The sequence below is a fragment of the Equus caballus genome, chromosome 26, assembly GCF_041296265.1.
Source record: "Equus caballus isolate H_3958 breed thoroughbred chromosome 26, TB-T2T, whole genome shotgun sequence".
NCBI lineage: Eukaryota > Metazoa > Chordata > Mammalia > Perissodactyla > Equidae > Equus > Equus caballus.
Window position 1 is genome coordinate 9,071,851 of NC_091709.1, and position 288,358 is coordinate 9,360,208.

At 37.2% G+C, this 288,358-nt stretch overlaps 1 protein-coding gene across 7 annotated transcripts; it reads right to left on the reverse strand.

Moving 5' to 3' along the window:
* Positions 1 to 40,724: 40,724 nt before the first annotated feature.
* CSNK2A2IP (casein kinase 2 subunit alpha' interacting protein) lies at positions 40,725 to 155,588 on the reverse strand. 7 transcript variants are annotated; one of them, XM_070252142.1, is made up of 8 exons: positions 155,247 to 155,587; positions 153,863 to 154,111; positions 142,686 to 142,743; positions 76,480 to 76,634; positions 72,019 to 72,107; positions 61,323 to 61,362; positions 61,019 to 61,073; positions 40,725 to 43,886 (listed from the first exon to the last, which is right to left on the reverse strand). In XM_070252142.1, exon 8 carries the CDS (start codon positions 43,600 to 43,602, stop codon positions 41,413 to 41,415), a length of 2,190 nt encoding a protein of 729 aa, XP_070108243.1. In that variant the 5' UTR covers positions 43,603 to 43,886; positions 61,019 to 61,073; positions 61,323 to 61,362; positions 72,019 to 72,107; positions 76,480 to 76,634; positions 142,686 to 142,743; positions 153,863 to 154,111; positions 155,247 to 155,587; the 3' UTR covers positions 40,725 to 41,412. The 7 variants fall into 7 exon arrangements, with proteins under 7 accessions (XP_070108243.1, XP_070108242.1, XP_070108241.1 ...); XM_070252141.1 differs by lacking the exon at positions 61,323 to 61,362; XM_070252140.1 differs by lacking the exons at positions 61,323 to 61,362; positions 72,019 to 72,107.
* Between the last annotated feature and the right edge of the window lie 132,770 nt (positions 155,589 to 288,358).

Here is a 288,358-nt window from a genome sequence, read left to right on the forward strand (position 1 = left end):
TAGTTTAAGATCTGAGGTTATGGATATTTCTTTGTTTCATTGAAGACCATATTTTTCTCTCTGGTATTTTTATTTTCTGTTGTTTCTAATGAGTTTTAGAAGACAAAACTCAAATTGAAATACTACTCCTTCACATTTAAAATCAAATTTGTTATTCAATTTTATCATTTTTATTTTAGAAGTATCAAACATCTTATTTTATCAGAAAGTATTATATATTAGTAAACCCAGTATTTTGAATTATAATAGCCTACTATTGTCTTGATCACTAATTTTTCTAAATGCCTTTTTACATTTGACTTTTAAAGTTCAATTATATAAACTTTAGAATATTTGAAATTTAATAAAATTTGACTTTTGAAATGTTAGTATATTAAAATTCTGTCTCAAGGTAATGAACTTAATTTCAACTCACCATTTTATTTAAAAAATGTTAACAATATTTAAAGTGTTTAATTGAATATTCACTAAAACAAGGATGATGATTTAACTACATTACTGGAATGAGAAAAATATGAGAAACTCAGAGTTCAAATATGTACATCTGTTCTCAAGTCTATAATCATGCCAAAATCTATTGCTGGTTTTATTTAAATCACTATGGTACAAACTCTTCCTTCTGTCATATGCATTCACTCTAACTTAGTTTCCCAATTAATTTCTATATTTACTTATATTTATAGTGAAGGCAAGGATTTGATTATAAAAGAGGATTTGTTAAAATATTCCCTAAAAAGTATATTCACTTTCATTTAACATTTTTCATTATTCTCTTAGGATACTTCTCTTTTCATTTTTTATTCATTCAGCTCTTTATGTGTAAATGAGAACTTAGCATGTGCCAAAACCTGTGCTTTTGCCATAAATACCATGTTGAGCAAGATGAATACAATCTGTCCCTGTATGGAAATTAAAAGATAGTAAGAAAGTTATAATAAAGTAAACTTAAAATTACAATGTAGTCTGATAAATGCTACAGTAGAGGAAGTGAAACTCCTAAGATATCATGTAGAAAGAGCCTCTTACCCAGAGTTAGGGAGTCAGAGAAAATGAAAAATAAGGAATAGTTTATCAATAAATTGTCATCTTTGTATAGGAGCTATGTTAACTTTCTTCATATAGTTCTAATTTTAGTGGAGTTTCTGGCCTGCCTGGGCAGAGTTTATGCTTCAGTTCTGAAGTCTGATAAATTATGAATTTAGTAGGTAGAAAGCTCTCTGTTTCTATTTTCCCATTATTTTTGTACTTCTAAACAATTATTTCCTCATGAAAAGAAGTTGATGTAATGAGACAAAGTATTGGAATCAGCCAAAGTTGAATCAAGAAACCATATTACTGAAATGGTAGAATCACTGTTTTCCAGTTTTGAGGTCCACAGCTTTACTCCCAGGAGTCCATCAGCTTTTTAAAAGACTAAAACAAAAAAACCTGATATACTTTCCAACAATGACTTTATAGAGTAATTTCAACATCAAATTTCTGACTTTCTATTTCTGAACTTTTTGCAAAGTTGGTTTTGCTGTTTTGATTAAGGAAAAAGAAGAAAATTAATTCAAATTTTCAAGAAAATGTAGGGAAAGATAATTTCAAAATGTAAGGTCCATGTAGTAAAATAATAAATAGAATCAAAAATAATAAAAAATTCTTAATCTATGTTCTAATTTAGTTTAACAATTAGATTAACGTTCTTAGAATTGCCTTGATTAGAAAAACTATTAATCTCTGTAGACATAGATATTAGAAATGATGTAACACCTCATTTTCTTTAAATGATACATTCTTTTGTCAAAACAACTGTTTCCTAGTTCTCCATGAGCCTGAACATTTTAAAGTTGCTTATCTTATACATGTACATTGTGTTGATTTCATTGAGATCTGTGTCTTAGACATTTTCTAGATAATCTGTTTCTAGGTCAACAGTTCCTGCCACTGACACAAAGATGTTACTAAGTAAACAACTCTGATTCTGAATTGCAGAAATAAAAGAGAATAGTCTACTTTCACCAACATGCTCACCACATCTCTAGTGCCTCTCAGAAAGCTAGACAGCAGTCCATGACATAAACATGTTTTCTCGGGAAGATTTTCAAGTTCACATTAGTCTCATCAGCACAAAACTCCATTAAGCAGAGAAACTGTGTTTTACCCCATGTACCACACTACTTCACTAGATTATTGTAAAGATCAAATGAGAATATGTGTGTGACAGTACTTTTTAAAGTCAAAAGTACATGGCTATGTAACTGGTTTACTGAAAAGTTTCAACTCAGAATAATATATTAAAATACTTGTCCAATTATTGATTTTCACCTATTATTGCTGAATCTCTTTTTTCTCATCCTCATCACCTTGGGAATTGTTTGCAATATTTTGAATTCTTATAGTTGTTAAAATTCTAGCCCAGTTAAACTTTCAATTTCAAACTCAGTTTAAGGCTTGCAGTAACCCATGGCTGCCTTGATGTGGATAGAATGATTATGATAACACTCTGATCGAATATACCCCCTTCTTCTTTAAAACCGTACTTCCCAGGATTACGGGACTATTTTTTACTTTCCTTGCTGCTTCTTGAACTCTGACCTGACCATTAGTACCCTCTGTGAATGTCAGGCATCCAAAAGCAGGTGGTTGTCTCATTTGTGAGTTGTCTGGAAAACCCTAAGGACTACCTCACGTGGGATACAATCTCTTTTACTCCACTCTGCTCCCTGGTAGTTTCCCTTCACCCACCAGGCAGTACTTTATTGTGGAGTATAGTAATGGGGACTCAAGTTGGATATTTTTGGTCGTCTTCCTTGATCCAGAGAAAAGTCTTACATGCTGGCCTCAGTAAATGGTGAGAATGTGAGCTGTTCCACAGCATGTCCCTTTCTCAACCTTGCCACCTCTCTCTAATTCTTTTCTCTCCTGCTCATATAGCACAAAGCCTGATCTTCTAGACCTTTGCCTCAGCAGACATCTAATGAGGCAATGAATTCAAGTCTACAATTTTGAAAAGTATCCTCATCCCTTCTAGTAATTATCTTAGAATTTCCTTCTCATTTGGCAAGAGGAAGGTTCAAACAGAAATAAATAAATATGGACCTGATAATTGAAGCTACAGACATAGATCCTAACTCCCGAAGGTAGCTAATTGATTCTTTATTCACCAAATATCTCATTAAGTATCAACTATGGGCCAATAAAAAAAACAGGATCTGGGATAAAATAAGTCAAATTAGACACTGTTACTATTATAAAATCAACAATGTGGGGGTGAGTGGATGGCAGATATTGATCAAATCATACAATAAAGGCAAAATTTTACTTCTTCTCATGGTGAGTTACTAAGCCGCACAATAAAATAACATAATTTTGTTATATTAACAAAATGGATGAATCTAATCAATGCAATCTTGAGGAAAAATAAAGCCAGAGAGAAAACAATATGAACATAGGGAAAACTAATGTACGGTATAAGAAGTAAGGTGACGGCTTCCCTTGGAAGGACGGTGAGTGGATTGTGAAGGGGCCCAAGGGAGCAGCTGAGTGGCTGGTCATGTTCTAATTTTTGTCAGGTGTTGGTTTTATGGATATGTTCCTTTTATCATATTATGTCAAATTCCCCTCTGCCTTGTGCACTATTCGATATGCATGTTTGCATATGGAGAAGTGCTATAGACTAGATTGTGTCCCCTCAAAATTTAGATAGTGCAACCTTATCCCTATAATGACTGTATTTTGAGACAGGGCCTATCAAGAGGTAACTAAGGGTTAATGAGGCCACAAGGATAGGGCTCTAATCCTATAGGAATGGTGGTATTATAAAAGAAGAAAGATAAGTCTCACCCTCTTGTCCTCTCTTCTCTATCTCTCTGTCTCCCCACAGGTGCACACTGAGAAAAGTCCATGTGAGTACATAGCAAGGTGGTAGCTGCCTACAAGCCAAGAGAAAAGCCTTCAGAATGAAATTTACCTTGCTGGCACTTTGATCTTGGACTTCTTGACCTCCAGAACTATGAGAAATAAATTTCCATTGTTTCTAGAAAGTTCAAGGCAAAGCTCTATAACACAGACATGTTGATATCTAGAAATCTATTTAAAGATATGTATTTGTGAGTTATCTTTGACAACGTGGTAATTGAAGAGATGGGTTTAAATAAGATTACTAGGGAAAAAGTATAAATTGAGAAAAGTCCTAAGAAGCAAGCCTCAAGAAATGTTAACATTTAAAATTAGATAGAGGCTAACACTAGAACAAAGGTAAAGAAGAAACCACTAGAAAGTTAAATAGAATGAAAAGTGTTTTTGCATTAAGAAAGAGAAGCACGTATGACCTAATTAAAAGCTGCTTTAGTGGAGAGCAGCAGCAAGGTGCCAGATCAGAATGGGGCAAGGAGAGGTTTGGAAGTGAGGGAATATATGCTATATAGAGACAAATCTTTTTAGAAGCTTAAATATTTAGGAAATTAGCGAGAAAGGGCAGAAGTGAAGGGTCCAATGAGAGTATTTGTTTACTTGTCTGTTTGTATGTTTACTTGCTTGTTTTAATGGGAAACTCCTGAATGAAAAGCAAAGGGAAAGATTCATTAAAATGGGAGTTTAATATATAGGAGAAAGAAGGTGAAATCTTTTGTGTGAGTTTCCTGCAATGAAAATGAGATGTTAACCACCAGTGGAAGCATCACACTTCCATAAAAGAAGTATGTTGCCTTGTCAGCAGCAGGAGAAAGCACAGGATGTGGACAGATGTTAGTTGGTTTTCTATGTTTAGTATCATGAGGCTGAGGGAGGTCCCCTCTGACAGATTCTCTTTTTCAGTGAATCTTTAGGGGAATCATTATTGAAACTGAGGAGAGAAGATGGGAAGATTGGAAATTTTGGTAGAGTAGAAAAGGTTTGAAAAGGGCATTGCTTAAATAGGAGAATTATGAACAGTTTTTCAAAGACATATTTCAAGATTTCTGAGCAATGCTGAGGGGCTCATTTAAGGTCAATGACCATGAGTTTATGGTAAAACAAGAGATACAATTGGGTAACTTCTTGACATATTGCTTGACTACTTGGCTTCAGATGTGGAAAAATTGGGTGGTTGGTTTCTTCTAGTATTGAGATTTGTCCAAATGAATGTGACTGAAAGAGACAGAATCAAGGAAGTTTATGGTGCTAGAAAGATAATTCTTAAAATAGTAACTAATTAATATAAGCTGAATAACAAAGAAATGAAAAAAGGAGAAGCCAAGTTATGAGGATAAGGAAGAAAGGTCAATGGACTAGAGTTTGATTGCAATAAAAATTGATTATACTGGGAGTATTCAAATATATAAAGTATGAGAGAAGTTCGTGGCCAGAGTGGGATTCTGTTCTTAAGAAGGTCTGTTAAAAACATATCAAAATCTTTGCAAGATTAGAGGGAATTGTCTGGAAGCCATCAAATGACAATAACAAGGAGGGATTAAGGAATATATATGAAGGATTTAACCAGATTTTTATTTTTACAAAAGACTGAATGGTAATGATCTGGATGGATGGAGCAACAAGGAGTAAGAATAACACACACCAATCTCACCTCATGTCCATGAGGTTTGACAGAACAGTCACTTCTTGAAAATATGCTGCCAGATAAATTTTCTTAAGAGAGAAGGAGTTTCACTTAAGACAAAGACATTAAGAAAACTGTCATAGGATTTCAGCATCATGGCAGAGTGAGCTCTTCCTTGGACTCTCTGCCCTCAGATACAACCAAAATGACATTTATACACCAATAGAAGACATATACACATCACAAAAGATGTTTGGGAGACCCATGCAGCCACACGCCTGAAGGTGGTGGGGCTGGATCCCCTGGAGGAGGTGGAAGATTATCCACAGGAGCTCCATGGAGAGAGATGGGCCATGGCAGTGCGAAGTGCAGGGAAGAAAAGGTTGCCCCGACCCTGTCCATACTCCAGGCCCAGAATTTTCTAGACAGCACTGTGGTGAGCAGGGAGGGCAAGGGTGCAGGCACTCCAGCCCCAGGTTCATCTGGAGTAAGACACAGAGAGCTTGGTGGTGGTGGCGGGAAAAGTGTATAGCCCCAGAGTTATCTGGAGCACAGTATGGAGAGCACTGCAGCCGTGGAGGGGAGGTTGCACAGCCAGGAGAGGTGTGCTGGTCCCCACTTGGTGCTCCAGCCCCAGAATCATCTAGATCGTGGTGCAGAGAGCTTGGCAGTGGCAGTGAAGAAAGGGAAAGTGCACAGTCCTGCAATAGGCCAGAGCTCCATACACAGAAACAAGCAGCAGCTGGGGAAAGCACTGGGGAAGGAGAGTACCCATCCCCCTGCCTGGTGCTCCAGATCTGCCATTGATCAGTCACTCACAGAGAAAAGCAGTCAGTGGCTGGAGCTGGGGAGCCCCTGATCGTGTGGGGCACAGAATACACAGCACCCGATCCCCATCCTGTGGCAGTATGTGGCAGCTGTGACCTGATAAGAACACCATGAGAAGCAAAAATCTACCCCATCAAGCAGTATGAGTAGGTTTATTAAAGCGCCAGGCCAGAAGGAAAGTGACAAGTACCCCAAAACCAACCCTGAAGGAACAGAAATCCATAACCTAAATGACAAAGAATTAAAAATGGCTATCATAAAAAAACTCAGTGAGTTACAAGAAAACACAGAAAGACAAATTAGCAAATTCAGGAGCTTCTTCACAAAAGAGATTGAAACCATAAAGAAGAGCCAATCAGAATTGTTAGAGATGAAAACCACAATGGATGATATAAAAAAGAAATCTGGATTCCATAAACAGCAGAGCTGACAATATGGAGGAGAAAATCAGCCAGTTAGAGAATGGTACTATAGAAATGCTTCAGAAGGAGAACAAGAGAGAACTAAGACTGAAAAGAAATGAAGAAGCTCTCAGAGAAATACCTGACTCAATCAGGAAATGCAACATAAGGATTATAGGTATTACAGAGGGGGAAGAGAAGGAGAATGGAGCAGAAAACTTGTTCAAAGAAATAATAGCTGAGAACTTCCCAAACCTGGGGGAGGGAACTGGGGATCCACGTGAAAAAAGCCTCCAGATCTCCTAACTTTGTCAGTATAAAAAGACCCACTCCAAGGCACACAGTAGTGAAGCTGGCAAAAGGCAAAGACAAAGAATATATACTAAGGGCAGCAAGGCAGAAGAAAATAACTTACAAAGGAACCCCTGTCAGGCTTTCAGTGGATTTCTCAGCAGAAACCTTACAGTCTAGGAGAGAATGGAATGATATATTCAAAATCCTGAAAGAGCAAAACTTCCAGCCAAGAATACTCTATCCAGTGAAAATCTCCTTCAGATATAATGGAGAAATAAAAACTTTTCAAGATAAACAAAAGCTAAGAGAATTCCTTGCGACAAGAACCACCCCACCTGCAAGAAATCCTCAAGAAGGCTCTCATAGCTGAAAAAAAATTAGGAAAGGGGCCCAAAGCCCTGAGCAAAGAGGTGGACAGGTAGGCAATAATCAGAAAATGGCAGCTCTCTCTCAGATCAGGTTAGTAAATGCTTAACTTTAACATCAAGGGTAAAGAAAAGGAAAACACCAAAATAAAAATGATCTTATCTTTTTAACCACAAACTCACAACACAAGATGGAAAAATATATGACAAAAAATAATTTGGGGAAGAGGAAAGGGATGGAATCAGGATAGTATAAGGAAATAAGAGGCTATCAGAAAATAAACTACCTCAGCTATGAAATTTTTTATATGAACCGAAGGGTAACCACTAAACAAATAATTAGAACAGAGACATTTATGATAAACAAGGAGAGAATGAAGAAAACCAATAGAGAAAACTACCTAACTAAATTGGTAGTGTGAAATACATGGGACGAGAAACAAAGGAAATGCAGAAGAACTGGGAAACATCCAATAAAATGGCAGTATTAAGCCCTCATATATCCATAATGACTCTAAATCTAAATGGGTTGAATTCTCTAATCAAAAGAGACTGAGTGGCAGGATGTATTGAAGAACAAGACTCAAAAATATTCTGCCTCCAGGAAACACACCTCAACTCTAGAGACAAACATAGGCTCAGAGTGAAAGGATGGAAGACAATACTCCAAGATAACAGCAAACAAAAGAAAGTAGGTGTTACCATACTTATATCAGACAAAGCAGACTTCAAGATAAAACTGGTAAAGAGAGACATAAGGGGCAGTATATAATGATAAAAGGGATCTTCCGCCAAGAAACGTAACACTTATAAACACGTATGCACCCAAAACAGGAGCACCAAAGTACATAAAGCAACTATTAACAAATCTAAAGGGAGATGTCAGCAAATAGAGTAATAGTAGATAATGCCATGAAACTAGAAATCAACTACAAGAGAAAAGCTGGAAAAGGAACAAAAATGTGGAGACTAAACAACATGCTACTGAACAACCAATGGGTCGTTGAAAAAATAAAGAGAGAAATCAAAAAATATTTGGAGACAAACAAGAATGAAAACACACCACACCAACTCTTATGGGATGCAGCAAAAGCAGTCCTAAGAGGGAAATTTATAGCAATACAGGCCCATGTTAACAAACAAGAAACGCTCAAATAAACAATCTTAAACTACTCCTAACAGAATTAGAAAAAGTAAAACAAACAAAGCCAAAACACAGCAGAAGGAGGGAAACAATGAAAATTAGAGCAGAAATAAATGAAATTGAAACAAAAAAGACTGTAAAAAGGATTAATGAAACATGGAGTTGGTTCTTTGAGAAGATGAAAAAAATTGACAAACTCTTAGCCAGACTCACTAAATGAAAAAGAGAGAAGGATCAAATAAATAAAATTAGAAATGAAAGAGAAGAAATTATAAGAGGTACCACTGAAAGACAAAAGATTATAAGAGAATATTATGAAAAACTATACTCCAACAAACTGGACAATCTAGAAGAAATGAATAAATTCTTAGACTCTTACACCCTCCAAAGACTGAATCAAGAAGAAATAGACAATGTGAATAGACCAATCACAAGTAAAGAGGTTGAAACAGTAATCAAAAACCTCCCTAAAAATGAAAGTCCAGGATCAGTTGTCTTCTCAGGAGAATTCTGCCAAACATTCAAAGACAATTTATTACCTATTCTTCTCAGACTATTCCTAAAAATTGAGGAAGACAGAAATATTCCTAACTCATTCTACAAGGCCAACATCACCCTGATTCCAAAACCAGACAAAGACAACACAAAGAAGGAAAATTATGGGCCAGTATTGCTGAAGAACATACATGCAAAAATCCTCAAGAAAATATTGGCAAACCGAATACAGCAATACATTAAAAAGATCATATACCATGATCAAGTGGGATTCATACCAGGGACACAGGGATGGTTCAAGACTGCAAATCAATCAGTGTGATACACCACATTAACAGAATGGGGAATAAATATCATATGATCATCTCAATATATGAAGAGAATGCATTTGACAAGATCCAACAGCCATTTATGATAAAAACTCTCAATAAAATAGGTATAGACGGAAAGTAGCTTAACATGATAAAGGCCATATATGACAAACCCACTGCCAACATCATACTCAGTGGGGAAAAACGGAAAGCCATCCCACTGAGAACAGGAACAAGTCAAGGGGGCTCACTCTCACCTCTCTTATTCAAGATAGTGCTAAGGTTTTTGCTGCAGCAATTAGGCAAGAAAAATAAATAAAAAGGACCCAAATAGACATTGAAGAAGTGAAATTCTTGCTCTTTGCAGATGACACGATTTTATATGTAGAAAATCCGAAAGAATCCATTGGAAAACTATTAGAAATAATCAACAACTAAAGCAAAGTTGCAGGGTACAAAGTCAACTTACAAAAATCAGTGGCATTTCTATATTCTAATAATGAACTAACAGAACAAGAACTGAAGAATACAACCCCATTAACAATCACGACAGCAAGAATAAAATATCTAGGAATAAATTTAACCAAGGAGGTGAAAGAACTATACAAGGAAAACTATGACATTACTGAAAGAAATCGAAAATGACATAAAGAAATGGAAAGATATTCCATGTACATGGATTGGAAGAATAAACATACTTAAAATGGCCATACTTCTTAAAGCAATCTACAGATTCAATGCAATCCCAATCAGAATCCCAATGACATTCTTCAAAGAAATAGGGCAAAGAATCTTAAAATTCATATGGGGCAACAAAAGACCCCGAATAACCAAAGCAATCCTGAGAAATAAGAACAAAGGTGGTGACGTCACAATTCCTGACTTCAAAACACATTACCAAGCTCTAGTAATCAAAATGGCATGGTACTGATGCAAAAATAGGCACACAGATCAATGGAACAGAATTGAAAGCCCAGAAATAAAACCACACGTACACATATACAGACAGCTAATCTTCAACAAAGGAGCCAAGCACATACAATGGAGAAAGGAAAGCCTCTTCAAAAAATGGTGCTTGGAAAACTGGACAGCCACATGCAAAAGTATGAAAGTAGATCATTATCTTTATCCATACACAAAAATAGACTCAAAATGGATCAAAGTCTTGAAGGGAAGACCAGAAACCATAAAACTTCTGGAAGAAAATATACGCAGTACACTCTTTGACATCAGTCATAAAAGGATATTTACAAATACAATGTCCACTCAGGCAAAGGAAACAAAAGAAAAAATAAACAAGTGGGATTTCATCAGATTAAAGAGCTTCTGGAAGGCAAAGAAACCAAGATAAAAATGACCCACCAACTGGGAGAAAATATTTGCAAATCATATATCCAATAAGGGGTTAATCTCCATAATATATAAAGAGCTCACACAACTGAACTACAAAAAAACAACCCAATCAAAAAATGGGCAGAGGATATGAACACTTTTCCAAAGAAGACATACAGATGGCCAACAGGCACATGAAAAGATGCTCAATATCACTAATAATCAGGGAGATGCAAATCAAAACTACACTTAGAAATCACCGTACACCTGTTAGAATGGCTATAATTACCAAGACAAAAAATAACGAAGGTTGGACAGGATGTTGAGAAAAGGGAACCATCATCCACTGCTGGTGGGAATGCAAACTGGTGCAGCCACTTTGGAAAACAGTATGGAGGTTTCTCAAAAAACTAAAAATAGAAATACCATATGACCCAGCAATCCCACTCCTGGGTATTTAGCCAATGAACTTGAAATCAACAATACAAAGAGACTTATGCACCTCTATGTTCATTGCAGCGTTATTCACAATAGCCAAGAAGTGGAAGCAACCCACGTGCCCAACAACTAATGATTGGATACGGTATATATACAATGGACTACTACTCTGCATATAAAAAGATATAATCATCCCATTTACAACCACATGGATGGACGTTGAGGGCGTCATGTTAAGTGAAATAAGCCAGATGGAGAAAGACAAACAGCATATGATCTCACTCATATGTGGAATATCAACAAACTTACAGACAAAGAGAACAATTTAGTGGTTACTGGGGACGGGGGCGGGGGGAGTGTGGGCATAAGGGGTACAGCGACACATTTATATGGTGTTTGACAAGTATTAATGCACAACTGAAATTTCGCAATGTTATGAACTATTTAGACCACAATAAAAAAATTTAAAAAAAATGAAATCCTAAAATAATAAAAGAAAACAGTCATAGAAGAGTTTGAAAATTGAGGAGAGTTTTTGCTAGTTATGAAGCTGTGCCCACAGTGAAAGCATTTCTGCAGTGGGGCAATAGGTTGGGTCAAGTACAATAAAAAATTTAGGTTATTTTGTTTTAGATAATCATGATGCAAGGCTTACACATTTTTGCTTTATGATGAGAACAGAGATGAGGAAAAAGTATGTGTTTAGTCTGAAAAGTCGATTGAAAGAGAATGAACACTAAGCTTAGAAGTTGATAGACACATCTCTTGGGCTGAAGTGATGATGAACACAAGTGCTATATTTTCCTCCTAGTAGCTTGCTGTCTACTGTCTTCAGAATCCAGATTCACAGTCTGAGTGGGTTGAATTGCTAATGGTGAATTCAAGCACTATCAGCAGCATCAGTATACTATGTGCCATGGCAATGTTCTAAGAGTATTATAAATATTAACTTATTGAACCCTCCAGTGACTCTAGGAGGTAGGAGCCACCATCATTACTATTTTGTGGGAGGAGGAAACTGGTGAACAAAGCCATTAAGTCTCTTCCCTGGGATCCTAGAGTTAGTAAGTGGTAAAGCTGAGATTTAAAATCTGGCAGTCTGGCTATAGTTATTCTGTTTTAAGGTAGAAAAGGATTTAATATATTGAAATCTTGGTCATAAGAAGTTAGTATAAAAGGTGAGATTTTTAGAGGCAGAAGAGAGAGACATTTATTCGGAGCAAGGATGAAGAGTTGCAGCCAATATCCATCTTCCCTCTATTCTTTAAAAGAACTCAAATTCTATTCCAGATGTTGATGCTTTATTTCCCATCCTTCTTTGTCTTAAGCATGAACACATGGATGTGTTCTCTGGAGGAGTAGATGTGGCTTGATAAGAAGTTGGCTTAAAGGAGTTGACTCATTTGGAAGGAAGAGCACTTGTCCTCCCATCTGTCTCCTGCTTCTGGCCTTCAGTGTAGACATAATAGTTAGAACTCTAGTAGCCACACTGGACCAGGAGGTGACCTTAAGGAATAGCACAGAAAAATAGGGTCCTGGATCCTCAATGAATCCTGGAGCTGCCAGATTGCCCTGGACTTTCTAAATCTAGAACTATTTATATGGTAATAAAAATGTACTTCTTGTTCTAGCATTATTTTAGTATTTTCCTGTTAAATGCAGTCATTGGCTTTCTTAAAAGCCAAGAAAGCATGGTGCTCAGAAGCCAATGAAAGAGACTATTTTTAAAATGAGGGAAATGTTAGTTACTTTCTTAGAGATAAAGTAAGCTGATAACTGAAATGTGTTTATTGATTAAGCAGAGGAGGTCATTGATGACCTTAACAAAAGAAGTTTCAGGAGCAATGGAGTTTAAAGTAAAGATAATAGATTGAGTAGAAAATAGAAAGTAAGAAAATGGAGACAATTTGAATATATAAGGTATTAGAAGCTTGTCTCTGAGAGGAAGTATAGAGATAGAGATGGCAAGTGGAGGGAGCATAGGACCTAAAAAGGTCAGTGTTTTTGGTTTGTTGGTTTTGTTTTATGTTAAAGAGGAAACAAATTAGAACATATATAGAGAGAGACAGAGAGAGAGGCATTTTTTAAATGGTATGAATTTTTATTTGTGTCATGCTGTAAGTGAAATTTCTAAATAAAGTAAAATCAATTTAAAGCTCTCGCAAATGAAATGAATGAACATAACAAAGAGAGACAAGTGCCACACCTTATAGCACAGACTATAAAGTACGCTTGCACCTGTGTAGCCTTAATTTATAAACTCTTGCTAGGGATTGCTAATTACATCAGAATATTTTTAACAATAACATATATTTAGCCTTATAATCAGACTCACTGTAAAGTTTCACTTGATTTCCAACGTCTAAATAAGAGCTATCCTAAGAGAATATTTTAGTAATGAAATATCTGAAATTGAAGCTGAGAACTTCACGAGGAATTTGACAAGGAAGATTTCAGGAAGATTTCTATGGCAAATTGTTTACGTGCCAATAAATTCTCTAATAGATATTTTCACCAGTCTGCTAGAACTTCATCCAAGAAAAGTAGAATAAGGAATGAATTTATCTCATTTTTCTGGTCCCCCTCAAAATAATAATTATTTATTTTTAAGACCTAAAATGTATGTATACCATATGCTTCTTAGAACATCTTTATGCCTAAGACCCTAGAAAAGCATAAAACTTTTATTGAGATAAGCAATCTATACATTAAGCTGTTTGTGGACTTAATATATTTGTATTTTGAAATGTATGGAAAATGAATCAAGCATTAAATATTGAGGCTCTAATGGGTGTATCATGAGGGTGATAATAAACAATAACATGATTTTCTATGCTTAAAGATTATGACCAAAATGCCTTAAAATATAAAATAGTTTTGGAGGAAAGAAGACCACTCTTCTTTAGCACTGGTTCTGATACCAAACCTTTTAATCTCAAGTTTCTGTGCACAGAAAGCCAATCACTGAGACATCGGTGTTTGGAGGTAGAGATAATCTATCAACCTTTCATCGACAGATCTTTCAACAACCTTCCTACAGGGTCCCCTAACCTGGAGCATCACCCATAGATGTGAAGGGATGGAGGTGCTCCCCTAATGCTGGAGCATAACTCAGATGTGAAGGGTTGGAGGTGGTCCCCTTACCTGGAGCATCACCCTTAGATGTGAAGGGCTGGAGGTGAAGCATCAAGTCTCTCCTCTTGTGGCTTTGTTAGTGCTGAATCGTCTATCTTATTGAACTCACTAAATAAATTAAAAATGGACAAACAATATATATCCAGTGATTTCTAAAATTAGATAAAATTTCAACTTTTCAGTTCCACATACATTCCCATTTCCCAGTAAGATTGCTTTCAAGATAATGTTTCAGTATGAAGAAATATTTCATGTGAAATTTTGTTTCAATGGACTTTCCAAAAGGCACTTCACCTATACCCTAAAAATATTACATGAAAGTAGGGTTTTTCTTTTTTTACCTTGTTAAAATGATTAAAATCTCAAAATTATGCCCCATCACCATCGACATGTAAGAACTGAGGTCACATTAGATTTCTAAATATGTATGCATTTATATATTTATTTCAATAGATAATATATACAATATGATTTCCAAAAAGTACAAAGGCTATAAATGAGATAGAAGGAAAACTGTTTCTCACACCCCAGTCCTCCACTTCCCCAGGCAACCACTGCTATCGACTGATTATCTTTTCAGAGATAATTTGTGAAAATATAAAAGAATCAATATAGACAGAAGTATAGAATCTGTTTTTTTAAAAATGCAAGAAGTAGTTTATTTCTATGCAAATTTCTATAACTATATCTAACAGGCAATTTGTTGTATTTGACATAACAATGTTATTTCAAAGCCTTAGGCAAAACCTCTCTGCCCATGCCCAGACCCCACCAAAGCAGCATCCATGCCCACTTCTGGTCACTTCCTACTGTTTTATCTTTTCTACAGAAATCCCCAGTAGTTGAGATTATCTTTTAAAACCAGTTAATTTCTTTACATTTTTGTTGCTTGTCTTCTACTATCAGAGCAAAAGCTACCTGAGGGCAGGAACTGTTCTTTTCACTATTTAAATCCTGGTACCTGGAACAGCACCGACCAGGTAGCAAGGCCGATGCCCTCCTCCCTGCTTCCCTCACTTCCCGCTATGTCCAAATAGCAACCAGCCCCAGAGAAAACACTTGTGCTTGACTCCAGGCCATTCCATCGCATCAATGCCCCATAGTTTATTTTACTAGCTGCCTAGTAATGAACGTTTAGGTTGGTTACATTATTTTGCTAAGACAAACAATGCTGCAATGAATATACTGGTATCTATGTATACTTTTTTAAGTTCACATTTGAGAGAACAACTGTTGGCAAATTCCTAGAATAGACTTGTTGAATCGAAGGGTACATGTATTTTTATTTCCATATATTTTAACAAATTACTCTCTCAAGAGATTGTTCCAATTTAAATTCTCTACAAGGTATGAGCATGAGTGGTTCCAGCGATTCTCATCAATACAGTGTGGGTAAAATGCTATTATCTTAATTTTTATTTTTCTTATCATGATTGAGTTTCAGCATTTTTTTATATATTTAAAAATCAACTCATTTTCTGTTGCTGAATTGTCCTTTACACATAATTTTTTCAAGAGTTCATTGATTTACAGACACTTATCATTATGAAAGTGAATAAAATAGCCAGTGCATTTTCTTTTGACTAGATTTTACTGTTTTTCTAGACACTCACAATTCTAATTTTTGCAGTCTCAGATGTATCACATTTTTCTTCTATGAGTGTTTAGTTTACTTTTGTGTTTAGAGAGGCTATTCCATTTCGAGATCATAAAAAAGCATATGTTTTCTATTATTGATTTTATGGCTTCATATTTTTTTATAATAATTGTGAGTCATCTGAAATTTATCTCCCTATAAGAAATGATGTTGGAATACAAGTTTTTTCCCATATGGCCAGCCAGTAATCCCAGTTCTATTTGTTGAGTAATACTTCTTTTCCAATCAATGTGGAATTCCATTTTCATTATGAACTAAACCATTAGGTTCAGTAACTGAACTCTCTACTTTATTCTATTTATTTGATGTCTACGTACGTAAAGATTACCATAGCTATATAACATTTTGCAATTTCTCACGGAGTTAGTCCTCTCCCATTATAGTTTTTTTTACAGTTTTCCCTGCAATATTTACAATTTTGAACTTAAGAAACAACTTGGCTGTGTCCAAAAATATCTTGTTAATATTTTATTTGGATGTATTTAAAATGTAAGGATTAATTTCATTGTAATTAGCATCATTATAAGTTTAAAACGTATTATGCAAAAGTATGCTTTTCCATAAATTTACTGTTTGCCCTCCATATTATTTTAACCTTCTTTTCATTTTGCCCTTTCCTTAAGTTTCTTTTTACTTTTTATTATTTTCTTTTATTATTGTAAATGAGGCCACTTATTCTATTATGTTTTGAATTGCTTCTTATCTGTATATGATGAGTATATGTTATTGGTTTGTTTATATTTATTTTGTATCCAACAAACATTATATTCTCTTACCTGTTTTTTTCAGTTGATCCACATATTTTCCTTTTACCTTCTTCTTTTATATTTTAGAAATGAAGATATTTAAAATATATTTTAAAATAGTTTAATTTTCTTACATTTGTGATGTACATATAAAGGTCTTCATTTTCTATGGTCAATTATGTAAATCTTCTCTTTTTGACATCCTTTCATGTCTATTTGCACCTTATTTAATACCTACCTATTAATTTTCAAACGTTTCTGAAAATATTAACACAGTATGACACAATTAATAATCATAAATTTATGAAAGTTAGATAATTCCAAACATTTGAACATTGGTTACAATTTATTACACTTCATTTAAGCCTCATGTATGTATACAATTCTCTTGAATGATTTAAATACTTTAAAGTCCAGATAAAATCATCAAGCACTATTAGAATGATTACAAATGATTACAAAATGGCTAATGCCATGGGATTAAATTAGTTTCCTCATTTTCTGTTTTTATTCTTACTCTTATTTTTTCTTGGAATTACAATTTTACTTACCCAACCTAGAGAGTTAGGGTTACCTTCTCAGAGCAGCTGAGCTAGCACACTGGAAGTGATGGACAGTCCATGACCAGGGACACTATCTTTGCTTGTGCTTGCCATGACGACCCTGCTCTAGTCTGATATCATTTGGACAGTCCTTTTTGATAGACTAACTAAGAACTCTCTAAATATTTGAATTTATTAACCAAACATGTGCTCATATTTGTACCTTAATCTTATTATTTCTGACTGGAGTTTGATCAGTAGCAGTTAAATATAGACTTTTATCAATTCCTTTTACGAAAGAGAGATTTTTTTCCCTCTGATCAAACAATGAAGTCTTACAATATTGACACATTTATGGTTTTGTTTAGGTGACTTTTCCAAGAAATACTTCATTATTCTGACCTTATAAAAATATTAGGTGGTAATTTCTCTTGAAATTCAATTTTAACACCTTGCTCTTTATATTTTGGTCTTTAATGATATCTGAATTATTTTTCATATTTATGATGTAAGGCAAGAATCCAATTTTATTTTTTCCCATCTAGAGAGGCAATTGTCCAGCAACATTTATTAAAATGTTTATTATTTAACAACTAATCTGTTTGGCACCTCTGTCATTTACTAAGTTTTCTTATATGTATTAATCTGTTTTGTGCATATTCCTGCAACAATACCAAACTAAACACTATTACTAAATTAATAAACACTGAATTAAAGAACACTAATACTAAACATACTAAACACAACCAAAGGATTTTTCTTTAGTAATTTTAACTTTAAAACAAATACTGAATTTCATAAGCAACATCCCTACAATTTCTTATTTTTCTTCAAAATTGTTTTGGTTGTTGGCCCTAATTCTTCCACATAAATTTCTTAAATTGATCAATTCCTATGAAATACTTGAATTGAATTTATAGGTTCATGTCTTCAAAACTGACATCTATAGGAAATGCTTCAAATGTGTCGTAATTTAGTATGATGTTTTCTTAAAAATTAAAAAATCCCCACTATTCCTAGTTTGCTAAGGGTTTATATCATAAATTTTCTCCATACTTCAATTTTTTCTCTTTTAAACTCACTGGTCCTTGTCGTATTTCTGCCTCTCTCATTTCACGGATTCTTGTTTTGTTTTATGGGTGTTAGTCCTTCAGTTACCAATTTGAGTCGAATAAATGTACTTTTTCTAAAGGCTTTTTCAGAGTACTTATTTTTTTCATCCCTTCTAGAGTAAATCCATGTTTTTATGATTGGTTTTTATTTGTTCTTTTATAAGATGTATTCATATGTTTTAGAATTATGTTGGCACGCTCATCTTGAGTAGCATAATTTTAGCTTTTTTCTGACCTAGTTAAAATTGCATTTTACTACTGTGAGTAAAAAAGAAATCAGTATCTTAAACAAAGGAAGAGGGTTTTAACCTAACAAGCTGGTATAAAGCCCTAGGATGACACACACCAAGGAAGCTGGATCTGTCTGTCTTCACGCTCTGTCATCATAACGTGCAGCTTCATCCTGAGGTTCTCAAGACAATAGCTGCACCTCCAGATATCACGTTACTTTTTTATGCATAAATAACTGGGATGGCCAAGGATTTTCTTCTAACAAGATTATGTTTGGGCCCAGAAGGACTCATCCAAAACTAACACTTTCATCTCAGTGACTAGGAAGGTGTCATAATCTAGCTTTAAAGGAGGCTGAGAATTCAAACATTTTTATTTATATAACTTGTAGGAAAGAAAGCTAAGCAGGAAAGATGTGGAGTGGTCATTTAAGAATCCAGCCTATAATCTCTCTGTCTCTGTCTCTCTTCTCTCTGTTTCATGAAGACTGGATTTACTGCCTCTCCGTACATGAAGCATTATTCTTTCCCGTGGCCCTGCTTCAGCCACCTAGGCTAGTCCCAGACCCAGAGCTCAGGAGGCCTGGGGCTTCAGCCCTTTTAAACACTGCCCTTTTCTAATTTTGACCCATGAGGAAATTTTTGTATTTTGGAAACTTGGCATTATTGTTTATAAATTTTCCTTTTTATTTTTTCTTATAATTTTTATGCACTTAGAGTGATGAGAAGGGTTGTTGAAACATGTGCTTATGGCACTATCTTGACTCGAAAAACACATCACTTTTAATTTTTATTTTGAGATATTATCATCTTACATAATACTTTCAAAACAATGTACAAAAACTTCATCCAGCTTTCCTTTATGTTATTATCATGCAAAACCATAGAATAATTATTATAAATAAGAAATTAACTTTGAAGCAATACTATTAAACTACAGAACTTATTTGGATTTTGTCTTTTCCCCACTAATGTCATTTTTCTCTGTTCCAGGATACAATTCAGGATCCTACATTGCTTTGTCATATTTCTTTAGTCTCTTCCAAACTTTAACAGTTCTTCAGTCTTTTCTTGTCTTTGACAAGGATGCTTGTCAGTTACTTTGCAGAATGGCTCTCAAATTGGACTTGTCTGGTGTTTTCTCATTTTAAATTAAGTCATGCATTATTGGGAAGAAGACCACAGAGGTGACGTGCTCTCCTTGGTGCATCATTTCACGACACACAATGTCCATGAGTATCACTGGTCATGCAAACCTTAATCATTGGTTACAGTGGTGTCTTCCAGGATTCTTCACCATAAAGTTACTATTTTCCCCTTAGTAATTATTGATTATTTGGGGAGAGATATATTTAGACTATGAAAATATCCTGCTTCTGTTTAACTCTTAATTTTAACATCTATCGGTGGATCTTGCCTGCAGCAATTATTGCTATGGTGTTCTACTGATGATTTTCAATTTCTCTTATTCTATCTACATTTATTCATTGGAATTCTTCTGTCAGGAAGAGTTTCCCCTACTCTCCAGTTGTTTATTCATATCCGTATTGATTCTCTTTCTTTTTTTAATTCAAAGTATAATCCAAGACCATAGTTATTTCTTCTGTTGCTCAAGTTGGTTCAGCCATTAGGAGCTCTTCTATATGGGATCCTGTACCCCTATCTTTTTTTTTTTTAGCACTTTCTTACTTTCTGGAACTACAAAATGCTCCACTTTTGTCTTGTAATGTCCCTGCCTCAGTCCTGGAGTCCTTCTAGGTCTCCAAGAAGCCATGTGTACTTTCAGTGGAGAAAGATATTTAGAAACCATATTCTAGGTGCTAGGTATGCTAATTGCTACCTGAGTGTCACTGCTCCCTATTAGTAGATAGAGCTGGAAAATACATGTCTGTGGATGAACCATGTACACACCCACTCACACACACACACATCTGTAGTTATCACTGTATCTTTCTATCCGTATACATAATTTCTTTGAAAAGAGTCCATATTAATAGCTCTGACTCCAATCCAGCAGCATAGAGTTTATTCTAGCCTTCTCCCTTTCCTTATTTGTAACGTCTTTCTCAGACTATGAAAAACCTGACTCTCATTATCTGTTTGTTGGTTTAATTTAGTATATAGTTAAAGTGGTTTCAGAATTGCTAACATATATCCCTGTGAGAAACAAACTTATCACAGTGCAGTGTTTGTGTCCAGTGTCCAGTAGCCCTGGAGTATCTACTCGGAACCATTCCAAAGTTACTTAAGTCAACTCCTTTCTTCCCCATCCCTTTCAGTGTGATTATGTAATTCACTTGCAATACAGTTAGATTCATTTGTCACAGTCAGTATTCCACCACCACCTCCATATCATGGTTGTTTGTTTCTTTTGAAATTTATTCAGCACAATTCACTTTATGAAGTAAAGTTCTATACAGTTTTTACAAATGCATAGAATTCAGTATCCAAAACCATAGTTTCAGGCAGAACAGTTCCAATATCCCCAAAATTATCTTCCCTTTGTAGTAAACCACTGCCCCAACCCACATCCACTGGCAACATTTGGTCTGTTTTCCATCTGTATAGTTTTGACTTTTTTTCAGAGCGTGAGCTAAATGAAATCATAAAATACGTATTCCGTGGGATCTGGCAAAATGCATTTAAGATTTATTCACGTGGTTTTATGAATCAATAGTCTATTCTTTTATTTTCTGGGTAGTATTCCACTATATGGATGGATCATAGTTGTTTACCCACACATTGATGGAATGGCATCTGAGTTGTTCCCAATTTGGGGAAGATATAAAGATATTATCAATATTCATATACAGACATCTATGTGATAAGAACTTTTCATTTCCTTTGTGCAGATACTAAGGAATGGGATTGCTGGATATGTGATAGATGCAGAAACTGCCAAGCTGTTTTTCCAAAATAGCTATGCCATTAGCTTTCTCTCCAGCATTGTATGGAAGCTCCAGGTTTTCCACATCTTAGCCAGCAATCATTATTGCTAATTTTTTGTTATTGTTATTATTGTTATTGTTGTTTAGTTTTAGCGACAATAATAAATGTCTAGTGACATACCACTGAGTTTGGTCTGCTGCTCACTGGCTTTATGACCTTGGGCAATTTTTCAACCTCTCTGTTTCACTTTCCTGAACTTTTGAGAATTAAGTGGGATAGTGAACATAAAAGCCTTAATATTATCTGATCCATGTTCCTCACACAAATCAATTCTTTACCGTCTTTTTCCTCTTAATGTCTTTAAATTTGCTTCCTAAGTCATCGAGTTTGCTAAACATTTATCCTAGGATGAAAATAGCATTTCAGGGAAATTAAATGAGTTGTACCTAGACTCATGGGTCTTGTACTCCTTATCGCATTTGAAATTGTTTCCGTCTTTCTTCAACATATTTGATAGCATTTCTGTGTCTTTCTGAAATAGCTTATTTTTGGCCTCTGATTCAAATTCTAAGTTACATCCAAGTCCAGCTTGAACTCCAGCTCTCCTATTGCTGACATATTGCAAGCCAACTTAAATCGCGCCTTCCTCTAAAATACATTCCTAGTCATTCTCAAAATTAATGGAAATCCTTTCAGAATTATCTTGAGAACTTTTTCAAAATAGACATGCTTACTCCTGACTCCTTATTGTAGTCTCTGATGATCAGTGTAAACAATCATTTTGAAAAAGTAATCAATGTGCTTCAGAGGCACCTTCCCATACTCCCCCTCAGCCAGACCACAAATCCTGACTTAGGACGTGGACATCTCAATAAATACTAGTGCATCCTAATTCTTTGCATATCTAGACACAAAATGCAATGACCTTTCTTATTCTCAAAACTATTTTATGCTGGCCTTAGCAATTATGGGAGATATATTTTCAAGCTGCTTTTGCAAATTCCCAAATGACCTGGAAATTATTTTATGACTTTCCATTTGAGTTTGAAATGTTTTAACAGATGTCTCTTAGTGTTTTCTGGTGGCTGCTAATTGATCTGATACTGAGAAAGTTAAGGGGATGGCAATGCTTAGCATCCTCTTTCATATTTTGAAGCAACCCACAAAATAATAGGATAATTTCAATTCTTGATTTTCTTCAAGAAACACATATTTAAGAATAAACAAGAGATTGGCTCCCATTATTGGATATTTTTCTAAGAAACCTGAGTCATTTAATTTACTCAGCAGAAGTGCTTCTCAATTCTCAGCAAACAAAATTAGTCTTGAGTAAAGTTTTTGTGAATGTCAAGTATTACCTTTTATAACTACCACAAAAAATTAGCAGTGCTAGGAATAATCTTTTAAAAAAATCTATGCTTCAAGATTTAAACATAAAATTTTAAAGCTGCCACTTCTTTACAAATTAGTCTAGAAGAATAGATTTGCTCTTTATTGAGATGGGGAAAACTTCAGAAAGTACAAGTTTGGGGATTGAGGCAGGAATAAGAACAGAGATAAGGAGTTTGATTTGCCATCTGTTAAGTTTGAGATGACTATTACCGTTAGAGATATTGCATAGGCAGTTTGGAGTTATAATATCTAGACGAGAGGTTCAAGTTCAGGAGTTATCAGCAAATAGGTAGTATTGAAAGCCACTCTGTGAAAATGAGTATAGAGAGAAAAGAAGTCCAAGGACTGATTGAGTCACTACTGTATTCAGATCTTAGAGTAATAAAGAAGAAAGTAACAAATGAGGCTGAGAAGAAAAGAAACAAAACCAGGAGCACGTGGTACTATGCATCCAAGTACGAGTGTGTTTCAGGGTGGATCCATTAATACATTTATCCATAAAATTCTGCTGAAAATTCAAGTAAAATGAAGATTGAGGATTGTGTTTTGCAACACTAAGGGCTACAGTGACCTTGACAGTCATGATTTTGGTATATCAGTGTAGACGAAACCCTGATTGGAGTGGGTATATGAAAGAATTCCCCAAAAATATTTAGAGTAAGCATAATAACTTTTCTGGATGGAGAAAGGAGTGACCACAATGGGCATATCCAGAGCTAGAGAAAAATGAGTTTTCTTTTTTAGGATAATAGAAAATATCGGTGAGGATCAAGGAACAAAACTCCCCCTATTCCAAAAGGAGTGGCATAAGCCATGCTGCAGAAAAATATTGAGGGATTTAGCATCCTCAGAAAACACCGGGATTTCAACCAATTAGCTTACTTGGAGGGTAATGATCAGAGAAAAGCTGAGCATGTGGTATAGGAAATTTTGCTGAAGACTGACTATACCGTAGGGTTCAGAGGGAGGGTTTCAGTCTTTGGTTAGGGATAAGAAAGAGGGCTGACAAAGGCAATGCCATAACAGGATAAGGGTGCTGGCCAAGGGTGCTGATGCCTTTCTTTCTCAGTGACTGGCTCAAAGAACCAATGAGATTGATCCTTTTGGTATTAAGGCAGATAGCAGTGAGGAGAAATTCCCCTTTTATGTATAGTGTAATTCCACCTATTTTTAAAAACAAATGCAACGTTTGCATTTGCATAGACAAAATATGGAACAATATATTCAAATCTTATAATAATTATTTTTTAAGAGGGAAACATAATGTTGGATTTCTATAGTATATGTTGGACTATTGTCCAAATTTTTTTTTTAAATGTTGGACCTGAGCTAACATCTGTTGACAATCTTCTCTCTCTCTGTTTTTTTTCCTTCTTCTTCTTCTCCCTAAAGCCCCCTGGTACATAGTTGTAGATCCTATTTGCAGGTCTTTCTGGTTGTGCTATGTGGGATGCCTCCTCAGCATGGCTTGATGAGCAGTGTCATGTCCACTCCTGGGATCCTAACTGGCAAAACCCTGGGCCGCCAAAGCAGTGTGTGTGAACTTAACCACTCACCCACAGGGTCAGCCCCTACTGTCTGAATTTTGACAATGCAGTACTTATATAATCAAAATTTATGAAACTGTAATATGAGCAGATAAAATCAAAGAGTGTATGTAATGATACCTGTTATGTTTTTAAAATGTGGGGGAAGAGAATGATAGCTGTGACCAATTCATAATGATAAATCAAATTATTTATATCAGTTCTCTCTCCAGAGTGGCATCACAAGACAGATAGTACACTTTCTAACTTTTCAATTTTTCATGACAATCATGTATGATGAGAAAAAAAAAGTGGAGAGACGGAGAGACAGACAGAAACAGACAGAGACAAGGAAAAGGAGAAAAACACATTTCTGCTTACACATCCCGTAAAATTTCTATCAGAGATAAAAACACTGTAGACTTTTGCCACTCAAACATATTTGTTAACTACCAACCATATGCCAAGCATATTTCTCTGAAGCCTGGGGAAATGGTAGTCTTCAAGACACTCACCATCCCTGCCTTTTTTATATTCTAGACCAGCACTGTCCAATAGGGGTATAAGCAAGCCACATACGTAATTTTACATTTTCTAGCAGCTATACTAGAAAAAAGAAGTAATTGTTAAAAGTAGCATTAATAATATATTTTATTTAACCTCATATGCCCAAACTTTTATCATTTCAGCATGTAATCAACATAAATATTGATAGTGAGATATTTTACACTTTTTGTGCCATCTTCCTTGAAATCTGTTGTGTATGTTACACTTATAACACATCTTGATTTGGACGCTAAATTTTCATCAGATATATTTGATCTATATTTAGATTTGACAAACGTATAGTTTAAAAAGTACACTTGTATATGCAAATTTTCCTAAACATACTTCCAAGTTTTCAAATAACTGAATCAATCACCAAAAATCATTTTGTTTTAATATTTGTCTGCAAATTCACAAAACTGGTTTATCTTTTATAGAAGAATTTTTTTTCATTTTGAAGCAAAAGAATATGGCTTTCAAAATAATATCTGTCAAAATTAAGTACATTTACTAACTCTTGCTTCAATTCAGTATTAGTGTTATTGAGATTTTTCTTTTCCATTTTGAGGGCAATTTACATAGTGCCAATTGTGGTTAAAATCTGGATATTGATTCATGTTGGAAAGTGTGTAGTCATTATTATCAACTCGGGTTATGAAGAGTTTTCATTTCAAAATAAATTGTTGTACCTGTCTAGCTAGATCATGAATAAGCCTCTCCTTTCTTTGGTGCTACAAATTTTGCTTGTTCATGTGCAATGTCATATAGATAAAATACGTAAATCACACTACCAGTTTTTGTCTTAGACTATTGAATATTTGGCAAGCATCCCTTTTGTTTCAAGAAAATTTTGAATTGACTGTACAGTGAATCTTCATAGCATTCATCCACAGTTCAACCAACAAGAATTGGCAAAGAGCACAAGGCCATTAAATTCATTCTCCTCTCTTTCAACAGGTTTCATAAACTAGCAATGATTCACAGAAATTGCATGTGTATATGGAGTGATTTTAAAAATTGCGCACATTATATTTTTAATATACTTGCCTCAGCAAACTGAGCAGAGATATTTTTAACATATATTATGGAGTGGAATGAAACAATACAGAAAACATCAGTTTTAATTCCAATAAATCTAGAATTTTGACCTAACATAGCTATCTGGAGAACCATACATCAGGATGGAAATTAATTTTTCTATAATCTAACTGAAATTTGTTTTTAGCAGATGGAAAAGATTCAAAAATATCTAAGTTACAAGTTCTATTTTTATGTTGCTAGATGACATTTATTTGTCAACTTGAATGTCCTCCGATGAAAAATGTTTCCACAACATTGATTGGACACTGTCTCTCATGGCCATTGATTGGACACTGTCTCTCATGGAATGCATGACTCATCTAAAGCTAAAGAGAAGGGTTTTGCGATTTTTGAAATTTTAAATTAAGTTGATTTTTTAAATTTTTTTTTTTAGGTAAACCTGTGGCTTTATTTTTTTCATTTTATTTCATTTATTTGTTTATTTTCGGATGTACATCATAATAAATTTCAAATTCTGTATAGATTACATCATGTTCACCACCCGAAAACTAATTATAGCCCATCCCCTCACATATGAGCTTGATCACCCCTTTTGCCCTCCCCCCGCCCCCATTCTCCTGTGGTAACCACCAATCCAATCTCCATTGCTAAGCTGATTTCTGATATTGGCAGAAAGCGTTTTTACTCTAGGAGTCATTGTTTGGTAGCTTAATTGCAGATATTTCACTTTAGTAATATGTCATTTTTTGTTGTTTCTCATAATTTTGTAACAAAGTTTCCATAACTGAAATAATCTTTTTCCATTCCTCCATATAAAAATGGTTTTCTTTATTGTGCAAGAATCCATGCCATTTAAGAGCCTGCCAAAACTACAAATTCGAATCCTGTTAAAAAACTAAATAAATAAAAATAGAGAAATATTGATTCATTCACTTAATTTTTGTTGCCTTCACTTTTTAGGCAGATTACTGAAATAGAGCATTTACCTAGATTGCTAATTTCTAATTTGAATATATTTAGAGTTGGCAAATTTATGTATTTAATGTACTTTGATTTTCAATGAGTATGTTCAGATTTAGATCCACCATCCTATTTTATGTTTTCTCATTAATATGCTTTTTAAAAACCAATTTTTAAAAATCCTACTTATGCTGCTTTTGATTGGACAAATTTTCTTTATTCTTATTTTTCCTTTTCAATTATTTGAAAAAATAATCTTCAATTCTATCCTTATTATATTGTCCATAGAATTTTAGTGTCATGCATAATATTTCAGAGGATATAGTGCGATATCTTTGCTTTCCTTTTAAAAATTACAAGATTGTTAAAATGTATTAATTCCACTTTTCAGTTTAGATGATATTAATGGTCAATAGTTTAAATCCCCTTTATGTTTATGCCTCCCAAAGCAATCATTAGGATATTTTTGTTTGTTTTTTAATAAAATCAATGCAGATTTAAAAAAAAAATCCTGTTAAAAATAACTGTTAAATGTTTTCTTAGACATTTAATTCTGATTTCAGGCAACTAATAGTGTTGAGACATTTTTAACTGTTGATAGAAAGTTTATTTCCTGAAAACATTTCCTAATACTTCCCACTATATTCTATTTCATTTGTAACACAGTGAATGAGCTTTTTTTGTGTTGCTCTGATGCAGCACATTACAATTGTCATTCACCATAGATTTTTGACAAATCCTGTTCCATTCTTTCTTTTTCTATTGTTTTAGCCGTTGTACCAGCTTCTGCATCTCCATTTCATTCTGCACAGTAATATATTTTCGTTTTAAATTTAAAATGTGTCCATACTTTTTTGTAAACTAAAAATTTTTTAATTATCTTATAATTAAAACTCTCATAACCATTTCAATTCAATTACCAATTACGTTACATAAGTGTTACTGTAACTTGTGCTGTTCACATGAAATATTCAAATAAATACATTACAATATTACTTCAGTGTGTAAAAAATCATTTGAACTGAATGAATCTGTTGGTATCAACTAGATATGTTATGTGCTTATGTGTAATACTGCAAACAACACACATGCCCCAACGTGCACACTAAAGTAAAATAATAATATCTTAAAGTGATGTAGTAGTTAAAGGAAGTGCAATCTTACCAACATTATAACACTGTGTATATTGGAGAAACATTTTAGACACCTTTGGGTTTTAAATTTTAAAATATGACATTAACCACATTTCAAGTGCTCAATAGCTAGATGTGGCTAATGGCCACTGTCTTGGAGAGCGCAGTTTTAGACATTTGAAAAAATATTTCCTTGCAAATTGTGTAAACTATAGTATCTGACTAAGACTTCTCTGGATCTCCATTTCTTCTTCCAAACAATTGGAATCATAATATGCTTCACATTTCATAAGAATATTATGCAGCCCTAGGGGAGGTGGCATACTGGAGGTGTCAATCTGCACTAGTGTTATCTTTTAAAATCTCTAAACAATCTCTTAGACATTCTTAGGATAATTTTTCATATCCAATATACTGCTATGAGCCACTCAGAATTACAGACTTACAGAAAATCTATCCAAGTACTTGCAGTAGGATCAATTTTTAAAATACAAAATAAAATCCCCAGAAAAGGAAAGATTTTTTTCCCCAAAACAAGTGGTTTTTGTACTTGTTACTGTTATTATTGAGAATGAAGACTAAATAAATAAAATATTTTTTTTCTAATGGACATTCAAGGAAATTGCAAACTGCTAAGAGAGAGAAATGCTAATTGAAAGTTTAGTGGTTAATAAGAGTATCGAATTCCACTTTCAGATTACAGATTGCAATAACTTTCTTCTGTTATGAATAATATGTATGGTCTCAATCTTTTAAAAACATCATTTCCAATTTACTATACATCTATTGTATCTTATACTTTTTGGTTGACTGAGAAGCATGTGGTTATAGTTTAGCTCATTTTCATATTCCAAAGTACTGCAATTAACACCTTTTAAGTGAAAGATTCTAACACGTCAGTGTTACCTTTTCAAACACTTCTCACTTTGTAGTGTAAGCCTGGCACAAATCCCAGAATGTGATTCTGACACACCATTTTCCTCGCTGAAGGAATTAATACAAGCTTTAGGAAACTCGTTTTCTATAAGCAACAATAATTGCTCTCAGCCCGCCCCCCATACTTTCTATCTAGAACCAAATATTCATTTAAATATTTATTAGCAAGGCATTTACAGAGGGCAAGGTACTATAAAGAATAAGAGTGAAAAAATATGCTGGAAATGTTTAGACTCTAAGGCACTTACAATTACATGGGTGAAACAGAAATCTAAATAAATAAACTGAAAGGCTCTATGTGTAAATATAATCAAAGAAATCCAGATCAGATGTACAAGAATACAAAGGGAGAAAAGTTGCTGGTCTAGGGTACAAGCAGGGGTGTTGATAGATTGTTCAGGGAGCTGAACTCAAGTAATAGATAGGATGTTCACGTAGTTGAATGTGGCTGTTCTGTGTTCTATATGGGGCCAAGCAGCATGAGTTGCTCTGAGAGGCAGAAAAATACTGGATATATCTGAGAAATTGCAAGAAGCAAAGGTTATATGGAGTTGAAGTGCATTATGGACATTGTACATTGTGAAAATAGTAGATGATAGAAGAGAGTTTTGATAAGGACAAAATTATGAAGGACCTGATGTGGCAGGCTGAAGAGTTTGGACTTTGCTCAGTGGGCAATAAGCAACCTTGACCTGGGTGGCAATGGTCAAAATGGAACACAGATTTAACGAACAGAAGAGAGACTGATAAGGAGTGTTGTAACTGATGCTTTGAATACATATCTCAGGTCATGGTTATCCTAAAGCATCGAAAATGTTTAACTTGTGTTACTAAACTGTCATTGTTAAAGCACAAAGTGGATCAATAATGTAAAACAAAAGAAGAATTTCAACAAAATAATAATAAAGGTAGGAATGATACTATTTATTTCAGGACTAATGTGTGCCAGATGCTCACCATACAGCATCCCTTTTTGTTGAGGGAACAGATTTTCACAGTGATTAAGTAACTTGCCAAACCCACGCAGTTAGTGACAAAGTGTGAGTCTGAGAGTCTCTGAGCCCAAGTGTAGGATGCAGGATCACTAAACAAATATTTAGACCTGAGAGATATATAATCCTGTTTCACTTCCTTTTTTTCTGGAGAAAGTTTAAGGCACAAAGAGTTTAGATGATATTCCAGAGAGTGAAGAGCTTCCTTGAGAATTGACTTGTATGAAATGGACATTTTCCAAAATATATAAGGAACTCATACAACTCAACAACAAAAAAATGAACAACTGATCAAAAAATGGGCAGAGGATATGAATAGACATTTTTCCAGAGAAGATATACATATGACCAATAGGCACACGAAAAGATGCTCAACATCACTAATTCTTAGGAAAATGCAAATCAAAACTACAATGAGATGTCACTTCATATCCATCTGAATGTCTATAATTAACAAGACAAAAAAATAACAAGTGTTGGAGAGAAGGGAACCCTCATACGTTGCTAGTGGGAATGCAAACTGGTGCAGCCACTACGGAAAAGAGTATGGAGATTTCTCAAAAAATTAAAAATAGAAATACCATATGATCCAGCAATTCCACTTCTGGGTATTTATCCAAAGAAGAGGAAAACACAAATGCACACAGATATATGCACCTCTATGTTCACTAGTCATGATACAGACTTGAAAGCGACCAAGTGTCTATCAACAGATAAATGGATAAAGAAGATATGGTATATAATATATGATGGAATACTACACAGACATAAAAAAGACAAAATTGTGCCATTTGTGAAAACATGGGTGAACCTCAAGAGTATTATGCTAAGTGAAATAAGCCAGACAGAGAAAGACAAATACCATATAATTTCACTCATGTGTGTAAGATAAACACATGGATAAGGAGAACATATTAATGGTTACCAGAGGGGAAAGGGGTGGGGCGAGGGTGAAACAGGTAAAGGAGCACATATGTACGGTGATGGATAAAAACTCGACTATTGGTGGTGAGCATGATCAGTCTATACGCAAACTAAAATATGAAAATGTACACCTTAAATTTACACAATGTTATAAGCCAATGTGACCTCAATAAAATTTAAAAAAAATTTTTTTAATGGACATGATGTTATGTAAATGAATGAATGGAGGAATGAGCCTGCTTCCATCTTCATTATTTTTTTTTCAACACCTCACATTTTTCATAAATTTAAATAATCCAAAAAGTAAATGGTGGTTTATATGGCTCTTATTAAATGTACACAGGATCAATTAATAAGACATTAGTATCTAGATAGTTATTACAGGTGTTTAGAATCCTGTGACAAAAGCATGAAAAGAGAAAGCCACGTACTATGTGATTAAGTGGAGAATAGTTACATTTAGCTATAATTTTGGATTTAAGGAACTATATGCAAGAATACAAAAGAATTCTAAGAAGGATACACTTCAATTCCTTTTATTTTCAGATGTATAAACATATTAACAGAGGCTAAATTACTTGCCAAGGATTCCATTGTTTCTGAGTGTAAAAACCACATCCAGTGTCTCATGTAGGAAATTCTCCAATTCACTGGTTCTTTTCATGTATGTTGAGGGGACAGAGAGGGGAAGGGGCTTTGGGTGGTGGAAAAGGACTGGAAATGTGCATGCAATTTGACATTGAAATATAATAGAAGACAAATAGATGGTTTTTCTTAGAAAAAGGGAGAAACTAATGAAAGAGGTTTAAAGTTGAGTTGTTGTTTTCTTCTGAAGCATCTATTGACAAATAATTTATATAGATTGTTCCAGATGAGAAAAAGAAAGAAGAGGAAGAAGAGAAGGAGAAGAAGGAGGGGAAACAGGGAAAGAAGGAAAACAAGAAAGAGAATGAGAAAAATAGCACTTTATTGCAATAAAATTCAATAACATGAAAATTGGTTTTGAAGAAAGAGAGCCAATCCAGCTGGCACAGAAGCAAAACTTAATGAGTGCACTAATGAGGGAAGGAGAGCCAGACCAGAACCTCGTCCGCCAGCTGTCTCAAACTCCATTCCACTTCCACAAAACGCTCCCCTTGTTTCTTTTCTGAACCTCCAGGCACCCAACTCTCCATCTTTTTCCTTAGAGATTCATTTTCTTCATCTACATTAAGATAAAGTAGGCAAGGTATCATTTTAAAAGTTAATTCACTTTAAAACCATTTATAAGTTAAAAAAGCACACACTGAAGAAAAAAATTACCTGTTTAACCTCCACTGGTTCATGCTGTCAAATTTTCATGAAAGCTATTGAAGGTAAAACTCAGCGCTCAACACTAACGCAGAACAACTGTTACTACTGTGCATGTCCTCAATGGAGGGAAAAAATCTATCAAGGATTTTCTGTGTGGCTTACTTCAGAGACAAATGTCACTCTTCAGAGAAGCTGTCTCAAACCACACTATCAAGAACAGGAGTCAGCAAACTGCAGACCAGGGGCCAAAACCAGTTAGCTGTGTGTTTTCGCAAATAAAGTTTTATTGGAACACAGACAGACTCATCTGTTTACATTTTGCTTATGGCTGCTTTCATGCTACTCTACATAGGAGGACAATAGGGAAAATGGTTATGAATATCATTAAGGTTTTGATATTATTGTCAAATTATCACCAAAATATGTCATACCACTTTACATCACCTGGTTTGCTGCATCAGCCCTCTTTTCAGCACCAAATCAGAGCCTGACAGATAATGGGCACTTGACGTCACCCAAAGGAACAGATTGCCAGGTCATTCAAAAATACAGGTAGTCAAGGGCATAGACAAAGTAGAGAGAGAAGCTGGACGTTCCAGGAAGTTCCTGTGCTTTTCCTTCCTGCATCTAACACATGCTTTCTGTTCTAGAAGGATCACATGAGGTTTGCAAGGGATGGTTTGTGAGGTACCTGCTATCTATGTGTCAGCTACACTTCCCACTTGTAAGAAGTCAGATCACTACCTCTGTTATAAATCCTTACACAGTAAGGCACTTTTAAGTTATGAAATATCGTTACAGCACTTCTTTGACATTCTCTATTGAGTCAGGCATTGTAAATTCATAGATTACTTACTATAAGTAAGGATTAAACAGGGATATTTTGCTGAAGACATTCTACAAATAGGGACTATTCTTCATAGCAAATCCCATGCATCTACTTAAAGGAAACTGCATTTGATAAGGAGCTCAGACTGTCATCTGACTTCTTTTTCTCCTTGGAGGTGGAGGGTAGGGTTGGAGGCTGTTTTCTTTCCCTGAGAGGAATAAATGAATCACCAATCTCAGGCAAGCTACTTTAAATCTTTTCCTCCAGCACTCAAAAGGACTATTTGGTGAATGAATGCCTGAAAGAAAGATAAGCAGACTCCTTATAAATCCCCTCCAAATTTGTCCCAATTCTGCAACCCAAAAGATCTATCTACTAGAAAAATACACAAATGTTCCACCAATGTGTTTGGCTATAATTTTATATTGCTAGAGTATTTCTGCTGCCAAATATGCATGTACAGAAAGCTAATGTTAGAAGAAGAGAAAAGATAAAAAGACGCAGGGTAAAAGGGAGCTTGTCTCCTTAAAGACAAACAGGGAGAAAGGTAAAAAGAATGGAGCTGGACATGTGTCATATAGTAGATGCCAGGGTATCTGGTTTCTCTGAGGCAGGGTACGGAGAAAAGAAGAGCTGCGCCAGCCATGGCTATGGGGATTGCACTTATTGTGTATGCCACTGTTATGTCGTATCAAATAACTGTAAATCTTGATAAATATTCTATGCGCAAAAGTGTAGAAGGAGATTTTTAAATGGTTCTGTAACATTCTATAAAACATATGAAAGAAAAAATCAATCTGAAAACTCAGAGCCATAGCAAAACATATTTTGGTGATGCTGGTTTTTTAAAGTAATGCAAGGAGACTAAAAAATACAAGAACAGAATTAAAGCTCCAGAGCGGGCAGTCAGGAACACAAATGACAACATAGAATGACCGATGTGAGAAACAACTTAAGATGATTTTCCAGAATTCAGAGAAAAGGGATAATGATGCAATAAGATGAAAAGTATTAAAGCAGAGAATAGAAATCCAACACATGATTAACTAGTGATCATAAAAAAGATGCCACAACAGGTTAAGTAAAGCAATTTTCAAAGTTATAGAAGAAAAATGATCAGATTAAAAGAGTACTATCTATACATATTGAAAAAGCTTACTGCATTTCAAAGGTACTTGCTGTCAACATTTTTAAGTTAAAAAGCCAAAGAAAAAAATTCTTTAAAAATCCAGTCAGAGAAAAATTGATCTACAAAATATTAAAGTAATATAAATTACTAATCACTAGGAAAAAAAATCTATTTACAGATTTCTAAGAAGTGAAAAAATATAGTCTATTAAAATCCGGGATACAAAGTGTTTGAGAGTGAAAATATGGAAAACTATTTGATTCATTTACAATTCTATAATAAAACTGTCAAAGAGAGAATAAGAAAAGTAGAGATACATCATGCTGTAAGAATGACTATAAAAACAATGGCTAGACTGTACATAAAAGCAGAGCTCTGACTTACAACCGGCAACAAACAGCCCAGGGAGCTGACCCCTTATCTGCTGCAACCAGCCCCGGTAGCGAGTCAGCTGTCTATAAGTCAGACTTGTAGGAAGTCAGACCACTCTCTCTAGTAACAATCCAGAAAGCCAAACAATAACCCCTGTAACAATTGGCCTCAAATTGCCCAGACAGACAGCTTCCCTAATTTTTATCCCCACTTTCAAATTAGGACCAATGAGAGAAAGCCAAATATGCTCCCCTAACCAATCACATAAGATGCCCCTCTTCTAGTTAGCTTGTCTACAGCTTCCAATCAGGGCACACCTGAAGCCTTCCCTTTTTTCCCACTATAGAGCTTTCCCATTCCTCTACCTGCCTTTGAATTTCTGCCAAATGCAAGTAACAGTGGCTAACTCCCTTGGTATAGCAAACTCTAAATAAATAGACTTTGCTTGTTCTCATTTAATTGGTCTTCATTTATTTCTACAATACTTTTGAACATAGATGAGTAATTATGTCAGTTTTAGGAAACGGAAATCAGTAGGGAATAATAATAACACATGATGACCAAGCAGCATTTATTGAGATAGTGCAAGGATGGTTTGATATCAAGCTAAGCCTAAGAACATACGCATATACACATTGGAATACACATATAAAACATTTTTACAAGTTAATAAGAAATAGAGGACTCAATATAACGGTGAACAAAGCTTATGAAAGGTAAGTCACAGAAGAGGAAACCCAGAAGGTATAAACATGAAAAGATGTTTTTGTTAATTAGCAATAAGAGAGGTAAAAATTTGAAATGCAGTGCAAGAGATCATTTTATTAGTATGAACCATATTATTGGTATAAGCCAAGAATTAAAAAGTTTGAAAATTATCCAGTGCTGGTGAGACTAAACAGCAGTGAGAACTCTCACACACTGTGGATGTGTATATTACCATAAATACTTTGAGGACCAATTTGGCAATATCCAGTAAATTTTAAAATATTTTAGTGCTATAACACTATACTGTTCAATGTGGCTATTGAGTGCTTAAAATGTGGCTACTCTGAATTGTGATGTGCTCTAAGTGTCAAACTCAACATATTTCAAAGGCTTAGAACAAAAAAAATAAAACAGCACACTAATATTTGTTATATTAATTCAAGTTTTCTCAACCTTGGTGCTATTAACACTTTAGACTGGATAATTCTTTGTCAGTATATATCCTTTTCATTGCATTATATTTATTCTACCTAATCATGACCTAGAACACCTAAAACATCTTCCCGGTCATGACATTCAAAAATGTCTTTAGAAATTGCCAAATATCCTCTGGGGGCACAATCAACTCTGGTTGAGAAGAAGTCTTAATTTCTTATTGAAATGGAAAACTTTTAACTATATGGTATTAAATAAAATATATTATTAAATTAATTTTACCTATTTATTTTTAATTTCTAATGTGGATCTAAGAAGCTTTAAAATTATATAGGACATGTTATATTTTTATTGGACAGCAGTGTTGCGATCATCAATTCCACCCTAAGTTACACACTCTAATACAGTGTTTCTCAAATGCTTAATGTGTGTAAAACTTAGCTGAGAATCTTATGAAATTCAGATTGTGATTCTGTATATTTGAGATAGGGTGAAATTCTGCATTTCTAACAAGATCTTTGGTGATACTGATGCTGCTAATCCATGGACCAAATATTGCACAGTGTGACTCTTGGGAACTTCCTACACATGTGCAAAATAGGATATGAAAAATATGTGCTTGGTGACTACAGTTAATAATACTGTGCTGCACGTTTGGAAGTTGCCAAGAAAGTAGATCTTGAAAGTTCTCATCACAAGAAAAAAATTTGGTAACTATATATGGGGATGGATGTTAACTAGACTTATTGTGGTGATCATTTCAAAATATATACAAATATCAAATCATCATGTTGTACATGTGAAACTAATACAATGTTATACATCAATTATATCTCAATAAAAAATTTTTAAAAAAGAATGTCAATGCAACACTGTCTGTGATAACAAAAAATGTAAACTAACTATTCAACTAAAAAATGAATACATAAATTGTAATAAATTCACACTGTTCAGTTATATACTATACATTAATTTATATGTATGTGTGTATATGCATATATATATATCAGAAATGAAAATGAATGACCTATGAATGACTTAGCTATATCTTACAAAAAGGATAAATCTCAAAAACATATTCCAGATCAATAAATTTCAAATGTTAAATACATTAGGATAAAATATATGCAAAACTTTAGAACATTCAAAAGAATAGATCGTTATGGATCCATAAATATTAGTAAATTTCTAAAAGCTAGACTGATATGACTTACACCAAATTCATGACAGTGGTTACTTCTGGGAGTGCAAGATAGACTCGTGGTCCTGGATGGTTATACACACAGAGGTGAGCACTTGTATCAATAATGTTTTATTTATTTAACACACAAAGTAAATGCAATAGAGGAATAAAAATTGACAAAGCCAAGTGGTGGTGTAAAGACTTTTGTCAACATATTGTCTATCTTTCTCTATAGATTTGAAATGTTTCATAACTGAAAATAAACAAATAAATTTAAAAATGGTGTAATAAGTCTGGCAATGAATATTGAGGTAGAGAATATGGAATTTTAAAAATATTTTAATAGACTTTAAAACAACAGAAACACACTTCTCCTGAACAAAGCATATATCTCATAAAAATATGTATTTCCTGTGAATGTATAAAGCCACAAATGATATCAATAAATGGAAAGGAGTAGAACAGCAAAATTGTGGGCTACATACTTCATCTAAAATAGAGGAGACAAAACAAGTTTTATTTTTTATTTCTTTTATTTTTATTATTTTTGCTGAGGAAGGTTAGTCCTGAGCAAACATCTGTGCCAATCTTCCTCTATTTTGTATGTGGATTGCTGTCACGGCATGGCTGACAAGTGGTGTAGGTCCCTGTCTGGGATCCAAACCTGCAAACATTGGCCGCCGAAGCAGAACACACCAAACTTAACCACCATTCCACGGGGTCAGCTCTTATTTTTTAATTTTTATATCATTTGTTTTAAATCTTGACCATAAAAGAAATTAATATTCATCGAAGATTTAGAAAATATTAAAAAAGGAAAAGAAAAAATATATCCATTTCCTAAACACTTCCTTATAACTATTCCTCAATAAAATTCACTTTTATTCAAGATTTTGGTGTTTTCCTCTGGTCACTCCATCTTTCTCATATATATGAAATAGATTTTCACAAATACATACATATACATTTATGCATAATTTCAATGTTTTACAAGATAGAATCATATAAATTGCATGTGATGTCTTATAATCTGCGTATGTGTTCACTTAAATCATAAATGATATATTTTCTCTCCTCTTTTTGCCGTCTCTCATCAAAAAGTGTCTGTTTATAGGGCTGACCCTGTTGCCTAGTGGTTAAGTTGGGCATGCTCCACTTTGGCAGCCTGGGTTCAGTTCCCAGCAGCCTATACCACTCATCAGCAGCCGTGCTGTGGTGGTAAACTACATACAAAATAGGGGGAGACTGGCACAGATGGTAGTTCAGGGGGAGTCTTCCTCAAGCAAAAAGAGGAAGATTGGCAACAGATGTTAGTTCAGGGTGAATCTTCCTCAGCACAAAAAAAAGTTCCTGTTTGAAACTTAAACAGGATCATTATTCATGCCCAAGGGTTTTCAACAAGATATTTTCCTAAAGAAGGCAGTTTTTTCCTAACATAAATATAGCAGCAATATTATAAATAACAAATTTTCCACTAGGAAAAAATATCACATATATGGATTGCAGTATATTTAAACACTTTTCTATACATGAACGTCTAGATTTCTTCCAATCTCTTAATATCATGAAGAAACACAGTGCTTACTCATTTATATAACTCTCCATAGTCATGACGATTTCCTTAAAGTAAGTTCCAAGGAAGATGACCATAAGGAAAATGGTAATGTATATTATTAAGGTTTTGATATCATTATCAAATTATCATCCAGGTAGGCCATACCACTTTGCGTCAATTGGTTTGAGCAAAATGACAACTCATAGGATCCACTTTCTAACTCTCAAATGTTATATAGTCTGTTCCCAGGTCCAGCCTTTTCCATTAAGGAAAAGGCATTAATGAGATGCAATTAATATCTTCTTCTACTTCTTTTCAGATGAACTCTTTCTTTAAATATAGCAAATTTTGTGCCCTTACGCCCTTCTTAAATATGATCTCATCTGGACAAGATCTGGCAGAAACTTCTTGGTTTTTCTGGCATGACACATGTTGCTCTCTACTTTGAAATTCTATTGTATCTCAACAGAGGCTGGCAGAGAGAGTTAGATATTTGTTGCTAAGGCATTTTTTCCCCTAAGTTTCAGGCAGTTTTATTTCCAAATTAGAAAATACTGGTTAAAGAATCTTTTTGAAAAAATCTTGAAAGTGGACACAGTTATAATTGAGAACAGGATAAATAACTGTCAATACAATAGAGAAGTTTAAAACAATTATATCAAAGTACAAAAAGTAAAGGAAAAAGGTGAAACTAGAATGAGACATAAAGTTTAGGAAACAACCTAAAGGTGGAAAATTAAACATAAATTACATCAATAAATAAAAATCATTGAACTCCTCAGTTTAATTTCATTCCATAAATATTTATTGATTACTTAGTGTGTGCCAGGTTCCGCTAGGTCCTGAGGAGTTAGTAAACAAGACAGAAACAGGACCTTCACTCAGGACGTTTAGTCTAGCAGAGAACATATTAAACAAGCAAATACAAAAGTGATGTGTGTCACCAAAAGAGAAGTTCAAGATGAATGAAGCACACGTGAAGGGTTTCCTAAAGAGGTTCGAGAAAGCTGTGAACACATTATCGCATACCTGTTCTTCCTCATCTTCACTGATCAGCTGTACACCAGCCAACACCATATTTAATACTGAAATACTACAACGAAACACATTTAACATAAGAAATAAGACAAGGATAACTGCTGTCATCAGTAACATTTTGATATATGTTCTCACCCAAAACGGTACGAAGAGCAATTCAATATTAATCTTATGGGAAAGAAGCAGACTGATGAAACGTTACTTATTTCAGAGAATTAAAAAAGATGAAGAGCTTCAATAGCATTAACTCAATATCAACACATATTTTAGGACGTATACTCTACTCTAAGGACTAGGTATCAAATAAAAATAAAATGTTGAACAAGGAGTTTTCAGTCTAGTTAGTGAAGACAGACAAAAAATGATTGCTTTATAATGTGGTTAAGAGCAGTACAAAGAGTGAACACAGGGTTTCATGGTAATAAAAAGGCCAACTAAAACCTCTGTAAATGGATCAGGAAAATGCTTCCCAGAAGATGTCAAGATAAAACAGAGCCTTGTAGGATAAAAATGTACAGATGGGAAGATCCTTCTGGATAGCAGAATTGTTGATTTAAAGTGTAGAAAGTAAGAGAGGCCTTGGTACATTCTATGCATGGTAAAGAAATTGGTGTGGCTGAGGCACCCATAAGATACTGGAGAAGAATAAGAAATCAGTCTTGAGAGGTTATTATAGTGCAATCATAAAAGGAATTTAGACTTTCCCAAAAAAACAATGAGCTATGATGAAAGGATTATAAGCAGTAGAGTGGCATTATCAAATTTGTGTCTCAGAAATGCATTCCAAAGTCAGAGTGCATGTTTAGGAGTTATTGCAGTAATCCAGGTGACAAATGGCTGTGACCACAACTAGAATAGTGACAATCTGGTTGGAGAAAAAGGCTGGATTCTAGAGATAATAAGGCCATAGAACTCATGGGCTTGGAGAGGGGCAGGAAATGGAAAAAGTAATCAAACATGATTCTATGATGGATGGTAGTACATCTACTGAAATAAGGAACACAGGGTGCAAAGGATTATAAACTTAAAGATGCAAATTGTAAATGTAAAGATGATAAATTCTGGTGTGGCCATGTGAGTGTGAGATGCCTATGCAATGTTCCATTTGGAACTGTCCAGCATGCAGTCTGGTGATCAGAAAGATGTGGGGTGGAGAGGCAGAACTCTGAGTCAACGGTGTGTGCAAGAGACACTAATTCTAGCCCCAGGGGATAGAGATGATCCCTTAAGGTGAGCAGGTAAGACAACTCCCTTCCTTGCCCATTACCAGTAGACCCAGTGAAACAAAAACATTCTTTAAACATTTTTATTAACCCATTTTGGCTGTACAGATAGAAGTAATGAACAGGTGACTTTAGAGACCATAATTTAACTATTGTCACAGTCAGCATGTGGTAGGGTTATCTGTACCAGTTAGTTATTCTGTCCTGAGATTTGTTAACTAAGGTTGAATAAATCATTGTACTTCAGAGTGTGAGATCTTAGCACAGAAGAATTTTCCCTAGGAACACATAACTGAAGAGAATCCTCTCTCTATCTATTCCTACCTGTTGAACATGATCTGAATTTTCTTTGGAGATAGGGAAATAGATTAGCATAAATTGGCTTAAGGATACTGTCATTATCATGTCTTATGAGGAAAGAGAATAACAATGAGCTAGATACTGTTCAGGGCAAGACAGATGAAGTATTTCTGGTCTATGGTCGGTTACGATTAATTTATCTAATAATGATTATATAGGGCTACTATAAGCCAGGCTTTTGGTTAAAAACATAGGAGTCAGTTTTGGCTCCTAGGAGATCGTGGTCTATTATTTATCTAGAAAATAGACTTAGGAGTAATAGTTCCCCTTAACTAGGTGCTTCATCAGCTAAAATAGAGTCACACAATTATTACTAAGAATTATAATAAGTATAACAGGAAATCAAACTCTAGTTTCAAAGAACTAAGAGGTCAATCTCTTTTTAAAAAAAGTTAATTTAATCAAGACTTTTCTCATTTTGAGACTTTGTCTGGAAAAGTTTGAACAGTATCTTTGACCCCTTTGGCCCTTTTCCTGGGGTGCTACTCCTCACAGGCCTTATTTGGGGAGGTGGTGATTGACTTGGATGTGGTTTTCCAGGAAGTGGCTGGTGATTTTTACTACATATAAACTCAAGCCAGGAAACCCCTGGAGGCAACTTGTGATCACCAAGTACCTTAGTGAACACACAACCTGAGAGGGTAGATGTGGTAGACTCTTTGGAAGGATGAGGTGAAGTGGAAGAGGAGGAAAAAGAAGATGAACAAGAGGAGGATGAGGAGGAGGATGTGGAGGAGGAAGAGGCTGAGAGCAGGGGCTTTGGCAGAGAATTGCTACTTTTCTTAACATAAAGCAGCCAGTCAACAGCTTGGGGCTGTTGGCTTACAACTTTGTTTTCACGGGCTACTGTCAGCCGTGTTGTCTTCATATTTAACCCCTGGGTAATATCAGGTTCAGATGGAGGGGAAAATTGTGATATCTTCTCCACTTCTTCAAAGTTGTCTTCAGAGCTTTCTTCTGGCTGATTTTCTTTCACAGGGCATGGGAGACAAGATGAGAAAGAAGTCTGTGGTAGGCAAAGGATAAGAACTAACTTCACCTTTATTTTCCCCTCAGAACTAGGCTCAGGTGTTGGTATGACAAACAGTGTTGCACTACGAGGATCTTTCCTTCCTGTAAGATGGTTACACTGAGATTTTATGCAGGAAGCACAAGCTAAACAAACCACATAGCTTGATGACAGGCGGGGACCAGGATGAGGATTGGGCCTTCCCCTCATCCTTCGAAAGAGAATCTGCCTAGAGAGATCCCTCTGGATCCTGTTCTTGGAGAGAGAATTGACAATTTTATTGAGAACATCATCAGGGATAGTTCCACCTTTAACAATGCAGGGATAAATATAATCTAAAGTCCATGGAATTTCTTTATTTGGTTCTGTCTTTGCACGAAAATCAAAACTGCTCTTACTCAGGAGTCTGGAGCCCAGTGTTGAAGCAGCTTTGTTCCTGATGCGGTGTGTGGAGCTTGATAAGGATCGACCTGAGACGTTCAGTTTGGGATAAGGAGAAGATAAACCTGTGGCTCTGTATTTGTCATTTGGTGAAATGGTGTTCTGAAACTTGGAGTGACAAATTGGTGAGCTCAGAGTCCTGACGTCACGATCAAGTGTAAGCATCGTCTGAGGTTTGGGCCGGAACAGTGGCAAACTCTGAGTCTGGTGGACAGAATGTGGTAAAGGTGACAGCTTCGATTTTGAATTAGACAATGATAAGCTCAGAATACTGGAATTAGAGCTCAATATAGGTATTGTCCGAGGTCTGGAGTCAGGTAACTGTGAGCTCAGAGCCATTTGACTGGGCTCCATTGAAGGTGATGAGTGAAGCACATCGTTTGTTTGAGGTATCGAGTTCAGTGATGGTGAGCTCAAAGATCTTTGGTTGTGCTCTAATAAAGATGTCCAAAGACTGTTCAATGGAAATGTTTTCTCAGTCTTAGTGTGAGGTAATGTTGAGTTAAGGGCTCTTTGATTGGGTCCCAAAGAAGGTGATGTCCACAGGTTGTCTAGGGAAGGTGTTTCTTGATATTTGAAGGGGGATAATGATGAACTGGAGACTCTTTGATTAGACTTCAGTGAAGGTGACGTCCAGCAAAGGTCTGGGGAAGATGTTTTCCAAGTTTTGGGGAAGGGTAATTGTGATCTCAAGGCTGTTTGACTGGGCTCCAGTGATGTCGATGTCTTCTTAAGGTCAAGCGAAGATGTCGTCTGAGGTTTGGGATGAAAAAAAGGTGAGTTCAGGGTTCTCTGATTAGGCCGCAATGAAGTTCTCCAGGGGAGGTTTAATGAAGGTGTGGCCTGACGTTCGGAGTGGGGCAATGGTGATTTTAAAACCCTGTTGTAGAAGCCCGGTGAAATTGTGTCCTGAGACTTGGCAGAGGGCAATATTGAGGATCTCTGCACCTTCTGGTTGGAGTTTAGTGGAGGAGCTGCAGGGTTATCATTATGAGATTGAACTCTGACCACAGATTGGTCATTGGGTTGATTTAGTTTTTCACCCGTACATTGAGGTGTTAATGAGTTGGTTGTGGCCAGTTGGTAAGAGTGTGCTAATGGCACAAAGGGTTGATCATAATATGCTAGTGGCACCATCTTAGGCTAGTGGTAGAGGTCTTTTTGAAAGCAGTTGGCTTCCAGGGATGTTTTAGTAACTGATAGAGCCTTTCAGCTGGATTTCATGGACAATAGATACTTTTAAATGAACAGTCTTTGGTAGTTTCTAATTTCTATCTTGTAACCTCTCTGCTAATTCTTAAATATTATAAAATGTCTTAAAATTGAGGTGTAGATGAGGTTGAAAAAAACCGTCACCATTTGAGATTCTCTTCTCTCTTCTCTTTAGTTTCCTAGAGTTTTCTCTCTTGAAGAAATAACGCCTGTTAACAAAATAGTGAAGAGAGTTCAGAAGAGATCACGATAGGGATATTAGTTTTCTCAGACAATTTGTTGTATGACTAGAGCACAGGCTTTATGTTAAATCTCAGCCACTTACTCTGTATGTGACCTTTTTTTTAAATAGTTTTATTCTTGTTGTGAGACTTTTTTTTTTTCTTCTTATTCTTCTCCCCAAAGCCCCCCAGTACATAGTTGTGTACTCTAGTTGTAGGTCCTTCTGGTTGTGCTATGTGGGACACTGCCTCAGCAAGGTTTGATGAGCAGTGCCATGTCCACACCCAGGATCCAAACCGGTGAAACCCCAGGTCGCCAAAGCGGAGCACGTGAACTTAACCATTCAGCCATGGGGCAGGCCCCCTGTATGTAACTTTTGAATTAAACTTTCTAAGCCCCAGCTGCCCATCTGTAAAGTAGATATATATAATCTCTAACTCATTGAGTGAAAGACTAAAAAAGATAATATATATAAAATGTGTAATGGTGCCCAGGATATAAAAGATGCTCAATAAAAGGTAATAGCTATTTCTCATACTCTTCTAATGATTACTTCAGTAAAAAAAAAAATAATAATTCTGTGATAGGTTTGTTGCATGAAATAAGAGAATCTCAGAGATAAATGAAATGGAAATTCTTCTGATGTATTGGTTTTCAATTCAGATTGAATTACGCATCAGTATCACCTTTAGCTTACTTCCAAAAGTCTATAATTCTAGTTGAAAGTCTACTGCATGCTTTCAGTCTTGTTCTTGTCACCATTGCAGCTTTTGAAACTGCCGACTACTACTACCTTTTAAAACTACCGTCTTCATGCATGCCCATTATTTCTCTCTACTCTGATTCTCTCCATTCATTCTCCTATTTCTCTCCAAGTCTTCACTGAAGTCTTTTGTTTTGCTCTCACCTCAATGTAGTTCTAAGAATTATATAACCAGTTCTCTCCTATTTTCATTCTATTCCTAAGTAATCGTATCAGTTATGTTTAGGATTTATAAATGAACTACAGAAACTTCACAAAAACCAGAACCTTGTAGTGGGCCAAGAGTGATGCAAGCATTCACCACTCAGGAAAGATGGATAGTCCGCTTCTTAAATGCAACTAATAGTTTAACATGACACTATTTTAGTGCATTTTTCATGGTCAAGAGTTTATTTTTCAGATTTTAAGGCTAAGACACATGATATGACAAAACAAACAAAGTGATTGCAACAGACCCTGGGATTAGTCAAGTAAATCGTTGGCCTTAAGGACCTTGAAGAATGAGAACTGTCAGAATTTGGTTTCATGATTCTTTCTACACTTCCATGACTTACCAACCCAATTCCTGATAGGCATAATTATTCATCATACAAGCCAAATACTCAATTAATTTACTATCGCTTCTGTTACTGTTAGAATGTTTTCTCTTATGTCAAGGTCTCTTTTCACATATTGAATCTTCTTTACACTTATTTTAAAATATATGTTATTGGTATCTTAATTCACTGGTTTTCAAGTCCTGAGTCATTTTTTCTGAAATTCTCCAAGTATCAACAACATTATTTACAAGCCAATAGCTTCCCAATCTTTTGTCTTTAGTCCTGGTTTTCTCTTTAGATTCAAAATTAGATTTCCAGATAGTCATCAGACTTCTCTATCCAAAAGTCCCAAAGACAATTCAAACACAAAACATGCAAAACTCGATAAAGTTATTTCTGTTTCCAGAGAAATCTTCCTTTTCTTCTTCTTCTATCTTGGTTCCTAAAACCTACTCATCTACCTCAGAATCTCTGAAATCATCTGGGACAGCTTCACCTTCCAAAACTATTTCAACACCAAGACTTGTTGATTTTACCTCTTCCATATCTTAATTCACCTTTTTCTCCTCAATTCCATGATTTCAGATTATGATATAGGGGCATCTCATCTAGATTAATGTATTATTATATTATCGTCTATGTATCTTGCCCACACAAATTCACTCACTCTCTTCCTTCTCCTCTGCCAGACATCCAAGAGCAAACTCTTGCTGGGGAGATACAGATGCTGCTCATCCAGGCATTTCCTTCATTTTGCTTATGTCTGCATGCGTAGTAGACACTGAAGTTACTTTTTGTAGTTAGATTTTGTGTGGTGTGATTTGACAAAGTCCAATGTTTTAAAGAGTGGAGGGAACAGTACGCCCCTCTGTATATTGTGTGGCACCCTAACAAGCTTCTCAATGGTAATATAAAATAACTCCGTGACCTGGAGGTAAGCAAAGATTTCTTAAATGGACCATAAAATTTACCCATTAAAAATTGGTAAATTGCAATCAAGAACTCCCAATCAGGAAAAAGAAATATTTAGAAAGTGTAAAGGCAAATCAAAGAATGTGAAAAAATACTTATAATACACATATCTTAAAAAAGACTCATATCCATGATAACGTCTGCATGTTGCTAAGAAAAAGACAAATAATGTAATTAGAATGGTGGGCAAAATACGTGAACAAGCGCTTCACAAATGAGGATATCCAAATGCTAGTGCGCATATGAAAAAAGGCAGCCTCATTAGAAACTGGTGAAGTGTATATTTAAACTACAGAGAGATGCTACTACACGTTGTCAGAATGTGGCTAAAATAAAGTGAAAACTGACAAAGCCAAGGACTGGTGATTATGCAGATTAATTAGCATATCACATATATAATACATATATGTAATACATATATACATATAACATATATAATACATATACGTAATGCATATATACATATATCATATATAATAAATATATGTGATATATGATAATACACATATATAATACAAGTGTATATGATATACTAGTCAATATAATACATATATACACATATATATATTATATTCCACTCCTAGGTACATTCCAACAGGCATTCAATGCATAAATATTTGCATTGAAATACATGTACTAGGATGTACATTGGAGCATTATTCATAATAGCTCCAAAGTAGAATTAACTGATAATCAAAAGCAGATATATAAATAAATTGTGATATATTCATTCAATAAAATACCAAAAAACAATGAAAGTAAACAGAAAACCTAGGAACATGCAAATACATAGATGAATCTCACATATAAAATGATGAATGAAAAGAATCATATTACAAAAATGCTTCAAACTTTTATGTATGCAAGTACAAAATAAGTTCATACTTACTATGGTGTTAATAGTCAAGCTAGTAATACGTTTGCAGAGTAGAGATTAGGAGGGAGCACAAAGCTTTGAGGATGGTGATAATGTTCTGTTTCTCAACCTGGATGATGACTATGGGTGAATTCACTTTGTGATAATTGAGCTCTAACACTTATGCTATGTGTATTTTTCTGTTTCCTAAGTTCAACAGAAAGTTTAAAAATGCATAACTTGATGCTAATTTGAAAAGACACGTCTGACACAAAATCACACTGAGAAGTGAAACATTAAAGGATGAACCAAGTTCTGGCACACAGATGCAATGAAAACCAAAAAGAAGAACAAAAAGAGAAGAATGCACTGTGAAATCCTGCCATCATATGGAGAGGAATAAAGGAATTCAAAACAAATGGAACCAACAAGAATCTATTTAAGACAAAAACCAGAGAAAAATAACATTTCTGAACTTTTTTACTTTCAGACTTTCAGCAAATGACATTGTCATTTCAAAGAATATGTTTTGCTATTTATATGCACATAAATATTAAAGATAAGCAAAGAAGTGGTGGAAATTTGAATGAAGCTCTAACCATGGAAAAAAATGAATACCACTTATGAAAGAATTGACTCACAAAATAGTCTTTGCCAAAGTTCTTTTTACAGTTAAACTGTGAGCTTTTTATAGTCAAACTTTCAATGAAGAGAAATTTATAATATTATATGAACATTTTGATAATATGATAAATATAGAAATATTCTGAATTTGTTCTGTGAAACTGTTTTACATAATTCGACATTAAAACATGACAAAATAGTTCAAAATCAAAAGGAAAATAATAAAGTGATATCATTTATACCATATGCAAAATTCTAAATAAAATAAAACAATTAACATCACAATAATGTAATAATCAAGTCACAAACTTGATCTTATTCAAACAATGTGATGGTTATTTATTATTAGGAAACATTACAATTTGTCATGCTCATAATTTACAAAAAAATTTTAATGGATGCTCAAAAAAGTCATTTTATAAAATCCAACCTCCATTCCTCATAAAAATCACTAAATTACTAAGACAAAGCTATTTATTTAATGAAAATAAACATGTATCCGAAAGCAAAATAAAATAATTCAGTTGGTATTAAAATATGGGCTACTCCCAGTATAGACTGACAGTGGACAAGCATATCAACTACCGTTACTACAATTTAATGTTGTTTGGGAAGATCTGGCCAATGTACCAAAAAAGGAAACAGAAAAAAAGTGCATAACTGTTGAAAAGGCAGAAATTAAGTGATCTCTGTATGTTTACTATATGATTCAAAACCCAATTTAGAATATAGAAAACCTAATAGAATCTATAATGTATTAAAATTCAGAAAGTTCAGTTAAGTCAATCTTTACTTAGTCAATACATATGGATCAAGAATTTTCTTAAATACCAACATTTAACAGGATATATATGACCATAGATACTTTAGGTATAATTGAATTGTTAGGCTCTAACAATTCAATAAAAACACAAACATCCAATTACAAAAATTAGCAATTATTGAAAAATTTTGTACAAAAGAAATACAAATGCCTAGTAATTAAAGAAAGGCGGCAGTTTGTATGTCTAGTTCTTTTGGATCTTTCATTTCCCTTTTCAGTTCACAGATATTCTTTGCCCCTTCCTTCTACTCCCTTTTTAAAACACATTTCTAACAAATAGAAAATTATAATTGGAAATAGCAATAACTTTTTTATTAATGGGTAGAAACATGCAGAAAATCAGTAAAGATATATAAGATTTGAGAAATACTATCAGCTAACTTGACCCAATTGATGTTCACAGGACATTCCACTCCAAAACATTTGGTGAATGCTCCATGTGCACTTGAAAATATGTCCCTTTCGCCTGAGTTGTCTAATATGTTGGTAGAATATTATTTACAGTATTATCTTATTATCCTTTTTAATATCTGTAGAGTCTGTAGTAATGTCAGTGCTCTCATTCCTGATGTTTGTCATTTATGTCTTTTCTTTTTTTCTGTTATGGCTGGTTAAATGTTTTCAATTTCATTGATCTCAAAGAACCAGCTTTTGGTATCTTTGCTTTTCTGGTACCTATCTTATTGATTCCTCTTCTAACCTCTGTTATTTTCTTCCTTCTACTTAATTTTAGTTTAATGTGTTCCCATGATTCTACTTGCTTAAGAAGCAAGCTAATATTGATTTGAGAACTACTTCTATTCTGACATAGTCATTTAATGCTGCAGATGTCTTCCCCTCCTAAATTCTGCTTTGTCAGCACCCACACAGCTTTATACATTGTATTTCCATATTTCTTGTAGTGAAAATTGCCAAAGCTCACTCGAGAAATAAATAGTAAACTTGAAGATCCCTATTCCTATTAAATAAAGTAAATTTGAGTTTAAAACCTTCCCACAAAGAGAGCACCAGACCCTGATGGCTTGACTGGTTCATTCCACCAAACATTTAAGGAAGAATTCTGCAATTCTGCATACTCTCTTCCAGAAAATTAAAGATGGAAAAATTTCTTCCTAATTTGTCCCATAAATCAACCATTGCTCTGATACCAGATTCAAACAAAAACATTATTATATTTTTTTAAAAATAACTATAGGACAATATTCCTCACATAGATGCAAAAATTCCATACAAAATTTTAGCAAGTCAAATCCAACAATATATAAAAAGGATAGTACACTTCCCCAAAATCCGTGAACCCAATCTTATCATGAGAAAACACCAGAGAAGCCCAAACTGAAGAAAATTCTACAAAATACTTCACCAGTACTCTTCAAAGGTATCAAAGTGACAAAAAAACATGGAAAGACAGAGAAACTGTCACAGACTGGAGAAATCTAAACATAATGACTAAAGACAATGTTGTATCCTGGACTGGATCCTGGATCAATAAAAAGGCATTAATGGAAAACCTGGTGAAATTCTACTAAAATCTATAGTTCAACTAATAGTATTGTACCAATGCTAATTTCTTTGTTTTGATAAATGTGCCAGTGCTATATAAGATGTTAACATTAGGAAAAGCTGCTGAAGAGCTGGAATGTAAAGGAGCTAGAACAGACAAGACAACTCTGAAAAAGAAGAAAGTTGGAAGACCAACATTACTGATTTCAAGACATTAAAAAGCAGCAATAGTCAAAACAGTCTGGTATTGGAATAAAGGTAGACAAATAGATAAAATGAACAGAATAAGAAGTTCTGAAATAGACCCACACATATATAGATAGCTGATTTTTATAAAAAGTGCAAAGGCAATTTAGTGGAGAATAATCCTTTCAAATGGTTCTTTAATAATTGGATATACACGTGCAAAAAAACAAATGAAGTTTGTTCCATACCTCAAATTATATACAAAAATAAATTCATAGTGGGGTCATAGATCTAACATAAAACCTAAAACTATAAAGGTTCTGAAAGAAAATGTAGGAAGAAATCTTTGTGACTTTGGATTGGGCATAGATCTTTAGAAGTGACACCAAAAGCACAATCAATAAAATAAGAAATGAATGAAGTCAACTTTTCCCAAACTAAAAACATCTGCTCGAGCCAGTCCTGATTGCCTAGTGGTTAAAGTTGGGTGCTCACTGCTCTGGCAGCCGGGGTTCACTTCCTGGTTGCAAAAGCACACCACCTATCTGGCAGTTGCCATGCTGTGGTGGCGACTCGTATAGAAGAACTAGAATAATGTACAACTAGGATATACAGCCATATACTGGGGCTTTGGGGAGGAAAAAGAAGATTGGCAACAGATGTTAGCTAAGGGCAAATATTTCCCCGCAAAAAAACACAAAAACAAACAAACAAAGAAACTTCTGCTCTTCATAATACACTGTTAAGAAAATGAAAAGACAAATCAGAAACTCATGGAAAATATTTTTAAAGCACAAATCTTACATCTTGTTATTAAGACAGCTCTCAAAACTCAATAAGAAAGCAAATGATCCAATAAAATATGGGAAAAATATTTAGACAGCATTCCAAAGATAATAAGTGAATAGAAAATAAGCCCATGAAAATATACTCAACATCATTAGTCGTTAGGAAATGCAAATTGAAACCATGAGATACAACTAAATATATATTAGAATGGCTAAATTTTTTTAAGTTGACCATATTAAGTTTTGACAAGGATATGGACAAAATGGAACTCTCAAACACTGCTGGTTGGAAGATGTAATAGCACAAGAAGTTTGGGAAAAAGTTGACCATTTGTTAAAAACCTAAATATATATGTATCATATGATCCAGCCATTCCACTCTTAGTCTTTACCCAAGAAAAAAGAAAGCATACACCCTTTCAAAAGCTCATAGAAATATGTTCATTACAGCTTTCGTTTAATAGTATAAACTGGAAACAACCCTATGTCCATCAGCAAGTGGATGGATCAACAAATAGCAGTAATTCTATATAATGAAATACTACCACTATTAATCTCAGGAATCCCATCTGCAATTGAGTGTTTGGGAGCCAGATGCTCACAAATTGATAGACAAAAGAACTGATATAAAACAGACAGTCCCACAAGCCAATCTCATTTAATAATTCAAATGTAAGGACTTTTAAACAAAGAGAGTACCACGAGGCAAATGCTTTGTGTTCTCAGTAAACCAGTGAAAGAGAAATAGGTACATGCTTGGAGTTCAAAAGAAATCAAAGATGTAGGCTTCCAGGAACACATACAATAAAAACATAAATAATGCATAGATGCCTTAAAAATTGGTGAAGATTAGTTTAGCATTTATAAATATTCAATATTCTCATGGTATATATAGATCAATTTTCTAACAATTTCTACTTGAGTTAATACTCAGAATATGCAATATCTATTTTTCTTTTTATTTTAGCATGGAGTAACTTGCATTGTTTGTTTTAACCTGTTCAATGGTTTGTTTAAATCAAACATACTCCCACCTGCCAAATTCTCACATTTAAAATATCATTGGACCTATGCTAATATTCTTGCAATTCAAGAGATTTGAATTTGGAGAATTTCTCGGAAATCAGTTCTTACTGCACCAAACTCAGAGTGAGGATTGATCACTCTAAGAGGATAATTGTCTCCTAGGAAGCAACTGCATGAGATGCTCTGGCTCAGGTGTACAGAAGACTTCAGAAGAAACCTCTGTATTCCGACGCTTATCTCTAGCCTGATACGAGTACTTGACATGAGTACCTGACGTTTCTGCCTTGTCCAGCTGCAACATTCAGCGCTCGTCTTTTCCCAAATATAAACCCAGGAGATTATCTCTTTGATTTATACCTCAAAGCTACCTTCTCTGAACCCATTCTATGATACGTGCACACACCTGGGCACTAATTTATGCATATTTCTGGTTGTAAAAGTGCCTCTCACCAAGAGAAATTTCATGAAAACTAAAAATCTGGCTACTTCAATGATTCTTAGGAACAGGAACTTGAGATACTTTCATTCTGGCAATCTTGCAGGCTATGTGCTCCTTTCATTCCCTGTGAGGAAAAGTACTCTTGAGAGAACTATGTTCTAATACACAGAAAAATAAATGTAATTCCTGGGCTACCATTCCCAGAAAGAGCTCTACAATTCTTTATTTGAAATGAGAGCTCTGAAAAAATTCTTCCATTTTTCACCCACAATAAGGTTGTCACCCAAATGTAGGGACCTGTTGGTAAAGTGGACTTGAAGCAACACTACCCATTAGTTCTGCTGAAATTCATCCACAAGTCAAGCAGCCTCACCATGCAGCTGTATTCAACATTGCCTATCCTCTGTTCTCATCTCCTAGACAAGTTAGAAAACCATAGGCTGGTGTGTGGAGAGCTGAGTCAGCCTTGTTTAGCTGCTCTTTAGATATGTTCAACAAGGCTACAGAATAATATGCTCTGTAAAATCCTCCAATTTTCATGCTTCTGTATGGAGTTTTTTGTTTTAATTTCAGGAAAATTTCCTCTGAAACAACTTTAAAACATCAACCTTCCATATTAACAGAATAAAATGTCATACCTGCCCCCTCTCCATGACAAGGGTATGGGGTGCAGTAAACCTAAACCTGGTCCACAACATGGGAGAGACTGGAGAGTACAGGCCAAGAGTGGGGTCGTGGGATGGTGTGGATCCACACAAATTGTTAGCATTCAGCTTCTCCCACCCACAGCATCCCACTGCAATCATCCCTTTTCAGAAATATCCCAAAACAGTCCATCCAGTAAAGCACTTTGGGGCCACAAAAAGTAGTTTTCTGGAATGTTGAAGGCACAGGAGGAGGAAGAATAAGGAATTCAATTTGATGAACTATTTTACATCCAATTATGATAGATGTAAAAATATAAAGAGTATTAGGGCATATGGGGTCTAAATGTAAAGAAATGGTAGTAAACCAGGTACAGATACAAAACAAAACAGACCAACAAGCAGCAAACTAAAGAAGAAAGTGTTCTGGAAATGAAGACTAAAGATGGCTTCAGGAACTGAAATGGAAAGCATCAAAAAAGGGAAGATTGCAGAGCCTAATATTTGAGAACCTCTGAGGAACTTACATTTGGAAGGCAGAGTGGGGAGGAGGAGGAGGAGGATCCATGAAGGACACAGTACAGGAGCAATAAGAGAAACAAATGTGAAAGGAAATTTTACAAAATTCCTGGAAGTAATTTTTTAAGTTACATTCCATAAACTCAACTTATAAAGAGATTTCAAGAGTGGTGACAAGTCATTGAGTTCACTGACTTATTTGAGAGGACAGTTCCAAAAGAGTAATGTGTGTGCAGTGGAACAATTATAGTTAGGCTAACTTTAAAGAACTCGACTAAGTACAGTTGGAAAAGGCTATCAGGGAGGGGAGTCTGGTTGCTGTTGTTAGAATAGAGAAACACTCAAGTACACTGTTAAGAGAGAAAAAAAAGAAGAACCACAGGGAACAGTGATAGCATCCGTCGCAGTCCAGAGACAGGAAGATCATCTGGGCAATGGTAAACTTTTGATGTTGTCCATTTTTTGAGGGAGAATTGAAAGGAAAATAATTCAGGAGGTTAAAACAAAAGAAGTCCTACAAAGAAAAACAAAAATAGTTCCTTTTTTTTCCTGATTTATCATATATAGTAGAAATGATGAAGGAAGGAAAGACAAAAGGAAATTGTCTTTTGGGAGCACTATTAGAAAATTCCGTTTGTCAATGTCTGAATACTAGCCACCAGTCAAAGGAGCAGAGATGCCACTATTGTAAAAATGTGCCCAAACAAAATTATTTATACCTCTGTCAAAATCGTAAACAAATCATAACAGCCATTCATCCAGCTCATTTCCCCCCACCTCTAAAGTAGTGAGTGGTACCTTATACATCAGAAAACATTTCATGTTACTTGGTTTGCCAGGCAAAATCGCAAGCCTGCTGCAAAGATTCTAGATTTAGAGACTGCAGTTTCCCTACTTGTAGAACTCCTTCAAGTGGGAACGCTGGAGCTTACGGTGCCTGTGTGATGGGAGTCAGCGGAGGAGAGAAGCTCACTGTTACACAAAATGTTAGGTCCAATAGGGAGTCACTTTTCGGCTCCTTCCCAGAATTCTACACTACAGCATTACACATCATGACCTAAATGTCACAAGCAGAAAGGATGCCCTACTTACTTTGGGAAAAATTATGGGATTTAAGTCTTCCAGGCTTATCTCTTGATAGGCAGTGACTGGCTAACTAGGGTCTAGAGATTACATATGATAAGCATTAATTGGCTTATACATATAGATGTGGACAAAGATATAAAGATATGGCTACAGATACAGGTATAGATATCCTGCGTCAAGAGCATTTTCAAACACAACTTCGTTGTTCCACTTTGGGTAGGAATCAAGGATTTCTTCAGTTATATGACCCAGGATCTCAGGGTCTCGTATGAGAGAACATCCAAATGCTGTGATTGATGCTCAAGAAGACAGGTTCTATCCTACCCAATTAAACTATTTCCTATCCTTTCAACAATTTCTCAGGCAATCTCCTCCACCATGTACTTTACTGGGACACTAGAAAATATTGAAAATACAGAAAATATGTAAATTGACCCCACATAATATTTTGTTTGTAGCAGCTAACTTCAAACATCATTGTTCTTTTTCTGTATGTTTAAAATTAAATTTAATTTTCAGAAAGCAAATTAATTATGCATTATTTTGGGTCATCTACTTAGTCAACTAAATAAATCTTCTAATAGAACTGTATGGTAATAGATCCCCTTAAAATAAAATTTCATTTGTTTTTGTCCTAGCAAAGAAAAGAATAAACATGTGGGTGATTAATCATTTAAATATTTTGGTGCTAAATGTAATATATATTTACTGTAGAAAATTTAGAAAAGAAAGAAAAGAATATGCTTAAGAAAATAAAAATCACCCATAATCCCATCACCAAGTTACTGTGTGTGAATATTATTTCAGTGTTCCTATGCATCTTCATTTTTATATAAATATGAGATACTAATCATTTTCTTTTTTGTTTGGTGAAATAACATGGACCTTCTCATGATATCAAATATTCTTCGTAAATAATAGTTTTAATCAATGTCCATAGTCCATCACTCTTTTCCAAATATCATTATCTGAAAGCAAGGCTTTGAAGAGCATTATCCCAACCAATATTTTTATACATCTCTGCTTCTTTTAGATTACTTTCCAAAATTAGAATTTTAGGATAAAATTTTGTATTTTAAGACCTTTAACAATATTGCTAAACTTTCCTCCAGTAAATTTGTAAAAAGAAAAAAATTATATTCCCATCAGTAATAGACAACATTTAGCTATCTTGCAAACTCTGGCTCTAGAATATTTTAAATATTTATCTTTGGCTGACCTCCACCCCATGACCACCTGTTTTAATGTTTATATCTTGAATGCCAACTAAATTTTGGCTAAACTTGTTTCTCTACTTGTTAAGTCCTTGGTCATTTTATTTAACTATGTTTCACTAAGTTTTCTCATCTTTTTGTTATCGAGTATGTGTTTTTCATGTCTACCCTTTGTCACAAATGCTGCAGATATTTTCCCCAGGTCATTTGCCTTAAAAATTCATCATCCCTAAGAGATTGGCTTAGATCCACACTGTATGATCATTTTATCCAAGATTTATATTTTTTAAAAGTTTTTACTTGTGACATGTGTGAGAACATAAACAGGAGTTCCAACAAAGTTAGTACACCGAATCTATGAGATGCCCGACACCAAAGCAAATGGAAAGTCGTGTCTGATAAGATTGGTTTGGTTAGTTATAAGCACCGTCAACTTGTTCAGCATAAAAGCACAAGGAAAAAGCTTTGAGGCTCTTTCCACGTTCCTCTCCAGTAACAGAAATGTGTGTGTGTGTGTTTGTGGTCAAAACAAGAATGCATCACATCTTCACAGTCACAGTTTTATGAGATGTGTGAACTTCTCCGTCAGGTGGGAAGTCCAGTAAGGCTTCAAAGAGGAAGTGACATACGAGTTGGATTTTTTGAAGGATCATTTCTCATGAAAAGGCACAAAAGCATGGAAGAACCTAAAACATTCATAGACAGTGATAAATTCACTGTGGCAGTAACATGGGACACTGGAAGAGGAGGGGCAGGTGATAACCCTTAGAAAGATGAGGCTAGAAGCAGATGAAGAAGGGTCCTGTATGTAGTTCTAGAATACATATCTTGTCCTAGGGTAACTGATGAGCAGGGGAAATGGTCGACTACAGAAGTGAGACCATGAAGACGAACATGAAAACTCAGACTGCAAACTCCCTAGGTAGGAATCCAGCAGTGCAGTGTCTTTCTAATTGTCTGCTGGTTGCTAATACAAAGTTTATTGGCCTCAGTGTGTTTTATTAAAAGTGTATATGCTTGAAAAGTCACTTATGTAATATTGTATTAAATTCATATCATTATTGGCCTACCCATCAATTTTATTTTGAGCTTTTGATATTGAAATATGAGATATTTCTTCAAGGGCAATAAAATCAATCTACAAATCAATTGCCCCGTAACATAATATTTCTAACAAAATGACTGAATGAAACTACATATTGGAATATACTATACTATATCCATTGGGCTAAAATTTGCACAAATATTTTTTCCTTTTTAATGAAGTCACAGTAACAGTGGGTCAAGTTTTAGTAAGATCAAACATTTGTGCGAGCAACTTTCTTCCTGGAAATGGTCACTAGGTTTAAAACAGCAGTGACAATAATGTAAGGGAATGTAATATACAGGTCTCCAGAAAGCAGCTGTGCAAACACAAGGAAGAGCCTTATGGAAAACCATGACATTAAGAGACTTGTTGATTACATTGCATGTCTAATTCAAGATGTTTTGCTTATACAAAATCAAGAACATAGCCTCCAATGGATAATTTGGTAGGTTACACATTGCCTTCAGATTGCTTGATTCGTGTTTTTCACTTGACAGAACACCCCTTGCAGTCTGAATCTAAAATGATTAGATTTCAGTAATGCAGATTTTGTTCCAAATGCATTAAGCTAGTTAACGCATATATATAACATTTCTATAGCTTTGTGTACTTGATAATGGCATAATATTAATCATTTTAAGATAAGAACGAAATAGGATATTTTAAAATATCATATCTGGCAAATAGCTAGCAATATTAGTCTTCTTTCCAAAAGCAAGAGATTAGCTTTCTCATCATGACAACAAACTAAAATATTGTCACGAAGACAGGTAACATTTTAGTAGCCTATAATTTACTGTGTATAAGCATTTCATGACCTTTTGCTTACTGGAAAATAAGCTTAGAGGACTTTTTTCAATAAACTACTATTAATGTCTTCACCCAAATTTCCACTAGTTTAGATGATTTTTCAAAAGATCTTCCATTTAAGAGGTAAATCTAATTCTTCTATGCCCTTTATTTTATGATTAAAAGATATTTGTCTGAGTTCCAGCGTTTTTTTCCAATATTTCTTCAAATAATCCCAGGAGAAAACAAACTAACTATAAGTGAAGATAAACTAACTTTTAGTTATCTTATTTACCTAGTTAATATCTTTTGTTTTAAAATGTACAAACTAAAAACTCTTCCTATAAGAGACAATCCTGCAATATTTTCTCTTGCAAATGTTATCTGTAATACTTTAAAAGGAATGTTGCTATTTTTCCTGAAACATTACATTGAAAGTATAAACAAAAAGTGAAAATATCTATTTAGACCTTTGCTATCACAAGTGTCTCAGATCAGGATGATTCCATTACTCTTTTACTGTTTTTCTCTCTACTTCCCAAATATTTCTATTCATAGCAAACGGGAATGGCAAATGCAGATATGTTGAAATAATTATGATGGTAATAATAACAGGCAGTATTTACTCAGTCCTTGCTATATGCATTAACTTTTTTAATGCTCTACAACAACCCTTTTCAGTAGATATTAATATTAACTCCACTTTTGTGAAGAACAATGACCTGGCCCTGTGGTCCACACACTAGGTTCAAAGGTGGATAAGAAATATTCTTTTCCATCTTTCCCTCTGGATATAGAAGGCCGTATAATTTTTATTTCTCATTCTTTAAAGGATAAATAACCTTCAGACTCATCTCCTCTCCCTGCCCCTCCCTTGACTGCTCGCCGCATCTGTTTCCAGTCATCCTCTACATACCTTCCAAGGATTTTCTCTTCATCTCTCTGACCTTGTCCCTCTGACCCAGACCTATGCACCACTTTTCTCAATTTTCACTCATTTTTCCTAACTCCTACTCCTAAACCCTTCTTCTATTTCATATCAAACTTATTGTTTTTATGTGCTTTCTCACTTAGAGTACTTCAAAAATTGCTATTGCAACAATTCTAAGTGTTTGAGGTAAAATCCAGATGTTTATGTTGAACAGCAGTGCCAAACACCAGACATTTAATATAAACAATATGTTTACAAACCCCACTTTATTGGAGAGCATACTTTTTAACTCATATACCTAGCCAGAATATTGAATGTAAGAAAGAAGAAACATTAAAATTGTTAAACCATGCTTCTAAATTAATTTCACAACTTCTTTCAGATGGATTTACCTGAAATGTCGAATGCATATTTAGCATAACGTTTGTCAAAGTTTTTATTATTTTATTTTGTCTGCTGTCTTTGTTAAAAAGCACTGTATTTGTTAAAAAGCAAACATATTTATTTCTATTTTTAGTCCATTCAAAGGATAGATTATGAAAGTAATTTGATTAGAATGTGAAGTTTATTTATATTGTGAAAAATTGCAGGGAAAACATCTCGATTTTTTAATTGATTATATGATTTGATTGTACTCAGGTTTCTTTATATTAAGAAACATAATAAGACAGTATAAGAACTCATTATGCTCAGAAAGAAGATTATGCAACAGGGTTGAATGAATTTTCATACTTTTAATAGGGTGTATTAAAAAAGCTAGGTTAGGTAAACCAAAATTACTGACCCAGCTCTGTTGTTTTCTAGCTCTATGACCTTGAACAAATTATTTAAATTCTGTAAACCTTAGTTTCCTCATCTGCACAATAAAGACAATAATGGTGCTCATCTCACAGGTTTGCTGTGAGGAATAAATGTGAAAATGAAGTTGAAGTGCTTGGTATAATGTTTAGTAAAGCATATATGATGAATAAATTGTCATGTTTATTATTATAAAATAATTACCATAGCCCCATTAAATAGTAGAAACTCAAATTCTGTAAACACCTCTCCAATAACTCTTTGCTGTCAACTTGTGTTTGAGTGTTCTTGTCTAAGGGAACTTATGATAGTTTCCATTTATTTTGTAATTAGAAGGAAACGAAATACTGAGATACATGCGTGAATACTCAACATAGATTTCAGAGGCCAAATAGAAATCAACAGGCCTGATTAATGTGTGTGTGTGCACATGTGTGTCCTATAGAGTGAGGCTATGTGTATCCCAATCTGGCACAGCAGGTGTATGTGAGATGTGTGGATCTTGGCCTTCCAATTCTAGTGTTGGCTTTACTGCCTAGCTATTTAATTTTTAACTTTTCTCAAGAACTATATAATTTTTTAAACCTCAAAAATTATTTTAAAAAAAGTTTGCCTAAACTTTGTTTCTGTTTTTAAGTAAGATGGTCTTTTTTTTTTTTACTGAAATCTCTACTACATTTTAAGACGATCATAAGAAGAAGCTAAACATTGTAGAAAGTTCTGTAAAGATGTAGCCGCATGTTGGTATTTCATTCCGACTGTTGTACTTGAAGCATGCATTTGGATAAAAGCAAAGAGGCATGTGTAGACTGTCAGTTCACACTAAATGCAAAAGGAAGACCCATGTCCAAATCAAAACTATGGTATCTAGATGCAGCATGACAAGTTCACAATAAGTATAATTCAATTTAAGGAAAAAAATTGTGTTCTCCACCTAAAAGATTATCTTCCAATTCATATAAGATTTTTAAAATGTACGGGAATGTTCAACAAAATATCAGGCTATTGAAACTGAAGAATCTGATAAGAAAACAGCTCTACTCTCCAAGGATTTATCCCGGCATATAATCAATCATGGAAACGCACTTTTTCACTGCTTTTTTTCCTGATGCAACAGCTGAAGGAAGAAATTACCTAAAAATCAGTGAATGTAGGGGACCAAGACACATAATCTATTTAATCCCCATGTTTCTTTATTTTATTCCCACAGTAATAAAATATCCCTCTCAGCAAAAGCTAAATTATTTGAGTAGAAATATGGAGCAGGCAAGTGTTAGAAACACTTAAGTCGTCCAAACCCAGGCCATGAATAACAACAAATTTCAATCATTTCCTTGGCAAGAGATAAAGAATTAAACAAGGATATCTTAAAACAGGAAACAGCTTTACACCTTTCTGATGTGTGATTAGCTAATAGAAGTGACTTCTGCTAATATCGTGCACTGCTCCTTCCCTGAAGGACTCATAAACTTCTCTGGGCAACACCTAGGTGAATCAGGCACTTATTAAATTTTACTATCTTTTTAATTTACCTTAGAACTCTTGGAACAGGTTATTAAATGAAGCAGCCAAGTTTCCCTTTTGCACCTGCAAATAACAGTTGAATCTACAATTAGGGATCATTTCCTCTTTTTTGAAATTCAAATAATGGCATTAAAACAGTGTGTAATATTTTTATCTGCATCTGGTCAGGCAATTTCCTGGCATTTGGGATGAGGTAACAGGATGACTGCATAAAAATGCTACATAAAGACGCTGAGATAATCTCTAGATAACTTCAGAAATGCAGACAACTTCTAGATATTAAAGTAATCAGTGTGAAAACAGACTACACACCTCTGAAGCCACTTTGGGGGTAGGAGGGGGACTTTGATTTCTACATGAAAATAAAAAAATCAAAATTAAATCAATGCTAATATTTAATTTGGATGAAATGCATTAAAGAGAGTATATTTCTAGTACTCTTAGAGTTGATGATCCAGAAAGATCTAAAACATTTAATGCAATTTACCCATCCCCAAACAGTCATATATCCTTTTCTCATATCTGCTTCCATACTCATATTCCCTGGAACAGTTCCCATTTCTTATCTACCAGAGTTGTTCTAGACATTTCCAAAGCCTCTCCCATAGAACTCCTCTTTCAAACCTGAAGATTATATTCAATACCTGTATTAATCTATAACAGGCTATTGTGTTACTAACTAAATTTTTATTGCTACTGAAACTTTTTCCAGTTAATCCAAAAAGAATCCTATCCTTAACTCCAACTAATAGTTTTCTAAATTTTATCATTTTCTGAGAACTCTTTGCCACTAACATTTCCTGCATTCACACATCCCCGAATTTAAAATCCAAAATGCAAAATATATGGTACAGTATTAACAAGAAAATAGAATAAATTTTCAATACCATCATATATTTTATAGCAGATTAAATATTTTACAGCTTTCACAAATTTTAGAACCAGAAGAAATCTCAAATGTTTAAGATTTTATTTTTTCCTTTTTCTCCCCAAAGCACCCAGGTACATAGTTGTATATTCTTAGTTGTGGGTCCTTCTAGTTGTGGTATGTGGGACGCCACCTCAGCATGGCTCGATGAGCGGTGCCACGTCCGAGCCCAGGATTTGAACCAACGAAACCCTGGGCCACTTGCAGCAGAGCGCTGGAAGTTAACCACTCAGCCACGGGGCCAGCCCCTCAAATGTTTAGTTCAAATTTGTCATCTTTGGATGAAGAAATTGAGTCCCAAAGAAATTAAATGACTTGCCTAAGATCACACAGCTAGTAACTGGGACCAGGATTTTCTAAGACTGTCCTGGTTGAATTACAGTTATCCTGTTATCTCTCAAAACTATCTCAATTTGGAAAATAAATCATAAGGTCACCCTAGTTAATGTAACTACTCAAGTAACTACTGGAGACTGACCTCCAGTTTAGGACTTTTTCTCCCCATCCTCCGCAAAACAAATTTTTTTAAAGTAATGTATCTTAGTCCTTATGCAATTATTGACACTGCCAATTCTTCTCTGATTTTTCAAAGTAACTCAACTAAAATCAAACCAGCCTGTAAAAAACGTAATAAGTATTATGGAGGAATGTATCTTACCAAATCATTTTTTCATTTTATTAGAATTTGTCTTTATAATATAGACCTCAAAGTAAGTTCTATAAGAATGAAATGACGTAGAAACATATGAGGCACAGTTCTGCGGTGTCCACATTCAACTTGTTGACAAGACATCACATTACTTAAATAACGGATGCAATAATATTGGTATCAACAGGGCAGTGGATGGAAAGTCTAAGAAAAGTGGCACGTGTAAGGTGATAGAAATTGGCGGAGGTTGAAGAATGGAAGGTAGACGGAGTTAAAAAAGATTTCATGAGAAAGATGGCCATATTTGGGAAAGGCCTTTAAGGAGGCGTGATTTCAAAAGCCAGAATGACGGAGAGCAAACCAGAGCAGAGGGAAAAGCGTGAACATGCTCAGGGAGGAACAAAGCCGTTGAAGTGGATCAAGGAAGAGTTAACAGCTACGTGAGTGCAAGACAAGAGGGTGGGGGTGGACAGAGAGGAGTCTGAATGTACGCATGATCATTTCATGTAATTCAATAGCCAGTGGGAAGCTAGTCAAAGTTTTAGAGAAGGTGACAATAAATACATTTTTGTGATAATCTGATAGCAGTTTGTAGATTTACAATGGATATTATTTTAGAAACATCTAGTTGTGAAGTAGAAAGGAAAATGCTATGCCAGAATCAATAAAGAACATGAATTTGGGAATTAGTCAGATCTGGGTTTGAAATAGTCACTGCCATTTACTGAGTGTTTTGAACAATCCTCTTAGCCTTTGTAAATTCCTTTTCAAATTCCTCCTTTGTAATCTAGGAAGGATTGACAGGGAACTCAGTGTTGTTATGAGGTTAAGTGAAATGGAACATATTTAGGTCAGGACTTAGAAAATAGTAAGGACTTGGCAAATGTAAAATGTTATTGAGATTGGTGCTGTTAAAGAAGTGAATAATAGTGGTAGCAAATTTTTAACACTGGTTTGAGATAAGTGAATAATAAATCAGTCCTTGATAATAGTAATTGAACTTGATTTTTTCTGCTAAGAATCTTGAAACATTTTAGTATTTCTAATGTTAAGAAATTATTTTGACCTAGAAAAAAATTGCTAGTTTATAATTTTTGCTAAAATAATATATAACATGCATACAACATGAGATCAGATTGAAGGTGTTTAAGAATGGTTTTATAATAATATTATGATTGAAGAGTCCCTCCGTGGCCCATAATCATGGAAGTATCACACAATTTTCTAGTTCCTAGTAAACTCCAGTCAAAGTTGAGATACAGTAGCTTCCATTTAACTGAGGGCAGTATGCCATGAATTCTGAAACACCTGCCACTAATTGAGCACAACCATTAATGGGATTTGATTTGTTCTTTGTTAATGGCCCTCCAATAAGATAAACTCTTAGGTACCCGCAAAGCAGGCTGTGCTCTTAGAACAGACGGTCAGATAGCAGGAGACTGGTACAATGAGCATTAAATTACTTAGACACTGAATGGAAAATTGAATGAGTGTGAAGAAACTAAATTTGTCATTTACTTAAAGTTTTCAAAGAGAGTAGTTATGGCCTGATAATAAAAAGGTACCAATTATTTTTTGCTCTAATGAATTAATGAAGCCATTGAATTAAGCAGTAGATTCCAAATAAATAAACACCAGTTAGAGTTTTACTTTCAAGCGTATTGGACTTCAAACAACCTGGAGTAAATTCTTCCTAATCATGAACAGTAAGAATTTTGACTGGAGGACAGTGTCTCTCACACTTTCTATTTTGTAGAAAATTTTGTAAACACACACGTGTATAGAATTACAAACAGATTTGCCCCCAAATTTTAGTACTGACCATTTTATGAAGTTGATTGAGGCTTTGAGCATAACAATAGTATACCTTGCATTCTAGTTTGTTCGTTGGGTTTTCTTTCTTTTGCAATGCAATAGGTAACCAGCCAGCAAACTAACTGACTCACCAAAAGTCCGTGTGCTCTCAGGACCCCGTAAGGATTTTCGTTCTTCCTGAATCATCAGATAGCGTTTACGGGAGCTACAGTTCATCAGCTTCAGACAGCTCAATGTTGTTTTAGTTACTTTAATTATGAACTTATGTAATATTTCTTTTCTTTTAAAAGTTTATACACTTTTGCATTTTATAATTAAATTTAGATTTTGTTTAAATTTCAGGAAAGGATTATGTTTAATGAAAAAGCCATCCTGTTAGCATGTTATAACTCAACCATCAGTTTGACTAAGAAATGTGGCCAGAAGTGCCTTTTAGGATCAAAGATGTTTTTTAAGAAAGAAAGAAAAAAACCTTATTTATAATCTTTTTCAATTTAGATCAGCTTTTCTGAATCCTAAAATTTTCTTGGTAGTATGTCACTTGACCTATTTTGGAATCCCTCTTAATGGTCTTGACTTTTTAAATTTCACTTAATCTAGTGTTTCAGTCCAGAATAACTGATTAAACTTTCATTCTTTCAAATGTTACCACTTAAAATTCAGAAGATATTTGGCATCTGGTAACGCATATTAGATAAAGTGTTTACAAGGTTTAAATATAATGTGTCCCGCTGTGCTCATTTGGATAAAGTAATTCAGCTTTGAAGGAATACTGTGCAGTAAATGCCTTTTCTCTTGCATTTCCTTCCTTTCTTTTCCCTTCTATTTGCTTCTCTCTTCTCTCTCTTTCTCTTCACACTTTCCCTGATATATACATAATATGCACACTAGAGTTTATCTCAAAAAGTGTTCCATTAATTATAAGTTTCAAGATGCTCTGCTGATTCAGACCTACAATTTATGAGAACCAGATTTTCTCATTTGCCCATTTGGTTAAGAGAGCATCCACATTAAGTCACTACAAATCCTTACCACGCAATGACGAAGTTTGGGCTTTCCATACAGTACCATATGGGCCTAGAGAATGTTCAGTTAGGATATTTCTAAAGGCTGCAAGTAACAGAAAATCCAATTTGCCTGGTGACAAATGAGGAAATATTTCAAATAGTATCGAATTCAGAGGGGCAGTGAATTCTGAGTGAAGTGACCTTTGAATCCACTTCTCTGTTAGCTTATGATTCATCTCTGCCTTCCCCCAGGTATTGGCTTATCCTCAGTTTGGGAGCCAGATGATTTTACATTATATATTCTTAGCATCTCATCTGGGCACGCATGGATACGTTAAGAGACATTCAAGAGACCATTTTTTCATCTTGTGTTTCTTTTTTAAGAATCATTACATTCTTCCCAGAAGCCCGTCAATGAACGTCATCTCACATCAGGTTAGCCGGAATCAGATGGCTTGTCCATTCCTAAACGACTTTTTGTTCAGAAAGTTGGGATTACCAAAACAGGCTTATCTATTCAACTTCTAGCCTCTGAAGTTGAGAACAAAATAGGTTTTGGCATTTGGCTGAACAGAGGAGGGATGGACACTTCAACAATATTGGGAATATTCCACAATAGTCATTTAAGAAGTGGGAAGTGGGGTGGAATGGATACTGTAGGCAAACAACAGAACCTGCTTGGAATTCTGCTTTCTGAGGTGAACTCACCTTCCCATTAGCGTCCCTGGGCCCTGATCTCCTCTTAGACCACATCTGAGATGGGGCTCAATAGCTCTGACAGCCCTTTTCCTTTTAGGTGAAGTTTGGTGATGTAGGATTTGCCTTAAAGAGTGAATTTTTGAGGATTTTATCAGTCAGCCTTGGGGTTTCTTTGGCAATAAAGAAATTCATAAATACCTTAACAGGCTTTGGTCTTCCTCTAATTCCACAAGCTAGTATCTAAGGCCAAAGTGATTGCCATAGTTTTGAATCTTTAAACTTCTGTGCCCCATCAGACAGAAGCTTGTATGAGCTGCTCCTCTCCCTGAATCTCTGCCTTGAAGGAACAGTAAAAGTAGCTTTGGGGAGGAATTCCCCACCTGGAGCCTGTTTTTGCAGGTTTTAACTGTTTTTTCACAGCAACTCGGATTGCTCTTTTCAGGAAGAGAATGATTCAGAGAAGAGGCTTGTTAGAGACTTGGGAATTTAAGATTGTTTTTCCTCCAGTCAGGGCTCTTATTTCTCTGTCTTTAGTGACCCTAACTTTAGCTTGGAGAATTCAGCTTTCCCTTCTGACAGATTACGCTGTAGTACAAAGGAGATTCATAAAAAGTTAACACATAATTACTCTTAGTGGTAAGATTTTAAGATAGTTTATTTTTTACTTTACTGTTTTTTCCCCAAATGAGCTTGTACGTATTTTGAAAAATTTTATTCAATTCTTTATGCAATAAATTTCAGATAGATGATAGATAGGTTTCATATTTTCTATTTCTGCCTATATGTATTATATATGTAATTTAATTAATTTTAAGTTAAATAGAAATCAACTGAAATATGAAATTAAATAAGTTACTGACCCTTAGATAAATATTTTTCTTGGCAATAAATATCCTTTCCTAAAGCCTTCTTTTAAATTTAAAAATTGTGAAAATATTAAATGGTTGGGGTCACTAGTGTGTGTTTCTTTTAAGGTATATATTTTGCAAATGAGCATAGTTTCGTTTTTCTGCAAAAATAAGATAAAATGTCTCATTAAAAATTAGGAGGCATCTCAATTGTCTAAAAAACAAAAAAACTATTTTTAATAAAAGTGTAAAAATTTTAGAGAAGCTGAAAGGACAGATGTTGTAATATAATTAAAATAGCCTATAAAAATAGCATGCTTCTAGAAGAAAAGACACCACATCAGAGGGAAAGGGTTAGAGCCTTATCCATTATAAATCCAAAGATATTTTACTAAATTACAGTCGGTGCTCTTTTCTCTCTTGAATCATCAATACCCAACAGCTTGTTTTTCTAAAAGCACGCCACATATTTTCTACATTTTTGGAACACTTTTTTTGGAGTTTTATCTTTCCCAGAATTTCCTATTGATTTTCATTTTACTTATTAGCAGAAGACACATGTCGCCAGCTCATGAAGAATTTCCAGGACCTAGTCATGTAATTTGTGTAAAGTTTCTAACTTTTCTCAAAAACCTCAAACTTATTCTAAGTTGGACCAATTTCTTACAAATTCACTGCATTTGCTGTTATTTTGGAATTTTATGTGTTATATTCCTGGATAACTTCCACTAATTCCTGAAGTCCAATTGTTATCTTTCTCAAATTGTTTTGGTAGAGTGCATCTTGAAATCCTTTTTCCAAAATTTTGAAGTCCCAGCTTTATAATCTCCTACCATTCAGTATTGCTAATATGAAGTCTAAATAGACTTTTACATGGTCATTGCTGCATTTATTAATAAAACATATTGTTTTTCTGGAAGCGTTTGAACTTTCTCAGTCTTTGGAGGCCTGTAACGTCACTATCACGTGGCTGAGCAGCGCGGAGGGAAGGACGAGTGCTGTGAGGCTTTTCCCCACATTGTTTGGATTCGTCGCTGTTATTTAATTTCTCGAGTTGCTCCTGTCTGTTAGTTTGACTTCTAAAAATTAGGAAATTCCTCTTATATTTACTCTTCTCTATTGATTTTACTTTCTCCTTCTGAAATTCTTACCAGCCTCATATTGCATCCTCTATGCTTGGCCTCCATTTCTCTTGTCTGTTCTGCTTCTCTGTATCTTTGTCTCTCCTCTGTAACAGATTTTTCAGCCCTTCTATTGAATGTGACTCTTCAGCAATTGCTTATTAATTTTTAGGAGCATTATCTTGTTATATAAGAGATACATACAAATTACGTACATACAGACACATGTAGATGTGTATATATATGAGTGTATGTATGTATGCAGATATATGGCAGCTTTTTCTTGTTCGTAGACACAATATCCTCTCAAACCTCTCTTATGGGAGTAGTTAAAACCAGTTGAAAGGTGCAGCGCTGAGCAGTGAGGAGTCTCTCTATCCTTCATTGAAAAATTAGTCATGTATGTAAAGTAGTAGCAAATTAAGATGTCAAACTGCCATGTCTTGTAGAAAAAGTCTTAGAATATGCACCTATAAAGGCAAGAGTTTAGAGGTCTATTTAGAAGAATGTCAAGCTCTAACGAGATTGGTGAATTCCTTGAAACCTTCACAAAGGCATACTAGAAAACGATAAGCTTTAGCCCAAGCTGTTACATTTGAAACCAAAAGTTATGGAGAACATAGTCTTGTTCAGAGAGCCAGCATCTAAATAGCTAGACCGAGTATCAGATCATTTTGAGGTGTGCAAATGATGCGTTCTTTGCCCTACATTAAAGTTAGTGTAAGCCAAGTCACAGTGATAAAAAGCACAGCAGGAGATAAGACTGAGAAAGAGAAGAGCCAGTGAAGTGGGAAAAGGGACCCTCACTCAGGCACTTCCCAGGTTCTTCCTGTTGGATTCCTTAATCAGGTTCTGCTGGGCACCACCTGCCTAAGAAAGTAAACAACATCAATATGAAGACTCAAGTCTTGGTACAGAGCTTAGAGCCAAATCGCCCCATTGCCCCATCGTCTCATTGCCCCAGCTCTCTGTGTAACAAGCAGAAGCTAAGGATCATGCGATAAGCAAAGAGCCAAGGCTCATGCTGGAGACTTTTTAGGTGATGACTGCATTTAAGAACCATATTTGAACAGAACTATGGTATTGGTTATTAGCCATTGGCCTATGGAATCAAAGAATACAAACAAAGCATGAGCCTACTGAGGTTGTTATAAGAAGTGTGGCACAAATGAAACCCCAAAGCTAAAATCCAGGGCCAATATTTGCTAAACCCTCAACAGATGCTCTGACCAAAGGAGAGGTAAGCTATACCATGGTTATGATTTCAAAGGAGCTAATTATTTTATAAATTGCTTAAATGCATACAAATATTATACTTCTCTGCAGATTTTGTTAGTTAATTACTATGTTCCAATTAATTTAGAAATATAAATGCAGATAATAAAAAGGAAACAAGTTAGAAACACCTAGTCTGATCCTATGTCTCACAGATGAGGGTGCTAAGGTTCATTTGATTATGTCCTCTGCCAGACATCCTATAGTTCTAAGTAGTTGCATATTGAGCTCTCAAAATCTGCTTTTTCAATTTCCAATGTAGTTTTAACCATGCTATTTCCAACAAATCCTTGATTCATTCCCTCCTTACCTATATGGACTAATGCATAAAGAGCATAAGAATGACTTTGTGATCTTGTTCCAGCACAGATTCCATTCAGTAAGTCCAGAGTAGGGTCTGAGAATCTGCATTTTTAAGCAGCCCTCAGCTGCTGTTGCTGCTGTGGGTCCCTGGACCACATGTTAAGTAGCAAAGCTGTGAAACATTCAGTCTTCTTGCATTTACACAGACACCTTATGTAGACATTTAGAAAGTCATTTTAACTCTGACCTCTAGGGCAACCTTTACTATATTTATAATGTAAGCATAAGCAAGTTTTTAAATATTCTTGATTTTCATAGTTTTGCATAATTATCAAGAAACAACATTTTAGGAATTCCTTTGTGTTTTTTTCTTTGAAGAAAAGACTGCTTTCACTTACAAGTAGGCATCTGTCATGTGAAAATATTTAGAATGTTTACTATGAAAATTTAATCCATATATTTTTGTTCCTTTGCAGCAACTAGCAAATTACCCTCACAGTGTGTGTGTAGAATAAATGAAAGTTCAGTGAATGCATCGCTCAACTTCTCAAGACTTCAGCTTCTTCATTGGGTAAAATCAAGACTCTTAACCCTGGCCTACAAAGACATGTAGCATAACAAAAGGAGGGAAAGTCTGGAAGCCAGAAACTTAGGTTGGAGTTCTACCAAGCAATCTTGCTGAAAAAGCAAACTCTGTGTCTCCAAACGGGTATCTGGAAAGTACAGATTTCATAGCATTTTGAATATTAAATGAGATAAGAACTATGTCAATGTGTTGTAAAACTGAAAGTATCACACAAATGCTTATTATACTGCTGCTCCTCCTACAAGTAATACTACTATGGCACTATTGTTACTTCCATTTCGTAGCAATTAAACAGCTTTCATTATGTCTGGTTTCTTAGACCATTCAACACAGTAGCATTATCGTTGAGAGAAGATATTTTCTAAAGTCATGTTTCTATATCATTATAGAATGGACCAAAAAACTGAGTTCACTGAATGAAGTCAATCTCAATTTATATTTAGGATATCTTACTGGTGATATCAATATCTAAAATTACAATTTAAAGAATCAAAGTATAACATGTTAATTCCAACTATTTATTTTTATTACTTATTTAGCTTTGCACAAGTCTTAACATTTGGAAAGAAAGAAGAGCGTATCTTACTTTGCTTTTAATCCATATTGATACAAAACAGAGAGAGAAGCCTGGTTTATTCAGAATATTAGATGTCACAGAGACCTAATTACAGTTGATTTAAACAGCATTAATAAGTTATTTTCAAATATAAATCAACTTTATCATGTATGTTATAATACAGTTGTTACTAATCTCCAGGAAATGTGATTTTTCTGATTATGATTGTATGGTGTATAATTTTTCTTAATTAAATACATAATATTTAAAACTAGAAGAATAATTTTGGAAATAACTAAAGTAATACTTCTGAAATGAAACATTAATTATTTGCTTCTATGTTTACAAATTTTCATAGGAAGTTTCTGTTTTAACGTTTAGATTTATTCTAAGAAGAACTCAAAAATATAACATGCATTTGAAACCCCCACATTTGCATCGTCTGCCTCTTTAGAATCATTCCGTAAGCTGGAAACATTTTTCAGTTCTCCATCTCTTGTATAACCTTCTCCTTAACATGTTACATCATTATACTTCTTTAAGTTTATGTGATAGGATTTGCACATGCGGGCAAACTTTTGTTAAAAGTTGTGGCTAAATAAATAATTCATGAGGTCATAACTGGTAAACTGGTAAACACTACTTTCTCATACACCAAATATGGGAAGCCATGTTCCAATAATTGTATGTTCCTGAATTTGCTTTCCTTCACTGAGAAGAGTTAAAATAAAAAAGCAGGCATAGGTCTATGGAAAAGACAATAGCAGAGTGTTGCATACTTTGGGATAATGATATTAAGAAAATGATGGAACTTCTCCCAGTGATGTTCTGACACACAATGACATTTTTATTTTTTATTTTTTTATTTTTGAGGAAGATCAGCCCTGAGCTAACATCCACCACCAATCCTCCTCTTTTTGCTGAGGAAGACTGGCCCTGAGCTAACATCCGCACCAATCTTTCTCTACTTTATATGTGGGATGCCTGCCACAGCATGGCTTGATAAGCGGTGTGTAGGTCCACGCCCATGATCCAAACCAGTGAACCCCAGACTGCCGAAGTGGAACGTGCAAACTTAACCACTGCGCCACCAGGCCAGCCTTAAATTTTAATTTTTAAAGCACTTATGACTAGTTAAAGTTGCAATTGTTAGTACTTTTTTAACTGTTTCTTTCAGTTTTCATCCCTTTTGAGTTGCCCTTCGACTCTAAAGGTTTGTACCTTCAGGAGGAGTAAAACATTGTGCAGGTCACAGTATCCCAGACAGTGAAGTCCGTGCTACAGCAGTTCTTGACTCAAGCTCATCAACACTGTACAAAAAGTGCTCAAGGGTTATTTCTGTGAAATGTGCTACAGGCACATGTAGTCCAACTAATGCTATTGCAATTTAACTCAGAGAAAAATATTTCAGAACAAGGGTTATTGACTCAGTTAGCAAACATACATTCATTCAGTTAAACAGTGTGAAAGTCATTCATAGGAAAGTTAGGCCTGGAACTAAGTTTAGAAGTAGACACAAGTAAGGGCTGAAATTCTGTGCATAATAGATGAGTAAGAATTGAAAGGAAGAGTTAGGCGAATAGAGTAGAGTTGAAATGGGCAGAAAAGAGCCATCAAGATGGTAATAGTAGTCAGGCCTGTATCTATTAATAAAGCCAATGAGAAGTTCCCCCATATTAAGTAGCCAAAATGATATTAACAACAAAGATTCTAGTACGTGATTTTAAGTTTACTTGTTTGTTTTTTCCTGGTGAATTATGTGTACACTCCCTTTCCCTGAGAAGAAATAGAAGTTCTATACAATAAATAAAGTTCTAGTACATGCAAAGATTCATTTTTATAGTTATTTGGTCAAGTAAAGAGTGGATAGGCAGAATATAAGCCATAAAGTAAAAATTCCAAGATAGTAGCAAAGAACAAGAATTTAGTGGAAGTGGAAAATAAAAACCAAAGGTGACTATGATAAAGAGAGCCCTTAAAAAGTCCATGGGATGCTCCACAGGGAGATCAGAATTCACGGTAAATTTATGTGGAACCGAAGTGTGTGATTTGCTTAACTGAATTTTGAGTCCAAATCAAGCTTTAAATTTTGAGAAATATAAAGTTCCTCCAAGAATTAGTTCAACCCTTTATTATGACAGAGAAATAAGAATCTCCAAAAATAAATCCTCTCCAACATTGTTTGGGGGCTGAAGCCAAACAAAGAAACAGACAACATCCAGATTGCAAGGGAAGAAGGAAAACTGTCTTTATTTGCCAAAAACATCATCCTGTATATAGAAATCCCAAGGAATTCACAATAAACTACTAGAACTAATAAACAAGGTTAGCAAGAATACAGGATACAAGATCAACATCAAAATCAATTTTATTTCTATATTCCAGCAATGAACAATCAGAAAATGAAATTAATAAACAATTCCATTAACAATAGCATCAATAAGAATAAAACATGTAGAAATCAATTCAACAGGAAATGGGTAAAAATTGTACACTGGGAACTACAAAATGTTGGTAGGAATATTAAAGATAAAAATCAATGGAGACACATTTCATGTTCATGAATTGAAAGACTTAATATTTATTTTCGAGATGGCAATTCCCTCCAATTGATCTATAAGTTCAATGCAGTCTGTATAACCCCTTCGTTATTTCCTACTGAAAAATTAAACTCAAAATCTACAGAAAGAGTTTTTCTCCCCCAGTTCTTTTCTTCTCAGTTCTAGTGAGAGGATTTCTCATGGCCTGGTGAAGTCTAAGCTCCTCCTTCAGCAGCTACAGCTGACTTAGCTCCCTATCAACTCAAAGATGCTTAATTCAATGAATATTTTCTCATTTGACATGTCCAGGGTATAATGGGTCAAATGGACTTATAAAATTACTTTAGTACCAGCTTCAGGAGAGCAGACTGAGAACTTATAAGTACTCTAGAACAAGACATGTCTGTTACAGCAGCTTGTGCATCCCTTATGCACTGTGAGTCTCAAGACAAGGCAGCATTTTCAGCACCCACTTATCCTTAAAACCCATGACTCGTCAGACAATAGTAACAGCAGTTCAAAGCTATCCAGGAAAGACTGAGGGACAAGAATTGGGAGGAAGCAGGGATAGAAAAAGACAAAAAGGAGACAAAAATTGAAAACAATCTTGATTACAGCTTTACCAAGATGCTGGTAAGGTTAAAACGCACTTGAGAGAAATATCCCAGTAAGAGGTTAATTGTGACACTCTCCTTCTACATTCTGGGAAAAAAAATTGTAAACCGCTCTCTTTTTCGAAGCGTCGCACGTAAAGCATGCTGTCTTTGGGAGAGAGGAGAGTGCCGGCTACAAGAGCTCGTGGAAACATGTCAGGTTGCTGCAGGTCGTAGGCACTCAGATTCTTGTCTATAAAATGGGATTCTTCTGTGCTATAGGGACCTGTTCTGCTGCTGGGGCCCATTTCATCTACACCTTGCCGCCAAATAGAGTCCCCTGATCTGCCACAGAGCCTCCCAAGTCTGTGCAGTGAGGCGAAGGAAGCTTTTAATTTCTTGTAAGCTTGGTCTTCCTTTATTACAATTTAGAAGAGGCCACAGCAACAGGGAGGAGACCAAAGGTGAAACAACAAACATTAGTGTGAAATCTCATTCCTATTTCTAATGCAAAAGAAATCAAGGGAGAAAACAGGATCATAAGAGGGAAATATTATAAGAAAAAGTAAATGTTGTTAAAAGCCATAAAATTCATTTCTGAAGTGAGAAACAGGGACGGGGAGACAGAGAGCCCCTGCTCACCAGGCCGCATGGAATCTACCAGAACACTTTGCTTTCCTATTCGGAGAATGAAACCCAACATTGATTTGAGAATTTCCCACACTAACAATGAGACTATTCTGTCAGAAAAAGTGAGGGTGTAGTTACATGTGCCTCCCCTTATCCAATACCATTTTTTGTAATAAACTATATAAGACCCCAAAATAGAACACTAAGATATCACCCACAATTATTTTGGACCACAAGTATTAGACTTGAGGTTATTATTCAGTTCCTAATATTCTTTTGTGATTGATATCTTGAAAATCAAAGAGAATGTTACTTTTTAAATGTTTGAATTTGTCCAACAAGTAATTATTGAGCACATGCTCAACTGAGTACCAGACAGTGAGTGATGGACGCAAAATAGTAAGCAGAAACTCAGACAGACGGGATGCCCTGCCCTCATGGAGTTTACTGTCTAAACTCTTCAACCAGCTCTAATGTTTAAAACTAAACTCAACAGTTTACGTTTCTGTCCTAGAGGTTCAGATAGATGGAAATTCACTTGCATTGTGTTTTATTGTTTTTGTTATTTGTTTTCAAATTTACTTTCAAATGGATACAAGTCATTATAAATGTTATTTATAGAAAAACGCCTCATGAAAGTCGGTTGTAAAACTTATGCTTTGAAAGGAACATTGGTCAGAAACGCTAACTTCAAATGTGTGACCTGCAGAGCTCTCCAGGGCCTGTTCGCCTGCTAGGATGCCTTCTTGCCTCCATTCACGTGCAGCAGAAGAAGACCAAAATCAGGGAGAAATGGTAGACCAAATATTTGTTGTTTCTTAGATATGTAAAAAAATTTTACTCTAAAATTCGTCTACATCAAATTAGCAACTGCTTTTTCTGGAATGATACCTACTTTGTTCTTTCTGATACAGCAATTAAGCTGATAGCATTTTTAAATGTTTAATTCCAAGGCAGTATGTCTGTTTTTATTTTGTTTTATTTTTGTAGGATTGCTTTTAGGTTGTGGGTGTGGAAAAATCTTTATTTCCACATGAATGAGAAAATCTCATTAAAACCACAAAAGCAAGGGGTTACTAAATTGACATTGTCTTGTAGGAGAGGAGCAGAGAACTGGCTGGGTGTTTGTTGGTTTCTTTCTTTTTTCTTCTTGAGGAAGATTAGCCCTGAGCTAACATCTGCCACCAATCCTCCTCTTTTTGCTGAGCAAGATTGGCCCTGAGCTAATATCCATGCCCATCTTCCTCTATTTTATATGTGGGATGCCTGCCACAGCATGGCTTGATAAGCAGTGTGTAGGTCCGCACCCAGGATCTGAACAGGTGAACCCTGGACCACAGAAGCAGAACATGTGAACTTAACCACTGTGTCACAGAGCTAGCCCATGTTAGTTTGTTTTTACGAGAAAGATAAACAACCAAGACATCCATGGTTATGTTTAAGAACAGAAATTAAAAGATTTTTTAATCAGACTAATAAAGACACAAGAAGTGAAAAGGAGAAAGAAAAATGAGAATGAAATGAGAAAAGGGGAATGAAAAAAGTCAAATAGATGAACATACAGGAAGATAAGGGAGAAGTGAGTGCTCTGACGATCACGGCACCCAGAATGTCAGAGATACAGCTACAAACATATGGGTGTAAAGGAAGACCCTCAAACATGTCAAAACCAACCCACGGAGAGCCATGAAGAAAAAACAAATGTACACACACAGACATGCACTCAAACGTACAAGGAAATATTAAGAAAAAGCCCTAAAGACTGATGCAGACACATATAGTCAGATGTAGAGACATAATACTTTGCTAATTTAGGAATTAAATAGCACATGGATTCTTAGTACTGCTATGCTATTATATTTATACTTTAAATACTGTTAGAACATTATTTACATTTTTTCTAAGAAAAATATACAGACCTTTGAATAAAATTGTTTCTAGGACAGGTTCTGCTAAAAGTTGTCCTTATAAGGAAGCTTACGACACTGCTAAGGGCAAATCCTGATGGCTTTTGGGAGTTGTGATGTGTTGGTGGAGATCAGTTTCTTGATAGAAGGTGAGAACTGCTGTCTGTCTGTAAAAGAAAAACAATTTTAAAGTACTGAATATATGAAATAAAGTGATACCAACTAAGTAGAAACTTTGAATGTAGCAAGACAACTGCTGTTGTCGATGCAGACAGTGTGCCTGGGGAGTTATGGTGGCACTAGGTGAACTCCGTGGAGGGGCTCCCCATATACACTCATATCTCCAACACTGGAAGAAGGAACCAGGACGTGGACACGACGACTTTGGGCATAATCATAAAAAGGGCTATTTCCCACTGATTAAGGATAGAAGTTTTGGAGAAATAAAGAACAGTGTGCAAATCAGGTGCATCTAATGCTAAGGAAGAAAGTGAAACAAGGAGCTAAGACGTCTTCTGAGACAAGAGGAGGAAAAAGGACATGTTCAATGAGATAAGTTCTAAATGTACCCTGCACGAAGAGAATATGCGTTCTCTTTAAATATATTTCCTAGTGTTTAAATTTGAGGGTTTTAATAATAATTTTTATTCAAAATTTTTAACCTTTATGTCAGACGTTTTGCATATGACTTTGTGCTTTCTCCAACTTCTATTACATACGTTGCGCCCTATATAAATCAAGAAGAGATCATTTCAGATCGGACCAAACATTTCTTTCGTTGGCCCCTACCAAATCATGCTGTAGTCTTCTTAATTCATCCTTTCGTATCTGTCATATACTCACATGTCGTAACCCAAGGACGCAGCCCTGGGTCTGGGCACTGAATATGACTTAAATATAGGTCTTACTTCTCCAGGATTTTGCACTTCACTCTCCCTCTAAATTATCTTAGGTTGCCCTCATAAAAGAATCTTCTCCTGATTAATTTTTGCTGTAGAGTTTTTATGAATGTTTATCCCCACTTGTTTCATAATAAATAATGAAAATATAGCTTATTGTTAATCATTGAGCATGTAAGTTTTATAAATCTCATTTCAAACACCTTTTTTGAGGAAATGTCCAGTGCTTTAACTTTTGTGCAGAAGTGGTATACAGATTTCACATCACATGACAGCTGACTCATTAGTCATGGCTGCCTGAAATGCTGTGTTGAGAAAGATTTTGGCTAATCAGCTGCCAAGGACTATTAGGAAGGCCTGCCTTGGGCGCGGGAAGGACAGAGTGGTAGCGTGGGCAGGAGAGGCCAGCCATCCAGTCTTATTGGTAAGTGACGACCCGACAGAAGATGAAAGGGTGTAGCAGTATTAAGCTAACCATTTATTAACCAACAATCATATTTTTTGAAACTTAATAAAACATCCCCACTAGTTAGAGAAGTGAGATGTCTCTCCATGAAAGTGCCTAATTCGAGGTGGAAGCTGCCAAGCGTGAGTTTTATGTTGGTGATGTTCTAAGGTGGATTGATCGCTCCAGTCCCTGGCTGCACGTTAGCCCTGCCTAGGAAGATATTAAAAGACACTAATGCCCAAGCCCCATCTCAGACTAATAAACTCTGAATTCCTCTGGGAGGGGCCCGGGCATGACCAGCATGTCTTAATTCCTTCCCAGGTGATTCTGATGCAGTGGGAGTGGGAGCGCATTGGGTTCCCTCCACCTTGATTCTGCGTGACCCCTGTAGAGCCTTCTGGACCTCAGAACAGCCTTTCAGCTGCTTGAAAAAGAATCTCAAACAGGACTTTAAAGGACAGACTTGACACTTCAACAAAAGAATTTTGTTGATGTTTGTTTTGTTATTGGGATTTATAAACGTTCTCTTTGCCATTAAGTTTTCTCCATATTCAAGAGAAAAAAATTTAAAACACAAATAAACAATAATAATGAGCCAAATGGCTAATATTAAATAACATTAATCTTAGAATTTTACTTCCTTTCCTCTCACCTGCCCTTGTTAACTAAGGCTAATTGTAACTAGTAGAATTGGATTTTATGCTGGGCTAAATGTTGCAGAAGAGTAGAGGATAAAGGTGCAGAAATGGGCATTCGTGTGTGCGCACACATGCACTCACACACGCACAAACACAGGGACCTTCAGTTCCCTGGAGAGATTTGGATGTTGTCAGTGGTAGCATAATGACAGTCCTAAGTATTAAAATTCCTCTTCTGTGCAGAGTGCTTTTACAGTGAGCGCCGACAGGCACGCATATGTTAACTGCACCATGGACTTTTCCTTTTCTTTTAAAATGAAATTCTTGGGCCACCCCAGTGGCACGTACCCTCTCACATGTTCCAAAGGAATTACCAATAAATTCTAGTTTCGTAAGAATTCTAATGCCCTAAAGATAAATTTCATTATTCAGTTTGGTCAAGAGATTTCCTTACACCTACCTACGACTACAAAATCTACTACGGGGTCAATTTCTCATATTTTTAAAATACATAATCATATTTTCACCAATTCTGAAATTCTTAACTGTATCACAAAGACGCTGTGATTAAATATTGTTAATTTGAAAATATTTCCCACATTTTCTTTTAGGTCTCAAGGAGGGCTAATCCTTGATGTTTAAGAAATAATTTCAAATGGTCTATTCTACCATGCATGTGTAAATATACACTTGTTTTAGCAGTACAAGTTGAAATGTTGCACGGTCTAACATGGGCCTCCGTGGATCATTAAAAATGTCACCTAGACAAGAGCTATGGTATAGAAAAGAAAAAGGGCTCTTTTATGTGTTTCAGGAAGAAGAACTAGGATTACTGGGTGACAGCTACATGGAAGCAAATTTGAGGTCAATATAAATAGAACGAACAAGGGCAGCTGACTACAAATGGGCCACCTTGTTCAGCATGCCTCTTCCACTTGTGGTTGGTTCTCGGTATGTCCAATCTGGGAATTCACCATCTTTGAAAATAAAGCTACAAATGGACGGTGATATAAAGCTGAGAAGCTCCCAGTCTGCTCCCCATCCCACAGAGAGAGTGTCAAATACTCATTCTCAGATCCAACCAAGCACTAGCCCAAGCAGAAGCCCTTTTGTTTCTCCAAAGGACATGCTGCCCTCCTAACCGCCAAGGAGAGATAATTAAATATTTGAATTTTTAAATGCTTACCCTTCCAGCTCTCAGGCAACCTTCTGTTGGGGCCAGATAACCAAGGAGAAAGTACGTGCTCAAATCTTTATCTCAGGGCACAGAGGCAGTGAAAAAGACCAAACATTAAAATACCAACAAATGTGGCTATTTATTGTGTAAATAAACTAAATTGCCTCCCTAGTTTTCTGTCATCACATTATTCCCTGTGCTTCAGTGAGTGAAGCATATAAATTAAGGGCAGGTCTCTTTTAGTTAAAAAAAAAAAAAAAAATATATATATATATATATATATATATATATACACATATAATATAATCTATGTCTAGTAATCCTAAATAATGCCACTTAGTTTTGATCCTGTTTACAAGAAAAAAAATTTTGTTTGATGTAAAGGGCACTGAATAATTTACGAAATATTTAATAATACAGAAACCTGGGGAGAATTCAGAAAGCCACACATGGGACTGTAATGTATGTTCATACCTTACCATTCCATATGAGCCCATACACTGAAAACTGTTAGCACGGGCAATTAAAAAGGAGAAATGCTGCCTAATTTAGAAACTAAGCAAACAAGAAAAGTTGCTCTTACTGTGAGTGACAGAATAACAGCTTTTTAATCAAGCAATTTGAATTGCAAGAACTTTTCTTGAAAAAAACTAATGGGTTAGGATTTACAGTTATGTTGTCTTAAACTGAGCATCATTCCCTCTATGCACAGAAGCTGCTGACAAGGAGTCAATGTATTAAGGATGATAGATGGCTATGATTCAGTGATACAGTATAGCAAGTGTCTTGGGAGCAAAGACCTTGTAGAAGTATAATAATTTCCAGCAAACTCAAAGCTGTAACAATGTATTATTGGTCTCTCCCTGTCTCTTAATTTTAATGCTACCTTGATGTGTTTATCTGAGGTTTGAGAATGCTATTGGGTCTCCTTTTGTCATCTATGTGCTGAACTCAGGCCCATGAATCTATAGGGAATAATCTGATTCACTAGGAAGATACAAAAGCTGTACACAAAGAGCAACTGCAAGTGACGTTTCCTTGCCCCTCTCATTTCCATTGCTCTGTGACTGGCTGCAGCCTCCACCATCTCACTTTGTGTAAACCTTCCAGAGAGCAGCAAGGCCAAGCTCAGCTTCTGCCTTTCAAACCTGGGCCTAGACTCTTGTTGGGTCCTCTCGATGGAACTGAAGTTCTGATGGGAAAATATTACCCTCTCAGGTTGTCACACGTGCCAAAGCGATTCAGTTCAGGTTGTAGGGACAAAGGAAACATACCTCCAGAATCTGGCTTTAGGACTTGTAAAGCGGGCTGTATACATTAATGCATCACTTGAAGTCAGATGAACTTTGCAAGGAATTATACCCAGAGTGCCTCACAGGTCTATGAGGATTTAATGAGATTACGTATTTAAATTGAACAGCTTAAAGTTTGACACAGATGATATGGAACAAATATTGCTTTCTCAGTACCTTTCCCACTCCTTCCCTACTTTCAATATTTCATTTAAAGATCACAGTACTCTTATTTAGGTAGTATTATTCTCAATTTACAAATGGGAAAATGGAAATTCAGAGAGGTTAAAGAAAATTTCCTCAAATCATACCATGATGAACATCAGAATCAGTTCTTACCCAAGCCCCTCTGATTGCACCACACCACTATATTTCTAATAAAATGTGACACCATATTCATTGTGTTCATCCTTCAGAGTCCTTCACAAAAAACAGAGAAACAGGGGGCAGTCAGGTGGCATAGTGGTTAGGTTCCCGTACTCCCTCGGCAGCCCAGGGTTCTTGGGTTTGGATCGAGGGCACAGACCTACACACCGCTCATCAAGCAAAAAGAGGAGGATTGGCAATGGATGTTAGCTGAGGGCCAATCTTCCTCACCAAAAAAAAAATAAATAAATAAATAGGAAAATAAAAGAGCAGGGAAACACCCTCACATGACACTGAACTCCTACTGTATCAGTACCTTGAGCTCATCTTCAGTATCAATTTTCTCTTTATAATCTGGACTAAGAAATAGAAATCATATTCCATTTTCAGAGAAGAACGTTGTTATGTTATTGGATATTTTATATCAGTAAATGAAATAATTGTGAGAAATTAAGGGGGAAAAAGAAAAAATTAACATCATCCATAATTCTACCATCTAAAAAACTACTGTTAATATTTTGTTACACAGCCTCCTATGTTTTTACATGAGTAAAAGTTTAAGCATTTATGTATTTTTTTATAAAATTAAGATCATACTGAACACTTTTGTTAGTAACCCTGACTTTTTCTTTTAAAAAAGTCACCTATAAATCTTTGAACACAATTTTTACTGAATCCACTGTTTCCTTATTGTATAGAAATTATGTAATTTACTTACTTAATGCCCTAACTGGGTCTATGATGGCTGTTTCTATCTTAATACTGTATTGACTAAGTGCCATTTACCATGCATTCATCATTTCCTCAAATCCTCTTAATTTTATAGGCATTATTTCATTGAATGCCTTCAATACTGCCAAGAGGCAGGCATTTTAAAAATTTTTTATTCTAAATATGAGGAAACCTAACCCAGAATCTATAATATTCTGCCTTTAAAAAAATACCCTGTTTTTAAAAATCTTCACAAGTACACTTTTACTGTTTCTGATTTTCTTAGGCTATGCTAGTACAAATTTACAAACAGTTTTCTCAAGATACTGTACTTTTATCAGCAGTTTGAGAGGATCTGTTTCCTTGGACTGCTTTATTATTTATAATTTTAGAGTATTTTATTAAACAAGAGGCAAAGTTTCTACCTTGGTATTGTATTTAAGGTCTTGCCTTTGATTATCACTGATAAAATCTTTGGTAGGTCTATTGGCCAAGTGTCTTTATTCCTCTGTCAATAACCTATTCATATTGTTTAATCATATTTCTATTAAGAAGGTCATCTTTTTCTTATTTCTCTTAAAATCTTCTTACATACTAACTTTATTAAGCATTTGTCACATATGTTGCAAATATTTGTCACTTCTGTGTTGGGGTTTGGAATTATTAATTAATCACGTTTTTCATTCCCTGTGTCACATATACATAAAAGTGCCTATGTATACATTTTTATTTTAAAAAACGTTAAATCCACTGAAAGTTTGAAAAAGCAGCACAGAAAATCCTGCATGATTCACCAACTGTCAATATACTGTCACACTTGCTATCTGTCTACAAACACAGACACACAGACACACACACACACACTTGCTTTTTGTCAACTCTTCCAAAGTAGTTTGTAGATATCATCACATTTCATCCCTAAATACTTCAGCATGCATCTCCCAAGAAGTGCAACATTATTTCCTGTGAAACTACAACATCATTACCACACCTAAGAAAATCAACAACAATAATATTATCCAACATCCATACACAAATTTTCTCAGTTATCCTCAAAGTATCTTTTTAGGACCCAGTAGTTCAGAGCATTTTACTTTTATGTCTCTTTAGTTTCCTCAATCTATAAAAGCTCTACCCTCCTTCCTTGGTCCTTCATGATATTGACTCCACAAAGGGTCCAGGTCAGTCAACGTGCAGAACATCCCACTTCCTAGATGTACCTGTTTTCTCATCATTAGATCTAGGTCAAACATGCCTGACAAGAGTACACACAGGAGATGAGGCATTCTTCCCAGTGCATTAAGTCATGAGTCAGTGTGTGCTAAATTAAAGTGAATTAAATTAAAGTCACATGGGGCAGATTGGGGTTAATATACTACGGGCTTTATTACCCAAACCATTCCCCCAGGAAAACTAGATTAAAGAACATTTATTTGAAAGTCACTAGAAGACTAGATCTTAAATGTTGTCAATGCAGAAGGAAATGATAAGTATGTGATGTGATGGAGGTGTTAGCTAACGCTGTGGTGGTCATCACACTGCCACATCAAAGTGTAATAAATCAACACATTGCACACCTTAAACTTACACAACGTTATATAGCAATTATATCTCAATAAAATAAAATGAATTTAAAATTTAAAAAAAAGAATATAGGCTGGACCCAGAGCCAAAATAGGAATGCCTACTTCTAGTCATTGAAATATACCAATTTAATCCACCCATCCTTCCATAAGTGGCTGAAAAATCACATACCATGTCCCCCAATCCCCACTCACAGCCATGTAGATTTCACAAATTTACAATTGAAAAAGCAGATTTGTATACCCAAGTTGTTTCAAGTATACTTATATATTTCCCAATAACTGAAATTTATCACAAAACAGAAATGCAGAAAGGCAATGTGTTCCTCCAAGGAGAGAAAGATAAAGATCAGGTCGCAAGGTGAGCAATCATCTTTGATCCAGTCACAAGAATGAGGTGAGCTATTCCTTCTCTATGAAAGGAATAAGGGTCCAGAAGGATGATCCAAACGCTATTGACATCTGGGGAATGAGCAGGAGAGCGTTCTGTATAGAAGGTAAGACCTACCTCCACAATATAGTGAACTATTGCTCTTTCATTTTATTCACAACAGAGTATCAAAATAGACACACACAGAAACTCATGTCTTTAATTTTATCTAGTCAGAGTGACCAATATATTATTTATGATTTCTTCCTTTCTCTTAATTCTAAACCATTACCCAGCCAAAGATAAATATTTATCATCTAATTGTTTATGACATTTTTTCATACCAAACTCTTTAATTCATTTCAAATTTATTTTTACATACAGGACATATTATATTGCCCTTTCTCTTGGAATATTCTTCTAGGAGTGTTGTTAAATAGAAATATATGTAAGCCACATATACAAGTTCATACTTTCTAGTCTTCCCAATAAAAAAATAGAGAAACACATTAAAATTACCTTAATAATATATTTTATTTTACCCAATCTTTCCAAAATATTATTTCAACATTTAATCCAGAAAAAGTAAATTAGTAGTATACATTCATGCTGAGCCCCCAGCCAGCAACCAAAACTTTATTACGTTTCTAGCCGGGGCAATCCCAGAAAAGGAAATCCCAGGTTGACAGGTCTGCTCTTGCCTGCTCTGCACAATATACCTGACCGCCAGCAAGATGACCCTTGGCTCCATGTAAACAAGATAACCGTGCTCTAACCAAGCAGCAAACTCCGGTGTCATCCTGGTTCCTGCTCACTCTGGTCTGTAAACCTTCTCCCTCTGTACAGCTCTTTGAGGTTCCTCTCTGTTATCCAGACTGGATACTTCCCAATTCATGAATCGCTAAATAAGAGCCAACTAATCGGAAACTTCCTTTTAACAATACTAAGTCTTTGAAATCTCGAGTGTATTTTACATTTACAAAACATCTCATTTCAGACACTAAATATTCCTCAGCAACACTTACTACATATTTAGATTGAATAAGTCTACAGTTGAAAAAGTAGATTCATGTACCCAAGTTTTCTAAACAAACTTAAAATTTTTCCAATAAGTGTTTTGAAATTGTTTTGAAACTAAACAATTAAAACTGCATAGAATTAAAAACTCACATCTTCAGTCACACAATCCACATTTCAAGTGCTCAATAACCACATGGGGCTAGTTGCTGTAGTGTCAGACAGGACTGTCTAGAGAATCCATATCTGCTTAGTGGCTGAGCAGAGATTCAACTTAGTGAATCTCTTTAGTATATAGTATTTGCTATATACTTAGTTTAATGGAACTCATAATCCAGGCTTACAAAAATTTAATCATTTAGGGGAGACAAGGCAGAAATTATGATGATAGATAGATGATACATCGATAGAAAAATTGATAGATAAATAGATAGACAGACTAAAATGTCTGGTAAATTTCCTGTCATTTGTAGACCTTATAGAATATTCAGAAATGGAAAAAGCAAGATGGCTTAAGTTTGTTTCGAAAGTAGGAGGAAGTTGATTTTTGTTCTGGGCCTCACAAAAACTATAACTTCAAAACACAATTTTCATCAGATCAGACCTCATTCTTTGATGTTTTACTCATTAGCATTAATAAAGAGAAAATTTTTATCCTCATTATGATAAAAAGTTATTTCTCTCATTCATTTAAAAATGAGCAGTAAATATAAGATTCAATTCTATATATAAAGAAATCTGCAATAAGTAATTTAAGGTAACAAGAACTTATTTTTCAATACTATACCACAAACATTTGTAATTTTAAACATTAATTACGTCTTGCCAAATCAGCAGTTAAAATGAGAAATAGCTTTATTTTTAAGACAACATGAACATTTTATTCCATTGTTACCTGCTTTGCTCCATCTCTTTGAGCATAACAAAAGTATTTTATAGATGAGAAATCTTGGGTACGCAAGTCAAGTGTTCATCACCAGAATCCATGCAATAAGCTACCACTGTGTAGGAACTCTTTGTGAAATTGACTTCTTGTTCTTAGAGACAGGAAGTAATCAAATGGCAGCATTCGACAACAACTAAATTCATACTTAGATTTCACATGTTACAATAATGGGAATGGGGGACCAGAAATGAAAATAAAATGACTAAACTTGTAGGAAATAATTTATATTTAACTTGAAAAGACAAGTTTTAAGGATAATAACAATGTCTATAATCTCAAGAACAATGATTTTGAAGATTTATTGAACAACTGTCAATCAGGTAACCACAAAAGACAAGTTCCTTTAAAGGACTTTAGTGGCAGGAGAGCCTCCTGAATGGACCAGCGGTTCCCACTGCAGCAACTCACGAAGGAAGGGGTGCACTCTTGTAATTAGGCATCTTTGTAAACGTCGGTCTCCCAGGGATAGCAAGTAGGGGTATGATTTTCACATGCTTTGACTGATTTCCACACATGCTCCAAAGAAACAGACCCTTTCCATCGACAGCTGTAGAAATGAATCGCCATACTATACAAGAAAACCCTCGCGATTTTGGAAATCTCTGGGGATGGGTCATCTTCAGGATATTCTAAACTTTGGAATTTGATTAAATTACTGCCTCACTGCAGCTTTCATGATTACATACACAGAGCCTTCTTTTTGAGATCAATGAGCCACATCTTGCTGTGAAATAAAACGAACCCTCATATGTTTCTAGTCATTTGTGACAAAATTCGGACTCTTTCTATTGAAGACTTTGGAGTTTCCTGATTTACTGACTTAGTCCAGATAGGATTTCTCAACTACTGCTGGGTGAAAGGTCTCTTGTGACACACAACAGTCCTAGTTCAGACACAGACAATGGCCCCAGGGTGGATAAAAACACGTCACTCTGAGGTATTTGTTATGGAAATTGGATATTATCATTGCTTTTAAAGCTGTTCCTGAAGTAAAGGATAATTTGAGTTTTTACTGTTTCATCTTATAAGTGACCAATAAAATGAATAATATGCATCCTGATATACAATTAAAGACAAGACCATTGACTTTACTAGGAAATATAACAAAAATAGAAATACAAAAAAAGAACCTAAAGAAAACAAAATGATCTTGTGACTAAACAACTTGTTCCTTAAAGTGTATCCACTTGTCTATAGCGTTGTGCATGTGTGCTACAAGTTGTCCCAAGAGTAATTTTTGTCATTTCATACTCTGCTAAATAAGCTAATTTTTTTTCTATTTGCCTCACTTTCTATAATTTGATCCTGGGAGAATTAAGAAAACAGATTCCAGCATTTAGAGCAAAGTTTTCATTTGTACCTTGCCACCTAGACATCGTCCCTCAATCTCTGAAGAGAGAAAACATCATTTTCCTATGTAACAGAAGCAGCTGATTTCGCAGGGAACACCATCGTGCCTTAGCCAATCCCATTTGGGGCAGCTAATTTGAATAGCTGGTTAATTTCTGCAAGCAGCCTCTTCCATTTTCTCAGAAAATGAGGGTAAGCCTGGATTGGAAGAGGAGGAGGAACAGAGGAGGGAAAGACAGGCAAACACGGAAACAGAGCAACAGAGCGAGTAACTGCTGAGGCATGGCTAATCAGAAAGGACATTCCATGAATATTATGGACCCATTGTGATAATAAAATTGGCATAAAATTGTGTTCCCAAACCACTGGAGACACTCTGCATCTTTAATTTTTAAAGTTATGAAGACACTTGACACAGAAGGGGATCAATTATCATGAGTTTGCGTGCAAACACTTACTTAAGCAAGGCAGTGGGTGAGCATCAATAGGAAAATTGCAGGTTTGCAGCCATGTAATGGCAACTAATGACACTGTTCCAAGGCCCCTTTCCAACGGTCTCAGTTGGCAGTAATCATCATTACTGATTTAGCTTGAATTACTTTCAGGGGTCAGAAGTTATAATAAATTTACATATTTGCTAAAGAAAACTTGTTCTGACAATGAATCCATCAAAACATTAAAACAAAAAGGAGTCCTCCAGTTACCTTGTTGGGTACTCAGATCTTTGACAGCAATAGCTTGGCACCATTTAATAATGGACTCAAGGCATCTGGCATGGGACAGAGGCAGACCCCAGATCACAGCGGCCAGTCTTACAATAGCCACTGTGAACACAGACATTCTGGGAGACGAGAATTTCAGCTGTCTCCCCTGAATGAGACAGTTAATAAAGTGCTTTATTTCATGTAATAGGGTGTTTTTCTTTATGTTAATAATAGTTTTGGGGCTGGCGCCGTGGCCAAGTGGTTAAGTTTGTGCACTCCGCTTCAGCAGCCCAGGGTTTCGCTGGTTTGGATCCTGGGCACCGACATAGCACTGCTCATCAAGCCATGCTGAGGCAGCGTCCCACATAGCACAACCAGAAGGACCTACAACTAGAATATACAACTGTGTACTGGGGGTATTTGGGAAGAAGAAGAAGAAAAAACAAAAGAATATTGGCAACACATGTTAGCTCAGGTGCCAATCTTTAAAAAAAAAAAAAAGAATAGCTTTGAGGGCCTGTTCAGACACTGACTTGGTTCTGGATTATCAAGGCAAATTCAGTTTTTATTTTTTTTTTTTTGTAATACTATCTAAGATTAATCAGCTGATCTACTATTCTTTTTTTTTTTTTTTTTTTTTTGCCATCCTCACAAAGTCTTGAGGGATTAATATTTCCATAAGGTCAAGTCTGAGAAAAAAACCAACACACGAGTCTGATAGACAAGGAAACTGAACTTCCCTATTCAGTTCAGGAAAACAAAACAGTAGAAGCTAACAAAGCGCTGTCGGACTTGCGGTGAACAATAAAAATAAGCAAACCTCACTGACTGCCTGCGTTTCCTTAAGGAAAACCCTGCATCTCTCGCCCTACTGCCCACGCGGAACTTCCTCCGCAGACAGGACAGGGAGACTGTGTTTCCTTTCTTTCTCCTATTTCTTATCTATTAGCAATTTGCCCATTAAGAAGTGGAATTAGTACTGGTGAATGAATCGGTTTCTCTTTCTGTTCTACTAAATGTGTTACTTTAATATATTTTTTTAATATATTAAATATATTTTTATATTTATTTTAATTTAATAATTAAAATATATTTATTTTAATTATTAATTTATATTTTTAATATATTTTTAAAAATTAATCTATTACATACAAAAATAAATCCATTCCGTGGTATTTCCCTAAATCTCTTCCGTAATATCACCTTTACACTAAATAAAGCTTTGCTTGTGAAAGAAGCTCTAAGCTATAAAAAAACAAAAAAACAAAAAAAGTATGTGTTCTCAGCCTTCACGGCCACCTGTGTCACCACCTGCATTGCAAGTGGACCTGATGGGCTGACCTCCATCAGATGCAGCGGCTATGACATCAAAAGCGGAAAGAGATTATTGTCAACACTACATATACCACCAGATTTCAGAGTCAGCTTCTCATCCTGCTGGCTTGAATCTAGTAGCAGAATCTTGTTTTGTATCAATCCATAAAAATGTAAAATACACATATTCACACATTAGCATAATAAATGTTACAAGAAATGCTTTATAAATATGCATTCAGAATCTCCCTTTTTCTACCTTTTCTGAAGTTTTCTCTTTCTTGCTTTCTGAAACTTACAATCTATTTGAATTAGAAAAAGAATGTTGGCACAGTGCTGAGTAATCCCTGACTCAACGGCGCGTGAAAGATTCCACGCTGGCGGCCTGGAATCCACACAGAGTCTGAGGAGGTAAGATTGAAAAGCGACAGTTCTCTATTGATACGTGGGCCAATATGGTTAACAGAAGGAGTCGTTTTTCTTTCTTCCATCTGCTTTGTGGTCTACTTGCGAGTGGGAGGCTGTTAGCAGTGGGATGGGAACTAACAGCATTACATGCTACAAAGAGCAATTGCCTGAGCAATTTTCCCAAGCCAGAGCCAAAGCGAAGCAAACGCGGCGCTCGCCCTCGCCTCCCCGTCAGCCACATGGGAGCGGCGCTGCACGGCCATCTCTACAGGGCAAATCCCGTGACAGAAACTGAATTCTGTGGCCAACTGCACAGCGGCATGGGTTGCCTCCAGTATGGAATTTAAATATGGAACACCATGTACAATTTTTTTCTTTTCAGGGGCTATCCAAAATAAAGAACTTTAATAAGACAAGTGTATTTACTTAACTTCTTTGAAAGAAAACATCTTCTAGCTAAAGAAAGATGCAAAATGTTATTTAGACATATAAGCATCATATTATGACTTGGCATTTTAATATTAAGTCCGATGAAACAGTGGCCAAAAGTCCCCTCTTAAAATTATTCGGTCTTATATCCTTCCACCAAAATATGAACAAAATATTCCCTAAGATCTGACCAGTCACTGTGGAGTGTCTCTTTCCCCTCTTTTAGGATGGTATATATTTCAAAAAATTATCTCTTTGCGTCTAAAGAGATAAGAGGAAAATGAAATGGAAAAGTTCAACTGCCAGCTAAACCTTTTAGAGACAACATTTAAAGCAGCTGCACTTCCTATATCCGATTCTTGAAAATACAAGTAAATTATATGCGTTGAATCTCAAGTTCAAAGCACATCTGATCACGTGCATTAAATAAGGAACCACGTGCACTTCACTCTTCTTGTGCTCCTAGTTGGGTTAGAATTCTTTTATTTAAAATTCAAAGCTACATAACGATGATAGCATTTATTTTGTGTTTTTATATTGGCGTTTTAATATTTTTAAATTATTCAGGTTTATTTTCTTTCGTTTAAGTTTTTTTACATATAATATAAAAAGCAATGATTTTTCACATAAAGAAATAGTCCTCATACAAAGTCATAATAAAGCATAGACTAGAGTTGAGTAATCAATAAGGTTAAGAAATTATCTATTCCTTATTTCATGAAATTATAAAATCTTAAAGCCAGAAGATAATCTTAGCGATCACCTAATTCAGCTCTCATTTTCCTGGTGAAAAGGAAAGAAAAGAGGTGCAGAGGAAAGAAGTGATCTCCTTATGGTCACACGGCTAGTAAATGGCAAAGCTAACACCACAGTGTTTAGACTTCCAGTCTTGAAGTATTTTTAATCTGCAAGCAATCTAGTGGAATTAAGACTATAAGAGGGTAATAATTACATGATAGATAAATGAGTGCCTAAGACCAATTAAATCAGGAAAGTGAGAAATAAGGAGCTTTAAAACTATTGGTTCTGCCAGAGTACAATAAGAAATAGATGACACAGTCAAACTGGGATGATTGGAAGAGGGTCTGATAAATACACTGTTTACCAAGGTGTGGGCAGGGTGTAAAGGAACCCCAGGAGCTATCGCCAGAGTCCAGGGCTAGAAACAGCTGAGCCACCGCTAGTCCTAGGCCTGACCTGAGGAAGAGTGTGTGGTTCCTGGAGGCTGGAGAGGGTCCTGTGAGAAGGGCCTCCTGACAGGAGCTCTGAGCTGTGGTCAGGAGGCAGAGCCATCAGGAAGTGATCCCACAGGGAAGGCAACGGGGGCCTAGACTCACTGTCCTCTCTCTCTACCCCCTGACCTCTCCCAGCAGACTTCTCGCAGTAAGCTGGCTAGAGGGTAAGAGGACCTCTTGATGTAGTGTCCCTATAGGTCCATCTCCTTGGACAGGCGGCAGATGGGAAGGGCAAGGTCCGGATCTAAAAAGGTCAGTGAGGGCATGCAGGTGAACTGTGAATAAAGCATGAAGTGACAGGGAAGAGCTAGAAGATCAAAAGACATCCTCTTTAGAATTAGGAGCAAAAGTGCTAACTCCATGCAAAGGGCAGATCAGTGTAGAGTGAGAAAGTTACACTAGGTAATTACTAGATTGTAAAGTCAGGTTCCTAGAAAGAGAGAAAAAGACAAGTAAATGAAGAGGAGGAGGGAAAGTTGAAGCAAAGAGACAGAAGGTTGAGCATGCAGTGGGTGTAAATAGATAAAAGTTTAAAGAAAAAAATCCTTTTCATATAAACCTGTTCCAGTTTGGCCTGGGCTAGAAAGAAATTCTATTGGGCAGCACTGTCTAAGATTTATGCAGTATTAAACATGTAGGCTTCATGCAAATATTGAGAACTTCCAAATTACCTCAGTATAGGAAATATGTTCACTTCATCTGAAATCCTTTTCCTTTCCTGGCTTGGCACAGGAGACTTTCCCAGCATTTCCCTTAGTGCTCCTGGCATTGCACTGTGTGCCTGTGCTGCTCTATCCATGACCAGCACCGCATCCTTCCTCAACAGTTGTCCGTTAGCATCTTCCCCAAGACACCCCTTACAGACGCCATGCACATCCTAAACCACCCTTGGTCCACCATTTTTCTTCTGCTATTGTTCTGTCTTGCTTCTGGTTATTTAGGATTTAATTACTTCCGCAGGAACCCTCAAGCTGTATAGAAAACAAAGAAGAGAAATACACCAAGTATGTGCGACTCATCCCCCAATATTACCAGGAAAGAATAGAACCTACTCCCCTTTGCTGGAAGTCTGTATATTTCTCTGCCCCTACCACATACCCATAGTTCTCCTTTTTCTTCCACCAGCAAGCATCTTTTCCAATTTCTTTGCCAATCAAAACATAGACTTCAACCGCTGAGACATTTTCCAAACTCAGAACAAAGTATTTTTTGCTTACAATTTAATTTAGACTACATAGCCATTTGCATAGAGGTTTTATTTTCTTTGAGATTTCACTGACTCCTCTACGCCTTAGTTCCTGCATCTATAAAAAGTAAATAATAATAGCTTCTTCCTCATAGGTTGTTAAAATCATATGAGATAATCCATGTAAAGTGCTGATCACAGCGCTGCAAATAATAAAAGCTCTTTAAACGTTAACTGTTATTATTATTGCTCTCTAAATGGCTGTCCCTGATGGGCCAATGATTTATTGTGAAAGATGGTAATGAAGCCAGATAAGGAGTCAAGGCTGCTCTCCCAAGGATGAAGACGAGAGAATGATGCTGCCCCCGCTATAATTCCTTGGTATCAGTGAGTAAGATCATCTCTAATGACAAGTTAGTCTTTTTCTCAGAAATGGCACAGATTTATCTCCATCAATCAGATTAGCCAGTTCAGAATGAAGTTACATTTTTTAATGATGACCTTATTTTTCCAGAGCTTGTGCTTAATGAATCATATTTGGGGTATTCAATTTAATCTTGAAAGAAAACTAACAGAAATATTGAAGAGTATAGTTCTATAGATATTTTGAAAATCGTCAATGAATAACTTTGCAAATGAATCATCAAATGCACGATGATCTTGGAAAGACCTCTGTGCTGTAAGCACACAGTCTAGGCAGGAATATAGGCCAGCTGACTGAAATGAAAAATATGGTCTGAGCCTGAAATAGGATTAACAGAACCACACAAAATAACTCAAATTAAAAACACTACCAGATTGCACATGGGATAATTAGCACATATGGTAAAATAAATATGGTTCTTTGTTTTATATTGGTTTATATTTGAAAATACAGAAAAGTATAGAAAAATAGTCTAACAAACACCATGTACCCACCTCTCAGATTTAATAAATGTTATCACATTTTCTTTGGACAGTTGTGGAAAGACATGAAACAGTAAGGGTTTGATGGCATACTATTTCTATCCATTGCCATTCCCCTTTCATCCTGGACAAACTCACCATCCTGAAATTGAAATGTGTCCTTTCCATCCATGTTTTCATACTTTTTACATGCAAATATGTATGTGTGTATGTCTACACACAACATATTTTATTCATATGTGTTTCAAATTTTAAACAGGTATCATATGGTATGAATTCTTAAGAGTTCGCCTTTTTCTCTCAATATTCTATTTTCTTTATTCATTGTGACTGCTGTATATAAAATTATTCACTTCTAACAATGGATATTTAGGTTGTTTCTAGAGTTTTACTATAAACAAAAACGTCACATTGAATACCCTTGTGAATAGTTTCTTGCGTACATATGCAAGAATTTTTCTGAAGTAAGTACAGCACTTAGAAGTAGAATTCCGGATCCTGATCAGCTTCACTAGATATTAACAAATTGTTCTCAGAGCTTGCTGTATCCATTTATGCAACCGCCACCAACAGAAAAGGGTCCCCTTTATTCCATATCCTCCAGTACGTGAAACTGTCAGAAGTTTTTTTTAATATTTATTATTCTGCTGAATGTGAAATCAAATAACATTGTTTAGACTTTATTTAAAAGCCAAAGTTAAACCAAATTTTCAACTGAGTCTTTTAAGCAGTAAATGACTGGGTTATGGAGTTGAAGTAGCTTACTAAATTTCCCTTTAACCCATTTTGTACCTATTTGTAGGTACAAAATTTGGAATGTTACCATATGTGATATTTGGAATGTTACCATATGTGATATTACGATGATCTGCCCAAAGAATGATGAGTGTAACATAGCAGAGGAAGAGGTTGCTCAATCTCATTTTCCTCACTCCCCAAAGAACCTAGACCCTTAACAAGGGGGCTTACAACTAATAAATCAGACCTTTTTAACTCATTTATACTTTTGTAAATAGTAGCGTCCTTAGAAACCCTGTGTTTTCTTTCCCTTCCTCTCCTCCTCGTCCCCCACATCTTCCTTTGCCTTTTTCTCCCATTCGTTGGTTTTTCTCTTAATAAAAGCTGATTTAAATGTACTCAGTTGTAGAGTTGGACTGGTTAACCACTTCTGAAACGTGGGTCACAAAGGAACAGCTTCCCGCAGAGACTTTGCGTTGGAGTCTTTTCGTTAACACACCAGCAGGATTTGAGGATCCATTAACTCTCGTTTAGAGTTTGACAATTCTAATAAACCTATCTTTCTCCTAAAAGGCTGACTTTATCCAGTCGTTTATATTTCCATCATAGTAATGTCAAAACTTGCTCTGAATAAAGTTTTCTGCAAAAAGTATCTCTGTTACGAATGCTAGTCCTAGAAGATAGTTTTTTTTAATTAAATGAAAGTTTGTATAAGATGCAGTCCACCAACAGGAGCTACATGGACGAAGGACTCTTAACTAATAGGTTTCTGTTTCATTGTTATTGCTGATATTCATGTAATTGTGTAGGTTGTGTATGCACATGGTCATGATTTTATTGAAATAGTGATAAAGTTTGCTGGAGTCAATCATTTTAAAAATTACAAAGAGGATTGAAGCTCTTATGAATAGTCAGAATATAGTTCTTTAAATATGCATTCTATATCATTAATTTTATAAGGCTTTATATTTACCCTTATGATTTATCAAAAAGCAGACAGCAATAATATTAAATACTTTGCCTTTTCTTTCTCCTTTGAGTCAACTTACAGACTGCTCAACAACTTTTGCTAACTTCCTATTCTTTTTTATAATATAAAAAATAATGAAGTAAATGAATAGAACTCTTACCTAAATTTCAAGGCCCTTAGTAACCTAACAGAATCCATTTGCACTGATCCATCTTCTCTTAGTCCTCTTCACATACTCCAACCTTATCCAAATTTCTTACCTCTATTCATCAAAAATAGCCCGTAATTTTCTCTGTCTGCATCATGAATCTACTGTAACTACTGCATGAACATTTTTATGTTTGTTTTCTATTGCTGATACAAAAAATTACCACAAATTTAGTGGCCTAGAACACCAAAAATTTCTTATCTTATGGTTCTGTAGGTTAGAAGTCCAACACAGGTCTCACTGGGCTAAAATCAAGCTGGCATCAGGGTTGTGTTCCTTTTCTACGTTCTAGAGGCCACCCATATTCCTTGGCTTGTGGCCTTCTCCTGCCATCTTCAAAGCCAACAATGTTACATTTTTCTGACCCTTCTGTTGTAGTCATCTCTCTCTTTCTCTTATCACACTAAGGTAGCTTCTCCAATTTTAAAGACCCTTGTAGTCAGATTGAGTTCACAGGATAATCTCTTCATCTCAAGGTCCTTAACTTAATCATACCTGCAAAGTTACTTTTGCCCCATACAATAACATTTCATGGGTTCCAGACATTAGCACATGGACACCTTTGTGGACCGTTATTCTGCCTATCATGGTTTTCTTCTATTCCTGCCACCTAATAAAGTTTACCTTTTATGTCTAAAACTAGAGCACGAAGTAGGTGGTTCACACTAAACATCATTCGGTTCAACTTCTTATTTTACAAGTGAGGCCACCAGTCTCATTGCTACCAGATAGATTTTTAGCAAATATTTGTTAAATGCTGAATGAAGTAATGTATCTTTCTAGGCCCAGCTCAGATAATAGCATTTCTTCAAGGCATCATTTAATTATGTCAGCTTCAATGGATTTCTCACCCAAAGTTTCTCTAGTTATCATATGACACTAATTTGTAATCCATCCTTCATTTTATACAAGGACAAATATTACTTTTCTACTCTCAGATATTATATTTATTATGTGTTTCGCTTTATGATGTTTCTATTATATGATGTTTTATGTCTTCCCTTTATTTCATTTTTCAATCATTCGTTCTACTGTGCATTCTCCATAGTGTATGTGCCATATTTTACTAATCTGGGTTGATTTTGTGTAGCAAGACTTGCTCCCCAGTTCATTTTCCTTCCTGAGCTTGCCTTTGTAACTCTTCTCACCAGAAAATGTGCTAGAGAAGGAGATCTTGAACAGGGGTAGATTTCCCATTCTTTCTTCTCTTTTCCAGCATTTCTGACTACAATTGGGGTGGCAACTCAGGCTGGGTTAGCACCCTGGGCCTAGCCATCTTTAACCTATGAAGAAGTAGGAAACCCCATTTCAGTCGTAGGCCTATGTGCCTGTCTTTATTTTTTCTGCCAGGAAGAATCAGTTTTATTCACCACTACCAGCCCAATGTCCAGCATATTACAGGCATGTAATAAGCACTTAATGAACATTTATCAAATGAGTAAATAAAATGATGGATGAAAGATTGACATGAAAATTAGACTCTTATTGGTCTGTGTCGGTGTATCCAAGCTTTGGATACAAAAGCAGAGGGAGCAGGAAGATGTGGCTACACCACTTTTCTCAACCCACTCTGGATACTCAATCCTGAAAAATCCCTTGCACTTGTAATAATATATTTTTTAGCATGTAGACATGATTTTTTCAAATGTTAAAAGTCAGTGAGTTATCTTCTACAAAATGTTAATGAAAAAGCCCAAGACAACCATTTTGGCCTAAGAATGAGGTAGAAAAATCTGTAACAGAGTTCATACTAACAGAATAATTACAAAAGTATTTCAAAAGTGCTTTCAGTCCTAGTCCTATTTTGGTGGAACGCATTCCACTAAGGTGACTTCATTCAAAAGCACCACATATATCAACACTGATGTCCTATCACGTTAGTATTTCGTTGGACTTATACCTTCGTGTATGTCTTTTTTCTCTGACAGTTCTTGAACTCCTTGGTGAGTTTGATACATTTTTGTATCCTTATAACCTGGAACTGTTTCTATTTCTTTAAAAAGACTTTAAATGAATAAATGAGTGATATCTCACTTGGTGTCATGACTTCCTGAGATGTCTACTGAGCATTAATATGTGCAAGGGACTGTGAGCACTGCACGTCCCCCCTGCTGTCGTGGAGTAAGAATGCAAAGCAGCTCCAAAGACAGCACCATCAATCTCCATGGGTGAGGCTCCTAGTTACAGACAAGCCCAGTGTCCTTGCCAGGGTCTCAAGACTCCATCCCAGATTAGCTCTCTGTTTAAAATCGTTAAGTAAAGCCTGGGGCTTCTGGATCTGATCTCCATGGTTTCTCTTCATGTTAGAGATGCCGCCTTCCTCTATTCTTAACAATAAGCTCGTCTGGGTGGAAAAAGTTGCATTGGTAAAGATGGAACATATGTTTTGGTATGTACAGCATTTAAAATGTTTAAGTCCTGTATGCACCTAATTTATTTTAGGACTAACTTATATAACTGGTGGTTGGATTTAAATAGATTTTAAGTTATGGAGTTTTGGCATTTATATTAGTAGGGTACCCTAGCATTATTGTTCTTTACAACTTTAAGAGTTCAAGGACAAAGAAAAAGTATATTTTCTTCCCGGTTCACTGATGATGAAACAGGAGCATGGAATTTTTAAGTATCTTATTCTAAGTCATATAACGAGTCCTGATTAAAACCACTGTTGGAAATCAAAGCTTTTTGTTCGATGGGTTCAACAATGGGCCATTCATCTTCCTTGGACATTTTGCATAAGTAATAGCAGCTCAAGTTTAAGGACAATTCCAGAGGCCATAATATCTGTATTCATTCTACATTAGAGGATTTAATTTTCTGTTTATGAATTCAGCATATTTCTCTGAAGTGGGTGTAGTTCAGCGTTTTATTATAGGAAATCATATTTTTTCCTGTAGGTTGTCAGGAAACAGTTACCCAATCTTACTAAGTTATAACAACGGTTCTTATCCAAAAAGCTGTTATAAGTCATGAAAATGAAATCAATTTACTGGCTCAGCTCCCAGATTAAGGATTGCTTTATGAATAAATAAAATAATAGATGGCATCTAAAAGGGGAAGAGACAATTTATATATTATCATCCTACTTCTTACTTTGAACATTTAGTAATGAAATAGTTACTATCTGGAACTGAGACGCTTTAAACAGTGGTGGTATTTTGCAGTCCCAGGTGCCCAGGAGGGAGAGACGAGCAGCTATTTTAATACTTTTATCCTTCTTTCCCCCGGTTTTAAGTTACAGACACAGTGCAATGCAATGGCAATGTTCTTAAGTTGAGTGGTGGGCTCACAGGTGTCCATTTTGTTTTCATGCTTCACAACTTACATATATTGTAACTCTCTCTTGTGTGCCATCTGTTGCATAATAAAAATAAAGAAAAACACACTTCATATTAAGAAATCAGAAATGTCTTAAAATAAAAGTTACCTGTAGCCTCCTGCCCCCCCAGAAAACAGAGGCTGGAAAAAAGGAACCAGATATCCTAATAATAATAAATAATTAAAAATCTGATTTTCCACAGTACTCATATCCACTGATCCACTGCTAATTTTAATATTTTATGAATATAGACTCTATAACTTATCTCATCTATTTCATTCTCAGTTTTCCTTCCCCAGCTTATTAAATTAAGGGAAACTCTTTCACATTTAACGTCTTTCTAGTGATCACTTACAAAGTGAATATGCCCACCCAGGGGTTTGTTCAGTAAACACCCATTACTTGTCAGTTTATAGCATCACGTGAGGAAGTACCAGTATCTTGACAAATTATTCTCTATCATTGTTCTTGTTATTGCTGTTTCAGTCAACAAAACTTGATTAAAAACTAACAAAAGATTAATAATGGTACAAGTGTAACGTCATAAGTGAACTATTACAAATATAAGGCAAAATATAAGAAATAAAAGGAGAAAAATGGACAAGATTAGAAATTTCAGGGGGAAAAAGATAAACAGGCTAGTCGACACATTTACAACTAAAATATATTGAATTAGAATGAGGGAGAACAAGAATTGAGAGTGGCCCTCTTTCCATTCTATAATTCCTTACCTAGGTAATTTTATCTTCACCTAAGACTTCAATTGACAGCTATATTCTTTTGGGCAATAAATGTTTCTCTATTAATTAGACCTTTTTTCTGAACAAGAAACACACTTATCAGCTGTCTTTTTCACATCTCCTCTTGCTTGTCTGTAAAATTTCACTGCCACACAATGCAGTCTCTACAGAAACTGATAAATAACAATATACACCTGAAATTACACAATGTTATAAACTGTTGTGACCTCAATAAAATAATTGAAAAATAAGTAAATAAAATAAAATGTCACTGCCATATGCTTGGTACGTTGATACTATTCTTTACCCTCTCCTCTCCCTTTCCTGCCATATCTAATCCATTACTAGCTCTTATTAGTTTGCATTAGTTTTATTGTCTGAATTATCTCCTGAATATATCAACTTCTCTCCATTTCCAATTCACCACCCTATTCCAAGCCACCATCTTGGACTATCGCAATATCTACTTAACTATTCTCTTGAATTCTACTATTGCTCCCCTCCAGTCCATTATCCGCATGGCAGCCACATTGACTTTTATAAAATGTAATCATCATAATGTTATGCTCCTGCCTAAAACCATTCAGGATAAAGACAATCATGGCTTCAAGATCGTGATCTAGCCACTAAAGTATCTTTCAAGCCAAATCTAGCATCATGTTTCTTCTTGCTCTCTCCTAACTTCGATGATCACCTCCGGGTACCAAATCCTCACTGTGCTTCCTCCCACCACAGGATCTTTGCTCAAATTCTTTCTTCTGATTAGACTGTTCTCCTCTCCCCTCTTCAGCTAGCTGATTCTTGTTCATGCTTTAGCTTTCAACTGCCTTGCACTCTCACAGGGAATTTTTCTCTAACCCCCTTGCAAGGTCAAAGTGCCCAATTATGCCCTAAAGAACTAGGCACTCCTCTCTTATTGTGCTTTTTTGGTGACTGTTTTGTCAATGTCTCTCTCTTCCACTAGACTGTAAACTCTAAAAGGGCAGAGGCAGCCTATGATTTTACTCACCATGGTAAGTCCAGGATAAAGCAGGTGACTGCAAATAGTAGATGCTCAAAATATTTATTAGTTAATATGATTATCAATTAAAAGTAAACTACAATAATTAGAAAATAAATTTTAAAACAATACTATTTAAATAACATCAAAATATGATACACTAAGGGTTATATTTAAAAAAAAATAAGCGAAAGACCTGTTACCTAAAAACTAGAAGAAAATTCTGAGACAAAGTAAAAGAGGAAGAAAGAGATGGAGACATATACCATTTTCGTGGATTGGACTCTCAGTATTGTTACAAGGTCAGCTCTCCCCTAATTTATCTGTAGATTTGACTCAATTCCACCATGATCTTTTTTGTAGAAACTGGAAAACTGATTTTAGCATTAACATGGAAATGCAAAGGATTCAGAAGAGCTAAAACAATTTTGAAATAGAAAAAGTTTGGAGGACTTCCATTCCCTATAAGCATGCCTAGGTCAATGGGACAGGCGAGCCCTTACCTAGACAAATGTAACTATGCTCAACTGATTTCCACAAAGGTGTTGAGGTAATTAAATGAGGAAAAGACCGTATTTTCAATAAATGATGTTAGAACAATGGAAATCCACACAAAAAAAATGAACTTTGATCCTCACTTCACATACTTCTCAAAATTAGCTTAAAAATGGATCATAAACTTAAATATGAATGCTAACAATGTGAAATTTTAGAAGAAAAATTAGGAGAAAATCTTCATGGTCTCAGGATAAGCAAAAATGTTTTAGATATGAAACAAAAAGAACAATTAAAAAACTGATAAATTGGAATTCACAAAAATTTAAAACTTCCACTCTTCAAAAGACACCATTAAGAAAATGAAAAGACAGGGGCCAGCCCCATCACCTAGTGGTTAAGTTTGGCACCAGCCAAAGCTTGGCTTCAGCCACCCAAATTCGGTTCTCGGGTGCAGACCTACACCACTCATTGGTGACCATGCTGTGACAGCAACCCATATACAAAATAGAGGAAAATTGGCACAGATGTTATCTCAGGGCAAATCTTCCTCAGAAAAAAAAAAGAAAGAAAAGAAAAATCAAAAGACAATCAGGAGAAAATTTTACACACGTATGCATGTGTATTTGTGTGTGTATGAGTATGTGTATGTGTGTGACAAAGGACTTGTATCCAGAATACAAAAAGAACAATTAAAAATCAACAGGCAAACAATCTAATTTAAAAAACCAGGCAAAACACTTGAACAGACTTTTCACAAAAGAAGGTATATGTCTAGCCAATAAATACATGAAAAGATAAATGCTCAATATCGTTATCCATCTTAGAAATGAAAATTAAAACCATGAGACCATGGCCACCCACTAGTATGGCTGAACTTTAAAATACACCAAATGTCGGTGAAGATATTGATAATATTAAACTTTCATAAATTTCTAGTGGTAATGTAAAGTGGCACATCCACTTTGCAAAACAGTTTGGCAGTTTTTTATAAAGGTAAAGATACATATACCGTTATGTCTACAACAGTACGCAAGAGATTTGTAGACAAATGTTTGTAGTATCTTTATTCATAATAACTCCAAACTAAACACAATCCAAATTTGCATCCACAGGTGAATCAGTAGACAAATTCTCCTGTATTCATATAGTGAAATACTCCTTTCAGACCAGTACCTTTGCTCATTTTATTTCTTCAACCCTCTGAACCCTCTGTACTGTCTACCAATCTCTTAGCCATTTTCCCTTATTCATTAATAACCTTGGCACCCAGCTCACATTGTTGCTCTCTGGCCAAACTATACTTTAAATTCTACCTTTTGAATTTTGCACCTCAAATTCTATATCTCCAGTGGCATTTCCTCCATTCCATTTCAACCGCACATTTCTACAACCACAAGATAAACCAGATAATCATATTAAACTACTTCAGAAATCTGTCCGACCTCAGTCTCCCAAAATTCTGGATATGTCACTCTGCTACTGCAATTCTAATTTTTAAAAATATTGCTGAGTCCGTCAAGCCGCTACCTGTTCTATCATTGTTTCTATCTATCTAGCTTGTCTATATCTGTCTATCAGTATCTCTATTTATATCCCTTCCATCTATTTTGGTTCAATGATCCATGTTGTCCACTACACACTTTCCATTCCTAAAATTCCTTTGCCCAAACGTAAATGCTAAATTCCTAACCCCAGGTGACCCTACTATGTACTTTCTTCATGCTTATAATCTAGGTGGAAGAACATCTAACTATTACACAGGTTGATATAAAAAAAAAAATAGTGGTCTTCACTTGGGCTTTCAAAATTTTCCATGATTCTTAGTAAGTGTACCTAAGCTGCTTTCTTCTCCATTCCCCATAATAACTACATCAAGCCTTCTTTAATCTGCTTGAAACTAAAACCCTCCATCTTCTTTCATATCCTCTGCAGAGATGAGATTTCTTCCAACATTCACCACCAAAGATGTAATCCAGTGTACAACTATCCCCATCCTTTCTCCCTTTCTCCTGACACAAAGGAAAGAAGACCCTTCATCCTTTCCAAGGCCATTCCTCTCATTCTCTAGATTCCAGTTCTTTCTTCCTTCTCTGAATCTTATACTGTTAATTTTCTACCTCTGAATTGTTTCGCAACCATATGTCTAACCCCCACCCCATCTGCTTTTAAGAATGCTAATATTATTCCATCTAAAAAAAAGTTATAAAACAAAAGCATCTTTCTTTGACCCACTAGTCCAGATAGAATTCTATCTCTCCCCTCTACATCCAAACTAGTTCAGTGTATTGACTGCACTTTTCTCCATTTGTTCATCTCATATTTAGTTTCCAGCACATTCCAATCTGGCTTCAACTTCCACAAATCCACTGAAACTGCTTTCATAAAAGTCACTAACATTTTCCCTGCTCCAATATTGAATCGGTATGTATTTGTTCTAACTTTGCTTAACTTTTTGGAAAATCTTAACTGTTGGCTGCTTCCTCCTTTTTGGAACTCTCTCTTTCTGAATTTTCATGTCACTACATTCTTCTGGCTTTTCTACTATTTCTCTGGCTATTACTCCTTAGTTTTCTTTGCTTCTTCTTCCTTTTCTGTCAATGAATTCCTCAAGATTTATCCTAAGCCTCCTCCTCTTCTCACCCTATACTCTATCCCTAGGATATCTCATTCCTTCCACTGAGTTTTAATTACTATTTTTGGGTGTAACAGCAACTAGCTATCTTCCATCTAAAACTATTTCCCGAATTCTGAACTACATATCCAACCATCTTCTTGACATTAACACATTCACAATTCCCAGTGAAGCAATAGGTATTATCTTCTATTGCTCTATCCTGCCCTGCATCACCTGCTCTTTTCTATATTTCCTATTCCTATAAATGGCACCCCAATTTTCTCTGATGATCCATCCAGAAATCTAGGGCTGTTCTTGGCTATGCTCTCTTTATCACTCCTTCCCATATCCAAACAACTACAAGTTCTGAAAGATTTTTTGGTTCTATCCATTTTCCTCCATTCTAACTATCATTGTCACCATCATCTCGTGAATGAATTGCTGTAATGGCCTCCTCACTATTCCCGCTGCAACCACTCTCAGTTGCCTTCCTTCACCCTCATTATCTAGTTCCAGAATAATGTTTTTTTAAACACATATATGATCATGTTATTTTTGCCATAAATCTCTATAATGACTTCCCATGACTCAGAGTGGAGCTGTAGATGTCTAGTTTGGCTTACAAGACTGTACACAATCTCATCTTTTCCTACGTCTACAACCTCATCAATAGAACTCTCTTTACAGCTTCTGCTCTGTTGATGATGGATTTATTAGTTTCTTGAACAAAGCATTCTCTTTCTTGCCTCGGGTTCTTGGCCCTTCCTATTCCCTCTGCCAAGAATACTCCTTTTTACCATTCTTCACCTAGATATTTTCCACATAATTATACATTCTTATCTTAAATATAATTTTAAGATAATATGTTTTGTGTAACAACAACAAAAAATATTCTAGCTTAAATTTGACCTGTTATGTGCACCTTTAAAAACCTGTTTACTTCATTTTTCAGGTTTGCATTTGCTTTTTCAACATTTTAAATATGATATTCCCTATGCTGAAACATCTATGAGTCCAAGTAGCATGCCCATTTGGATCACAGCTCTATGCGCACCGCCCTGCACATTAGGAGGCACGTGCAAGGTTCTCAATATTTGTTGCATAAATAAAGGAGGGGATAGTATAATTCAATAATGCAAAAGTCCAAAATCATTATTGGAAAAGTTATTCTCAAGAACAATAATAGCTAGCTTTTTTTAGTGCTAGTTCTTATTATGCTTTAGGCTTTGATATTAGGAAACCTATATATCTTTATCTCTACATCTATTGATAAATCTATAGATCTTTTATAAAACTAGATAGATAAATATAGAATAAATGTAGATGTGGATATAGATTTACTTGGTCCCTGCAGATGCCTATTAAGTATTATTATCTTCATTTTGCCTGTGAGAAAACTGGACACACAAAAAGTTAGATAATTTGTCCCAATCCCATAGCTAGAAAATGATAGCTGGGACTGAACGCAGGGAAATCTGATTCCAGGACCCAAATTCTTAGTCATCATGCAAGACTTTCTCTTAAATAAGCACTGATTGATTTTTTAAGCTTTTACACTTTTAGGAAAGAACTGTAAAATAACAAAATAACGTTATTAATGCTATTGTTAAATATTAATAGTCAGATTTTCTCAGTGTACTATCATGTGCAAATCTATCAAAATACATGATGCAGAAACCTGGTTTTTCCTAGAACTTAAAATAGTCCAGGGTAAAAAAAAGAAATTGGACACTTATGTTGCTGCACTAATTGCTTCAGGCTGCTCAAGAACTCCTCAGATAACACTTCATGAAATAAGTGGTACCTCCGCATCCTAACAGAATTCATGTACCTCCAAACTGTGTAATTTCTAACCAGAGAATTAACCAGACACTAAGAAATGTCTCCTTTATTTAGCTATTAATTCTTTTGTTATATTTTTATTTCATCAAATATTTGCAGCTGGTATGTCCCTCTCAGAAGACTTCTAATTGGATGTGACATTTGGTCAACAGCTTAATGAAGTATTAGAATGCTTCATGACCAGTCTTTTTTATTTCCTATTTGTGTAATCATTTTCTCCTAAACATGCCACAGTGCCAGGTTAGTGCCACCAAGCCAGGGAAAATTCTGCTGCTTTCTCAGCTTGGATAAAGCTTTTACTTTCAAAGTCTCAAATCCTGAAGTTTACGCCTTAGATTGGTCAAAATATGCTACATGTAGACTAAGTTTGTGTAAGAGAGTCCTTTGTTCCTCATTCCATTCGCTAGCCTCACTTGGTTTCAGTCAAATTAATCAGATCTGTTGTAATAATTTTGAACTTATCCAAATGTATCACCCACCTTCCACATGCACACAGATTTCCCCCTCCAAAATTTAAGCTCTTTTTGCTTCTTATATCCATGAGGTGGAGGGAGAAGCTTTAAAATCCTATCCACCTTCGAAATAGAGCCTATTCTCTGATTCAGAGAAACTGTTTTTACATTATTTTTCCCCCAGAACATTGAGTACTTGTTTTATATTTGTATATTGACACAAGTTATTCTGATAATTTTCTCAGAAGAAAGGAATTGTTTGAGCATGGTTACTTTTCAATGCACAGAAACCACTTAGTATTTTTATAGGACACTTCCCCAGCTTACAAAAGATAATGATTTATCAGCTTTAAAAAAGAAAAATAACAAGGTTTCCCAGTCTCTCTCCTTTCACCACCATGTACTCCAATGCTTACATTTGTAATAGATTTCTACTGTTGACTCTATCTTTAAATTGCATACAGAATCCAACCACTCTTCATTTTTGCCCCCAACACCCTGGTATGAGTTTTATAATCTCCTACCTGGGTTATTTCAGTATATGCTAACTTTTCTTGAAACCAGAGGCAAATTTGCTTTGACTATACTCAGTTAGTTGCCTGTTTGCAAAAGTAGTTAGATAACACATTACTGAAATCCACCCTTTGGATAACATCTCTGATCTTTGGGTTGCCATGGTAATGGGTGCTTAAGATTTTCAGGAACTGAGAGCCAACTCCTTTGTCCAGTTCAGGTCAGTTAAGACCACTGGCTCATCAAGTGGGTCTGCGTGGATGACCAATAGGTGACCCTTGGATGTCAGGGGCCAAAAGCTCCACCCACAGATCATGCCCACACCACCATTTTGTGAACATGTGTCCTACAAAGAGCCATGAACCTTGACTATGCTTGCGCAATTGCCTCACTTCTCCTCTCCTCCAATCATCTATTCCTACATTTCAGACCACTCTGACCCTCCATCCCATAAATATCCCTAATTTTCAGGGAGGCAGATTTGAGATATGTTCTCCTGTCCCCCCTCTTGGCTTCCTTGTGAATAAACTCTTTCTCTGCTGCAAGCATGTGTCTTGGTGACTGGCATACTGTCAATCACCAGTCATTTGGCAGCTTGGCAAAAGGAGCCTGACTCCATAACATTCTGTTCATACCTTTGCCCTCCCTACAGTCAATTCTCAGCACAGAGTGACTCTTTTAAAACTTATGTCAGATCATCTTGTTTCTCTGCTCACAAATTTCCAGTTTCAATCAGAGGAAGAGTCAAAGTCCTTACAATGGCTTGTAAGTCCATCAGTCATCTGACACCCTGACCTCTCTGATCTCATTTCCTTCCACTCTCATCTTCCCTCACTCTGCTCCAGCCACACTGGCTCTCCAGCTCTTCCTCAAGCCCCAACAGACAAGTTCCAACCTGATGGCCTTTAAACTTGCTGTTCCTTCTTCATGGAACAGCCTTCCTCCTGATAACACAGTTCTCATTTTCTCGTGTCGTGCAGTTTGTAATCAGATGCTCCTTTCTTGTTGAGGCCTTCCTGAGCACCCTATTTTAAATTTTTTCTTTACCCTAGTATTCCCAATTCTAATTGGGTGCTTTTTTTTTTTATCTGTGGAACACAAATCACCATCTAATAAACTCCTATAACTTATACATATTATCATCCATCTCCCCCGCTAGAACATAAGCTGATGAGTACAGGGGTTTCAGTGTGTTTTTTGTTTATTTGGTTCACTGATACGTGCTCAGCTCCCAGAAGAGTACAAAGGAGACTGCAGGTAATTAATGAATGTTTGTAAACTGATGAATCAATCAATACTATTATTTGGTATTAAACTGGGCAGAGAGAAGAATCTTATAGACAGAGTATATATAGCCACGGGAGACTTCTTTATGGCTAAACAAGATAACATTACTTCAGCAGATATTCAACCAACCAAAAATTAAGGATGAAGACAACTTGCCTAACTAGAAAACACTTATGTCTGTATGGGGACATGAAGGTTTTCCAGAACAACAAAGGGGAATAAATAGGATGGCAACAAACTGGACAGCCATTTTATATCTGATTACTATTAATAAACCAACTTTTTCACTTCCTGATTTGGATGCATTTATATTCTCTATCTTAATACTGAATTACAGACTTGCATTTAATTAGATAATAAATTCTGTACATTTGCACTTCCTGTAAAATAAAGAACCATTATTTTGACCTATGTAATTGACTTAATCTGCCAAGATTCTGACCAAAGACTGTAACATTTTGACACTACATTTTGCAAAAAGCTTTTATATATTGAAGCTTGAACAAATTGAATAATATATGTGCAAAGACTGGAAATATGTACTTTGCTCAATATACTCTAATTAACATAACTGGCCTAGCACCAAAAATGACTAAAAGAGTTATGTTTCTATAAACATAGATATTAAATAGGCCACTGTTTCATGTAAAACACTAATAGTATGGGTGTCTTTGCGTGTGTGATTTAATCAGAAATTTATATGGAAAAGAAAAGTAATCAGTAAAGAAGTAATGGGAATTGTTGGAGCCTAAAATAGGAATGGTAAAAGAGGAATCTAATAATACAACTGCCTTCAGGAGAAAAAGGATAAGTACTATCCAGAAATAAGTAGGAAAGAGTTAATTAAGAAGCCCAACTTGGAGGAACACTATTAGAAAGTTGGATTATAAGGCTTATAGATTATCTCAAGGTAGTGCTACACGTGGGAGAAAATGAAAAGAAATAAAATTCACGTACCAATATCATCCTATAGATTAAGTGTAGCAACAATGGGCTATACACAAAATTGCAATGCACTCCATGGAAAAATTAGTTTAAGAGATAATGGGAATCATGGAGCTACATCTTGTCTCTACATTGGGATACAAATATGAAAGCACATAAAGGTAAGGGGGATGCTTTAGTAAAAGTACATGTTTGCAGCTAATTATATTTAAAGGATAATGGTTGTTGCAATGCTGAAGTTAAAGCCAGGATTGTAAAATGACTGGATTGAGAATGGAGTTTCCAGTTTTCTTGCTCACTTTCATCTCCATGTGATTTCTCACACGCCATTTATTTGTTGAAGATTTTAGCTTCTGTTTCACTGCCTTTCCATCCTAGATCTTCCATCCATCTCCATGCCTTCTTTACTATTGGTGATATCATTATCCATGTAGATGACCCACCTAACAGCTGATCTCTCAATTCCTTGACTTTCTCATCTTTGACCGTGTTTTCCTACCCCCAACCTCAGCCACCTACTCACGTGGTCAAACCCTGGACTTCATCATCACCAATAACTATACTACATTAAAAATCTCCATTTTAGCATTCCATTCACTGACCACCACATGTTTTTCTTCCATTTCACTTACAGTTGTACATCCACTATAATACCTGAGCTCTATATGATGAACCTCACTAATTTTTCTTGATTCAGTTATTTCATTCTCCCTACATTCCATCTTTACACCTTCTTAATCCAGTTTAGAATAATTGTAATCATTATAATCACCCCCTGAAAATGGTCTCAATTCTTTTGTCTTCTCCCTGTCACACTTGCCTGGTCAACCCTCAAACCTAGCTTAACCAAATTATCTGCTTTCTCTGTACTTTCTACATAAGAAATTTAATATTGCTACAAAAATGTTTCATAAATGAACTAACATATTTCACTTTCTGTTCATAAATTTCAACCCATAAATTTCAACCCAAATTGAATTCTCCACATTACTCTGTCTTACTACATTTCCCAAGTAAATCCATTTTCTTACCCTCTTGTCCATATTTCACACCTTTTCTAATGTCCTCAAACAAACCCATATAACTCCTCTTCCATTTTTAGTAAATGATCTCATACTTTACTGAGAAAGTAGAAGCCATGAAAGGTAAGTCCTTCATCTCCCATCTCCAAATCTACAAAAATCACCCTCTTATACGTCCATCTTCTATCACCCATTCTTCTTGTGAGAATGGTATGCTACAGCCATGACTGTGACTGACCAGGGTCAAGTCAGCTTGAGCTACTGATTTCAACTGCTCTCATCTCTGCAAGGAATTTACTCCATTGGTTGCATTTCTCTTGCCTGCTGTACCAATTTTTTCTCTCAATTATTCCCATACAGCCTACAAATGGTTTTAGTAGCATTCTTATCTAAAAACAAACTTTCTTGACCCCCACATTCTCTTCCAGGTACCGTCTCATTTTCAGCTCATTTAAAAAATAACAGAATTTTTAAAAACTTATTTAATGAGTTGTTTACTCCTGGCATCTCCAGTTCCTCATATTCCAATTACTCTTCAACTTCCTTCAATATGGTTTCTAGCTGCCCAACATGATTTATATTCTTCCTTTCAAGGTCACCAAAGACCTCTACATTCCAAAAATTCAGCTGAATCTCTCTATTCTATTCTTACGTGATGGCTCAGTGACATTAAAGATCCTTCATCATCCCCCCTTCTTGAATACCTCTCTTCTCTTGGCATCCATTTCACTACACACTCTGAGCTTTCCTCCTGCTTCACCAGTCCCTCTTTCTTTTTCAGTGTCATTTGCTGGCTCTTCTTCCTGTGACCTATGTGAAATTATTGGATTGCATCAGGATACTATCTTGAATTACCTTTTCTCTTTGTCTTATACTTTCTCCTAAGATAGTATTATAGTATGAAATATCTTTAAGCTATTTCCAAATCTTCATCTCCATCTATTACCTTTCGTCAGTTCCAAATTCCTCTTCCTAATTGCCTAAATTTTTAGTTGCTGTATCTAACTGTCCATTTTGTATCTCCAACATGGAGACATAAGCTAGGATCCTGCAATATATTTTGTTAAAAAGAACTTTTGTTCCCTTTTCCCCAATATTCTTCTCCTGCAATTTTTTGCACTTCTAATTGACACACCATCTTACTTCCTCATGAGCCTGGCTCCATTTTTCCGTTTTCCTCACTCTCTTCATCTAATCTATCACCAGGTCATTTCAATTCTACCTCCTAAATATATCTCAGACTGTCCATTTCTTTCCATTTCTATTGTCTCCATTCTAGTTAAATCATCAGCATCTCCAACCTGAACAACTGCAAGTCTCACTCTGATTTCCCTACTTCCATTTTTATCTCCCTGTGGGCCATTTTCCATAGCTACAAAAATGATTCACTTTTAAAACATAAGTTGAATCATTTCATTTCCTTATAAAAAAATGACTCCTGTCAGATTATTTTTATCCCATAATATATCACTTTACCCGTCTATCACATCTCACTAGGCAACAGCCACACTGGCTTCCTTTACTCTCTTCATTCCTGACAAGTTCTTGCCAGCCTCAAAGTCTTTCACTTGCTAGTCCCATGGCTTGCAGTTCTCTTCTCCTGGCTCTACCATGGCTAGCCTTTTTTAAAATTTCAAGTGTGAATGAAAGAAAAAGAAAGAAAGAAAGATGAAAGAAAGATTCCCTGAACACTCAATCAAAAATGGACCCTATCTGCTTCTAGTTACTTGAGTTGAATAGACTATTTCTTTCTTAGCATTTTTCACAATCTGTAATTATCTTGTTTTATGCACTTATTTCCTGGTTCATTGTCCATTTTAAGTTATTAGAACATAATTTTCGCCAGAGCAGGCACTTTATCTATCTTTTTCACCATGGTATTCCCAGTCTGGAAAAGAACCTGACACAAGATAGCCACTCTGGTAAATATTTCTGAACAAAATGAAATAATGAACAAATGAATGAGCTGTAAAAGCAAGTTTGAGAAAGTTTTTATTTTCTATGTTCTGCACCAATATCATCACTATCAAAAGCAGAGCTATAGCATGAGAACAAACAGGTTTCCATGGGCTGATCAAAGTGATGAATAACTCCCAGGATCTATCCTGTGACTAATCAAGCATAAGAAATACCACTTAGGCAGTATGCTGATGAGTAAACAGTAGAGTGTCTCCCTAAGTGTCCATCTGGAAAGGGAGTTAAAAATAATGGAGAATTGACTGTGCACCAAAAATTGTGCTGGGTACTTTACCCATTTTTTCTCTTTTAATACAACACTGAAGCAGCCATTGTCATCAACATTTTTTTTCTTTTTTTATTGCAGTAACATTGGATTATAATATTATATAGCTTTCAGATGTACATTGCAATATATTTCAAATTCTGTGTAGGTGTAGATTACATCATGTTCACCAGACAAAGACTAATTACAATCCATCCCACACACATGTTTCTAATCCCTCCTTTTGCCTTCCCCCGTCCTCGTTTCCCGTCTGGTAACCACCAATCCAATCCTTGTTTCTATGTGTTTGTTTCTATGTGTTTGTTTGTCATTGTTTTTATCTTCTACTTATGAGTGAGATCATATGGTATTTGACTTTCTCCCTCTGACTTAATTCACTTAGCATAATACCCTCAAGGGCCATCCATGTTGTCACAAATGGCCGGATTTCATCATTTCTTCTGGCTGAATAGTATTCCATTTGTATAAATACCATATCTTCTTTATCCATTTTTCCTGTGATGGGCACCTATGTTGGTTCTAAGTCTTGGCTATGGTGAATAATGCTGCAGCGAACATAGGGGTGCATGTATCTTTATGCATTTGTGTTTTCAAGTTCTTTGGATAAATATCCAGCAGTAGAATAACTGGATCATATGGTAGATCCATTCTTAATTTTCTGAGGATACCCCATACTGCTTTCCATAGTGGCTGCACCAGTTTTCACTCACACCAGCTGTTCCCTTCTCTCCACATCCTCTCCAACACTCGATAAGGGGTTAATATCCAAAATATACAAATAACTCATACATCTCAACAACAAAAAAACCAACAACCCAATTAATAAATGGGCAAAAGATCTGTACAGATGGCCAACAGGCACATGAAAAGACGTTCAACAGCTTTAGCTATCAGGGAAATGCAAATCAAAACTACTATGAGATATCACCTCACTCTGGTCAAAATGGCTACAATTAACAAGACAGGAAACAACAAACGCCATCACCATTTTGCAGACAAAAATTCTTATCTCAGAAGATAAGAATTTGCCTAATATTTCATAAATAGTGAATAATGGATCTTATAGTAGAGATTATGTCTGCCCAGCTCCAAAGCCCGTATTCTTGCTATAACACTGCATAACTTCTCTTCTTTCTTTTCTACTTTAATCGTTTTGTTAGTCCCTTTTGAATCTGAGAATTAAGGTGTAGGCCCAGAAAAGACCTATTTTTCACCTCATAAGGGACCTCCAAAACAGAGGAAGAGGAGGAGGGAGAAGGAAAAGAGGGAGGAAACACTTGAGACTAAACTGTCTCTTGAGGTAAACACTTGAGGTAAACTGTCGTGCAATATCAGAGTTAGTTAATGGGAAGTGTAACATTAGAAACTGGCTTCGAGACTTAATCCAGTGCTCTCATCCAAATAGCTTACAAATATAAACTAGAACCTTGCAGCTAAAAATAACGTACAAATGCATTTGGGCACAAGTGAACCAAATCAGCAGTAGAATCCATTAGTTTAAAAGAATGAGAAGAAGATTGGTACTAGACCTCTTGGATATGAACCTTCAAAGACAAGAACTGCTTCCATCATGGGGACAAATTTACTCAGAGTATTGATGAGTCCATGGTGCGTTTCTTCTGCATCTTCCATCTTCAGGTCTTCACAGCTGGGCCCAATGTCCCTCTCCCGCCCCACTACATGTTCAGATTTGTTCAGAAGTATTTCCTTAATGAATAAACTAAGAAGCTGCCAAGGGTTCCTGTGAGATAGAAAACACAACTGCAGAAACCACAGCAAAAAATTAAGAAAAAAAAATGCTTCACAGGAAAAGTTCATAGGAAATTTTGCATATGTATTTTGCAGATTGATATATTTTGATTACACATTCAGAAGTCCCATAATATTCTCAGCGCTTGCAGTCTCTAGAACTGTTAATGAAGCCCCATCTATTGCCAGCTTCTGACTTGCCATTCTCAATCAGGAAGGGCTGTAATAGTATCATCCTTCTGAATCTCTTGATCACAAAGTCAAGGCACCAATTCATGGGGACCAAGTTACCCTTCAGGTTCTCAATAATGACATCTTGACTGCAGAATATTGTACCAAGGATCAGTTCCTATCTCACAGGACATCTTTCATGTAAGAAGCTAACTCTGACATGACTTAGCCCAAGAACCATATCCAATAGAAATGTTCCGTGCTAAACTGTGACTAACTGAACAGGTTAATTTCACTCTCACAAGGTGTTTGAATGAGAGAGATACAGAACAGGTCCTCATTTGGAAGGAAAATTCGGTAAAGAAGCAGAATGGAACAGAAACAAAGAAGAAAACCAGAGTGAAGGAACTTCCCGTGACCACTGTTCTCAGAATGGGTGGAATAGGCACTCACACGTGATCCTTGGCTAGTACAGGTTATCTTTCTAGTTCTACTTAATTGAATAATAGTTATTTCTACTATTATATCTAAACTATTCTGAAGTATCATGTACAATTACATCTCTTTTTACATTTTTAACTCATTGTTTGAGGCTCTACATGTCTTATCAGAAGGAAGTCTGGTTTCTCCCAACTATGACCCACTTCTTCCTCAATTGCCCAGGAATGCTACCGGCTGAACCAAGGAATGAAAGTAAACCCTCTTCTGAAATCAGGCTTATAGGACTCTCATATATGATCCTTTCATTACTGCCATTGTTTCTCACTTTTAAAATTGTGTTACTGCTAAAGCTTCCTTTTGCCCAATCTTGTAGAGGTTTATTTTGTCTGCCAAGATAGCTGCAGCGGATGTCCATGCTGAAGTGTGGAGATACACCTCTCCTAGGAACCACTCACATATGCCAGCAACTCTTCCCCATGAAACAGTTCAGAGGTTAGGCCTGTGAGGGCCTTCCTGCCCCATTACCAAGCTGTGTCTTAACCAGCAAGACCTCACTCCTTCCACAACAATAGCAGGAAAGTTGGCCCCTTGAATACCATCCACAGAACCAGCCCATAGTATTTCTTTCATTTAGGAAATTTTACTTTAGGGATCTCATTGCCCCTCGCTGTCACTGGGTCTTGACCAGGACTATTCAGTCATTCTACTTGATCTCCCATAGTAGAAATTTCCAGGTGTATTTAGGATATGTATTGACCTCCTCCCTTCTAGAAGGCCTCAAGTCTTCATTTACAAACAGGTACACCTTTCTCTCAAGGAACTGGTTTCCTGAGCGGGCACTTAGGAGAGTGACAGCCTTGAGCAACAAAGCTCTGCCACTCCCTAATCCTAGCCCCGCAGCTGACCCCAGCTTGGCACACATGCAAGGCCAGGGAAGTGCCTTTTCCACCTTTTAGGGGCTTTTATCTCCACCTGAGACAAGCAAGAGCCTGGCATTTTAAGTAACCTCTGCTACAGAGAAACAATTCAATCTCTATTTTGACTGACACCCTGTTTACACATCTATAAAGGAGATACTTTAAGCCCAAACTTTCTAATATCTAAACTCCTTGGCAGGAATAAGTTAAACACTAGCAGGAGGACATTAATTCTTAATAGCTCACCATGTGAAAGGAATAAAAATAAATCTGTGAATCCTTTGCTTCCTAAAAACTTAGAGAGTGAATCTATACCATTCGCTTTGTTTTCCTGGAACAAAGTTCTTATTTATTTTCCATCTATTTTTTACAGTTATTATGTTCATTTCTTGCCTTAATTCTGAATCTATTTTAGAAATAGTAACCTACTTTGCTCCTGTTTACATGGACATTTCCAGTCAACAAAAGTATAACCTGATAGCCTTATTTTTTAAGTAGTGCTATTTAGAAATAGTTAATATTTTTCAAAAATAGTTTTATAGTTTTTAATAGTGCTATTTTAGTAGTTTTCTAAATTGTGCTGTCATCCTTATTGATCTCAATAAATGATATAAAAATCAAATGTAATACTTAAGAAAGAGTTACCATGTGGTTTGAAGCCCTTGCTACCAGATCCTTTCTGTAAGCCCCAGTATTAATTGACATAACCTTACATTCCTTTCAGCTAATTCTTTTGTCTCACTTTGCAAACGTGTGTTTTCAGTGTTACTAGCTTAGTTGCCTTAGCCTACTATCTGTGCTTGGAGTTTAGCCCAAATAGAATGGCTTACATTAAGTTGAAAATTATTTTTGCTTTCCTTTTTAAATACATTTTTCTAATCTTCTATTTGTTTCTATTGACTCTTCTCTCAATAAATATTAACATCATCTATCATGTTTATAACAATGAAGAATTTCATTAACAGTTTCAAAAGCATATATGTTTTCATAGTCCCTTCACAAATTGATACTCTAGAACTATACTAATATATTTTAGTTTTATTTAAAAGTTTTACAGACTGAAATGAAATACTACAGCCATAATAAAATGTTTAATATAGTAGCTATAATAAATACATACCTAATGTTCAACCGGATGATGAGAATCAGGGCTGAGGTATTAGTAGATATCTACATGAAATAACCCTTGCATACTAAAAACAAATTAAAAATATCTCCATGGAAAACAAAAAATGATAGTCTGCATTTCTATTACCAACAACAAACACAACTAAATGCTGGGGAACTTTTAATATGCACAAAAAATTTCAAAGTCATTCCTTTGAAACTTACAAAGATTGCCAGTTATTTCTGTTGGCCTAACAACGCCAGGGACTGCCCTCACAAATTTAGGAACAATAATACGGTGATCTCAAATATGACCTTCTTTCCTTATTTTCTTCGATCTGAGTGGTTTTGCACACTATCTTTTGTATTTTTCAACGAGTATTAATTTACAGGACTGAAGAGAGGAAGACCTAGAGAATGAACTTGAGGAAGATTCAGCTAATTCAAACCCTACCAAAAAAAAGCTTATCTGTCAATTTGAAAGAAGAACTTTAAAGATGTTTTGATAGGAAGCAGAATTACCACTACTATTAGTTGTACAGGCATATTAAAAGGACCCCAGAAAGTGACCTCCTCTAAAACAGAGAATGTATGTAGAAAATACGTCTCAATCTTCTCCTCTGCACTTTAGATAAATGTCAAGTATATCTATCACCTCAATTAACCATAGGAAAAAAGCTGTCAAAATTTAATTCTTATTTTGACAAGGCGTTTATTCTGAAACCAGCAGAGGGAGAAGCAGGCAGCTGCATTAGCAAGAGATGAGCATCACAGAGCTATGAGCCACACGGGGAGCTTTCCGTGTGCAAAACGTCAATTAGAACCATGCTGACTCCAGGCAAGCACACTCAGAGTCTGCTGACTGAGCTAGGGTAGATCTGGGGCTTCATAGTCTGGATGACCTTCGAACTGAGATTGTTATCAAAATAGATGTTTTCATTTCTAGAAATGCCAGGCAAAACAAGGATGAACTGATGAAATGAAAACACTTTATCTTAAAGAATTGTATAGGCAATTGCAAAGAGGAAAGCAAGTTGTTTATTATAAGCATTTATTTTACCTTTGCTATCTTGAAAAAATTAAGTTATGGAGCAGCTTTTGATATCACTAATACACAATTAAACAAAGTTAACAGATAGTCATCCATTTATTTAGTCATCTAAAAAATATTTATTGTGTAATTTTACACACAAAGAAATGTGCTAGCTGCATTAGAATACACACAAAAATTATAAAATCAGATCCTTTCTCCCAGGAAACTATAGATAATAAGAATATATAGTTATATCCTACTGTAATATTTTTTAAATATTTTGGTCATTCCTCAATACCAATGTATTGAATTGACAGCTTAGAGCTGTACTGTTCAGTACAGGAGCCATTAACCATATGTGGCTATCTGGATTTAAATTTAAATTAATTAAAATTAAATAAGACTAAAAGTTTAATTCCTCAGTCTCACGAGCCATATTTCAAATGCTCAATAGCCACATGTGGTTAATGGCAACTGAGTTGGAGAGTGCATTTCCATCATTGTGAAGGGGCTTATTGGAAAGCACTGGTTTAGAACATAGAAATATCCTATCAATGTGCAGGAATCTGTTAAACCTACTCAGCTGAGTTTTCATGAGTAGAAAGAATGGATAGAATTTTGACATACTCAAAAGTTCAGTTAATAGAGTATTAAAGATAAGGAAATAGCATGAATGAAAGCCAAGAAATCAGAAAGAGTGGGGAATATACAAGGAGGAGGGACTGCATTTATTTATTTTTACTGATGGTAGAATAAATGGTAGAAGTGGGAAATAAAGTTATATATTTAAGTTGGAATTGCAACATTAATGAATCTGAATGGCAAAAAATTTTGCATAACCCCATAATGATTTTAACTTTGTTTTTCAGAAAAATATGTCTTGAAGTATGGTATGCAACATGATTTTAGGTGTTATATTGATGGCATTTTTTTATTTTAACAGTTTCATATGCATTTTATGAGTATGTGAAAAAAACATGCTATTAGCATACAAATTCTGTTATATCATTGATATTATTGCTTAAGACAAGACTGAATTCTTTTCAATTAACATATAGTGAATGAATCAAATTCACAAAAGGTCACTCTGTAGACAATGCAGAGTCTTAGGTTTTATGGCTAAAGCAGTATACCATATGTTGGCTAAAATCATCAAATACCAGCTTTAACACTTTCCAACTTTTGTGATCGTGGGCATATTACATTTTTCTGTGCCCCAGCTTCCTCTTCTGGAGAAAGATATTAAGAGTGAAGATATTCTTAATATCTTAGTATCTATGTTACATTATTTGTGTAAAGGCTAATTATAAAGCACTTAAAAGGAGGGCCTAGCATGTAGTAGGCACTCGTTTCTGCTATTATTACTATTAACACTGAAATTTGCAACATTATTAGATCTGTATTTTAAGAAAGTCAGTCCAGCAGCAGAATACAAAGTGGATGAGAGAGGAGATGATGCAATCTGGAAAAAGCCGTTGAAATACAGATTCAGTCATTCAAAGGCCAGAAGCAGTGCTGTGCCTGAACGGAGCAGTAGTAATAGGAATGTTGAGGAGGGGACACGTTTAGAGACATAACAGAGCTAGAATACACAGGACTTGATAAATAACTCAATAGGAAGATGATAGAAAGAGAGAGGTCAAAGGAAACACCATAGTCCCCAAGTCTAGGTGGAGGGCACCAGTACGAAGTGAGAAGCAGATGTTGGGAGGAATCAGGATGGGTTCCATTTCAGAAACACTGACTTTGAGGTTACGGCAAGAGCTTCAGGTTGGAGTATCCAAAAAATAGCAGAAGTAAGGATCTGGGGCTCTACAAAAACGTCACACTACAGGTTTATAATCATCAGCACATTATTTATTATTAACCACAGACTGCAGTAGATACCCATAGCTCTGATGTGGCCCATAGTGGACAAGCAAGATCTTGCAGGCTCTGACAGTGACAGAGTTGTGAATCTAGGTGAACCTGCTCCCGGTTGCTGTGAAAGGCCATAACACTGCTGCGGATCCTGAGGAGGGAACGCACCTAGGTGGTCTGTAACAGTAGGCATCAGCAACCTGAGGCCCACTTGTGATTGTTCCCACAGCTGACGAGAGACCCCAAAGGACCACTGTGACCATGAGTAGGGGCCCAGGTCCAGTCAGCAACAGCTGACAGGGATCTTGGTCACTGCAGATTAAACAGCAGCTTCCCCCCCCCCACCCCCCACTCCAGTAGAAACAAGTGGAAGCAGCAACTAAACTCTATCTCTATGTGGAGGCACAAATACATGCCATTAAGCAGTATGAAAAAATATATTAAATCTCCAGAACAGAAGGAAAATAACAAGTATCCAGAAAACAATCCCAAAGACAGTGAAATCTATAACCTAAATGACAATGAATTCAAAATAGCCATCATTAAGAAACGCAATGAGTTAAAAGAGAATACAGATAGAGAACTCAACGAGTTCAGGAGGTATGTCACAAAAGAGCTTGATACTATAAAGAAGAACCAATCAGAAATATTGGAGATGAAGAACACAATGGAGGAGTTTAAGAAAAATCTGGACTCCCTGAACAGTAGGGTTGATAATATGAAAGACAGAACTAGAAATTTGGAGGATAGGAATATAGAAATGCTGCAGATAGAGGAGGAGAGAGAACTAAGACTAAAAAGAAATGAAGAAACTCTCCGAGAAATATCCGACTCAATTAGGAAATGCAACATAAGGATTATAGGTAGCCCAGAGGGAGAAGAGAAGGAGAAGGTGGCAGAAAGCCTGTTCAAAGAAATAATAGCTGAGAACTTCCCAAACCTGGGGACAGAGATGGAACGCCAAGTGACAGAAGCCCATAGATCTCCAAACATTATCACTGTAAAAAGATCAACCCCAAGGCATATAGTAGTGAAGATTGCAAAAGTCAATGACAAAGAGAAAATACTAAGGGCAGCAAGGCAGAAGAAAATGTCCTACAAAGGAACCCCCATAAGGCTGTCAGCAGATTTCTCAGCAGATACCTTACAAGCTAGAAGAGAGTGGAATGATATATTCAACACGCTGAAGGACAAAAACTTTCAGCCAAGAATACTCTATCCAGCAAAAATATCCTTCAAATATGTTTCAGAAATAAAAGCTTTCCCAGATAAACAAAAGTTAAGGGAGTTCATTGCCACAAGACCTCCCCTACAAGTAATGCTCAGGAAGACCCTTATACCTGAAAAATCAAAAAAAGGAAAGGGGCTACAAAACCCAGAGCAGAGGAGATAAGAAGAAAGACAGAATCAGACAGCTGCAGCTCTCCATCAGAACAGATTAGCAAAAGTTAAGTATAACATTAAAGATAAAAGGAAGGGAAACACCAAGAATAAATATAATTTTGTCATTTTGACCACAAACTCACAACACAAGAAGGAAGAAAAAAAATCTGACAATAACAACCTAGAAGGGGAAGAGGAAAGGAATGTAACATCTTAATCTAAGGAAACAAGAGGCTATCAGAAAATGGACTATCTCACCTATGAGATGTTTTATACAAACCACATGGTAACCACTAAACAAATAACAAGAATAAAGACACAAATTACAAATAAGAAGAAAGCCAATATAGAAATCTACCTACCTGAATTAGTAGTCCAAAGATCATGGGATGAGAAACAAAGGAAATGCAAGAGAACTGGAAAACAAGTGGTAAAATGGCAACATTAGGCCCCCACATTTCAATAATCACTCTAAATGTAAATGGATTGAACTCTCCAATCAAAAGACACAGAGTGGCAGGATGGATTAAAGAACAAGACCCAACAATATGCTGCCTCCAGGAAATACTCCTCAGCCCGAAAGACAAACACAGACTTAGAGTGAAGGGATGGAAGACGATACTCCAAGCTAATAATGAACATAAGAAAGCAGGTGTCACCATACTTATATCAGGCAAAGGAGACTTCAAAGCAAAACAGATAAAGAAAGACAAAGAGGGGCACTTTATAAATAATAAAAGGGACACTCCACCAAGATGACATAACACTTATAAATATATACACACCCAACACAGGAGCACCAAAATTTGTAAAGAAACTACTAACAAAACTAAAAGGAGACATCAACAACAGTACAATAATAGTAGGGGAACTCACACCCCATTAACACCAATGAATAGATCATCCAGACAGAAAGTCAACAAGGATATTATAGAATTAAATGAAAAATTAGACCAGATGGACTTAATAGCTATATATAGAACACTCCATCCAAAAACAGCAGGTTACACATTCTTCTCAAATGTGCATGGAACATTCTCAAGGATAGACCATATCTTGGGACACAAAGCAAGCCTCAACAAATTCAAGAGGGTCGAAATAATATCAAGCATCTTTTTTGATCACAATGCTAGGAAACTAGAAATCAGCTACAAGAATAAAGCTGGAAAAGGGGCAAAAATGTGGAGACTAAACAACATGCTACTGAACAAACGATTGATTATTGAAGAAATTAAAGAAGAAATCAAATATTATCTGGAAACAGATGAAAATGAAAACACGCCATACCAACTCATTTGGGACATAGGAAAAGCAATCCTAAGAGGGAAATTCATTGTAATACAGGCTCACTTCAATAAACAAGAAAAATCTCAGATAAACAATCTCAAATGACACCTAACAGAATTAGGAGAAGAAGAAAAAACAAAGCCCAAAGTCAGTAGACGGACGGAAATAACAAAAATTAGAGCAGAAATAAATAATATTGAAACAAAGAAAGACAGTAGAAAGGATCAATGAAACAAAGAGTTGGTTCTTCAAAATAATAAACAAAATTGACAAACCCTTAGCCAGACTCACTAAGAAAAAAGAAAGACTCAAATAAATATAATTAGAAATGAGAGAGGAGAAATCACAACGGATACCACAGAAATACAAAGGATCATAAGAGAAAACTATGAAAAACTATATGCCAACAAACTGGACAACCTAGAAGAAATGGATAAATTCTTAGACTCTTACAACCTCCAAAAACTGAAGCAGGAAGAGAGAATCTGAATAGACCAATCACAAGTAAAGGAATTGAAACAGTAAGCAAAAACATCCCCCAAAATAAAAGTCCAGGACCAGACGGCTTCTCTGGAGAATTCTACCAAACATTCAAAGAAGATTTAATACCTATCCTTCTCAAACTATTCCTGAAAATTGAGGGAGGTGGAGCACTCTCTAACACATTCTATGAAGCCAACATCACCTTGATCCCCAAACCTGACAAGGACAACACAAAGAAGGAAAACTACAGGCCAATATCACTGATGAACATCTATGCAAAAATCCTCAAAAAAATTTTGGTAAACCAAATACAGCAATACATCAAAAAGATTATACACCTTGATCAAGTGGGATTTATACCAGGGACATAGGGATGGTTCAATATCCGCAAGTCAATCAACGTGATACTCTACATTAACAAAATGAGAAACAAAAACTACATGATCATCTCAATAGATGCAGAGAAAGCATTCAACAAGATCCAACACCCATTTATGATGAAAACCGTCAATAAAATGGGTATAGAATGAAAGTACTCAACATAATAAAGGCCATATATGACAAGCCAACAGCCAATATCATACTCAACGGACAAAAACTGAAAGCCATCCCTCTGAGAACAGGAACAAGACAAAGGTGTCCACTCTCACCACTCCTATTCAACATAGTACTGGAGGTGTTGGCCAGAGCAATTCGGCAGGAAAAAGAAATAAAAGGAATTCAAATAGGCAATGAAGAAGTAAAACTCTCGCTGTTTGCAGATGACATGATCTTATATATAGAAAACCCCAAAGAATCCATAGGAAAACTATTAGAAATAGTCAAGAGCTACAGCAAAGTTTCAGGGTATAAAATCAACATACATAAATCAGTAGCATTTCTATACACTAACAATGAACTAACAGAAAAAGAACTCAAGAACTCAATGCCATTCACAATCGCAACAAAAAGAAGAAAATAACTCAGGGTAAATTTAACCAAGGATGTGAAAGATCTATACAATGAAAACTACAAGACTTTCCTGAAAGAAATTGATGATGACATAAAGAAATGGAAAGACATTCCATGCACATGGGTTGGAAGAATAAGCATAGTTAAAATGTCCATACTACCTAAAGCAATCTACAGATTCAACACTATCCCAATCAGAATTCAATGTCATTCTTTACAGAAATCTAACAAAGAATCCTAAAATTCATATGGGGCAACAAAAGACCCCGAATTGCTAAAGCAATCCTGAGAAAGAAGAATAAAGCTGGAGGCATTACAATCCCTGACTTCAAAACATGCTACAAAGCTACAGTAATCAAAACAGCATGGTACTGGTATAAAAACAGGTGCACAGATCAATGGAACAGAATTGAAAGCCCAAGAAATAAAACCACACATCTATGGACAGCTAATCTTTGACAAAGGAACTGAGGGCCTACAATGGGGAAAAGAAAGTCTCTTCAACAAATGGTTCTGGGAAAACTGGACAGCCACATGTAAAACAATGAAAATTGACCATTCTTTTTCACCATTCACAAAAAGAAACTCAAAATGGATCAAAGACCTAAAGAAGAGACCTGAAACCATAAGTCTTCTAGAAGAGAATATAGACAGTACACTCTTTTACACCAATATCAAAAGGATCTTTTTGGATACCATAACTCCTCAGACGAGGGAAACAATAGAAAGGATAAACAAATGGGACTTCATCAGACTAAAGAGCTTCTTCAAGGCAAGAGAAAACAGGATTGAAACATAAAAAGCCAGTAGTTGGGAAAAAATATTTACAAGTTATCTATCCGACAAAGGGTTAATCTCCATAATGTATAAAGAACTCACACAGCTCAACAAAAAAAATCAAACAACCCGATCAAAAAATGGGCAGGGGACATGAACAGACATTTCTCCAGAGAAGATATACGGATGGCCAATAGGAACATGAAAAGATCGTCATCATCACTAATCATCAGGGAAACACAAATCAAAACTACACTAAGATATCACCTTACACCTGTTAGAGTGGCAAAAATAACCAAAACAAAAAGTGACAAACGTTGGAGAGATTGTGGAGAAAAAGGAACCCTCATACACTGTTGGTGGGAAAGCAAACTGGTGCAGCCACTATGGAAAATAGTATGGAGATTTCTTAAAAAATTAAAAATAGAAATACCATATGACCCAGCCATCCCACTACTGGGTATCTATCCAAAGAACTTGAAATCAGCAATTCCAAAAGTCCCATACACCCCTATGTTCATCACAGCATTATTTACAATAGGCAAGATATGGAAGCAACCTAAGTGCCCATCAACTGATGATTGGATAAAGAAGATATGGTATTTATATACAATGGAATACTACTCAACCATAAAAAAGGATAAAATCATCCCATTCACAACCACATGGATGGATCTTGAGGGTATTACGTTAAGTGAAATAAGCCAGATAGAGAAAGACGAACTCTTTATGACTCCACTCATAGGTGGTAGTTAACACATAGACAAAGAGAACTGATTGGTGGTTACCAGGGTAAAGGGGGTAGGGGGAAGGCACAAAGGGTGACTTGGTGCACCTACAACATGACTAACAATAATATACAACTGAAATTTCACGAGGTTGTAAACTACCATAATCTTAATAAAAAGTTAAAAAAAAAAGATAGGTGAAGATCAATGGAAAGTAGACTGAAATCAGTCATTTTAGGTAACTAAGATAAAAAGTCCTCAATATTTGTTCACTTATTCAAAAAATATTCGCTGAGCACTTAAAATGTTCCAGATAGACACAATTCTAGAAAGTGGTAATACAAAAATGAACAAGACAGGCAGGAACCTGATCTTATTCTGTTAATATATTCCAGAGTGGGGAGAAATACAATGTGCAAATAAAAGAAGGCTGAAGTCAGATCGTGCAGAACACCAATATTTAGAAATAGGGGAAAGTAGGGAAAAAGAGGAAATGAAATGACAATTAATAATCAAAATGATTTTAAATATTGATATGGTTTTGGCCAAAACTGAATCAGACAAGGGAACAGAGAGTAACGGAGGGAGCAGCTCTTTAGCCAGCAAGGGAAGGCAGGCAGGCCTCCGAGTTTGGAGAATATGAGCTGGAATCTGAACATGATCAAGTCTACTCCTGGGAGACCTGTGGGAGGAAGGCTCCAGAAAGAGGAAAAAGCAAATGTAAAGATACGAAAGGGGAAAGATTTTAGCCTGGAGGAATAGGAAAAGCAAAGAGTGGCCTTTGCACAGTCAAAGTGAAGAAGAAGGCATAGTGTCGTGAGTGAATATGGGTGTCAGGAGTCAGTTTTGAGTGTTTGTGAAATAGAAGAATTTTGGAAGCGACATAGACAAGTGAATAATATTGAATAGATAGAGAGTCACATCATTTACTGTCTTCTCCTCCTCACATATGCTTCTAAAAGACTAACGCACATCAGCAATCTGTCCATAACAATCTTTACTCCTCCATCTATCCTCATAGCCTAGATGATCTCATCCGGTTCCTTAGTAAAATTTTTCTATATGCGGGTGACTTCCAAATCCATGTCTTCCTCCAGGACAAGACGATTCCATCAGTTGCCCTCTTGGCAACTCCACTTGGAGATCTCAGAAGCATCACTAACTCAACACATAAAAGCTAGAATTCTTCATTACTCCTTCACCCTCAAACACGCTTCTCTCATCTCCTCTTTTGTAGTCGATAGCTCTTTCATCCACTTAATTGCTGAGGCCAAAGACTAAGGAGGCACATTGATTGTTCTCTCATGTCTCACATCTGTCAAAACTCAGTAAGTCCTATCATCTTTACCTCCAAAATATATTCCTAATTAAAACGTTCTCATCAAGTCCAGAGTTACAACTCTATTTTAATTCATCTTCAATGTAATGTGCACTGTTTTAACGGACTCCTAACGAGTTTCGCTGCTTCAATTTTCACTCCTCTACAATCCGTTCTCCATCAAGCAGTCTAAGCAATCCTTTTCTAAAAGAATCTGCATAGAATTGGTATTATGTATCCCTTAAATATTTGATAGAATTTGCCAGAGAATATGGGTCTAGAGTTTCTTGGTGGAAAGATTTTAAATTACAAATTCGAATAATCTATTTTTATTGATATAGGGCTATTCAGGTTTTCTTTTTTATCATGAATCATTTTTGTCTTTCAACAACAACAAATGCTCTAATTTTTTTAAATATAGTATCTGTACTGATGTCCCATCTTTTATTCTTATTATTGGTAATTTTTGTTTTCTAATTTTTGTTTCATTAGTTGAGCTACATGTTTATCAATTTTTTAATCTTTTCAAAGAATCAGCTTTTGGTTTCATTGAGTTCACTATTTCATTCGTTTTTTCTATTTTTATGTCAGTAATTTCCATTCTTATATTCTTTATTTCCTTCTTTTTATTTACATTTGGTTTAATTTTCTCTTCTTTTTTTAGCCTCTTAAGGTGGAAGCTTAGATAATTGACTCTCATCCTTACTTCTTTTATACGAAAAACATTTACTATTACATTTTCTTTAAACATCACTTTAGCTGCAACTCACCAATTTTGATATGGTGTGTTTTAAATTTTATTCAGTTCAAAATATTTTCTCATTTCCTTTTATATCTTCTTTAACATATGAGTTATTTAAAAGTGTATTATTTAATTTCCAAATATAAGGGGATTTTCCAGATATCTTTGATATTGATTTCTAATTCAGTTCCATTATGGTCAGAGAATATAACTTTCTATGACTTTTAAATGCCCTTTTAAATGTATTTATACTGTGCTTTATAGCCCAGAATATGGTCTACATTACTAAATATTTCATATATTTCTGAAAAGAAATGTATTCTTCTTTTTTAGGGTATTTTATAAATATCAATTTGGTCAAATTAGCTAAGAGTATTATTTAATTCTATATCTTTACTGAATTTCTGTCACCTTGTTCTATGAGTTACTTTGTAGTAACAGTATACTCCTCACCTATAATTGTTAATTTGTCTATTATTCCTTTCATTTCTATAAAGTTTTTCTTTAAGTATTTTGGAATTCTGTTATTAGATACATTCATATTTACAATTGTTGTACCTTCCTGTTGTATTGACCCCTTTAGCGTTATGAAATCTTTACCTTTGTGTCGAGTAGTAATCCTTGTCTTGTCTCTCTTATCTTATATTAATATAGCTACTTCAGCTTTCACGTGCTTACTGTTTGCATATTATACTTTTTCTATTATTTTACTTTTGACATACTTATTTTTAAAATCCATCTCTTATGGTCAAAATAAATGAGGGTCTTGATTTTTATCCAGCATGACAATCTCTATTGACTACATTTAATCTTTACATTTAATGTAACTATCAATATGGTTGGGTCTATTTCTGACATTTTGCTATTCATCTTTTGTTTGCCTCACTTGTATTTTATTCCTCTGTTCTTCCTTCCCACTTTCTTTTCTGTTAAACAAATAATTTTTATTATACATTTAATTTTTCTTTTATCTCTTTAGCTACAATTCTTCACATTTTTAAGTAGTTGCTCTAGGAATTAAAATACTGAATTTTGAATTATTTAAACTTACAGTCATGCATCACTTAATGACAGGGATATGTTCTGAGAAATTCATCATTAGGCGATTTCATAGTTGTGTGAACATCATAGAGTATATTTACACAAACCTAGATGGTATAGCCTACTACACACCTAGGCTCTATGGTATAGCCTATTGCTCCTAGGCTGAAAACCAGTACAGCTTGAATGTTGTAGGCAATTCTAACACAACAGTAAATATTCGTGTATCTAAACATAGAAAAGTTACAGTAAAAATATGGTATAAAAGGTAAAAAATGGTACACCTGTATAGGGGACTTACCATGAATGGAACCTGCAAGACTGGAAGTTGCTCTGGGTGAGTCAGTGAGTGGTGAGTGAATGTGAAGGCTAGGACTTTACTGTACACGCTGTAGACTTTATAAATGCTGTACACTTAACCTACAGTAAGTTTAGAAAAAAATTTCTTTGTTCAATAAATCAACCTTAGCTTACTGTGGCCTTTTTACTTTATAAACTTCTTATTTTTTTTTTAATTTTTAACTCTTTGGTAATAACACAGCTTAAAACACAAACACATTGTACAGCTGTATAAACATAGCTTTTCCTTATATCCTCATTCTATAAGTTGTTTCCTGTTTTTAAATTTTTTTATTTTACTTTTTAAACTTTTGTTACAAACTAAGACACAAATACATACATTAGCCTAGGCCTATACAGGGCCGGGATCATCAATGTCAATGTCTTCCACCTCCAGATCTTGTCCCACTGGAAGGTCTTCAGGGGCAATAACATACATGGGGCTGTCATCTCCCATGATGACAATGCCTTCTTCTGGAACACCTCCTGAAGGACCTGCCTGAGGCTCCTCTTGAGGAGGTGTCACTCTTTTCAGAAATATGTCCTTGGTGGTTTGCTTGGTTTGCTCTTTCTTTTTTCATCATAGATTTGCTTGTAAGAAGATAACCCACCATGAACATTCCTCTCTGTTAATGAAAACCTTTTGGTGTTGGGGTCCATGTTTTGAAACTTTTCAAGGAGCTTGTCAAGATCTGCAGAAGCTTCTGCTAAACACTTCACTGAGAATTTTCTTGGGGGTTCTCATTTTTCTTTTCTTTTAGTTTCCTTTTCTCTTGCCTCTTATTTAGCTATGCACTCCTGTTCTAGTCCCAACAACTCCTCATTAGTCAGTTCCTCAGGAACCACCTCTAGGAGCTCCTCAGTGTCATCCTCATCCACACCCAGGTTAGAGTTGTTTGTCGTCTCAGCCTTGTTGATCTTTGCAACCTCCTCATCCTTGGAAAATCCTAGGAAGTCATGGATGAACCTCTTGAGTGTCTTCTTCCAGATGTCATTCTTACCGTCCCTGGTGATGTCGACCCAAGTCCAAGCAAGTTTCTTGATGCAGTCATAGATGTTGTAATCCTTCCAGAATTGCATTAGTGTCTTCTCAGTGTCTTCCTCAGCTTCAGCAATAGCTTGGGAAAAGGTCTTCCTTAGCTAGTAGGCCTTAAAAGCTGCTATAATTCCTTGATCCATTGGTTGGATCAAAGAGGTGATGTTTGGAGGGAATAACGCTGCTGCTTTGATATAGGGATGAATATCACCAATAGAAGGAGCATGTCTGGGAGCATCATCAACAATAAGTAAAATCTTGAAAGTTATGTTATTCTCCAAACAGCACTTCTCTGTTTCACTGGCATAGCAATTCCAGAGGGCACCTTGAAAGAGAAGCTGGATCATCCATGATTCTTATTGCTCCTGTAGTACACAGGCAGTGTGTGCTTATTGATATGCTTGAAGACCCTGGGGTTCTCACTGTGCCAGATCACAAACGGTTTCAATTTGTAGCCTGCAACATTGCCCCCAAGCAAGACTGTTATCCTGTCCTTAAAAGCCTTCAAACCTGGCATTGACTTGGCCTCATTATGGATGAACATTCTTTCAGGCACTTGTTTCCAAAATAGGGAGGTTTTATCCACATTGAATATTTGATGTGGCGAGCAATTTTCCTCTACTATCAATTTATCTAGTGCTTATAAAAATTCTTCAGCTGCCTTCACATCAGCACTCAGAGACTCACCACTCACTTCACGCTATGTCATGACTAACGATTCTTGAACCATTTAAACCACCAAGAGCTAGCAGTAAATTCAACCTCATAGTCATGTCCAGCTTTTTCTTGGCTGTGATTGTCATGGTGGTGAAAGGGATATGCTTGTGTGTCTGGTCTTCAGTCCAGATCATTAGAAGTTTCTCCATGTCTGTTGTAGGCCCTTCTTGAATTTTTGTTAGTCTCATTGCCTTCAATGAGGCAGATCCTCTGACAGCTTTAAGCACTTTGTTCCTGTCCTTTGTTCTTGTTCTTCAAGATTGTACTTATGGTGGAAAGGGACACGCTTGACTAGTGAGCAATAACCATCACTGATTTTTCATCTTCATTGCCCTTAATCACTTTTAATTTCATTTCCAGTTCAATCGCTTGACATGGTCTCTTACTAGCAATATTAGCAGTGGATTTTGTACACTTAGAGGCTATGATAAACAAAACAACATCAGATTAATCAAGCACAAGAGAAGTGATGCAATCAAGACATGCAGTAAACACGAGATGTATGAGGCGGCTGCTGGCATAACACAGCATACTGTTTTATAATAAACTTTTTTATAAGTAGCAAGAGTACCCTCTAAAATAATGATAAAAAGTATAGTATAGTGAGTACATAAAGCAGTCACATAGTTGTTTGTTATCATTTTCAAGTATTACGTACTGTACATAATTATTTGTGCTGCATTTTTATACAAACGGCAGATAGCAGGTTTGTTCACACTGGCAACCCCACAGACACATGAGGAACGTGTTTCACTAGGACATTATGATGGCTATGATGTCACTAGGGAATGGGAATTTTCCAGTTCCATTATAATCTTATGGACCACTGTCATACACGTGGCCTTTCATTGACCAAAACATTGTTATGTAGTGCATGACTGTAGTTAAATATTGATATTCTTTGCTCATATATGAGAAACTTGCAGCATTATAGTTTCATTTAACACCTTCCCATCCTTTGTGCTACTGTTATCATATATAATACATCAATATATGTTATAAACCTAACAATACAGTGTTATAAATTTGCTTTGCAGTCATAGGTCTTTTAGAGAAATTAGGAAGCATAAGAAAACTATAAATATATATTTATATACTTACAATTATTTACGATTTATAGTCTTCCTTACTCCTTTCTGAATAGCTGGTTACTTTTCAACCTGAAGGACTTCTTTAGTGGCGTAGGTCAGCCTTTGGTAATGCAAGAAATTCTCTCAATTTTTGTCTATTGGATGTCCCTGGCATTTTTGAGAACTAGCTTGACTGAATGTAGACATCTTGGCTGACCTTTGTGTTTGTTCTCTCAGCACTTTGAGTATGCCATTTTAATGTCTCCTGCCTGCCAGTATTTCTGATAAGAAGTCAGCTTGTAATTGTATCATAGTCTTCTGCATCTAATGAGTCATTTTTCTCATGCCACCTTCAAGGTTTCCTCTTTTCTCTTTGATTTTCAACATTTTAACTATGATGTGTGTAGATGTAACTTTGCTTTATTTTCTAATTTGGGGCCATGGAGACCCCTGTATCTGTAGGTTAATGTTTGTCCTCAAATTTCGGAAGCATTCTGCTATCATTTCTGGAAATTTTTTCTGTCCCTTTTTCTCGGTTCCTCTTGACTCCAATTACACATATGTTGGACTACATGATACTTTCCACTGGTCTCTGAAGATTCTTTGCTCATTTTTCATTAATCTATTTTTATTTCTGCCCTTTGGGCTGTATAGTTTCTTTTGAACTATCTTCAAGGTAACTGACTCTTATGCCAGCTTCATTCTGCTTTTGAACTCATCTAGGGAATTCTTATTTTCAGTTATTGTAATTTTCAGCTTTAGACTTTCCATTTTGTTATTTTAAAATTTCCATTTCTCTGTTGAAATTCCCCATCTGCTCACTTACTAATAACACATTTTCTTCAATCTTTGAATATATTTTCCTTTAATTCAATGAATATTTATAATAGCTGCTTTGAAGTTTGTGTTAATTTAACATTGTGACCCACTTGTAATCAGTTTGTGTTGATGGATTTTTTCCTGTATATGAATCACACTTTCCAGTTTATTTCTATGGATGGTAATTTGTGTTGCAAACTTGTCATGCAGATAATATCATAGCTAGCTCAGGCTGCCATAACACAATATCACAGACTGGCTGGCTTAAACAACAGAAATTTATTTTCCAGTTCTCGAAGTTCTGGAGGCTGGAAGTCCAAGATGAAGTTTCAGTCCAATTCAGTTTCTGATAAGGAATCTCTTCCTGGCTTGCAGACAGCTGAACTTCCTCAGTGTGTGTGCACAGAGAGAGAGACAGAATACTCTGGTGTCTCTTCTTACGAACACTAATCCTATTGGATCAGGGCCCCAACCTTATGTTCTCATTTGACCTTAATTACTTCCTCAGAGGCCCCACATCCAAAATAGCTACACTGGGGAGTAGAGTTTCAACTTATGAATTTTGGGGAGACACAAACATCTAGTCCATAACAGATAATATATTGTAGTGACTGAAATCTCTTTTCTTCTTACATTTATTGGTTTTTTATTCCAGTAGGCCATTAACTTGCCTGGACTCAAACTTAAATTTCTCTCCCCCATGGCATGGAAGAGCTGACATCTGTGCCAAGTTTTCTTGGCTTCCAGTTGCTGCTTTTTCAGCCTAGCCACTGTGTTGGTCTCCTCTGTACCTATTTAGTTTAGATGTTTGCCAAGGAATTTAGCTGAGTTGATGTCAAATTTTGAGGCTAACCCTTTTGGTGATTTTTTGCCTCCAAGGCCCTCTAGTAAATTTCCGGTTGCTTTTCCATCCCAGAATTATGCCCTCAGAGAAATCAGTCTAATAAGGATACTGTTTTTCTGCCACCCAAACTCTTTGTGGACCAGGAAATGCAGTTGATGAAAGCCACAACAAACTCCAATACTTCACCAGAAGCAATTCTGTCTTTCAAGAGACCCATCTCTACTTTCTCCTTGCTTTTTCACCAGACTTTCCAGGGTCACCTGAGCACATGCACATGGTACTGGTCATCCAGGGATTGGGACAAAGTTTATACACAGACTTTTGGATTTCAGGCCTTTTTTGTTGCTCCTGCTTCTAGAATTTTCCCTTAAATATCCAGTGATTTGCCTGCCCTGAAATGGAGTCATTTAGGATGAGGTACTTTTAAAAAGCTACAAAATTGTATTTTCTACCTGATGTAGTAGCAACCTTTCAGTAATAAACTCTTCTCAACTCTCTGACTGACTTTGGTAATTTTCCAGTATTTCCAAATTACTGTTTTTGATTTTTTTCCAGCTTCTGTAATTGTTTTCTGCAGGAAGAACTGCCCAAACTCGTTATACCACCTATCCTCAGGATCAATTTAACACATGAGTCATATCACACACACACATACACACAGAGGGGCTTAAAAATCTAAACATTGCTTTTCCTTTCAACTAGGATAGAATACAAATTCAATATTCTACACAACTCTGCATAATCTACCCTCTGCCTAAATGTCTGACCTCATTTCTTTCCACTCTCCTCCTTGTTCACGATACTACAGCCGTAACAGCTGGATCAGATAATCAACAGATTGCCTAACCAACAGTTTGCCCCAACCCCCTCTAAAAAGAGTTATGATTTTTTTCACGTTCTCTCTTCCATGCAGGCCGCAGATTTCAAGAATGTGGGACATATAGTGTTTCCCACCTTCCCAGACATATCCAGAGGTGGGCCTGACATACCAAAGGGTAATTCTATTCCCCTCACTGTGATTAGTTCAGGACTTGTCATTTGGAAGATTTGGGTAGCATGTAAGAAGAGGTTGACAGAGCTTCTGAGAAAGTTCCTCCTCACTCTTCTAAGAGACAATTGGGAATTAATTTCCTTGCCTCTGAACCTGAATGAAGAAATTCTGATAGTTACTAGCTTCCATCCTACAACCACAAGGTACTAGTATTCAAGGGGTAGAGATCAAAGGTTAATGCAAACATATTGGGGAGGAAAACAGAAAGAAGGAAAAAACTCTGCGTTCTTGATGATGGGATCTGATGAGAAAGGCAGGCTTGTGCTTGCATCCTTCCACCTCGTCTCATCCATGTTAGAGTGGGACTCGGGCCTGGAACACTTCCTTACCAAGAGATGAAGAGCCCCCACAGCCTGTGCTGGACCGACTACCCTGTGTGGGAATGTCTTTACCTCTTCCAGACTCATTGTGTTCTTTGTTCTGTTTAAGCGTGTGCATCCTCTGGCAGGTGGCCAACCCCACTGCTATATCTGCCCTGCAGGGAGGGGACAGGTCCTTCCTCTACAGCACAAGAGGAGTGCATGCAAGCCAGTTGCCTCATATCAGAGGCCAGAAACGACCTGCTGGCCATGGGAGACCAATGCCCACTACAGAAGCTGACCTTGCTCTGTCCCTTGCCTGTATCCAGTTCAGTGCTTGACTTGAATTATGTTTTCCTTGATGGCTCCACTACCAAGATGCAATAGGCAGAAGTGTTTGAACTTCTCCTGATAAAATAGGCAACAGATGCCACAGGCTCGACAGGATCCAACAACCCCGAAAACTGTCTGACCTTTGCACTTAGAGTCATGTGAGCCAAAAAGTGTCCTCATCATTTTAAACTATTGGATATTTTCTCTCTCTTGTGAAAGAAAGCATGCTGGCCTTCTTTCCATTCCACAAAAATTCTAAGCTTGTTCATGCCTTCAGGCCTTTTCAACTATGATTACTTCGTTTTAAAGCTTCTCCCCCCATATCTTAATTTGCCCACCTCCTTGTGATAGTTCAGATCCCAATTCAGGTGCAACCTCTTCCGAGTGTCTTTCCCCAAGCAGCCTCACTGAAGCAGTCTCTCAATCACCGTCTAGCCAATGTCCCTATTTTATTTTCTCCTTTCAACTTACCACTATTTGATATTGTATTACCCATATTTTTCTTTTTATTATCTATCTTTCCCAGTAAGTGTATCAACTCTTTGAAGGCAAACACCGTCTTGTTCACTACAGTATCCTCAGTGTCTAGAAGAGGGTTTGGCAGCTAATAGACCCTCAATAAATAGTCACTAACTGAAAAATAATAGAAATGTGTCAATTTGGCTGGAAGCAGTTTTGATGATGAAACTCACTTTTCATTAGAATAGAAATCTTCCAACTTTACACTATAAAACTAGCTAACTTATAAGAGAAAAATGTCACTAATATCATCTGAAGTCTGTATCGTTCAGCTCGTAGTTTTTTGCTCCTCATAATTCCTAGGAGATTTGGACTCTCCAAAATATTTGCGTTTGAATTTTTACAACACAACAGTCTCTTCCACTTGAAAAATAGGTTTAAAGGTCATTTTCCATCATTCAAATTCCTGGAAACAAATCTGTTAACTTGGGAGAAGAACCAAATACTATCATCTTTCCATTAGTCAAAAGACTTGCATTTTTATTAAATGTTATCCAAATGAGGTCTTTTCAACCAGCCTTTGCAAATTAGCACTAGATCATATGCCCAGAGAACAAAACAAATAATTTAGATAACACAGAAAGTCCTCGTTACATTAATATTCAACAGCATCAGAAGAACTATTCCTGAGAGATGGAAAGGAAAGTGGACGTTTTGTTGGAGTGAAGGGTTTGCATTGACCTTTTCAGATTCAGGGATTTGTTTTCTGAAGCGCTGTCTGCAACAAAGTTAAAAGCCAGCTTTAAAAACACAGATTTTTAACTGTTAAGAAAATGTAAGTATGAAATGCAGAGTTCTCTTAGAATTTCTCATTTTTGTTTTTATCTCTAAAAGGTTTTGGACCCTTTTTTATCTTAATTACAAATAGTACAGGGTAACAATGCATGAAAAATAAAACTCGGGGCCGGCCCTGTGGCCGAGAGGGTTAAATTCACATGCTCTGCTTCAGCGGCCCAGGGTTTTGCCGATTCAGATCCTGGGTGCAGACATGGCACAGCTCATCAGGCCATGTTGAGCCGGCATCCCACATGCCACAACTAGAAGGACCCACAACTAAAACATACAGCTATGTACCGGGGGGGATTTGGGGAGAAAAAGCAGGAAAAAAAAACAAAGATTGGCAACGGTTGTTAGCTCAGGTGCCAATCTTTAAAAATAAAATAAAATAAAATAAAACTCAGCATGTGCTAAGCCACTATGCTTGAGTACTATCTTCAATGCATCCTTTCTCTACTCCCTATCTTTGTTCCCGAGACACTTTCTGTGTCTCAACTTTAACTCTCTAGGGCCCTATCCACAGTGAAGACTTGCTCTGAGCATGACTTTCACAAATGAAGCTTCAGTTTACCCAGCAACTATTTAATTCTTCTTTTCCACCTTGCTTTCCTTTTCCATTCCCTCCTGGGAATAGAAACTCCTCTTGAGGATAACAAAGGGAGAGGCTGAGGCACAAGATAAGTTTCTGAAAAGAACACTTTAACATACAGTATTAATTAGGTGCCTATTTAAGCAACATTCCTCGTTCCTTACATTGGCCCCAATTACACATTTCACCCTTACTTTGACCTTCCTTCTCCCCTTCAGTATAACCACTACCTTTTTCTCTTCCTTAATCCTGAAAAATAGTGATCCCTTTAATAGTCCACTTAAAGTTACCGTGTAAGTACCCTTTCTCTATCAAAATATAAATGTGCTGTGGGACACAGACTTATTGTTTGAGAAAATATTTTGTTTTCAACTTCAAGATTCATTTCCAAACCAAACTTTAAGACTTGCTAACATAAAAGCTTCAAATCTCTTTTAGAAAAACACATTTTTTCTTTCTTAATTTGCCTTATAGATTGACATTATGCCTTCCTTGCCTCATTCGGTTTTTGGTCGACTCACTCTAGAACGTGATGACAACATGATAACCATGTACAACTATGGCTTGATCGTTACACAAACTGACTGCATTGAGATGCCAGCACTGCCTTGTCACTAATATGTTCTGAAGCATTTTAATCAGAGGACTGTCCACAGATGGAAGTTCACAACCTGGCCCAGGTCTGTGTGTCTGTGGAACCTCAAAGCGCCGGAGCGAAATCCTCCAGTGGGGACCAAATGCTACAGAGCAGGAAACCCACACTAAACAAAATCAGGGGAAAGCGAATTTGCCAAAATGCGGTTACTTTTGGATCTATTTTCACATTACAATCCTGTCAGGTACACTGTAGAACCATGATGGTCTCCTTTCTTAGGCTGAAATTGGCACCACCTTTACCTTCAATCCTCATCAAAGAATTTATATAAATAATAAGCCTCTTAAAAGAGTTTATTGGTAAAATAATAACAATAATATGTTATATTAATATAGTATAATACTACGAGTTAAGACGACTTTGGAGGGCTGATCCTCCATGAGATTACCTGACAAATATTGAATCAACAGCCAAGAAACTGAAGGGTTCCACAAGCTTTGGCCCTTCATTATGTACTCATTCTGGTTAGTTCCTCATTGCAGCAAGAAGCTTCAGATGACCCTGCTCCTAGTAGGTGTTGGAGTTCCTATCTGGCACTGATGACGTATCTGACTAAAAGGACCAAGGGTCACTGAATAGAGATGCAGTCCCAAACATCAATCTCTGATCAAGACCTCTACTTGGGAAAGGGAGACACGAGTGAGACCCAGATTACTTCAGGGGTGATGGCAAGGAGTGGACGCAGAAAAGCAAGTGTGTCCATTTATTAGATTGTCTGCTGGCAGACTGAGGACCTGGGAACCTTTCCTGACCTATCAAATAAGATGGCCAATGTTAGGTTCCTCAACATCTGAATTTTCCAAAAGGCCCAGAGAAAGCCAGCCAGTGTGACAAAATTGAAAAATAAAATTTCATTAGTCTTACTCTCCTCCTGAAATTCAGCCAGCATCATGGGTGATTTTAATATCTATGAACATGAATTACACAAAACCTTGCCTGACAGTTCTTAAATTACCTTAACTCCAATTACATTAACCTCAGCTCTACTGCAGCCACCCACCTTAGGTCCAACATCACCCAAGCAGCTCTGCCTCTGACATCTTTAACATTAACATCCTGCTTTTTGACCACAACCCTCAATCCTGCCAGCCTTCTTGTGTATTTTAATCCATTTCCATTTTAACCTCATTGGAAATATAGTCAGTGGCTAAATGTGTGGGCTTTCAAACCCATCCACTTGGATCCACATCCTGGATGAGTTGCTTCTTAGCTGTACAAACTTAAAGAAAGCCTCAATTTCCTCATCTAAAGAAAGTGGAATTATGTTTAATCTAGCAGATACTCATGCCCCCCTAATACAGTAGTTGTGAGGATAAAATGAGAGAATCTGGAACATTTAGCACAGTGTAGATATGGAACATAGTAAGTGATAAATAAAAGCTAGTTATTGTTCACCCATTTATTTATTCCTAAATTTGTTAATTTTCTTCTAATTTCTTCCATATCCAGACAAAATCTGTGTTTCATTATTTTCTTTTCTCCACATAAGACATAGACAAATTAAGCCAACTTGCTGTTCTACTCTATGCCAGGACTGCTAAAAACCAATAGGAAAATAAAAACTTGGCATTAACTATCAAAAATGTAAGTCCTTCAAAAGCAATTCTGCTATTGCCATGGGTCAGTAAGCCTTTTATCTGCCAACAAACAGCAACAGCTCCAAATAGTGACAGCATATATTACGAACCACATTCCTCAAATATCCTATGTTATCTCCTTTCTGTAAAAATTTTGAGAGTACTAATTCCTTCCCTTTGACACTTTGTTATTATATCAATTATCTCTCTTTTTTTCCATGCATGTTAATACTCCTTTCTCTGTTTTCTCTAAACCCACTATAACATTTGCTGAGTCTGGGGCAACAGTAAAAATGGAGGCCTACATACAATATTTTTAAATATTTAAAAAAATATATATATATATGTATGTATGTATATCTCAAGCTAACAGAACCTTCTGATTCTACCCAAGATGAAGTAACAGCAACTGGATTTGCTATCCCACCTGAAACAAATTCCCCTCCAAAAACACAAACAAAATATATGAAACTATATTTTTTAAGACTTTGGACACTAGTCAACAAATGACAGTGATCCCTGAGAGATGGGGAACAAATGAGTGAACCTATAGTTTCTTTAATTGACTGCCTAGGGAGAGTCCTCAGGCCACGCAGAGGAGGCAGGGTCCGGGAGGACCCAGTAGCTCCCTGACTTGAAGAGACAGAGCTGAGTGTATAGGGAGAATAAGGCTGCTGGAGTTCACTGCTCAGACACGGAGGAGGGAGCTGCACAGAAATAGGACCCTGGGTGTCTGCAGAGGATCCTTTGAGTGTTCAGCAGAGAAATTATCAGTGCATGTACTTGATGAAACTCCCCAAAGTCCAGGGAAAACATCAGGAACCATGCCTGGCACTAACACAGGGTCAGGAAGAGTGTCTTTCTCCATCATCCAGACTAAGAAAACTCATCATTCACAGGTCATTAGGTGGACCACTCACGAAGGTCTTGCCTCAGTGGGGAGGAGAACTTAGGCTTAAACTGAGCACTAAACTAGCCCCAGCAAACAAGTCACAACAGAAAAACCAGAAAGGATCAAACTATTTCCAAATAACTGTATCCTGGGATGAAGTTCAAGATTATTTATAGGAATACAAAAGATATCTAGCACTCAAAAACATAAAATTCACAATGTATGGCATCCAGTCAAAGATTACCAAGCTTGCAAATAAGCAGGAAAACATGATCCGTAATGAAAGTAATCAAGAAAATGAAATTGACCCAGAACTAACACAGGTGTTAGAATTAGTAGAGGACAATAAAGTGGTCATAATGACTGTGCTCAACATGTTAACAAAATTAAGTAGAAACATGAAAGATATAAAAAAGACCCAGATATAGCTTCTAGGGATAAAAATTACCATGAGTGAGATGAAAAATAAACTGAATAGGACTAAAGGTAGACTAGATATCACAAAAGAGAAGATTAGTAAATTGAGAACATAATAAAAAAAACTATTAAAAATGAAACACAAACATGAAAAAATAATGTAAAAAAATTAAAGAGTATCAGTTAGCTGTGGAACAACTTCAAGCAACCTAATATACAAACTCAACAAAGAATATTTCTGAAACACTCCACTCAACATCAGAAGACACATTCTTTTCAAGACGAAACAGACTATTTGCAAAGACAGACCAGAGTTGAGGCCATACGACAAGTCTCAATAAATTCAAAAGCATTGAAGTCCTAAAAATGTTACCTGACCATGATGGAATTAAAGGAGAAATTAATAACAAAACAATCTCTGGAAATCATCAACTATTTAAAAAATAATACACTTCTAAATAACCCATGGATCAAAGAAGAAAGAAGAAGGGAAATTAGAAAACATTTTAACTTGAATAAAAATTTAAAAATATATCTATCAGAAAGCAGTCATAATGGGAAAATTTATAGCACTAATGATGACATAATGGGAAAATTTATAGCACTAATGATGACTATATTAGAAGAGATCGAGACAATGATCTCAGTTTCCACCTTAAGAAATTAGAAAAAGAAAAGCAAATAAAACCCAAAGTAAGTAGAAGGAAATAATAAAGACCAATATACCTCATGATCAAGGATGCAAAAATTGTAAACAAATTTTTAGTAAATAGAATCCAACTATATATATATATATATATATATATAAAGAATAATATATCATAACCAAATAGGGATTAATCCTAAAAAAGTGGAGTTGGTTTAACATTTGAAAATCAATGTAATTCATCATATTAACACAATGAAAAGAAAAATTTGTAATCTCAATAATGGTAGTAAAAACTTCTGACAAAATCTAATATCCATTCTTGATTAAGAGAAAATTAAAAAACTAGGAATATAAAATAATTCCCTCAACCTGATAAAGGATATTTACAAAAAATACAGGTAACATAACTTCTTAATGGTTAAAGACTAAATGCTTTCCTCTTAAGTTCAGGAAGAAAAACCAGCATGTCCGCTCTTCCCACATCCATTCAACATTCAACATTGTACTGGAGGTTCTAGCCATTGTAATTATCCACATGAGAAAGGCATTCATATGATAAAGAAATAAACCTGACAATTTGTAGTTGATATTATTGTCAATATAGAGTCTAATGAAATCTACCGAAAAGCTGTTAGTCAAAACAGGCTGGTTTTTCAAGTTTGCAAGATACAAGATCAATATATAAAAATCATTTGTATTTCTAAATACTAGTAATGAACAATAGGAAACCACATTTTTTTACAAAACCATTTACAATAGCATCAAATGAAATTCTTAGGGATAAATCTGACAAAAGATGTGAAATGTACAGTAAAACAACAAAGTGGTGTTGAGTAAATTATTAAAAGATCTAAAAAAATGGAGAGATATAATTTGTTCATGGGTCAGAAGACTCAATATTGTTAAGCTATCAATTCTCCCCAAATTGGTCTATATATTCAATGCAACCATAAGCAAAATTCCAGTGGCATTTCAGTAGAAATTAACAAGCCAATTTTAAAATTTATATAGAAATACAAAAGACGTAGAATAGCCAAAACAACTTTGACAAAGAAAAATAAATCTTGAGGGTTAACACTATCTGATTTCAAAACTTATAAAGCAATAGTACTCCAGATAATTTGGTACTGGCTTCAAGATAGCCACACAGATCAATGAAACACAATGGATCCCTAAAAATATTTTAAAAATTGATTTTTTTTACAAAGGTACAATAGCAGTTCAGTGGAAAAGGATTGTCTTCTCAACAAATGGTACAGAAAATTTGATCCATTCCTTGCACCGTATACAAAAAATAATTCAAAATGGATCATAAACCTAAACGTAAAACTTAAAACCATAAAATTTCTAGGATAAAACCTATTTGTGACTTTGGGTTAGGCCAATATTTCTGAGATACGATACCAAAAGGACCATTTCTAAAACAAAAAAAATAAGTTGGACTTCATTGAAATAAAAAACTTCTGCTTCTCAAATAACACTATTAAGAAAATGAAAAGGTAAGCCACAGACTGGGAGAAAATATTTGTGTAGCATATGTCTAATAAAAGACTTCCATCTAAAATACACAGAAAACTCTCAAAACTCAATAAGAAAACAAATAATCCAATTAAAATATTTTAAAAAGATTTGAATAGACGTTTTACCAAAGAAGATATATGTATGGCAAATAAATACATGAAAAATATGCCCACATCATTATTCATTAGGGAACTGCAAATTACAGTGAGATACCACTACACGCCTATTATAATGCCTAAAATTAATGACTGATTGTACCAAATGTTGTGGAGCATGTGGAAGCATTGGAACTTTTATACACTGCTGGTCAGAATGTCAAATAGTACAACCACGTTGGAAGCCAGTTTGGCAGTTTCTTAAAAAGGGAAACATACACCTACTGTATGCTCCTACCCTTTACTTGCTAGTATTTACCTGAGAGAAAAGAAAGCATATGTCCACACAAAAACTTGTATGAAAATGTGCATAGAAGCTTTATTTTTTACAGACAAAAACTGGAAACAAATGCCTACCTACAGGTTAGTGACTAAACAAATTGTAGTGTGTACATATAATGGAATACTACTCAACAATAAAAAAGAATAAACTATCAAAAATGCAATAATGATTATTAAAATAATTATGTTGAGTGAAAGTTAGCCAGACCAAAAGCAAGCAAACAAACAAACAAAAAGCAGACATGGTATATGATTCCATTTATATGAAACTCTGGAAAATGCAAATTAATCCAGAGTGATAGGAGCAAATAAGTGGTTACCTGGGACCACAGCAGGCAGGAGGGTGTGGAGGGTGGCATTACACAGGCACAGGAGAACCTTTGAAGATAATAGATATGTTCACTATCTGGATCGTGGTAATGTCTCAGGAGTCTATAAGTACATATGTCAAAACATCAATTGTACAATCTGAATACGTGCAGATTATTGTATGTCAACTTTACCTCAATGCTTTTAAAAAATAAATCAATCGAGCTAACAAACCATTAGATATATTATATTATCTTACCTTGACAGCTTCTGCTTTATAATGACCTGGAAGTCCAGGTTTGAATTTAGAATTTCTAGACTCAGATTTCCCACCCATCCACCTCTCCTCCTTCACAATAGCTATTCCGTGGCCAGCCCCCAAACCTAGCAGCCCCGGACCTCAGGAGGACAAATTCAGGAAAGAAGTCTACATAGGTTCTGGAAGTGTGATCAGAGACATTTGGACGCAGAATTCTCTTCAGCAGGGTGTATCCCTTCAGACTGCAGATTCCTTGCCTTGGGTATAGATGTAGCAACAGGGCAAAGGGGGTCCTTTTAAAGTGTAGACCCTGGGCAGGAGCTCCATTTGCCTGGGTCTAAGAGGAACTTCCAAATCATACATATGTTCAAACCTCTCCTATTTAAAAAAAAAAAAAAAAAAAAAAAACAGACTTTCTTCACTATGTCTTCACTTTTCCCCTTTGATTATAGCCGAACTTCTTGAAATTATTGTCTACACTCACCCACTTTATTTCCACACCAGCATCACCCTCCCTCATTTATTTCTTGCAATCTGGATTTAACCACCACCAATCTACCAAAATTCTTCCATGCAAATCAGCAATGACCTCCTAATCCTCACATGACTTGAAGACTCTTCAGACAATACTTTGCTTTGCATTTCTGCTGTGTTCCACAGTGTTGGTCATCCCCTGCTCACGTTCTCCCCAACCCTGACATCCCTGATAACCAAGCCTCCTGGTTCTTACCTTTCTCCTCCTCCCTGTCCTTCTTCTCCCCAAGAATAGCTTGCTTCATGTAGCCCTTTGAATGTTATCAATATCTAGGTTTCCATTCCTAGCCCTGCCATCAAGAAATTCCTCTTTGTGAAGTGACACACATCTGTGGTGGTTTCAATTATGATCAGTATATTCTACACTCACATTTCTTCCTGGAAGACATCAGTCACTTCTTTATAGGTCTTTCTGTTCCCAATCTCATGTTTTCTTCTAACCCCTCTTTCACTTTACTACTTGAATGATCTTTCTAAAATGTTAATTTGATCTTAAAGCATTTAATGTTTTTCGCTTCATCAGGATAATCACTACTTCCTAGTCATCATAGGCAGGTCTTTTTCCCTTCAGTTCTAGCCTACTTTTCCAGCTTCACATCTCACTACTCACTTGTGCTCTATCCGTAATATCTCCTCACCTAACATATTTGCCCATGCCTCTGCCTGAAATGCCTCTTTCACAGTTTACCATCTCCTCACTCCTCAGCTTTCAGGATTCTGTTCAGCATAACTTCTATGAAGCTGTGTCAGACCATTATCACCTATTCTATACCAAAAACAGATTTAGAAAATAATAATAATAATAGTAGCAGCTACCTTTTATTGAGTGCTTATCATGCAGCTCATCTACTTACTACAACTACCCTGAGAGATAGATAGATGATAGGTATATAGATAGATGGATAGATAGATCAATATATAGATAGTAAGAGTATCCATATTCTATAACATAGAAAGGAAAACTTGGAAAGTTTAATAACTTAGATACAGCTAAAAGATAGAGGAGTAAAGATTTCAGCTGAGGGCCATCTGACTCCTAAATCTGATCTCTTATCAACCTCATGAAATTCTTTCCTTAGTCCTTCCATCATATACAAGGATATTTTTATAATAGGTCTGATTAGAGTGTAAGTGCAATGTTTATCTACTCCACTAAATTAAGAGGATCTTGAAAGCAAGGACTTTCTATCCCTCAAGATAGGCTAAGTTAAGCTGTGGTAAAATCTCAGTAGTTTAATTCTCTCATCCGACTTGTCCAACATTGGCCAGGGGAAGAGCTATATTTGTTGTGGTCACTAAGGGACACAGATCACAAAGTTTCCCTCTTGATATGCTTCCATGGCAGGGAAACGAGAGCCGGCAGAGTCAAGCATGGACAATTAAATTGTGACAAACAAATAACAAAGTAATATCTATTGGGAAGGAGGTGGAGAAATGCAATTTAATCATATCATATACCTAGAAAGAGAAGGACTGGAATATTGAGACTAGCTCTAGGGACTACCACAAATTTCATCTTTTTACATTCGTTTCCCTTTTTACATTTGTTACACACAGTTTCAGAGCAAAGTAGCAGATGACTCAATAGATATAAGTTTGTTGAATGAATAAATGAATGAATGCTTTTCCAGAATCCAGATATATATGGAGGTGAAAGACTAGGAAAAGAAGTTTAAGCTTAGTTCCTCTAAGTAATTTTCCCTAAATAAGGAAGTATGATAGAAGAAACAGTGTTCATCCAGATAATAAAGGGCAGTATTTCTCAATAGAAAGAGCAGAGAAGTTTATCCTCATTGTCTTAGAAAACAAGTAGTACAGGATTTCTTAAGAGGATCTTGAGGGGAAATTATCCTGAAGTAGAGTTTACTAGACTGGTGGAATTTTTAAAATTGGTTCTTTGCATGTCTCTAAATTTGTGAAAAAAAATTAGGATGAATTTGTTTTATACAAAAGTCTACATTTCAATATGGTGTTGAGTCAAGATCAATGCTGTCTGCTAGAAGACCTCCCTAATTTGAAGCTTCCCTGTAAATGTGGGACTTGAGAGGGTCCTTTAGCCTCTTAGTCACCCTATTTTTTCATTTACAAAATGAAAGGATTAGGTTATATAATAGATAACTGACTTTTCACTTTTGGACTAGATATTCTTTTTTAGAAAAAGTTCTGATTGTGGAGTATGAAAAGGTTTTATTAAGAATTAAACAAACAAGCAGAAAAACTCAAATACCTATTTCACATGACCCTACCATTCCCTTTCCTATGACCTACATGCTCAAATATAAGGTAAATTTCTTTACCCCAAAATGACCCCTCCAAAAGAACGAACCAGCTTAAAAGAGATCCTTTCAAAAGGTGCTTTCTCAACTCCTTTTCTTGAATAGAATTGCAGGGACCGAGAGAGGATATTAGCCCCAAATAGACTTCATTGATGTTAGTTTTATGTGTGTACATATTTAGATAGATGATGATGATGATGATGAAGATAGATAGATAAATAGATAGATAGATAGATAGATGCAGAGGGAGAGAGAGTTACTAAGACAGAAATGGTAAAAAAAAAAAAAAAAAACCAGTGGAAATTAACATATTTAATAGTTATTCCTGGAGTCTGACCACGTAATTCCAAGTGTTGATATTGTGGTAAACAAGATCACTTTTAAAAGCAATATGATAAATGATTATATTGTGCAGAGTAATAAAAATACTGAAAGTCTTAATGTTATGTAAATGAATACTTATATCTTGGGATAAAATTTCCAGTAACAGCATCATAAACAGATACAAAAGTATAGATGATGGGCTCTGAAAAACTGTTGACTCAAAAAAATGTCTCCAATGTTAAAAATTAATGACATTTCATGAACTGTGAGATTTTTAAAAATTAACATTTTAAAATAAATTTAGTATTTGTTAAAATACGTGATTTTAAGTAAGTCTTTGTAACTAAATAAATTGGCTTTCCAATGGGAAAATAGGAGCTATCTTACATTTAGTGTTGCTTTATATTGGGCATAAAAGGTTTAGCATACATTGTAATATACATGGGAAATGACTATATATTATTAAGTGAAGAAATTTTTATTAAACAGCATATAATGTCATATTTTCATAATGAATCAATGTCTTTCTCTACAATGCTGCCTCTTGGTAAGATGTTCACCAACATATTGACTGTGATTATCACAAGTGGTGGATAGAGATGAAAGGTAACTTTGTTGTTTCCTGTTTTTCTCCCTGTCTAAATTTTCTACAGTAAACATTGTAATAATTTTGATATTATAAAAATACAATACAAGAACGCAACATCTTCTTTGAAGCTATGTCCATTTTGCACCTCATTGATCTACAAGAACAGATGTATTTGTCTAATAAGACGTCATGTATTTGTAACATCCCACTCTGGCATATTACTTTTAATTTCCATCTCTACTTTATACTTAATATAAATGAGATTTATGTTTAAATTGGTTATTAAATCATAAGAAAAATACTATAGTGTTGTATGGGGGTTCAAGTCATAAAAATACACTAGTGAACCAAATAAGTCCAATGATCAACATTTCTTCATTTTCTTATGTTAGATATGTAGTTCAATTATAGTTCTTGTCTTATTTCTAATTCTTCAGAGTTAAAGATGTTCTTAGTCTTCAGATGAGAATCCAGAGTTCCATGTTGAGGATTAGCAGAAGTATCAACCTTTATTGGCTATCCTGCTGCTCTGATTGACCTAGAAAATCAAGCTTTGTTCCCTTCCTTGGATCCTGAAAATGTAAGTGTGCATGTCTATTGGGAGAAGGGAGGCGAGAGCAAAGGACAGAGACCAGCAGATCCTGTGGGAGCAGAATGACCCAGAGCAGCAGCCCTGGAGAGTGAAGGGACACATTGACAGTGGCTCCCTGGGTGTGTCTTCTGTTTTGAAATCTATAGCTCTGCACTCGCACTTCTTGTCCACTATGATTTCTTAATATTTATTTTGGTTCTTTGTTGTAATTCGTCTCTTAAAGATGAAAGCTGTAGAAGACTAATCTGGTAAGATTCTCTTTCAACATCTGGTGTTTACTAAAGCTCTGTAAAATTTACTCTTTTTTTTCCTCATCTTTGAATTTAGTGTATTTATTCCCTTAAGACCAACAATTTTACAGACATTGCGATGAGATAAAATGTTCATTTCCCAAATTTTCTTTTTTGCTCATCTCCTCTTTCTGCCCCCTGCCCATCCCAGTAAACATGAAGACAGTCTCAGCAAGAATCCCGCAAAGAAGGCATGTCAGTTGATCACACAATTTATACTTATAGTTGAGTCACTCGGTGAAAAAGACCTTACTTCACAAGGAGATTAATATCTTTATAAGGATTCAAAATCAGTTCAGAAAGCAAGCAGGCTGTGAATCAAAACTGAATCAATAACTCAGGACAGGGAAAAATGAAAAAAGAAAAAAAGTATCGTGGGGAATGCGACCTTTCAAGAAAGGGGAAGTTTTGAATGAGAAGGCTACCAGGGCATCATAGGCTGGAGACAGAGCACAGAGGAAGGATAAAGGCACGTGTGTTGGGATGCAGTGACCAGCCCTGCCTGGAGGAAGCTGTGTTGAGTTACTGAAAGTGAAGGCACTTTATGAAAGGAAGATCATGTTACTGGCTTTATTGAGAAGTAGTGAGAAGAAGGTCCTTAGACATTGTGGATGATCCTGAAGACCAGACCTAAAAGTAAGACCTTGTATAATAGACAATTTATACCTATTGCAATGTTTCAGAAAAGATGTGTCATCATAGAATTATTATTTTCACATTATATTTGCAGTGAATTGAAGAAGAGAATGGAAAAGGGAGAGAAGTCTCAAGAAAATTCATTAGAAAACTGTTACAATAGTCAAGGTATGGGGTAAGGGAACCTGGTTTAGGGTGGTGAGGATAATGGAGCAAAAAGAGTACGTCAAGAAAAAAATTAAGGGATAAAAGTAATTGGGAACAGACTGTGTTATGGGAATGGAAAAGTATAAGGGGTTGAAGATGTCCTGAAGCATAAAAGGATTGTGGTACTAATGACAGCGATGCAAACACTGGGATGGGACTCACGTCAGAGGATTTGTGCCAATCTATATTCTTCTTGCTAATTTTTGGTTCTCTAAGTAGATGCCAGCTAGTCCTAAAAAAGACATTATTGTACTGACTTAGTAGTGGTGTAAAAAATAAAGTAAAATAAAAGGGCCTTTCTGGGCCACTCATTTATAAGAGAGTGTTTACACACACACACACACAAAAATACAAAAGAGTTCTTAGGAAACCCTAAAATGGTATTTCCAATACAGAGCTGAATATTCTCACTACCACTTAGATGTATTTATCAAGTCAAATGTTGCCTTTTTTGTCTTATTTAGATGACCTTAAGATTCATCATATGTTTCTAAAGATTGTTTTCACTTAGCTTTAAATAAAAAAGCAAATACGTATATTTTCCAGTTTCTTCTGGCTCCACGTGCATAGCCTCTGAGTTTTAATAGTCCTTTTGAAGTCTAAGTGGAATAGGCAATACACTGTGTTCACCCATATCGTTTTGAAACTGTCTGACCCATTATTACATAAAGATGAGCGTTTCACTTAATAAAGCCTTAGAGTAACACAATTTGTTACACCATAATTAAAGATGGACACATCTGTTCCATTTTAATTCAAACCCCTTTGAACATAATTACATAAAGCTGCAAGAACAGAAATTCTCAGTCTTAGAAATTCACTATCCAAAAAAATCATCTGTCTACAGAAACTACGTTGTCAAAGGACAATTTGTAAAATGAAGTCAAATAGATGTCTCTCACTCTGTATCAAAGCACGAAATAAAGCTAAGACCCCAGATTAAAGTACTGTCCCCATATGAAATCCACAATTAATTAAGGAAACCCAGCTGAAGGACAATCTTTATAAAAGTGCTAGCATTGCATCCCTGTGGAGAGGTAGTATCTTCATATATTCTCTTAGCCCATAGATAAATAAAAAGGAAGTAATAAATACTAAAGACAGTTAAAGGGAACAAATATATGGAGATATTTAACATTCATGAGTTAACTTTAAGCCTTCTGCTCAATTCTAAATTTTGAGTCATACTATGGTCATAGACCTTGCTTAAAAAATAGCATATCCTCGTGATAAGGGCATAGCCATTATATCCAAAGTAGTTTTTAGGCTAATAATAATCAGATGTATAAATAAAGAACATGGAGGTAAAGGAGACTCTACGATTTCAGAATGAATTCTGAGAATTTAATCACATGAGTTAAATGGCAAGCCATGCACACAAACATCCCTAAAATGATGGCTGTTAGTCTGTTTTATTTATGTTCCCATATCCTGAAGATGGCTTAATGAGGAGACGCAATCAGGATTAGCTAAGCAGTGAGAAGTTGGAGGGAACGGGGTGGCAGGAAGATTTATATAAATATTTGCAGAGACTGGGAAGAGCAGATGCTCCTATAATCCAGACAATGTGTGTGCACTTCATTTTAAAATAAAATAAAACCGTTGAAAGCCAAAATATAATTAATCAGAGGAAATGCTTTAATCAACATCTTCCAAATCCTTAAGCACTGCTGAAAAGATTAAAGAAACATAAAAGAAATTAAAATATGATATTCAAAAGGAAACCAGAATTATTCTATTCCTGACATTCTCCTTTTATTTCAGATGTGGGATGGAGCATGCAATTAATATACATTTCCAATTGCTGCCAAGTAGTGAAATTTCCTAGGTGTTTAAGGTACTAAATAAATCACCTAAGACTTACTGTATAATTTACGATGTAGTAATGATAGCTCTCTCTTCATTATTAATTTATTATGAGAACTGTGTATGCTTGCCCTTATTTCCTGTAGTTCTAAACAGAGATCTAATGGAATAGGACATAGCAAGTTTAAATGAGTGTCAGTTTTGTATTCAAAGTTTACTTACAAAGATGAAAGAGAAGTTACATATCAAATCCATGTAGATATCCAGTTTGGATCATATAAACCCAAAATAAATGTAATTAACTTTGAACTCAATTTTGGGCCCAGTTCTTCTAAACTCAGAATCTCTCTTGCTATTATTTCTGTTGTTTTCTGCCCAAGATTTGATGAACTGTTCAAAATGAACCTATAATGATTACTAAAGCTCAGAGAAGAACGCTTTAAACAGAAGATTTTAAAACAATATCTCAAGGAAATAAAAAGCACATGGCTTCATGGCAAATTCAAAATATATAAACATTTAAAGCTCAGAGCATTTGCCCTTTCCACAAACAAAATTTTGTTGGTGACAAGAATTATTTCATATGTTTCACCCTCAAATCATATACCTGTGCAACACTGTAGCAAAAGTTTACTATAGCATATTAGTTGCTGATACTTAAAAGAAAGAAAGAAAAGACACACACACCAAAAACACCTTTCAAATAAAAAGTATCAAACAAAAACTAATACCAAAAATAACGTATTCAAACTAGTAAAGCAAGCAATCTGAGAATGATCTAAGTTTAGTGACTTAGATTTAATAATACCTGGTTAAAGACCTATATGAGTTTATATAACACTCTATTGAGACAATGAATAAAAATATGTCAATATATGAGTAATAATAGAGCATCACCACTGTTTTCAAACATAGCAAAATACACATATTCAAATAAATGGTACTCAAGGAGTTACTTTTAAGAGAAATGCCTTTACATTTTCTGAAATATTCTTCTACATAACATTAGTGGTGTTAGATCAGGATACTTTGGGGACCTTTTTTGTTTTTGAAAATAATTCAAGGTCATCTAAAGCCGGATCTGGGTCATAATTTCTGGTTATAATCAAGGGGAAACTAAAAAGTAGTACGACATTTCTTCTTTGGGAATAATAAAAATAAGTCAGCATTTATGGAATGTCCACGAAATATCAAGAGTTGTTGAGTATTATGCAGAATTATTCTAGTCTTTATAATTATTTCTCCATCTTACAGATGAGGAAACAGCTGTTTGTAGAAGTTTCATAACTTGCCTAATGTCACATGGCAGGCACACTGGAGAACATGAATTTAGACTCAGAAATATCTAGCTTGTGCAAATCTGGGATGCTAAGGTTAATTCTCAATGAGAAATTCCAAAAATTGTTTTCTTATTTATAATTCTTTTTACTTCCCCAATTTCTGGTATAACAATTTATCTTACATCATGATTCAGGTCAATATCTAACTTACATTTTATGATGTTATTTTTTAAAGGAAAATAGGCTATGAACACAACTATTCCTCCAAATATATCATGATTATCTCTAATCTAGAAAGTTAAGGGGACCAGGCCATGGATGAGGGGTTAAGTTCACATGCTCCGCTTCAGTGGTCTAGGGTTTCACCGGTTTAGATCCTGGGCGTGGACATGGCACTGCTCATCATAGCACAACCAGAGGCACTCACAACTAGAATATACAACTATGTACCGGGAGGCTTTGGGGAGAAGAAGAAGAAAAAAGAAAAAAAAGATTGGCAACAGATGTGTGCATAGGTGTCAATCTTTAAAAAAAAAAAAAAAGAAAATCAATAAAACTCTTCAATAAATATTAAAGACTTCAAATACTTGTCTAGCATAATTAAATATTAAATCATTTGGTATAGTTTTCCAAAATTTAACATGGATACTTTAATTTTAATTAAAAAGTAAATATGCATCTGTATAAAAAATCATTTGGCTGTATAAGTTTTAGTATGTTTACAAAAGACTAACAAAATTTGATATGAAATATTAAATTTGCTGATGTAGCATACAAACATTGATTCCAATGTTTTAGTTTATGATGTTGATATTCAGCTTTAAAACATAACTTAAAATGATTATCTCATATACAGTTCAATAAGACAAAGACATATAAACATCATGTACCATTGAACACTATCAATTGAGCACGTACACCTAAGATAAAGCTGCTCAGGTGGCATACTAGAGAAAGTGGAATTATCACAGACAGTTTGTATCAATTAAGAGAGTTCAAGCAGTTATTTAAATACTTGAGGCTATCCATTATCCTTCAAAGCTCAAAGAAATCACTAAAACGTAATTATATCCAGCTTGGTGATTGGCACTTCAGTTTATGAGAGGTTAAGAAAGCTCCACAGGTCACAATTGAACAAATAGCTCTTGATCACAGCACCAGTGATATCTTGGAAGAACAAGATTATAGAGAAGAGATCTTCGTGTTTAAGAATGTCTGTGAGGTTTTTGAAAAGTAAGATTTGAAATAGCAACTATTATTTGAGAAACAATGCCAAGGAATCAGCTAAAATATATCATTTGTGAACAATTCAGTTTCTAACAACATGTACACAAACCACCTGCAACTTTAAAAAACAGTTGGTAAACGCTATAAATCTTAACTTCAATCTCAGAAGCAGTGTTAACAAATACATTCCCTCTTACTTGGAGGTTTCTTTTCTATAGACCTGTCTTAACCCCTTTAATCATCCTCCTAAATACTACCTCATGGCAGGCAATTAAGACTCTATAAGCATTCAGAATATACATCTGTGTATCCATTTCTTTTTGAGACAAGAAAAGAAAATTACTTAGCTGTAATTCTTACTCTCAATGAATTGTAATTACAATAACTCTAAATCTTTTGAACTCAAGCGTTTCCCCAATGCATTGAAATTAAATATATTCCATCCAGCAAGCTCAAAATCATTGAATGTCCTCACAAATAGGCGAATGCACCTGCAATTCTTAAAGTCCAAAGTGTATCTAAAAATAACGACTTTACATTTCATAATAGGAAGAAAATGGTGAATGGAGACAGTTATAATGATGACCCAGAAGATCAAGAAGAAAAGTAAAAAGAAAAAATTTACTTCGATAGATCTAAATAAAGTGTCTTTCCACTTAAGGAAACAATCATAAGTTCTTACCTCCATAACTGGGAGCAGTTCTGATTAATGCTACTGTTACTCAAGAATTATATGGTTTATCAGTATTCAAAGATTGAGTGAGTACTGAATCTACGCTGAAAATAATTTAACTATGGACGATTCAGAATTCTCTTCAGGATTTTTTCCCCGACCTGAGCATCATCATTAAACACATACATCATTATCCCTGCACAATCTTGTAGGGGCAGAATGCATAGGAAATGGGGTTTTCCTGTACATACTTTAAACTATATGTGAGAATGAATCTGCTTTTAGTTTATTTAATAGACATTTACCTCTTAGTCATATTTGAACAAAAGTTTATTCATTGACTTTTTATATGTTGGGTTTACAGGTCAACAAGATTTCAGTATATACAGAAATAATAGCATGAATGTGTGCACACACACACACATAATTTATACAGCATGGAAAGACATGAACATGCCTTTACATAGATGAGTAGCCATGTGGGCGAGTACTCACCAACACTCCAGCTGCTGAAACTTTCTACATCACTATGGCCGTAGTGACTCCTGGGGCCTCACGTAGCTTTCTCTGGTGAGGAAATAAATGCCCAGGATCTCCATTACCCCATTGCTTGAATCCTTGGTGCCATGAGAACTTTGATGTCCTCCCCTCACTGCTGGAAGATGAGGGTGGGGGTCTGAATAGCAGTGGTGTCTTCACTCCCACCTTCAGGCCCACTTCATAATGGGAGATGTGTTCCAGAACCTTGGGTTAGAAATTAGAATATGTCGTCCCATAGAAACGAAAATCTGAATAGCTGAAACTTCCCAGATGATTAGTATCACAACTCGGGTACTTTATAGGATTTTGTGGACTGGTCAGGATAAACTACCTTATATAACATCAATATTATTAGAAAAATACATTTGAATTAAGTTACTTAACTTAAAAACCAATTTTTGAAATATATGCTGTTCACTCTGTGGGAAACATCCATAAGTTAAAAACACAAAGGAAGAAATCAAAGTTACCACTCTATAAAATCATTGCATTTTTCATAATTTTTAGTGGATATACTTTTCAAATGTTTTGCATTGGCAAATAACCAAATGGTAAATGGTAAAGTCTGGGGAGCAGAGAGCTCTGCCCAGTATAGAGGGGATATGAGAATTAAGTCACGTTTTCATGTGTATTATGTTTTATTCTAATTTAACTAGCTGTTTTGTTTTTTTCTTCTACAGACCTGATAACACTAGACAATTCTTTCTCTTTTTATCCAAATTATCATTTTTGTTTTGCTTTTTACTGGATCATACAATTAGCATGTTAACAAACAAAACCTTCTCTTGACCCCACTCTCCACTACTCCATTTCCTCCTCATGCAGCCTTGATTTATAGTTTCCAATTCCCTCCCTCCCATTCTCTCTTAAACCCGTTCCAATCAAGCCTTAAGCCCACCATTCTGCCAAACTGTTCCTGTCAAGATTATGACTGACGTCCTTGTTATTCAACCCAATGTCACTTCTCTGCTCTGGACTTAATAGCAGCATTTGACACAGTTGATCGTTCTCTCCTTTCTGATATATTTTCCAAGATAACCTCCCACTCAGTTTTCCTTCTTTGTCTTATCACTTCACCTAATTTCTTGGTTTCTCTTTGCTGTCTACTTCCCTATTGATTTTGTGCAGTCCCAGGACTTAATGTTAACACTTTAAAGACATTATTCCATCATCTTGTGGAGTGTATGGTTTCTGATTAGAAGTCTGTGAATTCACGAATCATTATTCCCCTGTAGGTAATGATTTGTTTTCCTCCTGCTATTTTCAAGACATTCTCTTTAGCTTTGGTTTTCACAAGTTGGACAATGATGCCACCAGACATAATTTGATTTGTATTTACCTTGTTCTGGGCTTGCTTACTTTCTTGAATCTGCAGTATTGTGTCTTTCATCATATTGGAGAAATTTTCAGCCGTTTTTTCTTCAAATACTTTTTCTGGTCTATTCTGTTTCCTCCCTTCTGGACTCCAATAATAGTTGCATTTGCTCTTTTGATATTGCCCATAGATTCTAAATATCTGTTCAAATTTCTGAATTTGTTTTTTTTTTTTTTTACTTTTTCAGATTGAATAATTTCTACTAATCTTTCTTCAAGTTTACTGACTCTTTTCTTTGTCATCTCTACTCTGCTGTTAAGACCATCCAGGGAATTCTTTAATTCAGATACCGTGTTTTTAGTTCTAGAATTTCCACTGGATTCTTTTTTTTATGTATTCTGATTTTCTGCTGAGAGATCCTAAATTTTCATCCATTATAAGCAACTTTACTTTACCTCATTGAAGCACAGTTAAAATAGCTACTTTAAAATTCTCGTCTGCTAATTCCAACATATGCATTATCTCAGAGTTGGGCTCCATTGATTGTTATTTCTCTTTAGAATGGCCACATTTTCCTGATTCTTCATATGCTGAGTAATTTCAGATTATATTTAGAGCTTTTTAAATGTTATGTTGTGGAGACTCTATATTCTATTTTATTCCTCCAAAAAGTGGGAAATTTGTTTCATCAGATAGTTAGTTTAATTGGACTCAAACTACAAATGTTAATTTAATTGGACTCAAACTACAAACCATCTCACTAGAGGTAGCTCAAATGTCAGTTCACTTCTTTTGTCCTTAGCTGAAATCTTTCTCAATCATGTAAGGTTCAAGTGTCAACCAGGTATTTGACAGAGTTTATACACAAAGAGTAGGGTTCCCCTTCTCTGGCTGTCTATTTCCCCATTCACTTTCTACTCTCATGGTTGCCCCAAGTTCTATCTTCTGATTCTTCAGGCCAGAAAAACTTAACCTTTTCTATTGGAGTTTAAAACATTCCTTGCAGAAACTACTGAAGATGATACTCAAGTTAAAAGTTGTAAAAATGAGAAATTGACTCATTGCCAATTACTTCTTACAAGTTTCAATTTTCCTTCATAATCTGCCTGGTTTGTTAACTCCTCAGAACCTTCGAGTAGTTCTTTTTGGTATTTCGTTTACAATTTATTGTCATTATTTGCAAGATGGAAGTCTGTTAGAAGATTACTTAAACATATTAATAGGGAGCCAGCCCTCAATTCTGCCCCATAACCTTAAATATTATTTCTATGCTGAAAACTCCTTAATTAATATCTCCAGTCAAGATTCTTCCAGACTCAGGTATCTAAATGCATGTTCAACATTCCAGTTGGCTGCCAGATAGACATCTCAGACTTAACATATCCAAGATCAATCTCCTGATCTTTTCTCCAATCCCAAACTTGTTTATCAGGCAGCATTCCCCCTCTCACTGGGTTGCAACTACATCCTTCTAGTAACTCAGGACAGAAAACTTAAGAGTTCCCTCGACTCTTCCCTTTCATATCCTTTATCCAGTACTGTAGAAAATACTGTTGGCTCCACCTCTAAAGTATATTCCAAATCGAGTCACTTGTGCACACCTTCATGATGGCCACTATCATCCTTTGCCTGGATTAGAGCAATAATCTCCTAACTGCTCTCACTGTAGCTATGTTTGCCACCTCAGTCTATATTCACCACAGTAAACAGAATGATCCTTTGAAAAGGCAAATCAGATACTTTACTCCTCTCTTCAACACAAGTAACAGAGTCCTGTTTTACTCAAAGTAAAAGCCAATCCTATAAACTGAGCTGTAAGCCCTACAATCTGCCCTCCATTATCTCTCTGACTTCTCTTACTGCTCCTCAAACACTTCTGCTTTTTCTAGAACTTTTGTTCTAACTGTTACCACTTTGAGGTCACTTTGACCACTCTATTAAATACTGTACCTATCTCACCCCATCCCACTCTCCCAATCATTTCTGTCTGTGTCACCCTGCTAGAATGAAGCTCCCTGAGGGCACAGACCTCTGCCTCCAGTATATCTCAAGTACCTAGAGCAGTGGCTGGCACATAGTGATCGTTCAATAAATATGTGTTAATAAATGAATATCAAGCCCCACCCTGCCTAATGGCAGAAAACAGAATCTTAGTGATTTCCTGCTATACTTAGTCATGTCAGGTTTAAGTATAGCTAATTCAAAATTTCCCTTCCTCTTCTTTCTCCTCAACCCGGTACCTAATTTTCAGGGGCTTACACGGAGGCCAGGGAAGTGAGGAGAGCATGTCTGGTTGATGGCTGCCACCTGTACTGCATTGTGATCTGCTGAGATGGCCTCTGCCTCTCCGGGCCTCTGTTCCTGCCTCCCTCTCCACTCTGTTCTCTGAAAATCAGTCATTACTCCATGGTCTGCAGTAACATCAACCAACCAAAACTGAGAAGTCATTTTAGACCACCGGTTCTTTCTCTCAGCCAATTTTGCACCCTCTTGAAGGCAGCGGAAAAATTTAGCTATTTTCCTATGCTTCTCTGGAGTCACAAACACCCTAAATCTTTATCAAGACTTTATTATCTTGGATTCCATTAAAAAGCCATTAGGACTCACACGCTTGTCAATATGGGAAATATCTTCAGGGGTAGAGTCTGCTGACATCCCAGAATTATCCCCTCTACCTTTGGATATCCAAACTTATGTTGGGGATTTTTATCAACACCCCTCCCATTTTGAGAGAACCCTGGGGAGGGATTAGAAGCAGAGCATGGGCCCAGCTCTAAGGGGACTTAACTGTCTGGCTTCCTTTCCTGTTCTACTCCCCTCCACAGTTCAGAGGAGCTCTTGGCAGGAGTGGGGGGATTCAGAACTGGGTAACAAATTTTTTCCTAAATACTTCCTTCTTGTGTAGGAAGTGAAGCTTTTGAGTTTAAAAGCCAAGGATTTGCTGCATTTGTCTTCCCCCCAGTCCTCCAATGACAGCATCCAACAACTAATTTCTGGAAGCCTGCACTGGGACAAAGGGTCTCAAGGCCCAAGAAAAGTGAATCAAAGAACTTTAAATGTGGGGGAGCAACGTCAGGCAGAGAGGGAGGAAGTGATGATAAGGAGGATACTTCAGTCAACACTTTAAAATAGTCACAAATACTAGCTCCAATCTTTATCACCTGAAGAACTTATTATACTTAGCTTTTTGTTAAAAAATAATCATGTAGCAAAGAGAATAAAAGAAGATGAGAAAATGCAACCAAGCTTTTCTCGAGAGGTGGATTTCCACAGTAATGCTGACCTCGTCCAATATTTTCACGACACTAAAGAATAAGCCATTTGCTAGCCTGGAAAGTCTGCTAAAGTAAGAAAAACTTCAAATTCCACGAGTGTGGGAAGTCCTCCCTGTCTGACCCTAAGTATGGTTTAGAGATTCAGGGACACGTAAGTGAAGAAAAAAAAGAATTCTGCTCCTTTGACAAAAAGTATTGAGGAACAACCTGACATAACATATTAGCATCAAAAAAAGCCAAAATCTAAATGAAAATTCTTAACCTTAATGAAGGTCGTATGTAAACACACAGAGACTTCTACACTAGCCTTAAAAGGGAACTTGGGAAATTAACTTCCACACATGATTGACTTTGAGGTTTTTAGTGGAAAGTAGCTGCTTATATCCTAAGTAATATTACTCAAAATTTAGTTTCTTTTATAATTAATGAAGCAATTGAAAGTAATTACTTTTTTATTGCAAGGGAGCAAATTGTTTTAAAAAGTTAAATCCTCAGGATATTTGTGCGAGCTTTTCCAGTCGCCAGGCACAGTCTCCCAGCCGAGGCCCTGTCCCAGCAAAACGGCAAAAGGACATTCCTGGGTGACCTGTTCAAGGTGAATTCCATACCATTGCTATCACTCACTAATTCTGCAGTCTGTTTCTATAATTCTATAAACTCCACAAAACAAGCTGTGTCTTACTTAGTTCTTCACAGTATATGCATCACTTAGCATAATGCTTAGTACAGAGCGGGTAACCAATTAAATGTCTGTTAAATGAGTAAAAGACAAAAGAAATAAAATATGCAGTTATTTTATTTATATAAAGTCTATTTTATTATATAAAGTTTGAGGACTTTTTTAACTGAGATTCATAATTTTCTGAATGACAGATCTACCAATTCTTATTAAATATAACAATCTTTTCTGTTTGTATCTTCTTCCAAGACTCCATTGCTTCTGAAACTGCTGTAGAGAGCTGTGCTGTAAATATTTAACAACCTGCTCTCTAAATGAAAAGTAATGCATGTATATATGTACATAAATTCATTATAAATTTTACTGACATAAAGGATGTATAGCTTACAATTTACAAATAACAATAAAATATACAATATTCTTTATTGAAAATTGCATAGAGCCCATTGATTCTTACAGAAGCTTTTGTGATTTTTGCCATAGCCAATCTATACTTGAAAATGACAAGTGAGAGTAATTCTAATGTGGGTATCAGTTGACATTTTTGTTTATGTTTTTGAGTACAATAAAAATGACAAAACAGAGACATATGTCAGAACGTCACACATTTGTCGATAACATGAGCAACTGTTTTGCTGAGTCAGATAATAGCTTTCAAATACTGGAAGAATATTTTCTCAAATTCTTGTGGTCTTCACAGTGTAACATCTGTAACACAACACATTTTTAAGTTTAATCTGCATTATTCATATGTTCATCACTGATATATGCATCACTTTCTTGTGTGTAGACCAGGAGTAGGAAATCTTTCTTGTAAAGGGTCAGATAGTAAATATTTTAGACTATACGGGCCATATAGTCTCTGCTATAATTACACCTCTTTGCCATAATAATGCGAAAGGAGCCATAGACAGTAAATAAACAAATGGATGTGTCTGTCTTCCAGTGAAACTTGAACTATGTACAATAATCCAACTATGTAGAAATACTCCAACTACGTACAAAAGCAAGCAATGGGCTGGATTTGGCCCAAAGAATGTCCTTTGCAAATCCTTTGCCTGGATATTTAACAGAACTATAAACCAGGCCTAAATTTTAGCATCCCATTTTCATGGTGTAAGTATGCCTCACATTGCTGACTTCAAACTGTCAATGTGACATCACTGCATGCTGAGTTGGAAAGAGATGGACAACAGCATAGAACACCATTATGTAGCATTTCCACCACACAGATATAATATATGTAAATAACCTGAAGAGTACGGATAACAGCAATGGGTAGGAAAATAATTAGAAAGTGACGGGTTGAGAGTATTTATTAACTTTGTTTTTAATGTATTTTATTTACTTGAAGTTTATATAATTTAATTTTTTTTAATGGCTGTGTTTAAAAACTCCTGAAAATTTAATAATCTGCTCTCTTGAGCTGGTAGTGATAGGCTTCTGCACACCACAGCTCTCTCTCCTTCCTCGACACCCTCGCTACCCTCTGCGTCTCCTCCTCTAATCTGGTTCTTCTCCTCTTGACTTGCCCTTGCTTATTCTCCGGTAGCTCCTTGTCCCGTGCTCACCTTCACCGACAGTTCGCAGCGTGCCTCCATTGTGTGGACGCTGCTTAGTCCCACAGCGTGGTCCTTTAGCATAACTTCAACTACTCCTTCACTGCTGATCATATTCAAAAATATACAGTTAGCTCTGCGTTGTCATCCACAATTCTAAATGGCCTGCTCTTTTATATACATATACATATTTCCATGTGGATGTTTCGATTCCTTATTGTCATTTCAAATTTAAAGAGCCTAAAACCCATCATCAAATTTTCAGTCCCCTGTCCCTCGTGCCTTTAATTGTTCAAGGTGTTTTTGTCAGTCAGACCAGCTGCAAATTTTTCATTCGACATCTCCTCAGCCTGTATCCCTTCTCATCAATATTTCCTGATAAATATATTCTATACGTCTCTCTCTATTCACTTTCCCCCACACAGCTCACACCCGCATTACAGCCCACGGTACCTCAGTTGATCTCCCAGTCTTCAACCAGACCGTTCTTCCAGGGCCCATCACAGTGCAGGGAGGTTCATTTATTCTAAATCCTGAGTTTATCATACTTAAACCCTCCATTAAGACCTCGATTAAGATTAGGATTTTATTGCCTGCCTCACTAAGCCTAAATTTCATGCCTCGGTTTCAGGGGCTTCATAATTTAGCCCAACTTATCTTTCCTAAGCAATTCCATTATTCAGTATCTCCCCAAGTAGACAAAATTTTTAGATACTGTGACTTGTAATTCATTTTTATATGGATAGTCAGTAAATAGCTTGTTCATTTATCTCTTATTTGATAATGTATTTTTAAACTATTGGAGCTGCATTAGGAAACTCAAAGGATATGCTTCCATCTGAATAATAGAAATACAATATGTTAAAGAAGATGTAGAGCCTAAAGATGCTCTATAAAGAAAAACTTACCATTCATCTATTCGTCCACCAGACCGAACAAATAGGCCAATTCCCAAGAATTGTGGGAAGTGCCAGGGACACTAGGATGAATAAGATACATTTTCTGACTTCAAAAAGCCGCAATCTACTCAAATAACAGTGTAATCAACATATTTTTAAAATAACGTTGCCTCAGAAACTTTACAAGTTTTGGTGAAAAACGTACTAAAAGCTACAACTCCACATGTCATTTCAAGGACTATCTTGAGGGCTTATTGAAGCCTAGTTCCTTCATTAAATAAATTAGATAAAAGATTCACAGGAGGGGCTGGCCCCGTGGCCAAGTGGTTAAGTTCGCGCGCTCTGCTGCAGGTGGCCCACTGTTTCGTTAGTTCGAATCCTGGGCGCGGACATGGCACTGCTCATCAGACCACGCTGAGGCAGCGTCCCACATGCCACAACTAGAAGAACCCACAACGAAGAATACACAACTATGTACCGGGGGGGCTTTGGGGAGAAAAAGGAAAAAATTAAAAAAAATTAAAAATTAAAAAAAAATTTAAAAAAAGATTCACAGGATATTTTTTAAATTAACTTTTAAAATATATATTGAATTCCAGGCAATAATAAATACTATAAGAATATTTGAAAATAATTTATCTCATTTCAAATTTTAATAAGGATTTTATGGCCTAAACATTTGATTTAATCTATTTTTATGAGAGAAACATATTTATACTTTTGTAAATTTTTGGCTGTTTTGGAGAACACCAGCAATTTTTGGTTATAACATGTATTCTACCCAGCACATCAACACTACTCCCACAGCAACAGGCACTTTCACATGTGGCAAAAAAGAATCGTTAGTTTTCATGGTTACACACTCCAGAAGAGGAAATCGAACACTTTTAAAGCCTTCTTAAGCACCTTTTTAAAAATATTGATTTTAGACCATATTTAATCTCTTGCGCAATTATTATTACATGCAATATTACACATATAAAAAATATTGTAACAAACAGTAAAAAGTTATTACTTAGTTGGCTTCTCTAAACAAAAGTACATGCTACTCACTTTTCCATTAGTAGAATAGGACAATTGTATAGTATTGAGATTTTTTTTCCCTAATGTGAATTCAGCAAAAAGTCCTTAGTCGTAAGAAAATTTAAATTTCATTATGAACAACTGCCAAAATTTTAGAAGTGATTGTCCACTATAGAGCTGTTAGACGACACAAACAGATGTTTAACTCAGCTATAGGGAAGCACAATATATGCAATATTTCTGCATCATAAAAATAATAGTAACGAATAATGATTAAAATCCAGAGTATGTAAATCCTCAACTATATTTTAAAGTGAAATTAAAACATGTTTAAGAAAAGGTATAAATTTTTAAGGATTTAACATAGATACTGTTTATCCACCTGGATTTCATGAAATTCTTAATCTCCATTGTTATATGAAGCCTTAAAAATTAGCTTTCCTTGGTTCAGGTGGATTAGGCAGGAATCTGTCATCACCGTGGCATTAGCTCTCGTCGTAGACATTAAATCTCCTTGGAATTAAATGTCTTAAGAATGTGTAAAGACAGAAAAATGAATCTTTCGGTGAACATTTTCTTGAAGAACTTTGTGTTTCTAATGTGATAATCTGTGTGTTATCTTTAAACCACAATTCAACCACGTAAAGGTAACTTCAAGCTGACTAAGGAAGTTGGGCAAAGATCCATTTCAGTTCTGAAATGCTATGATCTCACACTATAAGCCTTTTTTTAAATTGCCTCAGGAGCTCATAACACCTTTTTTTCTAAAGTCAATGTAAATGTCATATCTTTTATCCATCAAGAGTTTCTTAAATTACCCACCTTACCAAACCTTATGATAATTGTCACTGAGCAATCCAGTGTCAATTTTAGACTTGTAAGATGTGACAAGACATGAAATAAAACTCTTTCTCACATAGCTCATAAACTTATTTTGAAGGCAAATGCAGAAAGATATTCTAAATTTGTTTTGTAAAAAGTAATACCATTAGAATATCTGCACAAAGCCACTACTTTAAAGACAAAAGATACTAGCTTGAATCTATAAATTACATTTATTTTTCAAAAATAAATATCACTGCTGTGGAAAGAAGGTAGAAACAATAGTGGAAAGAAGGGTGAAAGAGAAGGACACAGGAGGAGAAAGAGAGAGAGGAGAGGATAAAAACTTGCATTCAGAGACCAACTCTGCAGCCTCCTAGTTGCTTTGCTTTGGAAAATGACTTACCTCTTGAGCATCATTTTTCTCATGATTGCTGAGAGAATGAGGAAGAAAGGTATGTAAGGCATTTAGTTTACACTGGGTTCTTTTCCATTAAAACTGAAATAAAAAGTAATTTAATTCTCATTCCTTTTTGATTGAAGCTAACTATATACAGGCATTCTCAGTTTCAAAATTCTTTATAAAGAAGCCATGTGACTCATTGGTTCAGCAGCAAGAACCCAGAAATTTGTGTGGCATACGACCAATGAGTGTGGGTTACTTCCGTGCTGGTGAATCATAAATTTATATTAAAGACAATCAAAGTGAAAAACTTCAGTAGGAACACACTGGTTAAAGATATACAAAGTTTTGAGGAGAGCAGCACCTGTAAGGTTTTGATTCTCCACTTTACGTCTCGTTGTGGGGCTTGCCCTTCTTGTCTTGCAAAATTCATCAAAGTGAGAATAAATACCCCTTCTGGAACAGCAAGTCACACCAATTCTTCTAGTGAATTTGAATTCTTCTAGAGACTTTGAAATAGATCAGTAACGAGGCATTGAAGCCACGTGGGCATCTGATCTTCGGGCTTCAGTTGTCACAGATTTCTGCTGAGCTCCCCGTTGCTCCTGCTGCCTGGCCCAGTCAGCTCCAATGGCTCTGCTGCTTCTGAGCCATGCGTCGGGGCCACAGAACTCTGCTGAAGCTGCCCAGGATCCCTCCTGCCAAGGCACGCACAAGCCATTCTGCCCTCAGACCTTGCGGCCTCACCAGCAGTGCTGCGGGATACACGGAGTGGTTGTTACCAGTTTCAGGACCCAGAGATTTCCTCCTCAGCATCTTCGCTGAACTTCTAAAGCATGGAGAAATCTTTCCAAACTGGAGCGGAAACACCATTCTCCAATCCAACACGTTCAAGTTATTCTGTCTAAATCCACAAAACCCCTTCCTCTTAACTCCTCCATCAGCCCTCCAAATTCTTCTGAAGACTTAGCATTCAGAAAACAAAGTCCAGACAGACTTTCCATACCCTTTCCAATCTACTCATGACTGGTTTGATGACCACAGAAGAGAAATATCTCCTTAAATGGACAAAAGAATAGAAAAACAGAATACAGGAGGAAAACTATAGATTAACATCCCAAATGTTACCAGTTCACAAGGGTATCACCTCACTTTTTTTTATTTCACTGAAATCATTTGAAATATACGAAGGCTCTTAAGAAAATCCAACTGCCCTAATCCAGATTTATCGCTCTTGTTTTTTTAAGTAATTATTTTAGGATCAGACATGGTGCCCTTTGTAGGGGAAACAAAGGGTGTTAGAGTCTATGACAAAAATAGTCTGTTTTTCAGTGATGACTACCTCCCCGTTTTTCACATTATCGAAATCTGTTGAAGAAGCAAAGGAGGGTCCTATTAACTGCTTCCACTGTCTCACTTTAAAATGGCATCCTGAAGGATGCTCAGTCAATCCTCTACTTCAGAAATGGTTATAATCCCTACCCTCCCCAGCTGTGGGTTTCATTGTTTAGTTCCAGACATAAGTATGTCACTGTATATTGTGACTGTCTCTCTAGCACCTTCAAACTCCCCCTCTTCTCTGATGCCCTCTAGTTAGCACTTGAACAAGCTCTACTCTCTTCAGCCTTGAAATGCAAAAGTTTTCCCTCCCAATGTAAACTCTCAGTAAACTACGTCCCACCCTCTTCAACCTTCAGAGCCAGACGCAATGAAAATGTCTGCAGTGTGTCTCCAATATCTCTCCATCCATCTTTCCTCAAATCACACACTGACTAACAGTCCACAGAAGCAGCTCCAACCCAGGCTGCCTCCTCGCTGCTAGATCCTATGGGAACTTCTCAGTTCTTGTTTCTAGTTTAAGACTGATTTTCTGGTCTGGGTCCTGCACTCCGGCTGGCACCCACCCACGTGTAGTGACTGGCACACAGAACTCACCCAAAAACGGCACAGAAAGCAGTAGTTCTCCCTAACTCATGATTTCCAGCAAGGTACATGTATTCCACTGAAAAATAAAGATTTAGACTTCAGCCTAAAACCAATTCAGAAATGAGGAAGATTTTAGTTTAGGTTATTTTTATTGTCTTTGTTGCTTTGTTTATTGCTATTACTACACACGTGATTTTGCAACATATTTCTTCACTGGATCTTAGGGAGGGTTTTTTGAATATTCTCTTCAAACTGATTTTCCATCCACACTATCCTTGGAAATCAATTCCGAAGTAAGAAGATAAAACCCTATCAAATAATTCAAAATATTTAGCTGTAACTAATCTTTCTCAGGCTCATCATGAAATAAATCCTCATATTATAAGATTTCAAGCTATTTTTACCTTGGTGATTATATTACTTTTACAGCAGAGAATTTTCATGGTAAGGGAATTGTTATATATTATGTTCCATTTTATAATACAAGTATCTGATTTTTGCAATAATTCAAAAAATAGCATATAATTAATGGAACCAACCTGGCTTATCTAAGAATACACTTAAATAATCTAAGGAGACAAAACAATTTTTTTCAGTGTCTGTGAAACATTATTCTTATAATTCTTTTGTGGTTATCCTTTCCATAAATAAAACCTTCACCATATCACCATTAATTTAATATTTCAAAAATAATTGAAAATAAAAATAATAGTGCATATGATAGGAGGAAGAAATAAGATAACAGAAGAAAAGAGGGAGAATTAAAATTGAATGTATTTTTACTTTCTTCTGGTTTGGAAACACAGAAACCCAGGTACCCTAATGATCAATTTTGTCTCCCAGATAAAAAGGCCTCCAAACATGAATTTTTACAAATAGATCAACCGTGTCGTTCACCGTTTCTACCTCTAATTCAACCATAATCCTCTACGTCTCCCCGGGTGAGGTGTGGATGGCCAGGGGACGAGGCGGGCGAGAATTATCCGTGTCTTGGTAATGCAGCGGGCCTTTAAACACGTGGAGGCACAGGCACATGGAGGGACGAGGTCCACATAATTCATGTAATTAATACCGTCTACAATTATAGTTGAACAATTCCTGTTTATGGTTTTCATCTACAAAACAATACAGATTTGATCATCTCACTTCCATCACCAGGGCTTCCACCGTCTGCGAAGACACACGGCCAGGCACAGCCCAGCAGCTGCTCCGGGCTCCGCGCCGCCTCCCCGGGCACCGCTCTGCCTCTGCTCCGCCCGCACTCGGGCCTCCAGCGCTGTGAAGATACTCGCCTGCTCACTTCGTGCTCTCTCGCCTTCCCGTGCTTCTCCGTGAGCTAGAATCTATGCAAGACTAACATGTCAGTGTAACCAGATTAGGCCTAACACAGAGTCACTCACGGTAGGCTCCACAAAGGGTTTTGTCAGCAAGACACAACTAAGTTTCTCCTCTCAGCAGTCCCAGAAAAGGAAGGCCCGAGTCCACCCGCGGCGCTGCCTGCTCAGCACGGTGCCCGGCGCTCCGAGACGCCCCTCGTTCCGGCGAAGGGAACAGCGCTGCTTTACCCGTCGGCAAACGCCCACGTAACGCCTTGCTCCTGCTCGCTCTGTTCTGTGAAAATCTCTGGCCTTGGGAGCTCTTAGGAGCGTCCTTCTGTTTGCTAGATGGGACGCTGTCCGATCATGAATCCCCGCGTAGGATCTTCAAAGTGCGCTCTGCTCCCCACAGACACCTGCCCTTCCTGCGGAGGCCCCCAGCCCCGCCGCCGGCGCGCCCTCTCGGTGCCCCGGAGTCGGCCGTCCCGTCGCCGTCTCATTTCAGGCTGCGGCAGGAACAGGAGTCAACTTCTAATCCGTGTCTTTGAGATCAACTGCAGCGTGCTGTATACACCTAAAGCTGTAAATGGATGAAGATAGCAAATTTATGACCCACCTCACTTCACAATTATAGTGATATGGTCTAAATCAAGGATTTATTAATAATTGAAATGTCAGTATTTGGTGAGATAAACAACAGCCAAATGTGAAGTCAATGATAAAAGCAGGCGGGTCATCGGCAGGGACTACCAGTGCTCCCGCTGCCCTTCAGTCCCGTGTCCGCTGTGCTCTCCTACTTGGCTCTTGTCCCCCGTCAGCCCTCAGAGCAGCGGTGGCCTGTTTCCAGCCATCCCCGGGGCGCGCCCGTCGGGAGAGCGCCCCGTTCCGAGGACCCCCGCCGCCCGGTCCGCAGACGACGCTCCACCGCGGGCCTGAGAACCAAGCCATCGGAGCACCTTTCAGTCGTCTTGAGCTCCCTTCACACTTTACTCAGGTGTTGAAGGAACCAAAAGACCAAGAGACAGCGCAACTGGCCCCAAGACTTGGAGACGCCCACCCCGGACCTCAGCGGCGCGCCCTCCCGGGGCTGGGCGCCGCGCGGTGCTCTCCGAGCGGAGCGGGCGCACGGGGTCCCCAGCCACGCAGGACGCCCTTCCGCTTCCTTCCTCCTCTAGATCTTGCTGTGGGTAAAGAAAAGGCCTTGTCCTCTACTCACATATGTGTACCCACACGTTCTCTGACCGAATATATTCTCACTCTGGCCCCAAATGCCCCCCTCCCATCTGTCTCTTTACTGGGCGTATGATGGGAAGATTCAGCTTTACGTGAAGCGCGGGGAGAGGCCAGGCCCTGAAAGCCCCACTCACGCAAGCTCCTCCGAGAGTGTGGTCCAGGCGAATTTACAAAGCTTGAAGACTTTCTCGGCTTCCACACCCCCGCCAATCAAGGCTTATCTGTATATTCCCAGACAACACGCTCCGTCACTGTTAACTTGTCTCACCTGATCTCCATAATGTCCACACTGGCTTGGAAGCTCTGTTATCCGTGCTTTCTGTATCTTTACTGTATTTTTCTACTGACCGTGATTTCATCATTTCCTTGTGCGTTCGAGCAACTCTCACCCTTCTCGGTTCTCTGGCGGTGGAACAGCATGGGCAGTGGCTCCTATCCCCATTAGCGCAATTCACATGGCACCTTGTGACTTCTGTATCACAGCCAACTTTGAAATTTACTCCAACAGGTGCCTCAACTGTCTTAGCTTGGGGAGAGCGTGGGGGTGAGGGGAGGGCTGCCCTCTGCATCAGTTCTTTCTTTTTCCATTTGTTTTTGTTTGTTCTTGCCTTTTTTTTTTACTGTGGTAAAATATGCATAACATACAATTTACCATCTTAATTATTTTTAAGTGAACAGTTCAATGACATTAAGTTCTTTCACACAGTTGTGCGTAATTCTCTATTTCCCATCTGCCCTTAGCCCCGGGCAGTTATTCTATGTCTTGTCTCTGAATTTGACTACTTTAGGAATTTCGTGTAAGTGGAGTTATACAGTATTTGTGTGATTATTTCACTTAGCATAATGTCTAAGCTTCATCTATATTGTAGCACGTCAGAATTTTCTTCCGTTTTTAAAGCTGAATAATATTTCACTGCATGGATATACCACATTTTGTTTATCCATTTATCTGTAAGTGGACACTTGGGTTGTTTCTACTTTCAGCTATTGTGAATAATGCTGCTATGAAGATAGATGTGCAAATCTCTGAGTCCTCATTTTCAATTCTTTTGGGTATATATGTAGAAGTGGTCATAGAGTAATTCTATGTTTAACTTTTGGAAGGACTGCCATATTGTTCACGTTAGCTCTTATATCCACCATACCCTAAAAACTTTTCTCCTTTGCTCGGATATATGCATTTGAATATAAACAATGAGGTCAGGCATAATAGTTATCTATTGCTGTGTCTCTACCCCAAAACCGGTCAGCTCAAAACAACAAACATTTATTATCTCACAGTTTTGTGGGTCAGGAATCCAGGACAACGTAGCCGACAGCCTTTGACTCAGGGTGTCTTACAAGGCTGCGGTCAAAGCCTTAGCAGAGGCTGCAGTCAACTCAAGGCTCAACTGAGGAAGGATCGCTTCTGAGTCCAGCCTCTTTGGGGAGTCTCAGCAGATGCACTTCCAAGTTCCGTGGGACGGCTGTAGGCACGCCCCAGGTCCTCCCTGACTGTTGGTCAGAGATGTCAGTCCCTTGCCACATGGCCTGTCCATAGTGAAGCTCACAACATGGCAGACTGTTTTACCCAGGTTGCTGGAGAGAAAGAGAAAGAGAGCAGACAAAAGTTTGAGTGAGACAGAAATCACAGTCTTTCTGTGACCTAAACTCAGAATGACATCCCATTACTTTTGCCATATGATATTCTTTAGAAGTGAATCATTAAGTCCAGCAACACTCAGGGAAGGAGCTTACAGGAGACTGTGAACACCAGGAGGTTGAGGTCTTTGGGAGCCATTGTAGAGGCCCCTGGCCACAGCAAGAGACTTGTTTTGTTCTGGTTTTCACTGCTGTCGCCTAGAACAACCAGCATCTAGAAAGCGCTCAAAACATTTGTTTGGTGAATGAATGAATATTAGTGTGAATGCATAATCTGTCCTTTCACATGTTTATATAATGATTAAAATCAGAGAAAATTTAACATAGTATATCCTAACTTATGAAGATCTTAACAACAAAAATTATTTTTTCCTCTCCTATTTTATTATGTTACATTAAAACATCAGAATCAAATTTAGCAGCTCTCCCAGAAAGCATTAGGAAAACATACCACTTACTGACTCCTTTTGTATATTTCCTGGTATTCTGGTGGAAACTTCATCATTTTATGACATTTGGGAATAGATAATATGGTTGAAGATGATGTACTCTATTTTAAGAATTTAACATCGGTTACTGAAAGGCTTTTATGCCTTTCAGTTAAGGAAAGCAAAGAATATTACAATGAAGATATGTATGATATTTATTCTTGGATTATTTTTTTTTTTTAAGAAGGGATTTTTAAAATCACATCAGTAAAAACAAGGAAAAAATATCTTTAGTAAGCATAGACAGGCTGCTACGCTGGGTACCAAAGGTATATCTAAATGTGCCCTAGTCTTTTAATATTTTTAAATAATGTCATTTAGTGTTTTCTGAACTAGGTTACTTATACTTGAAATTTTAGGATGGGTGATAATTTATTAGGCTTCCGGAAAATTGTTAGCTATGTTATACCATCTATTCCTCACAAATGTGAAAGCTGCATTCTTTGATTTGTTCAAAAGACATAGGCAAGTTTAAGAAGGAACCTGGAATATTCAAAAGTAATATATTGGACAATTCAGGAGAAAAAGTTTTGTGATACATTGTCAAGTCTTTCCAACAAAAAATAGACATATTTCTTAGCCAGACAAGATCATAAGCTATCTGGAGACTGTTGCACTAAGAGGAGAGAATGGTAAATAGGTTTCTTCTATTAGTCAATTCAGACCAATAGGAAGTGACTATTTTAAGGAACATGTTGAAAGTTCTTTGAGACCACTCCCAGGTTTCAGCGGGTATATGCAGGTTTCAGCGAGTAGTGACTACTAGTGATGGGGGAGAAGAGAGTAAGTAGTAGCAAATATTTATTTATCGTGCTGTTCGCTGTGAAATAATGATAACAATAAGATGGTGTCATATATTTCTTTCACAGCTCATAGTGCCTCACATGGTTAATGATGAAAAGTATTTTGGGATTTTTTGGATTTATGCCTAAACAACTTGGGCATGTTAAGAAATACACAAATGACTTGACTTACATTGAAGCTACCACAAAATCTTTCATGCAAGTATTTTAAAAATCTTGTCTTCCCCTCAAGGCTGGGTCAAATTAAAGCAAGGGACAAGTTTAGGCAGGCTTAGCGCCCTAAGTCGGTAAAATGGGCCAGCAGATCAATTTAGACAAACAGCAGCATCTGGAATCCCAGGGAAATTACTCATAGGCTGAACTAAGGGTCATTACTGTCTTGGACAGACCAAGGTTTCTGACGGCAAATCCAGCAGTCAAAGAGGTTTCCCCCTTTCTCAAGGGGTCGGGAAATGCAGACAAGGGCATTGTCCTTTCGGGAAGGAGAAGGAGCAAATAAAGTAAGAAACCACAGTGGGAAGAGGGTGCCCAGGCCTGGCCCAGTCGTCTTGGGAAAGCCGTCTGCCTCAGATGTCAGCTGCTCAATTTAATTTGGAATTCTCCAGCATTTGCACAGGACTGGATGGCAGGTGGAGCCTTCCTTAGCTGTGAGATGTGTGCCAAGACTTGGGCCCTGAAGTTTGGCTGCCATCTGGGGAGTGAGGACGACCTGGTAAGATCCTTTCCTAGGAGATTTCAAGGGCAGTAAAATTGGAAATGTTAGTTTGGAGTATCATAGCCAGACATTTAAGGAAACTAGAATTTAGGATCCAGTCTAGCTTACAGGTGTAACAAAACTTTAAAGATAATTAACAGAACTAGAAATTAATATCTATAAAGGTACAAACATAATTTCTGTCTCCGTAATAACCCCTATTTTTATTAAAGATAATCATAGTAAAACTAATTTGTTTGTGTTAAACTTGACCTGATTATTAATATAAATGCAGCAAAGATAGCAATTGACGATATAAGCTCTTTCCTAAGATTGCTTTGCTGGAACCCTGTAAGCGAGGTACCAGGCCAATTTTTCAAGCAGTACCTTAAAGCTATCTGGTCGTATCTGAGTCTATGTACATTTTTTTATTATTATTTGAGTTCATAATAGTTTACATCATTGTGAAATTTCAATTGTACATTATTTCTTGTCCGTCACCACATAAGTGCTTCCCTTCACCCCCTGTGCCCACCCCCACCCCTTTTCCCCTGGTAACCACTTGAACTGTTTTCTTTGTCCATGTGTTTGTTCATATTCCACATATGAGTGAAATCATCTGGTGTTTGTCTTTCTCAGTCTGGCTTATTTCGCTTAGCATAATTCCCTCCATGTCCTTCCATGTTGTTGCAAATGGGATGAATTTGTCTTTTTTATGGCTGAGTAGTATTCCATTGTGTATATATACCACATCTTCTTTATCCAATCATCAATCGATGGACACATGGATTGTTCCCATGTATTTGCTATTGTGAATAGTGCAGCAATGAACATAGGGGTGCATATGTTACTTTGGGCGGTTGATTTCAAGTTGTTTGGGTAGATACCCAGTAGTAGGATAGCTGGGTCATATGGTAGTTCTATTTTTAGTTTTTTGAGGAATCTCCATACTGTTTTCCATACTAGCTGAACCAGTTTTCCTTCCCACCAGCAGTGCATGAGGGTTCCCTTTTCTCCACACCCTCTCCAACACTTATTATTTTTAATCTTAGTGATTATAGCCATTTTAACAGACATAAGGTGATATCTGAGTGTAGCTTGGATATGCATTTCCCTGATTATGAGTGATGTTGAATATCTTTTCATGTGTTTACAGGCCATCTGTATATCTTCTTTGGAAAAATATCTGTTCATATCCTCTGCCCATTTTTTTATCAGGCTGGTGTTTTTTGTTGTTAAGTTGTGTGTGTTCCTTATATATTACAGAGATTAACCCCTTGTCAAATATATGATTTGCAAATATTTTCTCCCAATTGGTGGGTTGTCTTTTTGTTTTGATCCTAGTTTCTTTTGCCTTACAGAAGCTCTTTAGTCTGATGAACTCCCACTTGTTTATTTTTTCTTTTGTTTCACTTGTCTGAGAAGACATGGCATTCAAAAAGATCCTTTTTAGTTTCATGTCAAAGAATATGCTACCTATATTTTCTTCCAGGAGTTTATCTTCCAGGAGGTTTCAGGACTTATCGTGATGTCTTTGATCCACTTTGAGTTTATTTTTGTGTATGGCATTAGATAATGGTCTACTTTCATTCTTTTGGATGTGGCTGTCCAGTTTTCCCAACACCGTTTATTAAAGAGACTATCTTTTCTCCATTGTATGTTCTTGGCACCTTTGTCAAACATCAGCTGTCCGTAGATGTGCGGTTTTATTTCTAGGCTTTCCCCTCTGTTCTACTGATCTGCGTGCCTGTTTTTGTACCAGCACCATGTCATTTTGATCACTATGGCTTTGTAGTACATTTTGAAGTCAGGGATTGTGATGCCTCCAGCTTTGTTCTTTTTTTCTCAGGATTGCCTTAGCAATTCGGGATCTTTGGTTGCCCCATATGAATTTTAGGATTCTTTGTTCTATTTCCATGAAGAATGTCATTGGGATTCTGATTGAGATTGCCTTTAATCTGTAGATTGCTTTGGGTAGTATGGACATTTTAACTATGTTTATTCTTCTGATCCATGTGCATGGAATGTCTTTCAATTACTTTATGTCATTATCTATTTCTTTCAATATTCTTACAGTTTTCATTGTATAAGTCCTTCACCTCCTCAGTTAAATTTATTCCTAGGTACTTTATTCTTTTTGTTGCAATTGTAAATGGAATTGTATTCTTGAGTTCTTTTTCTGTAAGTTCCTTATTAGAGTACAGAAATGCAACTGATTTTTGTAAGTTGATTTTGCACCCTGCCACTTTACTGTAGTTTATAATCATTTCTAATGGTTTTCTGATGGATTCTTTAGGGTTTTCTATTTGTAAGATTATGTCATCTGCAAACAGTGAGAGTTTCACTTCTTCACTTCCTATTTGGATTCCTTTTATTCCTTTTTCTTGCCTAGTTGCTCTGGCCAAAACCTCCAGTACTATGTTGAATAAGAGTGGTGATAGTGGGCATCCTTGTCTTGTTCCTGTTCTCGGAGGGATGGCGTTAAGTTTTTCCCCATTGAGTATGATGTTGGTTGTGGGTTTGTCATATATGGCCTTTATTATGTTGAGGTAACTTCCTTCTATCCCCATTTTGGTAAAAGTTTTTATCATAAAGCGCTGTTGGATCTTGTCAAATGCTTTCTTTGCATCTATTGAGATGATCATGTGGCATCATGTGGCTTTTATTCCTCATTTTATTAATGTGGTGTATCACATTGATTGATTTGTGGATGTTGAACCATCCCTGTGTCCCTGGAATAAATCTCACTCGATCATGATGTATGATCCTTTTGATGTATTGCTGAATTAGGGTTCCCAAAATTTTGTTGAGGACTTTTGCATCTATGTTCATCAGTGACATTGACCTGTACTTTTCATTTTTTGTGTTGTCCTTGTCAGGCTTTGGTATCAGAGTGATGTTGGCCTTGTAGAATGTGTTAGGAAGCGTTCCATCTTCCCTAATTTTTTGGAATAGTTTGGGAAGGATAGGTATTAAATCCTCTCTGAAAGTTTGGTAGAATTCCCCAAGGAAATTGTCTGGTCTTAGGCTTTTATTCTTTGGGATGCTGACTACTGTTTCCATCTCTTTACTTGTGATTGATCTGTTCAGATTCTCTATTTCTTCTTGATTCAGTTTTCGGAGATTGTAAGAGTCTGAGAATTTACCCATTTCCTCTAGATTGTCCATTTTGTTGGCATATAGTTTTCGTGGTATTCTCTAATAATCCATTGTATTTCTTTGGTATCAATTGTTATTTCTCCTCTTTCATTTTTAATTTTATTTATTTGAGCTTTCTCTCTTTTTTTCTTTTTAAGTATGGCTAGGGGTTTGTTAATTTTATTTATCTTCTCAAAGAACCAGCTCTTTGTTTCATTGATCCTTTCTACTGCCTTTTTTGTTTCAATAGTGTTTATTTCTGCTCTGATTTTAATTACTTCTTTCCTTCTGCTGACTTGGGGCTTTGTTCTTCTTCTGATTCAATTAGTTGTAGTTTGAGATTGCTTATTTGGGTTTTTTCTTATTTGTTAAGGTGAGCCTGGATTGCTATAAATTTCCCTCTTAATATGTCTTTTGCTGCATTCCAGATGAGTTGGTATCATGTGTTTTCATTTTCATTTGTCTCCAAATATTTTTTGATTTCTCCTTTAATCTCTTCAATGATCCATTGCTTGTTCAACAGCATGTTATTGAGTCTCCACATCTTTGTTCCTTTCTCAGCTTTTTTCTTGTAATTAATTTCCAGTTTTATAGCACTGTGATCAGAAAGGATGCTAGTTATTATTTCAATCTTCTTAAATTTATTGAGGCTTATCTTGTTTCCCAAAATATGGGCAATCCTTGAGAATGCTCCATGCACACTTGAGAAGAATGCTGTGCATTCTGCTGTTTTTGGTTGGAGTGTTCTATATATGTCTATAAAGTACAACTGGTCTAGCTTTATTTAATTCCACTGTTTCCTTGTTGATTTTCTGTCTGGATGATCTATCCATTGATGTTAGTGGAGTGTTGAGATCCCCTACTATTATTGCGTTATTATCATTATTTATTTTTTTTAAAGATTTTATTTTTTCCTTTTTCTCCCCAAGGTCCCCCGGTACATAGTTGTGTATTCTTCATTGTGGGTTCTTCTAGTTGTGGCATGTGGGACGCTGCCTCAACGTGGTCTGATGAGCAGTGCCATGTCCGCGCCCAGGATTCGAACTGACGAAACACTGGCCCGCCTGCAGCGGAGCGCGCGAACTTAACCACTTGGCCACGGGGCCAGCCCCTATTATTGCGTTATTATTAATATCTTCTTTTAGGTTTGTTAATAGTTGCTTTATGCACTTCGGTGCTCCTGTGTTGGATGCATAGATATTTACAAGTGTTATTTCGTTTTGATGGAATGTCCTTTGATCATTATATCCTGCCCCTCTTTATCTCTCTTTACCTGTCTTATCTTGAAGTCTAATTTGTCTTTGAAGTATGGCACCACCTGCTTCCTTTTGTTTTCCATTAGCTTGGAGTATTGTCTTCCACCTCTTCACTCTGAGCCTGTGTTTGTTATACGAGCTGACATGTGTTTCCTGGAGGGAGCATATTGTTGGGTCTTGTTCTTTAATCCATCCTGCCTCTCTGTGTCTTTTTATTGGAGAATTCCATCCATTTACATTTAGGGTGATTATCAATATATGAAGGCTTACTGCTGCCATTTTATCACTTGTTTTCCAGATCTTCTGCATTTCCTTTGTTTCTCATCTTGTGTATTTTGGTCTGCCAGTCGAGTTATGTAGTTTTTTATGTTGTGTTTCTTTGTTTTGTCCTTATTTATTACTTGTGTCTCTGTTCTGCTTTTTTATTTAGTGGTTACCCTGAGGTTTGTATTTAAAATCTCGTGGATAAGATAGTCCCTTGTCTGATGGCCTCTTATTTCCTTAGACTAAACTAGTTCAGTTCCTTTCCTCTTCCCCTCCTAAGTTGTTTTGCTCATGTGTTATTCCATCTTGTGTTATGAGTTTGTGGTTAAAATGACAAGATTATCTTTGTTTTTGGTGTTTTCTCCCCTTTGTCTTTAATGCTAAACTTGAGTATTTACTATCCTGCTCGGATTCTGTCTACATATTTACCTCCTTTTTTTTTCAGGTATGAGGGCCTTCTTGAGGATTTCTTGTAGGGGGCAGTCTCATGGGTATGAACTCCCTTAGCTTATGTTTGTCTTGGAAAGTTTTTATTTCCACATCACATCTGAAGGATATTTTTGCTGGATAGAGTATTGTTGGCTGAATGTTTTTGTCCTTCGAAGATTTGAATATGTCATTCCAATCTTTCCTAGCCTGTAAGGATTCTGCAGAGAAATCTGCTGAAAGCCTGATAGTGGTTCATTTGTAGCTCTTCTGCCTTGCTGCCCTTCGTATTCTTTCTTTGTCATTCACTTTTGCCAGTTTCACTAATATCTGCCTTGTAATAGGTCTTTTTACATTGACATATTTAGGAGATCTGATAGTGTCTTCCACATGGATTTCCATCTCCTTTCCTAGTTTTGGGAAGTTCTCTGCTATTATTTCTTTGAACAAGGTTTCAGTTCCATTCTCCTTCTCTTCTCCTTCTTGAACACCTATAATTCTTATGTTGCACTTCCTAATTGAGTAGGCTATATCTTGGAGACTTTCTTCATTTCTTTTCAGTCTTATTTCTCTCTCTTCCTCTATCTGGAACATTTTAACATGTCTATCTTTGATTATGCTGATACGCTCCTCTATGATGTCCACTCGAGCATTCAGGAAATCCATATTTTGTTTTATTTCTTCCATTGTGTCTTTCATCTCTAACATTTGTGATGGATTCTTCTTTATAATTTCGATCATTTTTGAGAAGTAGCTTCTGAACTCATTGAATTTTTTCTCTACATTCTCGTTTAACTCACAAGCTTTTAGATGATAGCTATTTTGAATTCTTTGTCATTTAGATTACATATTTCTGTGTCCTCAGGACTGATTTCTGGGTACTTATCATTTTCTCTCTGGTCTGGAGATCTAATATAATGTTTGATATTGCTAGAGGAAGTGGCTCTCTTTTTTTCACATCCTGCTGTTATTTGGTCGCAGATACACCTATCACCACTGGGTGGGTGTCAAGAGCCATGTATTCTGAGCCCTCTGCCTTCCACAAGATCTCAGACAGTGGAGCAAGGCTGCATGGGGTTGAGAGGCACCTGCATGCTCTCAGGGTTTTCTCCCTCTGCTCACATTATCTGCTCTCCTGGGGTGTTGGCCTGATGAGGTCTCCCCCCCCCCCACTCCCCACAAAAGCTTTCACCTCGTTAGAGTCTCCCTTCTAGGCTGCAAGGGCCCTGAGGGATACTTGATGTTCCCAAGAATGAACATCCCCTCCCACATTCCTTCCCTCTCAGAGGCCGCTGGTGGTCCCGGATCACAGTATTTAGGTGGGGTAGTGAAGTTTTCTCTTACCCCGTTGCACCTCCTCTGAGGGAGGCTCCAGTCCCTCTGCTCTCCATCGTATGGCTGCATGGGTCTCTCCAACATTTTTTGTGTTGTGTTAAGATGTCCTCTGCTGGAATATGAATGTCCTTTTCATTGTATGTTGGAGGGGAGAGATTACTGTGGAAGCTCACTCCACCATGACACTGTGCATGTTTTTTAAATATAACATTCTAGTCAAAGCCTTGGTAATGTAACCAATATTTCCAACTGTGTTTTGTTACAAGAAGAACAGGCCTTCTCTGAACCCATGCAAATACGTATTTTGTCATGAAAAGAATATTCCAAATTATGGAGAATCAGGTAGAGAGAAAAAGATAAATGTTTCAACCCTTGTTGCAAAGATATACTTCACCAAGTTGCTGTAAGTTATAGCTAGCTCAAAGGAGAGGAGAAAAGGGGGTCCTTGACCCCTGGAAAACAAAACTTCAAAGCAATCAGTCTTTCATTCAAGTTTCAGAAACTCCCACCCAGTCAGGGTTATGATCTTAAAGTTATCAAAACCTGTATTCCAGAGTACTTGTCAAAGTCTTTTTCATGAATCTCTTTGAAAATGAAACATTTTTGTAAAAGCATCAGAGTAAAACAATAGCTGTCTATAACCGATAAAAGACTTTTAAAAAGGCAATGGGTAAATACAATTGACAAGAAAATTTGGGTATTTTTATGACATACATTTTAGGTAATAACTAAAATTACAGATAGTAACATTATACTAGAACATATCAGATTTTTAACAATTTTATAAAGTTTCTGGGACAGTGTTTAGTAACATTCGCCCATATAATATAAACCGAAAAGCCTTATTGTAGCTTATTCAACCATGCTTCTCACATAATTTGACACACCAAATACGCCTAATTAGTGTGATATCTCTCTTTTTTACAAGGAGAGGGAATAAATCTTTTGAGATGTCCCAGATGCCCCCTGGAAAATCCTAAGTTTACATCCAGGTTGAAAACACTTCATTTAGAAGTTGAATATTGAGAGAAGCTTGTCAAAAATATCAAAAGATTTGCACCCTTGACAAAATAGGATGACAGATCATTATGAAATAATACTTAAGTATCTATTTGACCAAAGTAATATAACAGGTTTTAAAGGCAAATACAAAAGGTTACATGATTGTAAGCAAAGCTCAACCCCTTCACTACTGAGAAGACTCAGCTCTAAGTAGTTGAAGATCTGATAGAAACAGCACAGGAACTTATTTTCACCAAACACAAAATCTCTGTTTTGTAGGCATATTGCTTAAAGGTAAAGAAGCTTTCACAGTCTGTTATCAAGAGCAGACCAATAGCCCAAGGAAGTCTTGTCCTCCTAACAGAAAAGAAAACCAATTTTTAGTTTTAAATCAGCTTATTTTGATATTAAAATGCTTTCATCCCATTCTGAACCAGTCCTGACCACACATAAAGTTCTTTTTCCCAAGATTCTTTCTCACAAACCTTCTACAACCTTCTTTTTACCTTCAGATTTTGTCCTATGTTTTCCTTTTCTCCATTCAAAGATAACCAGCCTCTCTTTAGGACAAAATCACTTTCTTTTTCCTCAACAAAATGCATTTACATTCTTTATACCTTCTTTTACCAAAACACACATCCTACTTTCCTTGTATACAGCGATGTTTCCCTTTTAATTTCTAGTAGCTTTAGTTACATATATTAAAATTCTTAAGCCTTAGAATCCCCACTTCCTGGTAAAAACACATGAACAGGCAGATTTATAAATACATTTCATAATTTTAGGAGAATATGCCCTTTTGAATAGAGCAATCTTTCAATGTGGCACAACATATCATTGCCGACAGACCTATATTTATCTTTAGTTTTTTTGCAGTAGAAAACCAAAAGTAGATAAACCGGTGTTCACTAATTAATATTTTAGTTTTTATCTTGTTTGAAAAATGATTTAGGTATTCAATGACTATTATTTAGTTTAACTTAATATAAACTTTGATCTTATTTACAATTATTTAATAACTTGCTTTTAAAAATCATGCTTGGATTAGACATTAAAAGGCCAACTATCATCTTAAGTTACTTTTTTGCTGACAAATTTTGTAACAGAGACAGCATAAGCCTGTTTGGTTAGTAAGCCCAGGCAGAGAAAAAAGTTGCACATTTGGGTTATACCCAATCTAACAACTCTGAAGATATGGCTGTTTTCTTTTTTTACTCCAAGAACTGTAAGCTAGCTTTTATTTACTAAAGATTAATCTTAGACCATGTGAACTTTTAAAAGCATTTGTGAGTTTCTATTATATTTCTGAGATTTAGGAACACTAACTTTTCAACTGCTTAATTTCAAACCATTTAAATAGAGCTTTTATAAGTAAATTTAAGCAATACCATCCAGAGGTGGAAAAATACCACATCTCTGTAACATAATACATAGATACATAGAGAGACATAAAGAGAGATCTCATTGCTTTCATTTTAAAACATTTAGCCGTGTCTCAGGTAAAAATTCAAAAGAATAGTTGGATCCAAATTGAAGTTCTGGCTGGTGAACTAATGTAAGGTTACTTGTTCAGATGGCCAAAGCCTTTTACTAAAGATTTTTACTTGCATGCTGTAAAGATAATTTTAGAGCTGTTTTTGGTGGTATTTTGTCTATTATCAAAAGTCTAGGATAATTGCTATTTAAATTTTTCCTGCTAGCTTTTATTTGTTCCAGTTAACTTACAAATAGTAATTAGAGATTTAGCATTTGAATCCTCAGAGGTCTGACTTTAAAGGGGCAGGTTTTTGCAGAAAGAAAGAGAGAAAGTTGGCATCTGGGGTGGAGCCTTAGACAAAGGAGGCTGGGAAGACAACAAGATGGCGCCTGAGGCAAAGACGAAAGCAGAGGGGAACATGAGGCTTCAGACGCCATTTTGCTTTCCCTCAGTTTTGTAGTTGGCTAACTTAGACAAGGAGTCTTGTAGTGAGGTGATTTTAGAGCTTTGTGGATTTCCAGAAGCCTCCAGATAACAATGAAAATAGACATACCATTTGTTTTGTTTAATTTTAGAGCCATGCTCTTCCGTTTGATTTTAGGAAAAGCTAGTTTGGGGAGATCAAAAGTCCCTCATTGCAGTTTTGGACTGCTTTTGGTCTATTTGGCTGACTTAGCTAAAAATGTGCATGTTGGGGGCCCAAAGTTCTTAAACGTAAACTTGGCTGGGCCTCTGAAGGAAGATTTCTCGCAGGAAATTTAGGTGACTGGGATGCCATTTCTGAAATTTCCTCTGAAAATCCAAGTTGGTAGAGTCCTAGCCCTGACCCCTGAAGGAATCTAAAACTGAAAGTAAAGCTGCTGATCCCAGCCCAGATTCCAAAAGGAATCTGAAAAACCAAAGAAAAGCTAGATTTTCAGTAAGTCTGAGCCCCAAAGGGAACCGTGCTACCTTCAGAAAACAACCAAGTATTCACCAAGACTGACACCGTGAATCCAGGGACAGAACCTTGAACCTGGAGGACAAAATCCCTCCCTTGAGAGGACAAAGCTTCTCCCAATCCCAAATAAAGTTTGAGATCTCAGAACCCAAAGTGAGCAGAGCTTGAGATCCAAGAGGAGACTTGCCAAGCTGAAAACAGGCAGCAATGCATAGCAGTGAAGAGCACATGGCACTCAGTGCAGTCACCTCACTTGATTCTGGGGGTTGCTGTCTCTCAACGGTTACCTTCCTTGGATCCCACTTCTGACACCATGTCTGTCAACTTAAAAAGCAAATTTGTAGGGCCTGCCCTGTGGCATAGTGGTTAAGTTCACACACTCTGCCTTGACAGTCCAGGGTTTATGGGTTTGGATCCCAGGCATGGACTTACACAGTGCTTATCAAGCCACACTGTGACAATGTCCCACATACAAAATAGAAGAAGACTGGCACAGATGTTAGCTCAGGGCTAATATTCCTCACCCAAAAAAGGCAAATTTGCTTGTTATTTTATCTCAAAGTGAGTTTATTTGTCAATAGCCAAAAGAATTGCAATTTGGGATGTGCATGCTGTGGCAGACGACAGGCAAATCCAGCAAACAAAGAAGGAGAGCTGCTTTTATAGAGAAAAACGGGGAGTAGGAAAGGGCTGTTCTAAATGAAAATCCACTGGGGGAAGGTAACAGTTCAGGGAGGCAATAACTTCTCATTGGCTGAGCTGCTGCTGGGTCGGGAGAGAAATCTTCCTTCAGTAGTAAAGTAGTTTTACCTCCCCTCGAAGATGCGAGCATCCCTCTCTTCCTGTTTGGTGGAATTGACAGTGTGTGATGGGACATGAGAACTCCCCCTACAGGCCTGCCTGACTCTAATTTAAAGTTTCTCTTCTTAATTCCCACACTGTTTTTGTTTCAGAATGATTTTACAAACACATACATGTTTTTTAGCTTCTTAAAAATTCCTGATTCACTAGGACTTTTAAAAAATCTTTTAATTTCTTAAACTATAAATTTTTCTAAAAGGTAGAACTCCAGGGCTGGCCTGGTGGCACAGCAGTTAAGTTCACATGTTCCACTTTGGCAGCCCAGGGTTCGCTGGTTCAGATCCTGGATGTGGACATGGCACTGCTTGGTAAAAGCCATGCTGTGGTAGGCGCCCCACGTATAAAGTAGAGGAAGATGGGCATCGATGTTAGCTCAGGGCCAGTCTTCCTTGGTAAAAAGGGGAGGATTGGCAGCAGTTAGTTCAGGGCTAATCTTCCTCAAAAAGAAAAGAATTCCGAGTATGTTAGCTATATTCCAAAATTTTGCTAATTATTACTAAAATTTCTTTAGAACTTCCTGACCTTGCTGTAAGAACACGAGAGTACACCTAAAAGAGTCTAAATTCAATTTGTTCTGTTCATAGTAAGTAAATTTTATCCCTGCCACCTCAGAGGGTTAATAGCCAATATTTCAACTGAAATGTTTCAATTATTGCTTTAAATTTGCAAGCATTAATTTTAAAGTTGAATTTCTCACTTATAAATGATTAAAGATTAAAGGCTTAAAATAAAAACATAATTTTGTTAGAAATAAGAATATTATAAAAGGAATGGGAAAGAGATATAACCAAGTGAAAACCATGCCTTTGATACTGCTTAAAACTTAAAATGATAAGCAGAATTCTAGGGCAATAAATAGACTATTATAATTTTAAGGTCAAGAACTTCTGAGAATCTCAGCCAGGGGGTTTTCACATTCAACAAAGTTTGTGTGATAACACTGCAATTTCTGATTGTACAATGAAAATTTGTTTGGTCACTGCTGATTAACTTACCAAAAAATAAGGTTCCCAGTGAGTTTTCAAAAAATTCCAATTTCTAATGTCTCTCGCTTGCCTATACGATAGGTGGCACTCTGCATATTGCAATTTTAAGTTAATGTTTAAAGCCTTATGAGCCACATAAACCCTATTCTTGGGTCATATTCAAGGGATGCTCAAGTCGTCTAGACTCTGGTGAAGCCAACCTGAAGACCTTTACCTGACCCTTAGACTCCTTCATGGCGGGTTCTCACATAAAGCTTGGTTACTACCAGTACTTGAAAAGAAAATGTCTCAATTAAGATATTATCTTCTATTGATTAAAAGAATCAGCTATTAAAGTACCATTTTTTGTTGGGAAATGAATCATATTTCATTTTGTATCATTTTACAATAAAAACTTTCATTATAAAGCGTAATGTGATTATAAAACTGGAAAGGGCCATTAGACGAGGGTTTTTAATCTAAAGTCCATAAAGTTCTAGACTTCAGGGCATCTGTGAACCCTCGGAAGCTGTCGATGAGCATGTTTCTATTTAGAAGATCCAGAGAAACAGAAAAGGGGAGAGAGATGAGAGTGAAGAATGACTGAAGGTCTGTGGCCCGAGCAACAGGAAGAAAGGAACACGTCATGCCTGGGAAGGGAGGGTGTCACGTGGGGCCGGGAGGGTCGAGGCCACCCGTTCAGTTTTGTATGGATTAACTTTGAGATATCTGTTAGATAAATTAAGGTAACGTGCACTAACTGGACACAGGATGATGAGAAAATTCAAACAAGCAAGCAAAAAAAACACGGTGTTCAGGTAAGTAACAATACTACAAGGAAATGCTACAGAAACCCCGGGACACACTGCTCCTGAGGGGCCATTTCCAGTTTTGTGCACATGCTAACCTAGTTTTCCTCACAAATGCATTTAAAGGCAAGATATCAGTTTTGCCTTTGAGAAAGAAACCATTTGCTTTCTATATGTATTTTTTGCTGTTGTACCAGTGATGTATGGCCATTAAATAGTTATAAATATTTAAACTATTAATGGTTGTGTTACAAATTATAAATAGCTTTATGAGCTCACCAAGCACTGTAAGTGATAGACTCTGGTTCCCCAAGGAACCCAAGGGACTGTGGATAAAGTCACCGCCGGGGTGGAGGACACAAAGTGCCTTCACCAGTGACAAATGAGTGCCATGTCAGGAACAGATGCTATGTTGAGTTTATTTTGGCCTGTTAAATTGGTGGCAAATTGACGATATTATGTAAACTGATCTCTTCTAACTGATAGTGCACTAAGACTAAGAAAAAAGTTCAAAATCTTACAGAATTAGCTTTACACCAGAGTAACAAAATAGCAGGGTTTTGTAAATCCTGTAATTAATGTAAAAGAGTGTATCAATGGCATTCACGTTATTCAACAACACTACACACCACATTTTGAATTTTTCTGCTCTTATCTATTTCTCCTCTTTCTGTCCTCGTTTTTTCAAACTCCTCTTTTAAGATGTTCTCCTGCTTACATTTAGGATCACTGCTACAGGGTAAAATTAACAAGCCGTCTAGGTGGGCAGCTACAGCATAAGGAGCAGAAGGGAAGATGGACTAACGTGACAGAGGCCCAGCTCCCTGGGCAAAGCTGTGTGGCCTTCCTTGGTTGCTTGCTTAATTTCCATGTGTCTTGATTGTGTTCAACATATCCATTACTCTCTCTAAGTCTCAGCTTTTTCATTTGTAAAATAGAAATAAAACACCACCTAATGGTCATTGTGAAGTTAAAGGGACAAATGTAGAGCGTTGTTGAGTGTAAGGTACGACATAAATATAATTATTACAATAATAGAGATTTTCTAGTGGAGATAACACATGTAAAGGAACCAGAGGCTGGTTATATTACTTGGCATCAATCACTGAGCTCCTGACTGTATGTCAGGCTCCTCCTGGGTGCTTAGAGTACATTATCTGTAATCCTTATAGCAGCCATGAAAAGCAGCATCATTTCTCCCTTTTGTAAGGAACTGAAACTGATATTCAGAGGAGTGATGTGCTCAAAGTCACACATATAGAAAGTGACAAAGACAAACATTGGCCGTAGGCCTAGCCTGACTAGTTCCAAAACCTATGCCCAGTCCCTCACCCGCGAAGAAAAGGGGAGGTGACCATGGCGAGGGCCCTTGACTGAGCAGCCTGCAATCCACAGTCCTGAGCCCAGGCAAGTCCAGGGAATGTGTTTACGCTCTGTTCTCGTCCGTAAGATTATGCTAGATGATCTTTAGGAACCCAGGAAAATAATTTCCAGAATGAGTGAAGATTCCAGGATCTGTATGTTTCTTAAAGTGAGGTCTGTTTTTGCAAAGTCAGTTGCCTACTTACATCCTTTACTGTTCCCAGATTATTCTCACACAAGTACTGACATCGACACAGAGAAGCAATTTCTTTAGTCTACAGAGGCAAGAGAACGCTGTCGAGATGCTAAACTCTGTGTTTGCTCTTTCACTTTGTTCATCATATGCCTTAAAATTTCCCCCAAAAGAGAGAAATTATATCATGCAACAAAGCAATATACTTTCATGTATTTACGCTATCTGTTTCAGGTATTTTTAAAGAATAGTTTATCAACTATTTTTAATAATAAAGAATTATTTTCGTTATCATTTTCTTATGTCTATATTAAATATGGATAACCTTGATTTAACTCTTCATTCCTACGCAGTGAACCCAAATGTCCTGTGGGATTTAAAGAAATGAAAAAGAATTTATGTTTCTTACCTTCTTCATTATTCTATACATCTGGGCTTAGAGTCAATATGTCTGGACTATATCAAGGCCCTTTAAGACACTCTTAGACTACCTTTAGTAGAGAGAAAAGTTGTCTCATGTTACCTAAAAGCCATATTGCAAAATTCTTACCATTTATTTTTTATTAATGCAAAGCCATTTATTACATTTTATGAAGATACAAGGATAAATTAATTGTAACTCCAGCCCTCAGATATTCTTAAAAAGAGATCAATAATACTTTTGGAAATGAACTACTGTATTCAGAATTGAGAATGGCTAAGGAGACTCCAGCATAGATTATTTTATGAGTATTTTTAATACGTAAATGAAAATGTAAAGTTGAGATGAGAAATTTTACTTTTTTGATTAAAAATTAAAATTAATAATGGAGACAAACTAAAGCACTAAATAAATAAATCAGTATAATTCTCTGATCCCTGCTGCATCTTTATAATTTATAAGTTTCTGCCAATTTTGTGATATAGTTCTAATTTTATAAGAACTCTCACATTAACTAAATTAGTATGCTGCATTTGAAGTAACGCATGAGATTCTGTACAATAAAACATTATGTTGATTGATTGTGATGCTTAACAGTGCTCAACACTTATTTACCAGTTTATATCCTCAAAGCACTTTACAAACATTAACTAATTAATCATCATCTCACTGCGATGTCAGGAAGGTGGTAGAATTCCCATTTCTGAGATGAAGGAATTAAATAAAGTGGCTCATGGCAATGAAAGACTTTAGAAATTCTAAATATCAATACCTCAAGAAAATTTCAACTAAATTACTTGAGTAGTGAGTTGACTATGTGGATAAGATATAAGGAAAGCAGAGCATGTTAATATCATGTTACAATCCTAGCCCCTTTTCAACTATGGCAGGTAGAAGAATAGATGGCCATTGCCAAGAATCCATATTTCCTTACTAACCTTTGCTATTCTCAAAGAGATATTATGTAATTAATTCTGCCCAGTATTTTAGATTTTAAAAATACAAATTTTTCATAATTAAAAACTTTCTGTGAATTAAAAAAATTGTTCAGGAATCTTCAATTTTCCATCATTCATCATGTTTGAGAAAAAACATCAACTACTGGAAATGTTGAAAAAAATCATTGAAAAAGTAACAATGTTAACTAAGAAGTTTCTGTTATTCCTAGGTCAGAATGATTATTTTTTATGGGCCTTGAGAGTATTATGCTAAGCAAAATAAGTCAGAGAAGTCAGAGGGAGAAAGTCAAATGCCGTATGATCTCACTCATAAGTAGGAGATAAAAACAACAGCAAACAATCACATACAGACAGAGATTAGATTGGTGGTTACCAGAGGGGAAGAGAGGAGGCAGAAGGGCATGAGGGGTGATTAGGCACATGTGTATGGTGATGGATGGTAATTAGTCTTTGGGTGGTGAACATGATGTAATCTACACAGAAATCGACATATAAAGATGTACGCTTGAAATTTATATAATGTTACAAACCACTGTTACCACAATAAAAATATATATATGTAATTTTCAAAAATATTATCAATAAAGATTTTGTGGATTCTTAAAGAAGTGCAATTCAGAAAGTTCCACTAACTCAACTTTACTGAAGATTTTTGTTTGGCACATGATACAGTACCGTTGATATGACTTACATTGAAATTCATAATATACAGACTCCAAAAGTATATAGACATTTGGTTGAAGTATAACATAAATATGGAAAGAAATACAAATCATACAGTTCAGGGGCCAGCCCGGTGGCTAAGTGGTTAAGTTCACACGTTCCACTTCAGCGGCCCCTGGTTCGCCAGTTTGGACCCCAGGTGTGGACCTACACACCACTTGGCATGCCACGCTGTGGTAGGCATCCCACGTATAAAGTAGAGGAAGATGGGCACAGATGTTAGCTCAGGGCCAGTCTTCCTCAGCAAAAAGAGGAGGATTGGCAGCAGATGTTAGCTCAGGGCTAATCTTCCTCAAAATAATTCATTAATTAAATTTTTAAAAAATCATACAGTTCAACAAATTTTTACAAAGTAAGTACAACTGGATAACCACCAGACAGGTGAAGGAATAGAATCCCAGACGTCCCCACATCCCCCTTCTAGTCGCGCCTTCCAAAGGGAATCTCTACTATGACCCTATCATAGTTGATACTTTGCCTATTTTTGAACTTTCCATAAATGTAATTACACAGTGTGTACTATTTGTAACTATTTTCTCTCAATATTTTCGGCAAAAATCATCCATGTTGTTACTGGCAACAGTGTTCCTTCATTTTCATTGCTTTATAGTGTCACGTCAATGTGTACGTATGTGTACCTGTATGTCTATAGACAGACCACAGTTGCTTAATTGATTGATTCTAGCGTTGACGGACTTTTGTTCCAGTTAAGAACTATTACATATAGTGCTACTATGAACATTTTTGTATGCACACATATGTATAAATTTCTATTTAAATCTAAGAGCAGAATTTTTGCATCATAGGGAATGCCAAACAATTTTTCAAAATTCTTTTCCAACTCATACTCCCACCAGTAGCATATGAGACTTCTCTTGCTGCACGGTCCCTCCAAGCTTTTACAAATAAAATGCTATTGGGCCGCAGGCACACACATTAGTTTACTGTTACCTATGGCTGTCTGCATGCTGCCACCACAGAGTCGAATAGCTATGACAGAGATCCCACGGCCCATGTATTCGTCTCCTTGGGCTGCTGTGACAAAGGACCACAAACTGAAAGCCTTAAAACAACAGAAATTTGTCGTCCCATAGTACTGGGTGCCAGAAGTCTGAGACCAAAGTGCTGACAGGACAGCCCTCCCTCTGGCGGCTCTGAGGAGAGTCTTTCCCTGCCCCTTCCAGCCTTCGGTGCTGTTGGCATTCCTCAGCTTCTTTGGTTTGTGGCTACGACATTCCATCCTCTGCCTCGACCTCCCATGACTTTCTCCTCTGTGTGTCTGCTCTCTTCTCTGAGTGTCTCTTATGAGGATCCTTGTTGTACTTGGGCTTACCTGAATAATCCAGAGCGAGCTCATCTTAAAATCCTAATTACATCTGAAAAGAGGTAATTTTTCCACATAAGGTAATATTCGCAGGTTCCAGACATTCCACACAGATATCTTTTTTGGGCAGTGGGTGGGGAGCAGTTTTCAGCCGACCACAGCCCACACTATTTACTATCTGGGCCTTCATATCAGAAATTTACTGGCCCCACATAAAAGCATCTTTTATTACGACCATTTGGATGATCAACTTTAGTGAAATTCCTGTGCAAGTCTTCACACATTTTTCTATACACAGATACACACACAAATATAGCAAAATTTTTATCTCATTTTGTGGCCCAAGGCTTGCCTTTTTAATCTCTAATTTGTATATTTTGACAATCAGAAGTCCTTCATTTTATTAAAGTCCAATTTAGTGTCATTTATTTTATGGTTAGTATTTTTTTATGTCTTATTTAAAAGATATTTGCCTACCTCAAGGTCAAGATGTTATTTTATGATTTTTTTACTAGAGGCTTTATTGGTTTATCGTTCATATTTAATTATAAAGTCGAGAATTTTTTTTGTGTGAGGTATGATTTAAGAATCATGACTCCATATTTCACACAGATATCTAATTAACCTAACATCATTTATTTAAAAAAACACCCTTTCCTCATATGACTGGAATTGCCTTCATCAAAATCAAGTGACCATGTGGTAAATGTTTGTTCTGGATTCCATCCTTTGTCTCATTTGTCTGTTTGTCTTTGTGCAATATCAGACTTTCTAAATTATCATAGCTCTCCAAAGCATAATATAAAACTGGCAGGGCATGTTCTCCCAGCTTTGTTTTTATAGTTCAAGATTGCTTTAATGATTCTCGAACTTTGAACTGTTCAGGGAACTTTTAGAATTTAGAATGCTGGAACCCGGGCTGCCAAAGCAGAGTGCGCCCAACTTAACCACTAGGCCACAGGGCCGGTCCTGGGTATTTTTAATTAAAATTGAGAAAAAATGTTAAAGATAGTCACTAAAATATTAACTGTAGTTACTTTTGGGGGTTGAGACTTTAAGAACAAGAATAGGCAGAGAAGGCTATTCTCTTATTACATTAATTAAATTTAAGTCCTAGGATTATGGGTAATTTTTGTTTGTTTGTTTTCTTATTAAATAAATAGAAAAAAGGAAAACACTTTAGGACAACCAGATATTCCTACAGTCTACATCATTATCTTTACAAGTTTGTTATTTGGTCAAAAAATTTCTAAATAATCACACTGATTAATATTGCTTTTTATAAATGGTAGAGGAAAAAAATCTAATGGTTTATCAAGAAAGCGTAATTTGGGAATCTATAGGCTAGCTGATATTTAGAAGCATCTAAAACTAAAATTTGTAATAAGATGAAAAAACAGACCACTAGTCTATTCATCTTATTATAGTATTTTCCACAATCACCACATTTCAATGGTCCATCCTGGTTTTATTTTAATTTCTCACTTCCCGGAGTAATAATTTTTTAATTGAATTTTAAGGGTATGTTAATATAAGGATAAAGTGCCAGGTTTCCAAGGAGCAAATATATCCCCGAGGACTAACTCTAGGAGACAGAGAATGTTGACATCTTCTTGCTTCTGTGAATTTCGGGTTTATGTCAGCCCTGAACTGTGCAAAACTGAGCTCCAAAGCTAAAAGTTCTGTAAAAGTATTTTTTTAAAAATGGATCATTTATTTAGTACCCACATTGAAATTTCTGTCTTTTTTATTTTTCAAATACCAAATACCTTAAATACCAAAACCTCTGGCCCACTTTGACTTTTCAAACTCTAATATTTGTTTTAAATATAAGTGTTTTAAACATGTGTACTTGTGCATGTTACACATCTAGGGGAGAAAGAGAGACTAGATAAATTCATTGGAGCATAAGCTCATCTGAAATTTTTCAGCTTCTCCTTGATTTGCTTTCGTACATCTTAAAATATCAAATTGAGTTTTGAGATTTGAAGTTTTTTTAATAAAGAAAAATAATTAATGTGTATCTAAGTTCTGCTCAATAGCTATTCTTTATTATTAGATTCTAAGAGAAATTGTGAAAAAATTGCTACAAATGTTTTAGAATGCACAGATTCCATAACTATAGAAAAATAGATCAATAGATATTTTGAAGAAGAAAAATAGAAAGGGGAAGATTTTTTTTCATGAACTGTCAGGAGGTTGTGTTTGTGTTAATGAGAAACATTATCTTACCAAAGAATCCTGGTATCCTCATTTCCATTTATATAGGAAATTGATTAATACTTAACTAATTGGCACATGCAAATGGGGATTAACTGAATTCACTTGTCTTCATAACTCAACGGCTGTAATTTAGATCCTCACTTAGATTTAAATCTTTTGTTATTTTTGAAAGTAATCATCTTCCTGTTGTTAGAAATAAAACATCAAAGCACTATGCTAATTATAACTTATTTGTGTCTCACAAATTAGCTAATTAATGTTACTGAAAAGTAACTGTACAGTGAGCAAAGTTTAAACTCCGGCATTGGAGTCAAGCCTGTTACACAATATAGTGATGAGATACACACCACTGAATGCCTTTGGGTCAGATATACTTTGGAGCTAATAACTACAGTTAGATATTCAGTTTCATTTCAAAAGAATAGCTTATTCTGATGTTTCAATGCAATTACATCTGTGAACTTTTTGCAATTAGCTCTCCTAGAGAGATAAGAGATGCGAGGAGGTGGGAAAACAGAAGGATGTGCATGGCTAGGAAAGCAATCTTTTAAGTAAAATCTCAAGGGTTTGTGGCATGCATGATTTGCTTGGGGAAACTCTACAAAATCAGTATACTCATGGCTTTGGATTAGCTGACTAGTATATTTCAAAACCCAAGATTCTGGCAATGATAATTCCTTAAGGTCAGGGCAAAAATCTTGTTTAGCAGTTTATTTAGAGGGAAATGGTTAGAAGTCCAACAGTTTCTGAGAGGTCTAAATCCAATTCATTCAAATGCAAATTTAATGTATGGTGAGAGAATGGAGAATCAGAGGCATGTTTGGAGGAGCAGCCCTTAGTTGGCAGTGAAGTACTCTGTGTCAGAAGTATTGGGGACAGGACTTGGCCCTGGCTGTTTGCATATCAAATATTTATTGAGTCGGTACCATGTGTCAGGGACTGTACTACAATCTCAAGACATAAGAGTGAAAAAGGCTGGTGAAACTCTCATCTCAAAAACAACATATAGACAATAAGAGACAGAACAAATGTATAAACGGAAAAATAAGTTAATTGAATGTTGTGATAAGTGCCATGAATGAAAAAGCTGAAGGTTGAGATAGCACTAAAGTCAAAAGTGTGATAAATGCAAAGATCCGGTCATGGAAAAAATATAACAAAGGTCATTTTGGGCTGATGTTCCCAGATGCAGAAGAGCCTGATGTGAACAAGGAGCTCAAAGAAAATCATTGTGCCTGAGGCATAGCAAATAGTGAACATGAAAAAGAATGATAAGACGAAGTTCTAGAAACAGGGTCAGGTCACACCAGGCCTAGTAGGCCTTGGTAAGAAGATGATTTGATTTGATTTTAAACACAACAGTAAGATATTGAAAACCTTTAATCTAGGTAATCACATGAACCCAATTCGCATTTAGGAAGGTCATCTTTGGGACTAGATGAGAAATAGATTGTGGAAAAGTGAGAGTGGATATCAGTAGACATACAAAGAGAGTGTTCTGTAGTCTAGATAAAAGATGGTGATAGCCTTGTCTCATGGTAGCAGCGAAGGTAGAGAGGAAAGAATGGATTCAAGATGTAAAGTCAGCAGAAACCCCCAATGGATAAGAAATAGGGGTGAGTTACAGGAAGGATCATATGTAAGTAGCATGAGCAGCTGAGTAAATCATGGGGCCACCTAGTAAGAGGGAAAAACCTGAGTCCTAGTCAGAGACACCAAAAAGCCTTTAGAGTGAGGAATTAAGGCAGTCTTGGCCAACCCAAGAATATTACTTAATTCTAATACCCAAAGGCAAAATACTGAAGCTAATGCCACCCCATAATATGCCTCTTTGACATATGGATTATTTTGAACGAAAAACCACTGAGATCCAGAAGGGGCTGGAAAATCTAAAAAATAGGGCACAAGTTTTCCTTTTGTAAAGGAAATTCCCATTTGTAAAGATACCTCTGTCTCCAGTACCAGGAAGAGGTAGACCCTTAACAACTCTTATCAATGGAAAAGGCACTGACTTAAACTACATAACAAATCTTACTAAAGTCCCCTTGTTTACCATATATTTCCTGGTCACCTTCTCAAAACTTGCCTCCATAGCCCAGAAGTCCAATGCCTATTTCCGTTAGCCTAAGGTGGTAGAGGAGCCTAAGTTCTAACCACCCCTTTAAGTTACTCATCTCCAGGTGCTCCCATGTGTGTGCACATGCATATGTTAATAAACTTGTGTTTGTTTTCCTCTTGTTCATCTGTGTTTGGCCCGTCTAATTTATAGGGCCCCGGCTGGAAAACCTAAGCTAGGTAGAGGAAGAGATTTTTTCCTGCCCTACACTACTGTCATTCTGTTTTCTCAGATAGTACAGTGAGGTGGAGCAAGAAATGAGCACAGAGCTAAGGAGAGATGGGAACATTGGTGGAGGCACGTGTGGGAGGTGTTTGGAATAGGAAAAGCTAGGCATACGAGGGAAGGACATATGAAGCCAGAAGTCCAGGATCATCACTGGCTCTAGCATGCTCCATCAGAGAGGACGATGTGACAAAGGCCTGATGTTTACCTTAGTGCATCATAAGCCAGGCGATATCTGAAGGGCTCATACTTGGGAGAAGATCTAGCCCTTCTGAACTTCGAAAGGGTGCTCCAGATTTTTGTTTAAGGAAATAATATAGACTTGAATTGAATTATTTAGGTTACTCCAACTTTGCACAATGTAGCCCTAATGCCACATCTGAACTCTCAGAATCCCAGAGTAGCTGTCTCATAAGCCAAAAGTCTTGGTGAGTCAGATGTGGCCTCGCTCTAGTTACAGAACTCCAGACGGGGTCTCACTGTAATTAGAGAAAACCTCAGACAAAATTGTTATATGGATAGTTCGTTTGGGGGGTCCTCATCGCTCACCACTCTTTTCTCACTTCCTGTCTTCTCTCCCTTTATAAGGCATCCACTCGGCTGTCTCCAATAAATAGTGCTTTGTTATTTTCCATCATTCAACTGGATAATGCACCAAACTCCTGATTTTCCCACTCCTCTATAAAAGTGTATGCATCCACTGTTGAGCCCTTCATAGTCTTTCTAGATAATCTAATAAACTAACCTCTGCTCAAGCTGACGGTGGCTTAAATCAGAGAATGCTGGTAGCTGCATTCTGGAGAAGTGCAGCCTAACCAAATGTCCGGGGCTAATGCTGAGAACAGCTGCTCCTTGTATGGAAAGCAAGCTCTCTACACCTTAAAATTAGACCAAAGAAAGGACTGAGTCACCCTGCTTTACAGTGGACTTCAGGCCTTGAAAGTTGGCTTCCAAAATTATGGAATGCTCCTTTCAAATTATGGAATGCTAAGAAAGTAGTTTACATCAAATAAAGAAAAGGGCTTTAAATCGTCATGTGAGGACAGAGAAAAAAATTTGTTACTGGAAAGGGAGCAAAACTTTTTGTCTTTGACCCGGTGTCCCATAAAGTGGAAAATATTTACTTTGAGATTCCATATACAGGTCAATGTACCACAGAAGCCAACAGTGGTTTTTAAAAACAATAACACTAACCATAAGCCACCCAAGAATCAGAGACACTTTTATGTAGACCAGTTTCTTCCTTCACTTGCTCATTTTCAAGGCCACATGGGTTGAGGGAAAATTGTGCATCCTGTTAAAGTGGTTTTCAGTGTGTGTGTGAATGTGTTTTAGTCCTGATATACTTTCCTATTGGTAACAGTAAAAAAAGAAAAAGAAAGTCAAGGAAAAGAAAACGTAAGCTTTATTTTGGCTATTTGTACTTTAAATCCCTTTAACTAACTGAAAGGTGTTTTGTTCAAAAAGGACATAAACAGCCTTATTATAAAGCATTCAATATAAAAGGTTTATTATGCACCCTACCTTTCATACCTGACTACTTCTTAGCCGTTTTTTTCAAACTTTGACTCAGGAAGCCTTCTCTGACCACCATAAGTCATTCGCTCTTCTTGCACCAATACTGCAGCCTTATTTTCTCGTGGCTCTATTCATTACATCTCTCTCCAAGTCAACTTCTCATTCAAGCTTCTGTTATAGATGTCAGTACAATAACATGAAAAAATCCAATGAGTGAATGAGCAAATATATGAGTGAAAGGATGAGTGAATAAATACATGAAGCAAGTCCATTATCTGCCATAGACACAGGTGAACAGTTGTTTAGATAAATGTTACCCTTTGATTTAAAAAACACTAATATGAAAATAGAAATAAAACATAAGAAGACAGGACAATAGGATCCATTCTTTTAGTGGGGTCATTAGTCAACTAACTCTCTCTTTAGGTACATATTAGATCATTTGGAAAGTTTTTCAGACCAGAAAGTTACCATTTGGTATATTAAACTAGTCATTTACTAAATGATACCCTGTATATGTGAAAAAGTCATGCAAGATTTGACTCCTTTATAATCAGAGAGCAGTGAAGGCTCTGGAGAGTCAAAACTGCTTTTCAGAACTATGGCAGTAATCAGCCAGGAGCTGCTTTTCCAAATTTGCAGATTCGTAAGAGAAAAGGATTGTCTCTTGTAAAAATGTTAATAATGCCAATGAACTTGTGTGGTTGGTACATTCAACGAAGCTTCCTTATTCATTCTCATTTTAAGAAAATGCTTATTTTTGAAGGAGATATCAATAATACCCTAATATTTTAAGGGACATAAACCACACAATAAATTCTGGAGTGTTATTAGTATTATCTTCTTCAAATCATTATCTTATTTAATTCCAACAATAAACCTAACATGAAGGAATTACAATTATCCCTGACTTACATACGGGGAAACTGAAACACGGGAAGGGAAAGTTACTCGCCGAGCCAATTGAAGTTAGCGCGGGAACTTGACCCCAATTCTGTCCAAATTCCAAGCTCAAGCCTTTAATCATTATAATATGCTCACCTTCATCATGCATAACCACAAGGATGTCAGCTCCAGCAGGGCAAGTGTGCTTACCTGTTTGGTACCCTGATATCTCACAAGGGTTTAGTTCAATGCCCATCCCACATAGTGAGTAGTCAATGAGTATTTGTAGAATGAAAGAGTGATAAATACCGAGGATTATCTTACATCAACACTATCCTCTCAAATCAATCCTCTCACATCAGTCTTTGACTCAATAAAGTTAGTAGCAAGATATTAACCTGAAGCACAAAGTAGTTCAGATGTTTGCAGTTAAAGTGGAATGCCTCATGCCAACCACACATGTGATAGATGCCTCATCGTCTGCAAAGTGAAATGTTTCAGAACAATTGACGGTAGGTTGCATGCTTTATGATCTCTCACCAGTATTTATGATTAAAGAAAGACTAGGACTCTTTTTGCTCCTGTTAAACACATAGTAATAATTGTTAGGCTAGGCTTAAAGTATATCTATAAAATTAAGTAATCTATTAGGCACAAAACTCAAGACAACATGCAAATAACTGCTAAGTAAAGAAAGAATTTAATATATTGAACCAGAAGACTCACGTACATATTCAGATTCTTCAAGTCAAAATGATCTGCTTGCTCACATTTCTGAAAGTAGTTTTAGAGAAATGTGCTATGCATGTCATCCCTGCTCTATTTTGATTATTTCATAAAGCCACAGGATAGAAGCAAAATGAGCACACATAGAATACAAGGCCGTCAGGGATCCCAGGCTAAATGGACTTCAATTGTGCAGATTATATTCAATTAATCTGCTACTGTTGTGCAAACACATCTTGTTCTTTCTTGTCTCCAGAACTTTTCTCTTGCTGTTTTCCTGCCTAAAATACTCCCTCTCTTCTTCAGGTATTCAACTGAACTTCAAGCCTCAGCTAGCCGAACCTCATTTCCATGAAGGCTTTCCCAAGAAAAATACTGAATTCGAGGTTTGAGAGCAATCTAAGGAATGAAATAACCCAACTCCTCAGCCTGAATTTATGCGTAAATTTCCCCTTTACTTGTAACTCCTATTGGAGCCCAGGCTCACACATCTCAAGAAACAAAAATTTCTAACCATTAGTCCAGGCATTTAGACTTCAAAATCTAGTCATTTATCTCCAAGCTAGATAGATAAATGGTCAATAGACAGACAGATGGGTGGTAGATAGGTGTCATCACATATATATGATTAAAATCATATAAAGTAAGAGCAGTACATAAAGAGCCTCTTGGCCGGGGTTTATCTGTGAAAGCTCCATCGGAGAGACCTGTTCCAGCAAGGCCTTGAACTCATTAGAGTTGAATGCGCAGAAAATGGAAGAAAAGACTTTTTAGGAGGAAGATCATGTAAAAAGTTTCAGAAGGGGAAAACAGATAGATATGGATAAGTATTGACAAGAAGATAGATTACTGAAAGCAGGAGAAAAATAAAATGAGGGCCACAAAGTCTCTGTTGATGAAAGAACTCCAATGCCAAATAAATGAGTTAGTACTTTTCGAGATAAACTTGAAGATACATTAGGTTCTTAATTATGAGAAGAGCACGATGAAAGTGGTATTCATTTCTCAGCAGCATTCACTTCTCATCTTTCCTCTTTATCTAAATCACACCTTTTTTCAATGCAGAAACTGGGCCATTTGGAGGTTACTTTCAGAAATCATTTTGAAGACAAAAAAATTTCCAAGAAACCAACTCCAGCCAATAAAAATTTGAATTTAATTATATGAGGAAAAATAAAAACTTGTGTAAAACAAAAATAAATGTTACAACTGGCACACAGTAATATAGAAAAACTCACTAATAAAAAAGCACTTTTTTTTAGGCAATAAAACTTAGCCAATATTTATGCAGTGGAAAAATCTCAACCTACATCCACTTTGCCAGTATTATGGGGTAGTTCTAATTATCAAGACTCCAGAGACTTCCCTCATGTAAGGAAAATATTACTTAGAGATATAGGATATCAACTTTCCCCTTATATATTATAATGCATAGACACTATTTTCATGGGTTTTCACCATGGGAGAAAATCCTTTCAAACAAATTACTTTCCAGTTTAGAGTGTTTTTCTATACTTCAAGGGCCAACTCAATAATTCTGACTGCTTTGAGAAATGGAGCACAGGAAATTCTTTCATCTGAGTTGGCATGTTTCCTCCTCTACACCGTAATATTGCACTTAGCATTGGTCGGGTAAATCCAAGCTGGCCATCCCTCTGTCCCCGACAAACCACAACCATGACCATATTTATCTTATTTGGGAGGCCAGATTCAAATAAAGTTTCTCAGATGAGAGTCAAACACATTAACAGGTTGGAAAAGTTGATTGTGATAAAACAGAAATGCCCTGCATAAAATAACATAGAAGTAAAAAATGTCCATTTACTTTGTGATTTGGTTTAAAAATAATTTCATATGGCATACCAGTTCCTCACTAAATAGCAATAGCACATTGTAACTAAATTCAACAAATCAGACATGATTTGAATCCTTTGTTTTCCACATTCTGTTTCTTTACCAAGTCAATAACCACTGATTTATTCTTTAGTCTCAGAATTTAAAATCATATATTTTAAATGTCTTTAAGAACTTGAGGACGATTTTTGTCATCAACAAGTAGAGACGGAATTATTCCTAGAGAGAATATTTTTGTTCTACTAATTCGTAAAATATTAAAATCTGTTTAGGGTTGCATGAAATTCCACAAATGCTCATATAAATAGAAAGCTTAGTAATTAAAGTAGCAGAACGAGATAGTTTAAAAAGTAGTTTTATATTACATCTTAGGGAACTGCACCTTACCCCATAGGATAAAACTGTTGCACAATCTCATAAACCTAGTCCATGTGCCATAAATACGTATTCATAGATGCCTTGTTTGAGAACTTGCTAAGGAAACAAAGTAAGGAATCAATCAAAGTCAGATTGATATTGTTTATTTTCAGGATTAAACAATTCGACCTATAATCATTTGAATATTTTAGTTTTTTTCTGACCCTAATGGAAATTTATAGTTAATAATCAAAGATTACTACAGAATGTATTCTAAATATAGACTTCCAACTCAAAAATAATGACCCAGAAATAGTCAGAAGTCCTTCTCACTTTATTCTGACAAAAGTCATTAGCTACATACTCATTCACTTTCAATTTAGCTGCAGATTTACTTAAAGACCAAGTCTTTCTAGCGTTCTTGGGAGAATTCTTCAGCAAATAAACTCAGGTGCCCCTGCTAAATCACTGGGGCTGCATTGTGTGCCCCATTTAAGAAGTTGTTCATTTGCAAATCAGCGTCTGCAATTTGGGGCATCTGTCTTAGGATTTTCCATACAAGGGGCTCTTTGCTTTCTGTGTCCACGATGTCTCAACACAGGCTTCTACCATGGCCAGTGTCTTGGGATTTTTGCAGTACCTCAGTTCACTGCCCTTATAGATTACAAGTGACATGCAAACTTCATAGCAATATACTCATGAATCTTCTATCACATGCTCTTGAAGAAACCCTGGGAAAATTCTAGTGGAAACCTCTGCTTTAGCATCTTCAATCAAAACCGTTTGAACTAACAGTATGTTGAAAGCTATGTAAGGATATTATTTTTACAAAAAGACTTCTAAACAGAGCAATATTGGCAAAGGAAATAGAAATATAATTTGTACTTTTTAAGAACTACTTAATACATTTAAAAATAAATAGGGAGATAAGGTTTTCCAGAGGATGGGGGTTTATAACATTTTGCAAATGACGGGAACGCTTGAGTGGTATAAAACAAAAAAAGTGGGGGAAAAAAATTTAAAGTTGCACATCAGGGCAGCATTAGCAACTTGAAAGAGAGACATTAATAAAGATTTTTAAAAGGTAAAAATCATCATATCTTTCCTGTATCTACTAGCTACCACTCAATTAGCCTTCTATGGAAGCATTAGAAATTTGCAAGACAATACATGTAAAAAATGTTTGGTGATAGAATCAGTAGATCTTCCACTCGTATTCCTCTTGGAACCATCATATACACAGTTATTAAAGTCACAGCCCCAGAATTTATCCTAGACTCTTTGTCTGTCTCATCCTGATGCCAGCCCTGATATCAGTTCCCCTTCATTAAAGCCAGCATATATGGTGTTAAAACCAAAGCAAATCTTGCCCTGCTTACTCCCTGGCTCCCTGGCTCCAGAATCCATTATCCTCCGTGGAGACAAACATGGCCAAGGTCAGCCACCTGGATTCCTTATCGTCTCCTCCTCCTCCCTGCAAAGTGTCCCAAGGCCAAACACAGGCTGGTGAGAAAGTTCTGACCAGCAAGGCCACTGACTCCCCACCCTCTGTACAAGCAGCCACATTCCTCACAAACTTTAAAAGCCCCTGCCTCCCCTCTTTCAAGTATAGGAGACGAAACAAGACAAATTTGAGGGCTTATCTCATCTCCCAGCTCGTGTCACACGAAATAAAAACCCTTTCCTGGCCATAAGCCTGTCATTCCAGTTTTTATTTGGCCCCTCTTGTGTGGTGGGTAAAGAACCTATGTCTGTAGGTGGTAACAACTTGGGGAGTCAGCCAGGAAGCTCTTGCCCGTGGCTCCGCGGCCCTGGGCTGACTGGGATTTCCTGGGAAGCAGTCCAGCAGCCGCCTAGGTGATTTGCCCTAGGGACTGCCCCAGTACTTGCCATCTGGCCTGGCACCGCTGACCCTAGGCATATTTTCTTATGGCAAGGAAACAGGTTCTAGATTTGTTTGTTTGTTTGTTCTTTGTTCTGGTGAGCCGACGGACTCTGAAATACAGTAAGTTGCCTCAGGGATGCCTGTGAACTTCCTTCCCCTCCTCTGGGGTCCCTTCCATTGGTGGAGGGGCCATCAGGGGTCCTTTCTGTTCGAGGAGGGGCCATAGGGTATGCATTTGGAGTGGGAACAGTTGTAGGACTTTCTACCCTCCATCTGGGAACTGGTTCACTGGTGTCTGGCTTTTCTATGTCTGGATCTGTGTGTCTGTTTTTCTCTGTGTATTGGAATGAGAAACACGGTGTCTGTCCCCACGTAGAGCCCATTGGGGCTGAGTAGATGGTCCAATTATACTCGTAAGTCAATATCTAAAATGGGATGATTTTCTTTTAACACCACATGGCCACAGTATTCTTTAAACTCCAGAGAGAACATGGCTAAACCATGGATCTGAAGGTGGAAAAATCTTTAGAGCGCTCTCGTCATAAACAGCTGTTTTTTTGATACCTATGAAAAGACCAAATTAAAAGGAAAATGCGATGCCTAGTCTTAAAAACTTAATCAAACTTGGGGTCTCAGCTTCTTCCCATGGTCTTACAGATGCTAATGAAAACATTAAGTTAACAAAGAGAAATCAGAAAGGGAAGAGTCACAGGACTCATCCCAACAGGATGAAAATCTTTAGCTAGTTATTAAAAAGGAAACTGGGATAAATGGAACAGACATAAATAAAGTTAAAACAAAGGTTTTAATAAAATACTGCCTAACGTTGGATGGGCTAAATGGATCCCCCTTTTTGGCCCCCTCAACATTAAAAGACATCAGAAAAATGTGTTCTATTCACTCCACTGTGAAAAAATGTAAAATGTCAAGAGGTGAAATCACAGTGAGAAACCTGACCAACAATTGTTCGAGGCAAGAGTTAGGCTGCTCAGGGTGATAAAACTATAAAGATTAAAGTGTTTAAGCTAATATTATATAAAAAGGTTCTGTCAACTTTGCCTGGATGTTTTCTCTGGGAATAAATGTTATGTCTAGCTGGGAATGCTTCCCTTACACAATATTGTAACACCAAAACTTGTTAATTAAATTCTAATACAAATTAAAATTAGAAATATGAGATGGTAAAATTAAGATAAAGCTTTATAAAAATTGGTATATTTAAATGGTCTGTATGTATAATAATTACACCTCTTTCCCTCGATTGTAGTACAGATTATGTTGTGGGGATAAACATTATGTCTCACTAGGGAATGTCTGCCCCGCGTGACATTGTAAGAGCTCATAAATCCACCCTTCAGGCAGTGTTAATTAAACATGCCAAAGGAGATCTCATTTTAAAAATGGCCAAAATGGGGCAACTTCAGTTTATTCAAACTGATATGTGCACTCTGAAAAAGCCGGCTACAACACGGGAAGGCTGTTTGAAACATAGGAGGCTTCTAAATGACATCGGAAATACTTTACTGCCTCCTTAAGAGAAAACAATTAAATAATTCAACATGCTAGCAGCCAAAGCCACATCTGCTGCTTCTCTCACTGAGACTCCCCACTTCAACTCCCCTGAAATTCCTGATCTAAAATTAAACAAGTGAAAATAAGTAAACCTGTGAGACAATTTGGAATCGTAATGGCCGTTCTGGGGAGCCTCTGTTTCAGGTGAGTCCACCTTAGCAGTCACCCTTAAAAGGGAGGGTTCAAAATCTCTCATAGCGAAATATAGTCTTTGATTAATATACAAAACTTCTAAAAGACAAAGTTGTTTAACATAATATAAAATAGTCTTTGGTGAATAAAAACCTGTTAAAGTTTGCTGGTTTGATTTAAAATAGGCGTGTCCTCAAAGTTACCAGCATTGGATATGATGCAGACACACAGCCTGGGTTTACCGGTCAAAGGAGCTCACATTATCTCTGTAACAAAATTTGTTATCAAGAGTCATAACTTAAAATAATAGCTGATCTTGTTTAATGTCTCCTGAGATTTTTGTAGACAATCTAAGTGCAATTGTTGGGAACAAGTAAACTAAATAAATATGAAAGGATAAATGTTTTTGGAGAAATTTTTTAACAATAATTATGTGTTATGATGTATGTACTTAAAACAACTTAAGGTGACGGCTGACTGCTTCGATGTGACACAAAGTCTTTGAGAGTAATCTAAACCTGATTGCTAAAACAGATAGTTTAAATAGATAAAAATGGGTAAAAGTTTTTGAGTATAGTAATTATGTTTTATGGTCTGTATAATTAAAAAACCGCTTCCAAAATCTTTATGGTAACTTAAAACTTTAGAGTTTTACTAAGTTAAGTGACAAAACCTGTTGAATATCTGGGTCATTTTTGGATAGGATGAAACCCTGAAACATTATTGTTGAACATGTCTAAGTTTATCTACTTTTGGCTTCCTATTACAGAAAAACTAAAAAGTGTTTGGGTCTATTAATATACACACCTTGTGTTTCATTACTATAAAGTAACATGTTTCTAAAAATTATAGAAGTTATTTATAAATTTCTCAAGCCACAGAATGCTAACGTGAAAAATAGTTTATAATCACTTACTTGGTTTTTACTTAGAAATTAAGGTTTCTAAGCGTTAAAGATTCTAATTAATATCTGTAATTAAGGTTACTAAAAATTAGTAAGATAAAAAGTCTTTGTATTCAAGGAAAGTAAAATATATGTTTTCAGTAAAAAAGGTTTAAAGAAGAAATATTTTTGTTTCTTTTTTGGGGGAAGATTAGCCCTGAGCTAACTACTGCCAATCCTCCTCTTTTTGCTGACGAAGACTGGCCCTGAGCTAACATCCATGCCCATCTTCCTCTACTTTATATGTGGGACACCTACCACAGCATGGGTTGCCAAGCGGTTCCATGTCTGCGCCTGGGATCCAAACCAGCGAACCCTGGGCCTCCGAGAAACAGACATGTGAACTTAACTGCTGCACCACCAGGCTGGCCCCTATTTTTGTTTCTTGAGTTATAAAAGATAAATTTGTCCTAAAGTACTGGGACAAATTCTAAATATAAAAAATAAGTAAAAAAAGATTTGTGAAAGTAAAACCCTGAAGAGTTTTATGTATGCTCAAGCTGGCTGAGATTAAAAAAAAAAATTAAGTAAATACATTTTTATGTCAAAAGTAAACTGGTAAAAAATTAAAACTGGGTCTTCTCTTTCTTAGAAAAATGTAATTTCCCTAAACTTTTAGTCTACTCTTGATAAAAGAAAAAATTATAAGAGGTTTCTTCTTTGAGTAGTCTACCAGAAGGATAAGGATATTATATTTTATCAAAACAAATTTTCTGTATTTTATTTATTTATTTTTTATTCTTTTAACTGCAGTAACATTAGAGTATAACATTATATAGCTTTCGGATGTGCATCATAATATATTTTGAATTATGTGTATATTACATCGTGTTCACAACCCAAAAACTAATTATAGTCCATCTCCTCACATGTGAGCCTAATCACCCCTTTTGCCCTCCCCCGCCTTTCCCCTATGGTAACCACCAATCCAATCTCCGTTGCAATGTGTTTGTTTGTCGTTGTTTTTATCTTCTACTTATGAGTGAGATCATACGGTATTTGACTTTCTCCCTCTGACTAATTTCACTTGGCATAATATCCTCAAGTCCATCCATGTTGTCACAAATGGCTGGATTTCATCCTTTCTTATGGTTGAGTAGTATTCTGTTATGTATAAATACCACATCTTCTTTATCCATTCGTCCCTTGATAGTCACCTAGGTTGCTTCCAAGTCTTGGCTATTGTGAATAATGCTGCAATGAACATAGGGTTGCATGTATCTGTATGCCTTTGAGTTTTCAAGTTCTTTGGATAAATACCCAGCAGTGGGATAGCTGGATCATATGGTAGATCTATCCTTAATTTTCTGAGGATACTCCATACTGCTTTCCATAGTGGTTGCACCAGTTTGCACTCCCAGCAGCAGTGAACGCGGGTTCCCTTCTCTCCACATCCTCTCCAACATTTGTTGTTTCCTGTCTTGTTAATTATAGCCATTCTGACTGGAGTGAGGTGATACCTCATTGTAGTTTTGATTTGCATTTCCCTGATAGTTAAAGATATTGAGCATCTTTTCCTATGCCTGTTGGCCATCAATATATCTTCTTAGGAGAAATCTCTGTTCAGAGCTTTTGTCCATTTTTAAATTGGGTTGTTGGGTTTTTTTGTTGTTGAGATGTATGAATTTTTTGTATATTTTGGATAGTAACGCCTTATCTGATATATTGTTTGCAAATCTCTTCTCCCAATTGTTAGGTTGTTTTTTCATTTTGTTGATGGTTTCCTTTGCTGTGCAGAAACTTTTTAGTCTGATGTAGTCCCATTTGTTCATTTTTTCTTTTGTTTCCCTTGCCTGGGCAGACATGGCACTTGAAAATATGCTGCTCAGACCAATGTCAAAGAGCGTACTGCCTATGTTTTCTTCTAGAAGTCTCATGGTTTCGGGTCTTACATTGAAGTCTTTAAGGCATTTTGAGTTGATTTTTGTGCATGGTGTAAGGGAATGGTCTACTTTCATTCTTTTGCATGTGGCTGTCCAGTTTTCCCAACACCATTTACTGAAGAGACTCTCCTTTCTTCATTACACGCTCTTGGCTCCCTTGTCAAACATTAGCTGTTCATAAATGTGTGGGTTTATTTCTGGACTCTCTATTCTGTTCCATTGATCTGTGTGTCTGTTTTTGTGCCAGCACCATGCTGTTTTGGTTACTATGGCTTTGTAGTATAATTTGAAATCGGGGAGTGTGATACCTCCAGCTTTGTTCTTTTTTCTCAGGAATCCTTTGGCTGTTCAGGGTCTTTTGTTGTTCCATATAAATTTGAGGATTCTTCATTCTATTTCTGTGAAAAATGTTGTTGGAACTTTGATAGAGATTATGTTGAATCTATAGATTGCTTTAGGAAATATGGACATTTTAACAATGTTAATTCTTCCAATCCAAGAGCAAGGAATTTCTTTCCATTTCTTTGTGTCTTCTGCAATTTCTTTCAATAATATTTTACAGTTTTCGGTGTACAGATCTTTCACCTCTTTGGTTAAGTTTATTCCTGAGTATTTTATTCTTTTTGTTGCAGTTGTAAATGGGATTGTATTTTTAATGTCTCTTTCTGCTATTTCTTTGTTAGCATATAGAAACACAACTGATTTTTGTATGTTGATTTTGTATCCTGTGACTTGACCATATTGATTTATTATTTCTAAGTGTTTTACTGGATTCTTTAGGGTTTTCTATATATAAAATAATGTCTGCAAGTAGTGACAGTTTCAGTTCTTCTTTTCCAATTTGGATCCCTGTTATTTCTTTTTCTTGCCTGATTGCTCTGGCTAGGACTTCCAATACTATGTTAAATAAGAGTGGTGACAGTGGACATCCTTGTCTGGTTCCTGTTCTTAGAGGGATAGCTTTCAGTTTTTTCTCTGTTGAGAATGATATTTTCTGTGTATTTGTCATATATGGCCTTTATTATGTTGAGGTATTTTCCTTCTATACCCATTTTATTGAGAGTGTTTTATCATAAATGGATGCTGTATGCTGTCAAATGCTTTCTCTGCATCTATTGAGATGATCATTTGATTTTTATTCTTCAATTTGTTAATGTGGTGTATCACGTTGATAGATTTTCAGATGTTGAACCATCTCTGCATCCCTAGAATGAAACCCACTTGGTCATGATGTATGATCTTTTTAATGTATTGTTGTAGTCAATTTGCTAGTATTTTTTTGAGGATTTTTGCATTGATGTTTATCAGTGATATTGGCCTGTAATTTTCTTTTATTGTGTTGTCTTTGTCTGCATTTGGTATCAGGATGATGTTGGCTTCGTAGAAGAAGTTAGGAAGCCTCCCCTCCTCTTCAATTTTTTGGAAGAGTTTGAGAAGGATAGGTATTAAGTCTTCTTTGAATATTTGGTAGAATTTACCAGGGAAGCCATCTGGTCCTGGACTTTTATTTTTTGGGAGGTTTTTGATTGCTGTTTTGATCTCCTTACTGGTGATTGGTCTATTCAAATTCTCTACTTCTTCTTGGTCCAGTTTTGGAAGGTTGTATGTTTCTAAGAATTTATCCATTTCTTCTGGATTATCCAATTTGTTGGCATATAGCTTTTCATAGTATTCTCTTATTATCTTTTGTATTTCTGAGGTGTCCGTTGTAATCTCTCCTCTTTCATTTCTGATTGTATCTATTTGAGCCTTCTCTCTTTTTCTCTTGGTGAGTTTAGCTAAGGGTTTCTCAATTTTGTTTATCTTTTCAAAGAACCAGCTCTCGGTTTCATTACTTTTTCCTACTGTTTCTTTAGTCTCTATTTCATTTATTTCTGCTCTGATTTTTATTATTTCCTTCCTTCTGCTGATTTTGGGTTTGCTTGTTCTTCTCTTTTCAGTACCTTTAGATGTGCTTTTTGATTGTCTATTTGTTATTTTTCTTCTTTGTTTAGGTAGGCCTGAATTGCTATAAACTTCCCTCTTAGAACTGCTTTTGCTGTATCCCACAGATTTTTGGCCTCCCGTATTTTCATTTTCCTTTGTCTCCAGGAATTTTTTTTATTTCTCCTTTGATTTCTTCATTGACCCAATCGTTGTTCAGTAGCATTTTGTTTAATCTCCACATTTTTGTTGCTTTTCTGGTTTTCTTCCTGTAGTTGATTTCCAGTTTCATTCCTTTGTTGTAAGAAAAGATGCATGGTATTATTTCAATGTTCTTAAATTTATTGAGACTTGTTTTGTGGCCTAATATGTGATAAATCCATGTACATTTGAAAAGAATGTGTATTCTGTGGTTTTTGGATGGAATGTTCTATATATATCTACTAAGTCCATCTGGTCTAATGTGTCCTTTAAGGCCATTGTTTCCCTATTGATCTTCTGTTTGGGTGATCTATCCATTGGTGTAAGTGGAGTGTTAAAGTCCCCTACTATTATTGTGTTACTGCCTATTTCTCCTTTTATGTCTAATAGTTGCTTTATGTATTTAGGTGCTCCTACGTTGGGTGCATAGATATTTACAAGTGTTATATTTTCTTGTTGGATTGTTCCCTTTATCATTATGTAGTGCCCATCTTTGTCTCTTGTTACAGTTTTTGTTTTAAAGTCTATTTTGTCTGATATAAGTATTGCTACCCCCACTTTCTTTTCTTTGCCATTTGCATGGAATATCTTTTTCCATCCTTTCACTTTCAGTTGCTGAGTGTCTTTAGGTCTGAAGTGTGTCTCTTGTATGCAGCATATACATAGGTCTTGTTATTTTATCCAATTGGCCACCCATGGCATTTGATTGGAGCATTTAGTCCATTTACATTTAAAGTAGCTATTGATAAATATGTATTTATTGCCATTTTGTTACTTTTTTTTCTGGGTGTTTCAGTAGTTCTTCTCTATTCCTTTCTTTTTCTCTTAAACTCTTCCCTTGTGGTTTGATGGCTATCTTTAGTAATATGTTTGATTTCTTTTGTCTTACTTTTTTGCTTACTTCTCATAGGTTTCTGATTTGTGATTACCATGAGGATCCTATTTAATATTCTATGTATATAACAGTCTATATCAACTTGATAAAGTCTTTAGCTTGACCTCTTTCTAAAAGCTCTACTTTTTCACTCCCCTCCTGCCACATTTTCTTTTTGAAATCATACGTAGTCTCTATTTAGTGTGTGTCTGTTACCCTCTTATCATTGAAATAGGTGATTTTAGTACATTTGTCTTTTAACCTTCATGTTATCTTCACAGGTAGTTGATCTGTTACCTTTACTATATTTGTACCTTTACAAGCGATTTTATTGCCTGGTTTCTTTGTGGTTTGGGGGGTTTTTTTTGATAATTTTTTTTTTATCTCTATTTGTGGTCATTGCTCTCCCACTTAAATAAGTCCCTTCAGCATTTCTTGTAGAACTGGTTTCTTGGTGGTAAACTCCTTTAATTTTTGCTTGTCTGGGAAGCTCTTTATGTCTCCTTCCATTCTGAATGACAACCTTGATTGATAGAGCAATCTTGGCTATAGGTTTTTTCCTTTTAGCACTTTAAATACGTCATGCCATTCTCTTCTCACCTGTAGGGTCTCAGCTGAGAAGCCTGCTGATAGCCTTATGGGCTTCCCTTTGTATGTCACTTGTGGCCTTTCTCTCTCTGCTTTTAGGATTCTCTCTTTATCTTTAATTTTGGACAGTTCAATTATAACATGTCTTGGTGTGGGCCCCTTTGGGCTTATCTTGTTTGGAGCTCTCTGTGCTTCCTGTACTGGGATGTGTGTTTCTTTCCTTGGGTTAGGAAAATTTTCATCTATTATTTATTCAAATAAATTTTCTGCCCCTTTTGTCTCTCTCTTCTCCTTCTGGGACACCTATTATATGAATGTTACTGTGCTTGATATTGTCCCAGAGTTCCCTTAGACTGTTGTCATTCTCTCTAATTCTTTTTTCTTTTTTTTTTTCAGCTTGGGTGATTTCCTCTAGTCTTTCGTCTAGCTTGCTGATCCATTCTTCTGCATCCTCTACTCTACTATTGAGTCCCTCTAGTGAATTTTTCATTTCCAGTATTGTATTATTCATTTCTGATTGGTTCTTTTTTATACCTTCCAGTTCTTTGCTGATGAGCTCACTGTGTTCATCCAGTCTTCTCCCAATATATGTGAGCATCCTTATGATATTTTGTTTAAACTCTTTGTCCAATAGGTCACTTGTTTCTGTTTCATTTAGTTGTTTTTCTGGGGTTTTGTCCTGTTCCCTTGCTTGGAAAGTATTCCTTTGTCTCCTCATTATGTCTCTTTCTCTGTTCTTATTTCTATGTATTAGGTGAGTCAGCTATGTCTCCTGATCTTGGAGAAGTGGGCTTATGTAAGAGATGCCTTATGAGGCCCAGCAGAGTGTTTCCCTCTCATCACCAGTCCAAATGATCCAGGAGTGACCCCTTTGTGGGCTACTTGTATCTTTCTGCTGTGGCAGGGTTGCTCCTAATGCAGGTACCCAGGAAGTATAGCCTTTCCTTCTCTGGTCAGCTGTTTGTAAATCCCGTTTGGGGAGCCTCAGCACTGTTGGCTACAAAATCTGTCAGCACACTCCTATTGCACTTTTCCTCTTAATTGGGTAGGTACCCAGTGTAGCTGGTTGCTAGGCTCAGGGGCTTACAATTTTAGTAGGCCTCAGGCCTACAAGGCTGTTGTCAGTTCTCGTAGGAGTGCAGCTAAGTGGGGCTGGCCCTAGGCATGGGAGCACTCAATTGTTTCAGGCTTTGGAAGGTGGGGCTGATCCTTTTTATGGCTATTTGTGAAGCACAGGTCTTCTGCTGCCGATAAGCCTCACCCCCCACAGGACCACAGCACACCATCAACACTGTCCTGGTCCATGCACATTTCCCAACCCTCTGGAGTGTACCCCAATGCTGCACTATAGAAGTCCCCACCTCCCCACCAATGCCCCCCACAGTTCACCTGGTCCTCACACAGGCCCTGCCCCCAGAGGCAGACACACTTGCCTGCCTGTGGAGGATCCAGGCACCCAGTCAATGTAGGCCGAAAAGTAGCCTGAGGGCTTGCTGTTAGGTGGGGTGGGTCCCTAGGGTGGGGGGGGGGGCTGCCTGCCCTGGCTGAACTGGATTAAATCTGTGCTCTAGTGGGTGTGGCAGACCCCTGGGCTAACAGGCCAAGGGAAGAACCTCAATGGCGCCCACCAGGGTCTGTGTCAGCACACCTGGACCAGGTCAAAACAATGGCCCCCACCAATGTCTCAGTCTCCAGAGAGGTCCCTCCTCTCACCAAGTTGTGCCCAGGTGAATCTCGTTTCACCAAAGGTCTGTCAGCCTTCTCTCTGGTGATTTTAGGTTGCTGCAATGTGTGAGTTTGTGCGTGGGCCCTTTAAGACCCAGGTCTTTTTGGCTTTCAGCTGATACCTTTTCTGGGTGTATCCTCACTGCAGTTAATAGCCAGTGAAGCCAGGCCGTGAGATGCCCGTCTCTGTTGAGCTGAGTCTGAAGGATGCTTATAGCAGTATTCTGGTTATTATCTCAAAATGTTGTATATCATAGAAATGGTCAAATGTCTTTGTCAATTGCCATTTTTAAGTCCTTTGTTATTTACAGACAGTTGTTTTACTCTGATATTTTTGCAAATGTTTATTCTTCAGAGAAATTCATGAAAAGGGCTCTGGCACTTACTCTAGAATACAGGTTGCTGATAAACTTTCAGATCATAAAACTGAACTGGGTAAGAAATTGCAGAACTCTAACAGAAAAATTGATGATGTCATAAAAGTGCTGACAGAAAATGAAAATCAAGAACCAATTACACAGGACTGAATGAACTGATGAAGATAATTATAATTTTTATGACTTGCTTAAAATGTTGCTGATTTTTTTAATGTTTTGTGTTTTGTTTTCTCAGATTTAAGGAAATCTTTTCCTCTTTTCTCTTATGCTAACTACGACATAGAAATTTGATGAAATTACACATTTGTAAACAGAATTAAAACATTTATCTTTTTCTCCCTATCTGATCCCTCCAGAATTTGAAACCTCCTGATGAGTAAGGATTCTTATTTTCATGACTACATAGTTGTTTACATAAGTTCTATAAGAATCTGTTCTTCTTGTAACACGACACAATTGGAAAAACTGGTTATATTACAAAGGCTTTGACTGGATTGTCATATTTGTAAAAAACATACAGATTCAGATATAACAAGACAACTTTTGAGGAATGAAGGTTGACTTTCAGGAATAAAGCCACTTTGAAATATTTGCCTGGTACCTCACTTATCAGTTCCCAGTGACGTGGTAAGGTTGAGTAAAGAATTTCACTCCCTCTGTCAGATACAAGGAACCTCAATATTTTGGGGAACCTCATGAAGAGACAAATTCACCCAAATCTGTAGGTATTGCAGGTTGAATCTGATGACACATTCTTGGTCTGATTTTCCTGGCCTTGAGAGGCCTTTGAAGTTCAACCTGAGATTCCTTATAAAAAGTTGCAGCAAAGCAGATTTAAAAGAGCCTATATAATCAATTACTATTCTTGCTGTACTTATGTAAAGAATTGGACCAAATTTGTTAAAACTAAACTTATTTTACAAACTGGTCAGTCTTAATTTGGCTATTTGATAAAAATGGGAGTGATTTTAGAGAGTAAAATTATGTTTCAATAGAGACTATAATACACATTCATGGATAGATTCTGGTTCCATTAATTGTCTTTGAGGTTTTTGTTTTATATCTATAAACTCAACTAGATTCTAAATTCTTCTAGTCTCCTAAAATATCTGAAATAACAAATCTCCAAACTAACATTTTCCATTTTTTTCTGTCATTTTCATTTGGAATCATTGCAAACTGAATCTGCCATTTTTCCGAAAGCCTTACAAAGTGGAGGTGGACAATTTGATGCAAACTTAAAAGAGATTCATGTCTGTTGCTGTGTAAGCCACTCAAAAAGATACCTGAGTGCCTGATGACATCATCAAAGACCCTTCAAACTGCAAAAGATGCTTCAACCCTGACATCTAAAAGTCTTCTTGATTGGCTGCCCCCTGGGCTCAGGAACTGATTTATAATTTGCTCCAAATATTAACCTTGTTTTTTCTTTTTGTTTCTCTAGAAACACTTCTTATTAAATACCTGGTTACTTACCTACGTGATACAGGCCTAACTTTGGAAGCCCACCTGCATCACTGCCTTACTAAAAGACTCGTTCAACAAGATGGAACAACCTACACCCTGATTCAGTAGGAAGTAGTTAGATAGGTCATCATCCCAAATCCCTCAAGACTGAGAAATGAACATAAAATAGGGGGTAATTGATACTGGCCCTGATATCAGTTCCCCTTCATTAAACCCAGCATAGACGGAGTTAAAACCAAAACATTCTTGCCCAGCTTACTCCCTGGCTCCCTGGCTCCAGAATCCACTATCAGCCATAGAGACAGATGGCCAAGAACAGCCACCTGGATTCCTAATCATCTTCTCCTCCTCCCTGCAAGCAGCATCCCAAGGCTGAACACAGACTGGTGGGAAAGCTCTGACCAGCAAGGCCATTGACTCCCCCACCTCTCCACATTCTTCACAAACCTTTAAAACCCCTCACCTCCTCTCTTTCCGGGAAATGAGAGGAAACAAGACAAATTTGAGGGCTCACTCTCATCTCCTGGCTGATGTCACTCTAAATAAAAACACTTTCCTTGCCATAAGCCTGATCTTCCAGCTTTTATTTGGCCCCTCTTGTGTGGTGGGTAAAGAACCTATGTTTGTAGGCGGTAACAATCCCTACATTTCATGAATCATCAAATTCTTCTAAAAATCTTGATTCTCTCACTCATATTGTAACCACAGGACCAGGAACAGAATTTGCCGCCCCAAAATATGCCTCTTTGGCATAAGGGCTATGATAAGGGCTGATGATTACTGAAAAAAAAAAAAAAAGCAGACGTAAGAAAAACTCTGTAAACCTAGTGGAAATTACCCATTTGTTTAGGAAATTTACATTTATAAGAGAAATCTCCATTTGTAAGGATGTTTCCCTTTCTGAGCCAGGAAGGGGAGGATGACTCCAAATCTCTAAAAACTCTTATCAATAGAGAAGGCGACGACTTAAATCTACGTGTCAACTTCCCCTAGTTTACTGTGCTTTTCCTGGTAACCCCCCATAACTGACCTCAATTTAACAGGATGTTAAAAGCTATTTTTCAGGGGTGTGAGCGAGCCAGGAGCACAAGCAGAAGAGTACATTTTGATCTGCCAATCAAAATTCTTCCTGCTAGTGCTTGCAAATACCAACCTGCCCTCCATGATCCCCTACACCTTACCCTATAACCTGGATCAGGGAGACAGAGTTGAGAGCCTGTCCTTCTGTCTCCTCACCAATCAGTTGCATAATAAACTGCTTCTTCTTTCAAAGACCCATGTGCCATGGCGTTGGCTTCCGTGCACACTGGGTGGTGAGCCCTGCTCAGTAACAAAGAAGTCTCTCTGCCACTGCCTACCTCACCAAGACTTATCACTGTCCTCCCTCCTGTTTCTCACTGTAACTCCTTCTTTCCCTAGATTTATACCTTCAATATTTTTTACAATTTTAAACAAGATTCTGTCACTGATGTTTAACATTCCTTGGAATCCCACTTCCTCTAGGATAAAGCCTAATTTTTTGCATTGGTGCCTTACATAGTCTGCCCCTTTGCCCAAGTCAATCTTGTCCTCCATTGCCCTACCATAGGTACCTTCTAAGTACATTGAGTTTACGATGATTTCACAAAGACATCATTCCTGCATGTCTTTGAAAAAACGATATTTCCGTCTTTTCCTTCTTATTGCCTAACAAGTTCCTACTAGTAAGTAATGCAGCTTAGTTATCACCTCCTCTTTGAAGCCTCCTGCCCCGCCTCATGCCTGACTTCTTGCTCTTTCCTCCACCATAGCACATATTGTTTGTAATGACCTGTCATGTGTTCTCCCCTGCACCATACCCTGAGTGCCTTAGGAGCAGAAATTACTTATTACTCCACTTTGTATGAGAATGCACAATGTCTGCCATAGTTGTTTGCTAAATAAGTGTTCTAGAACTGAAGGAGTGAAATCAATGCTGACTTAGGTCCAGTTGTTACCACACAAAATGAGGTTCTCCTACCCAATGTACATAGAAAAGCCCATTAATTACTGCACCAGCTTTTGGGAAAAGAAATCAGCTTTATTCTGCAAGATCAAACTGCAGGGAGACAGGAGCTGTTTGCCCTTAGCTCTGTCTCCTGGATCCGGGACTTGGGGCACATTTTATGGGATGAAGAGCAGGGCACTCTGAAGTGTATAAATAGATGATTCAAAGCAAGGATAATGGTCTGCGTAAGTGTAGTCAACCTTCATGACTCTTCACAGGACACATGTTCATGAAATGGCAGTATTAGCATGATCTGAGGGTGGAGTTTTTAGCTTCTTGATGTTGAAAAGGTCACTTATGGAGCATTTGCACAGACCCACTTGATGAATTGGTGGTCTCAACTGGCCTGAACTGGACAAGCAGTCTCAATTCCTGGAAAACCACTCTTAATTACTCTGTTGATAAGACGGAGTCAGTTGAGCTGGTCTTGGAGGGCCCATGGTTACACAGTTGCCTCAAAACAGAGCCTAGAATTAGGTTTACATGCAAGAGATTCATTGGGAAGTGTTTTCAGGAAAAACTTGTAGGGCAGCAAGGAAACAAGACATTGCCAAAAAAATGCTAAACAAAGGTGTGGTTTTAGTTGAGTTGGTTTAGTCCTTGCCTCAGCCTGACCCCATTGGGAGCTCTGGAACATGAATGGCATACCAAAGTTGTGTTCCTTTGATCCAAGGGGGCCAGGCTTTTGGACCTCTGTGTTAGTCACTGGTTGCACTTTGCCAAGCCTAAAGGGCAGTGATGGTGGGAAGCATAGCCTCTCTCTCCATCTCCAGGCTAGCAGCTACTGTCAGCCCAGGGAGGACAATTCTCTGTAAAAGGAAATAACTGAGAGCCTCTAGCAGCCAGCACTCATTTCGGCTGAACCCTGTGTGCTGGCACCTGGGAGGAATCTAGGTAAAACACCACCGGCTGCTACTACATCACCACAATCACACATCAGCATGATCTCCTTTTCAAAAACAGGTTATCTAGAGATATTTTCCTAATTCACATCTGCCTGCTCTCCTATTCCAGTGAATTCATAGCTCCACACCCTGAGGAACTGTCTTCTTAACCTGACAAATTATTTGAGTGTCTTCCATTGCCTGAAAAGTATGTAACTATTAACTGTGCAAAACCACACTGAGGGCTTCAGTGAGCTGGAGTGCCGGTGCACAGTAGTGGTGGCACAGTATTTCTTCCAAAGAAAACTTCTAAGCAGATCAAACAGGAGAAAACTGCGTCTCAGTATCTAGTGCTAAGTACATATTAACATAATTACGAGGGACACCAAGTCCCCAGCAAATACTAAGAATATTTCTTTAAAACATTTATTCTTTACACTTAGCATAGATTACTTTCTCTTTTTGGGGGTGGGGGAATCCCATGTGTTATGTGTGAGATTTTGTCCTCATTAACTTCTCCATACACTGGAGTATATAAATGGTTGGTCACAGAACATGCTAAAGGCCTTGTAGGGCTATTAAGTCTGTGTGAGGCTTTATAATCTTTCCTGGACACTTGGAGCTAAATAAATGGTGTATCATCATATTCTAGGCATTTGTCTTAGGGTAGAAGTATTTTAGAGTTTTGCAGCCCATCAAAACATTATTGTGAATAGACATTTATTAATATTCATGCAACATTTATACACACCCGCTCACACATAGATAAACAAAACAAATGGAAATGATCTTTCCACTGTATTTTAGCATCTTTTCAGAATTAGTGCATTATAGTAAACAATGATTCTAAATATTTTTTTAAATGAATAGGATGGAGTACCAGAGAACACTGGAGATAAAATGAAGTCCCCAAAGGAAACTTCTCTTCTAGATTACAAATAAATAGGGCCGTTGAAAATGAGACAGAAAATCCCTGCTGGTACAGGATCCAGTTTCAATCACCAGCAATGCAAAGATGTGAGTAACAATAGGAAGCTGCTGACCTTTTAAAATCTGACTTTGCACATTTTCTGTTTATTGTACTGGATTCTGACCACATATTCCTATTACGATCATCACGTGTTGGTGAAATTCCACTTGTTTAAAGCTAATTTGGGGAGGCATTTGTAAAAGCACCACGGCGTTACGTGGTGGGGACGGGAAGGCGCACCACAAATGTCAGTGGCAGCCACGTGTAACTGAGGGCAGGGAAGAGTGCATATTAATTCAGGAGACTCTCGCCCCACCGCGAGAATTTTCACAATCCCTAGACTATGTTTAAGAAGTCCTCAACATTGAATCACACATTTAAAATGGAAGAAACAACTAAGTGCATCCGATTCAGGTATGAAACTAAAGATAAGGAAACAGGCAGCCCTTGGCAGTGTGGTTTGAGCAGATAAAAATGGAAAATGTCCAAACCCTCTGACTGTAGAGAAATCTCAACATTTGCATTTCGTCTCATTTGATTCTTGAGGCAGTACATTGGTGCCCAGGGGGTTACTAGTACAGTTTTCATTAGCGTTGAATGCCCCAGATTCCAGTGGAACACATACTGCATTGTTGAAACCTTGATTTCTAATTTTTAACGGTTGAAAAAGCACATCCTTCTCTAAAACAATTTTTTAAATGACCGTCTATTAAACCAGTTACACAGAAAAGAAGTAATTTAGTAGTAAGAACCAAAATCAGGCTGTTTCTACCCAGATGAAACGAGGAGATGGGTGAAATATAACAATGAAATTAGCTGGATAATCCAGACAAATAAATTTTGATTTATTGATATTGAGACGAATGCAGTAGTGGAGTGGATAGAGTTTAGAAAAGGGTTATTTGGATGAATTAAGTTTCTAACAAATGGAGATCTGATCTTGTAGTTCTGGAACATTCATTTTAATCATTGTATGAAAATGTTCCTAAAATATGTTACCCTATTCCTTATTGTATTTAAAGAAATCGAGCATACTGATCTTTCCTTAATGAGTTATCATTATTTTATAGATGAAAGACATTTTCAAGTATTAAAAGAATTTGTAGGGGCTGGCCCAGTGGCTCAGCGGTTAAGTTCGCATGTTCTGCTTCAGCAGCCTGGGGTTCGCTGGTTCAGCTCCCAGGTGCGGACATGGCACCGCTTGGCAACCCATGCTGTGGTAGGCGTCCCACATACAAAGTAGGGGAAGATGGGCATGGATGTTAGCTCAGGGGCAGGCTTCCTCAGCAAAAAGAGAATGATTGGCAGCAGTTAGCTTAGGGCTGATCTTCCTAAAAAAAAAAAAAAGAATTTTTAAATTTGTCCCTAGACTGATCAAATACTTAATCAAATGCTGCAGCGTTTATATGTGATAAAGAGACATACTCAGAACTATTGAAGTAAGGATAATTTTCTCTTTTGATATGTCCCCAGAGCCCAATATTTTTCTGGCCAGCGTTCCTTCCTTCTTTCACATGTGAGCAGCTTCTTCATCCTTTGATGTTCTTCGAAGCAGCCATCATGGCTTCTAAATTCAACTCCCCTTTCTCTGGTCTGTCAGCTTCTTCCCTTCTCCTACCCACATTATGTTTTTCCTTCTTATTTTCCTTTATGTTTCTTAAAAATTCTCGTATGTCTTCACTTTCATCTGATAAAATTGATTTTGAAAGCTAACACCACATATAATGAAGGCTGGTTATTTTTTTCTCCTGTAAGTTTTGCATTGGTAACTTTTTGGGCAATTTTTCTTGATGTTCATGCTCAGTAGCCTTATTTTCAAATTATTTCTGGTTTTTTATTATTTAAGGCAGTTGAGAATGCCAAACTCCTGAGGGGCTGTGTCTGCAGTGAATAATTTCTTACCTTTTATAATAATGTAAATGTGTGCTTCCTCCTAGGACTTTAAGGCATTTCCCAACTTTTTCCCTAGATAATTGTTTCCTCTTGGTTTTGGGGGTTTTTTCTATGACAATAATGTTTCAGATCAAAATATGAAATACTTACAGAAAATTCCTTTCCCTTAACTATATTGCTTGTATTAGAAAAAAATATTCTTAAAAGACTTTTTTTGACATTAAGAAGTCAGAAATATCATTTATGTTAACAAGAATTTACTACATACCAGTCATATCCTCAGAGCTAAACCAGATGCTATTTAAAAGTAGGGAAATGATCCAGAGCCATGTTAGAGATTTTAAGAAATGCCAAGCTTATCTTTTCCTTTATCACTTCCTTAGAGGTAGTTTTTGTTTTAAAAAAGCTATATTCCATTGATTGATATTGGCTGATTAATTTATTGGTTGAACTTTGTTATTAAAGACAACCATTTGCTATCAAAAAAAAAATACAGCACTACACTCAAATTATTGGGACTAAACTGGCATTCTTGTTTAGGAACTGTTAAAAAATAAACTGAGAGGGGGGCTGGCCCCGTGGCCGAGTGGTTAAGTTCGCGCGCTCCGCTGCAGGCGGACCAGTGTTTCGTTGGTTCGAATCCTGGGCGCGGACATGGCACTGCTCATCAAACCACGCTGAGGTAGCGTCCCACATGCCACAACTAGAAGGACCCACAATGAAGAATATACAACTATGTACTGGGGGGCTTTGGGGAGAAAAAGGAAAACAATAAAATCTTTTAAAAAAAAATAAAATAAACTGAGACATATTAAAAGTTTTAAGAGATTATTTGAGCAAAAATGGATCGGAATCTGGCAGCACCAAATCAGAAGTGGCTGGGAGCACTCTGCCAGCAGAACCAGGGGAAAGACTTATATAAAGGGCAGAAGCAAAGCAAAGGAATTATTGGATTAACTGTAGCTTGAAGCCCGGCTGACTGTGAGTGGGTGTCCTCAGCGTCCGGCTTTGTAACCTTGGGCATTGGAAGGCTTAGAGTTTGGTGTGCTTGAGTGGGCGGGCCACCACGGCATTAGAGCCTCTCAGTCTAACGGCCTCCTTGTTTAAGTAATTTAACAACACGTTAGTATTTTGACAGGTTGCTTCACTTCAGTGCTGCTTACCATAAAATCCTATCGTATTAGCTAATTTAAAAGGCCTTTGAGGCTGGTTTCTGCTTCGCTGCCCCGCCTGACCTTTGTCTCTACGCCCCAACCTCATTGAATCACTTTCACTTACACTACCCTCACATGTCTGTTATCACCGGACTTCTCTCTGAAATCTATTGTCTCTTTTTTTCATCATTCTCCTACCTCCCACTCTCTAACTTTGGTCCTTCAGGTCAGTTTAGAAGTTATTTCTCTAAGAAACCTTCCAGATGTGCCCCCACCAGAGATGCAGCATTAGGACTGCATTGTTCTCTGAACTTTCTTCATTTCATGGCCAGCACAACCAATCAAAATTAAGAGCTTTCCTGAAACGCACACTAATGACAATTTACTTAGGATTAGATTTAGTTTCTTTAAGGAAAAAGCTAGGCTAATATATACATAAACTTTTATCTATTTTATTGTAAAACAATGAAAAAGAAAAGTATAATTTTGAGCACAGAGCAGAAGCTAACATTTGCCAGTAAGGATTTTGCAAGAATAGATATCACACAAAAAAAGGGTAGGGGTGTTAGGTGGAGAGATACATGGGAAATATTACCAACAAGGTGGCTTTTACCACATTCTGATTAAATGTAGTGGGAATACATTCCATTTTCAACTGAATCATTTATATGTTAATAAGGTATCTGGAGCAGTGATGTGGCTACCAATGGAATTAATCATCTGTTTTCTATTTAATCCAAACACACTATGGGATATGCAAATATTCAAATGTATTATTAATTGAAGCAAAATAATATGACCTTGGAAAACTGGTCAACCAGAAATTAATGGTTATATATTCTAAAACTCCATTGTTTATGAATAATATAGCAATGAAGGGAGAGGCAGAGACTTGATTCTACCACATTTAAGGATTAAAATCTGAGACTTTCTGAAGAAACACCTAAAAAATACAATACTGCCAAAAATAAATCAGAAAGTTAGAGCCTAAGAAAAAGAAGAGTGAATATGGACTATGACTTCTTGTTAATGATATATGGAATATCTAAATTAGGCTGACATGCATAGTGCATGTCATAGTGCATAGAAATAAATAACATGAATAAAGAATGAAAATCTTCAGGGAAAAGGAGTCACTCGTGTCCATATGGAGAGCAATCTGAAAAATGAAGGACAGTTATATATATTTCTTCAGAAATATCCCTAAGTATTTTTAAACTTTGGATTGGGATCAGTACGGCTACTTAATGGGATATATATATGTGTATTTGTCTATGTACATCCGTGGATAGGTAGATAGATGATAGATAGATAGATAGATACAGATAGGCAAATACATAGATTTTTGTATATGCAGATAGGCAAATACATAGATTTTTGTATATGCGTGCATACATTCATCCATATATCTTACACCTAGATAATTTCTATTGGATTTGGTGCAAGCCTCTCAAAGCTCAATGAGGTAGCAAAATCTGCTCATGAGCTCACTGTTCAGATAAATCGATGTCTGTACCATGAACCTTAATCCTGGCTTTGTCTGTCTCCTTTGACTTCCACAGCTCACTAGCAGCCTCATTCCTTGGTCTGTATGCCTCTTGTCAATGTACTAGACTAAGAGGAAGCACCATTGCCCAAAGCACGCACATCCACAATAGCCTCCTACAAGTGGCTGTGAACATCAATCTTTCTTCTAAATGGTTTATCACACCTGCCCCTATCAGCCCTTTGAAAGTAGGAATAATGCCTGCAAGCTGACTGTCTGCTCCCCAATCTAAGGACACTCTTGAGCTTGTAACAAGGGATTTATAAATACTTATTGACAGATGCAGCTTGAAATTTCTGCTTAAGGATCTAGCCCAAAAAATAAAAGACTATTAAAATGATAAAATTTAGCTATGACTTTTGATTTAATAATAAAACTAGTAATCCATAGTTATAATATTTTCAGAACTTTATGTCAAATATGAAGCCAAGAAAATCTGAGCGGCTCGGCCAGAGTCCTGGGGGCGGGAGGGAAAGGAAGCCGTGGCAGCGTTTGGGGTGGGGAAGAGGAAACTGCATAAGAAGGCATTTTTCAGAGTCTAAATTGAACTGTATCTTTGTGACAGTTATTTAGGAAATTCCAAGTTTTTCATGGTTTCCCTAAGTATGGGGTCTGGCAATAAAAAATAATCTGGCATTTATTTTGTGGAACTCAGGAAGCCACAGAAGCCCGAATAAATCTAATCTCCGTGATTCCTAGATTTTAGTAGTCATTTGCAGCATGGAACTATGTGTTTGCTATTAAATTAGAACTATAAATGTCATATAATCTGTACACTATAAATATGCAATTAATTCTGGAATGACCCTGTGACTTCAATTGTTACAAATATAATCAGGGCTATGAATTCTCACTATATTGAGCAATCAATGATCCACATGCTTTTTAGAGTGAGAGAGAAAAATATAAGAATGTAGCAAAATGTCACTTTCATTAAAAACTAAGTTATGTTCCTATCTGCATCTAATGTTTTAAATTAGAGGACAGAGAAATATTCCGGAGATGGAAACAGGACAAAAAACCTGAAGATCCCACCTCATGTAAAATTCCAGAACTGCCTCATTGCTCAATACCATGCAAAAGTTGCCCGCGGAATTCCTTACACATACAGTAATGCAAACACTGAATTTCTATGTCAGCAAGTATCGTGTGCAGAGAAGAATCAGTACTTTGTATAGTGGTACTTGTAATATCCCTGAAGGAGAAAGACAGGATGAAGACTGGATGAAAACCTCTGCCCCTTTTCACAAATGTTGAGACTCAAACAGAGCTCTGTGCTGGCAGGAAAACTCTTATATAGAAACATGAGTCATTGATGTTTAGCATCATCAAGAAAAGAGGACTTCAATTCTCCCTTAGGAGAAGTTATATTCTGCTCCCCTTATTGCACCACTTTGTGTTCCTATTCTAGCTCAGAAATTTAGACATTAGTTGTTTTTAAAAAGGCATTAATACGTCTAACGCTTCATGTAGAATCTTAATAGTTTAGTGCCAGAAGAGATCTTGGGCACTGACTGGCCTAGATCAGCAGATTAGGAGCATGTCGTGGGCCTCCATCAAGGACGCTGACTCCTAGCTACCTCCTCTTCCCAGAATGCTACCTGCCAGTTTAGTGCTGGTAAAACTGAGAAGAAGAGAAACGATGTAACAGACAGACCCTCATTCTTTCACTGATAGAAATTCAGGAGTATTAACAAAGGGCATTACCCAGAGGCCACAAAGTCAAAGCTAGATTAGGAAGGTAGAGAAAACAACTTTGTCTATACTCACACAACACTTCTGCTATGGTCTGAATGTTTATGTCCCCCAAAATTTATACGTTATAGCTTAACACCCAATATGAAGGCGTCAAGAAGTGGGGTCTTTGGGTGGTGACAAGGTCTTTAGGACGGGGACTCATGAATGGGATTAGTGCCCTTATAAATGAGGGCCCAGGAAAATCCCTAGCTCCCTCCCACCATGCAAGGACACAGCATATAGTCAGTAGTCTGCAAGAAGGCCTTCACAGCCACCACACCGAATCTGCCAGCACCGTGGTCTCAGACTTCCAGCCTCCAGAATTGTGAGAAATAAGTTTCTGTTGTTTATAAGCCCCCTAGTCTGAGGTAATTTGTTGTAGTAGCCTTAAAGGACTAAGACAACTTCTGACACCAAATGTGTGTGTTTTCCACACGAAACAATTCTCCAACTCTTTGTGAACACCAACTGGGTGTCCTACAGTTTAATGAAATTCTGCCACTAACTACCTGGAGTCAGCACAGGCCTGCCCTACAGGTTAAGGGGCTCAGTCCCACAAAACTAATCCCATTTCAGATGCCAATCACAAGTCCCAAGTTGAGACCTGTACTTCTGACCAACCTGCTATGAATTGGGGGTTCCCACAACCCCGTCCTCAGGTCTAACAACTTACTAGAATGGCTAACAGAACCCAGGGAAGAACTTTACTCACCACTATCTATTTATTCTAAAGGATACAGCGCAGGAAGAGCCACACGGACGAGATGCACAGCACTAGGTACAGGGAAGAGGCTCTGAGCTTCCACACCTCCTCTCAGGGCTCACCGCCCTCCCAGCACCTTGCTGTGTTCACCAGCCCGGAAGCTCTCTGAACCCAGTTTTTTAGGGTTTCTATGGAGGCTTCATTAAGAGGTGTGATTTGTTAGATCATTGGCCATTGGTGATCGAACTGAATCTCCAGCGCCTCTCCCCTTCCCGGAAGTTGGGAGGGTGAGTGGAAAGTTCCAGCTCTCTACTTACGTGGTTGCTTCTGCTGGCAACCAGTCACACATCCTCAGAGACGTTCCAAAATTCACCTCACTGACATAAACTCGGTGTGGTTGAAAGGATCTTGTTATAAATTGCAAAAGACACTCCTTTCACCTCTGCCACTCCCAAGCTATTTCAGGAGCCAGGGACAAAAACCAAACATTGTAACAGAAGATGCTCTTACCACTTCAGAAGTTACAGGGTTTTAGGTGATCTGACCAAGATCTTGGGATGCAAATATGTATTTATCATTATATCACAATATTACAGGAGGTGTAAAGCAGAGAAGACATGGCATCCATCACAATGCTTTTTTAATATTTAATAACATGTAGGGTAAAATAATTTTAATTGAACGTGTCTAATTATGATTTAAAATAAGCCATGTAGTCAAATATGATTTAAGATCCTTCTGGAAGAGAGGTGGGAGTGGGTTGCAGTGATTAGGAAAGCACACTATCAAGTGATCCCAGAAAACCAGAGGCTTGGGGTTCACCTGGTACCTGAGAAAGGACTGTCCTTTCTCCTTTGGGCAATGTGTGTGCTCAGCATTAGCCAAACTGTGTGGTGAAGGCCACAGTTCTCCAGACTACCAAGCCTTCTCAAGACTTCTCATCCCAACTGCAAGGAGTTAGGGTTCAAATACAGAGTTAGAAGGAAGAGTCCATGATGCCGAGCAATGGGCTGGCTCTGCTCACTGCTGTCTGAGCCAATTAATCACAAGTTAGTTCTCGAGAAAGGAGTTTAATTAGATTAGCTGGCTAATCAGAAGATGGGTGATTAATGTCTCAAAGATCCATCTTTGAGGATTTCAGAATCCTGAGGCAGTCATATAGGAAAAATGGGGAGTGAGGAGGGGATCCAGTGATGTTGGTCTCCAGGCACGATAGGCTCCAGGCATCACATTATTCCATTCTTCTGTGAGCTACGATGCATACATTACAGGTGTGTTTCCCGCCTGTGGTCAGCCTGTTCCTGAAGAGAAACTCCTAGGACAAAGTTTTAATTTATCAAGGTATCGGGGAGTACATATGTAAGAGGAGGCCATAAATCAGGAAATCATGTGAATTTTTTAAACTACGTGCAGAGCAGCAAGTAGTCACACAGAGGATGGGCTGGGGCCATTTAGCAAAACGAGATGGCCTCACTTTTCCTCCCTTACATACCCACATGACCACTCTCACTTCTGACCCCAACCAAGTTCAGGGGTCTTCCGAGACTACCCTCAGGTACAAATTCACTAGAAAGACTCACAGAATTCACTAAATCCATATATTCACAGTTGCATTTATTACAAGGAAAGAATACAAACTAAAACTAGCCAAAGAAAGAGATGCATAGGGCAAAGTCTGGGAGGGCTCCAGACATAAAGTTCTGTTGTCCTCAGGGGCACGTGACCTTCTCGGCATTGATGTGTGGCAGTACACACAAAGCATTGCCGATCCTGGAAGCTTACTTGATCTTCAGTGTCGAGAGCTTTTATTGAGGCTTCATTACGGAGGCTTAATTGACTGACTGATTGCCCACAGAGTTGAACTTAGTCTCTGGGTTGACGAATATGGCATGACCCAAAGCCCCCACCCTAAACCCTTTCATCAACTTCTCTGGTGTGGCCAGCTCCTACCCTAAGACTATTGGGTGTGACTGGCACCACCCTAAGTCACTCATTAGCGTAAACTATCAGGTGTGGTCCAAGGGGCCCACCAGAAATAACAAAGACACTCCTGCCACTTAGGAAATTCCAAGGAGTTAGAAGTTGTCTGCCAGAAGCAGGAACAAAAGTCAGACCTCTCTTTGGACAAGGCCAAATTCCTTACTACACGGTGCATCTGTGTCTATCTCTGGACTCCACAAATGGACTGCACACAAAAGGTCCAAAATGTTAGAAACAGGAACTTGGTCAAAATTCTCACAAGAAATGAAGATTTCTTGAACCAACAAAAACCTCATTCATTGTATCAGAGACAAGAATTAGGACAAAAATGGCTTCTGGGAGCACCTAGCTGAAATCAGACAATGTGAAAAGGAGTAATGAGTTTAGGAACTAAAAGAAGCCAGGCACATTATAATGAGATAATCAACTTTATCAATTGTCTACTTAGGCTCAAATTAAAACGTTAGAGTGGCAGTGGAAATTCTGGGGACTGGAACCAAGGAAATATGGGGAAGGGTAATATATATATATATCTCAGTACTGAACAGACTGAAAGTGCTTTTCACCCGAAGAGGCCAGAAGGTGGAACCTATATTAGGAAGGGAGAAAGCAGGGAAAATATTCTGGCATCTGGACTCTATAATCAGAACTGTCTAAAGAAGGAGCTGCAGAACATTTAACCAAGAGAATAGGACCTACAGGCAACTGACGCCACTTCTACAATGATCGAAGGGATTTTCATCATTTCTTTCTCCAAGTGATTGTTGTAAAAACCCTACAATGAAAAGGGGACTGGTGATCTTAAGGGGCTATAACCTATTTCACCTCCAGATTTTATTCAATTATGGAATCTTTTAAGAAGATGGAAAAGTATGGGAATTAATAAATGGGAGTTGGGAGGCTAAAAGGAGGAGTTCTCATGTCCTACTTTGATACCAGAGCCCAACCAGGAAGAAGAAAGACTTCCTCTTCTTGACAGGCAAGAAGCTCAGCCCATGAGAGACTGTCACAACTCAGCCAGTGAAAAGCCACTGCACTTCAAACTTTCAATTCCTCCAGTGAACTCTTTGTTTACAATAGTCCTCTCAACTTCCTCTCCCCCTCTATAAAAGAGTTTCTCCTCCCCTTGCTGCTCAGGACTTGGACGTGGCTTGCCATGGTTGCAGACCCTGAATTGCAATTCTTTGCTGATCCCAAGTAGACCTTATTTTGCTGGAGAAATAATTGGCTGCCATTTGTTTAAAGTTAACAGAAGTGAGCTGAAGTCCCGGTCCACAATAAGAAGGCTCCAGGTCTGAAAATTAAACATGACTGGGACATAAATGGTTGAAAGACCATGAGATTTTTGACAACAAAGTCCCACTTCCTGTAATTTTCTAGGATTCTCAGCAGAGAATTCAATAGTGCTCCTCTTTAATTCTGCTCTGGAATTTTATTAATAACAATCACTTCTAAACTCTCTCAATTTCATTATTTACAAATTCTTCTAAACTCAGAGACTTTGACATAGACGGAAGGGTTAGAGTTTTCCACTGCAAGTTACATTAAGCTATGAAATCAAGTCAAAAACAGTTCTTTGTTAGCCGTCTTCAGAACCAAAACAGCATTTAGAATTTTTATCAGATCAAAGCTTTCAAAGGGAAGAAGAAAAGTAACTCCTACTCAGAGAAAGATCAGGGACCCCTGACATAATCTAACTCTCAAAATGAGAAAATACAAAAAAAGATTAAGTATCTTGCCCAAGATTAGTAACATAACAAGATCTAGAAGCCAGTCTTTCTGAAATGAAACCGTCTCTCCCTAAACAAGTCATCTAAAAGTTTTATATCTATAGTTCAATGATCAATTCCCCAGCTGAAATCCTGCAGGAATATACATATGCATAAGAAACTAATCAAATGATTTTCTTACTTTGCCCCTTGCACATAAAGCTGCAAAAGGCAAGGTCAGAGTTCTCTTAACCATACGCTGAAGCACAGTAATTTGCTGCCTGTTAATGTTTATCTTCCATCTCATAACTCATATAAGGAGATATTAAAACCATGATTCGTCTCCAGTTCTGGATTTCCTAAAAGTAAAATTCCGTAGAACATTCCACATATCTTCATTTAATACACTATCACTTTACTTTATAGGGGTAGCTTTGAAAGTAACTGGCCTGCTTTCCTCACGCACAGATAGCCAAGACTGAGGATCCAGAACGAGAAGCACGACTTTAGAAGCTGCTTCTGGAACATGCCGGGTTCGGTGAGTGTTGAAACGAACATGCGTAGACAAGGCATGCGCGCACCTAAGTACAGTTCTCTGACTCCTTACCACAGTGCAAGGTCTAGTTCAAATGAAACCTGTTTCATGAAATCTTTCCCAGCAAACCCAGCCACAGCAAGCTCTCCCCACTAGAGATTCTAAGGTGTTCAGTTAAGAACAGCACGTTCAGCACTGCGGCTTTAGCTCAGAAACACCTCGAGTGTACTCTTAGCTCCACCACTTCTTCCACCTCTGGTCTGCTGGGCAACTGGGCAACACCGACCCTTTCATTCTCCAAGTTTGGGGCAGGAAGAAATTATTTATCCCATAGCTCAGTTGAGATAAACTGGAACTTTCAAAATGGGCTCTCCTAAAATGCTAAAGGAAAAAGCAAAACTCAAAAAGAAAAAAACCCAATAACAACATAGTAACAAAATCATAGAAACAGTCATTTACAGGGCACATTTTTTAAACCATCACGTAAATTTGGTTTAACCACAGACTAGCATGGCTGGTTGAATTTCTAGGCATTACAGGCCCTTGATTCTTGTTCTCACCAACTGTCTATCCAAGATGCCATAAACCTAATTTGAAGAATATTCACACTGGATCCTTTTGTGCGGGTCATCTCTCTGGGTCCTGGGCCAGCTTGATGCTTCTTCTGATTTCAGACTGCCCTATCTTGCATTTGGACTGCTATCTCAGGATAGAAACCCAAGTTCTGACTTTCTGTGCCTTAAGAAAAACTTTTTAACCCTTTGACGTGTCACCATGCCTCTTATGACTTTCCACCAACCTCTCTCCCAAAATTCGAACACTTTCACCAAATTCTGAGGGAAACTAAACCCTCACACAAGACTATTGCAAGCTCTCTCCAGGCAATCACAGACCCTTGCAGCTCATGTTGAGAGTCCACATTTTAGAGTCTGGTGATCTCATGTCCTCCAATGGGGAGCACCACTTCCCAGAAGTCTCTCGTCATGTGACTCGCTGCCACCTTGCCCCTGCACCCCATTCTTCACTCAACAGGAAGGGCAGCAGATTGCTCAGGCCACTCACCCTCATCTGGCACTCTCACTGAGTTCCTCTCTGGAAAGAATATTCTTAATGTTCTGTGAATTTGTAAAGTGGAGAAGATGGACATCCTCTAGTCCATCTTAGTAGAAGCTGACTGTTCTTCCCCTTTCTCAGGTCCTCCAAGAGGCCTCCTCCAGAGGCCATGCAAAAATCTACACATTACCGTTGGCAGTGTTAAAATATACTAATAAAAAACACACATCCAGGAAGAAAAGGCTATTCTCTTAAGCTTTCTACTATTTTTTTTTAAAGATTTTATTTTTTCCTTTTTCTCCCCAAAGCCCTCCAGTACATAGTTGTATATTCTTCGTTGTGGGTCCTTCTAGTTGTAGCATGTGGGACGCTGCCTCAGCGTGGTTTGATGAGCAGTGCCATGTCCGTGCCCAGGATTCGAACCAACGAAACACTGGGCCGCCTGCAGCGGAGCGCACAGACTTAACCACTCGGCCACGGGGCCAGCCCCCTTTCTACTATTTTTTAATCATTAATCAAATCAAGTTATTCGAGGTATTAACTTTTTTTATCTTTATATTTCCCTTTTCTCTTCTTTCCATTTAAAGAAGATGACTGCCTCTATGATTCATTGCTTCAGGGGAGGCCAGCCAAGGCATAGCTTGAAAGTGTTTCTTACTTTGGAATTTGCAATGAAGAACCTAGAGAGTTCGCAAACATAAACAGAGCAGCATTGCAGACTGTGAGGAGGTGATTCACTCCAGACTGAGGCTATATCCCGGGCAAAGGGAGTGGGGTGCCGTCTGCAGCTCCTCAGAGCACCTGGGTCCCTAAGGCACAGAAACACCTCGTGACTCCAGACAGTGTTGCCTGCGTGGCAGGTGTCCACATGGGCACAGGCATCCTTGGAGAAGTTCCCCATGCCCCAAACATGACAAAGAAGCAACAGACTGGCACAGGATCTGAGCAAGCCACGCAGAGTGGACCCCTGAACTGCTTAACATTAACTCAGGTGAACTGAGAACTGCATACCAGAGTCCACTGCAGTTCAGCTTGTACAAGCCCCTGGTACTGTGTGCACGCAACTCTGGAGAAGGATGGGAAATCCCCCGAAGTAACTGAGATCAGGTTTTTCATACTAAATTGTTACTTTTTAGAAAACAAAAAGCTGCTTTATTTTTTGTACAGCTGAGTTCGTGGAATGAGATTTATACTTTTTAATTTACTCCTATATCCTGTTTTTCCAATTACTTTTATGATACTTGAAAATAAAGATAGTCTTTAAACTCCTGAATCACTAGAATGTGTCAAAGGGCCTCGAATTTGACTGGCACTCAGAGTTAACAAATTCTGCATATTTAACATTATCAAATCATAAAACCTTTGAATTGGAAGTATTAAAAAATCTTTTATTTCAATCTCTTTATTTCACAGATGAGGAAACTAAATTTAAGGGGCTAAATTTTCCATGTCATACGTAAACCTTTGCTTCTGCTTCCCTTCCAGAATAAGCTTCGTCTTCTAAAGTTGATAGCAGTCACATTGTCAGACATCTTCTTGAAGACTAGGCCACATTATCGGACACCCCAGTAAAGATACTTAAATGGTTAATGCACATTTAACATCGTCCTCCCAAATCCCACCCTAGTGTTCACACTCTTTTCAGGAATACTAAAGACATTGGTCCAGATTATCTTCTATACTTCCTGCTCCTGTAAGGATGTCCCTTCCCTCTGGACCACAGGCTGATGATCCATTGTGTGTGATTGCATCTCTAAGCCTTCCTCTCTGTCTCTATCTGTCAACGTGTATTCCACTCAGGATGCCCTAAGGGGCAGTAAAACTGGAAGGTTGAGAAAAGCCCTGGGCCTTGAGGGAGAAGATGTGGCTTTGCCAGATGGTGCTAAATGAAAGCCCAAATGGTTATTCAACGCCTCTGAGAGATCAAGTGCATGGATTCACCCCAGTTTTAACTAGCATCGCTTTGTCCATGGAATGCTTGCTGCTTACTTGCTGCCTTTTCACATTTTCCTTTCTCAAGGCCATGCCTGGCTTTGGAGCTTATCACTAATATAAGGAAGTTCCCCCAAATTTTCCAGTCTTCAAGGATCTTCCTTCCCTTTGTGGGGGATCAGAATTGACCACCTCAAAATGTATTTCTTTGGCTTGATTATTTTTAAGAACAAAAGACTCTAAAAGAAACTTTGACCTCCCCTCTAACTGTCTAAAACAATTTAAGATAAAAGGCCTGTTCCCAGGACAGGCCGTCACCGTAGATAACTCAGTATCTGGTAGACTGGGAGGATCCTTGCTAAGCCCACTCTTACCAAAGTTCTGCTCACCAAACATTTGCTTTTCCATATGAGTTGCCTTCCACCCCTTTGAAGCCCTAAACCAGTACCCCAAACACTCCTTTGTCTTTAGCTGGAGATGGTATTTAAGCTGGCAACACAGCCATTTTGGTGAGTTGCTCAGTTTTCTTGAGTCTCTCCCATGTACACGTTATAAAACTTTGTTTGATTTTCTTGTTATTCTGTCTCATGTGAATTTAATTTGTAGCCTAGACAGAAGGACTCAGAGGGTGGAGGATTTGTCTTCCTCCTCTACACTTTTAATACCTGTATAAAGTAACAGGAGCCTGGGGATGAGATGAATAGGCAGATCGCAGAGGATTTTTAGGGCAGTGAAAATACTCTGTATGATATTATAATGGTGGATACATTTTTCCAAACCCATCGAATGTACAAGACCAGGAGTGGACCCTAAAGTAACTATGGACTTTGGGTGATTATGATGTGTCAGTCTAGGTTCACCCTTGGTAAAAAATGTACATTCTGGTGAGTGATGTAGATAATGGAGGAGGCTATGTGTGTGTAGGGGCAGAGGGTAGATGAGAAATCTCTGTACTTTCCTCTCAATTTTGTTAGGAACCTAAAACTGCTATCAAAAAATAATGACACCTTTTAAAAAACAAATTTAAAAAAAAAACAAGAGCCCTCTGAGCACATTACAGTGGGAAATCCAGGATTTCTACAATATTCCTTAGAGTCCTGACTCTAGCTCCAATGTTCAGGCAGGTTTAGATCTCAGTGCCCCACTGCCCCGCACGCGGCAGCTCCTGTCCCCTCTGCTTAGCCCAGAGGAAGGCGGAGCGTGTCCTCCTGCTCTTCCAGAGTGCCATCACTCAAGGCTGCAATATCTGTTTTAAGTAAAGGATGGCAATGATTGAAGGAGATTATGGCACAGGACCAAATGAAAAATAACTTTAAAATGAATATTTGGACATTTTTCTTTCAAGTTCGTTAGTTTCAAGCAGCACAGGGAATTTGTCTGCAGTCACTTGTCTGTTTTGGCTCCTGTCTAGTAAAATTTGCTGAGTCCCACTCTCACCTTCTGTCCCTATACTCACCTCCTCTCTGCCACAAACTTCCAGGCCCCTTCAACCTATCCCTCCTTCCAGACTCTACACTAGAATCCCAACTTCATCTTACTTAACCGCACAGCATAACTTATCTCAGATTTATTTTATTCTCCACTCCAGACTAAGTTCTAAGGCCTATTTTTATGTGACCAAAAGTCCTTTTAATGAAATTTCTTAAACAAAAGCCACACACAGCCAAGGTTAATTATCACATTCCTGTGTGAAGATAGGAATATATAGGATATAGGAGCAGCAGCAATCATTTCTTTTTTAATAGTAACTATTTTCTCCAAACGTGAAAACTGTGAGCTTCTATGTGTCTAAGAGACGCAGAGTCATTCTAGGGGAACTGGCCAATGGAAGCTCCTTCATTCAAGCTCATACTCCAGCTCAGGAATGATCAAATATCCTGAGGAGTCTCCACTATGATCTGGTTACAACTCTGCCACCCAAATCAGGTCCTGCGTGGTGGACCACAGTATGGAATGGATGCCTTAGACAATTTTAAAAGCCAATATTTTGATTTAAAACTTTTCTCCATTTTAGAAGTTTTGAGAGAGTTTAACAGAAGTCTAAAGAGGACCTTTAAAATAAGGTGGCATCTCCTTGAACGAAGGCCTATGGTGGCAGGACAGTGGACTGTGATTGGTGTGAGCTGGACAACACTAGCTGCCCCTAGGAAGTGAGCTCTTGACAAGAGGGACATTGCTAGATGGGAGGCAGGCAACCTCTACCAAGAAGTACCCTTAAAACATGGTTTTGTGTGATGAGGGTGGTGGTACCCACATATGCTGTGGGTATGCAGCAATAATATAAGGAAATCTTTGTATCAATGATAGGCAGCCAACTCCCAGGCAACTTTAATGCTGTTCTGAACGATCGGAGACAAGTGCATTCTGAGTGTGTTTTCACCTCCAGTCCTTCTTATTGCTAAGGAAATTATCTGTCCATTCATTTATCTCTTTTATGAAGTAATTTTGAGCATTCTATGCATGTGGAAACCAAATAAGTTTCCATGTGAATATTTTGAGTGGCATTGTCAAATGAGCTAGCTCTAATGGTGATGTTTTAATGCACACAAGCATTGACACTTGTGTCTCCTCCCTTATCTCTCCTCAGGCTGTTAGTGAAAGGTCTCACTGCTGGGTACAATGCCCATCACACCGCAAGACTGTGTTCCTATCAATAGAACGATCTATCGGATTGGATTTTCTTATCAGTAGAATGATTACAGGTCAGCAGTCGTACTTAAACTAGTTTACAGATCAAATACATGCTGTTTAGCTAAATAAATCATTTCAATACTTTTTTCATAGAAAAGTTATTTCATAGTTTATCTAATTTTCCAAAAGGCACACAGTTACCGTGAAAGAAAAGTTCAATTCAAAAGACTGAGTCAGTTATCATCAATTTTCTTCTCTGTGGTTTAAACTCATATCTAAATCTGTCATGAATGCCACCAAACAGCCAGTGTTTGAAAGCAGCTGATTTTCTAAATTAAAATTTTCCAGAAGGTCTTTTCTAATGGGAAAAAAAAAGAAGAACATTTAATTTTTCTTTCCATTTTAACAAATTCTATTTTTCCTAAAACTTAATGGTTGACACAGCCAGAAATCAATTCCAGGACCTTTGCCATGGTACACCGAGTACCTTTCATTCATTCACACCTTTGATATTTATTGAGGTCCTACTACAAAGAGGATGTAACCAAGTGATTATGACAACTAGGTAGAACAATTTACTCTTGCAGTGCTGGTCACAGGACTAGTCCTTCCAGACTTCAAAGGAACAATTCTCTTGCCCAAATCTAAGTTTGGGAATGCATTAATTACACTGATATAACTAGGATTAGTTATTCAATCAGAGCGGTGGGAAACGAGAGAATGAAGAGGGGAAAATTGTTGCTTGTACTGTCCTTACTAATATAAAGTCAATAATCAAAACTACAAGCATTGAAGAAATGTTCAAGTATTTTTGAAACAGGTGGCAAGTTAACCACTAAACATTAGGTAGCTAGTAACTAAAGTTTTTTCAGGCAATTGCTAACTGTAGCCTTTAGCTGTTCACCTGCCCATTGTTAGCTGTGCTGCTTATTCTTTAAAAAAAAAAGTCATGTAGATAGGCATGATATTATCCAGCTCCCACTAGGTTCCTCACAGATAACGTCTCTGACACTGTCCCCATGGTAAGAGGTGCTTGAGATGTTCTTCATGAACTAAGGGTTGACTCCTTGTCCAGTTCAGGATGGTCAAGACCAGCAACCCACCAACCCACCAACTGGGCCTGGGTAAGTGTCCAATAGGTGACCTCCTGATGTCAGGGAGCTAAAAACTCCACCCTCAGATCATGCCAACACCACCATTTTGTGAACACGCGTCCTCTGAAGAGCCATGAAGCTTGACTACGCTTGCGCAGAGCATCAATTACCTCACTTCTCCTCACCTCCAATCATCTGTCTCCACACTTCAGACCACCCCTCCCTTTTATCCCATAAATATCCCTAATCCCCATTTTTGGAGAAGTGGATTTGAAATTTGTTCTTGCATCTCCTCACTTGGCTGACTTGTGAATAAACCCTTTCTCTGCTGCAAACTGGTCATCTTGGTGGTTGGCATTTCGTGTGGTTGCCAAAACGAATCTGGTTCGGTGACATTTTCACCTTACCTCCCGCTGAAAGCCTGAGGGGTGAACTTTTTGGTGGTGGTTTCTTTTCGTCTGAGCAAGTGGAAACAAACGTGGTGGCAAACTTACAAGCCATGTATTTGTGCAGCATGATTCATAAAACACAGTGTTTAAGGAACGTTAGTCTAGATAGGACACAGGCATCAGGGACAGAAAGGACCCAAAAGTAAAGTGATAAACGCTAATGTTCTCAAATGAGAGTTTCTCATTGCTTCAGTTTGTGAAATAAAATCACAATTTTAAACATATCAAACACACAACATAAACACATGAGCAAAACTGCATGGCTTAACAAACGCATGTCACTTATAAAGGAGAACTTATTGTTTATGCACTTGTGTGAAAACATGATTTGGTGATACTGCTGCTGAATGGCTTTACCCTCATTTCTAATTGCATTTAGACAAGGATATGTGGTACGAGTATCATGATTAAGTCTAGCTCTGTTTGAATTAACACTCAATACCTCAAGCTTGATTGTTCTAGCCTCCTGATTGCCTTCCAGCCTCCCCACTACAATAGATATTCAGATCACTGCCAGACTTATCTAACCAAAACATGCTTACTCTAAGGTATGCCCGTGGACTCCTCCCCATGGTCAAATAAATAAAGTAAGAAGTCTCCATTCCGGCATTTGAGGTTCTCCGCAATACGGCACCAATCTAACTCTATCTGTTACGTGATCCCTCCGCTCCGACTGCATTCGGTTACTCTCTGTTCCCCAAATAAACAATGCTGATTCCCTTCCCCATTACTTTGTTTATTCTCTGTTTCTCCAGATGTAAACATGTGAGAGGTTCAGGGCAAAACACAGCTCCTGCATGAAACTTTCCAGATCTTTCCTTCCCACAGTGATTTTTCCTCTAAGCTTCTAGAACAGTTTCTCAGTCTCAACACTACTGATATTTTGGTCCAGGTAATGTTTGTGTAAGAAGCTGTCCTGTGCACTGCAGGATATTTAGCAGCATTCTTGGCCTCTACTCTATTGATGACTCTACCAATAGGAGTTACCCGCAAGTAGTGACAAGCAAAAGTGTCTCCAGACATTGTCAAAGGCCCCTAGGGGGAGGGGAGCAAAATCGTCTGCAGTTGTGCCAGATCATTACTGTCTGCATCACGTATATTGGCATTTTAAAATATTTCAAATGTATTTTTCTTGCCTCCTAAGCTAGATGGTTTTAGTACAAATATTGTTACTTTATTTTGAATCCCTGATAGAGCACTGTAGTGAACACTCAATAAGTATTTAAAATTTAAATTCTCAGTATCAAAAAGTTAGCAAGAATGTGGAAGATCATTTGACCTAACCTCATTTTTGTAAATGTGGAAACTGAAAACCAGAAAGTAAAGCTATTTTCCCAGAATGAAGATATGTTGGTAGAAATGTTCTCTTCCCAGTCAGGTAGCATTAACACTATAGTAATCTTTCATTCAATCTATAATGAGAGACTTACTCAACTTCACATCAGCGTAAACAAATAATGGTTTATAGTTCTTTTGTGGGTTCTTTATATGATTCTGCTTTCATAAATGCATATGTTTTATTAATACCCTTTATTTTTATATTTAATGAAAAAAAATTCTAAAGTGTTATGGTAGAAGAAAGAGACCCTGAAACTGTGGCCGGAAGATTAAAGTTTAGCATGTACAACTGTGTGATCTTCAGTGAGCCACTTAACTTCACTGTGTCTCTACATCTCATCTTTAAAATTATTATTCTGCTAAAAATAAAATAAAACAAACTCCTTGACAGAGGGGACATGGTTCTGTTGCTGCCATACCCCCAGTTCCTGGCACAAAGTATGGCATTCACCAAATACTCGCATTGAATAACTGACTGTTCCACTGGGGATATATTAAGGGCCTGTGTTAACTGATTCTGAGAATAAAATGAGGTAAAATGTTACTTTTTAAATCCTGGGAAATGTAAAGTCTTAGACAAATTCAAGATATTATTGTGCTTTAAAATGCTTAAGGAATTTAAAAGTTGAAAAATAGAGAAATCAAAATTAAAATTTGTGAGATGTCACCAACAGAGTACTTTGGGGAAATTTTCAGGATTAAATGCCTGAATTAGAAAAGAAGAATGGTCTTGAATCAATGAGCTCGGTTTTCACGTTAAAAACCTAGAAAAATAGGGGCTGGCCCCTTGGCCGAGTGGTTAAGTTCGCGCGCTCCACTGCAGGTGGCCCAGTGTTTCGTCGGTTCGAATCCTGGGCGCGGACATGGCACTGCTCATCAGACCACGCTGAGGCAGCGTCCCACATGCCACAACTAGAAGGACCCACAATGAAGAATACACAACTATGTACCGGGGGGGCTTTGGGGAGAAAAAGGAAAAAATAAAATCTTTAAAAAAAAAAAAAAAAACCTAGAAAAATAACGAAAAATGAAATCCAGAGTAAAAAGGAAGGAAATAATAAAGATCAGAACAGAAATCAATAAAATAAAAAATCAGGAGCGAAAATTAATGAGATCAAAAGCTCGTTCTTAAAAAGACGCTCCACATCATATGTCATCAAGGAAATACAAATTATAACAACAATGAGATACCACTACACATCTATTAGAATGGCCAGGTGCCGGCTCAGTGGCACAGCAGTTAAGTCCGCACATTCAGCGTCAGTGGCCTGAGGTTCGCTGGTTCGGATCCCACATGCAGACATGGCACCACTTGGCAAGCCATGCCGTGGTAGGCATCTCATATATAAAGTAGAGAAAGATGGGCACGGATGTTAGCTCAGGGCCAGCCTTCCTCAACAAAAAGAGGAGGATTGGCAGCAGTTAGCTCAGGGCTAATCTTCCTCAAATAAATAAATAAATAGAATGGCCAAAATTCAGAACACTGGATAACACCAGATGCAGTAAAGGATGTGAAACAGCAGGAACTTCATACATGGTTGGTGGGAATGAAAAACGATACAGCCATTTGGAAGACACTTTGGTAGTTTCTTGCAAAACTGAACATATTCTCACCATATGATCCAGTAATTGTGCTTTTTGGTATTTACCCAAAGGAGTTCACAACATATGACCACATAAAAACCTGCACATGGATGTTTATAGCAGCTTTATTCATCATCATTGCCAAAACTTGCAAGCAACCAAGATGTCCTTCAGTAGGTGAATGGATAAATAAACTGTGGTACATCCAGACAATGGAACATTATTCAGCACTAAAAAGAAATGAGCCATCAAACCATGAAAAGACATGGAGGAAACTTAAATGCGTTTTACTACGTGAAAGAAGGTGGTCTTAAAAGGCTACATACTGCATGATTCCTACTATATGACATTCTAGAAAAGGCAAAACTAAAGGAGAATAAAAAAATCAGGGATTGGGCTGGGGAAGGAATAGGTGGAACACAGAATATTTTTAGAGCAGTGAAAATACTTTGTATGATATTATAATGATGAATATCTGTCATTATGTTTTTGTCCAAACCCATAGAATATACAACACCAAGAGTGAACGTTAAGGTAAACTGTGAACTTTGGGTGATTATGTGTCAATGTAGGTTCATCCTTGGTAAAAAAAAAGATGTGCCATTCTGGTGAGTGATGTTGATAATGGGGGGGACTACGCATATGTGGAGGCAGGGGGTATATGAGACATCTCTGTACCTCCCTCTCAGTTCTGTTGTAAACCTAAAACTGCTCTTAAAGTGATGCTTTTTTTTAAAAGAAAAACAGCTGCTTCTTTGAGGTATCAATAAATAGATAAAACTCTAGCTAGCCTGGTTGGGGGAAAAAGAGAAAATGCACAAATTACCAATATCAAAATGAAACATATCACTACAGTTTCTATAGATATTAAAAAGATAGCAGGGGAATATTATAAATATTATATATATATGAGTAGATTTATGCCTATAAACGCAACAGCTTAAATGAAATGAACAATTTCTTTGATAGACAAAAACTATAAAAGCTCATTCAAGAAGAAATAGACAACTGGAATAATTCTTTATCTATTAAAGAAATTGAATTTATAGTTAAAAACCTTCCCACAAAGAAAATTTCAGGCTCTAGAGCTTTACTGGTGATAGTAAACATTTAAGAAGAGATAATTCTAATTCCATATAAATTTTTCCAGAAAACTGAAAAGGAAAGAAGGCTTCCTACTCCATGCTATGAGGCCAGTATTACTCTGACATCAAATCAAGACAAATACATTCCAAGGAACGAAAGCTACAGATTGATATGCCTCATGAACATAAATGCAAACTTTCTAAACAAGATTTTAGTAAATAGATTTCAGTAACATATAAAAAAGATAATACATCCCAGTGGGTTTATTCCAGGAATGCAAGGCAGTTTTAAAATTTGAAAGTCAACTTGTTTACTGTAACAACAAACTAAAAAAAAAAAACCATATGATCAACTCTATTGCCACAAAAATAGACTAAAAATTTTTTTTAAACTCTTAGAAAACTCATAATTAAAGGAAATTTCCTGGAGTGACATCAGCATCATAGCAAAGTGAGTTGTTCCCTTATCTCACCCCTCTAAGTTACAACTAAACAGACATCTATTAACCAACAGAGGATTCGCTACATAGCAAACCAGGACCCCTGAGAGATCCATGCAGGTATACGTCTGAAGGTGGTGGGATTGGACCCCCAAGAAGCAGCGGAAATAAGGGAGTGGCCCCTCCCCCTCCCTGGCAACAGGGATGCAGGACATGGATCCTCACATAGTGGCCAGCATGACTGTGAGTGGAGGTGGGGGCAGCCTGGCCCATGTAGGAAGGCAGCCACACCGGAACGGCAGGCCTGTCAGAGCAGTGGCCCGGGCACATGAGAGCAACCTGCCCACCAAGCATGGTGGCCCACCTGTGTGAAGGCAACTTGCCAAGTGGCCACAGCCAGCCCACACAAATACAGAGCAGCTGACCGACACAAATACAAGCAGACAGTGTGGAAACAGAGAAAACAGCCCCTGGCCCCACAACAGTGGTGGGGGAATCTGCAACCAGAACCACTGCATAACTGGTGACCCAGGCCCCTGTGACAGCAACCCAGGCACCAGCTCTAACAGCAGTGAGGGCTGTATACAAGTCCCCAGGCCCCCACCAGCAACAGTGACACTCATGAACCCAACACCTCTGCCAGTGGTGCAACTAGCACTCCAAGACAATCTGGCAACTGCAGCAAAGATGGAGCATGAGACATCATCATTCAAGCCCACGGAGAGCCAGTGGAGGAACATGAGACCCAAGTGACCAGAACCAAAGTAACCAAAGCTGTACCCAAACAAAAGAAGGTGGTTACTACCACAAATGCACCAGTAGAGGATCAGTTAATCAAACATCATGAAGAACTACAATAACACTGCAGAACTGAAGGAAAATGACAACTCTCTAGAAACCAGATCTGAAGTCATAGAAGACTATAATCTAACTGACAGAGAATTCAAAATATCTATCATAAAGAAACTCAATGATTGTGAGAAAACTCACAAAGACAGTTCAATGAGCTCAGAAATAAAATTAATGAACAGAAGTAATACTTCACCAAAGAGACTGAAGCTCCAAAAAAAACACCAAACAGAAATTCCCGATATGAAGAATGTAATTAATGAGATAAAAAAATAATGTAGAAAGCATAAAAAAATGAGTGGACCTTATGGAGCAGAGAATTAATGAGCTCAAAGATAGAAACCTAGAAAAGCTTCAGGTGGAGGAGGGGAGAGAACTAAACTAAAAAAAAAAGAAGAAATTCTTCAAAAAATATCCAACTGAATTAGCAAAAGTAATATAAAGATTATAGGTATCCCAGAAGGAGAAGAGCAGGAGAAAGGAGCAGAGAGTTTGTTCAAAGAAATAATAGCTGAGAATTTTCCAAACCTGGAAAAGGAACTGGACATATGAGCACATGAAGCCAATAGAACTCCCAATTACATCAATTCAAAAAACCTTCTCCAAGGCATATAATACTTAAACTGTCAAAAGTCAGTAACAAAGAAACAATATTAAGGGCAGCAAGAGACAAGAAAACAACCTACAAAGGAACCCCCATCAGGCTTCCAGTGGACTTATCAGCAGAAACTTTACAGGCTAGGAAAGAATGGAATGAAATATTCAAAATACTGAAAGATGAAAACTATCAGCCAGGAATCCTCTATCCAGCAAAACTATCCTTCAGATATGATGGAGAAATAAAAGCTTTCCAAGATAAACAAAAGCTGAGGGAGTTTATCACCACTACACCTGCTTTACTAGAAATGAAAAAGGGAGCCTCCTTACTTGAAACAAAAAGGCAAAGGTTTACAAAACTTTGAGCAAGGAGATAAGTAGACAGACAAAATCAAAAAATTGCAGCTGTCTATCAGAATAGATTAGCAAACACTTAATTATAACATAAAAGATAAAGGGAAAGACAGCATCAAAACTAACTATAAACTCCTCAATTTAGTCACAAACCCACAACACAAAAAAGAATAATTAGTGACAACAAAAACATAGGAGGGGAAGAGGAAAGATATGGAACCTGCTTAGGCTAATGGAGATAAGAGGCTATCAGAAAAAAAGACTATCTCATCTATGAGATCTTTTATACAAACCTCATGGTAACTACAGAATGAAAATTCAGATCAGAGTCACAAATCATAAATAAAAAGAAAACTGAGAAAACCATCACAGAAAACCACCAAACTGAAATGGCAGTCAGAAATACAAGGGAAAAGAAACAATGGAAATATAAAACAACCAGAACACAAGAGATAAAATGGCAGTATTAAGTCCTCATATATCAATAATCACTCTAAATGTAAATGGATTGAATTCTCCAATCAAAAGACACAGAGTGGCTGGATGGATTAAAAACAAAACCCAAAAATATGCTGTCCCCAGAAAACACATCTCAGCTCTAAAGACAAACATAAGCCCCAAGTGAAGGGATGGAAGATAATACTCCAGGCTAATGGCAAACAAAAGAAAGCAGGCATTGCCATACTTATATCAGACAAAGCTGACTTCAAGATAAAAAAGGCAATGAGAGACAAAGAGGGGCAGTATATAATGATACAAGGGACATTCCACCAAGAGAACATAACACTTATTAATATATATGCCCCTAACACAGGAGCACCAAAGTATATAAAGCAACTATTAACAGACCTAAAGGGAGAAATTGACAGCAACACAATAATAGTAGGGCACCTCAATACCCCACTTACATCAATGCATAGATCACCCAGACAGAAAGTCAACAGGAAAACAGTAGACTTAAATGAAAGACAAGATGGACTTAATGGATATATATAGAACACTTCATCCAAAAACAACAGAATACACATTCTTCTCAGGTGCACATGGAACACTCTCAAAGATAGACCATATGTTGGGAAATAAGGCAAGTCTCAATAAATTTAAGAAGATTGAAATCATATCATGTCTTTTCTAACCACAATGCTATGAAACTAGAAATCAACTACAAGAAAAAAGCTAGGAAAGTCACAAATATATGAGACTAGACAACAACATGCTACTGAATAACCATCAGATCAATAAAGAAATCAAAGGAGAAATCAAAAAATACCTGGAGACAAATGAAGATGAAAATATAATATACCAACTCTTATGAAATGCAGCAAAAGGGGTTCTAAGAGGGAAATTTATAGCAATACAGGCCCACCTCAACAAACAAGAAAAATCTCAAATAAGTAATCTTAAACTATACCTAACAGAACTAGAAAAAGAACAGACAAAGCCCAAAATCAACAGAAGGGGGGAAATAATAAAAATTAGAGCAGAAATAAATGAAATAGAGATTTAAAAAAAAGTAGAAAGGATGAATGAAAATAAGAGCTGGTTCCTTGAGAAGATAAACAAACTTGACAAATCTTTAGCCAGACTCACTAAGAAAAAAAGAGAGATGACTCAAACAAATAAAACTAAAAATGAAAGGAGAAATTGTAACAAATACCACAGAAATACAAAGAAGTAAAAGAGAATATTGAAAAACCGTATACCAACAAATTGGATAACCTAGAAGAAATGGACAAATTCTTAGAAGAAATACAGAATCTGAATAGACCAATCACAAGTAAAGAGGTTGAAACAGTAATCAAAAATCTCCCAGAAAACAAAAGTCCAGGGACAGATGGCTTCTCTGGAGAATTCTACTAAACATTTAAAGAAGATTTAATACCTATTCTTCTCAAACTACTCCAGAAAATTAAAGAAGATGGGACACTTCCTAATTCATTCTATGAGGGGAGAAAGGAAAAAATAAATAAATGGGACTGCATCAGACTAAAGAGCTTCTGCTCGGCAAAGGAAACCAGGAACAAAAAGAAAAGACAACCTACAAACTGGGAGAAAATATTTGCAAATCATATATCTGACAAGGGTTCATTTCCAAAATGCATAAATAACTCATACAACTCAACAAGAAAAAAGGAAACAACTTGATCAAAAAGTGCTCAGAGGACATGAATGGAAATTTTTCCAAAGAAGATCCACAGATGGCCAATAGGCACATGAAAAGATGCTCAACATCACCAATTATTAAGGAAATGCAAATTAAAACTACAATGAGATATTACCTTACACCTGTCAGAATGCCTATAATTAACAAGACAAAAAATAACAAATATTGGAGAGGCTGTTAAGAAAAGGGAACCTTCATACACTGCTGGTGGGAGTGCAAACTGGTGCAGCCACTATGGAAAACAGTATGGAGATTTCTCAAAGAATTAAAATTAGAAATACCATATGATCCAGTTGGGTATTTATCCAAAGAATATGAAATCAACAATTCAAAGAGATTTATGCACCCCTGTGTTCATTGCATTTTTCACAATAGCTAGGACGTAAAAGCAACCCAAGTACCCATCAACGAATGAATGGATAAAGAAGATATGAGATATATATATACACAATGGAATGCTCCTCAGCCATAAAAAAAGACAAAATGGTGCCATTTGTGACAACATGGATGGACCTTGAGGGTATTATGCTAAGCAAAATAAGGCAGACAGAGAAAGACAAACACCATATGATTTCACTCATATATGGAAGATAAACAAACAGATAAAGAGAACGGGTTAGTGGTTATCAGAGGGGAAGGGGGTGGGGAAGGCGAAACAGGTAAAGGGGCACACATATATGGTGGTGGATAAAAACTAGACTATTGGTGGTGAGCACGATGCAGTCTATACAGAAACTGATATATAATAACGTACACCTGAAATTACACAATGTTATAAATGAATAGGACCTCAATAAAATAATTAATAAATAAATATGAGAAAGGGAATTTCCTCAATTTGATAAGGTGCATCTGAGGAAAGCCTGCAGCTAACATCATATTTAATGGTGAAAGACTGAATGTTTTCCTCTTCAGATCATGAACAAGACAAGAATATCTGCTCTCACCACCTCTGTTCAATGTTGGGCTGGAGGAGGTTCTGACCAATGTAATTAGGCAAGATAAAGAAATACCACATGCTCAGGTTGGAAAAAGAAGTAAATTATTTTTACTCACAGACAGCATAAATTTTTATACAGAAAATCTGATGGAATCTACAAAATAGTTGCAAGAATCAATAAGTGACTTTAGCAATGTTGCAGGATACAACATCAAAATTGAAAATCTTTTCTATTTCTATGTACTAGAAATGAACAATAAGAAAGTGAAATTTTAAAAAAATGTCACTTACAATAGTATAAGTAAATAAGATATACTTGGGGATAAATCTGCTAAAAATGTGCAAGATCTATATACTACAAACTTCAAAACATTGCTGAGAGAAATTTTAAAAGACAAATAAACGGAGAGACATACCATGTTCAAGGGTCAAATGAGCCAATATTGTTAAGAGTCAATACTTCCCATATGATCTATAGAAACAATGAACTAGGGATACAAGGAAACTGGGGTGGCCGGGGTATTGCTATTTTGGTTATAATGATGGTTTCACAGGCATGTACATATGTTAAAACTAATGAAATTATACACTTTAAAAATGTGCAGCTTCTTGCACATAAATTATACTTCAACAAACCTGTTAAAAATAATTTTAAAAAATGTTTAAATGCAAATATGTATCAACATGTTTAAATATATTCACACATTTGCTGCAGACTTTATATTTTGGGATCTATTCCAGTAAAACATGGCTGATTGAAGATACTTTCACTCTATTCCCTAACTGCACTTTGCCGAAAAGACAGTCATGAAATTTTAAGAGCATGGCAGAGGGTAGTGATCCCAGGGAAAAGAGAACTGAAGAAAAGAAAACCAGCAAAATTCTGAAATCTGGAAATGGTTGAGTTGTAATGGATTTTGCATGCCAGAGAAAGAAAGAAACAAGGCCTGTGTGGAGTAGTCTTAGATGCCAGCTGATTGACCATACAGAACTCCAGGAAGTCCCAGGGATTGGAGGGGCCAGGCAGGTCACAAAGGGATAAGTGCCCTGCACCTGTCAGACCTCTCAATCTCGTCTCCTATGCCCCTGCATGCAGCTGGGTGACCGAGCTTCTTCCACCATACAAGTGGTGAGAGCGTTCTGTGGACAAGCTGAAGACACTAGGACACTAAGCACAGCTGAGGGTGTGCCACGGAGTGAGTGTTTATGCCCCCTCCAGATTCGTAGGTTAAAGCCTAACCCCCAGTAGGATGGTATTTGGAGGTGGGGCCTTCAGGAGGTGATAGGTCATAAGGGTGGAGCTCTCATGAATGAGATTAGTGCCCTTCTAAGAAGCGACTGAGAGATGATCTCTCGCTATCTCTCTCTCCATCTCTCTCTGCCATGTGACGATTCAGTGAGAAGGCAGCGCTCTACAAGCCACAAAGCAGGCCTCACCAGACACCGGCTCTGCCAGGGCCTTGAACGTGGACTTCTCAGCCTCCAGGACTGTGAGAAATAAATGCTTGCTGTTTAAGTGCATAGTCTATGGTATTTTTGTTACAGCCGCCTACCCTGACTAAGACACGGTGGGATATCACACTGAAAATGAGGTGATTAAGAGAAGGCCCACAGAGGAAGGAATGATTTGAAAACCCCTTTCTCCCATTTTGCACTGAGGACAATGAAAGCCAGGCTTACGCATCTCAGATGTTAGACTGGAAGGCTCCTTTCTGAGGAAATTATCTCAAAAGAAAAGCAAAAGAACAAAAGTCTTCTGATAATGAAATAGTTAAGTGGAACAGTCCAAGCTGAGCCCACCATACTGAAGCCCATTACTCAATAAAATATCCCCCTGGCATAACACACACATTCACACACACCCACACACTCACACACACACAAACACACATTCACACACTCACGCGCGCACACACATTCACACACACATACACACATTCACACACACATTCACACACATACACAAATTCACACACACAGCTTCCAATCAGCTTTCACTGCCTTACTCTCAAACATAAACAGACAGTCAAAGACCACCTGACAGTCGAGAAAACCTTCTCACAAATTAAAAAAAGCCACTGGAGACAAGGCAGGAAGTAGAGCAAACTTAATAAACTATACTGAATATCCTCAGAGATCAAAGATAAGATCCTTGAAATAAGGAAAGAAAAAAATTGAGAAAAAATATAAAACTAAATTTTAAAAAGTTCTCATTAAAAAATAGGTGAGAAATAAAATATGCAGAAATATATGTAAAGATAAAGTTTAAGAAGTCTCTTGGGAAATGATGGAAATAAGGAAAAGGAGATACAAATAATAGAATATCGCTGGGGGAATTTAACGAACAGTAAGAGCTCCAGTACAAAAAAAACAAAAAGCCGGAGAAAATGAGATTCAAAAAAATGATTCAAAAAATTTCCCAGAACTGAGGAATTGGAGTTTGAAATTGCAAGAGTCCATCAAGTGAACAAACCAGTGGGTGAAATAAATAGGCCAACACCAGAGCCTGTAAGCGTGGACTTTTGGAATATGAGCACACCATAATGGAGAAAACAAATCTTTTTTTTCCCTAAAGATTGGCACCTGAGCTAACAACTGCTGCCAATCTTCTTCTCTTTTTTTTTCTGCTTTTTCTATCCAAATCCCCCCAGTACATAGCTGTATATTCTAGTTGTGGATCCTTCCATGTGTGGCATGTGGGACGCCGCCTCAACGTGGCCTAAGGAGTGGTGCCATGTCCACGCCCAGGATCCGAACCAGCAAAACCCTAGGCTGCTGACATGAAGCACGCAAACTTAACCACTCGGCCACGGGGCTGGCCTGGGAGAAAACAAATTTAATGTACCTGACCAAGTATTTATAACACAAGGCATCACACAAGGTACCATCACACAGACGAAAACAAGCTAGAGGCCATCCTTCTCTCCAAACGTCAAAAAAAATTAAATAATACAGATAGGTGACAGTCTCATTATCTAACTATAGTCAGAGGCCATCAACCACTACATTGTCCTCATCTTCGTTCCTGTCTTCAGATTTTTTTGTTTTTAAAAGGAGCCACTTTGCTGTCTCAGCCTACATACTCAGCGTGTTCACCGGCCGAGGAAAGCCAGCCCTGTTTTCCTCTGAGCCCTCTTCACTGATACACACATGCTCACACACACTCATATACACACACACTCACACACCCTCATATGCATACATACGTGCACAAAAATTGTACACACATTTTCACCCGCTTCCAAGTGTACACACACGTTCACACTCCCCCACACACAGACAATTTGGGGCCTTGCCCACAACCCATTCCGCTAGTCAGGGAAGGTGGCTTAGCTTCTTAGTTTCCCAGAGTAGAAGAGGATCTGGGCAGCTGAGAATAGAAATGAGGTCTGTAACTGACACTCTTATTTCCTATCTCCTCCTATATTTTGCTGGACTTTCAAAAGTTTACTTGATATTCAGGCGAGCCGGTAGTGACCTGTAATTGTTTTATACTCTGCCTCTTTAACAGTTAGCAATTTTCCCCCAGTGCTTCCACCGCTAGCTTTTCAGCAGCAACCGAAATCAGTTCTTCCCTGCTCTGGGCACTGCCCACGGTCCCACTGCCACCAAGCTTCCCTCTGCCACACCACTCTCCACCACGGGAGCAACTCAAGCCCGGCAGCGCCAGCGGTGGGGAGAGCAGCTCCCAGGGCCTCTGAAGGAGGACTGCATGCCTTCCTGTGGAGGGAGCCAGCGGGTGCACCACGACTTCATCAGGCAGCCGGCTCTGGTTTCCTTTCCTGGCTGCAATCTGGAGGAGGGGTGCCGGTCAGACTTAGGGGTGACTGTGAAACCAGGACCTGAAAGTGTTTGAGAAGCCAGCAGTGCCAGCCGGACGTGTGGAATGCTTTGTACCTAAAGCTAACATAATTCGTATTCTTGTCAATTTGTGTCTCTTTCTTTACAATCTAACTTTTCTTTATATTAAAGGGAGAGGGGGAGAGGTAGTATCTTTATTATTATTATTATCATACAACTTCTATAGGAGACAACTCTCAAGATCCTGGGCAGTGGACTGTTTTTATTTTTTCAACATCAATCACTCAGTTATTTATGAACATAGCACACGAGGTGAATTTGACACGCTGTCCAGCCTTCCATCTGTTTCCACAGAGACAACCCCTACGCTATAGATAATGCCACTGTCCTCCAAGCCTATGGTGGTGCTTTTGGGGTCTTCCACATTTGTCACTACTTTCGATTACGCCTTGAACCCTAGGCCCTTGTTAAATGCACATCTGTTACCCAGGAGGTTAACAGAGGCGCCCATCTGTTTGTCCGGAAACAGGCCCCAGGCAGCCCATCCCATCACGGGGTTTATTGCGAAGACGGCTGGGTGTCGTAATCAGGGCTGGGCTCCAGGCCTCTCTTAGTTACTCATTTGGTGATTATAAGCCTCAGTTTCCCTAGATGTGTTTCCCTATCAAGAAGAAATTGTGCTTACAGAATTGTATTCACTGACCTCTAAGATTCCACCTCATCTTAAAATTCAGTGATGCTATGTTCTGAATACAATATATATTCTGATACCTCAGCCACCAAGAACTAGGTTTGATTTTTTTAAATAAATATTGTATTTTAAATATCCATACAACATATCCGCATAAATAATTTCTTTAAAAAATGCAAATAATCCCAGCTGGTTAAATTTAGAAAGCTTGTATTAAAACCAATTCGGCAATACTCTCTGGCATTGTTCCCAGAACATTTTCATCTGATTGGAAATTGTTTAAATTTTAATCCGTTTCAAATTCCTCTCTCTCCCAATTGTGCCCCTCTTGGAACGTCGAATTTGAAATATTGACTGCAATTGCACCGACTCGCTTATTCTTCAACCACGGATCTGAGTAGCGTTACTGCCCTTCATCCGGGTGCTCCTGGGCAACGTGTGGACCTGGCGGAGCGCAGGGAATGCATTTCTGCGCCTGTAGGTGTGTCGCTGTGGATTGCCATGTCCTTCCAAGTGCGCCTGCCCGAGGCCGCTTCTCTCCCCTGTCAGGATCGACGCTACCTTCTTCTGCGCTCTGCTCTTGTTTTTCCCTTTTCCTTTTAAAACATTTAAGATAATAGCAAAACTGTGTTCCTAAACACTCTGCAGCACAAACTCTAGAAAAACGAATAAATAAAAAACAAATCAAATTGCTCAGCTTCCCTCCATCAAACAAGCTCATTCCTCTAAATTCATAACCAGCACTGCTTCTCCTTTCCTGACTAGTGCTTCACTGCTGTTCCCAAATTTCAGGCCGATTCCAGCCTTCAGTGGCCTTGGGAGGAGAAAGCGCAGCCGGCGCAGCAGCGGCTGAGAGAGGGGCGTCCACCGGGACCCTGGAGGACCACCGAGCCCCATCTGTACAGACCCCTCCCCACCTTTCTTCGCTTTTACCCCTTCTTACAACAACCAACTCACACTTCTTCCCAGCAGCTTTCTCTCCTCCGCTCCCTTACTGACCCAGTCACTGCTGGAGGCTGCTGTCACCCTTTTATAGTGAGAGCTAACTTACTTCCAGCAACACCACACACCAGGCGCTGAGTTACCCATCTCATTTAAATTGCGTCACTTAATCCTTACACAATCTCACAAGTCAGGCCCTGCCTTGCTTGTTTTAAAACCAGGGAAATTGCAGGTACGATGTTAAATAACTTGCATCATGTCCACAGACAACAAGGAATTGAGCCTAGATGTGTACCCAGCTCTGGCTCATTGTTTGAAGCATGTATTTGTTTCAAAGGAAGAATAACCAGAAGGTAGTATTGGATGAGCACGAAAGTGGTAAATCCTGCACTGTGGTTGGATCAAAACTACAACAACACCGTCGAGGGCTTCCCCAACCCTCATCCTCCGTGACAGCAAATGGCATTTGGTAGTAAGAAGGAAGATTTCAGCCATAAGGACGCATCAGCCTCACTCTTATTGGCCTAAACATATCTTTCTCACACACAAAAAGGCGAGAGCAGTGCTGTCCAATAGAAACAATGTGACAAACAAATTCAGGCCTCATATACAATAGAAAAGGTTCTTGTAGCCGCATTAAAACATAAAAGGAAACAAAGTTAATATTAACAAAATATTCTATTTAACCCAATATATCCAACATATTATCATTTCAACGTGCAATCGATATTAAAAATATTGGCATAACTGTCTTCCTTTTTTTTTCATGCCAAGTCTTTGAAGCTTCATACGGAGTCTTCGAAGTCTTTGTGGGTTTTACACCAACAGCACATCTCGATTCAGACTGGTCACATTTCACGTGCTGAGCCACATGTGGCTGGTGACCACCATACTAGGCCACCCACGGGAGGAAAGTGGCTGCTGGAGTTGGATTCCCAGCTCTCGGGTCCTTTCCTCACATTTACCCTCTCAAATTCACAAAATGGTGACGAAATACCAGACATCATATCAGGATCGACAGCACGAACAGAGAAGGGGCGCCAGCAGCAAGGCCTTTCCCAGAATTCCTCTACTTACGTCTGTCGCTGTGTCCCGTGACCTTTCAGCACAAAGAGGGCTGGGAAAGTGAGAAGGTAGGTGTTTCTGATTTCCAGTGGAAGTATAAGAGGAAGGAAGTTGGAAACAGAACTACATTTGCTAACTGGCTAGGTCAGCCACAGGCACTGATTTGAAAAAAAAAAAAAAAAAAAAATAGAGTGTATGTTGAACCAATAAAAATTTCAAGATTGGGCCAGCCTGGTGGTGTGGTGCTTAAGTCCCTGAGCTCTGCTTCAGCAGCTAGGGGTTCACAGGGTTTAGATCCCCGGTGCCAACCTAGCACTATCCGTCAAGCCACGCTGTGGCAGCATCCCACATATAATAGAGGAAGATGGGCACGGATGTTAGCTCAGGGCCAATCTTCCTCAAGCAAAAAGAGGAAGATTGGCAACAGATGTTAGCTCCTCACACACACACACACACACACACAAATCAAAATTCACAGAACACGCTCTTCTTCATTTTGTAGTATTTATATCATATTTAACTAAATAATAAATAGGTTTTTCTTTCAGAATAATACCTATCTAGCTTGCTTATGTCATTTGCAGCTAACATATTTGAAAGGAGCGAGAGCAATGGAGCATCAAGAATGAAGCATCTCTGGAGAAAAGTTCTCAGACGACGAGGGTACCAACATCATTTCCCCACAGAGCCTTCCATGGTGAGCCCTCTGTGAATGCATGTAGGAGTGCACATATTGAACACCAAATATAGCACTATTTGCTTAAGTATTGAGCAATGTTCAATGTTCACTTAAAAACATCACAATGTAAATATATGTTTCTCTTAACAGTTTATAATTCCTCCTAATCATCTCTTTCCAAAACCAAGTTATAGCAATAAATAGGTCCAAAATAATACAATCTTATTATCAACAAAAACTACATACCTACCTTAATGAAAAGCAAAAAGATCTTCAGCTTCAAAAATAATGAGTAATATATGAATTTGACATAAAAAAATTGGAGTTTAATTAATACAAAATGGAAATAAATTATCCAATACTTTATACTATAGATCATTTGAATCCCTCTGTACAATTGTACCGATACTAAATGTTGTGGTAAACTTAAGTATTGTATTCTAGTATTTCTGCATGATCCCTCTTCTCACAAAAATGCCAAAAATATTTTCAGTTATCTTGAAGCATGAAATGACATGGCATATTTTATTTGATAGTAGAAAACTAATTGATAATGAAGTCATTCCATACAATAAAAACTAAAGCTGGCATTTTGTTTACTCAGTTTTGAGTGTGTATGCATACACGTATATGCAGGCATTCATATAGTTAACACTGTAATTACTCAAACACCTCTCTAGGTCATCTAATGGGATTGTCTGAGGCAAAGTTGCCATGAACTAGAATATAGGGCACTTTGCATGAGCTTACAATTATAAGCATAAAGTTCCTCAGATGAGAACATAAATGAATTTAAACCATCAGAGAAATTAGGTCAATAGCATAGCCTTTAACTGTAATCTCCCGAGACCTGTCCTTTGAAAAGGAGTGGAAATCCTTGGATTCTGCATGAGAAAGAGTAATCCCATTATAACTTCGTTGCACTGTAGCAACTGAGATGAACTTTGTACCACATTATATGAAGGACACGTGTTGAGCTCACCACAATGAAGCCCCACTGTCAAGAGACTTTATCGTTGTTGGTTAATACATTAAAAATCAAACAAAAGAGGGGGCCAGCCCGGTGGCGCAGCGATTAAGTTTGCGCTCTCTGCTTGGCAGCCCCACGTTCACTGGTTCGGATCCTGGGTGCAGACCTACATACTGCTTGTCAAGCCACGCTGTGGCAGGCGTCCCACATATAAAGTAGAGGAAGATGGGCACGGATGTTAGCTCAGGGCCAGTCTTCCTCAGAAAAAAAGGGGAGGATTGGCAGCAGATGTCAGCCCAGGGCTAACCTTCTCAAAAAATAAATCAAATAAAAGAATAGTTTGTGCAACCTAATATTACCACTAATATTACTACTAATAATACCATTAATATCACTTGAAATCCTCTTATTTTTGAAATGCTTGATGGCGTGTCAAAAGGTTGCATAGCCCCTATACATACATGGGTGCCTGACTTCTATGTTCTGTGACACAGGATAATAATCGCTCACAGTGTACACCAGTCGGTGACTCCTTAGTGACATAACCTCAGTGCACGAATTGCCGATGGGTCATGCTTCCCCGTCATTGAGGTACTTTGTAAATGTGCACTCAGAGCTGTTAACACCACTCTGGGAGTTGACACACACCATCACACAGGATACTGATGACTGACTACGTGAACACTATGTATAGATCGACTGTATCGCCATTGCCATGGACTCCTGGGAGACCTGAAAATGACACGTGTCACTTGAAAATGACATAAGATCATAGTGTTCTATTTGAGAATTCTGTCGAATTGGTGATTAGTGCAAAATTTGATATAAAAAATGGAATATTTTAATTCTAATTAACAAAAGAGAATGAGTCAACTAATTCAAAAACTCAAATAATAGCTATGACTTCACCTCCAGCCCCTCTCCTTGGTTTACACACATGCAAAGACCCTTGGTGCTGCAGACTTGGGTGAAAGCTGGGAGAGAGGAAGGCATATTCGAAGCATCAAATATTTAAAATTCGATGTTGGATCATTATTCCTAAGTGCCCTTCAGGCTCCCCAATGTGTGACTCACCCCTCCTGTATACTATCTCCTCTCTCCCCTCCCCTTACCTGCTCTTTTCTTTGCCCATCCCTTCAGGAGAAAAAGATTCTCCTATCTTTGTACAGAGTAATTCAGCTGTCACCAGCCCCTGTACCCAATTCAGCAAGCAATACCCTTTGCATATCCAAAGTCATGGTAATGAGCTGTGTTCACTCCTTCACTTCCTATGAACATTTGAGGAAATAAAGGAAAAATATAGTGATTTTATATCCCCACTGATAGGATTTATAACACCATCCCTTAGAAAGCAGATGCTGACAGGTTTGTTTTCTTTTTTTTTTTATTGAGTTAATGATGGGTTACAATCTTGTGTGATTTCAGTTGTACATTAATGTTTGTCATTCGTGTTGTAGGTGCACCACTTCACCCTTTGTGCCCACCCCCCATGCCACCTTTCCCCTGGTAGCCACTAATCTATTCTCTTTGTCCACATTTTTAAATTCATAATATGAGTGGAGTCATACAGAGATTATCCTCCTCTAACTGGCTTATTTCACTTAACATAATTCCCTCAAGGTCCATCCATGTTGTTGCAAATGGGATGATTTTCTGTTTTGCAGCTGAGTAGTATTCCATTGTATATATATACCACAACTTCTTTATCCATTCATCTGTTGATGGGCAGTTAGGTTGCTTCCAGGTCTTGGCTATTGTAAATAATGCTGCAATGAACATTGAGGTGCATAGGACTTCTGGAATTGCAGACTTCAAGCTTTTTGGATAGATACCCAGTAGTGGAATGGCTGGATCGTATGGTAGTTCTATTTTTAATTTTTTGAGGAATCTCCATACTGTTTTCCATAGTGGCTGCACCAGTTTGCATTCCCACCAGCAGTGTATGAGGGTTCCATTCTCTCCACAACCTCTCCAACATTTGTTACTATTAGATTTTGATATTTTTGTCATTCTAATGGGTGTAAGGTGATATCTTAGTGTATTTTTTTAAAAAGATTTTATTTTTTTCCTTTTTTTTCCCCAAAGCCCCCTGGTACATAGTTGTATATTCTTTGTTGTGGGTCCTTCTAGTTGTGGCATGTGGGACGCTGCCTCAGTGTGGTTTGATGAGCAGTGCCATGTCCGCGCCCAGGATTCGAACCAACGAAACACTGGGCCGCCTGCAGTGGAGTGCGCGAACTTAACCACTCGGCCACGGGACCAGCCCCTATCTTAGTGTAGTTCTGATTTGCATTTCCCTGATGACCAGCGATGATGAGCATCTTTTCATGTGCCTATTGGCCATCCGTATATCTTCTTTGGAGAAATGTCTGTTCATGTCTCCAGCCCATTTTTTGATCGAGTTGTTTGATTTTTTGTTGTTGAGTTGTGAGAGTTCTTTATATATTATGGATATTAAGCCTTTGTCAGATATATGACTTGCAAATATTTTTTCCCAGTTAGTGGGTTGTTTTTTTGTTTCAATCCTGTTTTCATTTGCCTTGAAGAAGCTCTTTAGTCTGATGAAGTCCCATTTGTTTATTCTTTCTATTGTTTCCCTTGTCTGAGAAGACATGGTGTCCGAAAAGGTCCTTTTAATACTGATGTCAAAGAGTGTACTGCCTACATTTTCTTCTAGAAGCCTTATGGTTTCAGGTCTCACCTTTAGGTCTTTGATCCATTTTGAGTTTATTTTGGTGAATGGTGAAAAAGAATGGTCAATTTTCGTTCTTTTACATATGGCTTTCCAGTTTTCCCAGCACCATTTGTTGAAGAGACTTTCTTTTCTCCATTGTGTGCTCTCAGCTCCTTTGTCGAAGATAAGCTGTCCATAGATGTGTGGTTTTATTTCCGGGCTTTCAATTCTGTTCCATTGATCTGTGCTCCTGTTTCTGTACCAGTACCATGCTGTTTTGATTACTGTAGCTTTGTAGTAAGTTTTGAAGTCAGACATTGTGATGCCTCCCGTTTTGTTCTTTTTTCTCACGATTGCTTTAGCAATTCGGGGTCTTTTGTTGCCCCATATAAATTTTAGGATTCTTTGTTCTAATTCTTTAAAGAATGTCATTGGGATTCTGATTGGGATAATGTTGAATCTGTAGGTTGCTTTAGGTAGAACGGACATTTTAACTATGTTTATTCTTCCAATCCATGTACATGGAATGTCTTTCCATCTCCTTATGTCGTCATCCAATTCTCTCAGAAAGGCCTTGTAATTTTCATTATATAGGTCCTTCACTTCCTTAAATTTACCCCAAGGTATTCTATTCTTTTTGTTGCGATTGTGAATGGTATTGTGTTCCTGAGTTCTTTTTCTGTTAGTTCGTTATTAGAATATAGAAATGCTACTGATTTATGCAAATTGATTTTATACCCTGCAACTTTGCTGTAGTTGTTAATTAGTTCTAAGAGTTTTCCAATGGATTCTTTGGGGTTTTCTGTATATAAGATCATGTCATCTGCAAACAGCGAGAGTTTCACTTCTTCCCTCCCTATTTGGATTTTATTCCTTTTTCTTGCCTGATTGCTCTGGCCAGGACCTCCAGTACTATGTTAAATAAGAGTGGTGATAGAGGGCATGCTTGTCTCATTCCTGTTCTCAGGGGGATGGCGCTCAGTTTTTGCCCATTGAGTATGATGTTGGCTGTGGGTTTGTCATGTGGCCTTTATTATGTTGAGGTAGTTCCCTTCTATGCCCATTTTGTTCAGAGTTTTTATCATAAATGGCTGTTGCATCTTGTAAAATGCTTTCTCTGCATCTATTGAGATGATCATGTGGTTTTTATTCCTCAGTTTGTTGATGTGGTGTATCACGTTGATTGATTTGCGGATGTTGAACCATCCCTGTGTCTCTGGTATGAATCCCACTTGATCATGACGTATGATCCTTTTCATGAATTGCTGAATTCTGGTGGCCAAAATTTTGTTTAGAATTTTTGCATCTATGTTCATCAGTGATATTGGCCTGTAGTTCTCTTTTTTCGTGGTGTCCTTGTCAGGCTTTGGTATCAGCGTGATGTTGGCCTCATAGAATGTGTTAGGAAGTGTTCCATCCTCCCTAATTTTTTGGAATAGCTTGAAAAGGATAGGTATTAAATCCTCTCTGAAAGTTTGGTAGAATTCCCCAAGGAAGCCATCTGGTCCTGGGGTTTTATTCTTTGGGATGTTTTTGATTGCTGTTTCAATCTCTTTCCTTGTGATTGGTCTGTTCAAATTGTCTGCTTCTTGAGTGAGATTTGGGAGATTGTAGGAGTCCAAGAATTTATCCATTTCCTCTAGGTTATCCATTCTGTTAGCGTAGAGTTTTTCATAGTATTCTCTTATAATCTGTTGTATTTCTGCACAGCCTGCTGTTATTTCTCCTCTTTCATTTCTGATTTTGTTTATTTGAGCTTTCTCCCTTTTTTGTTTTGTAAGTCTGGCTAGGGGTTTGTCAATTTTATTTATCTTCTCAAAGAACCAGCTCTTTGTTTCATTGATCCTTTCTACCACCTTTTTCGTTTCAATAGTATTTATTTCTGCTCTGATTTTTATTATTTCCCTGCTTCTGCTGACTTTGGGCTTTATTTGTTCTTCTTTCTCTATTTCAGTTAGGTGTAGTTTAAGATTGCTTATTTGGGATTTTTCTTGTTTGTTAAGATGTGCCTGTATTGCGATAAATTTCCCTCTTAATACAGCTTTTGCTGTATCCCATATGAGTTGGTATAGCATGTTATCATTTTCATCTGTTTCCAGGTATTTTTTGATTTCTTCAATTTCTTCAATGATCCATTGCTTGTTCAGTAGTGTATTGTTTAGTCTCCACATCTTTTGTGCCTTTCTCAGCTTTTTTTCTTGTAATTGATTTCTAGCCTTATAGCATTATGATCAGAGAAGATGCTTGTTATTATTTCAATTTTTTTAAATTTGTAGAGGCTTGCCTTGTTTCCCAACATATGATCTATCCTTGAGAATGTTCTATGTGCACTTGAGAAGAATATGTATTCTGCTGTTTTAGGAGGAAGTGATCTATATATGTCTATTAAGTACAATTGTTTCAGTTTTTCATTTAACTCCACTATTTCTTTGTTGATTTTCTGTCTGGATGATCAGTCCATTGATGTGAGTGGGGTGTTGAGGTCCCCTACTATTATTGTGTTGTTTTTAACATCTTCCTTTAAGTCTGTTAATAGTTGCTTTATGAACCTTGGTGCTCCTATGTTGGGTGCATAGATATTTATAAGCATTATTTCTTCTTGATGAAGTGTCCCTTTGATCATTATATATTGTCCCTGTGTGTCTCTCTTTACCTGTCTTATTTTGAAATCCACTTTGTCTGATATAAGAATTGCAGCAACTGCTTTTTTTTCCTTGCTATTTGCTTGAAGTATTGTCCTCCACCCCTTCACCCTGAGTCTGTGTTTGTTCTTGGGGCTGAGGTGTGTTTCTTGGAGGCAACAAATTGTTGGATCTTGTTCTTTAATCCATTTTGCCACTCTGTCTTTTTATTGGAGAGTTCAATCCAGTTACATTGAGGGTGATTATTGATGCATGAGGGCTTAATGCTGTCAATCTGTTGCTCATTATCTGGCTTTCCTGCTTTTCTCTTCCTGTGTGCTTTATCCTACCCATTTGATACTGCAATTTGTTATGCTGGGTTTCTTAGATTTTTGCTTATTTATGTTTTGTGTCTCTGTTCTGTTGTTTAGTTTAGTGGCTACCCTGAAGTTTGTATTTGGAATCTCGTGTATAATATAGTCCATTCTCTGGTGGTCTCTTACTTGCTTGGCCTAGACTGATTTAGTCCCTTTGCTCTTCCCCTCCTAAATTATTATTTTCATTTCTTATTCCACCTTGTGTTATGAGTTTGTAGTTAGAGTGATAAGATCATCTTTGCTTTGGTAGTTTCCTTACCTTTACCCTAATGCTATAGTTGAATATTTGCTATCCTGTTCTGGTTCTATTTATCCGTCTCCCTGCTCTGTGGTTTGTGACCCCTTTCTCCCTTTTTTCTTTTTTCAGGTATGAGAGCCTTCTTGAGGATTTCTTGTAGTGGAGGACTTTTGGTTACAAATTCCCTTAACTTTTGTTTGTCTGGAAAAGATTTAATTTCTCCCTCATAGCTGAAGGATATTCTTGCTGGATAGAGTATTAGTGGCTGAAGATTTTTATCTTTTAAAATTTTGAATATGTCACTCCATTCTCTCCTAGCTTGTAAGGTTTCTGCAGAGAAATCTGCTGAAAGTCTAATAGGAGCTCCTTTGTAGGTTATTCTCTTTTGTCTTGCAGGCCTGAGTATTCTTTCTTTGTCATTCACTTTTGCCATTTGTACAACTATGTGCCTTGCAGTAGATCTTTTTACATTGAGAAATCTAGGAGATCTGAAAGCTTCCTCTACACGCATTTCTCCCTCAATCCCTAGATTTGGGAAGTTCTCTTCTATAATTTCATTAAGCACACCTTCTGCTCCATTTTCCTTTTCCACGTTCTCGGGAATTCCTATGATCCTTAAATTCTTTCTCCTTATTGAATCTGCTATCTCTCTAATACTTTCCTCATTCCTTTTAATCCTTAGTTCTCTTTCTTCCTCTGTCTGGAGCCATTCAGCCTGTCTGTCTTCGATTATGCTAATTTGCTCTTCTACGGAGTCTACCCAGGCATTCAGGGAATCCTTATTCTGTTTTATCTGGTCCATTGTGTTTTTCATCTCTAGTAATTCTGTCTGATTCTTCTTTATAATTTCAGTCTCTTTTGTCATGTAACTCCAGAACTTGGCTTGTTTCTCTGTCTTTCTCTCTGCCTCACTGAGTTTTTGGATTATAGCTGCTCTGAACTCATTTTCACTTAGTTTACCTATTTCCAAGTCCTCAGGACTTAATTCTGTGTTTTTATTGTTTTCCTTCTGGTCTGGGGCTTTTATAAATTGCTGGATGGTACTGGAGCGGGTCTTTACATGGTGGTAGAATTCGGTTGCTGTTACAGCCTGTCGCCACTAGATGGGGGTCAACTGCCACGCGTTCTGAGCTCTCCGGCTTCGGGCAAGATGGCGGCACCCAGTGCGGGTTGCTGGGGCTGGGGCTGGGGCTGGGGCTGGGGGGGGCGCTGGGGGGGCAGTTTCTTTCATGCACCGATCTGGATTCGATCAGTTCTGGTCTCCCGGGGCCCTGGGTTTATGGTGTCCCCGTGCACGGAAGCTTTCCACCGTCAGCGGGTTTCCACTGTACCGGCGGCGGGAGTCCTAGACGATCCCCTGGTCACGTGGCCCCTCCCCCGTTCCTTCCCAGACCCACGCGGCAATCCCAGTTTCCAGGGGAGGGAACGAAGTTCTCTCCTAACCCGTTCCAGCTCCTCCGAGGCGGGCAGCAGGGGCTCCGTCCTCTGTCCTTTGATACTGTAGGTCTCTGAGTCCTGGCATTAGGTTCATTAGCTGAAATTCAGGGTTTTTTCTCAGTCCTTTGTTGTACTTTGGAGGGGAGAGAGTCCCAGGTCAGCTCACCCCGCCATTTTGCTCCACCTCTCCAATAAGTTTGTTTTCTTAAATGGATTTTTCTATTATAAATGGATCAGATGTTTAAATAAACAACTTAAAATCTAATTGTCTGTGGTTTAGAGTTGTATTCATGTAAAGAAATTTATTGACCTACAATGTAAATCAATAATTGTGTCACTTTAAAAGAAATCTAAACAAATATGAAAAATAAATAATTTATAACGTCTATAGTCTGAGATATTTTAAAACTCAAAATTAGAATAAAGCAACTGATTTTTATATATCAATCTTCAGAAAAACAATTTACCCAGTCCTTTTCCTATAAATGAGACGACAAATTGAAATAATACTTGGTAACGTGAGGATGGAGATCTATGGAAACTTCAAAACCTAAGCCATGTATGACATTTTCATAGTTTACGCTGAGTTTATCATATAGAGGTAGATGATTTTATAACTAGCCCTACAAGCCCAAACCCTGGTAGAATTTAAAAATCATTAGCCAGATGAACGTTCCAACAAACACATGTCCGTATTGATTTCTAGCTCCTGTCTATAAATTCCTTGTGCTTTTTGATCCAAAACATGTCCACAGATTTCATATTGCTTTATGAAAGAAATGAAAATAAATCACCAAATAGAATTTTGCTTCCTCTGATTCCCGAGATACTGAGAACTAAATTAATCACTTGGAAATGTCATCTTGGAGTAGGTGGTACGTAAGGCATCCAAATGTGAATTAGTCACTTTTCGGTAAAGGCACAGAAGTATAAATAATATTATTTTGCTTAAAATATTCATATTGTGGCAAACAGCAGAAAATTTTGGATTCAAGAGAAAATGCAAACATACATAATGTTTTATAATCTACAACAGATAAAATCCACTTATACACAAAAATTGCTATTTATAAAAGTGGCTAAATCTTATTTTAAAAATTCTGAATAAGCATTACATGCAGCACAAGACCATAAATTATCTTGGGATTTAGGAAATTAAAGAGTCATTATCAGCTAATACTTCAACCAGAGTTTTAAAGAGCTACCTAAAATGGAGATGATTCCTGTAGTCTACCAATAATATTGACATCTTTTCACAAACTTTAAGAAATGCCAGATCACTTGATTGCATCAAACTCTAATTCCCAGTACAGATTTTAAGGCCTAACTAGCAATCCATTAAAAATTATGCATATCACAAGCAATTTAACAATCATATGAATTATATCTTTCCTATTTCCTTACATGAGTGTCCATATTTGAAACTTGAGCAAATTTTACACTTAATCTTATGACTTGGAAGACGATAAACTACAATACATCTACCAACTAAAGAAACAAACAACAAACCCAAGCATTAAAAAAGAGCCATTAAGTATAATTTCACAAATAATGAAGGAAATGTGTGTTCTTTATTCATTACTAAATTTTAGTCAATAAATTTAGCACATACTCTGTTTTGGAAAATACATATGATTCTATTTAATTTTTTAAATAATCCCATATGTTAATTCCCCTTATCTCTGTGAGGTTTTGAAGCTCAGAAAGTTTAGGCAACTTTCCCACATTCACGTAGCAAGCCACTGTGGGGAGTCAGGAGACTGATTCCGTCATTGATGCCCTTAGTCACTCTTCCAGAATCCCTCACATAAGATTATGAGAAATAGAAGTTTGAAATAGCTGTTCTGAAGGTAATACATTCTGAACATATCTGTGTAACAACTAGCAATTCAAGTTCCCAATAACGTAATGTCACCAGAAGACATGCACTGTATAATTTATGAACTGATAATCTAGATCTATCAGATATCCTCGATTTTATGACATATGTGTTAAGGTCCAGCATTTTCTGAATTTTGTCTTGTGATCAAAGTCAAAGAACGCTTCCCACTCCCAGGCAGAGAACTTCTGGAGCTTTCGAGAACTCACCCAGTGTAAGAGGCATCTCCTCATCTGGTGATCGTCGTGGTAGCACAATGTGTGGTTACATTTTAACTAAAATTTGCATTAGTAATTATGAGGTAAAATATCCCCCAAATATTTCATTTTCATTAAAATGCAGCATTGAAATAAAAATCATCTCAGTTTCCTCACCTGTGAAAAGGTTATAGGGCAGTTTCATCAGACTGTTGTAAAGATTAAGTGTAAAGACTTTGAATGGTTCTGGGCATGTGACAGGCTCAGTAAATGCTTGCCAGTCTGTGACGATGCTAATTATGAGGAAGAGGAGGATGCAGAAGGGCGTGAAAAACAGCTGCAGGACGTGAACTTATCAACGAGAAAAAAGTACATTTCATCAGAGAAATAATCTACTTAATTTTTTGTAGGGCAGTAACCAAATGCTTTACAGTACCTGGAAATAGGTGATACTTCCAAGGAAAGAAAGCTGTTTCATATTGTCATTGAAACATATCCAAAAATGTCACTTCAGACTCTGTAGTTTAAAGTACAACTCAGGTTCCTCCCGCTCAGAGATCTCCCACTTACTGCCTTTTCTCAGAGGGCATGGCACTCACACTCTTCCCCGTGCTGTTACCACTTACAGTGTCCTCCCAAAATTCATGTCCACCTCAGAGAGTGACCTTATTGAAAACAGGGTCTTTGCAGATGGAATTAGTTAAGATGAGGCCATACTGGATTAGCGTGGGCCCTAAATCCAATGACTAGTGTCCTCAGAAGAAGAGGAGAGGACACAGAGGCACAGGAAAGAGCCACGTGGAGACGGAGGCAGAGATTGCAGTGATGCAGCTGTAAGCCAAGGAACGCAGGAATGTCTGGAGGCACCGGAAGCTAAGAAGAGGCCAGGAAGGGTGCTCCCCTAGAGGCTGCAGCGAGAGCGTGGCCCTGCCCATTCCTTGATCTCAGACTTTTAGCCTCCTCCACCGTGAAGAATAAATTTCTGTTGTTTTCAGCCACCAAGTTTGTGGTATTTCTTTACGGCAGCCCTAGAAAACGAATGCACTGCCGGCATGTTGTCTCCCATGGGCACCTGCCTACATGAGTCCCAGCAGATTATCCAGCTCCTCTGACCCTCAGCGCAGACCTCACTGACTCTCCTGATCCCATTCATCTCTCTCCTCAGCAGCTAAGGCCTATGAATCCATCCCTCACATTTTGACAGCAAGGTGTCGGCTCTCTAAGGGTGGAGCCATATCTCCTGTTTGTTTAGCCCCACAGTGTCCACCACTTACGAGATGCCCAACAAAAGTGCCTAGGTGACTGAGTGCAGGACACAAGGTCTGCGTAAGATGAAGAGCGCAATGTCTGGGACCAGGCAGCTAGGGATCAGATCTCGGCTTTGCCAATCACAGGTCTGTAATGTTGACTAACCTCTCGCATATCCTCTTTGTGCCTCACTTGCCTTATGTGCAAATTGGCGATAATATGCCTTATGTCGTAAGGCTGTTCTAAGGCACTGAGTGAGGTAACACGTGTAAAGCACTTACAACAGTTCCCAGCACACAGTAAGTCCTAGAAGCTCATTGTTTTTGTTATAATTATTACTTTATCTAGAGAAAATACATATTAAAATACATCTGTTTAAGAGTGTGTGTGGACAGATAGCTAGAAAGGAGCCATAAATGAACAAAGTAAGCATAAAGAGTTAGTCAAGTATCTCGTTCTCCAAAACTCCCAAGTACATCCTGTAATAATCAGAAAAGGCATTGTTTTTGTAGGAATCACCTAAACATTTCTTTTTCTAGAAGTGTGATGTCAACTGGACTGGGCTAAGGGGTGCCCAGAGGGCTGGTAAAACACTGTTTCTGGGTGTGTCCATGAGGGTATTTCTGGAAGAGATCAGCATTTGATTGGTGAACTGAGGAAAGATGGCCCTCACCAGCCCTCAGTAATTCGGGTGAGCTTCACCCAATCTGTTGAAAGCCTGAATAGAGCAAAAAGGTGGAGGAAGGCCGAACTTGCTCTCTTTGATTGAGCCAGGATACCCAGTCTTCTCCTGCCCTCGGATATGACACTCCTGGTTCTTGGGCCTTTGGATTGGGACCAGAATTTACACCATTGGCTCCCGGGTTCTCAGTTTTTTCAACTTGGCCTGAATTATACCACCGGTTTTCCTGGGTCTCCAGCTTGCAGAGAGCAGATAGTGGTACTTCTCAGCCTCCATAATCACATGAAACTATTCCTGTGATGAATCTTTTCATAGATAGATGGATAGATCCTATTGGTTCTGTTTCTTTGGAGAACCCTGATTAATACAAGGAATAACTTGGTCCTTCTCAGAGGATATTAGTCAAAATTCCAAGTATTCTCTTATGGCTTGTTAATCCCAAGACCCCTTGTCTCTACTCAGGAATTTCCCTTCTCTGTAATTCCTTTTCTCTTCTCCCCGGGTAAATCTTACTCGTTCTTCTGAGCCCAAACTCCTGCCTGCAGCATCATTCCTTCCCCAATTACTCAGGCTCCCCTAATCCTTTCTTCCTGTGCAGACCTGTAATGCATCACAGCACATAATTTAGCACATAGTCAAATGCTGATCATCTATTATTTTTCATGTACTTATATTATCTTCCCACTAGGCTATAAGTTTAAGAGAAGAGAGAGCAACTTAGCAACAGATTGACTCCAAAATCCATTCTCTTGATTATACTTATGTGTTTAAATCTGTATTTCTTACATAATTGTAATTTAATACAGTCAGAATGTCCTAGACATTATAATACCTAATAATACCCTCCTAGACCATTTAAAGTCAAGTTTACTAAAAAAAAAAAAAAACCAAAAAAAAAAAAATGGGAGAGTGGTCATTTATCTGCTGTATTTGGTCCAAATAAAAATTTTTTTATAATAAATACAGTGATATTATACTATTTGATAGTTGAGTCTGTAGAGAAGTGATGAGAAAGAGAAAGTTGTGAGAAAAAGCCCAAAAGGAAAGTTTCAGAGAAATGAAATCATATAGACTAAAGAAAGGAAGTCAGATGGATGAAATACATGAGGCTACTGCTATATTTGATGAAAACTTGAGCTTAAATTTCTGAAGAAAAGAGCCAGGTAAGACATAAGAAAAAATTCATATATTCAAAAATTCATATATATATTGGTGCAAATTTACAAAACACAAAACCAAGACGGAAAGAGACAAAGATTCTGCTCCTTTAAGACTTCTGGAGAGACCAGCTGCCTATCCGGACGGGAGAGCTTCCCACTCGGCCTGCCAGCCGGGCCAGGGAGGGTCTAGTCCACAGCCCTGAAATTCGCTGACAGAAGCAGACAGTAAACATGCTTGGTCTTAAAAAACTCTCATCTCTAATTTTATTCCTGCTGCTTTTCCTCAGAGAGTGATGATTACAATCAATTCTTCAACCTTTTTAATTACAGGAAAATGGCAGTTTAATCACACATCATGGGGTAAAGTACGGTGGGAAGCGGTGGCTGTGGCTGGAATTCAGGTAAGAGAGCAATAAAGATGTTATAAGAAAAACAATATTCATCAAACCAAATAGACAAGCAGAAAGGGAAAATGTCCATCTATATTTACTTAATTTGATATTTTAATTAATTAACAAACTTAGGGAAAGACTCAGAATGCCTCAAAACCTGAAATTAAATTTTGAACAGAATAGTGCTTCACCTCACTAAAATGCAAAGTTTTTGACAACACAGATGTTGTGATGTCACCTCTTCCATCCTCATCCCCTAGTGCAGCCCTTGGAACTTTTGTTCCAATCAAAGGGAATTCAGGTATACAGCAGCCACATCCACTTGAACCCAGAAAGAAGCATGAGAGCCTTGGGACAGTGACAGAGAGGTCACTCAAAGCTCAGCCTTTTATTCACCGGACATCCCTTGGATCTATGTCAACCAAGGAAAAAGTGGCATTCATTCATTCATTTGTAAGTATTTATCACAAACTCATTATGTACCGAGCGCAGCACTAAGTACTGGGGATGCAACAGGGCACAGGTGGAAGGGCTGGCCTCAGGGACCAACACCGCGCATTTGTCCATATTGACAAGAGGGATGGCGAGTTTATGGGCACAGATGCACGGAGGCTGGTGGATTGGATGGTGTGGAGATGGGGAATATCTCTTCAACCTGCCTCTGTTTTCTCAGTGATACAGGAAGCAGACTCATCAGCTGAGAGAACAAGAGAGAAGGAAATATTGAAAGTTTGAGGAGAGAGGAGAAAGTGTGAAACAGCCGTCACAGAGAGGGGTATGAAGTCCAACTGCAGACAGTGCCAAGGGCCCAAGGAGTCGTGAATTAATGAGAAATCACTCAGAACCATTAGTTAGTTCCCTCCAGCCACATCCAGTTGTTCAGGGGCCAGCGCAGAGAGCCAGAGAGTCAGCTTTAACCAGAATTTTGGTTTTACCAGACAATTACTACCACAGATGGAAAGAGGAGTAAATAGTCCATGTGTAACAAAAGTGTCTCTTAAATGGAAAGGATAGCTCTAACATTATGTGTAAATTCACTCAACAATACACATTTATTAACATCACTTCCTATTTTTATTTATTGGCTTATATTTATTTAACATTATATATAGTTGGGACTTGACGCCTTCTCGTGTGTAAGGGAGGAAGGCAAGTACAAGAAGAAATCGAGCACTCAGTTTAAAATCACACAGGAAGTTTGGAAAGAGCAGAGCTGAAGTGAATGACAGGAGTTTGGAGAAACTACTATTTCGTGGAGAAATTAAGAAAAGTGACAAAGTCCTGTGTGATTCAGGAGCATGCACATGAGAGGGCAAGACGACCTCATCAAAGCTAGTTTGGGCAGGAAGTCGGGACCAGAGTGCACTTGATAATTTACAGAAATCTTGGGCCCACCAATGGTCTTTCTGCAAAGAGGGAAATGGCAGTTTATGTTAATCTTATGTAGATCATAACACCAGGATGACATTATTTTTCCCTGGAGTTACGTGTTTCACATTTATGAAACTGTATTTTTACCCACAAAATGAAGGTTCTTAGACTAAATCTAAGTCCATTTTAGGCTCTAACATTCTGTGAAACAGGTTTTCCAGAAAAAAAAGAACTTTAAATTAACCCTTACCCCCTCACCCCCAACCTAAAAGCAACAAATTGAATATAACCCAACTTGAGTTTATGGCGACATCCTTAACTGCTCCCAGTTCCCACTGGGATCTATGTCTTAATGGAGAAAGGGCAACCATCCAGCTGTCCCCGAAGCTTGTTTGACGTGACCATCACTCAGTGAAAGGGCCATCAGGAGGCAATCACACGGATGGTGCTCTGCAGAAGACAGGGCTCCCAAATCAAGTCACACGGCTGTGTGGACAGTACTCTCTGCTGGCCCTAACCAGTCACTTCTGCCCTGTAGGTATAATTTTCCTGCCTTGAGTAATTAAATGAATATGAACACTGTGTTCTAAAAGGTTAATTGTATGGTACAGGAATAAATGTTATATCACTGGCTCTTTGTTTATCTTGAAATTTTAACACCACATTTGAAAATATAAAGCTGCATATTTTCCATTACTAATTAACAAAGAAGTTGATTAAAAGTTATGTTCTTCTACTAGACGCAGCATCTGGGTGAAGGATTTAAGAATTCAGATAGTTTCCAGGTGAAATGAAACAGATTCTTTAAGGGAAGGAATCTTATACAGCTATAATATTTACAACACTTTTATCAAGACATTAAAACAGAAGCAGATGCTTCTCTATAATTCTAAAATATTAGTTACACATGGTATAATGCATCGCAGAAAACATAATATAATGGATGATAGTCGGACAGAGCAGTTTTCTCTTGGAGCTGGATAGAGAACAGATCCCAGATATTTTTGAAGTTAAACTTAACACAGATGGGACAATCCTAAATATGTTGCAAAGTAAATACCACACTAGAGAGATAAAAGAAAGCATCAGTATTTTTACAAATATCTAGGTTGAGGGGGATGGTATAACATACATACATACTCATTCTTAATAAGTATGAATTATTTAAAGCATCGATCATGTAACCATACTTCAAATATTCCTGATGATGCACTTATAGTTCTTCTACTTAAAAGCCAATTCTAAATCTGTCTGTGGATTCTTGCAATGGAACAGCCTTATAGCAACGACTGGATTGAGTGAGGGTGGGTGGGCTCCATATTCCAAGCACTTGACCCCAGTGCTTGTTATGCATGCAACACAAATTGAAAAACCATTCTGTGCCAGGCACCATGCTAAGTAGGAGGAATATAAATACACAGTAAACTCCTTTTGCTCTGTGCCCTGTGTTATTCAGGACAGAACACGTGAGGGGGCAAGGTGATCATCAGCAAATTCCATTTGGGCAGGAAATTGGGGCCACAAGTGAAATTGACAGTTCACAGAATTCTTAAACATACCAATAGAGTTTCCACAAAGAATGAAATGGCAATTTGTGGAATTAATGGTCTGGTGGAAAACAGCTGTAGATAGGAATAAGCAGACAGTAATGTGATAGAGACCTTATTTCAGGTGTATAGAAGATACCATGGGGGCAAAGACAAAGCATTTAAGTACCACTGGACCCGGATACAGCTTTACCAAGGAGGAAGTAGCCTGCAGAGTGTATTAGGGAGGTTGAGGAAGGAGAAGAAGAACATCCTAGAAAGAGGGGGCAGCACCATAAGCAAAAGCACAGCCTGAAAGAGCAGGACATCGTCTACCTCATAAAACCTTCTGAAGCCGTAATTTGCCTGTTTAAAGCAAAGCAACAAGGGAAAAGGAAAAAAGGCTTGATGCGCACAATCCGTTTCTAATACATGTCAAACGCCACACTGAATTTGCAAAGAAGGCTTAAGGTGGTTTCATGATATTGCTCCATTCTTGAAAAAGTCAGCCTCCGTATGATGAAGTTTTGTTCTAAAAGCAAAGCAAAATTATTTTTTTCAAATACAAGTATCTTTGTTTTCTGATTTGAAAAGCAAGAAATGTTAATTGTAAAACAATTTTGAGCCACAAGAAAATATAAAGAAGAACGTTAAATCCAACCTTCCAGAAACAAGCACTGTTTACATGTGGGCATCCAGTGTCTTAATGTTTGTGAACGTGTGTGTGAACATGTGTGTGAATGCGTGTGTGTGTGCTTCAGTGGAGCCTCAACTTAGTACAGAAAGGTACTAGCATTTGAATTAAGTTACGTAGTATGTAGGGAATGGCAATCTCAGCGCCACTCGGCTGCATCAGAGTGGGCCTCGGGTCCGGAGCACCTTCTCACCAGGAGACAGAGAGCGCTCACAGTCTGTGCTGGGCTGATCACCTTACGTAAGATCTTTCCCTATTGCAAGTTCAACGTACGTTCCTTTGTTCTGTTTAAGTGTTGTGTCATGGGGCATCTGCCAACCCCATTGCTATGTCTCTTTCCCACTATGGCACAAGAGGGGTGAGCAAATTACCCTGCATTAGCTGCCTGGGAAGACCCACTGGCCTTGGGGCACTGACCCCCACCGCTGAAGTTGATCTGGCTCTGTCTCTTCTTTAAGTAAAGCGTTGTTCCCTCTAGGCTTGATTGTGTTGTGTTTTCCTTAGCAACTCCAATACTGAGATGCAATGGGCAGAAGTGTTTAGATTTCTGCTCCTGGTGGTGGGCGTGGTGATGATCTCTGCAATCCTCCATGCAGTTGGAGTACTCCCCTGGGATTGGTAACTGGTGCCCGGCATCCGGCTGACACTATATATCATGTCAGATAGTGTCAGCTAATGCCTCCTTGCTCCGTAAGATCTAAATAACATTGCCTCAAACCTGAAATCCACACCCGGTGGCTGAACCTTGTGCAGAGCCCTCAACCGAGGTCCCAGCTGCTCTCCTGAGCACCTCTGCCTCCAGGCTCCAGCTTTACACGTTTGCTTCCTTGTGCGATATCAAACTCAGACGCTTTTTTGCTTTCCACAAAAAGACCCACTTTGCACAAAGCATCAGGGAGTAGAGTTGACTTCACTGAGGGTTTATCAGGAAAATGAAAAACAAGTTTACATCATAGCAACACCAGCATTTAAATCAAACATCAGACATCCAAAGCTCCCAAATGGACCTTTGGTAAAGCCACTGCTGGGGAATTTGCACTGGCCCTTGATTGTGAGCAATCCCTTTCTCACAACATCTCACTGGATCTTCTGTTCTCTCACCCCCTTCACTGTCCTCTGCTCCCATGTGGTCACGCAGAGCAGATGGAATAGTCCTTTTGAGTCTTCTGTTCTCTCCATTCATTCCACCAGTTCTCACTTTCTACCCTGAGCCTTCTCACAAACAAAGACAGTACCTTTCCAAACGGGAAAACTGGTGTGCCTTACTAGTGCATGTTAACTTCATACATAGGTAGGTTTAGCATCATGTCATGTCATTAGAGATCAACAGCATCGTTTTTAATGACTGCAGAATATTCCACAATTATTTATTTAATCAATCATGTTTTAGAGCTATATAATTTGTTTTAAGCTGTCTCTGCTTCAATTAACATCTTTGCACAAATACTGAAAGTATATTCTTAGATTATTTGGAAAGTCAATGAAAATTCTTACTTGATAAATCCCTGTTCTAAAACAGAGTAGGCAGAGGTTTGTTCCTCCAGATGAAATTGTCTGGTCAGTTATCTCTGCACACAGATTTTAAAACATGCACCTCGCTCTTCTTCCCATATTTAAGTCTGTTTATTGACCCCCAAGGCCAGGCCAAACACTTGTGAAGTTGTGATCAGACATCAGGATTCTATACTAACAGTATTTCCATTGAAGCGTTGGTGATACATATTTCTCCAGCTCTTCACTTTTTCTTTGAAAATGTGAAACTTTAATAATAGTACAAACATTTAAATATTGACCATTAAATTTGTTCGGATAAAATGGAACCACTTCTATTCGAAATGGTAAATCGATCTTCTTAAATTTCAACCAAATCAATCACTATTTAATCTAGGCTTGGGTTTTCCAAGGTCTAAGTTGCAGACTTTTCTTTACTTTTTTTCAAAAACACAGAACTTTCAACATCACTATTTTTTTAATGACCTGTCTTAGTGAGAGTTCTGCAGAGAAACAGAACCAATGGGGATTAGACACATACACGTATAGGATCCTGTAGAGAGATGGATGGCCCCAACTTCAGAAGTCATTGTAGATCCCACCTCTACTTCTCCACATCCATTTTTGTTATTTGTTTAACAGTGTTCACTTTTCACATTCCTCTTTAAACACAGAGTGCAAATTTAAAATAGTTAAAACTCATCACTGTTAATAAATACTGATTGTATATGTTTCTTTAATTCCAATGCAGATTTGATAAGTTTGTTTCTTCTTTCTTCTACAATTTAGGCATCGGGTGAGTCTAACATCAACGTTATCCCAGCCAGCCTTCCAATTCTTTCTGATTTTGAAACATGCCTATTTCATAAAGAGGCTTTGCAAGAAAATATCGAACCTGTTTTAAATCTTCGAAAATTTTGTAGAGCAAATGTCTCAAAGAATTTTGTTAAAAAATGTTTAGATGATTATGATTTTCCTGGTCACCACACCCCAACAGTCCAAAGAAGCATCCCTTTGCCAATTACTCATAATTACTTCCAGGATCCGTAATCATCCAAATCCAACATGGCCAAAATTAAATCAATCTCTCTCCTCCTCATCTTTACTCCTTTTCCAGTATTCTCATGTCTGTGAAATGCACCACCACTCACATTTGACCAGGACAGAAACTGGAAACTGCCTTGGATTCCGCCTCTCCTTCACCGCCTTATTCAATCATTCACCAACAGATGTTGATTCACTACTTGAAAAGTCTAAATCTGTTCTCTTTCTCTAACCCACTGTCACTGACTCAGTTCAGGTCTGTCTGCATTATCGTTTGTCTGTATTTTAACACCAGCAACCTGCCCTCCATGCCTCTGATACTTATGCGTTATCCCCATCCCACCCTCCATCCACTCCTGACCCAATAACAAAGGTGATTTTTCAAAAAATCAAAAAGAAAAAACAAAAAATGAACTCAGATCATGCAATTCTATTAAAAATTCTTGAATTGTTCTCCATTTTTCACAGCATCAAGTTCAAGGTCCTCAGCATAGAGAGAAACTCCCTTACAACTTAGCCACTATTGATACCTTCAGTCTCAACATTCAGTATTATCCATTCCTAGTTTTGATCCACAATTATTGAGAAATCTGTGCCCAAAGATCACGAATGACTCCTTTATCCTTTCAGAGTCTAAAATAATCAACTGACCCCATTCACAAGCCAAAAATTTAAATGTATATATCCGTAAAAGTTTTGCCAACGAATCTCCTTCTATTTTATATGCCTTAAGTAATAGTCAGGTTTTATGTTACTGCTTTCTCAGCCTATTTATTTAGTAATGTTTCTTTCTTTAAATTATTTTATAAGTCAAAAATAAAGTTATCACCTCCTCTTGCATCATCTTAAAAGAGGTGGACTCAGAGTGCTGGTTCACGGCAGTCTCCCTGGGGAAATCGGATACTACCCTTCACACACAAAGGGCAAGAAGAGACCCAAGAAAGAGGCAGACCACTCTAGATCAGTAGGCAGCAAGGGAATTCACATACGAGGCTTGTCCTGAAAGCCACAGTACAAGTAGCTCCCCACACCCGCCCATCAGAATCCTAAATCTTTATGTAATTCATAAGCCATATTGGCCTGTAATTTTCCTTTTCTGTGTTGTCCTTGTCTGACTTTGGGGTCAGCGTAATGTTGGCCTCGTAAAATGAGTTAGGAAGTGTCCCATCCTCTTCAATCTAGGGAAATGCAAATCAAAACTACAATGAGGGGCCCACCCCATGGCACAGTGCTTAAGTTCGTGCACTCTGCTTCTGCTGCCTGAATTCATGGGTTCAAATCCTGGGCACAGACCTAAACCATTTGGCAACCCACATAGAAAATAGCGGAAGACTGGCACAGATATTAGCTCAGGGCAACTCTTCTTCAAGTAAAAAGATGAAGATTGGCAACAGATGTTAGCTCAGGGCCAATCTTCCCCCCAAAATAAACAACAAAATAAAACCCACAATGAGATATCACCTCACACCCATCAGAAGGGCTATTATTAAAAAGACAAGAAATAACAAGTGTTGGAGAGAATGTGGAGAAAAAGGAACACTCATACACTGCTGGTAGGAGTGCAAACTGGTGCAGTCACTATGGAAAATAGTATGGAGATTCCTCAAAAGATTAAAAATAAAAATACCATATGATCCAGCTATTCCACTACTGGGTATTTATCCAAAGAACATGAAATCAACAATTCAAATAGATTTATGCACCCCTATGTTGGGGCTGGCCCTGTGGTCGAGTGGTTAAGTCCGTGCGCTCCGCTGCAGGCGGCCCGGTGTTTCGTTGGTTCGAATCCTGGGCACGGACATGGCACTGCTCATCAAACCACGCTGAGGCAGCGTCCCACATGCTACAACTAGAAGGACCCACAACAAAGAATATACAACTATGTACTGGGGGTCTTTGGGGAGAAAAAGGAAAAAATAAAATCTTAAAAGAAAAAAAAAAAAACCAAATAGATTTATGCACCCCTATGTTCATCACAGCATTATTCACAATAGCCAAGATGTAGCAGCAACCCAAGTGCCCAAACAATGGATGATTGGATAGAGAAGATGTGGTATATATACACAATGGAATACTTCTCAGCCATAAGTAAAGACAAATCATCCCATTTGCAACAACACGAATGGACCTGGAGGGTATTATGCTAAGCAAAATAATCCAGAGAAAGACAAATACCGCATAATTTCACTCATATGAAAGATAAACAAACAAAAACATAGATAAGGAGAACAGATTGGTGGTTACCAGAGGGGAGGGAGTAGGGGTAGGGAAAGGGGTAAAGGGGCACATATATACAGTGATGGATGGCAACTAGACTCTTGGTGGTGAACACGATGCAGTCTACACACACACAGAAATACAATGATGTACACCTGCAATTTACACAATGTTACAAACCAATGTGACCTCAATAAAAAAAGAAATTTTATATAGAGGCCTTAACGGGGTTCAGTCACAGATACCGTCCAGATGGTCTCAACAATATATTGCTCTCTCAAGGCTGCGTCCTTGAAAACAGGCACGTGATCACTCCCCATGGCTGTGCCCACCAGGCTTTGTGGGAGGGAGCACACTAAAGCTCCCTGTCCCAGTTTTTCCTTGAAGGGATTTGACTGCAGACATCACCAGTGGCCGCCTGAGGGTCTGGCTGCTAATTAGACCACATCTAGGTGCTGGCTGGGATCCTCCCCATAGCCCAAAAGAGCAGGTGGGCACTTCCCCACCTTATCTGTCTGGCTCTCTCCAACAATCCAACCAAGTCACCGGCTTCATTCTAGAAGGAAGGAGCTTTTCCACACATCTAGTTCTCCAACTTTTATAGTTCTCATCGGAGGGGTGGGTCCCCAAATCACCTGGCTCTGAAAGCCAACAGGGCTTACATTCCTAAGTCCCATGGGACTATAGCAAGGAAGCAGTTATTAAATGGACACCTGAGCACTCCCCACAGCTATCTCCCTGGGGCCAAGCACAGACAGATTGGACAAAAACACCTATCTCCCAGTTCTCTCTGGAAGGGATTTGACTACACACTTTCCCAGCTGCTGCCTGAGAATCTGGCTTCTAATCAGCCTGCATGTGGAAGCTGACGAGGATCCTCTCGGGATAGAGCTGGTGGGCACAGCAGCGGCTGTCTCCTCCTCATAGCTCCAACAGGAAAACCAGGTCTCAAGCTTCTCCCTGGAAGGATCTTGTCTGCACATTTAGCACCCCAACTGTTACAGCTGCCACCTGAGGACTGGCTCCAAAATCACCTAGCTCTGGGAGCTAATGGGGCTGGTCATTTGCAGATCCTCTGGGACCATACAAAATGAAGAGACAGTTCTGTTTGGGCACACAAGCACTCTCAGCAGCTATTCCCTGTGGCTCAGCACAGAGAAAGCAAGCAAAAGCTCCCCGCTCTGGATTTCTCCTGTGAGGGGTTAGACTATATGTAACGTCTGACGTTCCCAGCTGCTGCCTGAATTAGCCTGCATCAGAGAGCTGAGGGCACAGGGAATTAGCAATCCTCTGGGAGCGAAATCAACATACGAAAATCAGGTGCATTTCTGTACACCAACAACTAACTCAGAAAAAGAAATTAAGACTACAATCCCACACAATAGCAACAAAAACAATAAAATATAGGAATAAGTTTAATCAAGGAGGTGAAAGAGCTGTACGTGGAAAAATGTAAGGCACTGATGAAAGAAACTGAAAAGGACACAAATAAATGGAAAGATATCCCATGCTCATAGATCAGAAGAATTATTATTATTAGAATGTCCATGCTACCCAAAGCGATCTACAGATTCAATGCAATCCTCATAAAAAGTCCAATGGCATTTTTTACAGAAATAGAAAAAAATCCTAAAATTAGTATAGAACCATAAAAGACCCCAAATTGTCAAAGCAATTCTGAGAGTGGAAAACAAAACTGGAGGCATGACACTTCTTGATTTCAAACTATGTAACAAAGCTATGTAATCAAAATACTATGGTATTGACATTAAAACAGACACAGAGATCAATAGAAGACAATCAAGAGCTCAGAAAAAAGTCCACACTTATTTGGTCACTTTTTGACAAAATTGCCAAGAATATACAATGGGGAAAGTCTCTTCATTAAATAGTGTTGGGAAAACTGGATATCCGCATGCAAAAGAATGGAACTGAATTCTTATCTCACACCCCACATAAATCAACTCAAGATGGATTAAAACCTTGAGTGTAAGATCTAAAACCATAAAACTCCTAGAAGAAAACATAAGTGGTAAGCTCCTTAACATCAGTCTTGACGATGATATTTTGGATTTGACAACAAAAGCAAAGGCAACAAAAACAAAGATAAATAAACGGGACTACATCAAACCAAATAGCTTCTGCACAGCAAAGGAAACCATCAACAAAATGAAAGGCAACCTGTGGAATGGGAAAAAAAAATTTGCAAACCATGTATCTAATAAGGGGTTAATATCCAAACTATACAACGAACTCATACAACTCGACAGCAAAAAATCAAATAATCCAATCTAAAAATGGGCAAAGTACCTTAATAGACATTTTTCCAGAGGAGACATGCAAATGACCAACAGGTATGCGAAAAGGTGCCCAACACCAGTAATCATTAATCATCAGGAAAATGCAATTTGAAACCACAATTCAATATCACCTCATACCTGTTAGGAAGTGTATTATCAGAAAGACAAGAGATAACAAATGTTGCAAGAATGTGGAGTAAAGGGAACCCTGGTACACGGTTGGTGGGAATGTAAACTGGTGCAGCCACTATGGAAAACAATATGGAGGCCCCTCAAAAAATTAAAAATAGAACTACCATATGATCCAGCAATCCCACTTCTTGGAATATATCCAAAATAAACATAATCACTATCTTAAAGAACTGTCTGCACTCCCATGTTCATAGCAGCCAGCCCTGGTGGTCTAGTTGTTAAGATCTGGTCCTCTTGCTGCTATGAGTTCGTTTCCCTGTCAGGGAACCACACTACCCCTCTTTTGGTTGTCATACTGTGGTGGCTGCGTGTTGCTGAGATGCTGAAAGCTACGCCACCAGTATTTCAAAATCCAGCAAGGTCACCCATGGTGGACAGGTTTCAGTGGAGCTTCCAAACTAAGAAAGACTAGGACAAAGGACCTGGCCACCCACTTATGAAAAAAGTTGGTCATGAAAACCCTGTGAACAAGAGAGTAACCCTGTATAGAGCAGAGCGGAATCTGCCTGGTCTTTTTGCACCATCCTCTCACCTTCCAGTGCTCTACCACACGGTTGCTAGGAGTTGAAACCCACTCACAGCACTAACATGTTCACTGCAGCATTATTCACGATACCAAGGTATGGAAACAACCTAAGTGTCTGTCAACAAGTGAATAATAAAGGAAATGTGGTATTCGTATACAGTGAAATATTATTTAGTCTTAAAGAGGAAAAAAGAATCCTTCAATTGACAACATGGAGGACATTATGCTAAACGAAACAAGCCAGACAGAAAGAGGTAAATACTCCATAGTAGCACTTATATGTGGAATCTAAAGAAAAAAACAGTCAAATTCCTAGAGTAAGAATGCTGGTTGTCAGGGGTAGCATGCGTAAGATGGATGAAGTCTGAGGATCTCATGTAAGACACAGTGACTGTAGCTGATAAGACCGTACTGTATAATTGAAATTTGCTAAGAGAGGAGAAGGTAAGTGTTCTCACCAAAAAAAAAGAGGTAAATATGTGAGGTGGTGAGTGTGTTAATTAACTCACTTGTGGAAATCCTTTCACAATATATACATATATCAAACCATCACGTTGTAGACTTTAAATATACTACAATTTTATTTGTCAAAAAATAAATAAATACATCATTCTGGTAACTTAAAAATATGAATTCTCCTCCTGATTTAATCAGTGATTTCACATCAAACTGTTGCCCCAGATTTTATTAATAAGAATGCACTAACAGATTTCATGTTATTTTTTAAATTAATGGTTCTTTTCAAATCCAATAAACAAGGCAAACTGACTTCCATCTCTTTATGTTTTAAATAGTAATAAGGTAAGTTACAGAACGTCTAATGTCCATTTTATTGGGTACTTCATGATAGGTTGACCAAATATACTAGGATATCTGGCCCACTTATTGGCTAGGTGTCACCTGTGCCGTATCCATTTTTCTATCCTGTGATCTTGTCTGTCATAGAGGATTGTAATGGGAGAAACAGCACCATTAATTGAATTCCGAGCAAAAATCCAGAGATTTACTATGATTGTACCAGCTTTGGTCCCAGGCCAACAACTAAACCAGAGAGATAGGATACGATGGTTAGTTTACCATGAGCTTCCCCAAAATATCATGGTTGTACTACACAGTACTAAGAAAAGAGAGGAGACAATTGGATGCTAGGAGGCAATCAAATAATCTCTGCTACTCAAGTATTTCCTAACTATCAACTGTAGGCATGTTCAGAGCAGGTACTTGTCTAATTCACTACCATATTTCCAGATCATAGTACAGAGCATGTAACACTGTAGGTCTTCCCTAAATGTCTTACCTGATGTAGGTATGCATATATGGGTGGATGGATGGATGTATGGCTGATGGAATAACGAGGCTAATCATCTCTGTTCCTGGTAAAGTACTTTTCAAAAACCTAGGATAGAAAGACTAGATAAATCATGTCTCATCACTATAATTAATTGAGCTTCTCAACTACTACTGGAAAATAATCAAAATGATCTATTTTCCATAAGTAAGTCTAGACATAAATAAATTTAGAATTAATGTCCCAACTCAATGGCTTATATAGGTTAACATTAGCTGAGGTCATGGTCCATGATCCTACTTACACCTTACCTCATATTATATTCTTTCACTTGATCATCAACCACACCTTAGAACAGCCTGTGGTGAACTGAGCAGTTTCCTTCTAGGAGCACTATTAGTAGGAAATACCCTGTCTTTTTGAAGAAGGATGATATCTGACACAGATCAATGATGGATTCTAGTTGACTTTACTGTCATAAGACTATGCAATATAGAAATAGGCAATTTCATTTTCACTAGAAGATCACACTTCAGTTAGATAATTAGATAATTGGCAAAACGGATTTCCCTGGGCCACATTCAGGACCTCAAATATCCTCAAATAACTTCAGAGAGTTGGGAATCAGAGAAAATGCTTGAGTGGGGAGTGTGACACTCTTTTCTTCTGAGGTTCTTACAAAAACTGGGACTCTCGTGACCGTTGTGGAACCCTTCACACATAATGAGAACACAGCCCTAGACTGGTAGATAACTGGTTTAGAAGCAAGACGTCAAGCTATTAGTTTTAATACTTTATTTAGGATCTCAGCACCCTTTCTGGACAGTAGCAGCTGTGGAATTTAACCTCATGTAAAATGGACATAGTGAAACATTTCTCCTTAGTCTTGTTGTTGATATACTGTGGAAATAGAAGACCTAATATTGAAGGGGGTCAATTATAAGGGTAGTTCTGAGTGCAAACATGAAGAGTAGGTTTGAGATCCAGACCCCACCTGGGGCACCCGTGTGGAACATTTCTCTGTGTGGGGCAAATGGAATAGAACCTGTGATGTGAATAGGGAGATTTCACGTTCTCTTTAGACTATTTTGGAGCTCTCGCGGTGTTAGGAATGGGGGTTTGTTTCACATAATCAACACTTGCAGAATTGGTGTGACCCCAAGAGCCCTAAGGCAGACCGAGAGGTTACAGAGCAGATTAAAGAGTCCAAAGATCCTCCTCAGGGGAGGGGTCTACCTCCAGGGTGTAAACAGGTTGCTGATTAAATAGTTTCCAGTAGTCCCGAAATTATGCTTTCTTCTTCATTGACAAACTTTTCCACATGTGGGATTCACCTTCATGAATCACCTAACAGTCTCTGTAATAATCTGCATTAACTTTATTTACACCTTTAGACTTGACCCAGGCAGCCCTGTGAGAAACAGAGAACAGAGCTCTGTCTGGGGGTGGAGGCAAAGGAAATTCTCACACATTTGCTTTGATCTCCAGGGGCAGGGGAGAAGTTAGTAGAGAATAGGAAGGTCAGAGTTAGAAGTCTCCGCAGTTTCCTGGGTTGAAGTCCTTCTGGCCAAACCTTGCCTCATCCTAAAAGTCAACGCTAGTGCTATTGACTCTGAAGCTCAAATAACGGCCAACTTTTACTTTTCATCTTCCTACTCAGTGGTTTGGTGTGTCTTCTCCCTTGGTGTCTTGACCTAACTTTGTCTCTGGCATCCACTTTATTGGTGGAAATCAAACAGCCCATTCCAAGGTGCAGAGGGCAAGTGATTTTTATGGTCCTTCAACTAAAAGTGCCTTGAAGTTCACCATCAGCACAACTTGCTCTCCATTCCATCCATTTTGTAGGAGGCAGGCCAAGGGGCTAATCTTATGACTACAAGATATTGAAATAACCTCAAAGTTATTGGCAGATGGGATACAGTGTCGTGCCTCAGAAAGGTAGCATCTCTTTTTTATTTTACTGAAGTTGTTTCTATTCCTAAGAATAAATGGATGGCCTTCTTATATGTCATTTTTTTATTCATTCTTATACACATAATTACGTTAAATTAGTGATATGTATTACTTACAAGATGTCTATATTTAGCAAACACATAAAACTTTAAAATCTATAATACCCATTTACAGCAAAACAACATACTGTCTTGATTTGTAACTCTAATTTCTAGCATTATCCCTTTTGATGTTTATGACCAAAAAATCTTATACCGAATAAGAGTTGTAAGCTTCTAAATAGAACAGTAACTCAGAGTGTAAGAAAACATGTGAAATCATTCATTTCATTTGGTTTGAAACACCATAGAAAAGCTTGCCATGAGTACTTAATCTGAGCCTGAGGAATAATGAAGTCAACCATCCTTGTCAACATAGTTTCTTTTTCAGTGCATGTGTGTGTGTGTGTGTGTGTGTGTAAAAAGAAAGTATGGCCAAGAAAACGAGTAAAACATTCATAAACGCCTGAGAAAAACCTAGAGGAATTGATCATATTTTAAAAATTGAAGCAATAGAACTAACATTTATAAATGAAAATAATTCTTACCAAATACATAATTTCTGTTCATCTTCCCTATACAATATAACAGAATCAATGTAATTATGCCAAACCCATTGCTTTTGACTAAAACATAAGACAGGCTTTTAAATGCATAGCATCAACATCTTAAAGAAGTCGTACAGTGATCTTTTGTATGTCAATTTTAATTAAAAAAACAAATGAATAGCATAATTGAAGCAAAGAATGAACATTAATCTTTAAATCAAAAGGATTTACAGTGAGATTATAATTAATTACATGCCAAAAATATCTTATCGAGTAGGGTGGTAACCTCAGTTACTTTGTATAATCACTAAAACAATTCAATCTCCAAATAAGAATTTGGATCAATTCCAAATATATCCAATTAAGATTATCAATTCACTAAGAACAGTGACAATAAACCTCAAAAATAAACTGTTTAAAAACTTCTCTTTTTGATTAATGTGTCTGCACCAATTTTTATTAGTACTTAGGTCCTTGAGGAAAACAATCTTGGCAGTAGGTGCCTGCTATCTCCAGCATGCCTGGGGGCCAACATTTCCATAAATAATCATGTTGATTTTCTGTTCTATTACTGAGCACATCCGTTGTCACCTATTAGACTCATTTGTGGCAAACCAAAGTCAAAGAATGCTATTCTTGTTATCTTGAAAACATTCTGGAAAGCAGGAGATTAATAGAATTTTTTCCTAAAGATTTGGAAAAAGCCCTCAGAATTTTTTTTTTTTTAAAGATTTTATTTTTTCCTTTTTCTCCCCAAAGCCCCCGGTACATAGTTGTATATTCTTCATTGTGGGTTCTTCTAGTTGTGGTATGTGGGACGCTGCCTCAGCGTGGTTTGATGAGCAGTGCCATGTCCGCGCCCAGGATTCGAACCAACGAAACACTGGGCCGCCTGCGGCGGAGCGCGCGAACTTAACCACTCGGCCACAGGGCCAGCCCCAAAAGCTCTCAGAATTTTGATATATTCCTACATGCATGATTATATGCTTCTAACTCAGACAGGTTTTGTCTCTCAAGTTCGTCAACAATATCATAAGGGTGTTCTAGACAATACTTGTATTGCCAAAAGATTATAATTCACTTTTCTGGATACTTACAGGACAGTTACATAGAGATGACCCAGAAACTGAAAATAAGGATCAATCATTTCCGGCATCTTATAAATAAAATGTATTTTACTAATGCAAAGCAATTTTCCACTTACCACTGAGTGATCCTGAAACTATGAAAAGACATTTTAGTTTTTCAAATGTCTATTGTTCTTTCACATGAAATGACAAGTGCTTCCTCAGTCCTCTAACTGCTACCAAATGCCAAATGCTGATTATGAAGTTTCCAAGCAGTCTTTCAATGAACCTCAGAGGGAAATGAAACAAGTCCCGTCTAAACAAGACTGGGGTTGAGGAAGTCAGTCTATTCCTCTCAACTTTTATACTGCTGATACACATTATATAGCTTTGAGACTGCACCTATTTTTTGTAAATCAAAGTTAATATCCTCAACTAGTCCGAAAGTCAGTGTTTCTTGAGTTCCCCACTATGCACAGCACTCTCAGGATGCTTCTCCCCAGAATTCTGCCAAAATCTTCTCTTTGACTGTCGCTTCAGCCTTGGCATTTGAACCATCAAAAAACTAAAGAAATGTCGGCATTCTTCAAGTTGTGCATAATCAACCAATGACAGGTGTTTGATAAGTTACCAACATACTTAATCAGTATAACAACGTCAGTAATATAAATAAGACATGTCCTTCAGATTTATTATTATGCTTTGAAAATTTACATTCAATGTAGATAAAAGCATTCCACACATAACCTGAACAAAAATATCTTAATTCTGTCACTTAGCTGAAGTACATTATTATTGTCAAAATTAATTGCAGAAATAATAATCAATGATAATAGCTGAGAAATTCATTAAAAAAAGTTGAGAAATTTCCAATGGTTGAATAGAAAATAGACTGACAGCTAAATTAACATTAGGAGAAATTACATTAATTAGATAAATTTAGAAAAAACGCATTATTTTGGAGGCAAGAAATGCTTATAAAAATATAAATAATAATAAAAAATTTGTTAATAGAGGTTAGAATAAAACTGAATAAGTCCAAGTTTGATCATAAAAAGAGAGTCACTATAAGAATTATGGAAGCGAGGAATGTGATACAGAAATTGGAGCTCATATGATGGAAGGAGGACCTGGGGAGTCAAGGTTTGCAAGGATGAAGCCAAGTGATCAGGAACAGTTACAAATGACGCCAGCCTGGAGCCGTGGAGCGTGGAAAAGCTGCAGCTCGCAGGGAAGTTTGAGAAACCACCAGCACCCTGACCAAGAAGTGAGGGCTCGTACAGCGGTCTACAAACCCATCCTATCTTAATGCGACGATTTCTCAAGAATGTGTTGTCCACTTCACTTCTGTCTTCACAGCTCACACAGTTACTCTCAACAGGAAACTGAGCAGAGACACACAGCAAAGAGGATTTCTGAAAAGCTGGTTCTCAGTCTCAGGTGGGAGGCCTTGGTGCCAGGTGAAGAACAGGCAACTCACCACTGTCGCACTCTAATCACAGCAGAGCCGCTTATTGTGTGAGCAGTTAAAACATGAAAGAAAATAATCTTTAAGAATTATATTTAATTATCAGTTACCTAATTCCATAGAAGCCTTAAAATTTTCAAGAAAAAGATTTACTTGAAGAATTTTCATAGTTTATGAGATAAATTAAAACCAGAATGTCAATTTTGCCACATTGATACTTCACAAAGAGGAAAATATCCAAAATCCTGTATACCAACTTCCATCATAAATCCTCTTCAAGCTAAATATGATAAAGGATGTAAATATAAACAAAGAAGAAAATGTTAAAGGTTTCCCAAATTACATTTTATTTTCACTAACGAAACTTCAGAATAATAATTTCGTAAGAATGCTTTAAGATTTGAGTCTATGGGTTTAAAAATTAAATAAAAACTAATTTAAATGATTATTATACATATATTGAAGATAAAGGCTCTTTTAAGACTTGACAAGTTCATTTTATAAAATACATTTTAATGTATTTTATATAATGTATTTTATAAAATGTATTTTATAAAATGTAACTAAAAAACATTTCCCTGAATTATATACTTCTGGATACAAAAAAGATTAATGACATCACTAAATATGCCAGTGGAAAGCAAGTATGCATTTAGTCCCTCAAACAGGAGGCCAGAACGCCAGAATGAGCCATCCAGTAACTAAGTGGTTAGAGAAATGACCATTCTGGGTCCACAGTACCAAACTTTTAAAATTTGACTCCCCCAAGTTTTAATGATCATAATATTAAATAATATTTAAATAAAATTTCAGATCTAGTCTTATATTTCACAAGTTCATTCTAGTATGGTGATATTTGCATCTGGCTTTGGCGTTGGGAAATTATTGATCTTATCACTCTATCACTGAGCACTTAGCCAAAAATTGCATTTTAGAGTACATCTCTAAAATAATAACACAGTTCAACTAGATTTTTAGGTGCTTTATGTGGCTATAAATGTCCTACTCTCTTTCTTTTTAGAACAGAATTATTTCTTCAAGGCCAGCACCTTCACGACACCTTTCCCCTGATCACGTGGCCAGAGCTTCCTACTTTCAGAACCCTCTCCTTATAATTATTTATGTCTATCTGTTCATCTCTCCTCCTAATATGATGGTGATTTAATGGCAAGAGCATCTGTTCTTGTCTTTTTCCATCCCCAAGAGGAACCATGAATCAACGACCTGCACGGCAAATCAGTCTGCAAATACATTTAGTTTGGTTGGCAACACGTGTTTGTGCGTGTGTGTATATTTCCCACACAGTTGTTTTTCAAGTATATCCAAGGCATTGTGTAACCATCATTTCAGAACAATTTTGTCACTCCAAAAAGAAACCTATCAACAGATACTCCCCATCCCTCCCCAATAGCCATAGGCAACCACTAATCTATTTTCAATCTCCATAAATTTGACTATTCTGGCTATTCCATATAATCCATAATCCTACCAGATGGCTTCGTCTGGTATTGGCCTCTTTCAATGAGCATATTGTGCTCAAGATCCACCCATGTTGTATCATATATCAGTACCTTATAACTTCATATTGCCAAATAATATTCTATTTATGGATAGGCCACAGTTTATTTATCCATTCATTAGTTAATGGACATTTAGTTTGTTTCCACTTTTTGGCATTATTGATAATGCTGCTGTGAACACCTGTGTGTGAAGTCTTGCGTGGACATATGTTTTCATTTCTCCTGGTCATATACCTAGGAGTGGAATTGCTGGGTCACACGGTAACTCTATGTTTCACCCTTTGAGAACTGGCCAGACTGTTTTAAAAATGGCTGCAGCATTTTACCGTCCTACCAGCAGTGTATGAGGGCTCCAATTTCTCCAAACCCTTGCCAACTCTTGTTATTGTCTGACTTTTTTGATTCTAGCTATTTCAGTGCATGTGAAGTGGTCTCCGTGATTTTGATTTTCATTTCCCTAATGATTAATAACCTTAAGCATGCTTTGATGCGCTTATTGGCCATTTACGTATCTTCTTTGGAAAAATGTCTATCGAGATCCCTTGGCCAATTTTTAATTGGATTGTTTCTTTTCAACATCGAGTTGTAACAATTCTTTACGTGTTGTAGATACAAGTCTCTTGCCAGATACATGATTTGCAAGTATTTTTTCCCATTCTGTGGGTTGTGCTCTCACTCTCTTGATGGTATTATCTGCCACACAATATTTTAAAGTTTTGATGAGGGCCAGTGTATCTATTTTTTCTTTCATCACTTATGCTTTTGATGTCATATCTAAGAAAGTATTACCTAACCCAAAGCCACAAAGATTTACTGCTATGCTTTCTCCTAAGTTTTAACTCTCTCATTTAGGTCTCATTAGGTCTCATTTTAACTCTCTCCATTTTGAGTTAATTTTTTTTCCATTTTGAGTTAATTTTTGTATATGATGTGATAGAGGAGTCTAATGTTATTCTTTTCCATGGAAATATCTAATTGTCCCAGTACCATTTGTTGAAAGATTTCTTTCTCCATTGAATTGTCTTGGCACCCATTCCAAAAATCAATTGACCAAAGTGTGAGGGTCGGTTTCCACACTCTCAATTTTATTTCACTGATATAAATGTCCATCCCTATGGCAGTACCACACTGTCTTGAGTACTGTAGCTTTGTGGTAAGTTTTGAAATCAGAAGTGTGAGCCATCAAACTTTGTTATTCTTTTTCAAGATTGTTTGGGCTATCCTGGATATTCTGCATTTCCAAAGGAATTTTAGAATTAGCTTGCCACTTTCGCAAAGAAGTCAGCCAGAAGTTTGATAAGGATTATGTTGATTTTGAATATCAATTTGGGGAGTATTATCATCTTAAGAATATTAAGTCTTACAGTACATTAACATGTCCTTTCCACTATTTAGGACTTCTTGAATTTCTTTCAATGATGTTTTTTAGTTCTCATGTACAAGTCTTGAACTTCTTTTGTTAAATTTATTCCTACATCTTTTATTCTTTTTAATGGTATTGTAAATAGAGTCGTTTTCTTAATTTCATGTTCAGATTGTCCATTACAAGTGTATATAAATACAATTAATGTTTGTACATTGACATGGTATTCTGTAACTTTTCTGGAGACTCATTTATTAGTACTAGCAACTTTATTTTTTAGTGGATCCCTTAGTATTTTCTGTATAAAAAAATTATGTTATATGCAAATACAGATAGTTTTACTTCTTTCTCTCCAACTTGGCTGCCTTTTATTTCTTTTTCTTGCTTAATTACAGTGGCTAGAACCACCAGTATTATGTTGAATGGACAACATGTCATTTCAAAATCAAGAAATTTTACATACACACACAAATCTGAAATTCCATATGCTTTTGAAAAATCAGAAGACTTGGAAAATATTGGACTTAACGGGAGTTGAGCAGTGGCCGCCCATCCAGTGTGGGGTGAAGTCCACCTCACAAAGTCCCCCTGTTCTCTACGCCTAATACTGGCCTGTTTCACTAACCTGTCCACTGCCTGATGCTGCAGACATCTGAGTCTATAAATTCTGCCTTGTAAAGATTAACACGGTACCGGATTCATATTAGCCAGTTAGTGTATATTTATTAACTGATGCACAGGAAGACTGTCATAAACGAATGAACAAAGGAACAAATGAATTTTTACATCTGAGTGTAAGGAGTTCTACTTGCCCTAACTGCAGTCTCCCAATAGCTGGATCCAAATGTAACTCCCCATTTCTCATCCTGTCATATCTCTCGGATCAGATTCATAGATTAGCCTCAGTCCACTGTGACAGTTTTCATTAGTATCTTCTCTTTGTTTATATTAGCAAACTTAACTGAGACAGTATCTTTTTTTAATATGAATTTTTTTTTGAAACTGAAAGAGTGGAATGAAGTGGTTTGTGGCTGAAACAACCTTCACGGGAAAGAAAACTGGAGTGCTCATCCAACAAAAGAACAAACCCCAAAAGTCTGAGCCAGCTGCCCCACGTCTCTGGAACAAGGCAAAGAACAGATTAAAGGATGGGAGGAAGAGGGCAGTCAAAACCTGAGTGGTGATGGCTGGGAGATTTCCTGTAAAGTACAATGTTCAAAGTCGCCATAACTACAGAATAGTGTAGCACCTATTTTTAAAAACAATCCCAAGCAGGAGTGCCCCCTCCAGCCCTCACCCTGATTCCCACCATAAAAATGAATTCTTCACTATCCTGAACAAGCGATGTACCAGGACTGGATACCAATTAATTTACCTCAGTGGAGGGGTCTCTTCGGACTTATTCTGGTTTCTGGGATCAGGATGAAGATTCTTTTTTTTTTTTTTTAAAGATTTTATTTTTCCTTTTTCTCTCCAAATCCCCCCAGTACATAGCTGCATATCTTACTTGTGGGTTCTTCCAGTTGTGGCACATGGGACGCCGCCTCAGCATGGCCTGATGAGCAGTGCCATGTCTGTGCCCAGAATATGAACGGGCGAAACTCTGGGCTGCCGAAGCGGAGCACACAAACCTAACCACTCAAGACTGGGGCCGGCCCCAGGATGAAGACTCTTGAGAAAGGCGGCAATCCAAATGGTGGTGCAGGATGTTTATTCATTATGCTAATGCATTACCTGCTGAAATTCATTTTGAACATCTTCACATAGCAGTGGGTTACATAAAATTTGCACAGAAATGCTACAAAGGGCCCTTTGACCCCTAAAGGGAGAAATGGTGAGTTAAGATAAGCAGCCCCAACACACACAAAGCTTGGCTCTTGGTAGTGGTCACTAAAGTCACCTGGCTGGGAGGGCAATGGAGTGAGAAGCATATAGGACTCACTGGCGGCAATGGGACTGGGGGGGAAGCAAGCTGGGGGCAGACTCTGAAAGCTGTGCCTGTTAGAATGGCACATTATCTTAAACGAGTGAAGAAAGTTGTCAACGACTGGAACCTACTTACAGGGGAAAAAAGAGAAAAGTTTAGGAAATTAAAATAATCAACAGCCACTGGAAAAGGTCTCCCACTTTTTTTTTTTAA

Coding starts and splice junctions, on each gene's coding strand:
- CSNK2A2IP (XM_070252139.1), bottom strand. CDS start 43,602: ATGGTGCCACTAGCATATTATGATCAACCCTTTGTGCCATTAGCACAC.